This window comes from Cupressus sempervirens, chromosome 7 (assembly GCF_028749045.1).
Source record: "Cupressus sempervirens isolate cs-2001-9-10 chromosome 7, ASM2874904v1, whole genome shotgun sequence".
In the NCBI taxonomy this organism is placed as follows: Eukaryota; Viridiplantae; Streptophyta; class Pinopsida; order Cupressales; family Cupressaceae; genus Cupressus; species Cupressus sempervirens.
Window position 1 is genome coordinate 566,977,460 of NC_143124.1, and position 288,358 is coordinate 567,265,817.

Genomic DNA, 288,358 nt, shown 5'->3' on the forward strand with positions numbered 1-288,358 from the left:
ATCTCTACATCTGTTTGCCACATGTCTATGCTTAGAAAGTAGTGCATGAGTCCTAAGTCCTTCATCTCAAACTCTTGTACAAGGTCCCTCTTGTAGTCTTCTATGAGCCCTAACCAAATACATAAGCGAACCAATCAATTGTCTATATAAGGTGGGATCTACATCCTTATCCTTAGATGTATCTACCTTCCTCCAATTCATGATTATGAGTGTAGACAGGGCTTTGCAATCCTCCATCCAGAATCTCTTCAAGATTTCAATGCAATATTTCCCTTGAACAAGGAAAATCTCTACATCTGTTTGCCACACATCTATACTTAGAAAGTAGTGCATGAGTCCTAAGTCCTTCATCTCAAACTCTTCTACAAGGTCACTCTTGTAGTCTTCTATGAACCCTAGTCAACCTATAAGAAACAAGTCATGCACATAAAGAAAAAAAATGAGAATCTCACCCCCCAACCACCAAGTAGTAGAGGTTAGCATCCACTTCACTCTTCACAAAGCCCATTTCCTACAAGTATGTGTCAATGCACTCATACCACACTTTGGGAGCCTATTTGAGTTCATACAATGCTTTCTTCAATTTGCACACATGAGTCTCTTTGTTGTGTGCTAGAAATCCTTCTGGTTGCTCTATGTATACCTCCTCCTTCAACTCACCATTAAGGAATGTTTCCTTGAAATCCATTTAATGGATCTACTATCCCATCTATATTGCAAATGAGATCACAACTTGTATAGAATTATACCTAGCCACTGGAGCAAATGTCTCCTCATAGTCTATTCCCTCCTTCTGAGAGAACCCCTTGGCCATGAACCTTGCCTTGTATTTCTTGATGCTACCATCTGCACCATGCTTTATCTTATAGATCTATCTTGATCCAACTACTACTCTATCTGTTGGTCTAGGAACTACATCCTACACATCATTCTGCATAATTGAGTTATACTCAAACATAGCATCTGACCATACTTGATGCTCTACAACCTCTTGATAGCTGGAAGGTTTACTATCTACCAACTGACTAACTAATGCCACATAGTTATTGAACTTGGCTAGTTGTCTCTATTGTCTAGTACTCTTCCTAGGAGCTCCCACAAACTCCTGAGTATCCCTTAGTGTCTCTTGAACCTCACATTTCCTACTGCCAACTATAGAGGATGCGATATCAACCTCTAAGTCTTCTAGATGCATTTCCTATTGCATATGTTGCTCCGTGCTTTGTGAAACTTCACTACCCGAGCCTACACTTGTATTGGTAATTGTACTTGTGCTTTGTTGCCCTTGACTAGGCTTGGAGCTTTTGTTGGCTACTTACTTTGATCATCTCCTAGAAAATCTCTGGACCTTCTAAATGCCTTGTCCTCCATAAACTTGACATCATGTTTGATAATAATTCTTCTGGCCCTAGGGATAAAAATCTTATATGCCTTTGAGGTTTCATTGTAGCCAACAAAGTACCCCCTCTCTACAGTCTAATCTAACTTGGTACGTGTATCACCTAGAATATGACAATATACCAAACTCCCATATATTTTGAAATGGCTAACATCAGGATTCTTACTTGTGAAAGATTCCTCTGGTGTCATCCTCCCTAGTACCTTGTGTGGAACCCTATTTTGAATGTAGGCTATTGTACTACACACCTCTACCCATAAGTAGTGGGGCATATCTTGGTCATGTAGCATAGCTCTTTCCACCTCTGATATAGAATGGTTCTTCCCCTCAACAACTCCATTTTACTATGGAATGTAGGGAACAATCCACTCTCTCTTGATTCCTTCCCTGGTATGGAGTTCCTAGATGTATTTCCTTTGTACTCGCCTCCATTACCTGACTGAAGAACCTTTATCTTCCTTCTTGTTGAGTTCTCCACTAGAGCCTTGAACTCTTGGAATAGACTAAAAACCTCATCCTTGGTCTTCAAGAAGTATATCTAGGTCTTCTTGGAGAAATCATCAATAAAAGTAACATAGTACTCATATCCTCTGATAAACTTTTTTGACATCGATCCACAAACATTTGAATGTGCTAGATCAAGAACACCTTCAGATTTGGTGTCACTCCTTGAAAAGATGATTTCAAAAACTTCCCAAACACACGTCCCTTACATACACCATCATGCTCTATGCTCACCTATGGAACACCTATCACCATTTATGAATCAATTTGAGTGCCCCATGATGAATTTATGGTCCATCCTCCTATGTAATAGCTCTCCAAGATCTCTAGGATTATTGCTGCTCATGAGTGCTTTAGGAGTATCAAAGACCACTCCTAACACCAATAGTTATGGGTGATTTCCAATTCTTGTGGTTAATCAACACATGTGTCCCTCTAAAGAGTACATTATACCCCCTATCCTAAAGAACAGATATGAAAATTAAATTCATACCTAAGCCTGGCACATGCAACACATCATGAACTAGAATTATATTTCTATTCTCCCTCTAAAACTGAATGGTCCCTTTCCCACTTGGGTTGAGTTTGGACAAGTTTCCTATAGAAATCTGGATATTGGTGTTCTCCTCCTTATAACTAGAGAAGTACTCTCTAACTCCTGTCATATGAAATGATGCCTCACTATCTATATACCAGATAGTCTGTGAGGTTGAGCTCACCATACAAGCTATAAGTGCAAACTCATCTTCCAGTCTACTAGAAAGTTCTTCTGCACTTTCTGAAGTTTCCACCTACTTCTTTGCCTTCTTCCTTTTTGGGAAATCACCAACATAGTGACCATACTCATGACATCCAAAGCACTTGACCTTAGAAAGGTCCTTCTTCTTCTTCTTCTCACTTTGTGAGCTAGATCCCTTCTTTCCTTTCTTTTTCCTTGCTAGGGCAACATTTTCTTGTTCCACCTCACTTTTCTGACTCTTATTGGCCCCATTGATGAGACTTAGTCTAAACTCCTCCTAAGTGAAATTAGTCCATAATTGATCCCATCTTGGTAAGGTATCTCGTCCATTGACGACTTAAACAAAGACACTCCACTATGTAGAAAACCCATTTAGGGCTATTTTCACTAGCTTGTCATCACTGGGACTATCTCCAATAGTTGCTAACTCATCTTTGAAAAGTCTAAGTCTAGTAAGGTAACTTGTAATGTCTTCTCCTTGTTTCATTTGGATATTCTTTAGCTTCTCTATGAGAATCATCTTCATATTGGTGGTAGCATTCTGACACAGATTCAGAATGGTGTCCCACATCTTATTCATTGTATCTAGCTCTGAGATATGTGGAACAATATGATCCTTGACACCATCAAGGATAATCTTCCCCGTCTTGGCATCATCCTTCTTATATGCTACAAGTTGTGTCGCATCTATTGGTATAGATACAACATTGGTAGCATAATCCTTGATACCATTCTCTTCCAACAATGAAAAAAATGGCCTTTTAGATACCAAAATCTGAGGCACCATCTAATCTATCTTGATCTCTCAAGCTAGCTGAAGCCATCTCAAGGGATTAAAGTAATAATTCTAAAGAGATCACACCAGGTTATATAAACCCTTAGTTTCTTTCCTAGCTAAAAACTCTTCTACCCTCAACACTGCTTTGATATCATGTGAAAATTAACACTATTGTAGCCACTAATTATTAATCTCCTATCATAAATGATTATTAAACTGCTAAACATAAATTCCTAGCTAATATCAAAAAATAAAAAAATTGCAAATTCACCAATAAAATATGGAACTAATATAAAAAATTACACAACTACAACTTCACCAATAAAATACAGAAAGAAATTCAAAACACAAAGAACACAATATTTTCAGACAAATCATCCCTGGAAAAACCCCTAAGGGAAACCCAGTTCTACAGATGAAGAATTATATTAACTTTATCAAATTAAGAGATACAAAATTCCTTGCCTCTCACTAGTGGAATTTAGACAACCTCCTAATTTCTCCCATTGATATTCCTCTATTGTTATCCCCAACGCTATTACTGTGTCCTTTCTAACATTGCAAGACTATTTGCTATCACTGCAAACTCATTTGCTAACATTGCAAATGCTTCTACAACTCTTGTTGTTCTCTATTCTATTCTATTCTCTAAATGCCTCCCTTGACCCCCTTTTATACTACTTAACCAAGAGGTTTCTAGTTGCTTCTTGATCAAGACAACTCAACCAAGAAGTTTCTAGTTGTTTCTCAATTAAAACAACCTAACCAATAGGTTACTAGTGGCTCCTAGAAGGAGTCAATTAATTAACAAATATTTTTTTGTAACTCTAACAATTATTTTCCAATTAATCACATATGGGTGAAAAGTTTTCCAAGCTACCTAAAACTAATAGAGGCATCATTTATATCAAGGAAATATTGTGAATTACTTAAGAGAAGGGAAATCCGCATGAGTAGCTTGACAACAATTGTAACACCCCTATCTCTCATGGTAGATAGAAAAAAGAGCTCAACACACCCAATGTCCAATGCATCGAGGAAAATCAAATGTCTACAATTTGGGCTTAATTGATGTAGGATGATTAAAGCTTATTGAACTCGATAAGCACAAATCACTAATGTGTATGCTATCATTGGGTTGTAAAATACATGTGATTTAGTGTTAGGAATGATAGAGTCTCTAGAAATAAAGAAATTGAAGATTGATTCATTGAAGAGAACTGAACTAAACATAGAAATATGTCAATCATATTACAAAATATCGATAAATATAGGGGCAAAGATTATGTCTTTTTTTGAGTGTAAACACTCATGTGCATTAACCAGGTTTGATATTTAACACCAATGGAGCCTCAAAATTAATATAGAATACAGGACATGTGGAAACATACATTAAAAATGTTCTTAAATTAAATTAATCAAAGAGTAGACATGGTAATTCGTTTGCTTCAAAAAATAACAAGTTGGTTCAAGAGTTGATAATTTAAAAGGGAAGATTCGATAAGTCATCAGATATATGCCATCTGTCAAGAAACATGCATGCCTTTCATTAACTTTAACTACTATGTCTATGAAGAAAAGAGCCTCAAAGTTAAAATGGGGATAATCTTGAATGGTAAATATGAGGGTCGATTTTCCAAGATTCAATTATGGCAACCTAATAAAGTCCTCAGGAAGTCTATTTAATGGTCATTTATTTTCTATTTTGAACACTTTTATGTGTATGTTAGGTGAATATATTTTTCGGTTTATGTATTCATATTTTATAGATTGAAGCATTCATGTTCTTTTCATTTCTTTGTCAAGGAAGAGTTAGTGGATAATTGTGTGGTCATTTATTGATTGTCCTCTTCATGACTCATATTTGTAAACACATTGATTTCATATTGATGAAATGAATGTCAATATACCTTTGTGTCTCCAGGTTAAAGACATAAACATTATTTGATTCATTAAATATCTTTTAGAAGGGAGCTAACCCTTGGTATCAAAACTCGGAGAGAAATTGTACATAACCATTGCAAGTGACTCAATTGTTAGTCACAACTTGTTCCTTGTATTCAAGAAATCTAGATTCAATTCTCGAACATTTGTAAAAATAAAATTTTGTTTACTAACAATTTACATGGCATGCATTGTTACAAGAAACATTATTTCTTTATTTTCCCTTTTTTTACCTATTATTGTATTTCATAGGAATCAAATTTTTTCTTGTAGTTTCCAATAGTAAAGTAGGACATCTGAACTTGTTGGAGAGAGGCCATCAAAATTCAACAATGATAACATAATATCATATTTTCCCAATCTATTAGATAGAGCTACAACATCGACACTTTCACCAGATGCATATATTGCAAAGAATGTTCCAATGGGTACCTAGTATATCAAGATGAAAACATTTGACTTCATTGTCAACATTAGCGATGCTATTGCTAAAAATGCACTAGTGTTGAGAATGTGAATGGTGTTTTTTGTGAGAGTGTCATAGATGCTTGTGTAAATGGCAGTGTTGTTGTTGACAATGCCAATGATATTTCTATTAACAATTCATTGAGGATGTTGATGCTGACAATGACATTAATGTTGCTGTTGACAATGCACCAAAGATGAGAAGAAATTTAAAAACACAAATTATTTGGTGGAAAATATTGTTGATGTTTTCTATTGATAATTTCGATAGTTTTGCTGCTAAAAATGCATGAAAGAGTTGAGAAAAGGTAAGAACAAAAATTGGGTGCGAGTGATATTTTAGTGAGTAGCTTAAACATCATACACTAAACCTCAATTCCTAGGATAAAAGTGTTAAAAAGTTAAAATTGACTTACTTTTTCCAAGCTTGATTTTGTACGATAAAACTAAGATATGACTTCACAATCTTGATAAAAAAATGGATTAGAATCTAACCAAATAACATGAACCAATAGATTAGTTTCAGAGCCATCTTTTTTACAATATCTTTGGAATTAGTCCCAATCTACAACTTACTTTTTTTTTCAACTCTTGCTCTCCCATCTTGATGATGAATCACATAGTGTGATTCAAAACATTGATGGTAAAAAATTTAACACGATCTAATCTAGAAGTAATTGCCAACAAATTTAAATTTTTTGTGCAAAATTTGTGATCATTCTACCAAAGGTAGGTCCAAATGAGAAAGAAGGTAATTAATAGAATATTCCACTGACAAAATATCCTCTAATAGAGATCAAATATTTTTCAACACCTATGCTAGGTGAAGCGGTTATATGGATCTATATAGATAATTTTTTGGGAAACATGCCCACAAAAAATGCCCCAAAAAATTAGTTGCACATATTTTGGCAAATGTGTAGTCAATTTTGGCCACTACAAGCATAATGTAGAGGCCTTATTTTTTCTAGTGTCCCTAAATATTTGCCTCAATAAGTGTGTTCTCTTATAAAAAGTCCTAGAAACTCAATTGTTTGGGTTTTGATGAACACTCACTGATTTAAAAGTTTTAGGATGTTGTAAATGTAATGGTGAGGTTTTTTTTTCACCCAAATAAGTGTTGAAATTTGATTGAAAAAGAGGGAGATTATTGAAGAAGACTATGTGTTTCAATCATTGTTTTGTCACTGATGTCAAACCTACTATTTGCTGGTAAGAAAATTTCTTATAAGATCCAAGTGCTATCACTTTGTTGATTGATGAGGAGGATTTGATCAATAATATGTAACAAAAGCACCTAGAGGAAAGATTGAGTTATGATTATGTAATAAATTACAAGGATTAGTTAAGATAGTGATGACATGATAAATTAATGATCTACTTAAGGTTACAAAATGGCTGGCTACACTTAGAAAGTTTAGAAGAATAAGTTTAAAAAAAAATTGTTTGCCAAGCTTGACCAAGTGGATAGTAGGTGCCGAGCAAAGTTAGTGCAAGCCAAGTAGAAAGTTAGTTGAAGCCAAGTAAAAAATAAATCTAGTGGTTGTCGAGCAACACAATTAATGCCAAGCACCAGTAAACTTTAGTTGATGCTGAGTGATTTTACAATTGATGTCAAACAACACAGTATGTGTCAAGTATCAGAAGGTTGATAATGTTGAGCTACTACATTATGATAAAGATTGAAGATTCATTGAATCTAAGCCAACAAGTTTGTTTTCTTGGAACTTGTGAACTAGGAGGAAGATAAGGTTGATGAGCTGGTGGCATAGAATTTGATGTAAACCATTTTAAGGTGAATTTAAATGGATTCTAGGAGAAGTTTCTAGAAAAGACAAGATATGGGGTAGATACATTGTATTATACCTAATCCATCCAAAACTCTAATTTGGATGATGGATAATGAGCCAAAAAAAAAAAAAAATTCCTATTTATAAGAATGTCTGGTCATGAAGCAAAAGAGGTTGGTGTCATGTGCAAGAACCTAAGGAGGAAAAGGAATTAAGGGTTTTGCTTCATTGAGTGACCCAAGAGAAGAGTGTGCAATGGCATGTTAAGAAAGAAGGCTTAAGGAGATGAATGCTTGAAGGGTGAACAAGATGTTAGAGCTAAAAAGTATGAAAGCCAAGTAGAATTGAGGACTGAATAGAGATCTATAATCTGCAAGTAAAGTTGTAAGTTATATCAGATCAAAGCTCTACTATTACTCTTTAACAATTGTATCAATCTAGGGTAAATCCTTTGGATTAAGGTTGACCTAACAATCATTGAAAAATCCTTTAATAGGGTGGCATTCTAAGTGAATGGCCTAAATTCCTCTAACAAGGCTCACTTTTAAGAGGGTGATTGAAATCCCTTAACCGAGTTACATTTAATAGTGTGTATTGTAACCTTTAATAGGGTTGGCCTTTCATAGGGCATCACTTCAAAAGAGTGAAAAGGAGTAGCATGTTATTGGTGGTTTTTTCCAAATTGGGTTTCCACATAAATCATTGTGTCAAGTGCACTGATGAATGTGTTGTGTTTCATGCTTTACATTTTTGCAAATTGATTTGACAGTAAAATACATGTTTTAGTAAATATACAATGGATGCATGCATGGGTATGAATGTTTTATGGGTTCATTGAATTTTGAAAAGTTTCATTTATACATTTGGACCTTGAATGACTAATTCACCCCCCTCTTAGTTATTCTAAAGCAATTCCAACAATTGGTATTAGAGCCTTTTGCTTAAGAGGACTAGTTTTAAGATACTAGAAGTACAAAGATCAAGATATCTAAAAGAGAAGTACCCAAGCTCAACAAAGATAACTTTCTTATATAGAAAAGTCTAATGAAGCTACACCTTGGAGGACATAGAGATCATGTATAATCAGCCATTACAGTAGAACATGTTGATCTAGTTGGAGCCCTAACTGCTAAACATATGAAGATGAAAAAGGAACACGATCAGGTGATGTTGGAGATTGCCTTTGCTGTAAGCTATGCTGAATTTGATGATATCAAAGGTTGTGACACTATAAAGAAAATGTGGGATGCCCTGAACACCATCTATGGAGGAGAAAAAAATGTTCAAAGAACCAAATTTGAGAGCCTCAGAGGTAAGTTTGATGATATGACAATGGAAGAAGGTAAAAATATTACTCAATATGTTGCTAGGATAAAAGAAGTTGTTAGTGCAATAAGAGGAGCTACTGGCCATATAGATGTGTAGGACCAAAAAATGGGCTAATGTCTAACATACTATGAGAAAATCACAAACTCAATAAATGTACATCAACACCCTCTAGTCTACCATGAAAGCCAAATAAACAAAAAGGAAGCAACACAAGGTTAGAAACCCCCTCTTTCATTTGTAGCTCCCATGTCCTTTATTCTCCATGTGATATAGCCAAAAATTGCCTATAATGCACACAATTAGGAAGCAAAAGCCTAAGATAGTGATGATGCTATGAGAATACAAGAAGATGTGGTTTAAGCTTGAGAGAGTAAAAGACCAAAAGCCAAGGACTTAAGGATTCAAGATTTAGGGACTAGAGACCGAAAATGGGAGGAAGAATGCTCATTTTATAATTAACATGAAAGATGAGAGCATTGGATTCCTCACCTTAGATATGCGACTTGGCAAGAGATTCCTTTGAGAATCCATGACACATATGACACAAGATGCCAAATGTAGGATTGTATGATGCTTTGGAAGTTAAACATGGCTAAAAATGGAAGAGGCTCTATGACGTGTCATATGACACCTCAAACCCACTTAAAGGCAAGAATCTATGACAATGGAAGCCAAATATGGATGTGCATAAGAGAATAAGAATATATGGATTATGACATATCCTAGCCAAGTGTAAATGGAGAATCCATGATGTGTCATGCCCAAGTGTCACGATGATGTCAATATCATGTAGAATGTTTGAATTAAAAATCCATTATTCCACAGAAATAGAAATTAGTAAAAATGGAATTAATGGTGGAAAATATGACTTAGGAAATTGAGAATTTTTCCATGGTTTGTGAATGATGAATCAATTAATTAATAAAATTAATTAATTGAGAAGATTAGTTAAGAAGAATAATTACTAAAATGACATAGGACTAAATCATGGGTTATTTAATCCTATAGAGAAAATTAGTAGATGATTGGCTAATTTGATTAAATAAGTGTGACAATATCCTTTGATGAAATGTGACAATAATAGAGATTGACCAGGATGATGATAGATAGACCAAAGCCATGGTCAAATTGATCTATTGATTGAAATTGATAACATGCCAAGGACACATGGCATTAATTAAAGATATGTAACATTTAACTAAATTTGTAAAATGCTACAAGATCGAGATTGGTTGATAGGGTTGATCATATTAACATCGACGAAAACTATCAATGTTATTAAATGGTTGATAATGCCATGACTCAACATTGAGAGACTCAACAATGTCAAAGATTAGATGACATGAATGTTAGTTTGACCTAGCACTGAGAGCCATGATGGTACTAAGGTCAGATTGATAGGTTTCCAATGCACTAAAAGCCATAAAAATGCCTAGGATTGGATAGATGATGATTGATTTGGGATGTTTGACATGTTCTGAGTTGATTTGGAGTAATTCCAAGTTGATTTGATATGATTTTGAGTTGACTTGTAATGGTTTCAAAATGATATGAAATTGATGTAAAAGAGGATACGAATGATGACAAACATTGTTGAGATATGATCAAGTTGGCCAAAAGATCAAAATTAGTGGAATGATAAAATTGAATGAGTTAGTATGAAAAAATGAAACTGTAGATGCAAACCATTTTTGAGCATCTACATTTTGCTCGTTCTTTGATACAATGTGACTTAGAGCATTGTGTCAAAGAACACTAATGAGAAAGCCACAACAACATGCCCCAGTAGGGATGATACATATGGGTGACCCCTTGAGAAATTGACTGAAATAAGTATATGATAGGTCAATTTCTTGACAATAAGAAGACAAAATCATACCAAGTCACAAATCAGAGCTAAAATGTGAAAATTATGGGCTCTAGAGTGTAGGATGGGGGTCGATTGGGAGCCCAAGAGAATTTTCAAGGGTTACCACTCAAAAAAATTACCAAATAATGAAAATGATAGCTCAATTTTCTCATAATGAAGATAAAAATCCAATGCAACTGACAGATTGCAAATTGGAGTTGAAACGCAAAAGTTATAGCCTTCAAAGTGCAACATAGGGGCTACAAGAGCAGTTTTGGGCATCTTACTACCCGAAGTGCACCCAAAATGCACCCAAGTGTGCCTAGTGCACACTTGGTAAGCCCAAGTGTGCTATGAAAGTACCAAGTGTACCTTGGGTGCACTTGGGAAGCCCAAGTGTGCTTTGAAAGTGCAGACTGCGCCCTAGAAGGCTCTAGCGGCTAAAAATAGCCCAATTGGACTCGGAATGACCTAAAACTTTACATGCATGCAAAAAATGGTTGAAATATGTCATAACATGGGTAAAATTAGTCAAACATGGTCAATTTTAGTCAATCTTGGTCAAACAAAAGTTAGACTGAGGCTGGACTAGGTGGAAAGCCAGAGAAGGTTGACCGATAGTGTATGATGATGTAAGAATGTAGGATGGAGGAAGATGATTTGGTGCATCAGAATACATGATCATGGTGGTGGATGAAGATATGAATGAAAGAAGACCAAGGAGATGAGATGAGGACCAATTAGAATGAGGTGAAGACTTTTTCTTTCAGAAAGTGCACTATATGTCAAATGGAGCTTTATTTTCATATGGAAAATGGAATGCAACACATCATGGCTTAAAGGGCCAGAGTGAAAATGCAAACCTTTTGCATAAACAAGTAGGATGTAGATAGAAAATGACCTTTTCCTTCCTTAGGCATATATACATGCCCCAGACTCTCAAATTTTTGATGGGTTTTGTGATTTTTAGGATTTTTGAGGATATTTGATGTTTTTGTGTTACTGATTTCTTCTAGACATTTTATAATTTTTAGGATTTACTTCAGGAAATTTATGATTTTTGGTATTTTTTCAAGACATTTTTATGATTTTTAGAAATTTTTTTAGGATCATATTTGAATTTTTGGGATTTTTTCAGGATCGTATTGGATGTTAAATGTTAGCTAAAATATTATATGTGATAAGCCCCATGGATAAGATGTGCTTAGGGATATGCCCCTAGTTCAACTTCAAACTCATGCACTATGTAGGTGATATGCCCCTAGACAAGACATAGACTATGTACAAAGGCCAATGACAGAGTATATACAAACTAGTGATACTTGGGTAAGATAACAATGGACATTAACCAGTTCGTAAACCATGACAAGGGGATAGGAGTGTCTTGCAATATGGAGGATATGATCAAGGAATGACAAAAGGAGAAAAACTAGATGGAATCTCGATAGATGGAGGAGCAACAACTGATTACACATGGCGCTTGTTTTCCAAGTTTTCACAATGGTACTTGCCCAAAGCACCTCTTTGCCAGGTTTTCACTTGTGGAATTTTTTTTTCTCTTGACTCAAATTTTCATGCCAAGATGCCTATTTGCCAGGTTTTCATCAAAGCATCTAGTTTTTCATGACTTTTTTCACTTTTTTATCTTTTTTCATGACTTTTTGCTATTTTTTTGATATGTTTTAGGACTATTTGCCATTTTAAAATATTTTTTAGGACTTTTAGATGGAATCACAAATGTTGCTAATGAATGCTGAGAAGATATTTGTTATTGGTGCTACTAGCTGATAATCTCTAGATTCATGACTAACCATAACTACATAGGAGTCATTCTGAGTCTGTAGCTAAGATCAAACCACTGGAAAGGTCTTGAGATATACCATTGTCTACCATATGTAAGACAATGTTTGTTAGAAATGCTTTAGAATAACTAAGAGGGGGGGTGAATCAGTTATTCAAGGTCCAAATGTCCCAATCAAGCTTTTTCATCAAGTAAAGTGAGCCTATTAAACTGTTCATTCATCCAAGCATAAAACTTTCCTACTTAGCAAGTTACTATAAATCAACATGCAAGCATAACACATGAAGAATCAACGCATAACACAATAATTTTCCTGGAAACCCAATTTGGGAAAAACCACCAGTAACATGCTACTCAATTCTCACTCTTCTAAAGTGATGCCATGTGAAAGGCCTACCCTATTAAAGGCTATAACACACTATTAAATGTGACCTGGTTAAAGGATTTAACCACCCTATTAGAAGTGGGCTTGGTTAGAGGACTTTAGAACATTCACTTTGAATGTCACCCTGTTAAAAGATTTACAAATGGCTATTAAACCAACCTAAGTCCATAGGATTTTTTTTACCCTAACTGATACAATTGCTAGAGAGTAACAATAAGGGGTTTTGACTTAATTACAGCTCACAACTTATCTTGCAGATTTTAGGTCTCTGTTCAACTCATAACATTTTCTTAGCTTTCACTCTCTTCAGTTTTGACAGCTTGTCCTCCTCTTTCAAGCTTTGTCTCCTGGAGTCTCCATGCTTGATGTACCAATCCAATCTTCTATCTAACCGCTTATTGAAGTAGAGCCTTTGTGCTCTTTACTTCTTCTTCTCCTTGATGCCTTCTCCTTGACACCATTCAACTACTTCACAATTTGGCACACCAACAACTCTAGCTTCTTGGCATGTGACTCCTTAAATAGAAGTTTGGAATTGCTTTTCCCACTTGATTCTTCCCTCTGATTTCAATTCAAATGGATTAGGTAGGATTCATTGAATCTAACCCATATTTTATTCCTTCTAGAATTTTTTTGAAGAATCCTCTTAAATTTTCTCAAAAATGGTTTATCTAAAATTCTGTGCCACCAGCTCATTATCCTTATCCTCCAACTAGTTCACAAAATTCAAGGTAACAAACTTGTTAGCTCAAATTTGGTGAATCTTTGACTTTTCAAATAATGCAGCAGCTTGACACTATTGAAATTCTGGTGCTTGGCACATATTGTATTACTCAACATCAACAATGTTTTACTGATGCTCGACACCTACTATGGATTTACTCGGCATCCACTAAATTTTTCTGATACTCAGCACCTGTTACTTTGCTTGGCACCTGAATATGCTTGGTTCCTTTTGTATCACTTAACATACACTAGATTTTGCATTTGCTTGGCTCTAACTAAAAATTTTCTTTTCTTGAACTAGCTTTCTTGGCACTCACTAATGAACTTAGTTAAGCTTTGCAGTCAACCTCATTACAACTTATTCTTCCACTATTTCTGAGTGTGGCCAACCTCTGTATCTTCAAGTATATTATCAATACATCATTTAATCATTGTCTTAATTTATCCTTGCACTTATTACAAAATCATAACTCAACATTTCCCTTAGGTGCTTTTGTTACGTCTTGTTAATTAAATCATCTTCATCAATCAACTAAGTGATAGTACTTGGATCTTATAAGCAATTGTCATTCCAACAAATAGAAAGTTTGATGTCAATGGAAAAACAATGATTGAAAACATTCTTTATCAACCATCTTCCTTCTTCTCAACAATCTCCCTCTTTGATATCGATCTTTTCAATTAAATTTTCAACAATCTCCCTCTTTGGCATTGATGACAAACCAAACTGATCAACCAAGTTAACAAAATGTTAACTAGGTTAAAACAAAAAATCAAATGCCAAAAAGAAATTGTATTACCATCAGTTTTCACATCTCCCTCTTTGATCTACAATCCTAATTATTTTACTTCTACTTCTCCCTCTTAGCTGTTGTTTCCTTTTTCTTTCCTTTTTGCTATAGCTTCCTAGCTTCTTGAACATCCTTTTTCTCTTTTTTGTGGCTTATCACTTGTTCACTTTGATCTTGTACCAATCCTAACTCCCTCTTACATTATTTCTCCCTTTCTATGAATTGATCATGTTCTCCTTCATTGTTATTATCTACTTCTTCCTCTTTCCAATTGAATTTTGTTGATCAGTTTCTACTGCTTTTGCTTCTCCCTCTTTGAAAACAATGCCAAAGACTTATTATTTCAACATCTTAATATGAAAGTGTAGCATTTTTAGGTACTCCAATTTCTCCCTCTATCACCTTGCTTGTGACTGATTTGGAACTTTATCTCTTTAATTACTTTAGGTATGATCCTAGAGTAAATATCCTCTACATCAATTTGCAATATTTTAACAATCAACTCATTTGATGCAAGGCAATCTTGCTTATGCCTCAAACAACCTTGGACAAGGGTATTACCCCTAACTTACCTCTAAGATACTCAAAAGCATCTTTAGGTAGTGCTTTTGTGAAGATGTCAGCAATTTGTTCCTTTGAGCTAACATATTCCATCCTCACTTGCTTATCCTCCACTAATTCTCTTACATAATGATACTTAATTGCAATATATTTTGTTTTGGCATGCATCACATGATTTTTTGATTTGTTGACGATACTTGTGTTATTAGAATAAAGTATCACATGTTTAGTTACTTTTTCCTTCATACCTTGCAATAGATGTTTGATCCATAAAATATTAGCACAATTGATAGCAGCAACAACATATTCAGCTTCTGCTGTGGACTGTGAGGTGTAACTTTCCTTTTTGCTGGTCCAGGTAATTAATCTTTTACCTAAGAAAAGTGCTCCTCCACTGGTGTTTTTTTTGCCATCAATATTTCCTCCCTAATCTGAATCAATGTAGGCTCTCAACTCAAACTTTTTACTTCTCTTATAGTATAAGCCAAAGTCATCAATTCCTTTTAGGTACCTCAGTATTCTCTTTACTACCATAAGATGATTTTCTCTTGGATTAGTAGAAAATCTTGCCACTATTCCAACTGCTAATGCAATGTCTGGTCTACTATGTACAACATACTACAACTTTCCAATCATTGGTTTGTACATTGTCTGATTTACTTTAGCTGACTCATCATTCTTGGATAACTTATGTCCTATTACCATTGATGTGTTGACTAGTTTTGAATTTTCTAATCCAAATGTCTTGAGTATCTCCTTGATATATTTTGATTGGGTCATAAATATACCGTGCTTTAGTTGATTTACTTATAATCCAACAAAGAATTTGATTTCTCCAAACATTGACATCTCAAACTTATGTTTCATTTGATCAGCAAAATCTCTGCATTGGGCATCTTTTCCTCCAAATATTGTATCATCAACAAAGATTTTAGATATCAAAATGTCTTTACCTTTTTCTACCTTGATATATAGGTTGTTGTTGTCATCTATTCTCTCAAATTCTATCTTCACAAGATATTTGTGAAGTCTTTCATACCATGCTTTAGGTGCTTGCTTCAAACCATAGAGTTCTTTATGCAATTTGCAAACCATATCCTTGTTGTCATCAACAAATCCCTCTAGTTGTTCTATGTAGACTTCCTCTTCCAGTATACCATTCAGAAAATTAGACTTTACATCCATTTGATAGACCTTGAAAACTTTGTAGGCAGCATATGCAAGTAATGTTCTGACTCCTTCCATCATTGCAATAGGGGCAAATGTTTCCCCATAATCCAGTCCTTCTTCTTGTGCATAACCTTTGCAAACTAGTTTGGCCTTGTTTCTTGTTATCTCACCATTCTCATCAAGTTTGTTCCTAAAGAACCATTTGGTACCAATTACATTTTTATTAGCTGGTCTAGGAACTAGAGTCCAAGTTTTGTTCTTCTCAATTTGATCTATCTCCTCTTCCATAGCTTTATGCCAATTATCATCTTGCTATGCATCTTTCACTATTTTAGGCTCAATCTTTCTTAGAAGACATGATTAATTCCTTAGTCTATTCCTTGTCATTGGTTTGGCATCCTTGTCACCAATAATTTTTTCTACTGGGTGATGTCTTCTAACATATCTAGATAGTCTTGTTTCTATCCTTCTTTCCATGTTTGGTTCTTCCACTTCAGAATCACTATGCACTTCTCTATCTAGCATTTCATTATCTCTTCCATGTGTACTAATTTTAGAATCAGAATGTGCATTTTCTTCATTCTATAACTCGGCTTCTGAATTCAACTCAACATTCATTGGGTGTGACTCAGTCGATACGTTAACATGTTGTTGATTCCCAACTTGGTTGGCAACTTCATCTTCAGTAGGCATTCCTTCATAGAGGTATACAAAAGATCTATAATCTTCTAGCTTCTTGGATTCACCAACTTGGACTTTTGCAAGCTCATCAAAATTTACATTTGCACTTTCCACAATCTTTTGGGTGTTAGTATTCAAACACTTATATTCTTTGCTTCTAGTTGAGTATCCCAGGAATATGCCTTCATCACTTTTAGCATCAAACTTACCATTACTAGTATCTTTAAGAATGTAGCATTTACAACCAAATACTTTGAAATATTTTACATTGGGTGAGTGACCATACCATAGTTCAAAAGGTGTTGCATTTGTACCTTCTTGACCTGTACTTGATTCAGGGTGTAAACAGTAGTACTTACAGCTTCTCTCCAGTATTTGAGTGCAACATTCTTCTCCATCATTAATGTTCTAGAATAGTCTATCACTAATTTGTTCCTTTTTTTTGCAATCCTATTTTGAGGTGGAGTTCTTGGTGCTGATGTTTCTCTCTTAATTCTTTTATCATTGCAAAATGTCTCAAATTCTTTTGATGTAAACTCTCCTCCTCTATCTGATCTTAGACACTTCAAACTCTTTCCTATTTCTTTCTCAACTCTGGCCAAATACCACTTAAACATTTGAAATGCATCAAATTTTTTCTTTAAAAACATGATAGTCATCATCCTAGAGTAGTCATCCACAAATACATTATGCATTTATCTCCTTGGTAGCTTTGCACTTCTATTGGGCCACATAAGTCTGTGTGGACTAGTTCTAGTACTTCTTTGGAAGTGTATGCTTTGCTTTTGAAACTAGACTTAGTCATCTTTCCTAGTTGACATTGTTTGCACATTGTGTTTTTAGGTTTCTTTAGCTTAGGCAAACCTCTAAATTTCTTCTTTTTGCTGATGCTGATCAGATTGTCAAAGTTGACATGACACAACCTTTTGTTCCATAGCCATACGTCATCAAGTTTTACAATAAGATAGGTTACATATTCCATATCTAGGTAAAACAAGTTACTTCTAGATTGTTCACCTTTTCCTATTAGATTTACATCAGTGTCATAGATTTTGGTAGTTTTGTTTCCAAATTCTATTTTGCATCCTACATTGCCTAATTGTGATACACTCAACAAATTGTAGTTCAATCCTTTAACATAGTATGCATTATCACATGAGATTTTCTCAATAAATTTAATGGAACCTTTTCCTTTGATTTGACATGGAGCATCATTACCAAATCTAACACTATTTGCATCATATTGAGTAAAGGTAATAAACTTACTTTTGTCTCCTATCATGTGATGTGAGCATCCACTATCTATGATCCACTTTTCATTCTTGTTAACATAGGTTACTAGTGTTGTTTCATCATCTTCATCTGATTCATCCTTCATGGCTAGATAGACTAGTTCATCATCATTCTCATAAGAATCTTCTTCAACAATGTAGCATCTTTTGCCTTTGTCCTTGTAATCTTTTCTATCATCCTCTCTTTTTTTGTTGTACTTGTTTCCTTCTTTGTAGTTCTTCTTCTATGTACACCTTGCAACAATATGTCCTACTTCATTACAGTTAAAAAAAAATGATAGGCAACTTACCTTTGAATTTAGCTTTGCCTCTATGAAATCTTCTGGCCAATAATGCTTCCAATTGTTCCACATCTTCCTCATTAGTGTTGTTGTCACTGGATGCATATTTTCCTCTTCTACTCTTCTTTTTTGATTTCACCTCCTTAGTGTCTTTCAATGTTAGCTTGGCCTTGAAAGTGCAATCACATAAATATGGTCATCCAGACTATTAGCCCCCTTTTCGACATTTTGGCTAAATTAATTTAATCACTTACTTAAGCCAAATTGCTAATAATCAATTTATTTGATTATAACCTATAGTTTGACAATGCTATCCTAATTTCATTATTTGATTAAAAGAACATGTCCCCTTTTAATTAAATAAAGCACCCCATTCTTCTAACCCACTTAAAGTGCACACATAAAGGTCCTTTTTCTATTTTACAATTAAAAGAAAAGGCTTGTGAGACTTTTGTCTTATATGACAAGTCAACTTATATTCTATTGGTTGACTTGTGTGTGCACATGGATCACACCTATTTTTGAATTCCACCGTTGATCATCCACCATCTCCATCTTGATCTCTACTCTCTGTATGACTTTAAAAGGGAGAGAGCTTTCCCTCTCAAAGGATCCATCCATCTTTTGAATATTGTTATGCTGCAAGTTTTCTAATAGGTTTCTTGGGAGCTTTGTGGAGAACTTCTCACTCCTTGTCTATATTCTCTCATTTCATCATATTAGCATAAGATCATATGGCATTCTTAGCATAGTTGCATATTAGTTTAGCTTTCATTCTTGTAATCTATCTCATATAGTTTAAATAACAATATTGTAACACTCTCATACATGCTTAGCATAGCTACATTTTGCATTATCATCTTAGCTTAGTTTCCATACTTGCATTGCATTCTTGAGGGATTCCTTGAAGATATTTGCACTCTTGCTCTTGTCTCAAAGAACCTCATGTTGCATGGTTTACTAGCAAGAAGTACATTTCTAAGGCTTGGCTCAGAGCCTTCATATTTGAATACTAGCTTCTTGCACTCCGTGGATAGGGAGCTCTAAGCTGAGATCCGAACATTCTAACTCATAGAATTGTTTGGATAGAATGGTTTAGAGCTCCCTATCCATGGAGTGCAAGAAGCTAGTATTCAAACATGAAGGCTCTCAGCCAAGCCTTAGAAATGTACTTCTTGCTAGTAAACCATGCAACAGGAGGTTCTTTGAGACAAGAGCAAGAGTGCAAATATCTTCAAGGAATCTCTCAAGAATGCAATGCAAGTATGGAAACTAAGATAAGATGATAATACAAAATGCAGCTATGCTAAGAATGTATGAGAGTGTTACAATACTGTTATTTAAACTATGTGAGATAGATTACAAGAATGAAAGGTAAACTAACATGCAACTATGCTAAGAATTCCATATGATCTTATGCTAATATGATGAAATGAGAGAATGTAGACAAGGAGTGAGAAGTTCTCCACAAAGCTCCCAAGAAACCTGTTAGAAAACCTGCAACATAACAATATTCAAAAGATGGATGGATCCTTTGAGGGGGAAAGCTCTCTCCCTTTTAAAGTCATACGGATGGTAGAGATCAAGATGGAGATGGTGGATGATCAACAGTGGAATTTGAAAATAGGTGTGATCCATGTGCACACACAAGTGAACCAATAGAATATAAGTTGACTTGTCATATAAGACAAAAGTCTCACAAGCCTTTTCTTTTAATTGTAAAATAGAAAAAGGACTTTATGTGTGCACTTTAAGTGGGTTAGAAGAATGGGGTGCTTTATTTAATTAAAAGGGGACATGTTCTTTTAATCAAATAATGAACTTAGGATAGCATAGTCAAACTATAGGTTATAATCAAATAAATTGATTATTAGCAATTTGGCTTAGGTAAGTGATTAAATTAATTTAGCCAAAATGTTGAAAATGGGGCTAATAGTCTAGATGACCATTTTTAGGTGATTACATTTGCCCCTCTTTGACTAATGTGTGATCGATCTGGGAACATATTATGTCAAAGAAAATAGAAAGCCAAGTAGGCAGTGATAGATATAGATATCTAATTTCAAAGAATGAAATGCAGAAATAGATAGCAAGTCCTGAATGCATAGCCTGATAGTGGTAGTAATGAACACTAGGAAGATGATGTTAGGATCTAAAAAGAATTCTAACACCTAGCAAAGCGAATTGATCAAGAGCAAGTGATAAGGTCAAACAAATGCTCCTAAGAAATAGATAGCTGTAACAATCAGCAATAGAGTATTTCTGCCCCCTCGGGATCAAAATCGAAATGAGGTAAGAGGAAGTAAAAACTAGCTAGACATGAGAAAATTGAGATATAGCAATGTATGATATGACAGATAAATGATTAGAACCCAAGAATGACTATAAGTAACTAATGAAATGCCCCAGTTTGACTAGAGTTGACCTTGAAGGATATAGCATAAAAATTGGGTCAAATCTAGTAGAAAGATGATTTAGATGTGAAAAGGTGACTAGAAGTAGATATGAAACATAGAAATGATGAAGACATGAAGAAATGAAGATGTCCCAGCAATAATTCAAAGATTAGACCTCAAACAGTCAGCTAACTGCTCAAAAGAAGGGAAAATTTTTAAAATGCAATTTTGACCATCAAGATGAACTCAGATTTCAATTTCGATCCCAAAAATGGATCTAGGACGTTAAAATTAGCTAGGGGTGTAATTTTTGCACAATTCTAAGGAGTTTGAAAATTAGGTCAAAATGAGGTTGGAGGCTATAAAAGTGGTCCATGTGTCATTTTCACTATTCATTTGTCTTTTTGTGATTGGAGAGATTTTGTGTGGTCCACATAGCATCATGGCTCAGACAAACATTCCTCTTCATCAACACCATTTCGAGTGCAACCAGTTGCACAACCGGCCAGAGCGATATGGGGCACCGGTAAGTAAGTACCTTTTTGTTGCTTTTTTCAAGCTTTTTCACACGTTTTAAGAGTTTTTGAAAAAAAGTCACGCGATACTTTTAAAGTATCACACGAACATGAAAAAAATGTCGCGCGACACTTTTTTTCAAAAAAAGTATCGCAACTCTTATAAAAATGTATCACCCCAGGCATACCCAAATGTCACACAATGCGGTGCGAAATGTTGCACGACATAAAAATGTCGCATGTATTGCAAAAAAACATCGCACGACACTGTTTCACAAAATGTGTCGCACTCTTTATGTAAAAAGTGTCACACAAATAGTTTTTGTTGTTTTCTTTAATGCTTTTTCATCATGTGACTATTACTGATGATTGCTTGTTTTACCTAGACAGGAGGTATTCCCGGCATTACAAATTAGAGCTCCTAGGGTGGTTGGTTTATGCATTATGGAGCATTTGAGTGATGAGGAGTAGACTACACTAGTGGCTATGGGCTTGCGGTGGGTTGTACAGAGGCCCCATATTCGGGCAAACCACGATTTGTTGTTTGCACTGGCAGAGAGGTGGCATAGCGAGCATAACACCTTTCACTTACCGGCCGACGAGGCGTCTATTACCTTGGAGGACCTATATCACATTTTGTGAGTGCCATGCCATGGCAAGCTGGTAAGTTTTTTGATTAGTAGTTTGTTGATTTAGCAATTTTGATGTTGGATGCCAGGTATACTGATGTCAAGTTTGATGATGGCACAAGTGTACTATAATATGACCTCAATAGAGGGGCAAGTGCGAGTGCAGGAGCTATTCTAGGATGTGAGCATTCTGGACCATCACATGACTTGGGAGAGATTGATGAATGAGTATGGATATGATTATCCTTTTCCTAGCTTGTTATGCTCGTTGGTAGCCTAGGCCTTGGTGACAGACCGAGGCTAGAAGGGCTTCCCGCTAGGATGGGGTCGACTGGTGTATGATCTAATCTCTTGACCACGTAGGATGGCATGGGGGCCTACCATACTGGCAGAGATGTACCACGAGCTCCATGAGATAGTATACCATGAGGGTGGGTCATGGGCATGTAGAGTGGTGTTAGCACAGATCTGGGCTTGGGAGCACATCACTGTGGTCCGACCATGGGTGTAGCCACAAGAGCGCAACAAGCCTTATATTTTTTGTTAAAGAGGGTTCATCCCATAGAGGCATAGTGGAGATGTGACCTACTACCGATGCATGTTTGATGAGCTGATGACATTCACATGGAAATCATACCGAGAGTATTAGCAATGGTCAGATTCATGGGAGTTAGACTACATGCTATATAGCAGACTGCTGGTGGGTCAGAGCCCAGACATTGTGGAGCAGTTTGTGATCAATCGCGTATGGCGGCAGTTTGCAGAGCGACAGGTGGTATCAGTGGAGACCACGACCTATGCCTGAATGTGCATAGATGAGGGATTGGGATGGCTACCAATGCTAGACTATCAAAAATCAGTTCAAGATATAGTAGCAATAGTGGCGACTCCCTGGGATTATCGCCCAAATGTGGAAGATGTAGGGGCTGATCTAGGGTATCTTTATGAGATGCAAAGACACCCATTCCCTTGGTTCACACATCTAGATGTGGCACCTATAGGAGTGGGAGGTGGAGGCGATGGCAGAGGAGGAGGAGGAGGCAGAGGGAGAGGGAGGGGGAGAGGCAGCATGCAGATGGAGGGGGAGAGTTACCAAGAAGGGCAGAGGAGGATGTGAGCATAGGTGATGCAGGAGGCAAAGGAGTCATTAGAGTCTGATGGTGATGATGGTGGGGAGGAGGAGGTGCCCCATGAGGAGATGGCAAGCGGTGAGGGTAGAGGCACCTACAAAGCAACCATCAGGAGGAGAGGAGCAGGGTGTAAGGATCCATGCCTTGGTGGTAGAGCTACAGGTAGCTCAAGTGACCATTGCAGTATGAGATCAACAGCTGATGGACAAGCAAGCATGAGTAGATGAGCTATGTTGAGAGTGAGATACTGCGAGGCAAGAAGTAGCGCATCATGGTGTACGAGCTGCATATTATTATGCCATGTATAGGAGTGTGGTACCACCAGAACAGGGTCTTCCTGATTATTCAAAGTGAGCAGGCAGATCAAAGGGTGCAGTGCAGGCACCAGATATGAGACAGGCTCCTCCACCAAGGTCAGCACTAGCCGTAGAGAGTGGTAGTTAGACATGACATCGAGTGATAGCTGTGCTTTGATTGTACCTCATGTATTTTTGAGACATATATCCAAATTTTGGATCTCACATTTGTATATGTACCATGACACATTTGATATATATATGAGATACTGGGTTTAGTGATATTCTTGTGTACTTGTCTCAAAATGTATGTTTTCAGCTTTCATGTGGTATTTTAGTATTTTGTTTTCAGCTCATGTATGTGTATATGCTCATGTGTATTGATTTTGATCTCTCATATGGATGGTAAAGACTTAAATGTTTTTTTGGGAAAATATGTGAAACTTGGATAGATCATATGTGATAATTTTGGATTAACCCCTTGTGATGACAGGATAGCAAAGAAATGTAGCGAAAGATTAAGAAGGTGAAAAGACATGCAGAAGTGAAAGATAAAAGTAGCTAGCTGATATGTCCATGAAAAAGATGAAGAGAGAGAGCTCTTCCCACGTGTAGGAATGTGCAACTAGAAAAAAAAGACATGAACCTAAAATGTAATCTACTATGCAAAGTGGTTTACCAGTAAGGAACTCATAATATTTAGACTCTTAATTTCATCATTGAGCATTGATTAGGGACATCATGAGATCATACAACCATCACTAGTATAACTATGAGGATATGAATATGATCGATATTAGATAGGTATGTGGAAATCCAATCTAAGTATCATAGACATGTAAGTCAAGATAACTACACGATTAGATTCCTTAAGTTTAATTTAGCAAGATTACACCTGTATCAAGGCATAAGTGCCAAGATAAACCCTGAGTGCGATTTTGAAAAATAGTCAAGGATGATACATTTGTAAGTCAAAATGTTGAATACGACAAGCATAAATGCTTACAACACTATAGACAAACAAAGTATACCCACAAGCAGAAATCAAGAAAATATGTCCCATGCCCTTAGTCTTCTAGGCAATGACATCCTCGAAAGACTATTAGGGAGGGAACATATGGAAAATAAATCATCATAGACAGCACACAAACTAGATAAAGTTCAGCACAACTTAGTTGTTTAAGTATAAAGTGTGTGTGTGTAAGTCACTTGGCCATTTCTTCAAGACTTGATTTTGATAGTGAGAAATATCGCGACATCGGAGACTGTAGGTAAACTATCTGAAAAGTGTTGAGAAACACTTGATGTCAAAGTGGGAGAAGTGTTGAGAAACACTATTTTGTGAGTTGTCCAAGAAACCCTAATGCACAAGAATACCTCAATAGGCTAAGAAACTATGCCCCCGAGACAAGGACAAAAAACAATTCCAAGCTAGGAAATGTGTAGCGAAGTGGATGATTGAGATTGATAGGTATATGTGCGAGGGTTTCTAGTAGCCCCTGTTTCCAGGTTTTCACTACTTGACAAATTTTTTCAGGACTTTTTAAAATTTTTTTGTATTTTTTGTATTTTTGAATTTTTTTTTTGGTGATACATCAAAGCACCTATTGCTAGGTTCTCACTAAGATGATAATTTTTTCAAGACATTTTCTGATTTTTGGATTTTTTTCAGGATCATATATGATTTTTTTTGGAATTTTTTAGAAGGTTTTAGATATCACTAGTTCTCAAGCAAGATCACATCATTTTCTCCCAATGTCTAGCAAGGTATAGGATATGATGGAGCAACGAGCCAATGGATAAGCAAAGATGGATGAAAAAAGAGTATGAAGCAAGTGAAAGTAATCCTCAAGGACTAACTCCTCAAGAGTACCCAAGCTAGGGAAAGAGGTGAAATAGTCATATGAAGCATATTTTGGATAAGCAATGGAAGTAATGAGAAAGATAGCATGTAGGATAAGCAATGAAGCCAACAAGTGAGATAGCATGAAGTGTGTAGTCCAAAAGAGTAGCCATGTCAAGAGACCTATGAGAACCATGTTTCATTTATTATGATCAAGACCAAGGGGTCAACTAGATAGTATACCAATGGGATAGAGAAATAAGAATAAAGCTCAAGATAGAGGCTATGAGTGAATGGGGGAGCACAATAGAAAATCTGGTGGATAAGATAGCCAATATGCAAAGATAGCTCAACATTGTCAAGATCAAAGAGAGAAGAGGGGATAGATGGATAATGGAAGAATTACGCATGATTCCTGTTTGCCAGGTTTTCATCATGGTACTTATCTAAGGTGCCACAAGAAGTAGTTTTCACCATAGGATAAATTTTTTTCTCTTTACTTTTGCTACCAAGGTGCCACAAGAAGTGGTTTTCACTAAGGCACATTTTCATTTTTCTCATTTTTTCTATTTTTTCTTCTTTTAAAATTTTTTTTTTTAGAAAGAGCTGAAGCTGTTTGAATGTAGATAATGCTCCTATAGAAAATATAAGTCATGATAAGACAAGACCATAGAAAGGTATGCTCAAAGATGTTGATAGGGTGATGAAAGAGAAATGGTAGTAGGAAGAGTATATGGAGGATAATAGTTCATGTATAGAAAGTTAGTGTAAGCTTTAGAGGATTTCATGAGGGTAGTTGAAATATTGTACAAGATCAACATTGACACACACCTTGAAGGGTATTGTAATGATGGAGGAATCATGGATGAAGTAGCTTGAGGTCTAGATGTATGAGGTGGTAGAAGAGATTTGGAAAAAAGTGGAGTGGAAGGCTTTGGAATAATTTTAGGAAGATTTTTGGAAGAAGATGGAATGGAAACCTTTGGAAGCTTGAATGTCAACTTTGAAATATTTTCAATATTCAAGTCTTTTAAAAGAGACTTGGGAATCCACATAGCTTTAGATTTTCCTTGGTCTTTGGGTTCTTGATGGATTTAGGAACCCATATTTTCTTTGGTTTAGCTCTTTGAGTAGTTGACCTTTGCGGTCTCTTTTGTGCATTCTCCTTCTTAGCATTCACATGTCGATTAGACGAGATATAGTGATCTTTCTTTTTCAATGGATTCTTATGTTTATTCTCACTTCCAAAGGACTTGGGATTTGTGGATGAATAAGGATGATATGACTAGTTTAGATATATAGATGGGTGAAAATTCATCAAGGATGAGTGTCTTTGTTGATCTTGAGGTATTATAGCAAAGCTATGGAATGAGCTAGGAGTGAATTTAGGAGATGGAGGAACATAAGGCCCCAATATGGATGGAAGGTTTGAATGCTTTATCTTAGATGGATAAGGACCAAGGATATATTTAGAAGATGCAAAGGGATAGTGGGAAGGGATATCAACATCTTTAGAATGAGCAACATGGTCAAAGCCATCAATAGACTCATAATTACCTTTGATAGGAACAACATTTTTAACAGAAGCACTTGAAGCTTGAGCACAATTTTGAAGTGGATGTGGAGAAGTAGAACATGAGGGGATGCTTTGATCTTGACAAGTAGCTTTGTATAGCATATGAAGAGAACTTTTCTCATAATTTTCAGTAAGCTCAAGGGAGATAATGGAAGTGGTATCTTCATCATACTTAGGAGGTGGAAAAGATATAGGATATGGAGGGGAAAAATTTTGAAAGAGATGAAAGGGTGCTTGATCTTGATCTTTCTTGAAATTTATAGCTTTTTCTTTTTGAGATTCCTCTTGACATGGAGCCACTTCTAAGGACAAGGAAGAATGAAGAGTGAATGGAGTAGTGCTTGGATTAGGCATAGTAGTGCATAAAGGTTGAGGATATTTAGGATTAGTGGCATGGAAAAGGTTTGCAACCAAGTGAAGGTTAGCTTGAGTTTCTTTTAGAAGTAGCCCTTGAGGGTACACATATTGCATATGGAAAGCACTAGGTTTTTTGTTTGATGGAGGCATGTTGGAAAGATTTGAAGTGTTGGGAGCTGCATGAGTGTTGGAAGAAGTGGAGGTATCAAGGAAACCATCACTAGACATAGGTTCATTAATATGATCTTTCTCAAGAAAAGTATCCTCAGCACATGAGTCACTAGAGGTTCCAAGATCAACAATCTCATCATCAATGAGATCTTGGATTTTATGTTTAAGCTCTATACAATCAGAAGTAGCATGGTCATTATGTTGATGATAAGCACAATATATATCCAAGAATGGGTTTCCATATGAGCTAGACTTAGGTAACATGATGATCTTATTGCCAAGAAGTTTTTGCAAAGTGTCATCATAAGCATCTTCCAAGGGAGAAAAAATTCTATTAGAAGTATGTCTAGAGTCCTTTTGTTGTTTCTCAAATGAATGGTATGCATCCATGTCTTCATCATTATCTTGGTCAAAGATAGGTCCATCATGAAATTTTAGCATAGGCTCAAAGGAGGTATCACTTGCTTGTTCTCTAAAGAGGTCTTTAGATCTAGAAGATGAAGACATTTGATGTCTTGAAGTAGAGCATGTAGACCTAGAAGAAGAGGATGACCTCAAAGAAGGTGACTCACATGCATGTAAAGACCTTAAGGAAGATTCATGTAATGATGCAATCTTCTCCTCTAACCTTTTCTCAAGTTTAGACTTCATTTCTGTCATGCGCTTAGAGAGATGAAGGTAAGAAAGATCATTTGTCTCTTCTAGTTCTTTGTATTGTGCATATAGATCTTGAAACTCTTTAGTGACATGAAGGATATCATGATCATCTAGATTTGGTTGAGGTTTGGTAGCAAAAGCTTTGAATGCCATAGTAGTAGATAGATAATCAAGCATGAAGGAGACTAGAGGAAGCTAATAAGGTGACACAAGATAACTTGATGTCCAAACTAGAGAGGTAGATTATTCACTTGCCAATATAGTTTTGACCTCTTTTCTATCTTATCATCACATTATATAAATTTTTGACCTCTTAAATGATTTCAACGTCCTAGATCCATTTTTGGGATCGAAATCAAAATCCGAGTTCATCTTGATGGTCAAAATCGCATTTTAAAATTTTACCTTCTTTTGAGCAGTTAGTTGACCATTTGAGGTCTAATCTTTGAATTATCACTGGGGCATCTTCATTTCTTCATGTCTTTATCATTTCTATGCTTCATATCTACTTCTAGTCACCTTTTCACATCTAAATCATCTTTCTACTAGATTTGACCTAATTTTTATGCTATATCCTTCAAGGTCAACTCTAGTCATTCTTGGGTTCTAATCATTTATCTATCATATTAGACATTGCTATATCTTGATTTTCTCATGTCTAGCTAGTTTTTGCCTCCTCTTACCTCATTTCAATTTTGATCCTGAGGGGGCAGAAATACTCTATTGCTGATTGTTATAGCTATCTATTTCTTAGGAGCATTTGTTTGACCTTATCACTTGCTCTCGATCGATTCGCTTTGCTAGGTGTTAGAATTCTTTTTAGATCCTAACATCATCTTCCTAGTGTTCATTATTACTGCTATCAGGTTGTGCATTCAGGATTTGCTATCTATTTCTACATTTCATTCTTTGAAATTAGATATCTATATCTATCACTACCTACTTGGCTTTCTATTTTCTTTGACATAATGTGTTCCTAGATTGATCATGCATTAGTCAAAGAGGGGCAGATGTAATCACCTAAAAATGGTCATCTAGACTATTAGCCCCCTTTTCAACATTTTGGCTAAATTAATTTAATCACTTACCTAAGCTTGGCTGAGAGCCTTCATGTTTGAATACTAGCTTCTTGCACTCTATGGATAGGGAGCTCTAAGCCGGCATCCAAACATTCCAACTCATGGAATCGTTTGGATAGAATGGTTTAGAGTGTGACACAAATCAAGTGTATAGAAAGTAGATTCAAGATTCTTAGGTTTGTAGTTATCAAAGTTGGATAACTCAAATGCAATGAGTTTTCCCACTATACCTTCAAAGGTTAGTGTGTTTCCTAGTACACACCTTAGTTCTTGGATGGCCGAAACTCTAATAGAATAGATGGGAAGTAGGGTTCTTAAGTATTTTCTATTGATAGTGTCTTTTTCCAAATGATCACCTAAAATTCTTATTGCACTTAATACTTGTTTCATTCTAGAGGCATATTGAGCAAAATTCTCACCTTCCTCCATTCTCATGTCATCAAAATTTCCTCTAAGGCTTTCTCATTTTTCTCTTTGGACATTCTAATCTCCTCCATATGTATCTAACAAGGATTTCCACATCTTGAATGTAGAGTCACATCCCTTGATGTCATCAAATTCAACATAATTGAGTGCAGAGGCAATCTCCAACATTGCCTAATTGTGCTCCTTCCTTTTGTTCAAATCATATATAGTAAGGGGTCCAGCTAGGTCTACATGTTCCACTCTAATTGAGGTTTTTGTGTAGTCACCTATTAATCCTAGGTGCAGTTTCATTAGGCTTTGCAATGCAATGAAATTATCTTTGTTGAGCTTGGGATTTTCTCTCTTGGACATCTTGATCTTCCTACTTCTAGTACCTTTAAACTAAATCAATAGATGGCTCTAATACCAATTGTTAGAAATACTTTAGAATAACTAAGAGGGGGGGGGGGGGTGAATTAGTTATTCAAGTTCCAAATGTCCCAATAAATCTTTTTCATCAAGTAAAGGGATCCTATTAAATTGTTCATTCATCCAAGCATAAAACTTTCGTACTTAGCAAGTTACTATAAATCAACATGCAAGCATAACACATGAAGAATCAACACATAACACAGTGATTTATGTAGAAACCCAATTTGGGAAAAACCACCAGTAACATTCTACTTAATTCTCACTCTTTTGAAGTGATGCCCTGTAAAAGGCCTGCCTTGTTAAAGGCTACAACACACTATTAAATGTGACCTAGTTAAAGGATTTAACCACCCTATTAGAAGTGGGCTTGGTTAGAAGACTTTAGAACATTCACTTGGAATGTCATCCTGTTAAAGGATTTACAAACGACTAGTAAACCATCCTAAGTCCATAGGATTTTTTTTACCCTAACTGATACAATTGCTAAAGAGTAACAATAAGGGGTTTTGACCTGATTACAGTCCACAACTTATCTTGCAGATTTCAGGTCTCTGTTCAGCTCATAACATTTGCCTAACTTTCACTCTCTTCAGTTCTAACAACTTCTCCTCCTCTTTCAAGCTTTGTCTCCTTGAGTCTCCATGCTCGATGTACCAGTCCAATCTTCTCTCTAACCACTTATTGAAGTAGAGTCTCTATTCGTTATACTTCTTTTTCTCCTTGATACGTTCTTCTTGACACCTTTCAACTACTTCATAATTTGGCACACTAGTAGCTCTAGCTTCTTGGCCTGTGACTCCTTAAATAGAAGTCTATAATTTCTTTTCCCACTCAATTCTTGCCTCCTTTAATTTCAGTTTGAATGGATTAGGTAGGATTCATTGAATCTAACCCATATTTTGTTCCTTCTAGAAACATCTTTAAGAATCCTCTTAAATTTGTTAAAAATGGTTTATCTAAAGTTATGTGCCACCAGCTCATCATCCTTATCCTCCAACTGGTTCACAAAATTTAAGGTAACAAACTTCTTAGCTTAGATCTGGCAAATCTTTGACTTTTCAAATAATGTAGTAGCTTAACACTATTAAAATTTTGGTGCTCGACACATACTGTGTTACTTGACATCAACTATGTTTTACTGATGCTTGACACCTACTGTGGATTTACTCAGCATCCACTAAATTTTTCTAATGCTCGGCATCTAAATATGCTTGGCTCCTTCTATATCACTCATCACATGCTAGATTTTGTATTTTCTTGGCTCTAACTAAAAAATTGCTTAGCTTGAACTAGCTTGCTCGGCACTCACTAATGAACTTAGTTAAGCTTTGCAGTCAACCTCATTACAACTTATTCTTCCACTATTTCTAAGTGTGGCCAACCTTTGTATCTTCAATTATATTATCAATACATCATTTAACCATTGTCTTAACTGATCCTTGTACTTCATTACAAAACCATAACTCAACCTTTCTCTTAGGTGCTTTTATTACATCTTGTTGATTAAATCCTCTTCATCAATCAACTAAGTGATAGTACTTGGATCTTATAATCAATTTTCATTCTAGTAAATAGTAGGTTAGATATCAATGGAAAAACAATGATTGCAAATATTCTTTATCAACCATCTTCCTTCTTTTCAACAATTTCCCTCTTTGATATTGATCTTTTCAATTAGATTTCCAACAGTTTTGCTTCTTGTGAATCAAGGCATCTGAGGATAAATGAGTCAATGAATATGTTTTGTATGATGTCATTGATGATAACATGCTCAAAGGCTTGTTGGAGAGAGGTTGTATTTTGGTTATCAAATAAGTTAGGTAGTAATATTGGGGGATAAACAACTGGATATAAGGAGGATTGGGAGGATTGAGACCAATAGTTCCCCTCATAAAGGAAGATTGGGAGTGCTAAAAAAGACTTCATGACATGTTGAACAATGGAACACTAATATTCATGGCATCATCTTTTTCATTTTGTATCCTCAAGAGCTTCTTAGCTTTTGATTTGTCATGGTCTAATGGTGCCTTTTGGTTTTCACCAAGAGACCTATTCTTGTCATTTTTTTCTTTTTTTTTCTTTGCAACTAGAAGGTGGAATTGGCTCCCCAAAATATGCCAATGATTCTCATTAGGAGAAATTGCTTCTCTATGATCACTAATTTTAATGCCTTCACAGATTTCAAAGTCTATTGCGAGAGCATCATCATTTTTGAATCAATCAAAAATCAGCGGTCCATGTTGGTCCCAATCTAATAGTTCAGGATAACTTAAGGGGATTTCATCATCAATGTTAAATTGGCTTTGGTTGAAGGTATATATATGGATATGTAATTTAGTGGTACATTTGGGGTCATGCTTAGAAGCTAGAAGACTATTGGTTTTAGGTTGGATATCGTCAGATGCCTTTTCATCATTCAAAACATCTATAGTCTTACACATAGGTACTGTGGTACTAGGAGGACCTATTCATAATGGTTTAAATCCAAGCCCTAAACTAGGAGGTTGTATTTTTGTAGTGATAGGTTCAATAATTCCTTGTTTCTAACATTCAAGACCACTATAGCCATCATAGCCTTGTTTATGCATGATAATAAACCCAGGTCTATACTTGTTAGAAGGTACAAAAGTGCATTTTTTTCTACTTTTTCTTTCTCAATACACACAGATGTATTCTCATTGATAGAAGTGACATTTTGTGTAATGATCTCAGAGTGTTGGTCTTGAAATAGTTGTGATTTACTATAAGATTGGGGAAACTGTGGTGACTCCCTAATGTGGGATATTGGAGACAAAGTATTCTCCACACTTGTTGTCTTTAATATTTAGCTTTTCCTTGGCCTTACTAAGGATTATATCAACATCCACATATTTAGAAGAATCTATGAGTTGTGCTTCATTGTTTGCTAGAATTTGGTATGTAGTAGCATCTTTAGATTAACAAAAGATTGGAAAGGATTTGGATCACCAAGGATGGTAACCTCCACATTGTTGTAGGAAAAATTTAGACATTGATGATATGTAGATGGAACTACTTTCATAGCATGGATCCAAGGGCATCCTAGTATCATGTTGTAGTTCATTTCAATTTCTAGGACCTAGAATAATGTGTCTTCAGTAGCTGGACCAACTCTTATGGGTAATATGATGATGCCCTTGGAGAAGTGTTCACCATCATCATAGGCTTTTATTGTGATTCTTTGAGAAGGATCCACATTGTCTTCAAAATATCCCAAATCCTTGACAACTTTAAGTGTATAGATATGTAACCCTACTCTTCCATCTATCAAGGCATGTCTGACCTTAACATTATGGACAAAGACTTAAAGGTGAAGAGGATCATTGTGGTTGGGTGTATCTTTAGGAATATCCTGAGGGGAAAAGGTGATATGTTGTGATTTAGATAGGTTCCCAACCATGGCTTGGAACTGGGAAACACTGATGTTATCTAGGACTACTGACTCTTTAAGGGCTTGGTCCAAGATCTTCTGATGTTGAGGAGATGCATGCAGTAGGTCCAAGATGGATATTTGTGCAAGGGTCTTGCTAAGCTATTCAACAAGGCCATAATTAAATGACGTAGGAGCAACATGTCTACTAGGGGGTGTAGGTCTAATAGAGGTAGTAGGTCTAGATGGAGCTCCAGGTAGGGTGATCTTGGTGTGGCATGTGGTGAAAGTGCAACAAGGGTCTTTAGCCTTTAAGGTGAATATGGATATGCAAGAATCATACTCATTGAAACAATTGATGTTATAGTCATATCCAATGCATGTGTAATTCACATTACCTTGTGAGTTTGAGTTTGAACTGGAGGGTTTCTCTTTGTCATGATTACCCAAATGATCTTTGAAGATAGTGTGATCAGAGTTGGATGCTAGGAGTGATAGATCAATTGTGATTACACCATCATCAATAAGGTCTTGTATTGCATGCTTTAGTTGGAAACATGATGAGGTCTTATTTCCTTTGGTGTGGTGGTAATCATAGAATTTTTTGTTATCCCACCAAGAAGCTTTAGTTAGTGGCTCATCTTTGACTGGGGCTAACTACATGAAGTTATTATTGAGCAATTGTTGAAGTTTAGTCTCAAGAGGTATCCTTAATGGTGTGAATTTTATATCTTTGGTTCTAGGATGTCTCCTACATCCATCTTGCATGGAAGTCTCAATTTTCTATTGTGGGGGTGATGATTGATTGGGAGTTTGTGAATTAATAGGGTTTGCACCTTTCAAAGTCAATTGAGGTTGTGTTGTGCTAATTGTATGTGCATCCAAAATTTCATCATTGGTCACATTCTTGTTTTTGGAGAAAAAAATTTCCTTGTCATTAGAGGAGTTGGTGTTTGTGTTTTCCTTATTTTTCTTGAGGACTCCCTTATGAATAAGAGCATCTTTAATACTAGCCCCTTTTTTCATCAGTTTAGAAATGGTGCTTGGAATTTTGATTTTGAGTTCATACATTAAGTTGGGGACTAACTTTTCAATGCACAAGTTAAGTTGTTGTTCTTCAGGAATGTCTAATGAACATTGACTAACTAAGTTTCTCCAGCATAGTAAGAATGTGATAAATGGTTCTCCTATCTTTTGTTTAGTTAAGCACAAATCAAAGAGTGTCACCTCATTTGTAATGTTAAAGGAAAAGTGAGAGATGAACTTGTCTACTAGCTCTGACCAAGATTTGATAGTACTAGGAAGTTTGGAGTACCATTCAAGTGCGGGCCCACCTAGAGAACGAGGGAACAATCTCATGAGGTAGATGGGCTCATCGATGAGTTCAGTACAAGAGGCACATAATTCTTAGATGTGATCAATAGGGTTACCTTTTCCTTGGAGCCTCAAAGTGTTTTGCGAATGGAGGCATATACATACTTTTATCAAATGGATTAGGATGTAGGTCCCTTTCTGTATATAGAGCCTATTTCTTTTGGACTCCCAATGCCTCGACTTGTTTGCAAAGTTGTTTGAATTGTTGTAATAACTCTTCATTATGGTTTTGCATAATAGTCTTCCCTCCAAGTATTTTGTGTCTATGAGTAGACTCTTTACTATGGGGAGAACTATGTCTACTTGGTTCTGACATTTTTGTGTCTGATGAGTCTAGTGATGTGTCACTAGGTGGTGGAGGTATGTTAGTACCTCAAAGACAAAAGGGTCCCTATTGTGATACATGTTGGGGTACTTTTTGTGGTATTTGATGTGACACTTGTTGTGGTATTGACTATGATTGATGTACCATGTGTTTTTATTGTGCCATTTGTTGTGGTTGTTGTTGGGATACCTCTACTGGTTGCATGTGAGACCATGTATGTGATTTTTGTTGTAGAGGTATTTGTTGGGGTTGTTGTGGCATGTGATTCTATTGTAACAAACATTATTGATACATAATTTGTTTCTTGAAGCATCTTTGGTATTTCAACTATTGTTTGAGTTGCTCTTGTTGTTTATTGAACAAAGCTTGTTGTTGTTGGAATTGTTGTTGGAATTGTTGTTGATACATTGCATGTAAGTCAAGTGGGTTTACATTGGATTGTGTATTAGGAATGTTGGATTCTTTCACCACTTGAGGTTGTTGTTGTGTTTGATGTTGATTTGAAAGTGTGTTGTAAACATTAAGTCCTTGCACTATTGTAGGCTGATGTTGTTGAGGTAGTTGGTTATGTCTTTGAGAATTGATCATCATGTTGGTATTGTCATTTTGGCACCTTTGTGTGTTAGAGGTTTCTCCTTGGGACATCATATTGATTTGACAATGAGATGAGTTCCTTTTGGGAATAGGTGTAATGAAAAAAAGACTTCTCCTTTGTGTGGCAATAGGGATTGTTTCAATTGATGTTTCACATGGTGTATTCGTGGGAGGCTCCATAACATTTGATGTCATAACACTTGGTAGAGTTAGGAGCAAAGGTGCACTTTGTTGATTTTCCTCCAAAGGAGGTATGTTTGGTATCCCTAGAGTACAAGTCCCTTTAGGCATGTCTTGTTTTTGCATCATGTAATTAAGGTCAAGTCTTAACATCCTCTTGGGATATTTAGGAAGAGTCTTGTTTCCCTTCATTGGTTGAGGTTCATCAAACAAAGGAATAATGTTGATGTGTTCAGATGTACTTTGGAGGATTTCGATGGTTGATTCTTGATGGGACCTTATAGGTGCCATTATTATGTTTGAAAACTCAAAAGGTTGTTTTCCCTTATCTAAGTCCAAATTGATCATGGGATGTATGTTTTCAATTTTTGTGTTGGTTTGATGTTTGGACTTAGACCCCTCCAAGTTTGGGTTGAATTTGACAATTTCTTGGGCTACCAAAAGTTTGAAGTTTTTGTAGAAATTTTTGTCTTGACATTCCCTAGCCATTTCTTCATCAATGATGTAATAAATGCTGGAGTCATCACTTAGGTATATAGTACCTTGTTGTGTGTTTAATGTATTAGGGTTGAAGGTACTTATGTTGGGTTTATTGAATTCAAAGGAGTGTGTTTGTTCATCCTTAGGTGTGGTCGGTACACTTCCACCTCTAGGTGGTATCGATATGAATATAGGTTCAAAGTTAGGACTCCATTGAACCATCCCATGTGTAGGGGAAGTGTTTGAAGGAAGTCTCAGAGTAGGTAAATTTCTTAGGGTTTGTTGTGTCATCTCTTGATTATGGTGATCTTGCAGATACATGTTTAAGGGGTCTGCAAGTAATGGTTGTGATGCCCCAATTTGGTCTTCTTAAAATTCTTGTTGGGTTTTCTTTCCCTTCTTTTGTCTTGGATGAGGTTTTGGCTGTGTTGACACCTCAAAAAAAAGGGTTGATAAAGTTCTTCTAGTCTTTGAGCTGATTGTGTCCTAGTGAGTGCTGGCATGATACCTAAGGATGCAGATCTGGTGGAGGAAAACCTAAATGGACTCCCTACCTCCCAAGTGCACACCTAAACTACCAACCATGCTCAGAAAGTACCAAATACACCCTTGGTGCATTTGGGGTCCTGAAGGTAAGCAGTTGGTAAGTAGAAGGTATGCAGTTGGTAAACAGAGATTCTGGGGTGATTAAAATGCAGAATATGAATGAGTTGAGTGATTTTGAGTGTTTTCCAAGGTTTTGGGATGCAATGAAGGCTATGGAAGTGAAAATTAGGGTTCTAGAACTTAAGATGAGATACCTAATTACCAAGTGCACTTTGAAACTACCAACTGCACACTAAAACTACCAACTGCGCACCTAAAGTGTGCAGTTGGTAAAATAGTTCAAAACTTGATAATTAGGATGTGGGTATGCAAGATATGAGTTTTTTTGGAATTTTAGGTGTTTAGGGATGTTATGAAACCTAGGAAATTTCCAAATGAAGTAGGTTTTTGGTATGCAAGATGCAATTGTCCTAGGGAAACTATGCAAATGCAAATGTGAATGACGCTTTGAAGTTTGACTAAAGGAGATGAAAATGACCCTATGTCATGCAAAATGAAGATTAGGGTTAAAATTTGGACATGGAAATGATGTTAGAGGTTAGTGTATGCAAGGTGGACTATACGAGAGATGGTGGGCTAAGGTTGATAATGATGTTTGGATTATGCAAAGTGAGGATAAGTGATCATGGAGACAAGTTGGTTAATATTCAAGTTGATAGGGTTTGATAGTGGGAATGATGTTAGGGTTTTGAAAAATGCAAAATGAGGTGGAATATACCACTAAGGTAAGTCAAAATTATGTTTAAGGACACTAGAAATATGATCATGCTAATGATAAGGGTATATGCAAGGTTTTGAACTTAGATGAAATGTTTGGAAAGTATTTTGTCTAGGAGTTTAACTTTGTGAATATGGACTTTGGGTCTTGACCAAAAAGTTATAAAAGAAAAAAAGATCAAGTTGATAAAGATGACAACATAAAATATATCAAGATATAGATAGATCTTGACCAAAGAAAATGATAAGAAAAGACAAAAGGACTAGTCAAGATCCATCATCCATCAACAGTAGGAGATACTCTAGGACTCATACTTTGTTCAAATTTTTGACTAAATTCAAAGGTTTTGGGATCAAAATGGTGTTTAGGGGGCTCAAAATGATGGTTATGCTGAGTAGATATGCAATATGAAAAGGTCCTAAGATGCAAAATGAGATTTTGGGTGCAGGATGTTGATTTGGGTCAAATGCAGAATGAGGATGTACAAAGGCTTCTAAATGCAGTTTTAGAGTTCCAAAATGTAGTTTGGAGGCCCAAAATGGTCATATAGGTGCCAAAATACACTTTTATAGCACCAAGTGCATTTCAATAGTACCAAATATGCCTATTCTATAGTTGAGGCTAGTTTGGGTGTAGTAGGCAGTTTCATGGCATAGTTGGAAGACTAGGTTGAATGGTTGTTGATTCTAAGCTGGGTGCTTGCCAAGTTGTTCTACTAAAGAGCTAGGAAACTGGGGTTGATATTATCATGGATTAGAAGATTTAGAATGAAGGTTATGACCTAAGGAATGATTAACTAAGTGAAGACAACGAAGGTTAGGAGGTGTAGAATGTAGATCAAGGCATGCTAATACAAGGGGACCTATCCAAGTACCTAAGGACACCTCTGAAGTCTCTAAATGTTGTTTGGAAGCCCAAATTGGGTCCTCAAACCACCAAGTGTTCTTAGAAAATACCAACTATTCCTATCGTGCATTTGGGGCTATTATGCACATAGTTGGTAGTTTCAAGGCGTAGTTGGTAAATTGGGCTAAAACTAAGGCAATTCTAAGCGCTAGGGTTTCCAGATTGATGTCACAGTGAGCTAAACAAAAAAGGAAAATGCTAAGACCAGAATGAAGTTTAGAAATATTTTTAGGACACCCAAAATTATGGTTAAATTTTGTAAGATGAAGGTTGGGTATGCAAAGATGCAAGATGGAAGATGCAAAGTGCAGATTTTGAGGTTGAAATGCAATGACTAAAGGATGCACACTAAACCCGAATGAATGCAATCTAAAAGATGAGGGATAATAAGTGAGGGCTAAAACGTGCAAGATGAAGCTATATGATTCATTTATGGGGTTCAAAATAGGGTGAATGCAAGTGGGTTCCATGAAAGGATGAAATCTATGTTATGGCAAGCATGTTTGGGATCCCAAGTTGCCATGTTTTCCAAATCTTGAATGTATTGGACCAAAGTTTGCAAATTTTTGACCAAGGTTGTAATGTTTTGATAGTGTTTGATGTTTTGAAAAGGTTTTAACAATTTTCAAGGTGTAAATTTGTAAATTTTCTTTTATCTTGACTAGTGTTTTACACACACACAAGACACATTAAGACAAGAATAGTTGTTAAAAGTGAATAGTCACACCACAACCTAGGCTTTAGGATTGTATCCAATGCATTCCTACTTGAACTAAAGTTCAAATGCAGTTATCTAGAGCAAAAAACTTAGGATATTGGCACCATAGGCTCCCCCTTACAATGCACTCACTTCTCAAGGCTACCAAGATCTGCTTCCCAAGGGGCATGACTTCCCAAGGGACTATTGTCTCTACTAAGGACTGTGAGAATGTAGGATGTCTTCACAAGCATGGGTGACCCCTTGAGACAATGGATATAAATGATTTTGGCCACTAAAACATAGTTTTTAGTAAGGGAATTTTATTTGGCAAGTGAATGATAAACTTCCTCAGAAGGTTTCCTAGCATGAGAACTAGGATTTGACACACCACAAGGGTACTGGATGAGAGCTATCATGCAGTAATACCACTGACAAAGATTTTACCATAATCAAGTTTTATATATTAGTTGGAACATTGACCTAGCTTTTGGCCCCTTACAACTCTAAAGTCATCCCATGGCATAACCAATATCAAGTATCTTGGTCAAAGGCATGCTTCCTATAGAAGTCACAAGAATTTCTCTTACACCCAAGATCCAAAAATGGCAAGGGGAGAGGATATGTCCATGTAACCCCTAGGGTTTTAATCATCATAGATACATCAAGAAGAAAATAAAAATTTCATTTTATGCACCAAATTAAGTGTTATTTAATCTTGGAAATCCACACACATGGTTTTGACAAACACATAGGGTCGTTGACAACATCCTGCAAACAAGTATTAGTAGTTTTCCAATGATTTCTGCATACTAAAAATAGACCATTAGTAACACAAAAAAACTACCATAGGTCCTAGAAAGAAATAGAAACCCTAGATATAGATTCTGAGTTATGTATGTGCTTTCTATGAACCAAGTGTGCTTTGACAAAGCAAACAGTACCCTAGAAGGCCAGAATGGCTTAGGATGCCTCAAGTGTTCTTAGATAGTGCTAACTACACCCATGGTGCCCTTGGGACCTAGAAGGGCATAGTTGGTAGTTTGTAGGCACAGTTGGGAGGCCAATTACAAAGTGTGGGGAAATGGTGCCCAAACAAGACCTAGAAAGTGAAATTTTGAAATCTACCCTCCTAAGTGTGCCTAGACAGTGAAAACTACACCCCTGGTGTAGTTAGGGCCCAAAATGGAATAGCTAGAGGTTTCTAAGTGTAGTTGGTAAGCTAGGAACAATAGATAGGGGTTATGGTGGCTCCTAGGCTCCTAAAACTACCTCCTAGGGGTCCCAAGTGTGCCCTGACAAAGTAGAGTGTACCCTAGGACAACAAGCTAATAGAATGTATAGATGAGAGCATAAAATCATATTAATAGGCCCCCTAATTAGACTAAGTGTGATAAAGGAGAGAGAATAAGCATTATACCCCTCAAAGTGAGCTCCTTCCTTGCACCAACAAGCACAAACACAAGAAACCCAAGTTAGTTAAGCATGTTCACATCAAGTTCACCAATTGTAGGACTAGAAAATGAGCTCTGTGTAACATACTATGAGAAAATAAAAAACTTAATAAACATACATCAACACCCTCTAGTCTACCATAAAAGCCAAATAAACAAAAAGGAAGCAACACAAGGTTAGAAACCCCCTCTTTCATTTGTAGCTCCGATCTCCTTCTTTCTTCTCCATGTGATGCAGCCCCAAATTGCCTATAATGCACACAATTAGGAAGCAAAATCCTAAGATAGTGATGATGTTATGAGAATACTAGAAGATGTGATTTAATCTTGAGAGAGTAAAAGACCAAAAACCAAGGACTCAAGGACTCAAGATTTAGGGACTAGGGAGCAGAAATGAGAGGAAGAATGCTCATTTTATAATCAACATGAAAGATGAGAGCATTAGATTTTTCATCTTGGATATGCAACTTGACAAGAGATTCCTTTGAGATTCCATGACACATATGAAACAAGATTCCAAATGTAGGATTGTATGATGCTTTGGAAGTCAAATGTGGCTAAAAATGGAAGAGGATCTATGATGCATCATATGACACCTGAAACCCACTTAACGCCAAGAATCTATGAGAATGAAAGCCAAATATGGATGTGCATAAGAGAATAAGAATATATGGATTATGATATATCTTAGCTAAGTGTAAATGGAGAATCCATGATGTGTCATGCCCATGTGTCACAATGATGTCAATATCATGTAGAATGTTTGAATTAAAAATCCATTATTCCACACAAATAGAAATTAGTAAAAATGGAATTAATGGTGGAAAATATGACTTAGGAAATTGAGAATTTTTCCATGGTTTGTGAATTATGAATCAATTAATTAATTGAGAAGGTTAGTTAAGAACAATAATGAGTAAAATGACATAGGATTAAATTATGGGTTATTTAATCCTATAGAGAAAATTAGTATATGATTGGCCAATTTGATTAAATAAGTGCCACAGTATCCTTTGATGAAATGTGATGATAATGGAGATTGACTAGGATGATGACAGATAGACCAAAGCCATGGTCAAATTGATCTATTGATTGAAATTGATAACATGCCATGACATGAATTAAAGATATGTAACATTTAACTAACTTTGTAAAATGCCACAGGATTGAGATTGGTTGATAGGGTTGATCATAATAACATCAATGGACACTATCAATATTATTAAATGGTTGATAATTCCATGAATCGACACTGAGAGACTCAACAATGTCAAAGATCAAATGATGTGAATGATAGTTTGACCTAGCACTGAGAGTCATGACAGTACTACAGTCAGATTGATAGGATTTGATAGATTGATAGGTTTCTAAGGAACTAAAAGCCACAACAATGCCTAAGATTAGAAAGATGATGATTGATTTGGGATGTTTGACACATTTTGAGTTGATTAAGAGTAATTCTAGGTGATTCTAAGTTGATTTGGGTTGATTATGAGTTGATTTGATATGATTTCAAGTTGACTTGAAATGGTTTTGAAATGATATGAAATTGATGTAAAAGAGCATACAAATGATGATAGAAACTATTGAGATATAATCAAGTAGGCTAAATATTGGAGTTAGTGGAATGATAAAATAGAATGAGTTAGTGTGAAAATATGATGAAACCATAGATGCAAACCATTCTTGAGCATCTACAAGATGATGATATTGTGTTAAGTAAAGTCTTGAGAGCACTACTACCTATATATGCTATTAGAGTTTCTACAATCCAAGAGTTGAGATGTATTCAAGAAATGATCTAACCCTTGAAGGTCTAGTAGGTAGACTCACTACTTTTGAGCTATCTAACTTTGATATTTACAAACCTAGGAGTCTTGAATCTATTTTCAAAGCTAAATTGTTATTGAAGGATTATGATGAGGTGAAGCAAAAGAAGAGGAAGAAAAGAAAGATAAAATGTGCATCCAGTGATAGTGATACAAATGAGGAAGATATTGAACAATTGGAAGCACTACTGGCAAGAAGATTTCACAAAGGTAAAGGCAAGTTACCCATTTTTCATTTCAATTGCAATGAAGTTGGTCATATTGCTACAAGTTGTATGTAGAAGAAGAATTAAAGAGAAGGAAACAAGTACAAAAATAGAAGGGAAGATGACAACAAAGATTACAAAGACAAAGGCAAGAAGTCATGCTACATTTCTGATGAACATGATTCTGATGAACATGATGTTGAAGTGTTATATGTTTCAATAAAGGATGAATCTGATGAAGATAAGGCAACTGCACTTGTGACTTGTGTGAACAAGAATGATAGATGGATCATTGACAATGGATGTTTACATCACATGACTGGAGACAAAAGTAAGTTCATTACCTTAACTTGTTATGATGGAAATAGTATAAGATTTGTTAATGATGCACCATGTTTGATAAAAGGAAAAGGCTCTATCAAACTCACAGACAAGATTTGATGTGACAATGCTTACTTTGTTGAAGGACTAAACTATAACTTGTTAAGTGTGTCACAATTAAATAATCTAGGATGCAAGGTTGAATTTGGAAACAAAATTGCCAAGATATGTGACACAAATTAGAAATTGATTGGAAAAGGTAATCAAACTAGAAGTAATCTATTCTATCTAGATATAGAGGATGCTACTTGTATTGTTGCAAAATTTGATGATATATGCTTTGGTAGAAGAGATTATGTCATGTTAATTTTGATAACTTGGTTAGTATTAGTAACATGAAGAGAGTTAGAGGATTGACTATGTTGAAGAAACCTGATAATATAGTGTGCAAACAATGTCAGCTAGGAAAAATGTCAAAGTCAAGCTTTAAGAGTAAAGCTTATACCTCCAAAGAAATACTAGATATTGTTCATACTAACTTATGTGGACCAATTGAAGTGCAAAGCTATAGAGGAGATAAATACATAATGCTATTTGTTGATGATTACTCTAGGATGATGACACTTATGTTTATGAAACAAAAATCTGATACTTTTCAAATGTTTAAGTGGTACTTGGCAAGAGTTGAGAAAGAGATAGGTAAGAGTATAAAATGCTTGAGATCAGATATAGGAGGAAACTTCACTTCAAATGAGTTTGAGATGTTCTATAATGATAGAGGAATCAAAAGACAGACATCTACCCCTAGGACACCTCCACAAAATGGAATTGCTGAAAGGAGAAACAAGTCTATAATGGATTGTGCTAGAACACTTATGATGGAGAAGAATGTTGCTCTATAATACTGAAGAGAATCTATAAGTACTACTGTATATACCTTGAACTATGTACAAGTCAAGAAAAGTACTCATTCAACACCTTTTGAACTATGGTATGGATATCCACCTAATGTAAAATAGATTAAGGTATTTGGAAGCAAGTGTTATATTCTTAAAGATGTTAGGAATGGAATGTTTGATGAAAAAAGTGAAGGTATATTCCTTCGATACTCCACAAGAAGAAAAGCTTATAAGTGTTTTAATACTAACACTAAGAAAATTATGAAAAGTGCAAATGTGAATTTTGATGAATTTATAGAAGTACATGTGGCTAAGCCTATGAAAGAACTAGAAGATACAAATCATTTGTATACTTTTATTAAGGAATTCCTATTGAAGAAGATGTTCCAAATCAAGTTACAAATCAACAAGAAGTTTTAGTAATTTCCTAGTCACATCATGTGAATGTCGAGTTACATTTAGGAATTGAGCTATATTCAGATGCCAAGTTGTAAAATGAAGAATATGCACATTCTAATTCTAAGATTAGTACACATGAAAGATATGTTGAGATACCTAACAAAGATGTACATAATGACTTTGAAGCTAAAAGACAAAATGTAGAAACAAGAGTTGATCCAAGATTGTTTAAGTATGTCAAAAAACATCATCTTGCTGATCAAATCATTGTAAACAAAGATTCTAGGCCAATGAAAAGAAATAGATTAAGAAGTGAATCATGTTTGTTAAGCATGAAGGAGCCCAAAATAGTAAAAGATGCATTAGAAGATGATGACTGGTACAAGGCCACGGAAGAAGAGATTCAACAGATAGAAAAGAACAAAACATGGAATCTAGTTCCTAGACCAGAAGACAAAAATGTGATTGGTAGCAAGTGGCTATTTAGAAACAAGTTAGATGAGAATGGTGAAGTCACAAGAAACAAAGAAAGATTAATTTTCAAGGGATATGCACAAGAATAAGGAATTGACTATGGAGAGACATTTTCTCCTGTTGTGAGAATGGAAGGAGTAAGAACTCTACTTGCTTATGTTGCATACAAAGATTTCAAAGTTTATCAGATGGACATTAAATTTGCATTTCTGAATGGCATACTAGACGAGAAAGTCTACATAGAACAACCAGGAGGAATTGTTGATGATAACAATAAGAACATAGTATGTAGACTACAAAAAGTGCTATATGGATTGAAGCAAGCACCAAGAGCATGGTATGATCATACTTATCTTATGAAGATTGGATTTTGAAGGACTAATGATAACAACAATCTATACATAAAGGCAGAAAAGGACAAAGGTATTTTGCTATCTGAAATATTTGTTGATGATATCATATTTGGAGGACAAGATGCTTTATGTAAAGACTTTGCAAATTAGATGAAGCAAGAATTTGAAATGTCTATGTTTGGAGAAATCAAAATTTTCATGGGATTGAAAGTATATCAAATGAAGTATGGTATATACATCACCTAGTCAAAGTATGTCAAAGAGATATTGAAGACATTTGGACTAGAGGATTCCAAACCAGTAAGTACACCTATGGTGATAGGACACAAGTTGTCAAAGAATGATGATTCAAATGAGGTGAATCAAACATTGTACAGGTCCATGATTGAAAAATTACAATATGTAGTAAATAGTAGACTTGATATTGCATTATCTAAAGGGATAGTTGTAAGATTATTTGCTAATCCTAGGGAGAATCACTTAATGGCTATTGAAAGGATAATGAGACACTTCAAAGGAATAGAAGAGTTTGGTCTATACTACAAGAAGAATTAAATGTTTGACTTCAGAGCCTACACTGATGCTAACTGGGTTGGAAACATTGATGATAGAAAGAGCACTAGTGGAGGAGCATTTTTCTTAGGCAAGAGACTAGTTACATGGCCAAGCAAGAATACTTCATAATATACTACTAAAGTAGAATATGTTTCTATTGTTGTAAACTGTACAAATATTGTATGGATCAAATAGCTACTCAAAGGAATGAAGGAAGAAATCATAGAACCAATGATACTTTATTGTGATTACACAAATGTTATCAATATATCAAAGAATCCAGTGATGTACACAAAAACAAAGCACCTTGCACTCAAGTATCATTATGCAAGAGAATTAGTTCAAGACAAAGAGGTGAAGTTGGAATATGTTAACTCAAAGGAGAAAATTGCTGATATCTTCATAAAACCATTACCTAAGGAAGGATGCTCATGGGTATCTAAGAGGTAAATGAGGGTGATACCCCTATTAAAGGCTATGTAAGAAATAGGAATGTCTTGCATCGGACAAGCTAATGTTCATGTAATACAAATTTATGTAGTGGATCTTACTTTAGGAACTGCCTAAAGTAATGACAGAGGTGAAACCTGAAATCAGTCACAAGCAAGGTGATAGAGGGAGAAACTAAGGAATCTACAAAGCTTAGATCTATATATTTTAAAGATGATAAGTTTTTGGTATAGGTCTTTGGCATTGTTGTCAAAGAAGGAGAAAGTACATTAAACTAATCATCATCAAAAGAAGAGTTTTATTGATCAAGTGCAAGAGATAAGAGGGAGAAAGTCCTAAACTGATCTGTTGATCAGAAAGGGAGAAAGATATCAATAAATGAGTCAAAACAAAGAGGGAGACATTGATCAAAGAGCCAAAAAGGTCACCTTAGAGGGAGATACTTTGCAAATAAATCTAGTATAAAAGAATGAGGGAGAAATCCTAATCTACCTAGAAAGAGGAAGATACAAGAAGGAACTCAAAGGGAGTTTTAAGAAAGAGCTTTGTAACCTAATTAGAAGATGGAAGTTGTTGATAGAGGAATAGAAGTTTTCTCTTTGGTATTGCCTTACAATTTTAACCTAGTCAAATTGGTTGAACAAGATGTTCATCATTTGATTGACTTGATTGATTAGTTTGGTTTGCCATCAATGCCAAAGAGGGAGATTGTTGAAATCTGATTGAAAAAGAGGGATATTGTTGAAGAAGACTATGTGTTTTAATCATTGTTTTGTCACTGATGTCAAAGCTACTATTTTTTGGTAAGAAAATCACTTATAAGATCCAAGTACTATCACTTAGCTGATTGATGAGGAGGATTTGATCCATAAGATATAACAAAAGCACCTAGAGGAAAGGTTGAGTTATGATTATGTAATGAAGTACAATGATTAGTTAAGATAATGATGACATGATGAATTGATAATCTACTTAAGGTTACAAAATAGATGGCTACACTTAGAAATTTTAGAAGAATAAGTTAAACAACATTTGTCTGCCAAGCTTGATTGACTGGATAGTAGGTGCCGAGAAAAGCTAGTGCAAGCCAAGTAGAAAGATAGTTGGGGCCCAGTAAAAGGAAAATCTAGTGGATGCCAAGCAACACAGTTGATGTCAAGTAAAGTGTAGTTGATGTTGAACACCAGTAAAATTTAGTTAATGCCAAGTGATTTTATAGTTGATGCCAAGCAACATAGTATGTGTCGAGCATCAGAAGGTTGATAATGTTGAGCTATTGCATTATGATAAAGATCAAAGATTCACCAAATCTAAGCTGACAAGTTTGTTTTCTTGGAACTTGTGAACTAGGAGGAAGATAAGGTTGATGAACTGGTAGCATAGAATTTGATGTAAACCATTTTAAAGAAAATTCAAATGGATTCTAGGAGAAGCTTTTGGAAAAGACAAGATATGGGGTAGATACATTGTATCCTACCTAATCCATCCAAAACCCTAATTTAGACAATGGATAATGAATGGAAAAATATTCTAATTTCCTATTTATAGGAATGTTTGGTCATGAAGAAAAAGAGGTTGGTATCATGTGCGAGAACCTAAGGAGGAAAAGGAATTAAGGGTTTTGCTTCATCAAGTGACCCAAGAGAATGAATGCTTGAAGGATGAACAATCTGTCAGAGCTACAAAGTATGAAAGCCAAGTAGAATTGAGGATTGAATAGAGATATGTTATCTATAAGTGAAGTTGTAGGTTGTATCAGATCAAATCTCTATTGTTACTCTCTAACAATTGTATCAGTCTAGGGTAAATCCTTTGGATTAAGGTTGACCTAATAGTCATTGCAAAATACTTTAATAGGGTGGCATTCCAAGTGAATGGTCTAAAGTCCTTTAACAAGGCTCACTTTTAACTAGGTGATTGAAATCCCTTAACTGGGCCAGTTTTAATAGTGTGTATTGTAACCTTTAATAGGGTTGGGCTTTCATAGGGATCACTTCATAAGAGTGAAAATGATTAGCATGTTATTGGTGGTTTTTCCCAAATTGGGTTTCCACATAAATCATTATGTCAAGTGTGTTGATGAATGTGTTGTGTTTCATGCTTTACATTTATGCAAATTGATTTGATAATAACATACAAAATTTAGTAAATATACAATGGATGCATGCATGGGTATGAATGTTTTATGGGTTCACTACATTGTGAAAAGTTTTATTTATACATCTGGACCTTGAATAACTAATTCACCCCCCTCTTAGTTATTCTAAAGTAATTCCAACAAATAACTCCATTTTTTTTTGTTGATTGCCAAACATTGCCTTGATTTTATATTGATGGAAAAAAAATCCAAAACTCAACCACTTAGATTTTAATGAATTGAGAGTTGGTCTACAAGTTAATGGAATATTGTGAATGTGATGATAACCTTCATTTGAGATTAATATGCATGGAAAATATTTTTGATGTTGGATATGACATGAATATGGAAAACTTAACATATCATCATTAATACCATGTAAAAGTTGATGTTTCAACCTCACAAGACAATAATATTCTACAAGAACACTATCCATTACATAGAGAAATCAAGCAAGAATGATTTTCTCAATGCAACATAGGAATGCTATCTTAATTGTGCAAAAAGACATGTTACAAATGAGAGAATGAATTCTATAAAAGGATGAATAGAGTCCTATAACAAAAACCTAATGCAAGATTAAATTAGCACGTGCCATGTGCCAAGTGTCACAAAGATTATGAATGAGACAACTTAAGTCCCAATTTTATAAAATGAAAAGCACCCAAGTTTATCTTTAGTAAAAATTATAATCATATAACCTAATTAAATAAATAATTAGATGTCATAATTACTCCAATAAGAACATGTCCATATTATTAAGGGTATTTGTAAATAGAACTAAATTAAATGACATAGAAACAAGTACTATTTTATATCCTTGTGTAGTGTTTCTTATATGTTAGGTTACATTTATGATGTTAGGGCCCATTTGGTTGCAAGAATTGCTAAATCATCTATGTTGGAATAAGTTCTCTTCCATAATTTGCACACTCTTAAAATAAGTTTTGGAATATCATTTGGACCTGTTTGGTTGTCCTAGAAGAGGAGTCAGAAGATACATATTTAGTGTTTAGTTATCACAATTAAAATAGGAATTGGAATAATTTAAAAAAAAAATCTTGATAATTTAATTTTTCTAAAGTTTAATAATATTTTAAATAAAAAACCTTTTTTATTTATAAAAATCATTGTTTTTGTTAATTTTTTAAAAAGCCAAATTATCTTAAGTGTCCTCTTTCTTATTTTAATCAACTTTAGGTATACCATGACCTTTGAAATTCATTGAAATTAAATCAAATTATTTTAAAATCATATTCAATATTGTTTATAACTACTTAAATTCTAAGTGTGATTTTTTAAATGTGTGTGTGTGTGTGTGTGTGTGTGTGTGTGTGTGTGTGTGTGTGTGTGTGTGTGTGTGTGTGTGTGTGTTTATTGTTAAAGAATTCAAAACTTAATATTTTAAATTATAAATATTTGAGAGCATTTTCTAAAATTTTGATTACATTTTAATAATTTGATTATAAATAATATTGTTAAACTTAAATATAATTATAAATTTGAATAAAATTATCAAAACTAAAATCATATTATTTGATGCAGGAGCATCTTGGATTTACTTGGTGACTACTTTAGAGTTCATGGAAGGAGGCTCAATAGTTGCTTTGGAGGGTGTTTGGACTAGTGCTCGGCATACACTAGGAGCTAAACATGGTCTTGGGAGTTTGGCATGGTCTATGGAGCTCGACGTGGTCTTGGGAACTCGGCATGGTCTTGGGAGCTCGGCATGGTCTATGGAGCTCGACATGGTCTTGGGAGCTCAGCATGGTTTGGGGAGCTCGGCATGGTCTATGGAACTTGGCATGGTCTATGTGGTTACTCGGCATGGTCCTTGGTTGCTTGGCATGGTCTATGGTTTCTCAGCATGGTCATGGGACTCAGTATTATCTTTGGTCACTTGGCATGGTCTTTGGTTACTCGACATGGTCTGGGAGGAGCTCAGGTTTGCTTAAGAATTTGGTTCCTATTGTAGGCCATGTATCTAATTTTCCACAAAGAGTTAGAGGATGAAAATTTTAGGGATTAAAGAAGGCCTAGATTTCAACCTACTATTTGAAGCTCAAGTTATAATTCATTTAGAGCTAGGATATATGACAATTTTACTAAGACATCGATTTTGGGAATTTAATTATTGTAGGAGGCTGACTTTGGCATTTAATTTATGTATTTGAATTTAATTTTTGTTTTGGGCTGACTTGTGGCTTAGATGGGTATAATTATGGGTTGTGAGGAAGTATTTAGTCTTTTTTTTTATTCACTCAGAAGAGGAGTGGGTGTGGGAATTAGCTGAAGAGCGAGTTTTCCTGAGTCTGTGAATAGAGCACCGAATGTGAGGCAGTTTATAGAAGGATTGTGATGAGGTTGTGAATGTGTGGAAAAAGCACCAAATGTGAGGTAGTCTATACTTGGATCTTGGATTGAGTTTGAGAAGGGCTAGCAGTTGTGGCTTGGAAAATAAGGAGATTGCTTGGTGGGCTTGGGAGCACAAGTTGAGATCTTCCTTGGAGGTTTCTACCAGAGTAAGGATCTGGACTAACTAGGGTTTGGGATTGGATCTTGAGGGATCTTATAGAACTATTACTTGCTTTGTATTTGGCCATAATCGAGAAGGCCTTACAACCTGACACATTACATGTAATCAGTTATATTTTATGAATATATTATTATGATTTGGTATCACATCTTGTATTATTGCTCCTTGTCCTTGTGTTGTTTCTCCTTGTTCTTATGTTTTTGCTGCGTGTTTGTATTGCATTGTGTTAGTTGGTATCAAAGCAAAGGTTGTTCCTAAGTGTCTAGACAAATTGCAGAAGCTGAGGTAGTTTACACTAGGACCTTGGGAGGATATGCAAATTGATCGATGGATGTGAAGATGGAAGTTTGATCTTGTTGAGGCATGATCGTAGAGAATTTGTGGATTGCAAATCCATGGTCCTAGACTTGTGATATGGTTCTTGATTGTTCATGCAAGGTGGCAGGTTGCAATCTAACTTGCAAATAATTCAAGATTTTCATAAGGAATGTGGGAAGGATTTGTTGTAGAGGATTTTCAAAGATCTTGGGAGATGGCTCTAAGAGTATTGGACCCTGAGATGATTGCAAAACTCCATGATATAGTGGAGAGGTATTTTTCTAAGATGTTTTCTCGGTTAGATGCTAGATTGGCTGATCAAGCTAAGAAGGTCAAGGTGGTAGAGTTTGGTTTTGTTGATTAGTTTGTGGAGTCTGATACAGAACTTGCAGAAAGCTGGAAGTTGTTGCTAAAGATATTCCTAACCTTGTTGATGTTGGGATGGACATTGGTTTTCATGATCAGTTGGATGAGTCTGACATGGAAATTGTAGAGCACTTGGTCATGGATGATCTAGTTGCTATTGGTGGTAAGTTGTGTGTTGTAGAGCATCTTGTTGTAAGCAATGAGATGGTTTGTGCTGAGAGTTTGGCATGTGTTGATGGAGATCTTCATATTGCTACTGATGTGGATTTTGTGGTTGATATGGAGTTCTTTGTTGCTTGTGTGGAGTCACTAGTTGTTGTCGTGGATGAGGATTTGATGTTGAAGCATTATGTTCAGTTTGTTCTTGGGAGTGAGCATGCTAATTGGATGGTTGAGATTCTGGTGTTTGACAGAATGATGTGGATGTGGATGATGTGCAGATTGGTTTTCTTATCCCTGTTGGAGTGGAAGCCTTTGGTGAAGATGAAGTTGGTTATTGCTCTTTGTTTGGGCATCAAAGTGTGGGACACACTTTTCTATTTACCTTGGGAGTCTAATGCAGGAGCATCTTGGATTTACTTGGTGACTACTTTGGACTTCATGGAAGGAGGCTCAGTAGTTTCTTTGGAGGGTGTTTGGACTAGTGCTTGGCATACACTAGGAGCTCGACATGGTCTTGGGAGCTCAGCATGGTCTATGGAGCTTGGCATGGTCTATGGTTACTCGACATGGTCCTTGGTTGCTTGGCATGGTCATGGGACTCCGCATGGTCTTTGGTCACTCGATATGGTCTTTGGTTACTCGGCATGGTCTAGGAGGAGCTTGGCTTTGCTTAAGAATTTGGTGCCTATTGTAAGCCGTGTATCTAATTTTCAACAATGAGTTAGAGGATGAAAATTTTAATGATTGAAGAAGGCCTAGATTTTGACCTATGGTTCAAAGCTCGAGTTCTAATTCATTTGGAGCTAGGTGATCGCAATTTTACTAAGACATCGATTTTGGAAATTTAATTGTTGTAGGAGGCCGACTTTGGCATTTAATTTATGTATTTGCATTTGATTTGTGTTTTGGGCCAACTTGTGGCTTAGATGGGTATAAGCATGGGTTGTGAGGAAGTCTTTAGTCATATTTTTTTATTCACTTAGAAGAGGAGTGGGTGTGGGAAGTAGCTGAAGAGCGATTTTTCCTGAGTCTGTGAATAGAGCACCGAATGTGAGGTAGTTTATAGTAGGATTATGATGAGGTTGTGAATGTGTGGACAGAGCACCGAATGTGAGGTAGTCTATACTTGGATCTTGGATTGAGTTTGAGAAGGGCTAGTAGCTGTGGCTTAGAAAATAAGGAGATTGCTTGGTGGGCTTGCGAGCACAAGTTGAGATCTTCCTTGGAGGTTTCTACCAGAGTGTGGATTTGGACTAGCTAAGGTTTGGGATTAGATCTTGAGGGATCTTGCAAAACTATTACTTGCTTTGTATTTGGCCATAACCGAGAAGGCATTACAGCCTGACACATTGCATGTAATCAGTTAAATTTTATGAATATATTATTGTGATTTGTTATCAGATCTTGCATTATTGCTCCTTGTCCTTATGTTGTTTCTCCTTATTCTTGTGTTTTTGCTGCGTGGTTGTATTGCATTGCGTCATTATTCTTAAATATGTTATATAAAATAAAAAATACAAATATCTCAAGGTCATTAATATGATATTTCAACATAATTTTAATTAGAAGACTAAAGACAAGATTTATTTGTAAAGATAATTTTATGGAAGTTTATAAAAGATATCAAATTTGATATTAGTCTTTTTTATCATTTTATAAAAACCCTTATACAAATTCTAGCTATGCATTTTTTTACATATGTTCCCAACAAATAAGTGCAATTAAAAGGCAAAGAAGACATCATAAAAAGTAAATTTTAGCTTTCTAAGTCTTGCAACACTTGCACTCTAATCCTTTAATGTGTATTGTACTTGTTTTTTGTGCATCACTAGCCTAACCAAAGAATCCAGATCCATCATGTCCCTATAATAGAAAATCTTCATTAGTTCTTCGTATAATAATTAATTATTCATTATGCTAAATTTCAATAAAAATAATTGTATTAACAACTTTTTTCCTATTTAGACAACACCAAAATTTATGCCCAAAATTTGTTTGTGTGTTCAAGGTCTTTAAAAAACATGGCCCAACACCACATCAACATGTTGGCACATTCATTAAAGCCATCAACCTACAATATCAAATGGGTACATGACACCAAGACAACCAATCATTCATAAATCAATTTTAGGAAAAAGCTCAAAACACATGCTCAACTTGTCTTTCTATGCAAATCATACAACAAGGAAATTTGTAGCCTCAACTTAGCTACTCAAACCTCTACCATTCACCAATTAGGTGCAATCTGTAGCCTTGCTAAGGATCCATTAACCATTGGATAATATCATATCTAAAGTGTATAGCTAAAGTATTGCATTAGAATATTTAGAATAACTGAGAGGCAATGGTGAGGTGGGGGGGATGAATTAGTTGTCCAAGGTTTAGATGTACCAATTAAACAAAAAAACACTTAAACAACTCCTGACCTGAACATCCATTAGCTTGATCTCTATAGTAAACTTTCAATAACATAAACTAGCAATCAACTATCCTAAATATAATAGACTTTCTAAATGCAAACATTAATAGTAAAAAATCACAAATAACATCCACACAAGTTTGACCCTAGGATTTAATGTAGAAATCCAATTTGAGAAAAACCACCAATAACATGTCACCAATATTTTCACTGTTTGAAGCAAGCTCTATTAGGAGCCAACCCTATTAAATTATATTGTTGTTAATCACAATTGTGCCTTTAGCAAGATGAAATATCTAGCTATCCTATTGAAACACGAAAACTCTCTCGGGTGGTGGGTTGTCCTAAAATAAGAGATAAATCTCTAGATCTAGCTGGTTCCATAGTGAACAACTAAAAAAATTAATTGTATGATGGAAAAAGGATTAGAAGTGAATGAAAATAATGAATATTAAACCTAAATGAGGTGATAAACCAATTATTTGTGTGTAACTTTAATTAAATCAACACAAATTACAATACAAATGATTCACAATACCCATATGAGCATGCAATTACAAAAGTATCTCTATGCAAGGACCTAGATTCTTTTTCTTTGAAAGGAAAACCTAAGCTTTATTAATTTTCCACAAAAGAATAAGGACACAAACAAAGACATATAATTACAAGTATCAGGATTTTAACATACAATAAGGAATATAACTTGAATGAAAAATGAATACAACATAAAAGCAAACAACACATAATATTGCACAAGAATCAATGAAAAGGAACCATTGAATCTATATAATCAATGTTCAAAAATCTCTGCTACAAAGTGCTCCTACAATCAATTCAAAAAAATTCAATGTGCAAAAAATCTAAGTGATAAAGAATAGACCTCATAATGAGGTGAAAATACAATAAATAGGGCTCAAAACCCTAATTTGGATATGAGAAAAATGCATGCAAAATAAGACTCAAAATTGCTCTAATCTATTAAGAAACCCATCAAATCTACCCTCAAACACTTGTCCAATTGATAGCCAACTAAAAAAATTCTATTTATCTCCTCAAAAGTATGCACAAAACCCAAGGTCAGATCTCAAAACCAACTGAAAAATATAGCATGTCAACTTGCTCAAAAGTAAGCAAAATATGCATAAAAGAGGCCCCCAAAGTGAACTACATGTAGAATTGGCCTGAACTACATCATAACTTTGCCAAAAATAACACTAAAATGCTCTTAATTGTATAAGAAAACCAAACTACCCTCTAACTCATAAGAACTCCAAGTAACATCCAGTTGACTAACAAAAATTCCTCCTCTAATGAAATGGAGGTCTTTGTTGAACTTAACTCACCATAATAATTTGTTGTATTAAAAACAATTGATTGATATCAAATGCTTTATAACTCTAGCACTTTGATAAAATTAACTCTACAATTATATTATACAAAGAATTAATTATTATTTTTATGTTGTTGAGTTTTCCTAGATCTACTGCAAATGTAATAGAACTGCCATTGCATATGGTATGTGCTTTCCAAATGGAAACCATCTCTCTAATATAGAATGAAGTATGGATAGACATGTCTCTTCATGGGACATGTCTATTCATTAGAATGTAATCACTATAATGACAAATAAATATCTCATATATTTAATATATATGTTATATCTCACACTTGTGTGTGTGTGTGTGTGTGTGTGTGTGTGTGTGTGTGTGTGTGTGTGTATTTGCACTATAGTTTATCCTACTTTAAGCTACCAATAATTAACAGTCCCTCTTAGCTTAGAAAGGATAAACAAGATTCATACACAATATGAATGACATATTACCTCAATGTAAATAATGGTTTCTAGAATGTCAACTCATATGACATTCGATCAATGCTACAAACATCAACACTCCCTCTTAGCTAGGGAAGATAAGTAGTTTTACATATCACCTACTCATGATATGAGGAATCACTTAACATGTGATTACTTGGCTTTACATATCACCTAACACATAATATGAGGAATCACCCAACATGTGATACCAAGTTTTACATATCATCTAACACATGATATGAGGAATCATCCAACATGTGATACCTATTTTTACATCTGACACATAATATGAGGAATCAATTAACATGTGATACCTAGTTTTACATATCACCTAACACGTGATATGAGAAAACACCTAACATGTGATACCTAGTTTTACATATCACCTAACACGTGATATTAGGAATCACTTAACACATGATATGAGGAATCACCCAACATGTGATACCTAGTTTTAGATATCATCTCAGTATGATATTAGAGATATGGTCTAATCAAGACTATCAAGTCTCATGATATTCACCATAACTCAAAAATTTTCAAAGGTAATGTGTACTTACCATAGGAACATTCGTAATCTAATATGATCATTTCAGCCATCATATGATGTCTTTCATTATAGAATATTAAGTTAATGTAAGATTGTCATCTCCCAATAACATCAACAAATACAAGTGATAATCATTTGGAAGTCATCACTTCCTAATGATTTACATAGGGCCCATAAGACATTAAAATGATCCCATTAGTATAGTAATCAATCAAGTTTACCTCATAAGTGTTTCACCTTCAACAATACAACTCCCTTTCAATCACTATGATCGAGACTATCACAAGTTGACTAAACCCATTTGCTCTCTATAAAACTTGAGTTCATTGACATTTTGACATCTTAGAAGATGTCAAACTCCCTCTAAATCTAAATTCTATATGCTTTTGTCGTTGTGTTTCAAATATTTCCTTTCATAAGATGAGCCCTTATAGGAAATATAAAGCATGAATCAATTTTCATCCTTTATCTTTTATTCATCTTTATAACTATTATATACTTGTGGTGGGTCCCTCTTGTACAAAGGAAAAACTTAAAGTTTTAATGAGCACCTTTATAACTTGGCATGTCCATCATCACTTGCAATATTTTTACATCATTTCCTTCATTTAAAAGTGTTATGACCTCTATGTGGGACACTTTATAGGGGAAATACTATCGTTCACATCCCCTAGTAATGCGCTTGACTTTCCTTACCTTTTAGTAAGCCAATATGTCATCAATTCAAATGCATGTCCTTCCCCTTCATTTAGTGAAGATTATGTTACCTAACCCAAAGTGGGGTCCCTTAGACTTCTATCATAGATGAGGCACTACGTATCCCAAATTGCTCAAAAAAAATTAGTTGGTGGGACACAACCTTTATGAATTATACATCAAAGAATACTTAAACTAGATACACTGCAGAATACTAAAGTTTAAGGATGTTGACTACATAATTTAAATTTTGGATAAAGTGGCTCATTTGATTTGTTATCTACCAAATGAGATCCTCAACATCTTAGCCACTCATGAATCCATTCTAGATGTTCTCACACTCCACTCTCAATTTTCATCAAAATGCCAAAGTGCCCTCTTATCTTCAGTGAGATTTCTTTCTTTCACAAAGCTAAGACAATCTCATTGATAAAGAACAATGTTGTTCCAACTTCTAATATATTTTTGTAAATGGAATTACCCTTAATGACAAGTCCATAGGTATCCTGATTAGAATGTTTGAATTGTAATTGGATGGTAGAGGAGACATCATCATTGGCTACGGAGTCTAAAACCACTATTCCTATCTATAAAAGGTTACATATAATCCTATTAAGTAAGAAATTCAATTTTCCATCAGTCTTACTCCTATGAATGACTCTTTCAAAATGGGGTTTAATACTTTAGAATCATACACAACTTTGTGTTCTACAATCTGTAACAACCCATGATGCTTTTGAATTGATATAATTAACAATCACCTTACAAGGAAATCTTTTGTTTAGTCTCCATTTATCATTTCCAAGATTTCCTTGGGTGCCTTCTCTCATAGAATTTGCATCGACTAATTTGATCAACAACCAAAGCCATCATACTAGTCATCATACTTTTCTTGCATATGAAATGGGAGCATAGATAAGAAAAAATTATAATATTACAAGCCTTCAATCATTTTACTGAGTCGGAAAGGCTTATTGACAAAGCTAGTCTTTATGCTTAAGTTGTGAAAAAGGGTGAGGAGGAGTATTGGAAGGATCCTACATTTTCGATGGATGCTCAAAGACATATCTATTCTCTACTCTTGCAAGATGAAAATGAAGATGCACTTATAGGGTACAATTTCTCATCATTGTTAAATTCCATGAGTAAGTTGTTAGCATGAATGCTGATGATACTACATTGAGGAGTATCCTAAGAATTTTAGAGTATTGATATGTTGCATTCATGACAATATTTGTCATTTATATAAACATAATAGTAATTTTATTCAGACTAGAAGAATAACAGTCAATAATCTTAAAATTCTCTGAAGCTAAGGAACTTTTAGATAATGAATAGTGGAGTACATGTTCCTGAGGTTTTCCTAATGATGTGGTTAAGAGGACTAAGTCTAAGTCAATGTTATATGGAAGTTGCACTTGATTTACTAGAAGCAGTGAAAAAATAGAGCATTGGAAAATAGATTTCTGATGATCTATTGCTATCTTTCATTTGAGATGTAATGAAGAGATGCACAGTTACATAGTGATAGAGAAAAATCATGTGATGATGCTAGCATGTGTGCAAGATGTGGTTTCACATGTGTGAATTTTTTATAGACTGTGAGCCAACACTGTTGTTGTAATTGTAAATTAATTAATTATCTTATTTTAACTAATTGGGAAAGCCTCAAGGCCAATTCAAGAAATTATTATGAAGATACAATATCAAGGAAAGTTTTTTTCCTTGTTTATGAAGCAATCTTGATTAAGAGGATCAAATGGAATGTGAAGTATTAGTGCATAGTGTAAGGAGAAGAATGCTTGTTGAATGTGTGTAAGCGATCCAAGGGATCATTGGATGCGTAATCTGAGATCTGATTACAAGATTTGAAAGAGAAGAAGTCCAATTAACAGGATAGAGATAGAGGAAGAAGTATATTTCAGTTCTATTATTCTACAAGGAATAATACAAAGATCATTTGGACAATGGGTTTATTGGTCTTGACCTTGAAGTTGTTTGAGTAGTGGGTCCAACTATCTTCCACAAGTCCTAATAGGGTTGGAATCTCCTAACAAGGATTCAAAGTCTCCTAATAGTGACTCATATGTACTGAATTTTGTAATAGACTCCTAATAGAGTCTATCCTCTAACAAGGAATATTTATATTAGTACATCATCTTGTGGGTACCATCCCCACTAGGGTTTTCCCTATGATCAAGGGTTTCCCTAGTTAACATATCTAGTGTTAATTGTGCATGAGTATCTTGTTGTGGTCTCAGTTAACATTACTGTTTAAAATTAATGATTGTGATAATAGTTGGATAACTAATCCCCCCCCCCCCCCACCGTCTCAGTTATATAAGTGGACTATATATTCTAACATAAGTCTATTTGTGATGCCTCATACTTGCCTTTTCCTTTTCTAACTCCTCTTCAGTACTCTTAAGTGTTCCCAATTCTAGAGATCTCATTTCTTGTCTAAGGTGGGAAACTACGTCATAGTTTTAGTGCATCAATTTCTTCTTAGGGATTCTATTTGATTAAAAATCATATCATACATGATAACTATTCCCACTAGCATTGAAGGATAGAGAAGGAATATTATTTATCCTTTCTTCTACCAATTCTGCAAGTTATTTATTTCTTATATGTAACCCTTACTTACATTTGCAACTAGGCTTTGATACCATGTTGAGTTTTCCCATATCTGCTACAAATATAATAGCACTGCCATTGTATATGGTATATGCTTTCCAAATGGTAGCCATCTGTCTAATATAAGATGAAGTATAGGTTGTAATGCCCCGCCTGGAGATTCTTGGAAACAAGGATTCAAATCAAGCCAAGATATTTTTTTTTTACAAGTATGAATGCACAAGACAACATCATACAGGGATCACAAAGATCGCAATGGAAGACTTCAACACAATCCCGACAACCAACGAATCTCCGAACGCCACTACCCAACTGACACACCCAAACAAAAGCCAACAACCACCACAACAAGATGAGGGCACAAGAAATGACCACTCATCAACAAAACACCAAACTGGGGTAAAATGGAGAATCCTAAAATTTGGCTAAGCTTGAAATCCTGAAGCCCTAAAAATTGGCTAAGTTTGGATTTCTAAAGCCTTGGAATTTCCTAGAATCCATAACTTATCTCCGAGAGGTCTGAAACCTATCTCAAATGATTTGTTGCATATATTAAAATATATCTTAAGTATAAGAATATACGTCAACTTATACTTAAACGATATATTTTAAACTTCAAGAGACTAAAACAAAAACTCGAAAACTCAATTTCAAGAGAAATCGATAGAATTCAAAATGCAACAGCATAGGGTTGAAGAATCCCCAAAAGGGTATCCAAATCAACTATCAAAAAGATCAGATCACAAAGAAAAGTGGCTGTTGATGGCACACGCAGGCTTTTCACAAAAACTGTGCGACACTTCTCAAGAAGGCGCGCGATACTGGAAAAGTATCGCGTGACATTTCTCATGAAGCCATGTGACACTCTTCCAGTGTCGTACGATACTTCTCCAGTAATGCATGTGATACTTTATAGTATCGTACGACATTCTTTCTATGGGCGTGCGATACTTTAACAGTGTCACACAATGCTAAACAAATGTCACCCATAGAAAACAAAAACACTTCAAGAAACTCAGAAAAGGCCAAACATACAGAAAAAGCTCCACACCGGGGATTATCAGATCCACATTCTGAGGCGAGACCACTCGAACAATAATAGAGTAACTGAAAGATAGAACACTAGGATCTAACCATCTACCAAACAGAGAAGGGAAAAAGTATAGAAAGGAAACATCACAATAACATAGTTAACATTGCAATGAGCAAAATAACCAACTAAGTACGTAGTTCCTCCCAACTGTCAATAGCATCATAAGACCATCGTGGGTCCTAGACATCCCTTGTGTGTAACATCCCAAGCCACTGACCAAATCATCAGTATTGTCATAATAGGGATGTCACTACTAAAAACATGCAACAATATAAGCATAAGGAAATATAACATGCTAGTAGAAAAGAAAAAGATAATCCTACAGTAGATAATATCACCTATCACATGCTAAACAACAATAAGCAACAGATACGCTAATACAACAATTCACAGCATCTAATCATATGCTAAACATCATGATAATGGAATGCGTCAAGTAAACTAAAATCATCAAAACATGATATACAAGCATCCCAATGAAAGCATAAATCACAAGAAATCATACTTTGAAACCCAAAGTACCAAGTGAAGACATCCAGCAACGATCACACTAGGACAAAAGATCGTCTATGTACACCAATCCCTAGCAATGGTGAAGGTAGCTACACCTCCCAACCATGTGGCACCCATAGGTCCACACCAGCTGTGCTGATGGAGATAATGATCCAACCAGAAACACACATAAAACACAACATCCATGGCTAACACTCACGCCAGACAGTATGATGGCTGCAACCAAGAACCTAAGACAATGCAAGGAGTACAGGTCCTGGTCAGACACTCAAAAGGCTACTAAGTAGGGGCTGACATCATGGAGAGTCACTTGGCATTAAAAAGCCCAAGCTCAGATCGTGTGTCCTCAAACTTAAATGGGTGCTCACACATTGTGTCCTCGAACTTAATCGGGTGCTCACACATTTTACTTATCTTAAATTTTATTAACAATCACACATTTTATTTAGTTATCACTTGCTTTAAACTTCTTATCCTCCATCAACCTTTAGCACCATGAATGCCAAGATGCAAGATAGAAGCCTCCTCCAGATGCTACCCTACCCTACCCATGCTCATCCTACAACAAGTGCCTGTGGGCATGCATACTCCCATCCCAACCCTAATGATCATAACTTCCGACAAATTCACGAAAGATCAAGCCTTGCAAGTCACCCAACAAATGTACACGCGCGTACTCGTGTGTGGTGCACCACCATCATGAAGATCATAACAGAAGGACAAGAATGAGAACACAATGCAAAGAAAATATCCAACTGAAAGCAACACGAGAAGGATGGATTCTACACGAATCCCAAAGCCACTAAAACCATACATCATAAAATCACTCAACCGACCTCAATCTGAGAGTACATATTCTACATGAATCCCAATGATGCGACAAGACCAAACATCATGAACCTACTCAACTGGCCTCAATCTGAGAGTATGGATTCTACACGAATCCTAGCGTTCACGAAACAAAAGCAAAGGTCTAAAAGACACAAAAACAACAGGTATAAAATCACTCAACTGAACACAATGTCGAGAGTACGGATGCAACATGCATCCCAATGCAACATAAAAGTGCAATAGTGATTTGATTGATATCCAAATGGATCATCCAAGTCCATGTCCCACATTGTGCCAAGGAAACCTCGAGAAAATAGGGTGGCATGCAAAACAAGGTAAAAACTCCAAATTTTAGAAAAATTCCAAAATTAAAACCCATTTGGCCTTTGGGTTCAAAAACTCAAAAAATCCAAAAATAAATGGAATCGGACACCGTATGCAAAAATGGCCAGCATAACGGCGTAAAAACCCAAACCCCCATCTCGAAAAATAGGGAAATGTTCATACCCACCCAACCAGGTAGAACTAACATACAAAATGGAGGGGAACACTAGTTCTCATCCTCCTAACCTACAGATACAGGATATAGAGTAGAAACGGAGTAAAACCAATAAAACAAGAAGGCCCTACTTGATGGAAAAAGGGGCAGAAACTGAAACCCACACGATAAAATAATCAATCCGCCAAAACTGCTGAAACAAAGGACAAAGCAAGAACTCCTCAAGCTGAATCAAACGAGACCAACCTCGCAAAGATCCCACGCTCACAACTCCCAGAATGAACAAAACAAGAATCCTATAGAAGAGGATTTCCAAATTGCTCTCCAAATTTCAATTTCCAAATTGTGATAAGTGATTTATGAAATCACTTTTCCAATTCTTATTCACTTTTTGGGTGAATAGTCGATTCTAGAAAATAGCTAGCTGGAGTAGTTAAACTCCAAATTAATCCAAATGAAAATAGGTTATTATCTGTAATGGAAATTCACCTATGGCAAAGCTGCCAGAAATTAAATCTAAAAAGATTAAAACTCAAAAACCCCAAAAACATAGAAAAACACTTAACACTTTCATGAAAAATGCGAACTTCTAAACGCACAAACACACTCACTGGTCTAATCACATAATGCAAATGAGTTCAGATTTACTAATCATCGAAAGGTTTAAATTAAATATTTAATAAAGGATACATTGACCATACAACAATGACATTGGTAAAATATGAATGGTTGAATCACTAACTCCATGTGCCACTGCCAAGGATATAAATCCTGCACACTAAACAACACAATCAAGTGCAATTGCATATAATAACATAGCCAAAGCAATAAATGCATTAAATCACCTAATTTAACCATTTATTTAATTATATTAAAATAATCTATTTACATCACTCACGTTCGCATAATGCATAACAACGCAGGAATGAAGTAAATAACCATAGCATTAAATCCATCACATAACATAATCATTGGTATGTCCAAATACTAGATAACTGGATATCATCATGAAACACACTGTCATCTCAAAATGGCATCGTCATGCAATATGATTAACTGAACAACATAGTAGTCTAATATCTATGATACTGGAATCAAAAAGTAACATCTGACCCTCGGGTCCTCTCAAATGTAAACATAACATGAGTAACAAATATCTCTCTAATCAAAAATATAACAAGGTAAATGTCCGCAACACATAACCAAATAATCCAACAAGAACAATCCATTCTAATCATTAATGCATTTAATAAGGCACTTAAAACACATAAGCAAACACAGTAATAAACATGACTAACCACTGCTACAGGAAGCTAGTCTCGTCTAGCATGGTAATAGAACTTAGTGAAATCTTTGCACACATCTCAGGGTAATCATGGAACAACCTCATGATACCACATCGATCTTGGTAACCACTGGCACAAACCTCAATGAACCAAAAATCACATCATAATCTCAAAGATCAGTCAAAAGCATAATCAAAGCAACTGATATAGAAACATAAACCCAAACACCTCAACAGTGTAGACCACTCAGGGTCACAATCATGATCCGATCACAACAAAAGATTAGCAAGGTTGCATCCATCAGGATGACTTACAAAAGTGAAATGGGAGAGGCACTACATCATCCCCCCCAAAGACTAGGCTTACTCCTGGAAGCCTGCAATCCAAGAATAGAACCCAAAACACATAAGAACCAAAATCAAAAGCGAGCAATAGGGATGACTCAAGAAACTCTCCACAAGTCAAACCAAATCACTCCAACATACTCAACCCATCACGTTAACCCCCAAATAGGTTAACCATGAGAGAGTGGGTGTCACACAGACACAAGGTCCTTTAACAAGGAACCTTTTATGTGCTAGGAAAAACCATCTAGCCATAAAATCAACAATACAAGGTAAGGAACAAGCCACTCTAACTTGTCAACAGGTGCCCAACAAAACATGCACCTAACACATGACCACAAAACCAGGTCAAAACACAATGCACTTCCAACAAAAGTTGGAATCATGGGGAAAAACCATCCCAAAATCCCCAAGAATTTTATCATGTCACACATGATTATTATGGAATCCATGTAAACTCACCCTTAAAACAAAGAGGATGAAATTTTACCAACAAAAGGACACACTCCAAAAGACTACTCACCACCAAGTCTAGGAGCACGACACCTCAGCAAGGCACAAAAGCTCAACTACCACTGGAAACTAGGGTAACATAACCCAACCAAACAAGATATCACCTTCCACAAGGTTGCACAGACTTTCGTCAGTGGACACAATCATGAAATGTCTGCATACCAACTCATGAGATGGTAACATGTGTCCAACGATACCATGTCCCTCTAGCACCATGCTAGGAAAACTACACCCAATCTATCGCTAAACTCAATCTCTAGCCTCAAATCAATAGTTAAAGAGAAAACTTGACTAAGACAATCCACATGAAGATATAAGCTTAGGGAGAAGGATACTACAGAGTATAGGACTGAGAGGGAGTTGCTCTCTCAACCTCTACACTAAACCAATCCATGATGCATTAGGAAACTCACAATTCCACCAACCATCAGTATGCTCACAAGAAAACACTAACTGAGCTAGTGGCATAACCACACTAGCCTACTCTCTCAAGAGAGAAAAGGATACAGAGATGCGCCCAAGAAAACATCCAAAAAGGAGAATCTAGACTCATCAAAGAACTGAGTCACTCCCAAACGACAAGGAAACATCATCCTCAAACAAGGAATGCTCAAAAACCACACTACACCTCACAAGGGCAATTCAGTGCACAAGGGAACACAAAAACTCAAGCACGAACTCCAACAAGTATTTGGTAGATTATGAAGACAAGATAACTCTTCCGTTATGAATAACATAAGGAGTTAAACTTCTCCAATGGCCATAAATATGATATGTCATGATTGAATTGGCCTCTACACGAGAAGGTACTAGGACCATTGATCAACAACTCCAAAAGCCATAGCTTTCACGTTTGGACTCGAATTGAATCCATTAAAAAATCACCAAAAAGACAATGACAAAAACTACAACAAGATGGAGCTTTGAGAGTCCTAAGACCCAAGATATGAGTCACCACTCAAAACAAAACCACAAAGGAAAAACAACAGCCTTGGCCACCAAGACAAGTGACGAACAAAATGTCCAAAACCACACAAGAGCACACATGCCCAAAACAACATAAGATATGGAATGAAAGGTAGTACACACATTGAAACCATCATTACTCTTCTTTCATAATTTCATTAATTAAGCATAACATAAGCACTAATGCATAATGAACTAAAAGATTTCAAGCAAGGGTCCAAGAGTCACCATAAAACAAGTACATATCTTTCAATTTCTTTCAAAAATAACATTCCATTTACTCATCTTTTAAACCATCCAATTACACTAACACTTAAAATCTATCAGACACACTAGCATGTTCTCGATGATATTATCCCTTGTACGTACTACCAGAGGTTCGAGATGAACATGATAGAGTCACAACACACAACTGGGCAGCAGTAAAACACATCCAAAATAGTCGTCATGAAACATAATCAAAAAGCTCAAATGGGAGAATTATCAATTCCAACAGTAAGTACCAAAAAGAGCTCATTTCAACAATAAGTCAAATGTGACAACTGTCACAAAGAGAGCAATAGATAAAATTGATGACTACTCCACGAGAGGAAAATACTAAAAACCAATGCTAGCCCAACAACATGAGGAAAGTACCTCTAGCCAAATAAATTAAGGCATCAAACAAATCACATTACAGGTGATGACTGAGTACAGTCACACAAGAGGGATAAATCACCACACAATGCTAAGGAATACATCATCCTAACAATGTTAGAGAACACACTCACACACATCAAATAGTAAACCATCAATAATCTCATGCATATGCAGAAACACTAATTTCCATGCAATGCAATATTTAAATATTCATCAATTTAATACAAATTTCCATAAGCTTAAGAAACAATCAGATTGGGGACTTAAGTCATTAACCCAAGGATATAATGCAAACCTACTCTTTGCAATGATACACAATAAACACTCATTTTCAATGAAAGGAACCATTTCATCATTATAACAACAAAATAAAGAATCACAATAAGATTCATCTATATACTTACAACAAGGAGAAAGCAAGGAACAATGCACCTAACTCCACAAGGAGAAACAAAAAGAGGCACTCAAAGCCAACACATGGACACCAATCAGTGGTTCCATCCAAAGGGTCACACAAGCAACCAACCAACCAAGGCACATCGACACGAACAACAAAACAAGGAAGACTCACCTCCTTCTCCTCACACAGATCTAGTTGCATCTAGTGGAAAAGCAAGTCCATCCCAAGTAGATACCAAAGCAACCAAGATAAAAAGTTCTCACCAAGACACTCGCACTCAACCAATGCATCAACAACTACAAGGGCAACATAACAAAGAGATCTCAATGTTTGAACATGGGCTCTGATACTAGATGTAATGCCCCACCCAAAGATCCTAGGAAACAAGGATTCAAATCAAGCCAAGATATTTTTTTTTGTTACAAGTATGAATGCACAAGACAACATCATACAGGGATCACAAAGATCGCAACGGAAGACTTCAACACAATCCCGACAACCAACAAATCTTTGAACGCCACTACCCAACTAACACACCCAAACAAAAGCCAAAAACCACCACAACAAGATGAGGGCACAAGAAATGACCACTCATCAACAAAACACCAAGCTGGGGTAAAATGTAGAATACTAAAATTTGGCTAAGCTTGAAATCTTGAAGCCTTGAAAATTGGCTAAGTCTGGATTTTTGAAGCCCTGAAATTTCCTAGAATCCATAACTTATCTCCGAGAGGTCTGAAACCTATCTCAAATTATTTGTCGCATATATTAAAATATATCTTAAGTATAAGAATATACATCAACTTATACTTAAACGATATATTTTAAACCCCAAGAGACTAAAACAGAAACTTGAAAACTCGATTTGAAGAGAAACCGATAGAATTCAAAATGCAACAGCATAGGGTCGAAGAATGCCCAAAAGGGTATCCAGATCAACTATCAAAAAGATTGGATCACGAAGAAAAGTGCTTGCTGATGGCACACATAGATTTTTCACAAAAATTGTGTGACACTTCTCAAGAAGGTGTGTGATACTGGAAAAGTATCACGCGACATTTCTCATGAATCCGTGCGACACTCTTCCAGTGTTGTACGATACTTCTTCGGTAATGCATGCGATACTTTATAGTATCGTATGACATTCTTTCTATGGGTGTGTGATACTTTAATAGTGTCGCACAATGCTGAACAAATGTCACTCATAGAAAACAAAAACACTTCAAGAAACTCGAAAAAGGCCAAACACACAAAAAAGCTCCACACCGGGGAGTAGCAAATCCACATTCTAAGGCGAGAGCACTCGAACAATAATAGAGTAACTGAAAGATAGAACACTAGGATCTAACCATCTACCAAATAGAGAAGGGAAAAAGTATAGAAAGGAAACATCACATTCAACTGAAAGAAACATCACAGTAACATAGTTAACATTGCAATGAGAAAAATAACCAACTAAGTACGTGGTTCCTCCCAACTGTCAATAGCATCATAAGACCATCGTGGGTCCTAGCCATCCCCTATGCATAACATCCCAAGCCACTGACCAAATCATTAGCACTGTCGTAATAGGGGCGTCACTACTAAAAACATGCAACAATATAAGCATAAAGAAATTTAACATGCTAGTAGAAAAGAAAAAGATAATCCTATAGTAGATAACATCACCTATCACATGCTAAACAACAATAAGCAATAGATAGGCTAATACAACAATTCATAGCATCTAATCATATGCTAAACATCATGATAAGGGAATGTGTCAAGTAAACTAACATCATCAAAACATGATATACAAACATCCCAATGAAAGCATAAATCACAAGAAATCATACTCTGAAACCTGAAGTACCAAGTAAAGACATCCAGCATTGGTCACACTAGGACAAAAGATCATTTCTGTACACCGATCCCTAGCAGTGGTGAAGGTAGCTACGCCTCCCAACCACATGGCATCCATAGGTCCACACCTGCCATGCTGATGGAGATAATGATCCAACCACAAACACACATAAAACACAACATCCATGGCTAACACTCATGCCAGACAGTATGATGGCTACAACCAAGAACCTAAGTCAATGCAAGGAGTGCAGGTCCTGGTCAGACACTCAAAAGGCTACTAAGTAGGGGCTGACATCATGGAGAGTCGCTTGGCAGTGAAAAGCCCAAGCTCGAATCATGTGTCCTCAAACTTAAATGGGTGCTCACACATTGTGCCCTCGAACTTAATCGGGTGCTCATACATTTTACTTATCTTAAGTTTTATTAACAATCACACATTTTATTTAGTTATCACTTGCTTAAAACTTCTTATCCTTCGTCAACCTCTGGCGCCATGAACATCAAGCTGCGAGATAGAAGCCCCCTCCAGATGCTACCCTACCCTACCCATGCTCATCTTACAACAAGTGCCTGTGGGCATGCATACTCCCATCCCAACCCCAATGATCATAACTTCCAGAAAATTCATGGAAGATCAGGCCTCGCAAGTCACCTAACAAATATACGCGCACATACTCATGTGTGGCGCACCACCATCACGAAGATCATAACACAAGGACAAGAATGAGAACACAATACAAAGAAAAAACCCAACTGAAAGAAACATGGGAAGGATGGATTCTACATGAATCCCAAAGCCAATAAAACCATACATCATAAAATCACTCAACCTGCCTCAATCTGAGAGTATGGATTCTACATGAATCCCAATGATGTGACAAGACCAAACATCATGAACCTACTCAACTGGCCTCAATCCAAGAGTCTGTATTCTACATGAATCCTAGCGTTCACGAAACAAAAGCAAAGGTCTAAAAGACACAAAAACAATAGGTATAAAATCACTCAATCGAACACAACGTCGGGAGTACGGATGTAACATGTATCCCAATGCAACATAAAAGTGTAATAGTGGTCTGACTGATATCCAAATGGATAATCTAGGTCCACGTCCCACATTGTGCCAAGAAAACTCGAGAAAATAGGGTGGCACACAAAACAAGGTAAAAACCCCAAATTTTAGAAAAATTCTAAAATTAAAACCCATTTGGCCTTTGGGTTCAAAAACCCGAAAAATCCAAAAATAAATGGAATCGAACACCGTATGCAAAAATGGCCAGCATAACGGCGTAAAAACCCAAACCCCCATCCCGAAAGACAGGGAAATGTTCATACCCACCCAACTGGGTAGAACTAACATACAAAAACAGAGGGGAACACTAGTTCTCATCCTCCTAACATACAACTACAAGAAACAGAAGTAGAAATAGAGTAAAACCAATAAAACGGGAAGGCCCTACTTGATGGAAAAAGGGGTAGAAACTGAAACCCACACGATAAAATAATCAATCTGCCAAGACTACTGAAACTGACGGCAAAGCAAGAACTCCTTGAGCTGAATCCAACGAGACCAACCTCACAAAGATCCCATGCTCATAGCTCCCAGAACGAACAAAACAAGAATCCTATAGAAGAGGATTTCCAAATTGCTCTCCAAATTTCAATTTCCAAATTGTGATAAGTGATTTATGAAATCACTTTTCCAATTCTTATTCACTTTTTGGGTGAATAGTCGATTTTGGAAAATAGCTAACTAGAGTAGTTAAACTCTGAATCGACCAAACAAAAATAGGTTATTATCCGTAATGGAAATTCACCTAAGGAAAAGCTGCCAGAAATTAAATCTGAAAAGATTAAAACTCGAAAACCCCAAAAACATAGAAAAACACTTAACACTTTTGTGACAAATGTGAACTTCTAAATGCACAGACACACTCACTGGTCTAATCACATAATGCAAACGAGTTCGGCTTTACTAATCACTGAAAGGTTTAAATTAAGCATTTAATAAAGGATACGTCGACCATACAAGGACGACATTGGTAAAATATGAATGGTTGAATCACTAACTCCATGTGCCACTACTAGGGATATAAATCTTGCACACTAAACAACACGATCAAGTGCAATTGCATATAATAACATAGCCAAAGCAATAAATGCATTAAATCACCTAATTTAACCATTTATTTAATTATATTAAAATAATCAATTTACATCACTCACGTTCACATAATGCATAACAACGCATGAATAAAGTAAATAACCATAGCATTAAATCCATCACATAACATAATCATTGGTATGTCCAAATACTAGATAACCAGATATCATCATGAAACACACTGTCATCTCAAAATGGCATTGTCATGCAATATGATTAATTGAACAACATAGTAGTCTAATATCTATGATATTGGAATCAAAGAGTAACATCTGACCCTCGGGTCCTCTCAAATATAAACATAACATGAGTAACAAATATCTCTCTAATCAAAAATATAACAAGGTAAATGTCTGTAGCACATAACCAAATAATCCAACAAGAACAATCTATTCTAATCGTTAATGCATTTAATAAGGCACTTGAAACACATAAGCGAACACAGTCAAAAACATGACTAACCACTGCTACAGGAACCTAGTCCCGTCTAGCATGGTAATAGAACATAGGGAAATCTCTGCACACATCTTAGGGTAATCACAGAACAACCTCATGATACGACATTAATCTTGGTAACCACTGGCACAAACCTCAGTGAACCAAAAATCACATCATAATCTCAAAGATCAGTCAAAAGCATAATCAAAGCAACTGATACATAAACATAAACCCAAACACCTCAACGGTGTAGACCACTCAGGGTCACAATCACGATCCCATCACAACAAAATATTAGCAAGGTTGCATCCATCAGGATGACTTACAAAATTCAAATGGGAGAGGCACTACATGGATAGCCATGTCTCTTCATGGGACATGTCTAGTCATTAGAATGCAATTACTATAATGGAAAATAAATATCTCATATATTTAATATATTTGCACTATAGTTTATCCTAACTAAAGCTACTAATTATTAACATATTTATCATTATTAATTTATTTAACATACATTAAATAATGAGATATTATTTAATCCATATTAAATGTTGGAAATCTGATTGAAAAAGAGTACTATCAAAGAGGGAGATTGTTGCACAGAAGGAAGATGGTTGATAAAGAATGTTTTCAATCATTGTTTTGTCATGGATGTCAAACATGCTATTTTCTAGAATGATAATTGCTTATAAGATCTAAGTACTATCACTTAGTTGATTGATGAAGTGGAATTAATCAACAAGATGTAACAAAAGTACCTAAGCGAAAGGTTAAGTTATGGTTTTGTAATGAAGTACAAGGATCAGTTAAGACAATGGTAAAATGATGCATTGATAATATACTTGAAGATACAGAGGTTGGCCACACCTAGAAACTTTATAAGTTGTAACAAGGCTATCTGTAAAGCCTAACTAAGTTCATTAGTTGATGTCGAGTAGATTCTTAGTTAGTGCTGACCAAATGAAAAATCTAGTGTGTTGAGTGATAAAAAAGGAGCTGAGTGTTTTCAGGTGCTGAGAAAAGTAAGAGTAAAACATAGTGGATGCCAAGTAACATAGTATGTGTTGAGCACCAGAATTTCAATAGTGTTGAGTTACTGCATTATTTGAAAAGTCAAAGATTCACCAAATTTGAGCTGACAAGTTTGTTACTTTGAATTTTGTGAACTAGATGGAGGATAAGGATGTTGAGCTGGTGGCACAAAATTTTGGATAAACTATTTTAGGTGAATTTAGGAGGATTCTTCATGATGTTTCTAGAAGGAACAAGATATGGGGTAGATTCATTGAATCCCACCTAATCCATTAAAACTAAAAGAAAGAGAAAGAAGATTTGAGAGGGAAAAGGATTCCAGACTTCTATTTAACAAATCATAGGCCAAGAAGCTAGAGCTATTGGATTGTCAAGTTATGAAGTAGTTGAAGGGTGTTAAGAAGAAGGAAGGAAGAACAGAGCATAGAGACTTTGCTTCAATAAAGTGGTCATATATGAGATTACACTGGTACATCAAGCACATAGACTCAAGGAGATAAAGCTTGAAGGAGGACAAGTTGTCAGAGACGCAAAGACTGAAATCCAGGTAAATTGTAAAGTGCTAAATAGAGATCTAAAATCTGCAAGATAAGTTGTGAGTTGTATCAAGTCAAAAGCCCTTGTTGTTACTCTCTAACAATTGTGTTAGCTAGGGTAAAATCCTATGGAATTAGGTTGGTTTAATAGCCATTTGTAAATCCTTTAATAGGTTGGCATTCCAAGTGAATGTTCTAAAGTCCTCTAACTAGGCCCACTTCTAACAGGGTGGTTAAATCTTTTAACTAGGTCACATTTAACAGTGTGTTGTAGCCTTTAACAAGGCAGGCCTTTCATAGGGCATCACTTCAAAAGAGTGAGAATTGAGTAGCATGTTACTAGTGGTTTTTCCCAAATTGAGTTTCCACACAAATCACTGTGTTATGTGTTGTTCTTTCATGTGTTATGCTTGCATCTTGATTTGCAGTAACTTGCTAAGTAGAAAAGTTTAAGCTTGGCTGAATGAACAGTTTAATGGGCTCACTATATAGGGTGAAAAGGTTTTATTAGGAAATTTAGACCTTGAATAACTAATTCAACCACCCCACCTTAGTTATTCTAAAGTATTTCTAACAATTGGTTTTAGAGCCATATGCTGATTTAGTTTAAAGGTACTAGAAGCAGGAAGATCAAGATGTCCAAGAGAGAAGTTCTCGAGCTCAAGAGAGATAACTTAACTACATGGAAAAAGTTAATGAAGTTGAACCTTGGATGAATAAGTGAACATGTACAAACCTCAATTGAAGTAGAACATGTTGATCCAGATGTACCCACTACAGAAGATATGAAGAAAAAGAAGGAGCACAATCAGGCGATGCTGGAGATTGCCTCTTCTCTCAACTATGTTGAATTTGATGACATCAAAGGGTGTGAATCTACATTCAAGATGTGGAAGGAACTAACTGATATTTATGGATGAGATCAAAATGTTTGAAGAGAAAAAAGAGAATGCCTTAGAGGAAAGTTTGATGACATGAAAATGGATGAAAGTGAGAATGTTGCTCAATATGCCTCTAGAATGAAAGAAGTAGTAAGTGCAATAAGAAGTTTGGGTGGTCATTTGGAAGATGAAATTGTTAATAGAAAATACTTAAGAACCCTATTCCCATCTATGATATTAGAGTCTTAGCCATACAAGAGTTAAGGTGTGTACCAGGAAACACACTAACCTTTGAAGGTATTGTAGGAAGACTCACTACATTTGAGTAGTCCAATTTTGATAACTATAGACCTAAGAATCTTGAATCTATTTTCAAAGCCAAGATATCATTGGAAGACATTGAAGAGGTGAAACCAAAGAAAAAGAAGATAAAGGTAAAGTATGCATCCAGTGATAGTAGCATAGATGAAGAAGATGTAGAATAGTTGGAGGCACTGCTGGCTAGAAGATTTCATAGAGGCAAAGGTAAATTCAAAGGTAAGCTTCCTATCATTTTTTTAAATTTCAATGAAGTAGGACATATTGTAGGAAGATGCACACAAAAGAAGAATTATAGAGAAGGCAACAAGAACAAGAATAGAAGAGAAGATGATAGCAAAGATTACAAAGACAAAGGCAAAAAGTGCTACATTTTTGAAGAAGAGGACTCTAATGAAAATGATGATGAGGTGGTCTATGTAGCCATGAAGGATGAATCAAATGAAGATGAAGCAATAACACTGGTAACCTACGTAAACAAGAATGAAAAATGGATCATAGATAGTGGATGCTTGCATCACATGATAGGAGACAAAAGTAATTTTTTTACCTTTACTCAATATGATGGAAATAGTGTTAGATTTGGAAATGATGCTTCATGTCAAATCAAAGGAAAAGGTTCTATTAAACTTATAGAGAAAATTTCATGTGACAATGCATACTATGTTGAAGGATTGAACTAAAATTTGTTGAGTGTGTCACAATTAGGCAATATAGGTTCCAAAGTAGAATTTGGAAACAAAAGTGCCAAAATCTATGACACTGATAGAAATCTGATAGGAAAAGGTGAACAAATTAGGAGTAATTCTATTTTACCTAGATATGGAAGATGCAACCTATCTTATTGTAGAACATGATGATGTGTGGCTATGGCATAAAAGGCTATGTCATCTTAACTTTGATAATCTAATTAGCATCAACAAAAAGAAGAAAGTCAGAGGTCTACCTAAGATGAAGAAGCTTAAAAATACAATGTGCAAACAATGTCAACTAGGAAAGATGACTAAGTCAAGTTTCAAAAGCAAAACCTACACTTCCAAAGAAGTATTAGAGCTAGTCCATACAGACTTATGTGGCCCAATAAAAGTACAAAGCCACCAAGGAGACATATACACAATGCTATTTGTGGATGACTATTCTTGGATGATGTCTATCATGTTCTTAAAGAAAAAATTTGATGCATTTCAAATGTTTAAGTGATATTTGACCAAGGTTGAGAAGGAAATAAGAAAGAGTCTGAAGTGCTTAAGATCAAATAGAGAAGGAGAGTTTACATAAAAGAATTTGAGACATTTTGCAATGATAAAGGAATCAAAAGATAAACATTAGCACCAAGAACTCCACCTTAGAATGGCATTGTAGAAAGAAGAATAGATTAGTGATAGACTGTGCTAGAACATTAATGATGGACAAAAATATTGCTTTAAAGTATTGGAGAGAAGTGGTAAGTACTACTATGTACACCCTAAATCAATTACAAGTCAAGAAAGGTACAAATGCAACACCTTTTGAACTATGGTATGGTCACTCACCCAATGTAAAATATTTCAAAGTATTTGGTTATAAATGATATATTCTTAAAGATTTTAGAAAGGGAAAGTTTGATGCAAATAGTGATGAAGGCATATTCCTTGGATACTCCACTAGAAGCAAAGCATATAAGTGTTTGAATACTAGCACTAATAAGATTGTGGAGAGTGCAAATGTAAATTTTGATGAGCATGTAGAATTCCAAGTTGATGAATCTAGGAAACCAAAAGATTATAGAGATTTTTTATACTTCTATGAAGGAATGCCTACTAAAGATGAAGCTGCCAATCAAGTTGTGAATCAACAAAAACATTTAGTATTAGCTGAGTCATAGCTAGTAAATGCCAAGCTACATTCAGAAGTTGAGTTGTGGAATGAAGAAAATGCACATTTTGATTCTAAAATTAGTACACATGGAAGAGATAATGAAATACCAGATAGAGATGTGCACAGTGACTCTGAAGCTGAAGGATCAAACATGGAAAGAAGGATATAACTAAGACTATCCAAGTATGTGAGAAGACATCACCCTACAAAACAAATCATTGGAGACAAGGAAGCTAGACCAATGACAAGGAATAAACTAAGAAATGAACCATGTCTCCTGAGAAAGATTGAGCCCAAAATAGTGAAAGATGCACTACAAGATGATAATTGGCATAAAGCTATGGAAGAAGAGATAGATCAAATTAAGAAGAATAAAATGTAGACCTTAGTTCCAAGACTAGCTAATAAAAATGTGATTGGTACCAAATTGGTATTTAGAAACAAGCTTAATGAGAATGGTGATATCACAAGAAATAAGGCTAGACTAGTCTACAAAGGTTACGCACAAGAAGAAAGATTGAATTATGGGGAAACATTTGCCCCTGTTGCAAGAATGGAAGGAGTGAGAATACTACTTGCATATGCTACTTATAAAGGTTTCAAAATCTACCAAATTGATGTAAAGTCTACTTTTTTGAATGGTATACTAGAAGAGGAAGTCTAGATAGAACAATGAGAGGGATTTTTTGATGACAACAACAAGGATATGGTCTGCAAACTACATAAAGCATTCTATGGTTTGAAGCAAGCATCTAGAGCATGGTATGAGAGACTTCACAAATATCTTGTGAAGATAGGATTTGAGAGAATAGATGACAACAAAAACTTGTATATCAAGGAAAAAAAAGGTAAAGACATTTTGATATCTGAAATCTTTGTTGATGATATAATATTCGGAGGAAAAGATGCCCTGTGCAAATATTTTTTTGAATAGATGAAACATGAGTTTGAGATGTCAATGTTTGGAGAAATCAAATTCTTTGTTGGATTGCAAGTACATCAACTGAACCATGGAATATTTGTGATTCAATCAAAATACTCAAGGAGATACTCAAGCCATTTGGCTTAGAAGATTCAAAACTAGTTAGTACACCAATCATAATAAGACATAAGTTACCCAAGAATGATGAATTAGCTGAAGTAAATCAGACATTGTATAGATCAATGATTGAAAAACTATAGTATGTTGTACATAGTAGACTAGACATTGCATTAGTTGTTGGAATAGTGGCAAGATTTTCTACAAATCCAAGAGAGAATCATCTGATGGCAATAAAAGGAATATTGGGGTACCTAAAAGGAACAGATGAATTTGGCTTGTATTAAAAGAGGAGTGGAAATTTTGAGTTGAAAGCCTACGCTAATGTAGACTGGGGGGTAATATTGATGACAGAAAGAGCACTAGTGGAGGAGCACTTTTCTTAGATAAAAGATTGGTTACTTGGACCAACAAAAGTAAAGTTGTACCTCACAGTCCATAGCAAAAGATGAGTGTGTTGCTATTGCCATCAATTACACTAATATTGAATGGATCAAAAATTTGTTGCAAGGTATGAAGGAAAAGATGACTGAACCTATGATACTCTACTATGATAACACAAGTGCCATCAACATATCAAAGAATCCTATGATGCATGCCAAAACAAAGCATATTGCAATTAAGTATCACTATGTAAGAGAATTGGTGGAAGAAAAGCGAGGATGGAATATGTTAGCTCAAAGGAACAAATTGTTGACATCTTCACAAAAGCACTACCTAAAGATGCTTTTGAGTATCTTAGAGGTAAGTTAGGGGTAATACCCCTATCCAAGACTATTTGAAGAGAAATTAAGATTGGCTTGCATAAAATGAGTTGATTGTTGAAATATTACACATTGATGCAGAGGATACTTACTTTAGGATTTTTCCTGAAGTAATCAAAGTACTAAAATTCCAAACAAGTCACAAGCAAGGTGACAGAGGGAGGAATTGGAGTACCTGCAAATGCTATACTAGCATGTTAAGATGTTGAGATAATGTGTCATTGGTATTGTTGTCAAAGAGGGAGAAATAGCAAAAACTGATCAAATCTATAGGATGAAATGGATAGAGGGAGAAGTAGCTAATACCATAATAGAACAAAATGATCAATGCATGTAGAGAAAGAGAGTCAAGAGTAGTACAAGATCAAAGTAAATAGTGGTAAGCCATAGAAAAGAGGGAGAAAAAGAATGTTCAGATATTTAAAGGGAGAATAGTAGAAAACAAATAGAAGGAAATAGCAGCTTAGAGGGAGAAAACAGTGTAGACAAAAATTAATCAGAGAAGTAGCAGAACAAAAAAGGAGAAGATAATTTATCAGCAAAGAATTCAGAGGGAGTCATAAGCTAGTTTATGTTGCTAATAAAATGAATAGTTTTGAATAAATTTTTCTTTTTGGCATTTGATTTACTATTTTAACCTAGTTATGATTTTGATAACTTGGTTGATCATTTTGGTTTGCCATCAATGCCAAAGAGGGAGATTGTTGGAAATCTGATTGGAAAAGAGTACTATCAAAGAAAGAGATTGTTGTACAAAAGGAAGATGGTTGATAAAGAATGTTTTCAATCATTGTTTTATCACTGATGTTAAACCTACTATTTTTTGGAATGACAATTGGTTATATGATCTAAGTACTATAACTTAGTTGATTGATGAAGAGGATTTAATAAACAAGATGTAAAAAAATTACGTAAGGGAAAGGTTAAGTTATGGTTTTGTAATGAAGTACAAGGATCAATTAAGACAATGGTAAAATGATGTATTGATAATATACTTGAAGATATAGAGGTCGGCCACACCTAGAAACTTTAGAAGTATAAGTTGTAACAAGGCTATCTACAAAGCTTGGCTAAGTTCATTAGTGGATGTCGAGCAAGCTAGTTCATGTTGAGCAGATTCTCAGTTAGTGCCGAGCAAATGAGAAATCTAGTGTACGAAGTGATAGATAAGGAGCCGAGCATATTCAGGTGCCAAGAAAAGTAATAGTAAAATGTAGTGGATGTCGAGTAACATAGTATGTGTCGAGCACTAGAATTTCAATAGTGTCGAGTTGCTACATTATTTGAAAAGTCAAAGATTCGCCAAATCTAAAGCAACAAGTTTGTTACCTTGAATTTTGTGAACTAGATGGAGGATAAGGATGTTGAGCTAGTGGCACAAAATTTTAGATAAACCATTTTTAGGAAAATTTAGGAGGATTCTTCATGATGTTTTTGGAAGGAACAATATATGGGGTAGATTCATTGAATCCTACCTAATTCATTTGAACTAAAAGAAAGAGTGGGAAGATTAAAGAGGGAAAAGGATTCCAAACTTCTATTTAAGGAATCATAGGCCAAGAAGCTAGAGCTGCTAGGTTGCCAAGTTGTGAAGTGGTTGAAAGGTGTTAAGAAGAAGGAAGGAAGAATGAGCATAGAGACTTTGCTTCAATAAAGTGGTCATATATGAGATTGCACTCATACATTGAGCACATAGACTCAAGGAGATAAATCTTGAAGGAGGACAAGTTGTCAGAGATGCAAAGATTAAAAGCTAGGCAAATTGTAAAGAGTTGAATAAAGATCTAAAATTTGTAATTTAAGTTGTAATTTGTATTAGGTCAAAAGCCCTTTTTGTTACTCTCTAATAATTGTATTATCTAGGGTAAAATCCTATGGACTTAGGTTGGTTTAATAGCCATTTGTAAATCCTTTAACAAGGTGGCATTCCAAGTGAATGTTCTAAAGTCCTCTAACCAAGCCCACTTCTAACAGGGTGGTTAAATCCTTTAACTAGGTCACATTTAATAGTGTGTTGTAGCCTTTAACAGGACAAGCCTTTCACAAGGCATCACTTCAAAAGAGTGAGAATTGAGTAGCATGTTACTGGTGGTTTTTTCCAAATTAGGTTTCCACATAAATCACTGTGTTATGTGTTATACTTGCATGTTGATTTGTAGTAACTTGCTAAGTAGAAAAGTTTAAGCTTGGATGAATGAACAATTTAATGAGTTCACTATACTTGGTGAAAATGTTTTATTAGGACATTTAGACCTTGAATAATTGATTCAACCCCCCCCCCCCCCACCCCACCCGCCCCTCTTAGTTATTCTAAAGAATTTCTAACATTAAATGTATTATTATAAAAAATCAATATTGATAAATAAAAATAATAATGAGACTTAAATATTATTTTCATATATAAAAATTGCATTTCTCTCATTTATGGACCCAAAATGTTATTAAATCAAACCTATATGCAAAGATAAAAGAAAAAAAAGGCATATCTTCTCATTCTGCACTTTATTGAATGTTTTTCTCTCCTAGGGTTAAAGAAACCCTAGCCCATCATGATAGGAAGATCTGGAGATTTTTTGCTATTTTTTATGTCATGTCTTTGATACTTTTTGTTGGATATGAGTCTTTTTCTATTTGGAGACCATTTCTACATTTTCTTGTTGATGACCATGGCTTGGAGGTTTTTCACATTTTGAAGACTAAACTAGATGCATCTTGAGGAATTTTGTGATACTTCTTGTTCATTCTAGATTTTTTCTAGTAGTCGTGACTTTTATGCATGAATTATTAGGTTCCTATATCTAAAGCAGCAAATTGTGGAATTTTGGAGCATTTTTATTGAATTTGCAGGCTTGAATCTAGAAAATTTTCTTTTATACACCATTGTTTGTTGCTATGTCCAAAGATTTATCTCCATTTTCATCTTCTCTCCCTAATGAGAAATAATAGTTTACGCATGTTGTTAGAGCCACCAATCATGTAGAACATGGGTTTTCAACTTCAGTTGTAAGTTGCTTCTATGAATTATGCCTTCCACTTCAATATTGATTTATGAGTTTTCTTCTATTATTAGATTCAAAACTCAAAACGGGTTTTCATTACATATGATAACTCTATCTTTTCTATCTCCTTACTCTGCTACAGGAAAATATGAATATCATTTTAATCTATTGCTAAGATGTTTCTAATGTCTTGTTGCCAATGCTTAGCCATAATGGTAAAGAAGAAACAAACACCTTTACAAAAGCACTAGTATCTCCTTTATCATTTATGTTATGAGAATTTCTCTTGTGATAGGCCTAAACAAGCTCACGCTAGACAAAACCCAAAAGGTGTTTTTTACAATTTTGCTCCAATTGCCCAGAAAACACCATGCAAAATGATTGTTCTATCCACATCTTCAAATTTAATTGGAGTATGAGGCATTTTTTGTTGTTTGAAAACTTGATTGAAAAAATAATTCCTTTGGCTATTATGATCAGCAATATGATTTGCATTTTCATTTAAACACAGACCATTGTCATATAAAATTAATTGTCACTTCCCATTTTGTATATTCACCATCCTTTTGAATGCTATGTAAATAACATCTCCATCCAATGTATGATTGTACTTTGGCTGTGAGCAACATTGTAAACACTGCCCTTGCAAAACCAATGCCACATCAACAAATCTCCATGGAATGCAAAAAATTCAATGAGAGTCAAGGTCCTTTGAATATTGACTAGTCAACATTGATTCTCAATTATCATTAAATGTAAAAGAAATATATATACTAGATATAGATACTAGATACTAGAAATACTGAGCTAGTATGAATAAGATTATCAATCTAAAATGAGCTGTAGAAACTTCTTAGGAAACATAAGGGGGAGATTATTGTAGGAGTGCTTTACCACCTTATCACGAAGCTGTTAAGCTCCCCCAGAATCTTTCCTGACATGAAAGATACCTAGCCTCACATTGAGAAAGACTAACCAAGAAAAAAGAGAGAGGAGGTAATGGAACTATGTGGTTAAAAGAAATCATGTCCATCTTGCCAAAAAAAACATAAGTAACATTCTTTCAAGTCCACAAAGTACATAGATAATCATAATAACCACCACCATATTTCATAATGAAGTACAATGAGCATCCATCATTATTACTTCTCTCTTCAAAAACCCCTAAAAATAGTTGGTCATTATGGAACATAATTAAAAATAATCATTTCCAAGATCATATTCCTTGAGCTCAAGAATGCCAATACAAAACATAAAATAAAACATATTTTAATGCATGATTTCAATAGTTTTAATGCATGCACTTCAGTACTCACCTACACATGGTAATTATTACTAAATATGTAATTTCTTGACTAACCAAACAAGAATAAAGTATATTAAGTTTAAGTCATAATGATGAATGTACTTATTTATATGCATTATAAAGGATCACGTCCTTGATGCTTCTAATATATATAGTGAAGTAAACTGAACAAAAATAAAAGACATTAAAATAGAGATCATCTAGAAAGGAACCTCTTTTTCTTAAAAAAATAATCACTAAAACATTAACTTTTTTTCTGCTATATTTGAAATTTGAAGGAATCAGACAACTAGATGTCATGCCCTTCTATAGTGTTTTATTAAGCACCTCTCTCCTCTTAATGTAAAAGATGAATGCATATAAAAGATAAAATGAGCATATCAACCCTAGAATATGTAGTTCAAGCCTTCCATGCATCATTCATAGCCATACACAAGTTACGAAAAAAATATAACACCTTTCTAATCAATCACAAATCAGAGTAGACAGAGGTTGTTTATACGTGAATGCATTAGAAGTTTCCTAAATCACAATCTAAATAAAAGCCTTCACAATATTGAACAATAGAAGATGTAAGTTATAGACCCTTCAATTAATACAACCAAACATTTATTATATCAATAGTTGTAAAAGTGTATACATTTAAAACTATTTTTTTCACTAAACCAGAAGTGGTGGCCATAGTTTCGGGAACCTAGTAAGTCCATTCATACAAAAAAAGATAGCTTGAATATGACATATTGACTCATTATTTTGGAATTTACTAGACTATAAATTATTATTGGTTTAGTAGTAAAGACTCTCTATTCATCTAGAGATGTATTTGTCTTAATTCATCTATAATGAACATCAAACAATTACATAATACATATAGCTTTTGAGATCTAGGTTTAAGCAACAAAATTGAGAATCAAAATAGAGGTATAAATGAAATATAGATGAGGTTGTAAGATTTATGCACATTCAAAGATAGGAAAAGATCTTTCAATAATTCTAGAAGTAAATATGAAATTGATATTATGAATATTGTATCACTTATATTGACATGAACACTAGAGTTTAATAACGATCTAAATAAAATTATCAAGTTTGGAGTTCTATGTCTAATACAAATCAATGATTAAAATGACTTGTTTTTTTCTTGATATCTTCACTAATGTGAATGTGATATGAACTATACTAATATGAAAGAATATATATGTGTCTATATTGGCTTAAGCCATTCAAATCGTGAGTGGTATCTTTCGCCTTAGTCATAATTAATAGCAATTGCTTGTGCCATTAGACCTTATTTTGTCTGCATCTTCTAATAGACTAACACAAGGCCATACATTCCAAAGGTAGAATTGCCTAATTCAACTAACATCAAAGCATTGATAAATCAAAGACTTCTATTTTGATTTGAAAAGAAACCAAAATTCGATGAGTAAATAGGTCATTGCATAGACTTGATATATTACATTTAAACAATTAATCAATGGTGGCAAGAATAATAATATATTTTTCAAATTGTAAACTCCCCAAGCCCATAGTTAATATTTCACCAATTCTACACTAATTGACTTACAGGGAAGATTGACAAACAATGGAGAAGATCACCCATTTACTTTTGTAAACTCTTTTAAATCACAAAGCATCAAATCTTAAGAGAGTATGGTGAGAATTCATACTAGAAGAATGAATACAAAATTATTTTCATCCAAAGAATTATATAGAGGGATTTGTTGGAAAAGCCACAAGATAGGAATGTTTTTACATGCAGTCTACAGAAGTATTCAAGCATGCATCCCAAACAAGTAGACCAATGTTCAACATGCAAGGCCAATACCTTCAATTACTTAAAATAAACTTAACAAACTTACCAATATTTTCTCTCACATTCAATTACATGTTTAGAAATGAATCAAAAGACTGAATGAATTAATGCATGAATGGGAACCTGGTTTGCACTTATCTGAAGTTGGTGCCCTAATTTCTCCTCTATCCAACTCTATTTCTCTCTAGCTCTATGTGTTCTTTGTCTTCTTCCCCAAACACCACCATAATAAATAAAATTTAGTATTTTCTCTTATCCAAAGCTTATCAAATATCCTTTCCACAATGGAAAGTAGGGGTAATGAAGTCCTTTGATCAAGAAAGAGGTCAGTGGAAGTCCCCCAAGAAAAAGGTTGTTAGTCTTCTTCCCAAAAATAGCTCTCCCACTCTGTTAAAAAATATTTGTAACTACTTCCCCTTTTTAATCCCACTAATAATCTTTTTATAACCCAAAGAAGATGGAGAGAATAACTGATCCTCCATTTTTTACACTTACATTCTGGGATTAATTTCATGCAATAAATTTTTTATGAGTAATTTTATTTTGATGAATCCACATGGAAATATGAATACCAAAATGTTTGGCAATTGGTGGTGGAGTGGGTTATGACATCCTCCCCCCCATGGAAAATGCATCATCCTGATGTAGATATTGTTAAAACTTACAATCATATCCATAGAATTTTAAGACTTCCATATTGTAATGGTCAATAATCTAACTTCTATTATACATAATAATACAAGCATCTACAATCAATTCTATCAACAATATTGACTTTCATCTACTCAAATAATGTCAAAATTTTGTTTCTGTAAATAAACCTACATTTCATTAACACATTAATACATTAATTCTCATGGAACTATCTTTTAAAGATAATATTAACACATAGTTGAAGTGACAAGTTTAGATAGAATAACACACATTTTATATATGCACATGTATAAGTAATCATTTCAAGAACATTTTCTATGTGTGAGTGTGTTAATTCTATTACCATTCTATAGTTTTACAAGGTTAGACTACCTCTCTTCGATAATATCCCCCCTTTCTTATGATGTGTCATTCACTTTTCTCATTCATAAGAACAACACCAAATATCATTCCATCATAAATCATAAATCAAATCAATTATCCAATGAAATAGAAAAAAAAAATACTTTCTTATTTTAATTATTCTCAAAATTAAGTAACGTACTACCTTAAAATCACATCATATCACACACATACCTATGCTTACTTATGATACCTTAGCTTCACATGGATTTGAGCCCGCTAGTAGGTACTTCATATCCACTTCCTTCCATACTTATACTCTCACCATAATTTTAGCTCATTTCCAATATCAATAGTTCAAAAAGGTAATTATTGAATATAAATATTAGGAGTATAACTTGCACAATAGAAGAAATAATATAAAATATTATATAAATACTTGATAATAACTGAGAGTAATAGGCCATTTTGAGGGGGAAACCTCCAAATATATCTAATGAGAACACACTTCACAAAATGATCCTAAAATAAGACTCACAACCTCCTATATATGCCTAATTATGCTTAGGCTGAATAGACATAACCCTACATAACACCTAAGCTGACCTACCTACCTAAATAATAATATAATAATGATAACATGACATAATTAAGGATTAAGATAGCCACAAGTTGACTATTCATAACCCTATATACACCAATATTAAGGGTGTAGCATGCTCCCTCTCTTGAAAGAACCATTGTCCTCAATGTTAACCAAGTGTGGATTATTTTGAATAAACTCTTTATCCTCCCATGTGGCCGCTTCAACTAGTAAGTTCTTCCATTGGATGAGATATTGGGTGAGAGTCTATTCCTTAGCTTCTTCGTGTGTGTTTGAAGAATGCATTCTGGTTCCAAAATTCTTCTTCTTTATTCATCAAGCTATGGTAGTACTATTTGAATAGGAATATTCTACCCAATTACCTTCTTTAAACAAGAAACATGAAAAAAAGGATGTATCTTTTTTGTTGGTGGCAACTCAAGCTTGTAGGAAACACTACCAATATTTTGCATGATTTGGTATGGTCCATAATATCTTGCAGATGGCTTATTATCCTTTTTTTGTTGCTTCAATGAGATTTTTTTATAAGGCTGCAATCTCAACAAGACCCAATCTCCAACTTCAAATTTTCTTTCACTATGATGTTGGTTTGCTTGTTGTTTCATTTGATTTTGTGCCATAGCTAAATTATTCTTGAGTCCTGAAAGTACATGTTGATGAAGCAAGTGGTCCTCTACTGCCTGAACTCTTGGTGACACCTTTAATGATGATGTGATGGAAGGAGGATGATATCCATAAAGTTCCAAAAATAGAGACATTTTTTATGAGCTATGAAAAGAGTGTTGTATCACCATTCTGCAAGAGGTAGTCAATCTACCCATTGAGATTGTTTCTCTAAAGTGAAACAAAATAGATATCCTTCTAAACATTTATTAACAACCTTAGTTTTCCCATCTAATTGAGGATGGTATGAAGAACTATGAGCCAATTGAGTACCCAAACATGAGAATAAATCTTTCTAAAAGTGACTAGTAAATATAGGATCACAATCACTTCTACAATCAATTCTATCAACAATATTGACTTTCATCTACTCAAATAATGTCAAATTTTTGTTTCCATAAATGAAACCTACATTTCATTAATACACTAACATATTAATTCTCATGGAACTATCTTTTAAAGATAATATTAACACATAGTTGAAGTAAAAAGTTTAGATAAAATAACATATATTTTATACATGCACATGTATAAGTAGTTATTTCAAGAACATTTTCTATGTGTGAGTGTGTTAATTCTATTACCATTCTATAGTTTTACAAGGTTAGACTACCTCTCTTTGATAATATCCCCCCTTTCTTATGATGTGTCATTCCCTTTGCTCATTCATAGGAACAACACCAAATATCAGTCCATCAGTCCATCATAAATCAAATCAATTATCCAATGAAATAGAAAAACCTCCTTCCATACTTATACATATACTCTCACCATAATTTTAGCTTATTTCCAGTATCAATAGTTCAAAAAGGTAATTATTGAATATAAATATTAGGATTCAACATTTTTGTAATGAAATAACTTTCACAATAGAAGAAATAATATAAAATATTATATAAATACTTGATAATAATTGAGAGTAATAGGCCATTTCAAGGGGGCAACCTCCAAATATATCTAATGAGAACACACTTCACAAAATGATCCTAAAATAAGACTCACAACCTCCTATATATACCTACTTATGCTTAGGCTAAATAGACATAACCCTACATAACACCTAGGCTGACCTACCTACCTAAATAATAATATAATAATGATAACATAACTTAATTAAGGATTAAGATAGCTACAAGTTGACTATTCATAACCCTATATACACCAATACTAAGGGTGTAGCATGCTCCCTCTCTTGAAAGAACCATTGTCCTCAATGCTAACCAAGTGTGGATTCTTTTGAATGAACTCCTTATCCTTCCATGTGGCCTCTTCAAATAGTAAGTTCTTCCATTGGATGAGATACTGGTGAGGGTTATATTCCTCAACTTCTTTGTGTGTGTTTGAAGAATGCACTCTGGTTCCAAAATTATTCTTCCTTATTCATCAAGTTATGGTCGTACTATTTGGATAGGAATATTTTGTCCAATTACATTCTTTAAACAAGAAACATGAAAAATTGGATGTATCTTTGTTCTTGGTGGTAAGTCAAGCTTGTAGGCAACACTACCAATCTTTTGCATAATTTGGTATGGTCCATAATATCTTGGAGACAACTTATTATTCTTTTTTTGTTGCTTCAATGAGATTTTTTTATAAGGCTGCAATCTCAACAAGACCCAATCCCCAACTTCAAAATTTCTTTCACTATGATGTTGGCCTGCTTGTTGTTTCATTTGATTTTGTGCCATAGATAAATTATCCTTGAGTCTTGAAAGTACATGTTGATGAAGAAAGTGGTCCTCTATGACTTAAACTCTTGGTGACACCTTTAATGATGATGTGATGGAAAGAGGATGATATCCATAAAGTGCCAAAAATGGAGACATTTTTGATGAGCTATGAAACGAAGTATTGTACCACCATTCTAAAGGAGGTAGCCAATCTACACATTGAGATTGTTTCTCTAAAGTGAAACAATGCAGATATCCTTCTAAACATTTATTAACAACCTTATTTTTCCCATATAATTGAGGATGGTATGAAGAACTATGAACCAATTGAGTAACCAAACATTAGAATAAATCTTTCTAAAAGTGACTAGTAAAGAAAGGATTACAATCACTAACAATAACCTTAGGTGTACCATGTAGCTTTTGGATATTCTCCAAGAAAACTTTTACCACTATATTTGATGTAAAAGGATGTGATAATTCAATGAAATGTGCATGTTCAGTGAGGTGATCAACTACTACCATGATGACATTATGACCTTTAGATTTGGGAAGCCCTGTGATGAAGTCTATGGATACCTCTTCCCAATGTTGGCTAGGAATAGATAAAGACTATAAGAGACCTGGTGTCTTCATGTTCCCCCTTATTTCTTTGACAAACCAAACTTTTAGCCACAAATTTTTTAGCATCACCTTTTAGTCCTTCCCAAAAAAAGTCTTACTTGATCTAATGATATGTCTTCAAAAATCCTGAATGACCACCAATTGGGGACTCATGTAGTTCTTTGAGAATCTTGTGCTTAAGAGTGGGATTCTTATAGAGATATAAGAACTCTTTATACCAAAGAATATCCCCCTTTAAACAAAAGTTATCTAAACTACTAGGGTGACTTTTTATTTGCTAGATGAGTTTACTTGTTGCAACATCATTTTTCCACTCTGCTTTGGCTTCTACCACCCCATTTTCTTGTAATATTAAAAGGGCACACAATAAGGACTCATCTTTTTCATCCTTTCTAGAAAGTGCACTAGCCACAATATTTTCCTTCCCTTTCTTGTATACAATTTCAAAGTCATTTCCCAACATCTTAGTGACCCATTTTTGTTGCTCTTGTGAAGATAGTGTTTGTTCCAAAAAAATATTTTAGGCTATCATGATTTGTCTTAACCTTTGATTATTGACCCATTAAATAAGGCCTTCATTGTTTAACTGCATAAAGAATTGCTAGCATTTTCTTCTCATAAATAAGTTTGAGTTTATTTTTACAATTTAATTAACTCTCAAAAGCAATTGGTCAACCTTCTTGCATGAGAACTACTCCTATCCCATTTCTAGAAGCATCACATTCTATGATGAATTCCTTGGTAAAGTTTGGAGTGGTAAGCATTGGAGTTGTACACATAGCCTTCTTCAATTGCTTAAATGCTACACTAGCATATTCATTCCAATGAAAAGAATCCTTTTTGAATAGAGTGGTGAGGGGTGATTCTATATGACCATAATTCTTCACAAATCTTCTATAGTACTATGTCTATCCCAAGAAACCCCTTAGCTTCCTAATGGTTTTTGGAATAGGTCATTCCATGATAGCCTTAATTTTGTTAGGGTCCACCTTTACTCTTTCATGTGAAACTATGTGTCCCAAATACTCCAGCTCCTTAAGACCAAAAGCACACTTGGATGGCTTAGCATAGAGTTGCATATTTTCAAGTAATTGTAATGTTTTATTTTCATTCTAAAAATGTTCTTCCCAAGTCTTGCTATAAATTAATAAATCATCAAAAAACACTGACACAAACTTTCTCAAGAACTTAAAAATGGAATTCATCAAACTTTGGAATGTAGATGGTGCATTGGTAATACTAAATGGCATCACCAAAAATTCATAATGACCCTCATGAGTTAAAAATTCTTTTTTACAAATATTTTCCTCCTTAATCTAAATTTGGTGATAACTCGATCTAATCTAACTTGGTAAAATACATAGCTCCATTTAATTCATCTAGAAGATCATTGATGAATGGAATAGGAAACTTATCTTTAATGGTGCACTTGTTAAGCACTCATAGTCTAGACACATGCACCAAGTTTCATCCTTCTTATGCACCATCACAATAGGTGAGGAGTAAGCACTTTGGCTATGCCTGATAATTCTCACCTCTATCATTTCCTCAACAATTTTTTCTATCTCACTTTTTTGTATGTGTGGGCACCTATAAGGCCTAATCTTTTATGGATGGCTCCCTTTAACTAGTTGTATGGCATGGTCATGATCCCTCTTAGGAGGAAGTCCTTTAGGCATATCTCCAAGAATTAGAGTGATGATCAATTATTGCTTGTAAATCTAGATGAGTAAGAGAATTATATTCAAAGACTTCTAATGAACATAGCTAGGCCACAAATCCATGTGCTCCTTTCTTAAGAAACTTTTGCATTTGATGAGAGCTTACCATCTATGGCGATTTTTCCTTTAATACCCTTAGCTCCACTACCTTTCCTTTTGATTGAAATTGCATGAATAGTTCTTGGAAGTTCATCTCATTTGTTCCCAATGTAGTAAGCCATTGTAATCCTAGAACAATATCCACTGCACCCATGGATATCACATACATTGGGTATCAAGTTGATAATCTCTCATGGATAATTTGATGCTATGACACTTCCCTAAAAAACTAACTATGCCTCCATCTACAATCAAAACCTAAAACTATAGGGATAGCTATATAAAACAATTTAAAAGAGTTTTCAATTTTTTTTTAATGAAATTATGAGTACTACTTGAGTTGATTAATAATGTTACTTTCTACTTCTTTAAGAAACCCACTACCTTGAGAGTTTGAGGTAATTTGAAACCTAAAAGTTCATGACAAGAAATTATTGGTTAAGAATCATGTGATTCCTCACTTGAGTCCCTATCCTCCTCTAATATGGGCTCATCCGCTTCTTTCTCACTTGGACCTTCAATATAGAACAATTTCTTTTCACTATATTTATGTGCTTGACTATATTTGCTATCACAATTGAAACATAACCATTTTTCTCTTTTCTCCTCAATTTTTTGTGGAATCAACCTAGTAGGTTGTGGAAGATAAGGTGTTGAATAACCTTTTTTTCTTGTCACATTAGCCCCTTTCTTTCTAGGAATCAATAACTTCTCCTCTACTCTACATGTCAATATAAAAGACTCATTTATTGAGCTAGGACTAAACATGCATACCTCATGTTGAACGTGATCCTTGAGACCACCCAATAATAAATCATTCAAGCTCTCCTCTATAATTTTATCCACTCTTATGGATAGATTTTGGAATTTTTGAATATAATCCTTGATTGATCCTATTTGTTGAGGCTTAGCAAGCTGGCTAAAGAAGCTTTCTATCACACTATTTCTATGTTGTGCTAGGAGTTATTTTATAAAAATTGACCATGATATTGTGAGACCCTTTTTCCTCCTATGAGTACAAAGCCAATGATACCAAATGAATTGATCTAGTTCTAGATATAAGGAAGCCATATTGACCTTTTTTCCATATGGGGTTTGATGTACCTAAAAAAAATTCTCCATTTGATTTATCCATGTTGGAGGATCCTTGTCATCAAATTTGCACATATCCACCTTTGCAAAAAATTCCTAGATCTCATAGGAGTATTAAAATTTGTGCCATTATTAGTCGACTTGAAGGTTTTACCTTGATTGCTTGAGAACTCCTTCCTTGTTTAATTCATATAGGCACTTAACATGCTTCGTATATCTAATATGTCTCCTCGTAGGTCACACATATCCCTCTTAACTTTTTCCTTGAACTTACTTATTTCCTCATTTGGATTACTATCCTCTATTGTTTTCCAATCTTGATCAGAGGATTTGCCTAGTGTGGTAGCATTCATTTTACCTCTTGTTGGAGGCCCTGTCATGATAGAAACCAATATTTTTCAAATAAATCATACAAATGAAATGTAAATTCTCTTATTTTTTAATTTATTTTTTTACTATAACTTACTGGGGCCAAGATACACTTACTTAGAAAAAAATCTAAAAATTTATCAAATTTGCTGCCTTGAGAGCAAATTTTTCTAATTTTGTAATAGCTTTATTACTTTTGCTTCAATTTCTCCAAGCTTTGAAATGTAGGTTCCTCTACTATGTATTCAAAAACACAATAGAAGTTATACTCTAATTTGGTAGGATGTAAGAGATATGTAGATCTCAATAAGTTGTGTAGAAATAGTAATTTTACACTTTTTTGCTCAAATTTTCTCTAATTCCTCTAAATTTTTTACTATAGCTTCTTTAATATGGTCTTCAAAAACTCTTTAAAAATCTCTGAATTTTTTTCTAAAATATAAAAGTTATGCTCTTCCCAAAATCAACACAATGTTGAGAAAAAATCTTGCCTCTATGGTGCCAAGATCATGCTCTGATACCACTTGTAATGAAATAACTTGCACAATAGAAGAAATAATATAAAATGTTATCTAAAAAGTTGATAATAACTTAGAGTAATAGGCCACTTCAAGGGGGAAACCTCTAAATAAGTCTAATGAAAACACACTTCACTATATGATCTTGAAATAAGGCTCACAACCTCCTATATATACCTAATTATGCTTAGGCTAAATAGACACAATCCTACATAACAGCTAGGCTGACCTACCTACCTATATAATAATATAATAATGATAATATGACTTAATTAAGGACTAAGAGAGCCACAAGTTGACTATTCATAACCCTATATACACCAATATTAAGGGCATAGCAATTTTCATTTAAACTCATCTTTAATCACACCTTGATCATGAGTAACAAAAATAATCATCCATACGTACAATCTACATGTGGTGCTTGCTAAGGCAGTAAGTGTCCACATCAATAGCATCCATGAAACACAATCATGTAATGTAATTATGTTTCATCATTATTTGATTCATCATGAAATATCATCAATGTACTCATTAACATTTGATCATCATTATGCATCTAAATGTTTGCAAAAATTTACATCCAAATGTATTTACATCGTACTACATCATTTAGATCAAAATTAAGGACATATATCCAAACAATATGATAAGTAAATGAATGATATAAAGGCCACATAGTTAACTATATCAAATAATATTGACCCAAATTTCTACATCAATAGATAATAAATTCAAATCCCAATCAAACATGTTGACCAAAGGTCTAAGTCAAATACATAATCACCAAGTCTATGTTGAACAACATATAAACTAGGAGTCCAAAACACACAACTCAAGATGACCAAATCATCAGTCATAATTCATCAACCAAGTTGACTAAATAAAATGAGTCAATGACTTTCTATAAATTAGAATTCACATGCAATCACATATACATAACACCGATGCAAAATATTTCCAAAATAAAATAAAAGAAGGATCTATACATACCCCTTTGCATTCTCATAGGAAGATCACACTTCCATACACTTGTCACATTGGCCAAAAAGTCATGTTAGGTTAGTCAAAATTCAACTACACATAGTTGGGTCACAAATAGATAAAATATCTTTCAATTAATTATGCAACTTCTTTCTAGTTTCCAACTTGCATGTCAAAATGATAGGTACAATAATAATTACATTTCATCAGCCAATTATTTACCAAATTTTCAAAAAAAAAATATCATCATAGGAATATGATATACATAAATATACTAAGTAAGTTGACCTACATGTCAAACTTTATTTCATCATATGCAAGAACCATGTCCTGCTAAACAATTGACACATCATCAATTGTAAGGAACAAAGAAATAATCAAGAAAAACCCTAGTTTGAATAGTCAACAATTATTTCATTAATAGTAATCAAGGATTAAAAAATAATTATACATTTAATAATTTAACACATAACATTATTCAATGATGCTGACCTATATCCAATCCATCCATCCAAATGCATGATTTAATAAATACATCAACTATAATCTAAAGTGTCATACCTCTATGAGCATCATAGAAAATGTTGATCTACATGTATGACATGGAACAATAAGCACATCATACAAGTGCAATACCATCTACCATATGATCTACACCATTAACTAAGTCATCTAGGTATGCTCACCAATCACCTATAAGGATTAGTAAACCCAATTTTTATCATTTCTGTGACCTGGGTTCTCAAGCCCATCTTGTCACCATAGTGTGCTTAACCAACATATAAGCACAAGGTGTAATGTATGACCTTCACACCATTCAATCATTAGATAAAATATGGTTGGGTACTTTCCTACCCAATCATGAAGCCTTACACTTCTTTGGGATCCTACCTAACACATAGAATACCCAACCCTGCAATGCCCAAATAATACAAAATGCACTTCATTGGTATCCTACCTAACACATAGAATTCCTAATCTGGTAATTCCCACACAATTATAAAGGTACTTTCTTTTTAGGGATCCTACCTAACACGTAGAATTCCTAATCTAGCAATGCCTAGCAATGCAAAAAGGAGAAGGTATCTAGTGCATCCATGAAACATAATACTTCTCACATATGTCCAAGTAGCCCTAATCATGGATGTGGTAGGGAGATGAAACATCGGCAAGCATATCAAATAAATATATGCCAGTAGCTTTGGCCAAAGCATTTTTAGTACCAACTTTACACTGGTAGGTAGAGTGAAAAAAGAAAGCATCACTTTTACCCCTCCCTATCTATCCACATTTGGAACCCACACCAAAAGGTAATCTTTGCAAAATAATAAAATAAATAAATATAGAAGAAATAATGGCATTTTCTTCACAATATAACCCCTTATACATCCTATCATTGCTCCACATTGAACATGATTGATGACATCACTTTAAAACACAAGACTAGCATCATAAAAATACACACACTAGCCACCCCAAGATCAAAGAAATCTTGAAATCAAGATTCACAATTCTCAAATAAAAGTCCAAGAAGAAGGTAAAAAACCAATAAAATAAAAGTGAAAAAGAGTTTTAGTAGATAGGTCACATAAGAATTGGTGGCTAGGTGGTCACAAGAAAAATTATCAAGCTAGCCCCTCATCACATCAAAGTTCAAGAAAAATGAACATAATCAAATGAAAGTCCCAATTCACATGAAGGACAATGACTCTCACTAGTCACCAAGAGGGAGTAGATGTTTAATGACACCTTGCACCCAAGGACTACTAAGAACATAACCAAACCTCACATTCATCGCATGCAATTTATCTTCATAATCACACATTACTAAATGCATAATGGAATATGAAATACTTTTACAAATGAAATACATGTTCTTCCTACTTATCATACTAGGTTGCTCAATGAACCACATGAATCTGGCATAAAAAAACTAATTCTTACACCACATCACATGTTATTTAAACAATAAAGGACATTTTTCTTTTCTATCACAAGCCAAGTCTTGATTTGGTAGGCACTCATAGCCTATTCAACTATTATTTCACTATCTCAACAATTAATTCACACCCTTCTTGCATCACATATGTAAAGAAATAAATACTTTGAGTATGATACAAAAATGGGCATATTATACCATCACATAATTTAAATCAAAATATAATCATAACTATTTGAGGCATGCAGATAACCAATCATTCTAGAAAATTTCCATTTTTGCAATGTTTAAAGGAAAGTAATTTCAACTCAAAATCATGACATGCATAAGGAGCATCATATCCTTCTATGTCAAAAGTAATCACAATTGAGAGACACAACATGCAAGCCATGTCATCAACTCATACAACATAAAATAAACTAGTTGAATTATAGTTGTATGTCTAGCATAATGAACTCAAGGCTTAAGCGTGGAACTAGGCCCTAATGCCACATGTAAAGATGACCCCTACAAAACCAATGCCACATCATCAAATCTCCGTGTAATGTAGAAAAATTCAATGAGAGTCAAGGTCCTTTGAATATTGACCAGTCAACATTTATTCTCAATTGTCATTAAATCTAAAAGAAATATATATATCAAATACTAGATACCAAATACCAGATACCAAAATATCAGGATGGTGTGAAACAAATTATCAATCTGAAAAGAGCTCCAGAACCTACTTAGGAAACATAAGGGCAAGAATATTGTAGGATTACTTTACCACCCTACCACAAAGTTGTTAAGCTCCCCTGGAATCTTTCCTAACATGAAAGATACCCATTCCGACATCAAGAAAGACTAACTAAGAAAAACCAAAGAGGAGGTAATGGAACTATGTGGTTAAAAGAAATCATGTCCATCTCACCAAGAAAAAACATAAGTAACATTCTTTCAATTTCCCAAAGTACATAGATAATCATAATAACCACCATATTTCACAATGAAGTACAATGGGCATTCATCATTATTACTTCTCTCTTAGAAAACTCCAAAAATAGTTAGTCATTATGGAACATAATTAAGCAAAATCATTTCCAAGATCCTCTTCCTTGAGCTCAAGAATGCCAATACAAAACATAAAGTAAAACATATTTCAATGCATGATTTCAATAGTTTTAGTGTGTGCACTTTCATCTGCACCTATGCATGGTAATCATAGCTAAAAATGTAATTTATTGACTAACAAACAAGAATAAAGTACATTAAGTTTAATTCATAATGATCAATGTACTCATTTATATGCATATTAAAGGATCGCATCCTCGATGCTTCTAATATATATAGTGAAGTAAACTGAAGAAAAATAAAAGAAATTAAAATAGCAATCATTTGGAAAGGAAGCCCCTTTTCTTAAAAAAAAAATCACTAAAAGATTAACTTGTTTATTCTATATTTGAAATGTGAAGGAACCAGACAACTAGATGTCCTACCCTTCTATAGTGTTCCATCAAGAACCTCTCTCCTCTTAATGTAAAAGATGCATGCACATAAAAGATAAAATGAGCATATCAACCCTAGACTATGTAGTTCAAGCCTTCCATGCATCATTCATAGCCATACGCAAGATAGGGAAAAAAATATAATACCTTCTAATCAACATGAATCTAAGTAGATATAGGTTGTTTACACATGAATGTATTAGAATTTTCCTAAATCACAATGTGAATACAAAACTTCACAATTTGAAACAATAGAAAATGCAAGTTATACAACCTTCAATTAAGAAAACCAAAAATGTATTATATCAATAGTTCTCAATGTGTCTACATTTAAAAGTATTATTTTTCACTAAACCAAAAGTGGTGGTCATAGTTTGGGGGACTTGATAAGTCCATTCATACAAAAAATGATAGCTTGAATATGACATATCAAATCATCATTATTTTGGCATTTACCAGACTATAAATTATTGTTGGTTTAGTAGTAAAAATGCTCAATGCATCTAGAGATGAATTTGTCTTAATTCATCTGCAACTGAAAGTGAATGATTACATAATATGTATAGTTTTTGAGATTTTTTTTTAACTAGAAAGATTGAAAATCAAATCGAAGCTATAAATGAAATATAGATGAGGTTTTAAGCCTTACACATAATCAAAGATAGGAAGAAATTTTTCAATGATTGCAAAAGTAAATATGAAACTGATATTATAGATATTGTATCACATATATTGACCTAAAAACTAGATTTTAATGTTGAGCTGAATAAAATTATCAATCTTGGAGTTGTATGCATGATACAAATCAAGGATTAAAAAGATTTGTGTTGTTTATAAATTGGTGCAGGAGCACCTAGGGTAAGGTCAAATCCTAAGTTTATTTTTTGGATTTTGGATGGCCTAACCAACCATGGGGTGAATAAGGACTATAGATAAAGTCCCAAGGTGTGCTTAGGAGGTTTGAGTTAGTGGGTTTTGGTTTAGGAGTCTAGTTTGGTCAAATAGGTCTTGTTAGTTAGAAATTGCAAAAAATTGCTCTAATAGGAAAAATGAGGTAAAATTCTGTAAAAGGATGAAATGAGTATGTAAAGGTGGTCTTGAGAAGTTATAATTCCATCTTAGAGGATTGGTAACATCCTTTGAAAGTTTGGAGAGTCTAGGAGAAAAATTGCAAAAGTTGTTAAAAAGTTCCATTGACAACTTTGTAATTTTGAAAAATTGCATGACAAATTTTAAAGAAGTTTTGGAAACCAACAACCTGGGGTAGTTATAGATCAAAATATAGGACAAGAGGATAGAGTAATTCTATTTAAGACCTTTCCAACTCAGTTCTAGGGGTTGGACAATTGGGTGTACGAACAATACCACTACATGATAGTTTTTAAGCATTCAGAGTGGAGTTTTGGAGTTTTTGTTTGGATTTTGGATTGAATAGAAAACTATTTCTAATGAATTAGGATCTTATTTCCATGCTTTAATTTTGTGTACAATTTTTTGGGTTTCAAGTAAGCATTCCATAAGGTTTACAAAATTATTTGTTTTTGTTAATCATGTTATCCAATTTTGAGTAGTGAACATGAAAAGGGCTATAGCTTGAGTGTCCTTGCTCTAATCACCATGGCTCTTAGAGACCAAGAAATAGCCTCTATACATACTGTAAATATGGCTTATGGATTTTTTGGAAGGCCTTTTTTCTATTTTTACAAGAAATTCTTAGGCAAATAGACAAGCTTGGAAAGGTGCAAAGGAAAAGCTTGTAAAGCAATTTGTGAAGAACAACATATTGATATGGATCAATCTTTGTTTGACAATGTAGGAGTGGTGTATGAAGGTATTAGAAATAAGGATGGAGGTTGGAAAATTATTTTGACACCTATGGAGGAAGAAACAATAACATTGTCCCTAAAACCCTTAAAAGTAGGGTTTTCTAAATTTGTATTGTATAGGTGTTACTTGAGGTCAAGACCTACAAAATCTTCAAGGGTTGGTCATGTGAAATAAAATCCTAGTATATACCAAGGTGTCTTGTTAAGGTATTTTGTGAGTTATAGCACTTTCCTTGTTTCTAGGAGGGCTAAAAGGGGCTCTTAGGGCTACAAGGCCTAACTAGTCAATTTTGTGATTTGGGTGCAAGAATATTAAAGGAATGATGTAGAATGATGAGGAATACCTTGAAAACCTCATTAGGAGTGTTGCACCTTGTTTTTGAGGGGCTTGGTGTTCTTCAAAATTTTTGGTATTTCTAAGCCAAGAAGGCATTTGGGGAGAATTGGGAGAATGACATTAGAATTTTGAATTGGTGCAGAGTGTCTTGGGTAAAGGGGATTGTAGAGGGATCTGCTAAGTTAGGGATAGGAAAGAAGAAACTATAGTGGGCTAGGAGTAGCCTAGAAAGAGCTAGAATCTATTAGTATAAGAAGTTCCCCATCATATATATCTTGGTTTAAGCCACTCGAATTGTGAGTGGTATCTTTCTTCTTAGTCATAATTAATAGCAATTGTATGTGCAATTAGACCTTATTTTGTCTATTTATTCTGATAGACTAACACAAGGCCGTACATTCCAAAGGTATCTTTTCCTAAGTCAACTAACATCAAAGCATTGATAAATCAAAGACTTCTATTATGATTTGAAAAGAAACCAAAATTCGGTGAGTAAATAAGTCATTGCACAAACTTGATATATTATAGCTAAATAGTTAATCAATGGCAAAATGCATAATAATACATTTGTCAAATCATAAATTCTTGAAGCCCATAGTTAAGCTTTGATGAATGCTACACTGATTGGCTTATAGGGAAGATTGACCAAACAATAGAGAAGGCCACCTATTTACTTTTGCAAACTCTTTTAAATCACAAAGCATCAAATCTTAAGATAGTATAGTGAGAATTCATACTAGCAGAATGAATACAAAGTTATTTTCAACCAAAGAATTATATAGAGGGGTTTATTGGCAAAGCCACAATATAGGAATATTTATACATGCAGTCTATAGAGGTATTCAAGCATGCAACCCAAAACAAGTACACCAATGTTCAACATGCAAGGCCAATACATTCAATTACTTAAACTTAACAAACTTATCAATATTTTATCTCACATTCAATTACATGTTCAAATATGAATCAAAAGAATGAATGAATTAATGCATGAATGGGAACCTGGTTTACACATATCTAAAGTTGGTGCCCCAATTTCTCCTCTAGCCAACTCCATTCCTCTCCAAATCTGTGTGTTCTTTGTTTTCTTCTTCAAACACCACCATAATCAATAGAATTTAGTATGTTCTATGATCCAAAGCTTATCAAAGATCCTTTCCACAATGAAAAGCAATGGTAATGAAGTCCACTAACTAGGAAAGAGGCAGATGGAAGCCCCCCAAAAGAAAGATTGTTAGTCTTCTTCTCAAAAATAGCTCTCCCACTCCATTAAAAATATTTTGTAACCACTGCTCCCTTTTTAATCCCACTAATGATCTTTTAATAACCCAAAGAAGATGGGGAGAACAATTGATCCTCCATTTTTTATGCTTACATTTTAGAATTAATTTCATGCAATAATTTTTATAAGGAGTGTGTTTTGATGAATCCATAGGGCAATATGAATACCTAAATGTTTGGTAACTGGCAGAGTGGGTTATGACATACATATACACATATCATTTTTAAAATTATTGCAATTCTTGTAGTAGGATAGAAAGAGACTCCATTGCAACATCCATCCATACATTTTTGCATGTGTATTTATACAGCCGTGACTTGTAGCAATGAGCTCCTATTTTTTGCAAATTGCTCAATAACACCTTTATTCACATCTTCACCAATTTATTTTATAGCTTTTTACTACGTAAAGCCTACTCATATCATTGTTGCAGCCCTTGAAATTTATATTTAAGAACCTCATTTGACATTACTTGGCAAATTTGCAGCTTCTTATATTTTGGAGTAAACTTTTTCCATGTTTATATACTTATCTTTTGTTCATCAAATACTACAATGAGAGTTAAAGAAGATAGCACCTTAGGACATTGATAGTATCCCTGTAATTGTACTTATAAAATTTTTTGTTAGATTAATCCTGAGTTTCTTCTTAGCTTACTCTTGAGTTCTAGGATTTCTTTGATCTACAAAAATCTCCTTGCATAAAAACGAGGGCCCTTTCTATGAGTAAACATTGTGAAGAAATATGAGATATTATCCTTTGATATTGCTTTGAGTTTATGATTGAGAATTTGCTAAAAATAGTGTTGCACATAGAACACGATAACTCCTAAGCATGTACATATGGCTATGCTCCATGTTATCAATCAGAGCCCTCCCTTTATGTTGTCAAGAAAGAACACAACCTTTTTACAAATACACAAAACTTTGATATGTAAATGTTGTTATATAGAAGCCTAGTCTCTTTTCTTTTATGTGGCTCATGTTTTAGCCATGTTGAAAACTTTTTTTTTGTAGTTCCACACATGCATATAACCTTTCCTTGTTATGTTTGAAATATTCATTGTAGGTTTCAATGGCATTTGTAGTTTTATATTCATTTATGTATTCTTGGAATACTTATGACTGTATTATTGTAGTACCTCTTCATGTTGTTAAACGTTCAACCTTGGTTCCTCCTATAGCACTATGCTAAGAAAATTTCTTCCTGTAGCAACATGTAATACATATATGAATATGATAATTTCTTGTAGAACTATTCCTATAAAAATATTAACTTCCTGTAACAATTTTAGTTGGGATGAAAGGTTTCATGATAAATTATCATGTCCCTTCAATAGCCAATCTTTTAGCTCTATTAGTTCAGTTGGAAGGTCCCATACTTATAGTGTACATATGTCCCCTTTATAGCCTCTCTAATTAGTCTTTGCCTAAGTTTCACACCTATATGTATTTGTGTACCTTTAAAAACCTACTTGGTCTTCATACCTGAATCTACACATGAAGCAAACAACATTAGTATAAAGCCAATTTTCTTTATGTTTTCTTCCTTCTCCTTTGTACTTGTTAATGCATTTATCTGAATGAACATATTGTAGTAACATTTAGTATTACATAGATATTTGGAATAGTTTTCATTTCTTAGTTCATATGAATTGAAACCCCTCTTTATATTTTGTAGGTCTAGAGAGCAATGCTGTGAAGATTCTCCTTATCTTTCACACACTACATATTCTAAGAAATCAACTCCGTCAGCTAGAAATCATGATTTCCTCATAGACTTTCAAAATGTTTTCCCTTGGCCAACACTATGTTCTAACGCTCGATCATCATAGGGTTAATTGGCCACTACTTACTTTCTTGTTTGGCATATATAGTGACACTCAATAAATACTAATGCTCGTTTGACACTACTTTTGCTTGGCACATACTATGGCCCGATCGACACAAGCATCACTCAACATATACTTCAAGTTCCTTAATCTTTTGTTATGTTTCTCAGCCAAGTCTATGTATTTCATCAATCTTTGATCATTTCTTTAAGGCTTCAGTTCAACTATCTTCCTTACTTGTAACATGATTAAACAATCACTCTAACTAATCAAGTGCCCATTGTAGTTTCTTCTCATATCTCAATCTTTCCTCTAGGTGTTTTTGTTATGACCAACTTTTAAAATCTTCTTCATCAATCATCTAGATATGACACTCAAATCAGATAGCAAACTATCTTACCAATAAGGTTTGACATCAATGACAACATAACTATTGTTCTAATTGTAGTTTCCAACATATTGTTTATTGAATAATGTCTTTAGTGATCAACAACAAAGATAAATAAGATCTAGATAAAAAAAATAAATGAATACATAATGTATGTTGTATATTTTGCATGTCAATTTCTAGAGCCCACAAAAAGACATCTCACCTCTATAACCAAAATGTAAGAAGCATTGTTGTCATAAACAAATGTCTACTACTTTTGTTGATTTGAATTGGTAGCATTATTCAATGGCATGGTGCTACAAAACTTGTACTATTGAAATGATGTAACCTATCAAAAAGTGTATAATGGTCCCGAAAAAAATCTTAAGCTCTAGTTGCACAAAAAAGGTAAGCTATGAATTTCAAACAATTTTCATAGATAAGTACAACCATTCAAAAATTAAAATCTCTCAAGAACCACACTAGAATAGTTTCAAATCCATAGATTTGGTTTACATGCCAATGAAACCATTTGAACAAGGCACTTTGAATGAAAGATCCACAAATAAAGAAAAGATATTTAATTACCTAAATTGAAAAAAAATGGACACTATAACTTTAGTGAATGAAATAAACATTGCATAGTACTAGAATCTAGTTAACTTGAAATTATTGAGTTAAATATAAATAGTATTGATGTTAAAATTATAGAAGCATAAATAATGAGGGAATCCCCCTTATTATGAACTATAGATATCTTACAAATGACTAAATATTTGCTTACTTCTAAAACTTTATCCTATGTCAAGATTTACAAGGAAATAAAATAAGAAGAATGTGCAGAATAACAACAAACAAATTTGGGTGATCTATCCGATATGGGATACATCTAGGAAGAATCCAACCATATACTCTTGTTATTATTAAGTAATATAAATTTCAAACTTTCAACATTATCCATTAATGTATTGAAAACCCAACACCAACTAAATATGTTATTATGTGTTTATCAAAATCACCATTGTTGCCCCAAGAGAACCCTTGGCCTTTCATCAACCATAAGAGTTAAATTTTATATGTTTTTATAGTTTGTAACTTAAAATATTACCCATAAATTTATAACTAATTTCTAACATTCTTCCAGCAATGCAATTGTCATATTGGCATCCTTCTTGCACCACAAACTTCCTACCCTGCAAACATCCTAGCACAAATGGACTTGGAATAGACTTTTCATGGTGTAAAAATACTATAAATTAGCAAGAAATGATTCTTATTAGAAATAATTCCCAAAATTTGACTGTCACTAGATATAGAATGCATTTCGCTATTCATTTTGCAAGGATATAAGTGGAGAGATTGACTAGTACTAAATCTCCCTTTAGTTGAGGAAATCAAATGATAAGTAGATAATGTGTAGAAAGAAACTATAGTTAAACCCAACCATATTGAACCTTCTTAGTTGAGGTTTAGTGACACCATCCTCCATGAGGTCTACCATTAGCAAAGTTGCTAATTCTTTTTATTCAAACTAGCAGCACAATCACTACTAAGGAATACATACATAATTGTCTCACTAATTCCCACTTAAATAGATAGGCATTAAGATAAAATGATCAAAATCACACACATTGGCATAACATTGATGAATGAAACATCTATCTACATTACATGGCATCAAGAAAATAAGATCACAGTTCATTGCATGGTAATAGAAAAGAAAAAGTAAAGTAAATGGTTATATGAATATCCAAAAACTACACCATTTAGAAATCCAATGGCAAGATCATTTATTAAAATCTATATTAATGAGCATAATTGAATCAAAAAATCCACAAATAGCCTAATTGAATCCTGTAACTTTATCCTAAGTATCAAAGAAACAATGTAGAAATGTAAATGCATTTACAAGGAAACTACAATGATCTCTACCTAAAAACATTCATACTTATCCCTAATTCACCAAGGACCAAAAGCTCTATCACAAGCCAGAAAATATAGATATTTTTCTTTTTTCATAGCTCTTGGAAATTTAATGCAATCATATTTAAAGAAGTAACAACCATATTTAAATGCAAGGAGTCATACACATCCATATTTTAAAGAAATCATATTTAAAGTTGATTAAAAATGTATACAATCATGGATTAAGAAAGGAAAATATGTTTTAAGATGATAAAAATCATATAGGATGTCATAATGCATGTTATGAAGAAGCCAAAAATAAATATGACTATAAATTGAAATAGTTTTTTAAAAGACTCTAGAGCCCTCCATACTTAAGTTGTATGTATTTCACTCTTTCTACCTCGGTCATTCTCAAAAAGCCTTTTGCTCTTTTAGTTTCAACCAAAAAAAGTATGATAGGCCTTTATCATTGAAACTTCACTGATCCTAGGAATAGTTTTGAAGGTTTCATATATTTTCTCTCATATAGATTCAAAATTCCATTGAACTAGACATGCTTAGCTTCTTCCTCTTTCCCTTCCTTAATGAGGATGGTGATATTCTCTATGTGGCACTTGCACTTGATTGGTTGGATTGAGCAAAGTCATCTTCCAAATGACCATCAAGATCAACTAGTATACTGAAATCCCCATCATCATCAAGATTGAGGGCCTCATCCATAATGTTCCCTTCTTCGGTCGCTTGAGTTGTGGTAGCTGTGGTACCTTCTCCAATGTCATTTTTGAAAATGAAAGATAACTCATTATAGTATTGGAATGGCTTCTTGTTATACACTTTTGTATTGTTGAATTCCTTCCTCTACAATTTGGCAAACAATTGAAATGGTTATTTGTCTCTCAATACTAACTTTACAATATAATGTTATACTTAAATCAAAATCAAATGAATGTTAAATACCATTTTACCTTCAAATGCTCATTCTCATTCCAAACACTATCTTCAACATCCATGCATTGTGTACCATCATTCCAAGCAAAACCACTTGTATTTGTTAAATCTTTCATTATTGATGATGCAAACATGTTGCATTATAAATTAAATCAATTCTAAAAAGTTTTTTGAAAGCTTGGCCAATTTTTGTTGGTGCTCGATTTTGATTGATCGAGTATGGTGAGATGAAAAAAAATAGATTATATAGAGTGAGAGCAATGAGGAGCAATGGATGCCAACTGAGCTAGGGCTCAATCCCTAGCTAGTGTGTTCTATTTGCCCTTTTTGTTGATATTCTTCCGTATTCTTTTTGGATTGATGACTATTGGACAAAGTTAGTGTGGGTTTTGAATTTTGGAGAGCATTTGCAAACAATTTTGGATTGGGGTTTTAATAGTTTGCATGGCAGGGCTAGATTTCTTTTGAATCAGTGAGGATAGATGGTTCTTCTCCAACTATGCATGCAATGAGATCTTAATCTTTTTAATTCATGGGAGAGTTCCAAGATGGAAAAAGTTAATGGTTTTTTTTCACATAGCCATGATCACCCTATTTTTGGTTATTCCTCCAGACGTGGTGATGGAGGGCATTAAATATTAGACCAAGAATGCTTTGATATGCAATTTTTTTGGAATCTAAATTTCGTTATCTACTCTTGAGGCATGTATTCATCTCTCATGACAAGTGAAAGGAGATATGGAGATCATGCTAGCAGGGAATAGCTATTTTTTTTTTGTATTATCATGCATGCCTGATTGTGATCATGTTTTTGAAGGAGGGCTTTATTTTTTCAACCATGTGGGGTTATTTGTCAAACCCTAACATTCGAGATTTAATTCTATTGAGGATCTCCCTTCAACAGTACCAATTCAGATTTGCTTGCATCTCCTTCCCTTGGAATTCTGGTGAGAAGACATCCTCCATCCAATTATTGCTTTGCTAGGAAAGCTAATTGTGATTGCACATTAATTCCTCAATAAGAATGTTATTTCTTTTTCTAGAATTTGTGTTGAAATTAATTTGAATAACCCATACCAGATTCTTTGGAAATTTGTCTTGGGGGTTCTTCTGAAGCGCAACAATTACATTATGAATCCCTCCCTTTTTAATTCCAAATATGTCATGAGTATGGTCATTCATAGCATTAGTCTCCTCACAACTTGACTTCCAAAGGAGTGGATGGTTCTACGGCCGGTAGTGGTGGTGGTTTGGCAAATGCTATAGGGAAAGGAAAAGCTCAAATGGATAATACAACCAAGGGGAAGAATCAACCAAATGCTACAGGAAAGGAAAAAGCTCAAATGTAGGATAAGGATGGATTTACCCCTGCTCACCCACAAGCTAAGGGGCATGGTCAGAAGAAGCCTTTGAAAGATAGACTATTTAATTTAGGTTTTAATTGATTTGAGGTGTTGAATAGTATGATTCTAGAGGAGGGTATTCCTCCTAATGTCTCTTCTGACCCAGTTTGCTTAGATGAGGGACTATCACGTATGAATCTAGAGGAGGGTATTCCTCCTAATGTCTCTTCTGACCCAGTTTTCTTAGATGAGGGACTATCACCTAATGACACTTGTGGGGCATCCTAGGTTGTGGTACATCAGAACTATGAGGTCCCTGTAAGTTCCATGTCAGATACTTTGGTGACCCATGTGGTGTTAGAGGGTAATGACATTGTTCTGGCAGACTTGGTTAAGGATGTGCTAGCATCTAGTAAGGGTAAGGTCTTAGGGTTGATGCATAAACCTTTAAGTAGGTTTCCTTTACTCCTCTAAGGAGTGGATGCAAAATAGACCAAGAGAAGATTAAACTCATAGGAGATATATTGATAGAGTCTGGGTTAGTGAAACCATTAGATGCTTATTTTCCCCATTCTACTGAATGATGATTATTCTTTCATGAAATGTTAGGGGGTTGAATAGAATCTCTAGACAAAAGGCTTTTCAGAATCTAGTGGCTAATTATTCTCCTGATTTTTTTGTATCCAAGAGACTAAGCTCTCTGTGGAGTCTATGGTCCAACATGCCTCTAGTATTTAGACTCATGGGCAATGCCAATGTGTTGGGGCTATGGGTAGCGCTGGTGTTTTGGCTATCTTTTGGGATCCACAAAAAATTTCTCCCCTTGGCTAGGTGTCTTCTCACTCAACTCTCTCTATGGTGGATTTTTCTTTAGATTCAGGAGAGGTAACCATGATTACTAATGTGTATGCGCCTGTTGATTTTGTGGAAAAGGAGGAACTTTGGAGGCTTTTTCAGTATGTTAGAAATTGTCACCCTTTTCATCCTTGGGTGTTAGTAGGAGACTTTAATTTAGTTTTAAGTCTAGATGAGAAGTAAGGTGGTTTGGCTAGTTGGGGCCTTCTTCTACTCTTTTTCAGCAACACATATCTCTTTTGCATCTCTCTGATGTTAAGCCTTCTAATGGTCTCTATACTTGGAATAATTGAAGGACTCGGGTTGATGCTATCTCAGAATGTCTGGACAAATTTCTTGTTTCTTGTTTCTTGTTTCTAGGTTAGTAGAACCCTTACTCTCTTTGGAAACTCTAGACTTGAGGGGTTCTAATCATTGGCAAATCAATTTTTTGCTAGCGAGGTTTTTATTCCAAAGTGTTCACCTTTTAAGTTCTAGTTGATGTGGCTCTGTGACTCCTCTCTTTGTGTTTTTTTAAAATGTTGGTGGAGAGATGGTGCTCCTACATATGGTATTTCTATGTTTTCATTTTCTAAAGGCCTCCAATATGTTAAAAGACAGCTCAGGATATGGAATAGAAAATGTTTTGGGAACCTTCACTCTATGAAGAGGCTTTCTCAAGAAGATCTTGATGTCATCACTAGGTAGATTAGAGATCAAGGTTTCTCGGAGCATTTTGGAAGGGCTGAATCCCTTGCTTCTAGAGCTCTAGAAGAATGGGAACTTTGAGAGGATATTTTTTGGAAGCAAAAGGCTAGAGTTGATTAGCTCTAGGAAGGTGATAGGAACACTACTTTTTTCCATAAAAATGTGCAATCTCATCGGAATCAAAGCAATATCTCTTCTTTGGTTAATTCTCAAGGTATACAATTGACTTCCTTGCTAGCTTTGTTTTAAGAGGCTACTCGGTACTTTTCTACCTTCTAATTTGAGGACTTTCCTCCTACCAATAATGAAGAAAATATTATTTTGTCTTGTATTCCTTCCTTTATTACTCAAGAAATGAATGATTATCTCATGTGACCAATCTCTTTTGAAGAGCTAAACAAGGTGGTCTTTGGCATGCCTAAGGGAAAGGCTCCTAGTCTAGATGGCTTTCTAGCAGAGTTCTTTCAAGAATTCTAGGACATCATTAAACATGATTTGTTGGAGGTGATTAAGGAATCCTATTCTAGCAAGAAAATGCTTCAAGTATTGAATTCTACTTTCCTGATTCTGATTCTTATTCCAAAAAGAGAGGGTGCTAATCAATTGGAGTTTTTTAGACCAATTTCCTTATGTAATGTGGTTTACAAAGTCATTACTAAGTTGATTGCTAAGAGAATTAAAAATTGGCTCCCCATTATTATCTCAGAGGAACAAGGTGATTTTGTTGCTAGAAGACAAATTTTGGATGGGGTGGTTATTGCTACTAAGACTATTCACTCTATGGCTAGTTCAAGGGGGAGATCAATGTTTGTTAAGCTAGATATGGCTAAGGCCTACAATAGAGATAAATGGAGTTTCATAAGGAATATTCTTCTTACCTTTGGCTTTAGCTTTGATTGGTTGAGTTGGACTATGATATGTGTTACTTCTACCTTTTTTCCAGTTCTTCTTAATGGTCAACCCTCCTAGCTATTTGATGCCTCTAGAGGTTTCGACCAAGGTGAACCTCTCTCCCCATATCTATTCATCATCATGGCTAAGGGATTAGGCAGATTCATTAAGAATCAGGTGTCCCAAAATTCTATTCAAGGGTAGCAGTGGGGTAATGGTTTACCTATTGTTTCTCACCTTCAATTTGTTGATGATTTTGCTCTTGCGGGTTTACTAGGATCAAGGAAGCTGAAGCCTTTTGACATGCTCTAGATATTTATTTGGAAGCTTCAGACCAAAATGTTAATGAACACAAATATTTCATTTACTTTCTAAACACTCTTGATTCTATTCAACAAAGGATTGTTGATATCCTGCAGTTTCAGATTGGGTCACTTCCTTTGACTTACCTTGGCATCCCAATTGCTATTTCTAGGCAACCATTACTCTTCTAGGAAAATGTGATTACCAAGCTTTAGGATAAGTAAATCATTGGACTCATAGATGGCTTTCTACTACTGCTTAGGTTACTCTTCTTTAATCTATTATTCAACCTCTTCCTACTTATAGAAGCATGGTTCAGGTTGCTCCTATTTACTTTCTCAAGGAGTTTGATGCTCTTTCTTAGCAATTCCTTTGGAGTGGTAATTTGTATAGCATTAAATGGAGTTTGATTAGCTAGGAGACTATTTGTAGGCCTAAAAAGGAGGGTGGTCTTGGTCTTCAATCAGCTCTCTTGAGTAGTCAAGCATTGGCTGCTAAGCTTTATTGGCAATGGTGCTTTGGACAACATCAACTTTGGGCTTATATTATCACCCATAAATATTTTTTTGGTGTTCATCCTTGCTCTATTTTTGCACTTCCTCTTGAATTTTGTGGCTCTATGGTCTAGCATACTCTAAAGACTGGTGTTGTGTTAGTCAAGAGAGGTTTGTTCTAGATATGTAAGGGAGGCTCTTAGGCTTTGTTTTGGTCTGATGCTTGGGATGGATTCCCATCCATATTATACATGTATCCTCATCTTCAAACTCTCTATGATTATTTTCATGCTACCGGATGGGATAAAGTGGCTCATTACAAGATTCCTTATCAATTGGGACCTATTATTGGTTATAGATGGAAGCACTCTTCTAATTGGCCTCTTAGAGGCACATAGGTGGATTGTTGGGAACTTTCTCAGACTTTGACCTCTAGGGAGTGTTCCTCTTTTCTAGGACTAGATGTTTTGGGTTGGGGAGGTACCTTGTCTAGTAAATATCATATCTATGTTGGGCATCAGGAGATAACTAGACAATTATTCAAGGATGCTAAGGTCCCTTAGTGGAAGTAAGTTTGTAATAGAGTTTCTTGGTCCAAGTGCAATTTTTTCATGTGGCTAGTGGCTCACAACTATTGTCTTATGTGGGATAATCTTTGTAAACATGGATTTCAAGGCCCCTCTTAATATGTTTTGTGTGGTAATGGGGAGGAGTCTGTCTCCCATCTATTCTTCCATTTTTCTTTTTCTACTCATCTATGTCACCTTTGGTGGAGTGCTTGGGGTTGCTCTTGCAGGAATGCTTCCTCTTTGCCTAATTTTTGGGCTTACTTGGGCAGTGCTACCTTCAAGTCTTCTCCTCTCCATGTTGCTTGGATTGCTGGCTCATTGTTCATTCTCTGGCATATTTGGTTGGAGAGGAATCATCAAATCTTCCAAGATGTTTGGAATGGTGTTATGCATATTTGGTGGAAGATCTGACGTTCTCTTTAGGAAACTATTCAAGCGAAGTGTGCACTAGATGGGGGTATGGATCTGATTGATCTTGCTATATGCAATTGCCTCAATTTTCATCTTCAGGTGGTTACAGCTCAATGGTATCAAAGAGTACCCAGGCAGCCTCAACAATAGAGGAAGGATGGGTGAATTAGGATGGGCATTGGACTCCTCCCCATGGAGTTCTAAAAATTAGCACTAATGGTTCTTCCTGAGGGAATTTAGGCCCTGCTAGTATTAGGGGAATGGCTCTTCGTAGTTCTGGTGATGTTAAATTCTTTTTCTCTGTGCACAAGGGTGATTACACTAATAATCTCATGGAGGCTCTAGCCATTTGATATGATGTGGAACAATGATGTTTGCAGGGATGGTGCAAGATTATCTGTCAATCTGACTCCCAAGTGGTGGTGAACTTGCTTTCCTCATAGGAGCTTGAGGGTGTTAGTTGGCATCTAGCCACTACTGTTAATCAAACTCTTCTCTTTTGTACCTCTCTTGAGTTCATTGGGTTTACTTACATTCCCCATGAATGAAATGGAGCTGCTAATTGTTTGGCCAGATGGGCTTCTATTCATGCTCTAGGATGGAATATTATAGATAGTGGGCAACTTCCCTTTGAGACGGTGCAAGAATTTGATGAACTTGTGGCAAGATAGAGCTCCTTTTTGTAACTTAATAAATTTTTACCCCTCTTTTTCCAAAAAAAAATCTTTCATTACTTTAAATCTCAAGTTCCAAGTTTTCAATTTATTCTTAAAATTATCCTTGGTCAAATTTTCCTTTAGTTCATCATTGAACCACCTTTCAATGTAGGTCCAAGCTTCTTTTTTGAAGTTTCCTTCACCTTTTCAACCAAGATGGACTTTCTCTCGAAGAAACTCAAGGAATTTGTGCTTCACATCTCTAGTCCATGGTACCCTATTTGTAGAACAAGGTGCATTGTTGACTTTCATTTCTTGAGCCATGCTAATGAACATAACATAAAGGGGTAAAAAATACTTAAGCATATATTTCTGACTTTGTTAGTAACAAGCCTACATTCCTAGGGGGCTTCATTAGTTACAAGTATAAATTTCTTACTTCTTTAGTTATGGGAACAAAAGTACCCGTTAAATTACAAATATTTTGAAACTTTAAACTGAAAATATCCTTACACGAAAACCTAGGTTATTCATAGAGTACAGTGGAAGGGGTTGGTTTCATGTTTGAACGACAAAGTTGTAATTTCAAGCACAAAAAATGGATGTTGTGTCACACATTTTTGCTAATATCACATGCATTTTCAAAGGAAATCCCATTGTGAAGGAGGGACCCTACGAACTGTACCCAGTTTACAATAAACTACAATTTTATGTTTGAGTACAATCATTTTTATATCTAATATCATCTATTAAAAAATAGATACAATATAAAGATCTACAGCTCCATAAGCATTATCAATCCATCACGAACAAAAGATCTTGACATAACTATCCATAGAAATATATTAGTCAATGAATGCCAAATTCCATCTCTTAGGACTGAAATATGATAGATATTAAACAACAAAGTTGGTTTAGAACTTCATCCTCTGAATAGAAAGATTATCTAAAAGACTGAGATGCTAATAATTTTGGAAGTTTCAAAAGCTTCATAGAAGATCAAGACTGACAAATAACCAAAGGAAAGGGTTATTATAACCGCCAAACAATTGTATTCTTAATCTTACATATATATATATATATATATATATATATATATATATATATATATATATATATATATATATATATATATAAGTATAAGAAGGGAGAATTTTTATCATTGTGTTCATTGCTCACACTAAAACTGCAGCCTTAAACCAATTTACATATGGGATGGTTACTTGTATCAAGATGTGGAAACATAGATGACATCGAAGGCTTCTTTATCCAGACTAAGAAGAAGGAAATTTGGAATTGAATTTTCCATATCTATACAAGATTGTATCAATTTTAGATATGTTCATAGCCAACCACAACTTGTGGAGATTTCAAGGAAAATGCAAACTCAATAAAATCTTGGGTGAATTTCCTATATGACTCTGTCAATGTAGAAATTATCATTAATGCAAGCTACATGAAATTTAATATAGGATAAATGTAAACTTAAAAATGACAACTCTAATTGTTTGACAAAAAGTGTTAGAAGAATATTGTTTCATTTGATTCCACTACAGAGAAAGGGAATGAATGCCAAATTCCATCTCTTAGGATTGCAATATGACATATATTAAACAACTATTTTTATTGTCTTGTGGGAAAACACATTGCTATTGTGGAACACAACTATCTGATAGTGCAGAAAAGTATGCAACATGTCATTTTCTTATGAACACTTCTCTTTGCTTCATTTTAGAAGAGTAATTTTTCTTGTTTTTTAGAACTATTATGTCTATGGAACTTCTTTCCACCTCTTTTGAGCCTCTATTCTATTTTAAATCACCTATAACTTACAACCTTACATCTTCTATCCCTCTCTCATTTTGATGATGATTACTTACAATCATACATCTTTTTGCCCCCTTTTATATTCTGATGGGTGTGATCTAAAATGTTAATGACAACACAATTTTAACTTTAGAAATTGAATGTGTAGATTTTCAGATCATATTATGGATTGTGGAAATCTAATAGAACTAGTGTTAATGATAGAACTAAATTGAACAACTCAATACTTACATCTTCTAATCCTTTCTTATATTAGAATGATGGATAACATGATCTAAAATGTTAATTAGTTCACCAATGCAATCTGAATTTATTCTTTCCTTTTTATAATTAAACAACATTTTTTTAGAGTAATTAATAATATCACAATGTCACAACATAAGTCTTCATCTACTAGCATGAACACTCTTCATTATACTTTATATATTATTTGATTCTCTAATCTTTCCACAATATTTTCAAGTCAATAAACTCAACCTCTTAATCTAGTGCATCATTAATGGAGATTCTTTCTACCACTGTTAAACTTTAGTTCGACTTCATCTTTATATTATTACCATATTGATGTTGCCCACTAATGCTTTCTACTACTTTTTAAAATCAAACCTATTTAAAGAGTAACTATCTAATCATGGAGGTTTAAAATAATAATGCAAGTGACTTTTTCTTTCATTGCCAATCCAAGTGAGTTGGCACTAGAAAATACAGAAATTAAGATACTTATGTAAACATAAATCTATAGGGTATCAATAACTCTATAATGTACAATAAGTCTATATGGGTTTTTCATCAAAGCTAAACCCACATAGACAACCATAACAAACACCAAGTATGCTGATAAAAAAATGCATTCATTCATTCATCTTTAACAACCATAGAAATGATTAAAATGCCACACATCATTCATTCATTCAAATACCATACAAGTGTTAAGATATATATTTAAAATATTTTCCAATATATATTCGACAACAAAATGTAATGTTTACACTAGAACTATGCTTGAGATCTATAGTCTTGCCACATCTTCTAAGCTATTTCATCTTGGAAGTTTCCCCAATCATCTCTATCTCGTTGAGTCATCCCATATGTCTCAAGTATTGGTACATTTATCCCCTCAGGCTCATCATCTTTGATTTCAACTTCAGAAGGAATGTCGTCATCTATCATAATAAAATTGTGCAAGATACTATTGGAAATATAAGAGGAATAACTAAGAGGGGAGGGGTGAATTAGTTACCACTAAGATAAATCCTAGATCCTTTAGATGTTAGTACAAAACAATGTTGATGCTCGAAAAACACACAGAAAAATGTTGTAACTCGGTAAACACTAGAATAGCTCGATAAATGCATAACATGAAAATCCTTAAGATATTATTTGTGATTAATATTACTTTAACTTAGCTACAAACACATAAAATAAATAGCATGAACACACTTGACACTAGGATTTAATGTGGAAACCCAATTTGGAACAAAACACCAATTGCAACTAGTTACTAATTTTCACTCTTCTGAAGTGAGACCTTTTAGTAGCCAATCATGTTAAAGGTTACAAAACACACTGGTACATGTGATCCTATTAGAGGATTTAATCACTCTATTAGGAGTGGCCTTGTTAGAGGTCTTTAGACAATTCAATAGAAATGCCACCTTGTAAGAGGGTTTACAAATAGTTGTTAAGCCAACTCTGTTAAGAGATTTAGATCATTGCTACAATGGTTAATGAGTAACAATGAGATGACCTGATTTCTGATGCAACTAAATTGTTGATTACATATCTCAAGTTTGGCCTGTATCATTGATCATTTATGATTGAATGTATCTTTTCATCTCAACAAGGATATTTTTCTTATCCTTCTAATTCACTTCCTCTTGACATCATCAAATCTTCAATTATGTTCCACTATCACACACTTTCTAATCCTCAACTTGACCTTATATTTATATCTTTCATATTTTCAAGTCAGCTTGAATATAACTTAGAACAATTAATATTCATCTTCTTAGTCAGCTAGAACCAATAGATAAATCAATTGAACTTAATATGCCAAAACAAGAAAATCCTTTGTTAGTCAACCATGCTCGGTAGACACTAACTTAGAAATGATTTCCTTGTGTTAACCAAGTGAACTTGGTCAACACTACATTTTCACAAAGTTCTTTTGGTAGCCAACTGAGCTCAGTTAACACTAATTTCATCCAACATTTCTTGCATTAACCAATTGAGCTCAATTAACACTCAACTTTCACAAACTTTCCTTTGACACCCAAGTGAACTCTATAGATATTGTCTTCTAAACTAAGAAAATTCTGGAATGCTCTATAGACACAAAAAACTATCTTCAATGCCTAAGTGAGCTCAACATATACTAACTGGTGATGATATGACATTTTGTGTAACATCAAAGACAATACACAATTAATCAATTGTATTCAACAAGCTCCCTCTTTGGCATTGATGGCAAGAAAACATGTCATAATGCAATGAAATTTTTAGAGAGTAAGGAACATATCCTTAGTTTCATTCTGATTCTCATCCATGAGAACTACCTCTATTAGTTTGAACTCCTTCTACCTTTAATTTCTCCCTTTGTTAGAGAATTGTCTTTAGCATCTACTTCTGATAGAAAACTCTGTCTTAGATATTAGACCAAGTTCATTCTCCCTTTTTGACATCTTTTACTCTTTATCTTTACAAATTCTCTATGAGATATCACAGCAAACTTCTCCCTCTTTGACATCTCATGTCAAAGACAATGTTTAGTGAATATAAATGCATCTTATGTACTGATTCATTTGCAATATGCCCTTTTTCAATACTACACCAACTAATTGATCTTCAACATGCTCTGGATGATGCATCACTAGGCTTTATTTAGTGAGATTCAAATAGGGGAATGATCCCTAACTTAACTCTTAGATATAGAAATGCATCCTTAGGTAATGACTTGGTGAATATGTCTACAATATGTTCTTTAGTATTTACATATTCCAATCTAACTTCTTTATCTTGTACCAATTCACTCAAAAAATGATATTTTATAGCAATGTGTTTTGTTTTGGTATGCATCATTGGATTCTTTGATATATTAATTGCATTGGTGTTATCACAGTAAATAGCCACTGGATCCTTGATTTATATCTTCATACTTGCCAATAGTTGTTTGAACCAAACATTATTAGAACAATTAATTGTTGTTGCCACATATTTTGCTTCTGTTGTGGACTGAGAAATACAATTATGTTTCTTGCATGTCCAAGACACTAGTCTTTTATGAAGAAAGAATGCTCCACCACTGTCATCAATGCTTCCTTCCCAATCAACATCTGTGAATACTTTTAAATCCAAATTGCCTCCTATTTTGTACAATAAACCATATTCTTTAGTACCTTCTTGCCACCATATAGATTGCTAATGCAATATCAAGCCTTGTACGCACTACATATTGCAATTTTTCAATCATTGATCTATATGTGGTCTGATCTACCTCTTTGGAATTATCATTTTTGAAAAGCTTATGTCTAGTAGACATAGGGGTTCCAACTAGTCTTAAGTCTTTCATTCCAAATTTCTTTAGTATCTCCTTGATATATTTAGATTGAGTAATGTAGACACCATCTTTCTTCTACTGGATCTACAATTCAACAAAGAATTTTATCTCTCCAAACATAGACATCTCAAATTCTTTACTCATTTCTTCTAAAAATTCCTTGCATAATTCATCATTTCCTGTAAATAAAGTATCGTTAACAAATATTACTACCAACACAATCTTCTTGTCTAGTCCTTCTTTGATATACAGACTACTGTTATTATTTGTTCTTTGAAAACCAATCTGTACCAAGTAGTTATGAATTTTTTCATACCAAGCTCAAGGATTTTTCTTGAGACCATATCATGTTTTGTGCAATTTATAGACCGTATCTCTTTTGCTAGGATCTACAAAACCTTCAGGTTGTTATATGCAGACTTCCTCATCGAGAATTCCATTCAAGAATGTAGATTTTTCATCCATTTGATAAACTTTCAATCCTCTATGTATTACATATGCTAGTAAAGTTCTAACACCTTCTAATCTTGCAACAAGAGAAAAAGTTTCACCATAATCAATACCTTCTTCCTAAGAATAACCTTTACACATTAACCTTGCTTTATTTTTGGAAACTTCTCCATCTTCATTTAGCTTATTTATGAATACCCATTTTGTGCCAATTACATTTTTATCCTTGAGTCTAGGAACAAGAGTCCAAGTTTTGTTCTTCTCTATCTATTATATTTCTTCATCCGTTTCTTGAATCCAACTTTCCTTATCCAAAGCATATTTAACATTTCTATGTAATTTAGCAAGTAAACATGTACCTTTCAATTTGTTTCTTGTCATTGTTTCATCTGATTTGTCTCTAGTGATCTAGTCAAGTGCATGATGCCTTCTAACATATCTTTCTAGCACAGGTACTTTGGATTTGGAGTTTGTTCCATTGATTTCATCATGAACTTCAGTATTAAGCTCGAGTCCCACTATCTATGACTCGGGTCCATTAGACTCATATTGCTCTTGTAGTAGCTCAGTAGCTTTTGACTACGACTCAGGTCCTTTAGACTATGACTCAAGTTGCACTGATTGAAAATTTGGTAGCTGTTGGTGATTTTGGTGGCTCAGGAGGTGAGGCATCCTTTCTTCCAGATAGATTTGGTAGAGTATCAAGTTCGTAGTAAACAAATCTTCTATAATCCTCAGGCTCTTTGTTTCTTTCTTCTTCACTCTTTTATGCAAACTCATCAATTCTCACATGTGCACTTTCTATGATTTTATGAGTAGATAAATTTAAACATTTGTATGTTTTACTTATGTAGGAGTATCCTAGGAAAGGGCCTTCATCACCTTCGATAGCAAATTTACCTTTCCTAGATTCTTTCAAAATATAAAATTTGTTGCTAAATACTTTCAAGTAACTTACATTAGGGTGGTAGCCATACCATAGTTCATAAGGAGTTTGATTTGAGTCTTTCATCCACTATACTCTGTTCAAGGTATGCACTGCAGTACTCATTACTTCCTTCTAGTATTTGATTGCAACATTTCTTTCTATCATCAATGTTCTTGCACAATCCATGATGGATTTACTCCTTCTCTCATCTATACCATTCTGTTGAGGAGTACCAGGGGTTGATACTTGTCTCTAAATTCCTTTTTTATATGCAGAATTCATTGGAATTGAATTCACCACCTCTATTTGATGTTAAAAATTTCAGCTTCTTTCCAGTTTTCTTTTCTAGTCTTGCCAGATACCACTTGAATTTTTGAAAAGCTTCATATTTTTCTTTTAGATACATTACAGTCATCATTCTAGAATAATCATCAACAAAAAGAATGAATAATTTATCTCCATTGTAACTCTCTATTCTAATAGGTCCACATAAAACTATATGTACAAGCTCTAAGACTTCTTTAGAATGATAGTTCTTGCTTTTGAAACTAGTCTTTCCCATCTTACCAATTTGACAATTTTTGCATAGACTCATATCAGGTTTCCTCAAGCTAGGAATACCTCTTGCTCTTCTATTTTTTCTTATCCTAACCATGTTATCAAAATTCACACAACCTAATATTTTGTTCCATAACCAGCTTTCTTCTACTTGAGCAATAAAACATGAGCTTTCATTGAGATCTAGATAGAATAGATTATGTTTTGTTTGTTTGCAAGATCCAACCATATTTCCTTTTCCATCCAAAAATTTGGCCTTCCCATTCATAAATTCTACCTTGAATCCAATGTTATTCAAATGTGCCACACTCAGTAGATTGTGTTTATTTCCTTCAACCCAATAAGCGTTGTCACATATGAGTTCATTGGTTAATCAGATACACCATTTTCTTTTTATGCAACAAGGTTCATTGTTTCCAAATCTCACACTACCACCATCAACATATTTCATGTGCTCAAACTTTGTTTTATCTTTAGTCATATGATGTGAGCAACCACTATCAATAATCTATGTCTTATTTTTGCTAATATGAAAGATAAGTGTTATTTTATCTCCATCATTAGATTCATCTTCATTGTTATCAGAATCTTTAGCTATAAAACAAGATTTCTAACCTTTGTCCTTTTAGTCCTTGTAGTTTTTGAATTTCATCTTGCCTTTGTACTTATTTCTTTTCTTTTCATCCTTGTCTTCTTTGTTTGGGCACCTTGCAGCAATGTGACCAACTTCTTCACAAGAGAAATAGATTAGACATATCTTACATTTGTACTTTCCTCTTCCTTTGTAATATTTCCTTACAAGTAGAGCTTCAACAACTTCAAGATCACTTTCTAAACTTTCTTCATCTTCTTCACTTCCTAATTGATTGGCCTTTGATTTCTTACTCTTTTTTCTTGAGTGAGAGTTTGGCTTCAAATGCAAACTCAATACCTTTGGAACTAGGAACATAGTTATCATAGTTATCCAACTCAAAAACTATCAATCTTCCAACTAGAGCATCCAAAGATATTTTGCTATTTGGATCACATCTCATTTCTTGAATAGTAGACACTCTAATTACATAGATAGGAAGAAGGGTTCAGAGTACATTGCTCACATTTTTTTTGTCCGCAATGTCTTCTCTAGATGCTTTAATTGCAGTCACACTTGCTTTAATTCTCTCAACATATTTTACAATGTATTCATCTTCTCTCATCTTCATCTGATCAAATTGTCCTCTAAGACTTTTAGCATTAGCTCTTCTTACATTATCATCTCCTCCATAGATATCTTTTAGTTTAATCTAGACATCATAAGTTGTAGTACAATTTTTGACTTCATCAAATTCAGCATAATTAAGAGTAGAAGCAATGTCAATTGTCATGATGTTATGATTTTTCTTTTTAGCAATATCTTCAATTGATAATGTTCCAGTACCAGTCTTATATTCAGTGTCAAGATGCTTACAACCTAAATCAGTGATAGTTTCTAGATGTAACCTCATAAGTCCTTGCCATGCTACAAAGTTGTCTCAGTTCAACTTGGGAATTAATCTCTCTTCTGTAAGATATTCTGATCTTTAGCTTTGGTCCTTAAAACCTTCTCTGCAAGAACCAAACATTCTAATACTAATTTTTGGAAATATAAGAGGAGTAACTAAGAGGGGATGGGTGAATCAATTAACACTAAAATAAATTCCAGAACCCTTAGATGTCAGTACAAAACAACTCTGTAAAAACTTAACTCTTCTGATGCTCAACAAACATCTTGGTTCAACTTGGGAATCTCTCTTCTGTAAGACATTTTGATCTTTAACTTTGGTCCTTAAAACCTTCTCTGCAAGAACCAAACGCTTTGATACTAATTGTTGGAAATATAAGAGGAGTAACTGAGAGGGGAGGGGTGAATTAGTTACAACTAAAATAAATCCTAGAACCCTTAGATGTCAGTATAAAACAACTCTGTAAAAACTTAACTCTTCTGATGCTCAGCAAACACACTAAAAAATGTTGTAAATCGGTAAACATTGAAATAGCTTGGTAAAATGCATAACATAAAAATCCTTAAGATACTATCTATGATTAATATTACTTTAACTTAGTTGCAAATACATAAAGGAGATATCATGAACACACTTGACACCAAGATTTAATGTGGAAAACCAATTTGAAAAAAACTACCAATTGCATCTAGTTATTAATTTTCACTCTTCTAAAGTGAGCCCTATTAGAAGCCAACCCTATTCAAGGCTACAAAACACACTTATGTGTGACCCTAATAGAGGATTTAATCACCTTATTAGGAGTGACCTTGTTAGAGGATTTACAAATATCTATTAAGCCAACTCTATTAAGAGATTTAGATCACTGCTACAATGGTCTAAGAGTAACAACGAGATGACATGATTCCTAATGCAACTGAATTTTTTATTACAGATCTCAATTTTGGCTTGTATACTTGATCCTTTATGATCGAATGTATCTTTTCATCTCAACAAGGATATTCTAGTTATCCTTCCAATTCACTTCCTCTTAACATCATCAAATATTCAATTATGTTCCACTATCACACTTTTAATTCTAATCCTCAACTTGACCTTATATTTATATCTTTCATATTGTCAAGTCAGCTTGAATATAACTTAGAATAATTAATATTCATCTTCTCAATCAGCTAGAACCAACAAATAAATCAATTGAACTCAATATGCCAAAGCAAGAAAATCCTTCGTTAGTCAGCCCTACTCAGTAGACACTAGCTCAAAATCAATTTTCCTATGTAACCAAGTGAACTTGGTCAACACTGCATATTTGAAAAGTTCCTTTGGTAGTCAAGTGAGCTCGGTTAACATTGGTTCCATCCAACATTTCCTTCATTAATTGAGTTAACTCGGTTAACACTGAACTTTCACAAACTTTCCTTTAACACTTGAGTGAACTCAGTAGATACAATCTTCTAAACTAGGCAAACTTTGGAATGCTCGGCAGACATAGAAAATTGTCTTCAATGCCCGAGTGAGCTCGACATATACTAACCTGGTGATGATATGACATTTTTTGTAACATCAAAGACAATACACAATTAATCAATTGTATTCAATAGATACAACATGCTAAGAGAACCTTAGGTTGTGTCATGATTTGATAAGATGTTGCATAGCTCAAGATAGGAAAATGTTTCTTCAGAATGCCAAATGTATGCTCTATTGTATTTTGAATAGAAGAGTATCGATGTAAATAGTTCTCGTGGAGAGTTAATAAAATTATCTCTACAAAAATCCTTTATATGGTATTGTGTTCATCGATAAGGGGCGATAAATCTGAGTACATTTGGATATCCCGCATCAACAAAATAAAATTCACCTACACAAACGCACAAAAAATATATTGATCTAACCTTGAAATGTATCTTGTAAAATCAAAGGAACAAAACATTTACAAGTTTATTCCACATTCTAGGGGAACTACCAGTGGATCTAATCTCGATAGAGCAGAAGCAAGAACACGACTATCTACTAGAGATCTTTCCCAACTAGGAAGAATGTATTGGAACTTATAATCAAAAGACCACACACCCATAACATTCCATGAAAAGTTGTCTTTGTATTGAGATATTTAGCTTGGTTATCCACATCAATAGTAACTAGTATATGGGTCTCATCTATTGCCCCAATACAATCCTACAGATTGTGAATTTTTAGTCAAATTTTTATTATTATGATTTATAATCAACATAACAAATATGTGCCAATAGGAAAGGACAGATTGTGAATTTGTAGTCAAATTTGTATTATTATAATTTATAATAAACATAACAAATATGTGTCAATTGGAAAGGTACCTTGAAGTAGGGATCAAAACAATCCTTCCCAGGAATTTTAGAAGTGTTTGGGGTACCGAGCAACATATGGTCAACATGGAGTGCTAATAAGGCCCTTAAAACCTTGTGGAAGTATCTGCTAACTGTCTCTCCTAAGTGACCAAAATTATGAGCAATCCTATGATTCCTCAAATTGTGACCAAGTGTATGGAGGAACATGACTACTTTTTCTTCTAACATGATGTTGCAAGAATCTCCAATGCTTCATTTCTACCAAAGAATAGTGGATAGACGGAAGAAGGTTGTTCTAGTCATGCAAAGTTGGTCATGGAAATCAGTCTCATTTTAATGAATAATACTCTTATAAAGTGAGATTTCATCTCTTTTGCACTTCTAGCTCTCTCTTCTAGCTTCTTGTGCAGATGTTGCAACAGAATCACAAGGGTGAGAAGAGCAACTACAAGAGCAAGTGTCATTCTAGTCCTAGCAATGAGACCATGAATCCTTGAATAATTAGCAAGATCCATCAATGACCCAGATACTAAGTAGAACCAAAGATGAGATCACCACAATCTGAAACAAATAGAATGCAAACTAAATTCATGAAGAAGGCCTTAGGGTTTGATCATCACAACATCAAAAAATGAGAAAGTAAAGGGCTTCCCAAATCACCACAATGAGTTTCCCGATCAAAGAAAACCTGACAAAATTTAAGGGCTCCACAAATCATGATCTTAGGATCAATCATGACTTTGAAAACCATTAAAAAATTGATTGTGAGAATAATTAGTAGTCATATTAAGATACTGAAACAAAAGAATCAACTTATAAAGGTACAATTCTAAATAGCAAATTTATTATATGCTTGACAATAGTTACAAAAGCCATCGAATTATTTAGTGCTTAGACACCAAAGAAAGGATTTCCCAGCATTATTCAACATATTTAGTATAAATTAAAGCTTTAATATCCTTCATTCCTATTTACAACAATTTCATGATTATCTTAAATAGTGTTCAGATAATAAAGCTCTAAACAATCAAACAAACGGCTTACAAGCTTGAAGCCTTTTTTATCATTAAAACTTGTTAGGTGACATCATAAGACACAATTTTAGATTCAACTAAGTCTAACTATTCCCTCAACTAGTTCAATAAACAACTATTACACAAGTTGAAACCCCTATGAAGGATATTAAATTAGGTCCTAGCTTCCTCACCATGCAGGAGGGTGTGGGAAATCTCCCATTTGTTTCCCAAAATATATGTGAACTTCTAGTTTTTGTAGATAACAACTCAAAATAATATTTGAATATCATTTGTCAACATTTTAGCACTAATATTGATGAAAAATTTCACTGGCTCAACAAGTTAACTTAAAGTTTCCCTATTCAGTTTTAACAAAATGTTAAACATGTTCACTTTACCATGAAAATCTAATCCATAAATCAAAACCTATCAAAATTTATGTACAATGTTAGGCTTTACAAACCAATTGAAAGTAAGCTTGATAATTTAACAACATAATTAAACAATTCACATGCATCCTCCATGCAAGAGCCATAACATGATTTTGGAAAAAAAAAAGGTTTACGAGTACAACTAATGCTAATACAAAACAAGCCTAAAAATAATTCAAATTCAAATTTTCAGGGAAGACCTCAAAATTGTACATAGGACTACACTACATCCTAGATCTTGTCAATATGATCAATGTTTGGGTATCTTCATAGTAATAAGATATTCTAGCTACCAAAATCAAGTAGCAATAGTTGGAGTTGAATAACGTTTCTTGGTTTCTTCAATGATAGACAACTTGCCACCTTTGCCCTTTGGTAAGGATACCTAAGGCTTTGTGCCCTTTCCAATGATAAACATATTCTCGCCTAGCAAAATCCTGGATGTGAATAATCGCAAAGCTGAATAATGAGTCATTGCATTACAATAGCAATGACTTTGCGATATGTCAGGGCATATTTCAGCCTATTCCTCAGAATAACCACTATAGTGATTACTTAGTTGAAACATCCACATGTGACCTCAATATATCAATGGATAATTATAAATAATTATTTCATGATGTTTAAACTTATTTAAGACTGATTTGTATTAGTGGGTTTGTACAGTTTAACAAGCATCAACCAAGACTAATGAGGGAGGAGGCCCCCACTAGGAGAAGAACAATGAATGATCAAATGAACGAGGGGCCTACTTCGCTTTAGACATGGGAATCATTAATATTATGTAGGGCATAGATCTCTATAGTGATGTGGAAGGAGACAGTGAGAAACAAGGCCACCACATTGCTCCATCTCCCTATGGTGCCCGTTGTGGCCATTCTTAGCTAGTTATCAACCAAATGTTGCATGTCCTTCGCATTCGATGGCTCCAAAATGTTCACTCTCTGAGCATCTACATAAGTGAGTATTACAACTCTTTAACTTAGGGCTCATTTGGTTGCTGGAATGCTCTTTAACTTGTGGTGGTTTTGCTAGAGAGACTAACACAAGATCTATGGTAAGTACAAAGATTGATTTCCTTACTGATGTAACATTCTTCTTTATTGGGATCAACTATTGAACTCTTACTTCATACTAATAATGACTAATGGAGACCATATCATATTTGCATGGAAAATATTGCAAAGTCTACTCATAATTACTGATCACATTCAAATTATATAGAGGGATGTATTTAACTTCCTTTGCTTGTACTAGTTTATTCTTATTCATTTTGCTCCCCTAATATGAATTATCATATATTTTGCAAAGTCTACTCATAACTATTGATCACATTCAAATTATACAAGGGGGTGTATTTAACTTCCTTTGCTTGTACTAGTTTATTCTTATTCATTTTGCTCCCCTAATTATGAATTATCATATATTTTGCTTTGTCATTTATGAATCACACTTTGTATATGCAAACATAAAATTTAATATTATACACATTGGTTGGTTCCAATTATCATTGATGTACTTTTTGGCTTGAAATATAAATAAAAAATAAGAAAACATGCTATGGTTTTAGTTACAGCCATACTAGTTGGTTGATTTTGTTGCTCAATACACTTATATTGTGATTCAGTATAGTATAAGATATGTACAATCTAGCATTTGAAACTTATTAGACTTTCAAAATGCCATATTTAATTAGAAGGGTATTAATAGCCATTCAACTACACAAGGTACAAAATAACCATCTAGTGCACTTTCAAATTTTAGCTTTATTTTTTCAAGAAGAATTTAAATCTTAAATTGTTGACATCTAGTGTATATGAACAATACAAAAGCTTTAATTTTCTTTTTAACATATCATGTTATTCATAAACATAACAATATCCCAATTAATTATATTGAACAAGTGCCACATAGTGGCAAGTACATGTGTCCATTTGAATTTGTAATTATATATTGTACTTATAATAGCAACTATAGCATTAGTATTCTAAGACCAATGTCTTGTATTCAAAAGAGACAATTTGTTCAAATTCCTTGTAATTAATGAATGAGAATTTTATGATACAATTGAATAATATTATATTTTGACATTACCTTAATTTTCCAATATCTATATTTAATTATTAGTTGTATTTCATTTTTATAAATAATTTTAATTTCGTAATTTATAAATATCAATTAATTGTAGTAAGAGTTGGTAAATGCAACTATTACAATTTGTAATATAGACATTTGTTGGATAAAAACTAAGAAACAATTTGGACAAAACATAGTTTCATTAACAACCTGTTACTTGGTAATAAAGTGTTTCAATTTTTGAACTTGTTAATCCCCTGGTTATGTGTGAAATACGTCCTATTTTAATCATTGGAATAGTCATTTCAACCCTGAGTTTTTGTGAGTTTCTAAATCTTCATGTCTCCGGCTCGTTCCCAGCTCCTCCCAACACTTGAAATTTTTAAAATCTGATTTTGAGCCCCAAGTTATCACAGGTTAATGGAGAGACCCAAATTACGCATTTTCAAGTTTATCAGTAACCATTAACCTCTCAAATAGGTTAATGATAAGTTTCAAATTGCGCATTTTGGAGTAGGTTAATTAACCTCTCCAAAAACACATAACCATTAACCTCTCAAACAAGTTAATGATAACTTCTGAATTACGCATTTTGGAGTAGGTTAATTAACCTCTCCAAAAGAGTGTATTTCTTAACCTCTTTAAGACAATCATTAACCTCTCTGTTTAGCTGATTAAGGTCAAGAATTGGAAGCAAGAAGATCATCATGTTGAACACCAAATGGAATTGGATGAGGAAGGCAGATTGTTTGCTAAGAATTGTTGAGGAATAGTAGGATGTCCACTAGTAGCAACACTTTCACAAAACTTCATAGTATTGCTATTGGAACGAAGAAAGAACCCCTGTGTTGGGAGGAGAAAGCTACCTCAATGCAAAGTTTAACACCAAGAGTAGCACCTGAGTATGTCAAACCTGCCGGCTGGGATGGGCTGAATCATATCCATAGGGGGAGAGAGCAGTTACCAACACAATGGCAGCTTTGATCCAAAGGCAAAATGAACAGCATTGGCTCTACTTATCTTTAGTGCTCCTAGTGACTGCTTGTCCCAGTGCCTTGGTCATATCAACTCCAGTTGCCACAGCTTTTGGTTTGGCACAAGCTGCCAAGATTGGCCTCCTCATCAAGGTGGAAACTTTCTAGAAGCCTTGAGAAGGATAGAAGCAATTGCTTTTGATAAAAATGGAACATTACCTCAAGGAGAATTCAGAGTGGTAGACATTTATGCGATATGGGAAATGTTAAAGCTTGTAGGATACACAATACATGTTTGAAAAAATTCTTGAGCCAGATACGGTGTCCTGGAAGGCGTTGATTGCAAGGTATGGACAGAAAAGGGTACACTAACGAGGCCCTGCAGGTGTTTGGGAAAATTCTCTGAGGGGACGTGTGGTCGTGGACTGAACTCAAACTGAAATTCACGTCTAGATGTTGAATAAAATGCCTACAGGAATATGTGAGGAAAAGAAGTGAGTCTCAAGCAAATTGCTCGTTATTTCCTCTCTGCTTGTGCATCAGTGAAGTAAATGAAGTTGAATCATTAGTATTGTGATGTTCACTGTGTCAATACCATACGTGAACTATTTGGTAGAATATCTCTATTCTTAGCCCATGGCATGATAATCTCCAATGATGAATGCTATTGGTCATAATGGAAAGCACGACACCATGATTCAAACTTCACCTCCAGCTTTGACGGAACATATTATGGTGTTTGGCTATTGATTTATCTTTTATGGAATACCCTTGGATATGCCATCTCATTGGAATTAATGGGCATGGTCATCAAATCAGGTTGGACACACCAAGTCATGGATGAAGTCGGGGATAGAATCTGCGCTACCATATTTGAGTCCTGCACTTAATGGGGATGCCTTGCTCAATGGTGCTATGGGATTCTAAATGATACTGGAGTGCAATTTGCAAATATTATCAATATGCCATGATAGCTCCAGAATTTTGTTCAATATAAAACTAGGGTGCAGATACTTGGTGTTGCTGCAATTGACAAACTTGTTGCTCAAGATCTCATGTAGATTACTCTTGGAGGAAATGACTACATCAAAAATTACTTCCTCACACCGATAACAAATGGGGCATCAAGTGAAAGTAGGTTTTTAGATTTTATTCAAATTGAAGGAAAACCGTGTTGATCACCTTATCGACCATAAACTGAATTAGTGATAGCAAAAGCTGCCAAAACATTGAATTTTAGCAAAGATCTTTACATTACATGGTCACCAGCCAGTGTTAAGATTCGGAATGATGGATTGGAGAATCAGCTGGTTTTGACCCAAGATTCTGGGTCGGGATTTAGTTACAATGACATGTTTCTGTTTAGAAAGATTGAAATGGAAATCAAGCTCATTCCTGGTAACTCAGTTGGCACAGTGGTTGCATTCTATTTAGCCTCAGACTAGCCCAACCGTGATGAACTGGGCTTTGAGTTTCTGGGGAATGTTTCAGGAGAGCCAATCATTGTGTAGACAAATATATTTGGAGATGGAATTGATAGCAGAAGGGAGCTTATAAACCTTTGGTTTGATCCTGCCCAAGATTATAAAAAATACTCTATCTTCTAGAACATCTACTATATCATATTTTATGTAGATGATGTACCCATTAGAGTACACAAGAATTATGCAAATAAGGGTATTGCATTTCCTAGAAGGCAACCCATGGGAGTATATGCAACTATATGGAATGGGGATAATTGGGCTACTCAAGGTGAAAAAGTTAAAATAGATTGGAATGGAAGTCCTTTTGTTGCTTCGTTTAGAAATTTTTAGTGTGCAAGTGTGCCCATGGAAAGGAAATTGAAGGTTTTGCAAGTCTAAAAGTGCCCAAAATTGGTGGAACAAAAGGACACATAGTACTCTGGATGATTCATTGAAGGGAAAGCTTGAATGAGCAAGGATTAATTATCCTATCTATGATTATTGCACCGATAATAAGATAATCAACACTACTATTTCTGATGTTACTCACATGGAATGCACTTTCTCTAATATTAAGGACTGCAACTATACCATGGTTCACAAATATTAAGTAAATGATTCGAGCTTATGAAGACATCTTCAAAGCCATACATTTCAAATTGTGGTCATTGTCATTTAAGGTTAATTTTGTTGAGGTTAATTAACCTCACCCAAATCACGTATTTGGGAGGTGGTTATTAACCATAGAGAGGTAGTTATTAACCTCTATGTCTATATAAGGACTCCTTTTGGCTTTGTAAAAGGGGGACTTTTTAGTTTTAAAATAAGGGAACACTATGCTAAAATTTTGATCAAGAGATAAATTTTGGAAAGTATGTATAGTTTTTATCTTTGAAATCGAAAAATCTCTATTATCTTCTTGGTGCAAGGAAATGAAATGAGATGTGTTTTGGGTTTCTTATTCTAAAATCAAAATTGTTATTTGTTGTAGTAGATATTCTCATGGTATTGTGCGAGTGTTTATGAATAATGAATGTGTTTGGTAATACTGGTTGCTTTCAAGTGTAGTTCTTGATCACTTTTGTTATCGTTCTTGTTTACTCAAGAAGGTTGTGAGGGCGTGTGGTGCATTCATCTTGAATGACTTTCTCTTGATCTTTGAAGTTTTAGATTCTTTATTTGAAACCCCTTTAAAAATTATATCATATGAGGGAGCTGCCCCTCTAAACGCAGAGGAAGGCCGCATATCAAGGGCCTATCCAACTATTGTGAATGATTTGCCACACACTCCATTAGGCAAATTTTATTGTGACAAACCTGTTTACCAACACAACCAAATGTCAAAGACAACTTAATTTTTATTTACCTTACAAAATAAGTGGTACATTATAATATAGTATTTTTCAACAAGATTTAATACATTGATTTTAAATTAATTTCAGAGGCATTGGATATGCAATTACATGTCATTATAATATTAACTAAAAATATTTTTAAAATTATAATCTATTATACAATTTTTTATTTTTTTTAGAAAGAAATATTACATTAAGAGAAGAGAACAAAATTTCAACATCATCACTAGTTTTATAATATTATAGTATAAGAATGAAAATTAGAACATTTTATTTTTAAAAAGTAAGATAATTAATGGTTTATCAAAGAGATAATTTACATTAACTTATTAAAAACATTTTCAAAATTAAAATAGACACAATTAAGTTTGTCTATTAACTAAAATTCATTGGATATTAAATTTGAATGATTTATTAACACAAAATCAAACAATAGGATGCCATGAAAGTAAGATATCACATTACAAAAATATTTTTAAAATATAGTAAAAAATGGATCACACTTTCAAGTGGAAGGAACAATGAATTGAGAGGTAACTTGAGGACATTTAATATGACTTCTAATCTAAGAGCTACTTGGCCCAACCATTAAATCAAAACTAAAATAAATTTAAATGAACATAGAAAAATGTTAATCTAAGAAAATTGATATTGCTTTAAAAAAATCCAAATAAACTAAACAAATTTGAAATTTGAAATTTGCTAATAAAAGTTGATTGTAATTATACTTAACCTTAACTTGTGTTTCATAAAATATGAAAAATCTACAAATACTTTGCATATATTAAATGTAGTTAATAGAGGCTTTTACGTTAAAAAGAAAATGTTATGCATAATGTTGCAGAAATGAGTTGTTATGGTAATCTCCATAAAAATAGAAGTTCCTATGTTGAAACCCATTATTATCAACATAGTCAACCTTTAAAACTAAAAAGTTTCTAATGAAAAATGAACTTTCTTATAGAATGATTTTGTGTATCCTTAAAAAGTGACCTTATAAGACATTCATTTAAACCAATGATATTAGAGATAAATAAATAGAAAAATAAAGAACCATAAATTTTAGCTTTAGTAGAAAGATGTTTATTTGAAAATAATAATATATTGTTATGATTGGTGGAAAATGATTGATTAATAGTGCACAAGCCAATACAATAGTCCTCCCTTATGACTAGTATAAATAATAACATTATCCTAACCCTAGCCCTATTTAAAATCCTAATTGTAACCATAATACTAACTGTGATCTAAACCCTAACCCCTCTAATCTTAATTGTAACCCATAAATCCAAATTCAAACCCTAACACTAATCTTAATCAAACCCCTAATTCTTTCCATACTACTAACATCGACACAAAATATTATCATAACAACTATCTTAACTAGAAAACCCTACTTGACCTAACTCGAACTATAACCCTAATTCCTAACCCTAACCAAGACCCTTATCATAACCATTATGTAAACTAAATTACCTAATCCTAACTCTAATCTTAATACTAATGATAATCTTAACCCTCACCCCAAACCCTAACAATGACACTTATCATTATGTAAATCCTAATCTTAACCACAATATAAACTCTAAATTGTAAACCACAACCCTAGCCTTAGCCTTAAAACCTAACCTAAAGAACAAACCTTAGCCCTGATCAAAATCATTGTCGTAAGCAAAAACAAAACTCAAACTCAGAACCTTACCATTACATGAATATAAACCCTCAACTTTACACTAACCCTAAATGCTAATCTTAACCATAATTCCAATCATGATATAAACCCTAAACCTAGCCATAACCCTAATCATAGTCCTAATCCTAATCCCTAAGCCTAACTCTAAATCTTGAATCTTAAGTAGTACTAATTGTACTGTAAATCCTAAAACCTAATCATAATCCAAGCTATAATCCTAATGCAAAACCTTAAATGCTAAGCTTAACCATGATGGTACTCATAATATAAACCCTCATACTAAAGATATTACTAATCCTAAATCCTAAACCCTAATCCTAATTATAAACCCTTACCCAACCATAATATTAACCATTATTGTAACCTTAGCCCTAACTCTAAACCCTAAACACTAATCTCAAACCTAAATACTAAATCCAAGCATTAAACCCTAACCCTAAACAAGATCATAACCCATACACAAATCTCAAACCCAATCATAATGACGGGATAAACACAAACACTTATCTTAACCCTAATCAAAACCCTGACCATAACCATAATACAAACCCTAAAACTAATCATGGTCCTACCTATAATCCTAATCCTACACCCTAAGTCCTTATAAACCATAATTTGAAACCCTAATATTAAGAAAAAAACATAGCCCTAACCTTAGTTCTAGTACAATTAATATCTTCCAAGTTGTGTTGTAAATGCTACTAGATTTTATATATTTAATAATATATATACATTACACCTAGAAATATTCTTCTTGGGGTTTTAAATCATATTAGCCCTAAAATGTAGACATCTAGAAAATAACATCTCTTGATGTATTTTATAGAAATTTATAATCTAGTTCTTATTCATTTTTCTTACCCAAAGTGTATTCACCATTCTATAATTGTACTATATTCATATTCATTTTGTTCACGTAATTATGGATTTATGTTATTATCATGCATTTGGCTTTGTCGTTCATGAATTGCAATTGCATTTTGTATTTGTAAACATCAAACTAAATCTTGTACACATTGATTGGTATATATAAATAAGAATCCATGCCATGATTTTAGTTACAACACTGCTAGTTGGCTGATTTTGTTGTTCAATACACACATATCATGATTGAATATAAGACATGTACACTTGAACATTTGAAACTTGCATCTAAAATGTCATTTTTTATTAAAAGACAATTTTGAATAGCCAATTAAGTAACTTCAGTTGCAAAATAACCATCCATTGCACTTTGAATATCTAGTTTTTTTTACAAACACCAAAACCCTTGTAAATCACACATGCAAACACATCCAAAATACTCACAAAACTACACTGTTCAGCAAAATGGAAAACTCTACATTTTCTCATGGAAAACATATAAAACCTTCAATTTTCTTTTAAACATGGATTCAATTGTTTGTGTTAACATGCACAAATGCTATGCAAAAATCCTTCTCACTGTGATTATTTTTATTTATATTTTCTCCACACAGTTCACCTAATATCTGCATTATGTATATGTTATTAGGGTATGTAGTTCTAACCAAAACATTTTCATCTGCTGCATACATGTCTGCATTGTTCCCTGCTGCCCTGCTTATAAAGTAGCATCCAATTTCCTCTTTCACCTCATGAAATCTGGGTATGAAGACTTAAAACTTTGTTACTGTAACTTCATTTGTTTGCATGGTACTTGTACACTGTTTGATTCCATTTCTGAGAATCACCTCTGGCAAGATTTCTAATTTTTGCAGCAGTAGGGCTTCGAGCTTAGTTTGCAAAACAGAGAAGAGAAACATAATAATAATAAATTCTGCATATTCATTCTTTCTCGCATTGACTTCAGGATGTACTTGGCAGTCAACAAATCCATTTTAAATAGTCATGTTGTATGCTCATTCTTAATCAAAATTGACTTTCTGACAAAAAATACAGCATCAATAAGGAGGCATTTAAACTTAATTTCATTTACAAGCTGGTATATTTAGAGGTGTAAAGGATTTGTTTCCCAGAGATTGGGACGAATAAGGAAAACAATTGGATGAATCAATATGGTTTAACTTTTTTGTTGCTATAAAACAGGACGAGGTCTCTCACAAATCTCACAAGCAAGAAAGAATACACCATTTTCATAAGTACATGTTGGGCAGTTCCAGACCAAACCCGCCTTGTTTGGAATCACTTGCAAGTCAGCTGATCTTTTCGCTTTTGTCTCAAATCTCGAATTCTCACATATAGAACACACATCTGGGTTAGATGTAACTGAGTTGTCATATGTGCAAGCAGAACAGCTCCAAACCATTTGTACGGTTCCAGGAAGCTGTTGTGTATCAAAGGTCCCGCCAATTTTAGGGGTGGAACATAGCCACCTTCCACTTAAAAACAATGAATTCCAATTTCTGTATAGCTGAGGTTTATGTGAATACAGAACCCCAGCTAGGGCACCACAAATAGGACCATAAAATGGGAGCCCTGGACATAAGGAATATAGAACAGCAATTTCCAGTGCATGGACTATCAAAAGAGTTACTGTCTTAAGGTTTTGGAAAGAAGCAGGTATAATTGATTTACAGATTTCAGAATTGGTGTTTAGAGGAAAGTTCAAGGCAAAAAGTAACCCTGATATGCCAGCATGGCATAAGGAGAAACATATTTCTGATCCAGCCAAAAATCCCCAGAGTAGTCTTATTGAGATAATTAATCCATCATACGTGGATATCAATGCTAAAATCAACAAGGAAAACTGCCTGCTTCCTATGCACCCTTCCAACAGAATACCTTTCCAAAGGATTGAAAGTACATTATAGACTAAATGCCTCTTGTGCGTGTGATGATAAAATAAGAAGGCCCACCACTGCTTAATGTCCATAACCTGCAAGCTGACCTTTGTTAACTGGGTAAAACTTAAGTCATGTCCTAGTCACAATTAGAAGCAATACAGTATCATGAGTAGGTTATCAATAAAAATAGGACTAGTGATGACTTGCAAGAAACAACTAGTATGTATGCCAAACAATTATTCAGAAAGGTCCAAACAACAGAAAGTCAAAAATTAGTTTACTAGGTATGGAATCAAATATCATTGAACACAGTGAGGCAACATAAAACAACTTTAGACAAAAAGGTATATGAATGCAGATTTTTAAGATTTTGTTGTGCAGCTGCAGAAAATTATGTTGTGCCATGGAAAAATAAATAAGATAATACAACTATGCAATCATATTAAATTAAGTTGCCAGTTCAGACTCTAGTTCGTATGCAGGTTCGACATTCGGGTTTGAAATTCGATCAATTTTTTTTGGGCTGGGTTCGGGTTAGATTTGGGTTCGTCCGTACAAGATATTACCAAAATATATATATATATATATATATATATATATATATATATATATATATATGCAAACCAGTTCATACGATGGTTTTTTAATGCTGCATACACTTTATTAAAGATTTTTAGGTTGAAAGAAGCCCAAAAATACTTTTTTTAAATGTTGAAAAGTGAAAACGTTTTTGGCATTTTTCCAAATTCACTTGGAAGTCGCACCAAATTCCGCTTGGGCTCATTTTCCTCTGCCAAATTTGCACCAAATTCTTTCAAATTCGAGCAGGGTTTGAAATGCAGAACCCACAGCGAATTTTCCAATAAAAAGGCGAATGTGAAATGAATTTAAACCGACTACAAATTTGGAGGAATCGAATTTCGAATTTTGCCTTCCTAGAGCGAATGTTGTAACTTAGATATTAAATGTAGAAGCAGTATTCTGCCTGAGTGGGTAAACATTTTTGTTTGATTAAACTCGTAAAAATGAGGAAACTCTTTTGTGAGTTATTACCAGATTATTCAACAGGTCGCCATGATGCAGGAGATCAAACACATCTGGCAGAGACAAATGGCAAAAATCTAGGGATCTTTCGTAGATCAACTATTTCTTAACATCATAAAGTTATTTGGGAGTGGATTTCACAGTTAAATCTTAAATCTATCAATCATTAGCTATGTCTTTATAAATAGTATATAAATTTGATGTATTATAAATATAAATAAAAGTGCTGTTTATTTATGGAGCTACTCAGTTGTAAGTTTGGGCACCCTTTTTGTACTTCAGGCTTGTCCTCGGAATCTTCATGCTGCAATATGGCCTCCAAAACTTCCAATCTGTTGTCGGTAAATTCTGTAGTGTAGCCGATGGGTAGAATGGTATTCGAAAGGGCGCGTGACGGTTGAGTCACCCCTTCGAGAAAGTATATGTACACTGTCTAGAAGGGACCTTGAATCATCAAAATAACTGTAATGAGCATAATCAGATTGTAAGCACTAAAGTGCATATTGCGTATATGAATAAAGTATCTATTTTGTGTTATATCTTACTGTACTACATAAGATAAGTATCTTTTTACCCTATACGGTAAACAGTTGGCACCATTGGCAGTCGAACCTGGAACAAAGGAAATGTTATGAAGATTAATGTCAAATTTGCTTAACAAGGATAGGAATAAGATAAAAGATAAGGATGAACTATGTACAGCACAAGAAGTTTTAATTTTAGCACAACAAGCGGAGCGCAGACAAAAGCTTTAGCAAATTACCGATGGACACCAAGGGGGTGAAGGAGCACAGACGGAGGGAGTGCATTCACCTAGTAGGCCAAGGAATGCCAAGGAATTGCTAGAAGAGACTCGACAACAATTGAATTTGGTGGAAGAGACAAGGGAGGAGTTCTTTAACTTGTATATGTTGAGGGTAGAGCATCCGAACGGAAGGGAAGAAACTCGCACGGCTCGAAGTGCCGAAGGAGCACGAGCATGAAGTGAACTCTTCGTTCCTGATACACTCGACGAACGGATACAGGCAGAGAATCGAACAACTTTGATTGAGGAAGATTTTCTTTCACCAAGTAATGCAGTTGTTGAAAGCAAGGCTGTTGTCCGAAGCAGTGCAATTGTGCAGAACAACGTTAGTGCTCAGAACAACGCAGGTGCTTAGAACATGGGTACTCAGAACAACATGGGTGCTCAAAACAGCGCAAGTACATAACAAGTACCACAAAATCAAAAGTAGCAATAGCAGGACCCAAGGAGAAATTGCCTAAGTTTAATGGTGACGGAACAGCAGATCCAATCAGACACTACAAGACGTGTGAAACAATATGGATAGCAAATGGTGTAACAGACAAGGATGATTGGGTCCGGCAGTTTCCAGCACCTTGCAGGGTGTGGCAATTGATTGGTTTGCAGATGCTGACCCTTAGAAATTGACTTCATGGGCAAACATTAGAAAGGAGTTCATAGCAGAGTTTCGACTGCTACAGGACGATAACGAAATTGTAGAAGAAATATACAGCACAAAGCAAGGGAAGAATGAAACGATCCATGCCTATGCAAGACAGCTGAAAGAGTTGGTGGAGAAGATGGAGAGCCAAATGGCTGACGGATTGAAGAAATGATGGTTTGTTGAGGGGCTATGACCTACTCTCAAGAAAAAAATGAAGATTGTACCTCTAGCATCGTACGCAGATGCGTATAATCGAGCAATGGATTTGGAGAGCGAACAAAAAAAAGCAAGAAGAAGAAGCACAAATAATCAAATTCAGACGATTCATCGTCTGAAAGTAGCAGTAGCGATGAAGAATCAAGCAAGAAAGTTTGAATGTTGTAGAAGGATATGCTACGGATGATGAAAGAATTTAGAAATTTGAAAAAGAATCCTAACTTAGTGAAGGGGGAATTGTGGTGTACGGACTATAAAGAGGAAGGCCACACAAAGGGCTCCTGCCCAAAAAAACAATTTTGTTATATCTGTCAAATTGCGGCTAAAGGAATGCCCATTCAATATGAAGTCAAAGGGACACCAACAAGTGTTACTGACGCAGGAAGTGTCCACCAGAACAAACACAAACAACGATGCAACCTCAAGAGGATATCGCAACAATAACCAGTGCGGAAGGGGTGGTAATAATAATAACAATGGAGGCTGAAGTCGGATATAGTACGATGTGAGTGGACAGCCAATGATACAATATCGTGCGTGCAACCTCTAGGGGCATTTTGCCAAATATTGTACCACGAAGGAGATGCCATGGCTATTATGCAGATGGTACAGTCCGGGAGACCACGAAAATTCAAAATGCCCCAAGCTGGGGGTAAATTTGTTAAGTATCGAAGCATGTGATGAGAAGGTACTAGCCATTACATGTGAGCAAGCTAAGAAGGCAAAATAACCTGATGCAGAAGAAGAAAAGGAGAGGTTACAATAGGCACAAACAGAGTTGGAAAGACAGATGAAAACAATAAAGTTGCAATAAAAGACACTGCCAATACCTCGAAGAGAAACTTAGCTGAACAAAACGTGATAAGGCAGGTAATGCAAATAGAAGTCCCTATTAAATTACATGACCTTACAATGCCCCAGTTATGGAGGGTCATTCTGAATATTACACTACTTTTGGAAGCGACAAAGGAACAAGAAAGGATAGTAGTGGAACAACGGTAGCAGACTTGATGCTACTGACACTCACAATGGGAAGGCATCCGACAATAGTTGAGATGGGCATTCTAGGAACTGTACTTACAAGTTACAGACACAATTGTGAACGGAGGGTCAGGCGTGAATGTGTTACCAGAAGATATATGGAAAAAGTTAGGACAGCCTACGTTGTGGCCACCTACATTCTAGTTACTCAGGACGGATCAGCATGGAATCAAACCATTGGGAACCTTGATGGCACAACCGGTAACTATCAGAACACAACCATTTTTATTAGATTTTGTGGTCATTCCACTGAAAAGAAAAGGGTATGACGCTATCCTTGGACGGGGTTGGTTTGTGCAAGCAAAAGTGAAACATGATTGGAAATGAAATACCCTATCCATGGAATGCAGAGGTTGAATATTTATAATTGACCTACACACACAGATGATAGATGAGGGACAACGTCATTAGATTCCGAAGATGAAGGTGAAGGTGAAGGTGACAATGAAGGAAAGAAGAGAATGGAACCGGACGAAGGAGTATTGAGATTAGAAGGGTTGAATGATGACGACCTAGACTCGGTGAATGACCTTTTCCACTGGCAGATGGAGGATTACAAGCTCTTTCTGACTGTAATATGTTAAGGGTTGATGAAGGTGAGAAAGGAGAGGAAATGAATGTCCGAAGGAATACAGAGAAGCGGAAGAAGGAAAGGTGGTTACGGTTGAAGCTGAAGGGAAGAACATACCGTACAAATCCAACAAAAGGAAAAAGATAAGATTCCACCATACGGTACACGGTGAATGAACCAAATAGAAAGAAAATGTTACACAGCACCACAAATTTAGTAGAAAGGTACTGGCAACAAGGAAAACACATTGTACAGTCTGCACAGGAAACAAAAAGGAAGGGCTTAATAAAAACTACAGCAGTACGGAGTGAAGGTTCTAAAATCAAGAATATAGTTATTGATGGCAAGGAGTGGTAGCCGAAGGAATCCATGATAAGCAAAGTTGGCGATAATGGGGCAATAAAATTATGGATGCTCAACAGGAAGGAAGTAGCCAATGCAGTGAATGGGTCGAAGCTGAGAGTCTATCATGAAAGAAATAATGCACCTCCATGGACGAGCAACTGAGAGACAGTTTAAAAATAATAAATATTGTTGTATATATGTAAAATAAGTGTAAATAATAATAAAGAATTGAAATTTTCATAATAGGCATAAGTAAGAATATGACAGAATGCACCGTACGGTTAGAAGACTTGTCTACAGGGGATAATAGTATTGTACGGATTCAATAAATCATATATATGAGCACATGAGAAGAACTCACCATACGGCCATTCAGTAGAATACGACAACAGGAAGCATAGTCAACCATACGGTCATACGATACAAATAAAGCATTATAAACAACGTATGGAGGACCGTATGGGTACAACACCAACTGGGAGGAAGTAGACACCGTACAATCTTCAAATGGAGCAGAGGACAAGATGATGTGGGAGGCACTCACCGTACAGACGTGAAGGCAATATCATACAAAACTCTACCAAAAGACATGAAAAGTAGTGCGTACGGCCGTATGGACAGGAAAAACATAAGATCTATATAGTAGACCATACAGCCTTGTACAAGGTTGTCAGGAGATCACATAAGCTTCACTGTATGGCTAGTCAAAAGGTTAAGGAGATGGAATAAACAACCGTATGGAAAAACAGGAGGGGAGACCACCATACAAAGTAAAGTTGTGGTATAAGAAGAGGAAGCACCATACGTATCAAAAGCAATGAAGTGTCGTAACTGTACGGTCGAGTAGGAGATACTTGTGGACGCTCCTAAAAAAAAATGACGACAAATCATAATAGTTGACAATGAATAACATATGATACCGAAAGGAAGATAAAGACATAAATAGGTAGTAAAACATAAGCGGTTGGTAGAAAGAGTATGGGATCGAAAGAAAATCACAAAAATGGTGTGTTCCATGGACTTTTGTGTGAGTTTGAGGGTGCTAATTTGGTCTTGGCGGCGGGGGTGCTACCCCTCGACCTCGCCCTATATCCCTAGGGCTCTGCCCCAAGACCCCGCGGGGGCGCTACCCCTCAACCCTGCTGGGGGTGTTGCTCCCTAGACTCCCAGTCAATTCAGTTATCAATTGTGGAAAGTGTGACCAGTTGATGAAACCTGGAGCTACTGCAAGCATGGAGTGTCTATCTGCCAAAGGTGGAGAGAGCACTGGAGCAAGCCTTTCGAAAGGGATGCTACGCTTTGAGGCACTCGAAGTAGGTGTTGGACGTGAGGCTATCTTGGTGGATGCATAGAAAGCTCGGGAGGAGTTGATCATCCAATTGGAAGCAATAGAGCGACACTTGGCTCAGTGTACCCAGGAGTTAGAAGTAGAGAATGTGGCACAAGTGGCTATCAAGGTCAAATTGGCTAAAATAACAATATTGTGTTAGCAGAGGCTACAGATGCAACATGTTTTAGAGACCAGTTTGGTGCAGGCACGGGATGAATGTGAAAGCGGTGTGACAGAAACAAATCTTGGTGTAGTTAGTCAGTTAATGTATTCCATTTTGTTAATTGTCATCCGGAGACGATTTTTCTTTTTGGGGGGGATGATGTTGTCAATAAATTTTATAGTGTAGCCAACGGGTAGAATTGTATCCGAACGAGCGCATGACAGTTGAGTCACCCCTTCGGGAAAGTATATGTACACCGTCCAGAAGGGACTTTCGTTCATCTGAATAATTGCAATGAGCATAATCAGAATGTAAGCATTGAAGTGCATATTGTGTATATGAATAAAGTATCTGTTTTGTGTTATATCTTACTGTACTACATGTGATAAGTATCTTTTTACCCTGTATGGTAAACACAATCTTCTTAATATGTGCTCTCAACACTCATAATTTGCAGTATTTTTTCTAATTTTAAGTCTCCTAACCTTTGAAGTTCGGCTTCACATATGGCCATTCTCCTGGCTCCACCCCATAAGTTTGGAGGAACTTTCTCTTCCTCTATTTGAAGTGCAACCACCCCTTATTTGCACCATTTTGATTTATAAAAAATAAGAGTGCTATTGCAGGAACCCGTTAATTATACTGCTGAAAAGAAAAACATGTCAGTGAGAATTTTTGAATGGATGGCATTAATATGCATTGGAAATTGCTATTTACATATTGCCTCAGCTCAGAAATCTTCTTAGTTGTTTTAACATTTCAATCCAAAGTCTTATCTTTTACTGGCTTTGTCTCCTAAACTGTTGAAGATGTCCCAACATAAACCAGCATGTGATTTCATTCTTGAGACAACAAATTTACCTATCTCGTCTCATCTTCATCAATTTCTCATTTTTAACAAAATTCTGTTCTCTTTTGAATCCAGTCCGTCAACAAATCTGGGTTAAGTTCTCCAGGTTTTCAGAACCTTTGCCAGTTGAAATGCTTCTCAGCAAAAACATTAAACTTTATTGTCAGTGGATGTTACATTTCAGTTCTGGCTTGCTGGAAGACCTAGTAGTTACATATGCTAAAAACAGTAGAGGACTTATTTTTTATTTATAAAATACGAATGCTATTATAGGGAAATCTCAATTATACCACTGAAAAGAATATAGATAAAAGTGAGTAATTTATGTATGATTGACATAACAAGCACTAGGAACTTCAACTGGCATCATATGCTTTATAAATTATAAATCTTAAGCCAAAGCCTAATTTTTCTGTCTTCTCTTCTAATTTGCCACAACTTGGTCCCACCATAAACCAGTATTTGATTTCACTCTTGACAAAACAAGCTTACCCTTCTAAGGTCATGATCATCAATTTCTCTCCATTTCAAAGTATCTCTCTAGCTCTTGAATCTAGTCTATAAACAATGGTAGGTAATGTTCACCAGAATTTCCAAAATCTTTGACAGCTGGACTGCTTCTTAACATTAATATAAACTTCTGTGGGAGTGAATGTCAGTGACAATTTAGTTCTATATTTCTGAAAGAGTCAGTCACATACTTACCAATTCTATAGGACTCATTTTTAATGATAAACAAAAGAGGAATGCTATTGTAGGCACTCCTCGATTATGCTGCTGAAAAGAAAAATAGGTAACAGTGTGTACTGGATGGTTGACATTAACTTGCATTTGAAATTTCAATTTATTTCTTGTCCCTTTTTGCCCTCTCTCCTCCTAGCTTGCTGCAAGTTTCCCCGCCATACAGCAGCATGTCATTTCCTTCTTGAAATTGTAATATACTTCTTTGGGAGTGGATGTCACACTTTAATTCTATATTCCTGGAAGAGTCAGTCACATATTTATCAATACTATAGGACTCGTTTTTAACGACAAACTGTAATGTCCCCGATTCTGGATTGAATAATGAGGATTATTAACTGTAACAATTTAGTAGTACATCAAAGTAACGAGAATTGGATTTGAATCGGAATCAGCAAGGCCGAATCAAATTGTGAATCAGCCATGAATCGGAATTGAATCAGCCAGGAATCGGCAAATTTTAAAAACCCTTGAAATTTAGTAACTTATTTCATAATCCCTTTATCACTGATACGATTCACCAATTCAAAAAAAATTGTTTGGCTTGAATCTAATTGTGTGAATCATCGTGATTCTTGTTACTATGTGATATATATATATATATATATATCTATATATATATATATGAAATTAACTACCTACAAACCTGCAACAACATTACAGATCAGAAGATAAATAACTATTAAATTAACCATTCGCTAATCCCATGCCAACCCTTCTAATACTTAGACTAATACTTAGAGAATACTCTACTCAGATTTATCTAACCCTCTGGAGAAAATGATTCTCAATTAGGCAACCATCACATTGAGAGTGTCCTTCTAAGGCCTCTGGGATCTTTGTTAATGAACACACTCATTAACGATGATTACTTGGCAGAGATCCCACCTCTGATCTCTAACATATGCATATGATCAACCAATACAATATATATATATATATATATATATAGTCTCTAAATGAATCTCTCCCTAAATTCCAATTTGGAATCTCGACAATCATATAGAATGGGCTCTATTCTTTGAGTTCTCTTTATGAGAAACTCGATGCCCTTTGCCCATCTCGATGGGTCTCTATGAGAACTATAAAGTTCTCCTCCTCCCTATTAATCATCACATAGTTTAGCAATCTAATATAAATTAGATGAGTTTTACCTCTGTAGTCTGTAAGTACGTTCGTCTTTAAATATGTGTATTATTACCTCTTTAATTCTATAATATTCACTGAGTTTTTTTAGTTAATAATCACTCAATACAGCTCCTGTCACTTTCTTTGTACTTCCCCTATATAAGAAGATTCTGTAGATATCTTATTCCAGACTCTGGAAAGATGCCTATGGTATAAATTAGGGTCACCTTATTTGAGCCTGCCACTGCGGCATCCATATGATATGTTTATTCTTCTCACTGGTGGTGATCTTATATGGTGTTTGTCGTTTTCTTAGGATATCTTGTTTATTCGACTCTTTTAGCTGATTGTTTCTGACATCTGATTCTATTTATTTATTCCTCCTATCATTGTCCCCTCACTTCTTATTAAGGTGACCTTAACATCACTGCGAATAATTCCAGCAATTGATATTTTATGGATGTCTTTTAATACTGTTCTCCTCGCTACCTCTACTTCCATGTCTTCTGCTTATCCTTGACTCTATTTTTCCCTTTTTTTTCATTGTATTCTGCTATGTTTTTTTGTACCACTTGCACACAGCCTTTATAGCCAGCATGGGTGCATTTGAAGCCACAACCCTTGTTTGCTTGAACAAAGGTCGCATTTGGTCGGGTGACCAATGGTTGCGACTTCCTATGCTTTAATAATGATTGGTTTAGAATTTATTTCTAATAATAATTCTTTCAATATTATGTTTAATTGTCACTTCTTTGTTATTATGTTTTTATCTATGTGTGTATGTGTCTGTGTCTATGTGTCTGTGTGCATGCGAGCCTGCATGCATGTGCGCGTGCATGTGTGCGTGCGTGCGTGCGTGCGTGTGCATGTGTGTGTGCGTGTGTGCATGTGTGTGTGTGTGTTGAATTGCATGGAAGTGAATTGATCATTTGGATTAAAAAAGGTAATTGCCCACATCAACAATTTAGTCATGTATATTTAGCTTGTTATTTTATAAAGGAAAATGTGATCTTTATGAAATTTTATAATGGATTCAATTGAGGATTATCACAGTTTCCCCATCTCGAGTATGCTTGTCCTGAAGCATTTTAAGGATTTCTTCTCTATCCCAAGTGGCATCTTCATTTGGTAGCCCTTTCCATTTGATCAGTAGTTCTCTCAACACTTTGTTCCTTAAAGTCTTTTCCCTAGTTTCAAGGATTCCTTCAGGTTCAAAGATGAGTTGTCCTTCATCATCAAGGGGGTAATTTTGTACATGGCACTATCTACTGACCCAAACCTTTTTGGGTCTCGACACATGGAACACATTGTGAATTAGACTATTAGTAGGGATATCTAATTCATATGCTACTTCACCGATTCTTTTTGATCGACTTGTATGGCCCATAGATTCGGAGCTTAAGTTTCCTTGTCCATTTTTTAAGGGAAGTGTTGTATGGTTGGAGCCATAAGAATACTAGATCCCCTTCCTCAAATGTTCTTTCCACGCTATTCCTATCAGCGCAGATCTTCTATTGGTTTTGAGCATTGTGCAAGTTTTCCTTTAGTGCTAAACTCTTGTGCGCCAGGTACCCTGCTTTCGGGGATGATCAAACCTCCAAGTTGTTAAATATAAGGATCTCTAATAGAGATAAACTATAATTGCAGACTGTACAAACTTAGATTTACTTACTTGTATCTCAGATTGAATGTGTTGTTGAATGGTGCAGATCTTCAACCTTGGATAGCAGTCCGTGTAAGATAATCTTCAAACTTGAATGCCAATGGAGGATCGATGAACTTGTCTTTTGTTTACCTATAGGGAGAGCAATCGCTGGGACTGTATATGCCTTGTCATTGATATATTTCCTCAACGACTGCTCGTCATCATTTATATAAGAATGGAGAGTTGTGTCCCCATAGAAAAATGGCTCTACGCCTACATGGGCATAATAATATTAGTTTCAATTATAGCAAATGTAATTTGTCTACTTTGCAATCGGCGGCAGAACAGAGATATACAAGGCCCCGATAACAATAGTCTCTTCAAGGATAAGAGCTTGATTATGATGAAGTCATTTTATGAACAATTGAATATATATATATATAATCATATATGTGTGTGTGTGTGTGTATATAGGTATATATGTATATATTCTCACCAGTGAAACAAAGTTCATGTAAATCATGAATTCAAGTGCTCAAATATCACTTTGACTGATGTTATACAGCAACACAAATGTGGTAGCCTCATACCCATATAGTGCTTTGAATGGGCTCATTCATATGGTGTTTCAACTTATAACAATATTCTCCTAGGTGTAGCTACTTGATCCAAGTTTTGTTGCCCTGTGACATAGTTTCTTAGGTATCCTTCTATCCATTTGTTCACCCATCAGTTTGAAAGTGATTGCTGGTGCTAGGAGTAAGTGTCATCCCTGCCAGTCTAAATAGTTCTTGCCAAAATTTGCCAAGGAATTTACTGTCTCTATAACTTACAATTTTTTGTGGTAATCCATGTAGATGGAAGGTTTCTTTGAAGAGTAATTCTTCTATTTGGGTGCTTTATATTCAGTGGAAACTGGAAACAAATGAGCAAATTTTGTGAGTCTATCATCTATTACATAGATATTATCCTTCCCTTGAACTTTGGGTAATCCTGTTATAAAATTAATGGATACACTTTCCCATTTTTTATTTGGGATAGGCAATGGTTGTAACAGCCCTACAGGATGTGACTATTTGGCCTTAGCTTTTTTGCAAATCATACATTCTTATACATATTTTTGTACATTCCTTTTCAATCCCTTCCATAAGTATTTCTCTCTTATGTGTTTATATGTTTTATAATATCCTAGGTGAACTGCTAATGGATTATCATGGTATTCCTTCATAACGATCCTCTTCATTCTGGATTTTGGAGTCAAGTATATCCTTCCTTTGTAAAAGAAAGTCATTTGAAACTCTAAAATCTTCATTAGGTATCTTCCCTTCCAAACTTTGGTTACAAATTGATCTTTGGCATAGTCTGCTATTATCTCATTTTTCCAATATCTAGAGTACTAGACCTACTTGATAAGGCATCTACTACTCCATTATTTACACCTTTTAGATATTCTACGTCAAAATCACAGGCTTGGATTTTGCTCACCCACTTTTGTTGTTTGACATTCAAATCCTTTTGATTTAAGAAAAAATGTAGACTATTATTATTATTTTTTCCTCTGAACTTCCCACACACTAGGTATTAACGAAATTTTGCCGAGGCATGTATTATTGCCAACATCTCTTTGTCTTAAAAAAAATATATCTCTAAGCTTTTGTGAGTTTATGACTTTCGAAAGTTATAGGGTGTTTCTTTTGCATTAGTACAACTCTTATTCCTTCTCCTGAAGCATCACATTGCAGTTCAAATGGCATAGAGAAATCTGGTATGGCTAACACTGGGCATGAACTCATAACTTCTTTTAGTTTCTCAAAAGCTTGTTGTGCTTTGCAAGTGAATGCTCTCTTCTTAGGTTTGTAAGGGGGGATGCAATTTTTGAAAAAAAAATTAACAAATTGATGATCGTAACTGCATAGTCCCACAAAACCCCCAAGTTGGATTAGGGTTTTTGGTTTTGGCCATTCTTTGATAGCTTTGATCTTTTCTTCATCCACACTCATCCCCCTCTTTGTTGATTTTATGCCCAAGGTAGAGTATTTCTTGAAGTCCGATCTCACACTTATAAATTTTAGCATATAGTGACTCTCTTTCCAAAGTACTCAAAACTTCTTCAATGTGTTTTAGGTGCTCCTCATGTTTCTCTATAAAAAAGGATGTGATCAAATTATATACGATGAAATTTTTGTAACTGTTGTCTAAAGGTGTGAATCATGCTAGATTAAAAAGTTGTCATTGCATTTGTAAGTCCAAAGGAAAGCACTAAGAATTATAAGTGTCCATCATAGCATATGAATGTTGTCTTTGGCACATCTTCCCTCTTTCTGGTTTGATGATATTATGACCTTGTATTAGTCTTGGAAAAAAAAAGCACGCAACATGTAATTCATTCATTAATTCACCAATTCTATGGATAGGGTATCTAATCTTTATGGTTTTCTTATTTAATGCCCTATATCAATGCACATTCTCATGGTTCCATCTTTTTTCTTAATGAGTTTCATTGATGAGGCAAATGGACTGCTATTAGGTTGTCTATGTCCCTTCTCTAATAGTTCTTTGATGGTTTTTTTCAATTTCTTCTTTATATTTATGGGGAATGTTTATAAGGTGTTGTTATGACCGGTTTTGCACCTTCCTCTAACTCTATGGCATGTTCAAAACCTCTTTTAGGGGGAAGACCTGGTGGGATATCTTTTCTGCTTGAGTGACATTTTTTGTACATCACTCTATGGATTCATGCAAGATTGAAAAGTCACCAGAGCATTTGTAAGTCCAAAGGAAAGCACTAAGAGTTCAAAGTGTCCATAATGGCATCTAAATGTTGTCTTTTGCACATCTTCTTCTCTCATTCTAATTTGATGATATCCTGACCTTAGATCAATTTTGGAAAAATAAAATGCATTATGTAATTCACCCATTAATTCATCAATTCTATGGATAGGGTATTGATTATTTATGGTTTTCTTATTTAATGCCCTATAATCAATGCACATTCTCATGGTTCCATCATTTTTCATAACGTGTATCACTGATGAGGCAAATGGTCTGCTACTAGGTTGTATATGTCTCTTCTCTATTAGTTCTTTGATGGTTTTTTCAATTTTTTCTTTATATTTATGGGCATGTTTATTAGGTACCGTTATTGTTGGTTCCCAAAACCACAGATTGGAATACTACAAGTCTTGCCAACTCAACGCTAGGATATCCAACCAGTTATGGCCAACTTGACGGGATTGATAGATACGATCCAAATCCCCTGTGCTTCTGGCTTTGCAAAACCCAAGCAGGTGTACCTAATCTTAAACAAAACACTTAACCCCAGGCTTAACCCCAAGATGCTTATAGCAAATTGTTAGAACATGAATGCAACGAAAGTTTTCCAAATAGCAAGAATTATAGAAAGCTTTTAACTTGCAAATTAAAAATAAAGAATAACGAATGAATATATGAATGTTTTTGAAACAAGGATAAGAATGGATTACTGCAACAAATGAACATATTAATTCTTCCGAGGAAAGATATGAAATAATTGCCAGTGTATGGACTACAAATTATGAAAAATATAAAGACTAGTGCCAAAGGGCGATAGAGTCAGTATTATAAGTTTAAAACATACAACTTTATAAAATTATACACACATAAATTATAAACAATTTAGTAATCATGATGTGACAGATCAAATATATGGATGCAATTTTGAAACAATTTAGAATGTATTTTAACTCCTCTGGTTTGGAGATAAACCAGACATAGATTCGGAAACAATTAAATATTTCTCAATATCTACGATGTTCGATTTTAAAATGCTAAAATTGATTCTGTCCACTTATCTATCATATAAATTATTTACAAAATTAAAATAATAATTATAAAGGATGAAACTATATAATATTTTAACTCTAAAGCTTCATGCAATTAAAATAAAAAATATATTTCTTATTGATCATGTCAGAAATAAAATTGCATTGGAGACACTCCTTACAAATGATCCATCCATTGTAATTTGATTCCAGAATCGCATAAGAATTTATTCAATAATCCACAATCCACGGGCTTAGTTCAAAAAATCATTTCTTTACCAATGAAAGAATAAAATATATCAAAGTGCATATATATAACTTGGGTATAAAAATTTGTATGAATATGAATTGTCTCCTTGTTTATTTTACATCATCTATTTATAAACAATGAAAAGGTGTGTGGGTTAATAGACACACCCATTCTGCACCTAATCTTTTCAAAATGACGCAACTCTTCATGACTAAAAACTAATCGAGAATTCCCCCTATTACGGTCTGCAAACTAGGTGAATACATACGGATTATGCATTATCTAACATGTTTTAAAACCATAAGCCTTCAGGCTTCTTTTAATCTTATATCCATCTCCAAGAAGGGACCCCATACTTTCACGAGTATTCTCTTGTGCATACTCTCTTTCTCCGGACATCTTGGAGACATGGATGCATTGATCCTTCCAAACACACAAACCTCTTTCTCCACCGCACCTTGTCTATTGAAAAAACTTCCTCAAATATGGTCTAGAAAATATGCTCAAAATTGCAAAAGAATCCAAACAGTGAGTAATATTTGTGAAGACTATTTGGTTTCATATTCAATCGCAGAAGGATTCTCTTGTGTCACTCCTCGCCACAAGCAATTTTCTTGGAGACTGCGAGTGCTCCCATGGTTGCGAATAGGAAAATAGATGTGGCGGATCCTGTGCTTTTGAATTTTTCTTCTTCAATGTCTCCTTGCATATCCAAACCTGCATCAATTACAGAGTACTATTAGAGATAAATCAAAACACTTCACCAACAAATTATAGTAGATAATATGGCTCGTGGCTTTCTCTAGACATTATTGTTCTCCCTGGAGGATTTCTCTCATTTTTCTCTCCATGTTGCTTAAGCAAATCAAAGAAATTGTCTTCAAAATCGTGCACTGTCTTCAAAATTGTGCACATAATTTCTAACTACCACTCTTGCTACTTCGTATCTACTCCTTTCATACTGAAGAGACAACTGATGCCAGAAGTAATTTGGATTTGCACTTGCGAAATCTAAAATAGAAATTTGGAAATTATAGGCACTTTAATATATTTTAACTTAACTCTTTACCACCTTGAATCTGGAAAGGCTATGGATCCTTAATATTATTCAAATCACAGCCTTTAATTCCACTCACCTATAAATGCTGATTTCGATGCCTTGCTGTAAATTGGCTTTTTGTGTTAGCCGTTGTCCCAATTTTGCATTCTGTGATATCCCAATGAGATCCTTAATTGATTCATAGTCAGAAAATATCATTGCTTAATTTTGGTTTCATTGATTCAGCTTCCCTTTTTCAATTAGAAACTATCAACTTTGTGGTTGCCTATATACATCTTGGTCTGTTTGTAGATACTATCTAAGAGTGAAATGGAATTGTGTTCGGTTTGTTCAAGTATGGCTTGGGTTGGAATAGTGTAAAACTTCATATGAAGAAGATGGCCTTTTTTAAGAATTGGTTTTACATTAGACAAATGGTGTATGAAAGTATAACCCATGGATATAAGAGGAAAGCATATTATAACTAATCAGATATAAAAATCCAAAAGTGAAGTTGATAGTGATCTGGGTGAAAGAGTGTAACAAATGGAGAATCTGATTTTGCCGAAAAATAGAGCTCCATCAGTTATCGCTGGTTTTCAAACTTCCTTTAACTCTATGCCATGTTCAAAACCTCTTTTGGGGGGAAGAACTAGTGGGATATCTTCAAATACTTTTTTGTACTTCTTAAGGATAGGCTGAATATCTACATGGATTTTTTGTTCATTAGTGGGGGTTTTATCTAAGACCATACACTATGCTACCCATTCTCCTTGGTCATGTCTTAATATTCTCTCCATTTTATTACATGATACTCGTTTTGGGGTTACATTAGGCATTTCTCTTAAAGTTACTTCTTTCCCCTCATGTTTAAAGCATATTTCAAGCTTTGGGCCATCCATGATAAAACACCCTAGAGAATTGATCCATGGCATCCCTAGGATAATATCATTTTGTATGTTTGCTACATAAAAATTTCTTTTAATTATATGTCTGTTACTGGTGATTTCTACTTGTGTGACAATTTTTATACAACAGTCTATGGATTCAGTGGCCAATGGCCAACACTACTCTAAAGCCTTTAAAATCTTGGGTTTTTAGCCTCCTCTTTGCTACCAAGTGCTTGCTAATGAAATCATGAGAAGCTCTTGTATCCATTAAAGCAATTACCTTTTTCTTTTTAGGTATACCCTTAATTTGAAAAGGCATGTTTTCATTTCGAGAGAAGACGACTAAGCTCCTTGCTTTAACTCCTCAACTTTTGCCCTTCTGCTAGTCTCTTCAATTTGGTTTACTTACCTTCTTTTACATTGATGACCACATTCCCAAGGTTCTCTGAATTTGAAGCATAAGTTCTTTTGGATTAAACCTTCCCTCTCTTGACATCTATGCCAGGTACTCCATGGTTTCTTACACAAATAAAATGTTTTGTTTTGGTCATTCTTCCTTGTTCCTTCACTTCGATAGAATGTTTTATAAGTGAAGTTCCTAGGCCTTTCCCTATTATTAGATTCAACCTTTCTTGCCTTCTTGGTGGCTTCTTCTAGGGCTTATGGTTCAAGGGGTTTCATCATTATTTTTGTGGACTCTGTAAGGCCTTCTATGAACATATAAGTCTCTTTTGGGAGAGATCTAGAATCATTATTGATAACCCTTTGAATTGTTGTACAAATTCATCCAATGTTCCATTTCATTTAGATGTGTTAATTCTTAAAAGTACCATTTTGTGTCTTTTTCATCAAATTTGTTTGAGTTTTTAGAAGAATAGTCCATGGGAGTTTATCTTTTGATGCCCTAATGAGATACGTCCATAGTGCCACCAATCATGTGCTGCTCCTAGATGAAGTATTGCAAATTGGAGAGTGTCTTCTTTCGTCATGGAACTTAGAATAGAAAATGTGTTGAAATTTTTTAACCATGCATGGGTTGTAATCTTCCTGGATTTATCAAATTTGGAATTGTTAACTTGCTCACTTTATGTTTGAGTTCTTTATTTATATACCTCCTGGGTGTCTCTCGTCTTTTATCTTCGCAAAATTCTCTAAATGATACTTCCCTAATATGAGGGTCTAGCTCTGCATAAGCCCTTGCTATGTCCTCAATTCGAGTCATGGGTTGTTCTATTCCTTCCTCTTCCCTTGGGGCTTCTTCTCTAGGTAGGAAGAGGGATGGGGAACTTTAGTATTTAGGATTATATTATTATTTTCTGAATGGTATGAACTAGTGTCTCTCCCTTGGGGGGTTGAACCTTTAAGTTATTGATTGAATTTCCCATGTTTTGTAGAGCTTGGAGGACGACTTGATTCGATCTTTCCATTTGACTTATTAATGTTTCATTTGTTCTCCATAAGGGATCGCATCTCGTTAGATAAGTCATTCATGGTGTCTTTCCTTGTTCTTCTTGTGTAAGTTTGCATAGGCCTCTACTCACACGATGATAGGATTATGCTTTGATACCACTGTAATGTCCTCGACTCTAGATTGAATAATGACGATTATTACTTGTAACAATTTATTAATACATGATAATATAAGAAATTAACTACCTACAAACCTGCAGCAACATTAGTAGATCATAAGATAAATAACTATCAAATTAATTATTCACTAAACCCACGCTAACCCTCCTAACCCTTAAGAGAATTCTCTTCTCAAATTTACCTAACCCTCTAGTGAGAGTAATTCTTGATTAGGAAACCATCATATTGAGAGTGTCCTTCTCAAGCCTCTGGGATCTATGTTAATGAGTGCACTCATTAAAAATGACTAATTGGTAGAGATCATATGATTAACCACTAAGATATATATATATATATATATATATATATATATATATATATATTGTCTCTAGAGATTCATAATGAATCTCTCCTTGGATTTGTTACATCCCTATTTTTGCTTAAATATAAAATATTCTTTATAGCCTTTGAAACTTCATGTGAAGTGAGTTGAATTGGCTAAATTTGTTAATCATTATGGTTCATGTGAATATCGGCTATTCGTTATGTTTCATGAGAAATTGAAATAATGGTTAATTGTTATGATGTTATATGAATTGGAAACAGATAGCTAATATGAATACTTGTTATAGCAATTTTGATTTTATTAAATGATGAGAAATATGTTATTACCATGGTAAATTTCTTCTACAGGAATGCAACAAAGGGGGGAAGCATTGCTAGAAAAGGAAAGGGTGTGAGGGCACCACCTACCATTGAGCTAATAGGTATGGGTCCTAAACCACCTTGGTCAAGGGGAAAACTGGACTAGGCAAGTAAGGGGATACCAAGTGATCACCATGAGCTAAATTGGTCTACACATTTAATACGATGATAAAATAATTAAATGGAACAAAATTGTTACTTTATATATTGGAATAAACTTAGAGCTTCCTGTGACAAATGACATGTCTTAATATAACAATACCATGGTACCTACATATGCTTGCACATGTATATACATATATACTTATATATGTGTAAACTCAAATGAGACATACATGAGTGCGCCCACTTAAAATAAGACATGTATCACATATATATACTAATGTACATGCATATATAAGTATAGGTAGATATAGGATGGTATCCTTATATTAACACTTCGAGAGTAAAGTTGTTTCCAACCTTTGGCTATGATTTAATAATATTAATTCATGTCATCATCCTTCTTTATTTTCCAGCGGCCTATTTGATATTTTCATTCTTTTTGAAATAGCCATATGTGTTATCGACCTTTTAGAGGCTCTTGAACGTAACTCTCATCCATGCCACCTTCTTCTATCTTGGTTGTAACTCCATTCTTAGGAAAGCATATTGAGCATGCAAACGGATGGGCAAGCTTTCCATATAGCAGCTAGTTAACTTCTTACCATTAAACACTTTCCTGTCTGTGAAAAAATTTGCTATCCGTGCTTTGATACCATCTTCATTGCATTGTTGTTTGCACTACTTTGCTAATTTTGATTCACTATTATCAGTGTCAACTTTTCCATCTGTGTTCATTATCATTCATGTTTCCTTGTTAACTGTATTTGTTCCTTCCATAGATCATATCAGAAGTTTCCATTCATAAGTGTCGTGGACATATATTCAGAAACATTCTATCCTTATCGCGATTAGTCCTAATTGTGATCACCTCAAGTTGGAGATTGTATTCCTGTCTGCATAAGCAAAAGGCTATTATCTTATAGCCAAGGAGTCGGCTAGGCATTCTAAGCAACCATCAGCAGTTTAGGGTGAAATACTACCATTTACAGAGTCAGGTCATGCGTTCTTTCTGCACTCCATCTTTCATTTTCTTTTATTTATAATAAGGTCTGAAAATCTAGCTAGAGTCTAAAGAAGCATACTGATTAATTTAAACAGAGCTAGTCGAACTATGTCCAAATTAGATGCTTTGGTCACATTGTTTATGTATAGCAAAAGGGAGCCTAAAAATATTAGATGTAACTATTGTGATTCCTTCTTTCTGATTTTTAAATTAAATTGAAAGAATTCCGAATTCGGTGCAATGTTTATGCAGTGGCATCATCCAAATGCCACTTAGATGAGAAAGAGCACTCTCAGAGAGTCAAGAAAATCTATTATGAATACACCATGAATTTCTTGTAATATTTGTTATAGCCCAAGTTGGGTAGAAAGTTGATTATAATAAACAGAGATTGCTCAAGGATTTAGCAGCCATACTAAGATTCATCAATGATGCAGGGATGGGAAATGCCCTACTTAGAGTTGCACACAGAAGCAATATATATATATCATGTAAAAGAAATCTATCAACATGCCTGGCTATGAAGCCTTCCGGGTTTTGGCCATATACAAAGGGAATTATGAAATTGGAGTCCACGCTCACATCCTATCTTTCTCTTCAATATTTTTATGTTACTCTCTTTTTCTCTTCTACATCTTAACCAATCCTCTTATATAGCCAACTAAGCCACAAGTCGGCTAGTCAAGCATTTAATTACATTATAGGTCCAACCTAGGAAGAGTAAACCAAAACCATCGCCAAATGAAACATAAAGTAATGCGCACTCAGAGGCGGATCCACATGTGTTCGAGGAGTTGGCTCCTAACTTCACAGCATGCCACATTAACATAAGAAACCAAGCCAAAAGAAACAAAATGCCTCACTGGAAGAGAAACGCAGGAGATATGGACCGCATAGAACAGTTCACAATTCGAGAAATACAAACGATTAAGGCTTGCACACTTAGGAGGAGGATCAAGGATAGGTCCCTATCATCATGTTAACTATGCATAACACAAAACCAATAGCACCACCGACTACCTCGCGAAAAACAGACTGGTACAGAAAATAAGAAATATTTTTGGTTGATGCATGATTGCTCCAAGATCCAAGATGCTCCTGCATCAGGCACTTGGGTTAATAAAGAACTAGTGTCCACATCAAGCATTGCTCATATTTTAACCTGAATCATAAAGATTCAACTCAACTTGTGTAATCCATGAGCTATCTTCAATTGGTTTGTCTTTCCCCTGAATTAAGTATTCCATGTAATCTTTTCCTCTTGTACTTTTGCTTATTCTACCACTCAGGATTTTCTCAATGTTGTCTTTCTTCTTTTTAGGATAATCCAAGTTATCTTCCATCTCCTCATCTGACTCAAAGATCTCAAAGATATCTGCAATATTGAATATAGGTGAAATATCCATGTCTTCTAGTAGTTCCACTTCATAAGCATTTCCACTATCAAATTTCTTTAGAATCTTACAATGTCCAAGCTTTTCCATTTTCAACTTACTGTACGTACCAACTAGAAATCTATTCTTCTTCAAATGAATCATAATCTCATCTCCAACCTCAAAAGATTTTTGTCTCTTCCTCTTAGCTACTTCTTTATATTTTAGATTGCTATCTTCCAAATTCCTTTTGACTTCATCATGCAAAGTTCTCATAAAAATTGCAAAATCCTCAGCTTCAACACTTCTTGTCTCAGTAGGAAAATCTCTCAACTCTGTGGTTCCCTTCAGATGAAATCCAGTAACAATCTCAACTGGTGTCTTCTTAGTACTTCAATTCACAGAAAATTATTATATGCAAACTTTGCTTGTGCCAAAACTAAATCCAAAATAACAAGCTTATCCCCAACCAAACATCTCAGTAAGTTACCTAAACTTTTATTCACAACTTCAGTTTGTCCATCTATCTGAGGGTGAAATGTGGAACTAAACTTCAAATCTGTATTCAACTTCTTCCAAAGTGTTTTCCAAAAGTAATCAGTAAACTTAGTATCTTTGTTTGAAACAATAGTCTTAGGCAAACCATCTAATCTTACCACTTCCTTGAAAAATAATTCAGCTACATGTAATGCATCTAATGTTTTCTTGCGAGGTATGAAATGAGCCATCTTTGAAAATCTATCAACCACTACCAAACTAGAATCATTACCTCTCTGAGTTCTAGGCAACCCAATAACAAAGTCCATACTCACATCTTCCCAAGGCTTATCAGATACAAGCAAAGGTGAATACAATCCCAAATTCTGACTAGTTCCTTTTGTTGTTTGACAAATTCTACAACCTCTAACCATCCTTTGTACATCTTTATAAATTTGTGGCCAAAAGTATTTATCTGAAATCAGTTTTATGATCTTATCAATCCCATAATGTCCAACAAGTCCACCACTATGTTTCTCCTTTATAATGTTCTTTCATAGATCCTCTAGGTATGCATAACTGAATTCCCTTAAACAACATATCTTCTTGAATGAAACAATCAGTCCACTTATCACTCACTATTTGTTCCTTACAAACTTTTCAAGGTTCGGAAAAAACATGATCAGTTTTATACAAACACTTCAAGTCATCAAAACCAAGTACCTCAACTCTATCAACAAATTTCTTCTTTGGCTCAATGTATTAGCAACTTTATTTAACTATCCACTTTTATGCTTCAATGAAAAGGAAAATTTTTATAAGAACTCAACCCACTTCATATGTCTCTGATTCAACTTATTCTAACTTCTCAAATACTGCAAAGCTTTATGGTCAGTATACAACACAAAATCCTTAAGCATCAAATAATGTCTCCATTTCTTCAAAGCTTGAACAATAGCATAGAATTTTTTATCATAAACTAAATATTTTCTCTTAGCATCGTTCAATTTCTCACTAAAGAAAGTTATAGGTCTTCCTTCTTGACTCAAAACAGCTCCAATTGCACTTCCACTAGCATTGCATTCAACTAGAAAAACTTTACTGAAATCAGCCAAGGCAAGTGTTGGCAATTCTGCAATCTTTTGCTTTTAAGTTTCAAAACTTTTTCATGCTCCACATGTCCATTTGAAATCCCTTTTATCTACTCTTATAGTTTTAGTCATGACATTACAAATAGAACTGAAATTTCTAATAAAATTCCTATAAAAACTTGTCAATCTATGAAATGATCTTACCTCTCCAACATTCTCTGGTGTAGGCCAATCAAGAATAACTCTTACCTTTTCAAGGTCCATCAACTAACATCACAAAACCAAGGTACACAATCTCTTCTTTTATGAATGAACATTTCTTCAAATTACTCAGCATTTGTTCTTCTTTTAATCTCTGCAATACTTGTCTAACATGGTCAAGGTGTTCTTCCTTACTCTTACTAAATATCAAAATGTCATCAAAGTATAGTATCATAAATTTACTCAAGAACTTCAAAACTTCATTCATCAGTCTTGTGAAAGTAATAGGTGCATTACTTGGACCAAAGGGCATAACCAACCATTCATACAAACCTTCATTAGTCTTAAAAGCAATTTTCCATTCATCTCCTTCTCTGATTTTAATCTGGTGATACCCACTTCTGAAATCAATCTTTGTAAAATATTTTACTTCACTCAAAGTACCCATTATGACATCCATCCTAGGCAAAGGAAATTTGTACTTTATTGTAATCTTATTTATAGCTCTAGAATCAGTGCACATTCTCCACTTTCCATTCTTCTTAGGTGCTAACACAACAGGTACCGTACAAGGATTCAAAATTTCTCTAATCAAACCTTTCTCAAGCAATTCTTGTACTTGTTTGTTTAGCTCAATCTTTTCATCAAGTTTAACTTATGTGGTGTTTTATTAAGAAAACTAGCTCTAAGTATCAAATCCATACAATGACTTATGCTCCTCATAGGAGGCAAACCATCAGGTACATTATCAAAAATGATGTCATGAAATTCTGTCAGCAAAGGTTCAATCTCAGGTGCATGCTCTAACTCATCTTGTTTCTCATTCTTTCTAGGAATCAAAGCATAGCAAACATTATGTTCTTTCATTTCTCTTGCAAACTTATTACCCACAACCAAGCATACTCTAATTGTAGTACAGTGACTTTCACCGGACTTTTCCACCAAAGGCAACAATATTTGTTTCTTTCCATTCACCCAGATAGTATATTGTTTCAATCTACCATCATGCAAAGCTTGTCTATCATACTACTAAGATCTACCCAAAAGAATATGACAACAATCCATAGGCATAATATCACGCAAGACTTCATCATGATAATTCCCAATTTTGAATTTGACAAGGCATTGTTCACTTACAAGTAGTTTGTGCACCTTTTGGATCCAAGCAACATGGTAAGGCTTAGGATGTCTCAATCTCTGCAACTATAATTTGTTAACCAGCTCTTCAGATGCCAAATAATCCAAACTTCCACTATCAATGATTACTTGGTAACATTTTTTAGCGATCTTACATCTGATCTTGAAAAAAATTTTCCTCAAAATAGGTTCTTCATCAGCTTCCTCACTCCACAAGATCCTTCTTAACATCAGATTCTCGTCATTCTCATTTTCATTAGGTGTTTCATCAATTTCTTCACAAGCCAAAGTATTTTTGCTATTACCTCCAATCTTCTTTCCAGAGTTAGTATATTCAAAAGCTCTATGTCCTTCTTCACATTTATAACAAGTACCTTTAAACTAAGATCTCTCTTCCCTCTTTCCACCATTATTGTTTTATAATATCCCAAATGGATACTGACCTGATTTTATCTCAAGATAATTCTCAAAACATAAACATATGAAGATGCACTATAAACCCACAATATAAACCAATAGATTTTCATAAAATACCTTAAAATATGTTATTGCATTATACATCAGCAATGCAATAACTAGCATTCAAAAATCCAATCTCAAACACAATTTTACAATCAGATTGGAATACTAATAAAAGAACCTGTAAGCACATGTGAGACACCTGATGTGACGTCTCCACAGACAATGGGTTTGCTTTCACAGTTCACCAGCATGAGGGTTTACGTCTTCAAGCTAGATGAAAGCTGAAATTTTCCAAATAACTCTTTCAAGAGAGAAACTGAAATCTAAATCATAAAACCAAGCATCTAGAAATGAGCTTCTCCTCCTTTTAAAGACCCAACCTATGACTCTTCAACTTCTATACTCTTGTCCCTATCCCTCATGCAAACTCATCTCTTATTCACTCCCCTTTAATTTAAAATTGACTTAATAATTCTCTATTAAGTCCTCAAAGGTCAAATATTGGATTGACCTATCAGTTTTTAATGTCCCAGAAAAAGGGAACAGTACATGTTCCTAGAGTAACCAGTATCGCTACGTCTAGAGTAATTACCTCTTTTACCAATAGGTTCATCTTTCCATCATTTATCTTGTATTGCATTGTCAAATCTGCTACTTTCTCCATAGGTTCTACCTTTGCTTCTTTGAAATCTGCCACCTCTTCCTCTCTGTATTTGATCATGTCTTTTTGTCGATCGTTCTTTAGCTTTCAAAGCAAATTGATATGCTTCCTCCACACTATCCATCTTAACATAGCTAATCTCATCTTGAATAGACGTCCTCAAGCCATTCAGTTATCTAGCCACTTTGTCAACTTCATCATCTACATGTCCAGATCTAATATCCAACCTATAAAATTCCTCAATATATTCTTTTACACTCATATCCTTTTGTCTCAAATTTTGCATTTTTCTCAACAAACTAACTTGGTAGTCTGCTGGGAGAAACTTCATCTTTTCTAGCATCTTTTTCCATGTCTTGATCTTTTCCTTTCCTCTCCTTTGTCTCTTAGTTTGCAAATGATCCCACCAAAGAGATGAATGACCCTTCAACTTTGTGACTGCTATCTTAACCTTTTTGTTATCAGGAGTACCTTCATACTCAAAATATTAATCCATCTCAGAGATCCAATCCAATATTGCATCGGTCTCAAGTCTTCCATCATAGCAACTTCAACAACGGGTCTAGAGTTAAGACCTAGACAAAACTCTCAAGAGTCTTTCCTCATCTTGTTCAATTTCAGGTTGAGGATTTGGATTAAATGTTGCCTCTTCCTCATCACTAACATCTTCAAGATGTACACCTCTTCTCTGGGTTGTTTCTACAGCTTCAAGCCTGGTTGCAATCTGCCTCAGCATATCTATTATAGCATTATCAACATTTTCTCTACCACGGACCATCTTGACAATAGTTCTTGCAAGATCGTAACATTCTACAAGTTATAGGTCACATTTCCGATCTGCCACCATATAGCCAATCCAATAAGGTTCTCCACGATCCAATCCACAAGAAAGAACTCCACTTTGATACCACCCGACACAGGAACGGGAAAATGTCTTGCTTAGAGTTACACAGGGATGTAATATATATATATATATATCATGAAATAGTGACAACAAGATTTACATGAGGTTAGGCAACTTGCAAAAACCCTATCTTACCCTTGACTAAAAAAGTGCTAAAGGATATATGAATTTTCTGCTTTTTATTAGTTTGCTCGGCTTTGGTAATTTTTGAGATATATACCCTTTTTGAAATTCTGAATTGAATGTAATTACAATAGCAGTTAACCATAGCAAACTATCTACCTTAATTTCCAGATTTTATTGAAACATAAACAATAGCTATGATAGTTGATTCCCAAAGTACAAATTCATACTAAAGGAACCTGTTATTCACTCCATATTGCAACTATCAACAGCTCCAGCATTTGATGCCTGATTTAGGTCCAAATTCCCAGCGTTGTATGACCAATCACATTCAATCAGGCTGATCCAAGACTCGCGCAAGCTGGAAAATTGAATTTACTGCCCCTATGTGACCTATTTGCTTGCCACGATTATGTCCATAAACAACACTGCTCCAGCAATAATCAGTTGCATTTTGATATGGGAGACTTCGCACCCAAACTTATCAACAATGGGACCTTAGATTCAAATGCACCCTTTCAGATTAAATTACAGACTCCTTATACAACTAACGGCAGGTCTAGAAATGATTTTCAGATTATTTGTAAACCATCCAACTCATAAACACAATCCCCAAACCTTAGATGAAGCTGTAGTTGATATTGAAATGTGAATTGCTACCTCTAGAAGCCAGACATCAACCTTCAGACCAGATTCGAATTCCAGTTTGCAGCAACATAGTGAAATGGGAAATTCTTCAAACTCTCTCCACAATTCAGGCAAGTCTCACAAATGCCAATCTATAGGATGAACAGTAGGAGATATGCAAAATGCTATACACAGCAGAAATTTGCAAGCCAACCCTCAATGTAATTCTCAGAACTCTCTGAAAAAACCTCACAGCAGACCCAATACAAACTCTAGCAAATAATCTTCCTTCAAATCACACCACAGAATGAATCTCTCCTTAGATACAGTGAACATAGTAAGGAGAATTGGTAAAGTACTTAGAACTTGATCCACGATACCTTAGTTGTGGAATCAACGCACAACTCAGAATCAAACCCTTATACCTCAGCAAGGGATTTGAAAATCAAAATCTTAGAAAAAGCCACAAAGGCAACAAAAGAAAATAAATTATCCAAGCGTGCTTTTTCCAATGAAATGAGCTCTCATTTATAACCTTTCGTTGGCTAAAGTTTCCTAAAAACACTCCACTTCAGAAATTGTTGAAGTTTCCCAAAAGAACTCAACACTAGAAACTTTCCAACACACTTCTTAGAAATATCTCTTAAAGTCATTATTACAATAATATAAACATTATTATAATAATGCAACTTAATAATAAATAAGAGCTCATGAAATTAATAACCATGTTTACTGCAGGTGACGACCAACTATCGAAGCCACCCATACACTACCAAAAATAGCAACTGCCAAAAATAGAGCTACTAAAAAATAGTAAGTCCATAGCTAGGACCCCCAAAACACCCTGTTAGCTCACGAGGATCACTATGATGAGCTAACTCCATCAACTGCGTAGACCTGCCAAAAATGGGACATTACACAATTGGCAACCACACTGGTGTAATAATTAAAAGAAATTTATCAACATGCCCGGTTCTAAGGCCTTTTAGGTTTCGGCTATATACAAAGGAAATTATGAAATTGGAGTCCAAGCTCGCATCCTATCTTCCTCTTCAATCTTTTTATGTTACTCCCTTTTTCTTTTCTACATCTTAACCAAGCCTCTTATATAGCCAGTTAAGCTATAAGTCGGCTAGTCGAGCATTTAATTACATTATAGGTCCAACCTAGGAAGAGTAAACCAAAACCATCGCCAAATAAAACATAAAGCAATGCGCACTCGAAGGAAGATCTACGTGTGTCCAAGGAGTTGTCTCCTAACTTTGCAACACATCACATTAACATAAGAAATCGCACCAAAAGAAACAACATGCCTCGTTGGAAGAGAAACATAGGAAACAGGGATTGCAAAGAATGGTTCACAACTCAAGAAACACAAATGATCAAGGCTTGCGCACTTAGGAGCATCAAGGATAGGTCCCCACCATCATGTTAACTACGCATAACACAAAACCAACAACAACAACGACTAGCTCATGAACAACAGACTGGTACAGAAAACAAGAGATATTTTTGGTTGATACAAGATTGCTCCTGCATCAATCAAGGACGACCAACAAGGTTGAGATGAAGAGTGTGAGATGATAGTAAATGAACAATGAATTATACATGTAAGATAAGATGAAGTAATCATAAACAGAATAAACAGTTAATGAACTTAAACAAATATAATAGACCGAGTCAACTCATGGTGATCCAATGGTAGTAATCTTGTTGTCAAATCGAACGGGGGCTGGCTAGGCACATATGGTCCATTTAAATCCCTGCCCAGGGTAGGTTTAGTGGCATGCTTGCTGCTATGATCGCTATAGGTCAGGGTTGCTAACAGTTGGATAGATGGGTTGATGGGAAGGACTCCGTAGCCTAACTAGCTGCTTAGCCAACACTCTAACACCAGGATTGTTAATGGCAGGACAGGGGTGTCCCATGCCTAATCTCGGGTAGGGAGGGCCTTTTTTAGTTGAGATTGTGTGAGAATACTTAAAGGTCCGCAGTTGGGAGGTTAAGCCTTACAATATTTCTCCTATCCTCCAAATGCCAAGACTTGCATAAGACAAAGAAATGACCTGCATTCGAGTTATCTTCCTTTTAATGGGTACTTTACTTAATGAATTTGTATTTTCAGTTGAAGATATGTTAGCTGGTTAATATTGTTAAATCAGTTACTCTCTTTCCTTCGACTAGGATTTCATTAATCTATTATAACTGTTGATCCTTTCTATTTGAATGCGTAGAGTAGTTATTATAACTATTTTCATGTGAATATGAAATATATTGTTTATTCTGTTTGCAATTAACTATTTATTTAGAAGTGCGAAAAATTAGCATGTTACAGGATTCCAATTCGGAATCTCGATATTCATATAGAATGCCCTCTATTCTCTGAGTTCTTTTTATGAGAAACTTGACATTCAGAAATGAATGCCCTCTACCCATCTTGATGGGTCTCTAGGAGAACTCCTCCCTATTAATTATCAAATATTTTAACAATCTAATATAAATTAGATGAGTTTTGCCTCTGTAGTCTGCGACTATGTTCCCATTTAAAGATGTATATTGTTTGCTCTTTAATTCTATAATATTCACTGAATTTGTTTTAGTTAATAATCTCTGCAATACATCTCATGTCACCGTATTTGTACTTCCCCTATATAAGAAGATTCTGCAGATTTGTTATTCCACACTCCCAAACGCTGCCTATGGTATAAGTTAGGACCACCTTATTTGACCCTGTCATTGCTGCGTCCATATCATATGTTTATTCTTCTTGCCGCTGCTGGTCTTATATGGTGTTTATTGTTTGCTCAGGATATCTTGTTCATTCAATTCTTTTGGCTATTTGTTTCTGTTGTAGATTGCTGTTTATTTATTCCTCCTATCCTTGTCCCTTTACTTTCTATTAAGGTGACCTTAACATCACTGTGAATAATGCCAGCAATTGATATTTTATGGATGTCTTTAATACCATTCTCCTCACTACCTCTTCTTTTGTGTCTTCCGCTTTTCCTTGTTGCTGGTTTTGTCTTCTTTTTCATTGTATTCTGCCGTATTTTTTTATACCGCTTACACCCAGCCTTTATAGCCAGCGTGGGTGCTGATGGGGCAGCGACCCTTGGTCACTCGACCAAAGGTCTTGTTTGGTCGGGTGACCAATGGTTGCGGCTTCATATGCTATAATAATGATTGCTTTAGTATTTATTTTTATAATAATTCTTTCAATATTATGTTTCATTATCACTTCTTTGTTAATATGTTTTAATTTTATATATATATGTATGTTTGTATGCATGTGTGTGTGTGTATTGAATTAAATAGTTGGATATAAGAAATATAATTGCATAAAAGTGAATTAATTATTTCAATAAAAGAAATGTAATTGCCCACATAAACAATTTAATCATAAATATTTAACTTGGTATTTTATAAAGAACATGTGATCTTTATGAAAACATTTAATAGATTCACTTGGGGATTATCACAAAAAAAAAAGAGGAATGCTATTGTAGGCGCTCCTCAATTATACTGCTGAAAAGAAAAATAGGTAACATTGTATGGTAAATGGATGGTTGACATTATCATGCATTTGAAGTTCAATTTATTTCTCATCTCTTCTTTTTGACCTTTTCTCCTAATTATCTGCAAGTTGTCCCACCATACAGCAGGATGCCATTTCATTGTTTTCCACTGTAATATGCCCCCCTTTTTCAGCCCATTCCAACATTCTTGGAGAACACTAACTTCATTGAAATAGCATTCCGAGAGGGACACTAGGTTCAAAAATCAAGATGAGTCCAATGGCACTTTCCAGATTTCTAGGAGGTCTCTACACTTCTTAGTTTGATCATTTAATATTTTTAATAACATCAGTTGGATATGTGGAAGCCGGTAATAATTAAATTGCTAGACTTTAAGTTGTCAGTAAGTAAAAGACACCATACATTTAATTATTTAGGAAAGTCTAACATCATATTCGGAGGAAAAAAAAGGGGATAAGTATTTCAAAATTGCTTATTAGAGGAGGTTTTGAGGAAAGAGCTCATTTTGAATATTTTATGAAACTTTTTTTAATTTTAGGAGATTGAACTAGGTCCACTATTTAGCCAAAGGACGAGAACCCTTTTGGTTGATCAAACAGATTCAACACAATTCACAGTTGTGTTGAATGTTTGTGCAACTTAATTCTACAGTGTTTGGTTATGAGATTTGTGGAGTTTTTAGGAATGTTCCTTGTTTGTGTTGTCATTTTGCTGGATATAAATTTATTTAAGATTTGTAGGATAAATAATAAATTTAAGATTTATTGCAATACCATTTTGTTTGTAACATTGCTAGTAAATGGATTTTGAAATTTTTATCAAGATTATTGTAAGCAAATGATGATAGAATCATAGTTTAAAATCCCGCAAAGAAAGCGCAAATATAGCGGCTTCTCACGAGAAGTTGGAGCTGATGAGAAAAGTCATGTTTTTCGCGCAAGATTAACTTCTTGGCCATAAATTCGCCACTTCTCAGCAACTTCTCGTGATAAATAAAGAACTTCTTGCAGGCTTCGTCAGTAAAACTGGGGTGCCCAGCAAGAAGCAAAAACATAAATCATTTGCAGCGTTCGGGAGTTTGGAGAGTGGAGAAGAATTTGGGAGGAGGAAAATAGTATTTGGCAGCGATCTAAAGTGAGTACATCGGCATTCCACATGAGGATGCGATTTTGTCATTGCATTTATATATATCTCGATCTGCTTGTTTGGTTTGTTTACTCATTTATTGACTCATTAGATGCATCCACTTATTGAATTTTGTAAAAAAAATACATTTTTATTAAATTTAAGTCATTTTTATAATTCCCAATATTTCCCCGAGAAGTTGCCAATTTCTCTCCGATATTTGCTGAGAAAACGTTTTTTTGCCTCGCCAACAAGTGGCAGAGAACGAGATTTTGAAGTATGGATAGAATATTCATGTGTGGATTTTCTGCTGAGCATATATTCCTATTTAGGCCATTCCGTACACACCCACTTGCTGAGGCATGACCATAAGTGGAGGTGATTTATGCCAACAGTAGTGATTCCAGCTGATAAGGATTTTGAGCTCAACAATAGTCAAAATTTCAAGGTTGGAGTTTTTTGGAGATACTTGAAAGCTGTATTGGAAGAGTAGTGAGGGTTCAAGGATCCAATCATCAAAGTTGACCACAGCCAACAGTATTGCAAAAGGTTTATAAGGTTCTTTTTCTGGTGAGAGCTGTTGACAAAGGAACTAACGGGCTGCTGGTTGAAGTGTGTCCTTTGCTATTTCTAAATAAATAAAAAATTGTCCTCTTCTTTTTTCCGGAAAAATAGGAAAAAAACACCAGCAAATGAGAAAAGTGGAAAGTAAATCACTATTGTTGTGGAAAAATCACCTCAATTTAAAATTGAAAAATCAGTAAAAAATGGAAATTGGATTTTAAGTAAATGGAAAGGAGTTTTGGGGTATACTGAAGCATAGACTTGGTCACATCAAATGGGAACAGGCAAGAAGGAAACAGACCCAAAAAGGATAAGAGCACAGTTTTCAGTCACAAGTCTTAAATCTTTGGAAAACAGTAGAAGGTTTAAGGACAAAAAACTAGAGAAGATTCAGATACTTTCAAGCCCACTTCTACATTCATTGCATGGTCTGTAGGTCTCTATGCGCAAGAGCTCCTAAAATTCAAGGCAAGGTAGGTGGCTTTGGAAGTCAACAAACAATAAATAAAGTTGAAACTACAAAACCCAAGAGGTCATATTGGCAAAGAAGTCTTCGGTTTAAGATAGATCTAAAGAAACAGGCGGAAATGCTGCAAGAAACACTTTAAGTAAGGAAACATGAGTGACAAAAATTGAAATCTGATTGGAAGTTAAGGAACAAGAAAGAAACTGTAAAATTCACGAGGTCTTAGTAGCAAATCAGTCTTTAGCGGAAGATAATAAAGTTTTAAAGAAACTGGTGGCAATGCTACAAGAACCTCTTTCAGCGGGGAAGCTTGAGAAGCAAGAGTTCAAATCAGATTGCAAATCATGAAAGGGTTGATAGTAGCAAGTAATGAGTGGGCAAATTCTAACACTGCTCAGGGTGAGGTGCAAGGAATCCAGCAAACAAATTCTCAAGGAGGTTTTTAAAAGGAAATGGTGGAGGACATTTGTCAAAAGAAGGCAGAACTTGAGCTTAAATTAGTTACAGTCCTTCTAACATTGATGAAGAAGTGAACAAACAGGTTGTATAAATGCAAGCAAGAGAGGTCAAAGAAAGTCTAAGAGAAACAAATGTTATTATTAGAGGAGTTACAGAAGTTGCTTTGGCAAGGAAAAATCTGCGAAGCAAGGAGAATTCGAAAGATTTGTGAGGAGAGGGCTAGGCATGTAAAAGTGGTCTAGGCAAGTGTGCATGAAAACATCTTTTAAGCAAAAAGAAGCTCTTGAAGGGCTCATGCTTCTTTCCAGACAAATAGATAACCAGGAGGCAGCAAGAGGAAGAAGTAGAAAAATTAAGAACAACAAGAGGTGAAAACAAACAAGCATGGCTATACGGTATAAAAGCTATCATTGCCAATATTGGGTCCCACAGTAAGGTAATGCAGCAAGCAGACAACAATGAAAAATACTTTTTGATTTACTAGCGGGGAGGGAACTAACAAGGTCCCTTTGGGCAAATACGGGTGAAGATTCAACTTTGAGTCTTAAGTGTCAAACTGAATAGCAATCAAGGCTGTTACCAGTTTACTTAACTCTAGTTTGTTGGAACTGTAGCAGATAACCATGGAGGAGGGGACTAGATTTAGGACCTATTGTAGAAGGCAGACAGATATGATTAGTCTCATTGAAACTCATCAACATGAAGGTTGCAAGACTCCATTTGAAACTTACATGAAGTTGGTGGCTAGGAATAAAGCAGCGAGGGATCGCAAAGATATGGTGGTATAATGGTCTTAGTGAAAGAAAATGAAGGGTGTCTCATTCAGCTAGAAAGAGAAGACTCAAACAAGCAATATAGTTGGTTTAAATTTATAGAAAATGAAAACCATACAAGAATTGTAACATGTTATTTTCCTCCACAATTCGCAAAAACTTACAAAAACAATGGGCTAGATGGAAAAGACCCATCTGAGGCTTTAAAAAGGATAGTTTAATGTATTCTCAGCAAGGTGAAGTTCTCTTAGAAGGAGATTTCACTGCTAGGACTGCAAATGATCAAATTAGGAATATTTCTTTAAAGAGGATCATGATCCCAATTGACTCATGGAAAAAATATCACTAACAGATAAGATGTTTGCAAGACTAAAATCTTAGCAACCACTTTGGGGAGGAATTGATTTCTTTTTGTGGTGCCTCTAACTTTATTATTCGTAACGGCTTGAACAGATGGAAGAAGACTAGAAATTTTACATGCAACACTTATAATAGAGCATCATTGATTATGCAATTGTCTCATAAAGCTTGACTCAAAGGATAGAGAATCTTATGATTGGAGAGCATATTTGAGATTCAAAATCATCCCATAACTCCATTTAGTTAAGGTTATCCTGGCAAGAGAAGGAAGAATTTGGTAGGAAAACTCGATGTTTTTGGCAGTCTTTGTGAAAAAGTAGAATTCTTTTGACACAAGAAAATTGTTTGATCTTCAAGGAAACCTTAGAGAGGTTAATTAAGAAGGAGAAAATTCATCCACAAGGCCTGAATAGTTATGAGTTGATAAATATGATTCAAGGGATTCAAGAGTAAAAACTAAGAAACCAAAAACTAATGGCTTTCCAATTAATTCTTAGTTTGATCAGGAATGTAAAATTGCAAGGAGAAATTTAAAAGAGCTAGGCAAGAATAAAGTAAATATCATGTTGTAAAAGCAGATTTAATAAAGAATTCATGAGCACTAGGTTTAAAGAGTTTATCTACCTTGGGAAGAATAATGCGAAGCCTTTTTGGAAGAAGCTTCAGCCAAGAAAGAAACAAATTGGAGATGGTATTTCAGCTAGTTAATGGTTCAGATACAGAAGACAAATTTATGAGTATAAATTGGAGGTGGATCTTTGGTCAACACATATACAAAGCTTTTCGTTTTGCACGAGGTTGAGATTGGTATTAAAAAATTAGGAGATGGAAAAGAAAAGGACTTGGTTGAACCTCAAGCAGAGTTTTTTAAATGGGCTAAGTTACCAGGCATTCCTTCAAGGCCTCCTGTACCCATACCACGTACATTTGGATACAAGTTCGCCTGTGGGCAGGCTTTGGTGTGCCCAAGGTATGTACTTTGGCATACCTAGGGTACCCAAAGGCGCTAAGCACTAAAAATAACAAAAAAAATGGTACTTTTTACTTTTTCTGTTTGCATTGAGAAACCCTGAAATGCCCCTAAAAGTATCATTTCAACCAATCTCGTCACTCTCTCTATTCTCAGTTCGGCATTTTGAAGAGTACTTGATATATATCATATAGCATATGACATAATTCTGAAATTGTGAACTATCAATTGACATTTAGTGTTTATCTTTATCACTACCATTTTGGCACTAGACATTGATCAATGTGAAGTATCATACTATCAAATGTATCTAGTGTTACAATATTGCACTTTTCCTTTAATCTTTGATGTGTATATGCATGCGTGTATATGTGTTTGTGTTGTACCCAGACAAACTATCCCCAAGGGAAAGTAATTGTTGTACCCGGATGGCCATATCCTTTACTTGTACCCATTCCAGTACCTGTACTAACAACTAAGAAAATCTGGAATGAGAAGTCTTGCATTGAACATTATGAGAATTTTCAACATCATTCTGCATGGGTCCCCAAGAAATTGGACTACCAGCCTAGTGGTACCTCCTTTTAAGAGTGATGATGTTAACAAACCTTTTGATTACAAGACAATAAAGATCAAACCCTTATTTGCGAGATTCTTTGGTAGTATGGTTGAAAATAAAATCAGTAAATGGGCTGAAAAAGGAAAAAAATCGAGAACAAGGTCAAGCTGGTTATACCTTATAGGCCTAACTTCCTAAGCACTCTATAGTTGATTAAGGAACCACTTTGAGACACATCATTTAAAAAGTCTGAAAGAAAGGGAAGATGTCTTTTGTTATTTTGTTGACTTCATGAAGGCTTTTGACACAAGCCCCAAGGATAAGCTATGTTGTAGAATGGAAGAACATGATATTCCTATGCATTTAAGAGGGGTTGTTCATAGCCTTTATATGAAGTTGAAGTCAAAATCATGACTACAGCAGGCATCTCATGAGGGAAATTAGGGTCAAACAGGGGAGCCTCTTTTTGCCTACTCTCTTCAGTTTATATATTGGCAATCTTGAAGAATGGCTAAATTGCCAAGGGGTAGACAAAGTCCATTTGGGAGAGTTTATGATCAAGCTTCTTTTTTATATGTAGATGACCTCATTTGATCATGAAATCAGCTCATGGGCTGCAAGAACACTTATTTCCCCTTGAGCATTTTTTGTTGAGCAACAGGGATGTAAGTTAACACCAGCAAGACCAAAATCATGATTTCCTCCAGCAACAAAAAATAGGACCAGCATAAGTTCTGCTTTGAAGGCAACCCTCTAAAAATAAGTACAAATATCTTGGGATTGACTTCCACAACAAGCTTAGCTGAAAGTGCTTTTGGAAAAAGAGAATATTGGGAGGCTGGAAAGTTCAATGTGCTCTTCAAAATAGATGCAGACACAGTTATGGAACTGAAAATAACATTTAGATTCATTTTGGGCTTTTAATGCTCCGTGGTGCTTGTGCATTACATCAAACTCTAAGTGGAAACAAATTGAGAGAGTTCAAAAGTGCTTGATAACAAGAATAAAAGTTTTGGTCCCATATGAGATTGTGCTAATTGAAATGGGGGCTGTGCCCATTGAAGAGATTGCAAGGGTGCATCTCAATTGAACAACTGGAAGCTATTAGGTCGCCTATGGTTGTTTTCAATGATATCATGAGAAAACACAAAAGATCTTGGATGAAATAATACAGGAAGTGGATGAGCAAATGGAATATATTTTAAATTCTTGTCCTACAAATTAAAAAAGAGATAAAAGTCTTTGTTTTAGATATGTTCCACAAGCATACATTGGTAAAGTGCTAGGAAGATAAAATAAGTATTATCTTGAAAAGTTCAACCCTAAATGCGACCACAACAAAAAGCGTACATAGCAATTGATATTTTGTGGATAACCAAGATTCTTAAAGCTCAATTAAGAACCAACTCTCATCAGCTCTAGTGTGAAACAAGGACATGGAAAAAACCTATAGAAGCATGGGAAGAAACTGTGTATGTTTTTGCAATACTAAGGCAATGGAATTAAAAAATGTTAAAAGTTTCGGATTGGTCGAATAAATAATAATAAGGGGCCAGTCATATGAACCAGACTAGCAGAGATCAATAAGGGCTCTAAAAGATCGCTGGAAGCGTATTTGCATTGCCTCTTTGTTATGTACTTTCCAAAGGCAATGATCTCTTATATTTATATGGAGAATGAGTCTATTCATTAACATAATGACAATTATGTTAGTTATATATATTTATGTGTGTGTGTGTGTGTGTGTGTGTGTGTGTGTGTGTGTGTGTGTGTGTGTGTGTGTGTATATATATATATATATATATATATATATATATATATATAATCTCTTAAGTCACTAATTTCTCTAATATATATATATATATATATATATATATATATATATATATATATATATATATCTTTGCTAGTATTTATCCGATTGAAGCTACAAAACATCATAAAAAAATACTTTATTATGTAAGGTGATGCCTTCAAGGACATCAGAGACAAACATGCCAATTTAATGACAATAGTTTCTAGGTAGAGTTTATTTAGTGAGGAGGCCATTGAGAAGGTGCAGATGCTTATTATCTCCTTAAATAAGAAACATATTGAAATGTGGAAGATCATTACTCCATGGATGGATGTCTCATTGGCTATTTTTTAACCTTTGCATGTTAAAAGACCTATCTATCTATCTATTTGTGATATTGCTATCAAGATTTAACTTTGTAGTTTTAGAGTCAAACTCAGTAACCAATGTTTCATGAGTAGTGATTCAACACGAATCCATCTCTCATGAGAATAAATGGAACACTTAGCACTCATTGGATCTAGGTGATGCTCACAAAGGTGAATCACCAACACTTCCCGAGATGTCACCCATCCCAGTACTACTCTAGCTTGAGCGCGCTTAACTTCATAGTTTCCTCCATGGTTGAACCCACTCTTCTTGCAACCCCACTTGCAAAATCTTCACCAACTATTGTGCCTTATGAACCATTGGTGAAGCACCAGGACTTCCCAACATGTCACCCATCCCAGTACTACTCCAACTTGAGCGCGCTTAACTACAGAGTTTCCTCCATGGTTGAACCCACTCTTCTTGCAACCCCATTTGCAAAATCTTCGCCAATTGTTGTGCCTTATGAACCATTCATTAGAAAGCCACTTAAGCTCATCAACTGATAAGTAAGAGATAATTTCCACAGCAAATCAAATTGTGATATTGCTATCAGGATTGAACAAGGTAGTTTTGGAGTCAAACTCATTGACCCATGTTTCATGGGAACTGATTCAACACGAATCCATCTCTCATGAGAATAAATGGAACACTTAGCAATCATTAGATCAACATGAATCTATCTCTCATGAGAATAAATGGAACACTTAGCACTCATTAGATCTAATGAGTGATAAGTGTTCTAGTTATTCTCATGAGAGACAGAATTTGACTTGCTGTGGAAATTATCTCCTACTTATCAATTGATGAGCTTAAGGAGCCTTCTAATGAATGGTTCATAAGGCACAAAAATTGGTGAAGATTTTGCGAATGGGGTTGCAAGAAGAGTGGATTCAACCATGGAGGAAACTCCGTAGTTTAGCGCGCTCAAGCTAGAGTAGTTCTGGGATGGGTGACATCCTGGGAAGTCCTAGTGCTTCACCTCTATGAGCATCACCTGGATCCAATGAGTGCTAAGTGTTCCATTTATTCTCATGAGAGACAGATTCATGTTGAATCACTACTCATGAAACATGAGTCAATGAGTTTGACTCCAAAACTACACAATTAAATCCTGATAGCAATATCACAATTTGACTTGCTATGGAACTTATCTTCTACTTATCAATTGATGAGCTTAAGGAGTTATCTAATGAATGGTTCATAAGGCACAACACGTGGTAAAGATTTTGCAAATGGGGTTGCAAGCAGAGTGGGTTCAACCATGGAGGAAACTCCATAGTTAAGCATGCTCAAGCTAGAGTAGTACTGGGATGGGTGACCTCCCGCAAAGTCCTCGTGCTTCACCTCTGTGAGCATCACCTAGATCTAGTGAGGCTAAGTGTTCCATTTATTCTCATGAGAGACGGATTCATGTTGAGTCACTACTCATGAAACATGGGTCAATGGGTTTGACTCAAAAACTACACAGTTAAATCCTAATAGCAATATCACAATTTGACTCCTACTCATCAATTGATGAGTTTAAGGGACTTTCTAATTGTTATTTTTCCAGAGATCACTGCAAATGTAGTTGCATTGCCATTTTGGTATATACTTTCCAAATGGAAGCCATCTCTCTAATATAGGATGAAGTATGGATAGACATGTCCCTTCACGGGACAAGTTTATTCATTAGTATTTAATCAATATAATGACAAATAAATATCTCATATATTTAATATTAATATATATATATCATATTTCACACTTATATATATAATATGTATATTTGCACTATAGTTTATCCAACTAAAGCTACCAAACATTAACACTCCCTCTTAGCTAGGAAGGATAAACAAGATTCATACACGATATGAATAACATATTACCTCAACGTAAAAATGGTTTTTTGGAATGTCAACTTATTTGACTTCTCCGTTTATTGAATGCCAACTCAATTGGCAAATGTCAAATCATTTGACATTTGAAAGTCAACTCATTTGACTTTCTAGTTTCTTGAATATCAAGTCATTTGATATTTGAATGTCAACTCATTTGACATTTGAATGAAGTTATTGTAAGATCGTCACCTTACAATAACTTTTGCAAATATAAGGATAATCATTTGGAAGTCATCACTTCCTCATGATGTACACAGGGTATAGGCCCATATAGTTATGAACAATATTCATAAAATTGCAGTCCTCTTAACTATTTACAATTTATTGATCATTGGAGAATCCTTGTCAACGTGATCTACTCCCTCTAAGTCAGTACATCCGAGATCAGTGAAGTTTGACGAAACCATATCCTCTATTTGCTCCCTCTCTTTCAAGGTTGCATCTAATGAAATGTCAAGCTCCCTCTAAATTCTCAATCTTCCTTTTTTTTCCTACAAAACATTCTCAAGAGAAGATCAAGACAAAAAAATCTTATAGCATGTTTAAAAATAAATAAGAAAGATTTACAATATTAGAAATACAATACTTAGAAATTGTACTAAAAAGAGAATACTTATCTTATGTAGTCAAAAGATAGTGCCCTCCAGATGACTTCTATTAAGTCATAGTTTTCAAGATAACTATTGCCAAGGATTCCCTTCTCCATTGCATGACAATCACATATCACTATATTCTTGTTGTGGCTCATATAACAAGTAGTAGTTTATAGTTTATTATATTGTGCAATGGTCTTGGATGTTGACCAATCTTAGTCACTACACAAACTCTTCTTCCCCATTGACTGATTCCTCCAACAATTTTTTAAAAATTTGTTTAACATCTATGCCAAAAATCATAAGTAACATCCTTAAGACCAATCAAATAAATGATCCAAATAAATGATGAACTCAATACTCCTTTTGTAATATCCAATAAGTTCCTAATTTTCACTCTAATCTCTTCGATAGCCACATTACTATTTATTTGTCTTCACTCATTCTTTTGTGCACTAGTGTAAATGGTTATTAATCACGCAATGAGGAAAATAGGTTTCGATAATGAATCGAACAAATCAATATTCAAGCCTTTCCATAGTCAGGGAAAACATATCCTATATCTATTTCCTTATCATGTTTTTCGCTCTTCAATTTCTTTATTTGATCCTTGATCCCTTTCTCACTTCCTGCGGTTATTAGTCTACATATAATTATATAAAATGATCTATGGTTTCAAAATGATTGGTTGTCTACTATTGTGTTGATGGAGGTAACAATAGCATCCGTATGGAATCTCTTAGATTTGGCTTGTATCACATCTCTATCTTGCAGGTTCTTGCTTATGTGATTGTTCAAACTTACAAATGTAGTCAAATCCACCGCATCGTAGAGATAATATGGACTACAGCAACATAGTCTCTAAGAGACTACCATCATAGTCGACCAAGCTTAGTCCATTTAGAATTCACTAACAGAATTGTATTTCATTTTTCCGCGGCCAAGATTACTATCATTCTTCCTTTTGTCTATTTATTTGATGACATGCTATTGGACCCCAATACAATACTTCTCAACAAATAGTCAAGACATGAACTCCTTACAACATTTGGATACAACACTACAGTCTGATCCTTCCACGTTGGATGTAAATATCGAAGAACGACTTCTTGGTGGGTAGAATCTGCTTATATAATGTATCTCTTTGACTTATTTTCTTAGAACTCTCCAGAAAATTATAATCTCTATATTTTCATCTCTTTTTCTGCATTTGCAGCCTGGCTCTGATACCAAGTTATTTTTCCAGAGATCACCGCAAATGTAGTTGCATTGCCATTTTGGTTTATACTTTCCAAATGGCAGTCATCTCTCTATAGGATGAAGTATGGATAGACATGTCCCTTCACGGGACATGTCCATTCATTAGTAATTAGTTAATATAATGACAAATAAATATCTCATATATTTAATATATTAATATATATATTATATCTCACACTTATATATATAATATGTATATTTGCACTATAGTTTATCCAACTAAAGCTACCAAAAATTAACACTAATGAATGATTCATAAGGCACAACACTTGGTGAAGGTTTTGTAAATGGGGTTACAGGCAGAGTGGGTTCATCCATGAAGGAAACTCTGTAATTAAGTGCGCTCAAGCAAGAGTAGTAATGAGACGGGTGGCCTCCCAGGAAGTCCCAGTGCTTCACCTTTGTGAGCATCACCTAGTTCCAATGAGTGTTAAGTGTTCCATTTATTCACATGAGAGACGGATTCGTGTTGAATCACTTCTCATGAAACATGGGTCAATGAGTTTGGCTCCAAAACTATACTGTTAGATCCTGATAGCAATATCACAATTTAACTTGCTGTGGAAATTATCTCACACTTATCTATCTATCTATTGCTGCACGAAGTGAGCAGGGTTCTTGAGCAGAAATAGAAGTTTCTTATCAAAGTTAATAGGTGAATGGAATTGGTGGAACCCCTTCACTACCTGCACCACTTGAAGATGCTGATCAAAGGGATATGTAAGATCTCCATAAGGAGTCACCTAAGTTTTGAAGGCGGCTCCTAGATACTTCCACAGCCTCTTAGGCATACTTCTATGAAGTTTGCGATTGAGTTTGGTTAATCCTCCAGCTACATTGCCAACCTTGCTGGTCCAACAAGTTACAACAACCTTCTTGCTACAATACAATATTTGAATTTAATTTCTGATTTGGAGCAGCAATTACAGGTCCCCATTTTTGAGTATACAGAGCTCAATTTTAATATTTATGAACCCATGTATGAGTGTATTTGGAGAACAAGGATTTGTGTGATTTTCTATCAGCCTCAACAGTATCAGTAATTAAGAAAGAAGCTGTATCAGTTTAATATCAGTTTTTCTTGCAAATTAAAGACTACATTGGCCAACTGTCTGTTAAAATGTCAATAGTCTGTTCAATGCTTTGCAACTATCTCTGAAAATGCCTACGATAATCATGAAATTTGCACCTTTTCTACATTGTAAATCTCAAAAATACTGTTAAATTTTCTGTCCTGCCAAGTGTTTGACGAGATATCTATAGGCTGAAATTGTCCCATCATAAAGGGCATGTGATTACATTCTTAAGACAATAAGTTTAGCCTTTTTGGGTCATCTTAATCAAATTCCTTCCACTTCAAAATGCTTCTCAAGCTTTTGAAATGAAGTCATATCTACAATGTGGAACTAAGGAGCATTTAAGGGTATCCAAGACTTGAGTTTTATTTAAGTTTAATACACAAAGTGGACAAAGTGATGCACAGCATCAGAGGTGCTCCTAAAGTCTTTTGTGAATATGCCACAAAGTAGAAAACTTGTAGCAGGACTGAAAATTTTGCATGGAAAGACTTTGGTATCGCTTGTAACAGCCAACGCATAGCTTAAATTTTAAACCTTCAATATGTTGCAGAATTTTGATATTTCCAGATAGTCATAATATTCAAGGTTTCGTAAATAAGGTCCAACAGCACAGCCCTGCAATATTTATGACTGCAGCACAAATGTCAAAGAATTATTTATAGGTGCATAGCATTAAATGTAACCCTTATTTCATAGCAAAGAGGGTGCATTCTCTATCACCAACAAATGATTCTGACTATGAAGAACACATTAAGTGTAAGTGCATTGGTACAAAATAAAACTAGTTATTAGAGATAACAAACCGTGGTAACAGACACGCTGAGACTTTAATGGCTTTAACCCATGTTACGAATCTTGGTTATGATACAGGTATGGGTTCGGGTATGTGGGTTCAGTTTCAGGTTTGGCACGCACACACACATTTATATTATAAAAGTATATATACATCACTAAAATTCAAAACTTCAAACATAAAATAGTAAGTTAGAAGCGAAATACTTAATATATCATATTTATAATTTGCAAGTCTCAAAATGTCACTACACAAAAAAAAGTTCAAATTACAAGCCATATTTTATATTTAATATTCATATTCATTTTCATCATGATCATAGGCAACAAGGTCAGCATTTGGTTCAACTTCATTTGAATCACAGTCCATGCTGAGTACCATTAGGCATGGAGTGGGGTCATATCCATATTACCACAATCATAAGTTAGAAGTGTGATACTCAGAAATCCATAATTGCCAATAAAATTATAAATAGAACACCTCATGTATCATATTCATAATTTGCAAAGTCTTCAAACGGATTTTTTTGGGTGCAAATAAGATTTTTAAGTCATGTAGACCCATTTTTTGGATCCCGCAGCCATGGATGTACCTGGGTTTTGCTTGGCTTCAGCCTAGGTGCTTCTCAAGCACCTGAGTTTAGCCTAGGTGCAGCCCACACACTCGGGTTCCTACCACAGGAACCTAGGATGATTGAATTAGAATTGAAACTAGAACCTGGCCCCAAACAAGGGAACCCAGTAACTGAGGACCAAGGCTATAACAGATACATCTGCCAAGTAGCTTCATTGAGTTGAAAAATTGACCTATTTACCTGTAAATGGCTAGAGTTATACTCCAAAGTTCCAAACAGTCAACAACTTATGGGCACGCAATACTAACTTGCTTACAACAACATCCACGACACCATTCTCTAGACTCATTATGGATTTTAACTCGTGCACACACACACACATTTCATTATCCATTTAGCATAGTAGATAATAAGAACAAATAAAATAAGTGCTAAGATCATAGGACAATCACTGTAACACCCATGTACCTTGCACAAACCCAAAATAGAGTGTTCCTTAAAATCTCTCACATCACTAAAAATTTAGTCTCATTAGAAGCGCAACACACCATATCGCTTACACAATGTCTTGTCACAGATATATCAATTGTTCAGAGTTCTAACTTCAGGTTAAGCTGGCCTTAACCAAGCTCAGTACCATTGATAAAGCATATCAGGATGCTCTGAGAGCTGAGGAGAAACTCAATCAGCATAAGAGTAAGGAGAAGGCTTCCGAGATAGGGAAGAGAGCAAACTTTTGGTCATAAAAAACTATTTTGATGTTTCATGCGCAATGAACCCCATAAGGCTAGAGCTTTCCGTCAAAATCCCAAAGGGCTATGTTATCCCAAAAAGAAGAATCACCAATACAAGAATTGGAAGTAGAGATACAAGAGAACTCAATGCTACAAAGAATTGTAATATCAAAAATAATTAAAGAAACCCCAAAAGCCAGTTGGAAGAGAGAGAACATTTTCAAACAAAATGCTAGTGTAAGGACACAATGTGCAAGGTGATTGTACATGGCGGATCTTTCAACAATTTGGTAACTAGTAAGCATAGAAATCACAAACAAATTACAGCTTTCTTGTTTTCAGAAATCAAAACCTTATGAGATTTCCCAGTTGAAAAAGCAACATAGCATACTTGTGGATAAATCTGATCTTGGTGCTTCCAAAGTCAGTCCTTATGAATAGTCATTTGGTGTGGTGTTGATGGATGCTTATCATTTGTATTTGGGAAGGCCTTGGCAGTATTCTAAAAAGTAATCTATCATGGTGCGGAGAACACTTGTGAGGTTCAACATGAGGAGATTAGATACATTTCCTAAAACCATGGGAAGAAGAAAGGGCATGTAAAACGTCATCTCAATCTCTTGCACACGTGCTTACAAAAGTTCTGCACATAAACCAAAGGGAACTCTTGTTATTTGCTATGCTTGAGAGAAGAAAGGGAAAATAGAGGGATCCAAATCCCACAAAAGGTGCAAAAATTATTGGTAAAGTATTGTGATATGAATAGAAAAATAACCAGGTGGCTTACCTCCCTTATGAGGTATTACACACCATCTTGATTTGCTGCCAAAATTGAAGGTTCCTAATCAAGCTGCACATAAACTATCATCGAAAGAAAATGGGGAAATGAGAAGGAAAAGTCATAAATATTTTAAGAGAAGGTTCCTTTGAGAAAGCATGGGTCCTAGTGCCACAGCAGCTCTATTCCCACCTACAAAAGGAATGACATGGTTTCTTAAGCCATCAAGAAGATTATAGAAAAATATTGTTCTCCACTGCCTATAACGGACAACATTTTAGATTGGTTAGCTGATGCTAAGATTTTCTGCAAGGAATATTCAAGAAGTGGCCATCATCAAATCTGGATTTAGGAAGAAGCCAAATGGGAGAAATTTTTAAAGAGAAGATGGTTTGCATGAGTGGCGGGTGATGCCATTTGAAATTTCTGATGCCAATGCCACTTTCATGTGAAACATGAACTAGGAATTAGGGTGATACAGAGGGAAATTTGTTATTATTTATTTCGATGAAATCTTTATTTTTAATAGAAACATGGAAGAGAACTTGAGACACTTGCATGTCATGTTTGATTTAATTAGAGTGGAGGTTTTCTTGTAAATCTTGAAATGAGTAATTTTTGTAGAGAATAGAAGGTTTTTCTTTCGAATTGTGATGTCAACATATGAGTGAGCATGGACCTAGAAAAATTAAGGCAAATATTTGAATGGTCTATGTTACATCCCAATTTTGGCCCAATTTTAAATATTCCTTTATAGTGTTCGTTAAAATTTCAAAGTTCATCGAGGACAATGAAACACAAGGGGGAGGGTGTGTAACATCCCAATTTTTGGCTCAATTTAAAAATGTTCATATAGCCATTGAGGTTTCATGTCAAGTCAGTTGACAAGTAAAATGTCATGTCCCCTAATTTCTTATTGTAGAATTTAATAAATAAATTGATATAATAGTTTAAGTAATATTATATAATAATAAGTATTATAACATAATCTATTATTTTTATCAAATAGATGTAATATACTATCAATTTATATATTATGGTAATACAATATAAGATGAATTCTACAATAAAGATATAATCAAATAATATAAATAACTTATATCATATATATATATATATAATTCATGACTGAAATATAATCTTTGTATAAATCTTTCAATATAATAACAAACCAATATAAAAATACGAATACATGGAATTAAGATGAATAGTCGTGACTATTCTCTATGCATATATTAATAAGAGAACGATAGCATTAATGGGCAGGAATAGATGGCGCTCAATCCAAGTGGACACACACTTATCCAACTGAAGCATCTGACTCGGAATATGGGTAGGCTTGAGCAGTGACTAAAGACAGATGGTGGAGTGTAGATGCATGTCCAACATCGGCAATAAGAAACAAGCCATCCACAGCAAGCAGGGTACAGGCAGGTTACCAGTTTTTTGTGGAAAGAAGAAACAAATAGGATAGAGGAGGATATCTGCAAGAAAGTTGCCACCTACAAGATATTACACCTATCATAGCCGCAACCAGCAAGAATCAGACACTGCGTTGAAGTATCTATTTGCACAGTCAAAGCATAAACATAGTAAACACATAGTCAGCCAACATCGGGCATCCTATGCCCTCTCCACATATTCTAAGCAGGGAAATAGACAAAGCATATAAAGAAAGATTCACAGTCAACACACAGTCATCAATCATAGTCATCAGAGAAGAGACAAGGTTAATAAGGAGAGGAAGGATGGGAAGGCAGCAATTCGATTGGAAACCATAACCGGAGGTGTGAATAGGTCTTCAATTATAATGTATAAGACAAAGTCCCATCTCTCTCAATCAGGGGAAAAGAATGGAAGGAATGGAAGAGCATTGTTAGTTGGGAAAGACACAGAATTATCTATTTTAAAACAATAGCGTCACTATCAGGAGAAACTCTCCACAAATCTTTGGATATGTATTTGCCATCATCATCTTCAGCACACAAAAATACAATCACATAAATAGTATCACAAGAAAACCGTATCAGCCATCAGAATCATATCAGAGGCAACAATAGAAAGTTTCAGAGTGACTGTTATGTACAACACAGATCTCCGGTAGAACCATGATGAGAGGGTCACACTTATATAAAGGTTCATCAATAGCACAACAAGACAATAGTCTTATAAAGGGCACCAACAACCAAACTGCCGATTCGATCAACACCCATCACTTATAAAGTTGAGCTGACATTACAGGTGAATGTATCGATTTAGTAAGAATCATCACAAGCTCATGCACACGGAATTGGTCAATAGGATACACATTTAAGACTATATCATCATAAAGGTTCAGCATTTATAATTAGAAAAGACATACGAGTTTTCCACATACAGCTAAGACAACATATTAGGAATAAGTATCAATTATAGAGTATGTATAATGGACTGTATCAATCTTAAGTAACAAACAATGAATACAAGTAGTTAAGTAAGGAGAAGAGTGAATTAGCAATTATATTGAGGGATGGATACTGATCAAGCATGACTAATAAATATTTATCAATGATTGACTATGAAAAAGCTAATATAAAAAGGGGCATCCTCAACAACTTTTGAATTATACAATCAAGGTCAATTCCATCTTTAAAAACATCATAGAGTGATAATGGATCTGACACTGTATTATGAAATAAGGAGGGGTGCATAAAACTTATTTAATTTTTGAAAGCATCAACGTGGATAGTGGAGGGATTGAATAAGAAGTGATCATTGAATCAAATACATTATAATTGGGGATTGAGGCAGCATAGAAGGATTAACATAATAAGTTTAACATAACATCAATATGATGTAAATATATATGAGAGATGAAATATATGTATGACAAAAATCTTTACAAGTTACCTTTATTAGGTATGATCAAAAACGTAATTAAGAGTTCTAAAGTAAATTAAGTAACCTCCCGAGAGGGACATTCCATAAAATTAGTTATGGTCATGTGAAATGGTAATATGGTTAATCATTATAATTTCATATGAAGACGACATGTTAGTTAATCATTATAATTCATGTGAAGATGACATGTTAGTTAATTGTTATGATGCTATTATAATGTTACCTTGAAATCTTGTAAAGTTGATTATTCCTCATAAATTCATGGGTAGTGAAATGGTTGTTCACTATTGTGACGGTTTATGAAAAATAATTTTTTATAGTAATTGTGATTATATTGAGGAATATGATATTATCATGGAGTAATTCTTCCCTTGCAAGAGCACATCAAAGGGGGGAAGCATTGCCAGAAAGGAATTAGGCACAAGGGCACCACCTACCATTAAGCAAATAAGTAGGAGTCCTAAACCACCACGACCAAGGAAAAACGGCTAGAAAAGCAAGGGTATACTAAGGAACAACGATGAGCTAACCAGTCCAACTTATATAATTAAATAATTACTCAAGCTTAAATGAAATTTAGGACTATAGTTATCTTTAAGCAATTTTATTTTATCTTATGTCACCAAACCTATATCTTATGTTTTAATAACTAATATATGTTTTAATATCTATTCTTGGCAATAGTTTATATTTCTCCTTGAGCGGCCACAATTCTGTATTGCTCTCATCGGCCTTTAATTACTTTATTATTTTTGGGTTGGCCATATAATCAATTTTTACTATTAATATGTGAGCCGATAACTAAGTAATTTTGTAACTCATGCCACGTTGTATCTTGTTCGTAACTGAGCTACATTTCACATGATGGCTTTAGATTGTTTATAATGTTCTCACCTTTGCAAGTCGGGACATTATTATTACCTTATTTTTGAACTCTATTTTGCTCCCAATTTTCTTCTGCAATTGATTCATCAATTTGTTCTAGTACGTAGCCTTTCATTTGCAAATCAAATCCTTTGGAGAAGACCTTTTGCACACTCAGTCCGAGCTACACATATTTTGCAAATTTAATCAACACCAAGTCACCTTGTTAACTTTTTCATATGTATCTATAATGTCCCCATTTTTAGCAAGTTCCTACAATTGGCTAGGTCAGTTCACCATCACGACCCTCGTGAGCTAACAGTGGGATTTGAGGGTCTCAATTGTGTGGTTATAGGCCTTCCAGCAGCCTATGGTGTGTTTTGGCTCTGTTTGAGGGACTTACAATTTATAGTAAGTCAATCTGTTGGTTCCGATGAGCTCAGTTGAGTTAGAGGAGATGGAGGATGCTCTCAGTTTTTATTCTAGACTTCCAATTTGAGCTCCAAGAGTCTTGGAGGGAGCGTCTATTTATAGTATGTCACCCTGTCAAGTTCATTCATCATCTTTCATCATCAAGATCACTTTGGTGTTGTCAGATTTTGATTCTAATGCCTCTTCAGTTGTTTTCGCAAAATGGGTGAATTATTATTATTATTCATATAAATACAGTGAGGTTGCTATTTTTAATAGTGTTGTTAGTTGGTCACCTCAATATCATAGCTCGTTGGAACGGAGACAAAAAGTGTTAAATCATGGGAACAAGAAATAGTGGCCTTACGTGTCAAAATTTTAAGTTATGGTGGAAAAGGTCATTTTCGAAGCCAAAAGCAATTAATAAATCAAATTATAATGGCACTTTATTATATTTTAATGTTGTGTGGGAAGCTTCTTAAGTGAAGTTCATTTGGGAAACTTTGTGCCATTTGGAGATTATAAATATGAGCCCATTTGATGAGTAAAGCATCCAAGTATTTGATTATCTTATTTTGCTCTTGTTGTCTTGGTGACATTTCTGGGTCTAAAGTTTGCGCCTTTACTGAAGTATAAGGGTTTGAGATCTACAACTGAAGTATTGTATATTTAATTATGAGAATTCACAAATAAGATATTGTGGACTTTTGAGTTTTATTATCATCTCCTCTTTCTTTATTAACTGTGGTTGAGGAGCATTTATACAATTGAATATTATAATTTCTCTGTTGCTAGACGAGGGTTTAGTCTGTAGATTGGAGTTTGTTTTGGGCAGCATTTGTAAGAGTAGACTGTGAACGCCAGATTGAAATTGGACTAGGTAGCTTTCAGTTTGACTTTGCAATTACATTCTACGGCAAAGACCAGGTTCTTAATTTGTAAAATTCAGTTTATATTACATAGTTTGGAAGTAAACAGGATGGCTTCAAATTCTGATTTATAATCAACCAACAATTAAATTCCCTTTTCGTTATATTGCTATATGGTTTGTGATGAATGAATTCAGAGGCTAGCGTGAATCATTTCAGAATTATTTATTGGTGTTTGCTAGTTATTTATGCAAAACTTATAAGGCTAAAATTAAGTAAATTTGTGATCAATTTGTTGTACATCCTGACATTGTGTTTGAAAATTTAAGACATCATAGATTCAGTGGTAATTGGGCTGCTTGCCAAGTGTTTGACAAAATGTCAAACCATCAAAATGTGAAAGAAATTGATGCTTGATTTAGCTATAACCAGATAGGGTTATTACAGTATCAATATATATTCTTCTCGTAGAATCACAATGCTTGACTAAAGAAAAAGAAGATTTTCCTATGCTATTTTATTGAATGAAAATCAATCGATGATCTTTTTTTATAAATAGAAAGGCTATGCCGAAACGCATGATTTTTATTTGTGAAAGTAATACTGAAATATATGATAGTACAAAGTAGACTTTTACAGGAACGTCATGCCATATGTTTCTTGCAATTAGTATTTTGTATCTTGGAGAATTAGATTTGTAAAAGTGTACTTTTGTACTATTGTATTTTAGCAAGCCATAATGGATGATCATTGAATAAGTTAAAGGAATTGTCATTTGTGTTATCAACACCAGATGGACGGATATACCGGCCATTATATATATATATATATATGCTTAAACATTTCCAGATTTCTTTTATTTGTGCCACAAAGCCATAAAGTCGGAAGAGTTGGCCATGCATATTAAGATATGATTTCACATTTCCCTTTAATTAGCCAAGGCCAGATAGGTAGATTATTGGCTATGATTATCATTACTCTTATACCCACCCAAAATCATCCAAGAAGATCAGTATGGTTGAGATGAAGGGTGTGAACAATGGATACTCTTGCATGATAAAAAGAAAGAACCATCAATAACTCAAGCAAGTAATTATGATTTGTTTAAAACCAGTATCAGCTCATGGAAGTCCAGAGTATATAGGTCTTGTTGCCTAGTCCAACGGTGGATTGCTACTCTAACACTAGGATGCTCAGTGGTTGGACAGTGGTATCCCAAGCCTAATTCCAAGGTAGGGAGGGCCTTTCTTGGTAGAGATTGTGTGGGGATACTTAAGACTCTGTGGTTGGGAGGTTAAGCTCTTGGCAATGCTTCTCTCCACTAGATGTCAAGACTTGCACAAGACAGAGATATGATTTACATTCACACCTCTTCTAGTAACAGGTATTCTACTTTTATGGTATTGGTAATATCAAGTTGAACGTATGTTAGATGGAAAATATTGTTTAATTAGTTATTCCCTTCAATACTTAGAAATCGGTTTCCTTTTCAATGTATTAGGAAATTAGTTAAATCAATTGACTGAACATGAAATGTAACTACTTAAATGAGGTAGGCATACTTGATGATTGTTATAACTGCCCTTCATTCACATGGATATAAATATGAACGATATTTTACTTAGATTTAATTGTCATAATTATTAATGGGAAAAAGGAGATGTTACAGTGGTTTTGTTGCCCTAAATGGTATTGGTTAAAACAATACAATGGTATAACTTTTTGTGCCCTAAGCAGTATATGTCGACTAACCTAGATTTTGCAACTATTTCCCTAGGAGGATTACGGTTTCAAAATTTAGGGTATTGCAAACTTAAAATCCTCAATTTAGCTTTATTTGATTTTTCCTTAATTGTAATCAAGATTATTAATTAGTTATAAAGATAAAACTAAATTTTAAATAGCAATATGTTCATAGACATGGCAATGTAATTACATGATGAAGATCTTGTTTACTTGAATTGATTATTAATGTTTAACCACTCGTTCTGATTGAATACTACTTCAGTTGCTAGTTATGATATTTCAGTTAAACTGATTGTAACCGTTAATCTCTTTCATATGAACATGTAAAATAATTGTTATAACTTCCTTCTCATGAATATGAAGTAGTAATTGTATTTTGATGATATGCTAGCTAAGGCCCGAGAAAAGGGGATGTTATAGTGCATACTTTTATAAGAGATTTAATGGAAACTTCAATGGGATAAGTGTTCCATCGATTGATTGTACCAAGGGATAGTCCTTTTATTTGACTCAAGAAGCTAAGAAACTTAGAAGGAATGTTATTGAAACTCCAGCATTATCCTTAGCAAAGTTTGAGAATACCTTTGCCATTGAGCCTGGTGCTTTACAAACTGTCAATTGATGGCATCTTGAATCAAGAAGGCAAGTTAGTGGTTTATTTTAGTAAAAAGCTAAAAGACATCAAGAAGAAGTATGATACTCATGATGAAGAATTGTATACTAATAAAACAATGGAGGCACTACTTATCGCATACGGAATTCATTTTGTTGATAGACAATAAAAAAACAAAAGTTTATCAATTCTCAAAGCTATCCCATAAGCATGCCATATGGGTCTCCTTTCTAAAATATTATAGATTTGTGGTGTAGCATATGAGTGGGAAAACCAATGTCGTGGCAGATGCTTCAAGTAGGGGATGTCACCTACATTTTATTGGAAACCCTATGAAACTTGATTCTCATGCCCTTTTTGTCAAGATGATCCTCAAAATTGTGCCAATTTCATTCAATTTCTAACCTTTTTCCCTAGTTAATAATATGCAAGCCCATTTATTAAGATTTTTGAACTTCAAAATAACAACTTATGCAGAATTTTCAAGGTTTTATTATACCAAATTTATATGCTTGAGGTGGAAATACGAATCATTGAGCTTCATATCCTGGCAAGTTAGGAGGAGATTTGCATCTTGGTTTAATAGGGAAAAAGAAAGACTATGTCATCTTTGTACAGATTTCAAGTGGCAAAGCCACATCAAATTTCACTTTAGGGAAATATGGCAAAGTAGTGATGAATCTCTGCCGAAGAGAAGAGTAAAAAATGTCTATTTCAAAGTAATCAAGCACATAATGAGGTGTTAATGCATGATAAAATCACACAATCAGGTGGTAATGTCTAATAAAATCACACCAAAGTGTTGCAGAGAACTAAGGAAAACACACCTCAGTGAAAAAGGTAATAATCATAAATCCAAGCAATTTCTTGTGTTGGTGTGTTGGTAAAGTCAACTCTATCTTCTATTTGGCAATTAGCAAATGTGATTTAGTATTTAATGATCCATGCCATATAAGAAACATCTGTAAACTAAGTAAAGGTTGGGGTTATTTATAATATAAGTCCCTGGGAAAAATTCTATTATATATCATCAAAGTGTCATTGAGACTTCATTAAGTGTACTTAAACTAGCAGAAGGAAATGATCTGAGTTATGGTGCACAATAGAGGTAGTAGTGCCAAGTGAAAACCACGCCCTAAGTGTGGGAACAGCACTATGAAAATGCATCAAGGGAAAAGGAAGTTGAATTATTTAGGTTGACACTATTTGGATATGGCAATGCACTCTAGAGTTTAGTCAAAGGTCTATGATGTGGCAGATAGATTATGAAACTCTGCCCAAGGGTAAAGAATTTCAATCTACCATTAGCATATTTTTAGGACTTTGCCACACTTATTTCTGCCAAGCACATTTTATGACTGGCATAACCAAAGGGAAAGATGTCAAACTTGAAGAGAAAGTATAACAGCAGCATACTTTTTAACTGGTGCAGCCAGACTTAAATCTCATGTAGCAATCAGTACTTGACCAACACTGAAGGGAATCCTGCTTAGGTTGTGATTGCAAGGAGAAATAAGAAAAAAGGTGGTGTTTCCATATTCACGTGACTTTAAAGAATTACAAAAAAAGACATTCAAGGCATGAAAGTGCAGAAATCTCAGAACCTACATGAAGGTTTCTCTTTGTTTAGACTTAAAGTAATTTACCTCTGCTGGCCATACCAAAAACAAAGTGAAGTTCTCTTATTCTTGTAATTTTGTGTTTAAAATTGTTGTCATTGATGTCAAACATGTTTAAAAACCAGGATTGGAGGTGCATGAAAATAATATGAATGTATTATTGCTAAAGGCTGACCCTTAGACACTTGGTGCCCTCATTAAAGTAAATTAAAAATTACAAATAAATATGGTACCCTATTTCGGAGGTTTTAAATTTGAAAAATAAATTAAAACACAATGGGCCAAACCCCTTGTGTGGTGAACCCACTTTGGCCAAGAAAATAATAATAATAATTATGCTACCCTGGCTAACTAGCATGGAGAGATGTACTTGTTGGATGATGGGGTGCATTAGCATGTATGAAAGGAAGACAATTTGGGGATTATTTCAACAAGCTTTCCTTAAATATATTTTATATGAAAGAACACATATAAAAGTTATTTTATAGAAGATTTATAAAAGATTTTGTTACAGATTTGTGAAGAGATATTGTAGCAGACTCATGAATTCAAGAGAATAGTGAAGCACATGAAAAAATAACATGAAGTCTTGAAATGCTGGATAAAATGATTGTAGACATTAAAGTGCAATTATAAGAGACAAAATGCATTGAGAAGAATATAAGAGATCAACTTAAGGTAAAGGGATTTGATTGTGGAAAACTGAAGCTTGAAATCATTTTTAAAACAAATGAGTTCGAGAAATCTATTTAACAGTTGAATCAAAGCTTATAATTTTACAAAAGCACCAAAATATTGGATAATATGATTAATTTGCAAAGGTCGCCATTTATTAAAAATTAGTTTCATTTTTTTGAAAATCAAAAGAAGACAAAAGAGGTTACAGGTTCTAATGCTACTGATCTGCCACAGAAGGTGAGTGAAGAAAAGCATAAAAGCTAAATTAAGGCTCTTAAGAGTTCTACCAAAAGTGAAGGCAACAAGGAGATAAAGTCCCACAAAACAACAATCCACCTTCAAAGGGAAACAGTGAAAACATCAGAAAGCCCTATCATCAAAGGCAACAACGTCTAACTAGGTTCCATAATTTCTTTCATGGCAATTGATTTTCATACACTTAGTTTAGCCACAAAGCAGCAGATTGTAAAATTCATACAAGGATTAGACTAGTCTCTCCAAGAGGAACTATAATTCATTTGCTCCTCTAAAGGATTATAACATTATTTTCTACAAGTGCAATAAGTTTGTGCACATAGAACAGTTCTGCAGAACTACTTTTGTTGAGCCTTCAAGATGAAAAGTGGAGGATGTTCATGACAAAAAAAAGGATAAATCAACTTAAGTTTGGAAGGAGCAAGAAAACAAAGACAAAATCATGTTTGTTCAAACAAACTTACATGCATGAAACAGAAGAGATAAATGGTATGTTGATAGTATGTTCAACATACACTAAAGCTAATAACTAATAAGAATAAATTTCTTACTCTGGAACAAATGAATAAACGGGCAATCAGATTTGGAAAAGATATTAAAAGAAAAGACAAACTTAGTCTAGATAATGGAAAAAGAAAACTAAGAATGTCCCGTATGTTAAAGGGTTAAAGCAAAATTTTGAAGTACAAGTCAATTGTGTGACAAAGGGCACATTCTCATACCTCATCCTATAGGATGTAAAATCAAGAAAGATGGCAAATTGATAGGAGACATTTGTAAAAAATATAATAATCTCTACATCCTCAATGAAATCAAATGCAAAAAATGCAATATAGGGCAAGAAGACGAGAGTGGGTTATGACAAGAGAGAATGGGGCACCTAGACTTCGACAATTTTGCCAAGATCAGTCATAAGAAAGTCATGAGAGACATGCAAAAGGCTTCAAAGCCCACAAACATCACCTGCAAGCAATGTCAACTTGGGAAGCAAACTAAAGTGAATTCTAAATCATAGGAACACTTTGTATCAAAATCTTTGGAGCCTATACATGCAAATCTCTGTGGTCCAACCGGAACAAGAAGCATGGAAGGAGAAAGGTGTTCCATGTTATTAATTGATGATTATTCTAGAATGACTCTGGGTACATTTCTATAAGAAAAATATCAAGCTCTTGATGAGTCTAAGGCATTCAAGTCTTAGTGGAGAGTGAAGCAAGCTTGAAGATCAATTGTCTTACATCAAATAGAGAAAGAAAATTCACTTCAAATTATTTTGAAAGAATTCTACGAAAAGCATGGGATGATAAGACAACTTTTAGCTACAAGAACTCCAAAACAAATCGGTTTTGTGGAAAGAAAGAATAGAACAATTCAAGAAATGGCAAGATCCATATTAAACAAGTCGAACTCAATTGACACTTTTTTGGAGAGATGTGGTTCATAAGTTAGTCAATATATTGAATTGAGCACAAATAAGAGTAAATGATAGAAAAATGCCATATAAGTTATGGAATGTAAGGCCTACAACAGTGAAGTATTTCAAAGCATTACAAAGTAGATGTCACATAAAGAGAAATGAAGAAGATCTAGGAAAGTTTGATTGTAGAGTTGATGAAGGAATATATAATGTTGCACTCACTAGGAAGGAAGGATTTCTCACCCAAAACCCACAATATTAACAAGGTACACTTGTTCCAAAAAACTACCCTTCAAGGAACACTAACCAACACATCTCAACTCCTTCTAACTCCTCTGAAAGTCCACAATACCCCCTTCTTATCGATACAATTTCTCTCATCAAATGTCCCCTCTTAAGAGAATATCACCATCAAACCATACACTTGTCTCACAAGGTTATGACACATCCTAGTTGTAAAGGATGGACTAGATGTGTGCAAACATCATTACTTGACTCTAGTTGTAGAGGATGGACTAGACGTGTGCAAACATCATTACTTGACTCTAGAGGCCAAACTCCCCAACAAACATTCACTCACTTGTTTCTACCACACTTCTTAAGAATACTTGCCTTATAATAAAGGCCTAGTTTGCTACTAGTCCTATTTGAGGGGTTTTCCACCAATAACTTCTTAACTTCCCAAACAAGTACCAAAACAAATTGCAGTTTTGAATACCCTTTTTGCCCCTACTCAACACATCACAAATTGGGTTTTAGGTTTCTAGTATAGACTGCTACCATAGACCTAATTGGTGAATTGGATCACCTTTACAAAGCAACTCCTAAGAAAATGAATGGTCTCTTGAAACTAATGCTTGCATTTGGTCTGCACACACCTCCAATGCAACAAATAAACCACTAGCTTTGGCCTAGTCCACCATTTTCCATTTTGTATCTCTACATCAATGTTTTCCTTCTACCCATGACCAGTCACATTGAGATGCGTGGTCCTTCAATTGGGCTTTCTCCCAAAGATCTTCATCTCCTAGTCTAAAACCAAATGCATCAGATAATACATTCAAGAACCTAAATTTCCACTGAAGGTCGGAATTTTCCTATGGTGGAATCAAGATACAAGCATTTTATTACCGAAACCCTAGGTAGGTGAGTGGTGCCTGTCTGCACAAAAACAATAATAACTTCCTCAAATCTAAATAGATCAGTCTCAAACCACTTGCAACAGAAAGTTGACTCAAATGCTCTATGCCTCCATGTGCATCAAACCAACCATTGAATTCATACAAGATTGTACAATGCAAAGAAACAATCAAATTGTCAAGAAATGAAAATAGTTTTATTGCCCCAAAATCATATTCTTCAACATGTCATGTCTCAACCACCTGAGACATAAATAAGCATAAATCAACTTCCTCAACCATAACCAACTGAATTTTGAACCATTTTTGGCCATTGGGAGGAATTTGCTCAATTTTGTGAAAAGTTGCTCAAAAGTTGCAAGTTGTAAAGCAACTTTTGAGCAATTTTGCAAATTTTCACAACTTTACAACCACCTACTTCCTATTACCCCAATTACGTTGCAAATAGGTCATACATGACCCTTAACATCAATAAAGACCAAATCCATCATTTCCCTATGGTCCTAATGACCTTTGACCAAAGTTGACCAAGTTGGCTTATACATGCCTAATAGGATCAATGGTTTTGTTTTCCTTACAAAATGGATTCAAATCCTTACAAAATTTATTAAACCAAAAACAACTTAAAACCTAAGTTGTTGATGTTGATGCAGATGCAAGAATCGGATGCCCAATTTTTTTTGGATTTTGAATGCGTCAATATGTATGTGTGTGTGTGTGTGTGTGTGTTTACGCAAAGAAATGCAAGAAATATACCAAAAAACAACCATTCCCTAGTATGATACTTCACCATTGATAGTTTGACTTCAAACTTCACAAACACAAATATAAAAATTGAAATAACTAATTAGTACATTACTCAAGTTCAAGATTCCAATAAAGCAAAAAAAGAATAAAATCAAACAATAAAAAACATGCAAAAAAACAACTTTTAAGTCATTTTGGGCATTGGAAAAGCATTTGGGCCTATGAATTCTCTTTGATGCATCCGGATGCTTTTCGAATGTGCCTAGGAAGCTCATTTCGGGCCTGTAGATGCTTGTGTAGGCATTGTGAGTGCCTCCACAAGCATCCACAAGCCCCGAGTCAGCTTCCTGGGCACATTTAGGCAGCATCTAAAAGCTCCTGCACACCAGGATCCATCTACATCAGCAACCAGTGGTTCTATGAGAGAATTGGTATTCAAACTTAAAACAACGGTGGATCTCCATGTTTCCCATATGGTACTCATATGGTGCTCCTGTGCTCCCAGATCATACGAATATACCTAGGCTACTCATATGGTGCTCATGTGCTCCCACACCATACAAATATACCTAGGCTACTCCACAAGGAGAGTACAAAAGCTCTAATAAGAGGTTGCACTATTACGAAGTAATTGTACTTGCTTGTTATTAACAAAGACCGAGGTCTATATATACAAAAGAATTAAGCGATGTTTCCTTAGGAAACTATCATAAAGAATAGAAATATTTTATTCTAGCTAAAAGAAAGCTAAAAAAGCTAACAAATAACTACAGCTAACTAAATATGAGAAACATTCTAATATTTACAATAGATTACCATTAACTAATAATAGATGTTTATCTATTATCTATTATGTCCCCATTTTTAGTAGGTTCCTGCAATTGGCCACATCAATTCACCATGGCAACCCTCATGAGCTGACAGGGTGTTTTGAGGGTCTTAGTTATCAATTTACTATTTTTAGTAGTTGCTATTTTTGACAGGGCAGTGGATGGCTTGGCAGTTGGTTGTCACCTGCAGTTAATCAGGTTAATAATTGCACGAACTCTTATTTAGTTATTATTCATTGAGTTGAATTATTATAATAATGTTCATATTATTATAATAATGACTTTAAGTAATATGTCTAAAAAGCAAATTGGATAGTTTCTAGTGTTGAGTTCTTTTGAGAAACTTCCACAATTTCTGAAGTGGAGTTTTATGGAAACTTCCGCTAATGAAAGCTTATAAATAAGAGCTCATTTCATTGGAAAAAGCATGCTTGATTATATATTTGTTTTTGTGCCTTTGTGGCTTTTCCTGAGCTCTGAAAAGGTGAGCCCTTACTAAAGTATAAGGGTCTCTGAGCTTCTGAAGATTGTTTGGAGTCACTGGTGATGTATAGTGGTTTCATTGGATAAATCTCCTAACTGTGATTTTTTGTGACTAGGAGATTGGCTTCATAATTCTGAGAATTTTGAGTGTTGTGCAAATTATTGCTGATTTATAGTAATTTGTAATTTGTTACCTTACTCCTAATGTATTGCCTGTGACTGGGAGAATGTTTTTGCTGATGGTAGTTGGGAATTCATGCAGTGAATTATCTGTGAATTAATTGCCAACCTACGAATTGTACGGAGATCACACTTTGAGAATTGCATACTGGTGTATAGCAATCTAGAAGCAGAAAATTCATTTATTTAGGTGCCACTGATAGTTGTTTCTAGTCAATTTAAACTTGGAGGCTGATAAGCTTATCTTATTGGTGACTGTTGTATTTACTACTGGGGTCTGCGTCTGAGATTGCCACCAGCTCTACGTCAAAGCTATGAGTTTGTTGGACTTCGTAATTGGGTCATACAGAATTGAACGCAGACCTGGTTCCCTGAATTGTTTCACAACCTGCCTCTGCAATCTACATTTGGCTTTGTGACTGGAAGTCACTCCTTTCATTGACTACGACTTGCAATGGGATCAATCTGAATTAATTTCAGATCAATTTGTTTGTGTCTTTGGCTGGCATTGGGAATATGCAATAGTGGCGTTGTGTTAAGGCCGTCTTTAACATATATCCGGGATTCTCCTCTCAACCAGCAAAGGCAACGTATTGTGCTATAAAAGACAATTAAGTTTTCATCATTGTTTAATACTGGGAATTTGATTCATGATATTTCATAAAATTCTGTCTTTCATTAATAAAATTATAAGTAATTCTAGAGTTGAATTGTTATATTTTGTATCTGCTATATACTCTTGATATGTACTAAGAATTAAATTAAACAAAGAAATACTGAACATTGTTCATTGTTATTGATAATTCTGTCAGAGCATACTTAGAGCCTTTACATTGTCATAATACCCTCCCTTAATGGTCAATCTATCCACAACACCAAGTTGTCCTCTAGATTTGACAAACTTATCAAGACCAAGAGGCTTGGTGAGAATGTCTCCAGTCTGATATGTGGTGGGAACATACTGTAAATCTATTGTCCCGTCTTTAACCAGCTATCGTATGTAGTGCCAGTGAACATCCACATGCTTGGTTCATTCATGGAAGACTAGATTTTCGGGCTAACTTGATAATGCCTTTGTTATCAACAGATAGAGTAGTCGGTCTTGTTGGTGACGTCTACATATCCCCAAGCATCCAACGAAGCCAAACAGCTTCACATCCTGCCTTAACAGTCCCTCTGTATTCAGCCTTTGTTTGAGAGAGAAACTATCTATTACTTCTTACTGTTCATGTGACGACACCTGATTCCAAACTGAACACATATCCAGAAGTTGATTTTTATCATCAACAAAGCCTGCCCAATCTGAATCTATGAACCCATTGAGTCTAGGAGTAGATTTCGAGAGTAAAGAAGTTCATACTCTAAAGTGCCCTTCACATAACGAAGCACACGCTTTCTTGGCCATGCAATGATCAGCCTTAGGAGCTGTCATAAAGCATGAGATGTAGTTGATTGCGAACCTGATGTTAGGCCTAGTAGCAGAGAGGTAAATAAGGTTGCCTACTAGTTTTTTGTATGTAGTATCATCAATGGTAGGAGAATCAGACTTGGCTGATAACTTGAGACCTGTTTCCATGGGTGTAGATGCAGGGTTGCAATCCTACATACAGAATTTGTCTAACAGAGCCCTGGCATATTTGGACTAAGAGATGAATATACTAGAAGACAGTTGCCAAACCTCAACACCTAGGCAATAATGCATGAGCCCAAGGCCAATTATATCAAAAGACTAGCATTAACTCTATTTGATTCCCTGAATCAAAGATGTTGAACTACCAGTGATGATCAAATCATCCACATAAATAACCAAAAAGATGATGTCACTATCAGTAGTCTTGAAGTACAATTTTGAGTCCGAAGAACTCCTCTTGAAGCCTTCATCACTAAGGTACTTATCAATTTTTATGTACCATGCCCGAGCGGCCTACTTCAAGACATAAAGAGCTTTTACCAATCTGAGAACCTAATGGTATTTACCATCGACCTTGAAACCAGGAGGTTGCCTCATGTAGACCTTTTCATAGAGATCACCATTCAGGAAAGCACTCTTGACTTCCATCTGATGGACCTTCTGGCCAAACTGTACTGCCATGGCTAGAACTAATCTAATTGTGCTCATCTTTATAGTAGGAGCAAAGGTGTCCTCATGATCAATGCCCTAACACTAAGAAAAGCCCTTTGCAACTAAATGAGCTTTGTACTTATCCAAAGTACCATCAAATTTGTATTTGATTTTGTAAACCCATTTGCAACTAATGGGTTTCTTCCCTGGTGGAAGATCAGAAAGGACCTAGGCGTTATTCTTCAACAAGCTCTAGTGTATAGTTGTCATGGCCTATTCCCACTCTAGAATTCCTTTAGTCTCGGAATATGTTTGAGATTTAAACACACTATAATGTTAGCCATGAGAGCAAAGTTAACAAACTCTGTCAATTTGCTCTTTTTCCGAGTAGTTCTCCATCAATGAGCTCATTATCACAAAGATCAGCAAGTGTCTTAGCCCACCACTTATGGCGGAGAGGAGAACGACCAACATTAGTATCAGGAGATGCTTGGTGATCAAGTTCCACATCAAAAGAATTTGGATCAAACTTAGGTGAAGCATCAAGGTGATCCTGCAAGAGAAGTTGGAGGTGTTTGTACAAGGATCACTGGTATAACTGGAGTTGTGGGAGCTACTGGAGCCCTCCCATCAGGTGGACCTAATGGAAGCCTAACTCCCAAATCATGAGCCTTCATAGGCTGGTCTACTGGATTAGGAATAGGAGAAACAAGCATAAATGGTCCTCGTTGCTCATCAAAGACTGCATCACGATTGTACAGGAGACGAAATGTCTCAGCGTCGATCAAGCGGTACGCTTTGTGAAGACTACTCTATCCAGCAAGCATGAGTTTTTGACTCTTGGCATCCAACTTCGTGTGTGACGCATCACGGATCCAAACAAAATCAAGGGAGCCAAAAACCTTCAAGTGACTAATTTGGGGCTTGCGACCTAACCAGGCCTCTGCCGAAGCTTTACCTTTGACTACCATTGTGGGTGACCGGTTCAAAAGATAAACTACAATGATCACTGCTTATGTCCAAAACTTATTCAAAACATGTCTATGTTCAACCATGGATCAAGCCATCTCGGTGATCGTTTTGTTCTGACGTTCAACTACACTGGTCTGTTGTGGTGTGTGGGGTGTGGTTAACTAGCATTTGATGCCATGAGTATCCAAGAAGCTAGAGAAATCTTTAGAGTAAAATTCCCCTCCATTGTTTGATTCAAGAGTAATAATAGATTTCCCAAACTCTTTTTCAACTAAAGGTTTAAACTTTTGAAATACAGGGAATGTATCTGATTTCTTTTTAAGGAAATACACCCACATTTTTCTACTGAATCATCAACAAACAATAGAAAATACTTGGACCCAAGAACAGAAAGAGTGGCCATAGGGCCGCAGATATCGGCATGAACAAGCTGAAGTACCTGAGAAGTTTCCCACGAATTGCCAGTGGTGAAAGGTGTGCGATGTTGCTTCCTAGCCTGGCATGCATCACAAACTCCAAGCTACTGAGTCTGAATATTGCAATCCAAGGACAAGCTCTTCTCAAGAAAGTTGTGAGAGATAATGCACATTTAAGTTCCCATATCATTGATGCCAAAGTGTGCTAACAGAAGACTATCGAGCAGCCATAGCTAAGTCCCAATAATCACCAAAATCAATAAGTCAAAAAATACCATAATCCTCAAGACCCATTGCAACAATAGATTGAGTTGCCCTATCAGTGATGGTATAATGATGTGAACTAAAGTGACATCCAACTGTGGAGAATGTCACAGCAACTAACTGACCGTAGATTTAGTTTCGTCCCTAAAACATACTACACATTGAGGAAAATGAGATTCCTCCCAACAAGCCGTATCTGAATGTTACAACAGTGTACTCTTCTCCGCCACCAAAAATAACAGAATCCGTGTAAGGCTGGTAGTCAATGAACTAGTCTCTACGATGGGTGAAGAGACGAGAGGCACCTGAATCAATGTACCAGGCAAACGACTTCACATGATCTACAGGTCTTTTAGCCATGAATGCATAAAAGGTAGATTCCATCTACTAAGTGTGCTCTACATTGTTCGCTTTGGGCTGTGAACTTGATTACTTAGATTGTGCAGCTACGCGTTTCCAACATTCAACCTTCATGTGCCCAAACTTGTGGCAATAGTTGCATTGAGTGCTCTTCTAGGAGTCATCTGAAGTTGAAGCTGAAGATTTCTGCTGAGACAACTACTGAAACTTGCCTTTATCCTTCTGAAAGGATTTAGTAACAAAGGCTTGCTTTGTGGAGCTGGAGCTAGAGCTGCTACCAAACTATTGTTTCCACTGATCTTGCTGAAGTAGAAGTTTGTAGAGGTCAGTGAACTTCAAATCAACACCAGAAGACGTGATGTTGAGAGTCTCGAGATAATGCCCATGGGACTTTAGTAAACTCTGAAGAGTGATACCACAATGTCCTCTTCCTCCAACTTGCAACCGATGGCAAGCAACTAATCATGGGTTTCCTTAATCCTATTCAGGTGAGCCTAGAACGAGGTTCGCTCATCCATGCTAATAGAAAACAGAGTGTTCTTCAAAAAGAAAGCTCTTCTTTCGTCAAAAGTCTCATGAAGACCTTTGAGATGTGCCTATATCTCGGCAGTTATCTTGCCAAAAGGAATCTGAGAGAGTTGATCATCAGCTATGGATAATTTGAGAAGTATCACCGCCTCTCGATTATTCAAATCCCATGTATCCTGATCAGTGCTAGGGGCAGTCGGACGTTGTGTAACACCCAAAACAATTTGATCAATATTTCGATAGTCAAAAATTGCTATGATTCGCTGCTTCCAAGTACCATAATTTTGACCATTGAATTTTGAGTTGTTCTTGAGCATAATGTTTGTCAAAGATGCCATGACACATTTTTCAACAAACATGAAAAGTTGTTAAGGCATGTTCTTCGAGGCAAAAGAATAGAAGACCTAGAAAATTTGAAGGATGACCCAAAAGAAAGCTCAAAAAACCCAGAAAGAATATGTTGTTAGTTATTAGATCTGCTTGCTTGAAAATGGAGGTATCTAGAAAAAATGGACAACCTAGTTGAGCTCTCAAAAAACCCACCAAAAATTTGTAAATATTTTTGAATCCGATACAAAAAATTAGGGTTTCGAGCAAAAATGCTCCTGGTTGCAAGAAACCTAAAAAGAATAACGTATTTGCAAAAAAATGCAATGATTGAGTGCCAACAAAAAAAACATCATTAGAAGACGAATGACAATTGCAGAAAAACCCTAGCTCGAACCTAGGGATTTTGAAGAATTCTTCAAAAAAGGGGAAACCCTAGATGGGCTTTAGAGAAAAATCTCAGAAATAATTTCAAAAAATCTTAGCAAATGATTTCAAAAGTTATTATAAATTTTTTGGAAAAATTTGAAGTATTGGCCCTATTACGAAGTAATTGGTAAAATACTTGCTTGTTATTAATAGAGACTAAGAGGTCTATATATACAAAAGAAGAAAGTGATGTTTCCTTAGGAAACTATCATAAAGAATAGATAGCTAAAAAAGCTAACAGATAAGTACACCTAACTAAATATTAGAAACATTCTAATATTTACAATAGATTACCATTAACTAATAATAGACATTTATCTATTGTCGTAATATGCACAAGGTCATTGAAAGTGCAAATTTGATAGTAGATGGGGAAAGGCACTATGAAGAAGTACAATAAGTTTGCAAAGAAGAGGAAATAGATGAAGAAATTGCGAAAGAGCTGGTTGTTCAAAGGGATCCAAAGAAACTATCGAGAGCACCATTCAAGACTGCCCAGATTTGTCCAAAAGAATCATCTAGAATACTTGGTTATTGATGTAAAAGATACAAAGGTTTAGATGAAAAATAGGTTCACTACTATATCGGAACATGCACATTTGTCCTTTCCATCCAAAATAGAACTGAATAACTTTATAGAAGCAAAGGATAAGAATTGGTAAAAGCTATGGAAGAGGAACTAGACCAAATTAAGAAAAATGCAACTTGGGAACTTGCCCCAAGGCCCAAGGATAAGAATGTAACTAGCACCAAATGGGTATTCAAGAACAAACTAAATGAGGACAAACAAATTGTGAGAAACAAGGGAATATTAGTTTGCAAGGGGTACAAGTTAAAGGAATTGGTTTGGAAAATACCTTTGTCCTTGCTTCTTGTACGGAGGCAATAACGATGTTTTTAGCTCTTGGTAGCTTCAAGAATAAAAGTCTATCAAATGGATGTGAAGTCTGCATTCCTTAATGACAATCTAAAGGAAGAATTTTATAGGGAGCAACCAGAAGGTTTCTTATTGTCACAATAGAAGGATCATGACTGTAAATTGAAGAAAGCTCTCTACGGACTAAAACAAGCTCCTAAAGTATGGTACACAAGGCTGGATAGATATCTACAATAGAAAGGATTTAAGAAAAGAGATGTAGACAGAAACCATATGTCAAACCATTGGTAAAGATTAATTGATAGTTGTAGCATATATGAATGTTATAATATTTGGAGGAAGTGGAGATAGTATGGGTCAAAAATTTGCTGTCTCTGCTCAGTGAATTATCTTTCTTCCTTGAGATAAAAATTTCTTAATCAGGTGAAGATTTTCATTTCAAAGACAAAGTATATTAAGGAAATGTTGACGAATTTCAGAATTCAGAATTGTAATCTTATTAGCAAACCCATGTTAACAAGATGTAAATTAAGGATGATGAATCACTTAAGGAAAATCAGACATAGGTTGATGATTGGAAACCTATTGTATGCAACAGCCTCAAAGCCTGACATTATCCATACAATTAGCAAGGTAAAAAGGTTTCAAGTTGCACCCAAAGAAACTCATGTGCAAGCGGTAAAAAGGATATTTAAATATTTGAAAGGTGCATTGGATTTCGGCTAATGGTATTGACGAGTTGAAGATTTTACCATAAAAACATTTAAAGGTGTAGATTAAGCCGGTAGTGTTGATGATATAAAAAGTCCAAGCAGCATTGCTTCCTTTCCAGGAGATAATCTTGTCTCTTGATTTAGTAAGAAACAAGATTAGTTTCCCTATCCACTATAGAGACAGAGTATGCAGTAGCATCTCATCGCACTTAAGTTTTATGGATGTATTGAAAGATAACAAAATAGAATATGATCATCCTTAATCCATATTCTATGGTAATACTAGTGCAATCAACATTTCGAAGAACGCAACCATGCACATTAAAACAAAGCATTTTCCCATGAAATATCACTTCTTAAGGGAATAGGTGACTAATAAGCAAGTAAAGTTGGAATATATCACTACAAAGGAATAAGTTGCAGACATCTTACAAAGCCTCTTTCAGAAAAGACTTTTGAGCATCTATGGGAGACATTGGGAGTGAATCACTCTCATCTAGTCACTAAGTTCTTCAGACGAAGTCTATGTTGTACATGACCTATTCATTGTCTTGTCTTTTGACCCCGAAAAGCCTTTGCTATTGACGTCAAAGGGGGAGGAGTAGAGTAATGGGAGTATTTAAGTCAGGGGGAGTTGCTTGATTCAATTGCTTTTGGAAATTACTTACTTTATAGGGTCGTCAACAATGACAGAAGGGAAGATTGTTGAAATTTGTTTCCATTGATGTCAAAGGCATTCAAACACCAAGACTCGAGGTACACAAAAAAAATGAAACATATTATTGCTAACGGCCAACTCAACTCTTAGACACTTGGCTCTCATTAATAGTGTACCACCTTAAATTGGAAGCACTTCAATATAATGATGGTTTAGCACCTATTTAGCAAGATTTAATGCTAGACTTGCATTTAATTCACATTCTCCCCTTTCTTCTCATCTCTCTTTATTCCTCCCAGACAGAATCGAGGTAGGATTTAATGATCCTCCTTGACATTACTATTTCATGGTGCAAAGCTTGAGGTAGGACCTATCCACTTGGGTCCTTCTCCCTTTCCTTCCTTCATTCACTCAGAATCTTTTTTCTACATTAAAACTGAGTTTTCTCGAGATTTGCACCTAATTTACCAAAACTAGGACCTGTTCTGGGATCCCGAGGAAATTCTAGGGGTTTCTAGACCTGGGAAACAAAGACGCAGTGTGTCCCTAATGATGCAGTGTGTCCCTTCCAAGGACCTACTTTTGGGTTCCCTTCTCGGGTCCTAAGTAAGAGTTGATCCAAGATGTTTATTTTGAGTCCAATCAGTTGGCAGGAGAAAGTTTATTTTGAGCCCTTTATAAGCCCATCCATTTGCCTCATTTCATATATCTTTCCATCATGCACAAATACACAAGCTCTCAAGCACTCAAGCATTCAAGCATTCAAGTATTCAAACCATCTTCAAATACATTCAAGGAGATCCTTTTGCAAACTATTGGAGAGGAGATCTCTTGCATTCAAAGTGCTTTCAAGGAGCTTCAAGGAGTTCATTTGGGGGTTTTATCATCTCATGTCACAACCTTTCAAGACCTAGCTTCCTTCATTGGTCATAGTAAAGCTTGTCATCAAGGAAAGGCTTCTAAATTCATCCTTCTTCTACATTCACATCCTCTTAATCCATTCAATTGGTAAAGTGAGCTTATTGCATTTGATTAAAGATATTCTACTATTGTAAGGTGAATTAGTGTATTTACTTTACATTTCCAACATTTCAATTTCAAGTCCAAGGTTAATTCCTAAACTGGGGTTCAACTTAGGCGAATCCCCCCCACCCCCCATCAATAAAACAAAAACCCTTTTTCTTGCAAGTTGTGAATTTCGAAAGGAAAAATAGAGCATAGATTCAGATACCCTTTTTGCAAAAGTTCAAAGAGTTGAAAATTGTTTTACACTCAAACACTATCAAGCAGGGACGCAATGTGGCCCTGCCAGATTGACCTTGCTTCTCCAAGTCGACCCTGCCAATCGAGATCGACCTTGACAAAAAGCCTGAAGATTTCTGAGTTTCAGAGATCTCACTATTTCAAGTTTGGCTCTAGATTTGCTCATTGTTTGGAGTTGCACAAAAATCTGAAAAGCAAATCCAATATTCCACCTCACTTTTCAAGGTAAGTCATTTAATTGCTTTCTTCATTTCAGCACTTCTTTCTATATCTATAGTCTTAATTGCATCTCATAGCTCTTGCTAAATTAGGGTTTTAAAGATCTCGCATTCTTTCTCTAATTCTATAATCATTAGATCGTTGCTTGCATTAGTGCTCCTTCATCATTTGGTTTGCCACATCCACTGTGCAAGTATAGGAATCTTTTTTGCATGACCATTGGTCTCACTTTTTATTTGGGTTGTTTTGGACAAATTGGCAAAAAGCACGTCGATGTATCATCAAAATTGATGATGTGGACTTAAAGCCTTATTTATACGCAGACGACTTGTCAAGTAAGCTGCTCTAAAAAATTGGGAGCTCTTTGAATTTCCACGTAGGATTTTGATAAGTGCAAAGTTAGGGTGTTCAAGTATTGGGTCCTCTCCCCTAAGGGAGTAGTTGATCTAATTAATCTTCTTAAGGGACAACGAGTTATCAAAGATGCCCTGGACATTGTGAGGCATATGCAAGATGTATTACAACAGGTGAGGTAGAAGCTGCAAATAACCAACGAACAGTATAAAAGAAATTCAGATTTGCATTATAGAGAAAAAGCATATCAAGTGGGTGAACAAGTCATGGTTTACTTGCATAAAGAGACATGTCGTAAGGCACCTGCAATAAATTTAAACCAAAGTGAATTTTGCAGGGTACTCAGAAAATTAATGAGAGCACCTATTTGATATTTGCCCGATGAATTTGACATAAGTCTTAAATTTAGTATTTCAAATTTTTATCCATGTCATAAGGGTACTGAATGAATTCAAGATGAAAATGTACTGCGAGAATGTGCAAGACATTTGCTAAGAAAAAAGGGATAGATTGAAAAGGTGGTAGACTAGAAAGATAGCAGGCTTGCACAATCCATGTCAATGCTAATATGCTTTTAGGAATCTCCCGATGATGGATTATGGAGTATGATCCGAAACATTGATGTTGAAAAAATTGATACACAATTGTTCCCAAAAGCATATTAGCAAGGTAGTAGACATTAAGGTTCTGCACTGTAAAATGCAATTGGTAAAATGGCTTGCATTACTTGACTTAACAACACCTGGGTCACCAAAGAGGACCTGGTAAAGTTTATACATTCAGATTCCTCTGAGCCGGAAAGCTCAGAATTATTAAAACATGGCAAGTTTAAATTTAACTATTGATTTCTGTCACTCCCACTCCCCATCAGTTATAAGCATTCAAATATCTTATGAAAATTTTGTTGCATCTGCCATCGATGGGATATGTGGCTGCTATAGTGTAATTAATTCAATTTTCCCAATTTAGAGTAGAGATTTTGGTTCCTAGGTGATGCTGGAAAGGGAAACTTTTGGGTATGGTCTAAGCAAACATTTATTTACGAGTCTGTGCTGTTTCAGTCCAGAAAAGTAAAGATTCTCAATTTTTCTGTTTTGATTTTCTACTGTTTTTTTTTCACCATCTACACTTGCAGCTGAAAGGTTCAATTGCAGAAGAGGATAATCTGCATGGCCTAAATTCAACGACCATTTTTCGGATCACCGAGGACCATTTCATTTCAATAGGTTTTCATAGACTCTCCATTATGATGAATGGGAATAAGAATGACCCCCTGTTCTGCGCCCTCCCCGCTCCCCCCACCCCCCAAAGAAAATGTAACAGGTTCTAACATACGTTGGTTGTATTATCACGTTTCTAGTTTCCAAAAAATAATCTGCATTATGACCTAAATTCACGACCATTTTTCAGATCGCCAAAGACCATTTCATCACACACAAAAAGAAAATGTAACAGGTTCAATCATACGTATTATCTCGTTGTTTCTAGTTTCCTAAACTACATCCAGTAAAGGATGTTTACATGAATTTTCAATGTATCAATCAATAATTAATTATTATATCATCAGCGCAGGGGATCAATTTCAGTGAAATTACACTAAAATCTTAAAAACTGGCGGACGAGCAAAGACATGACATGAAAAGGTTTAAAAACATAAATGATGCAAACTTAGAAAACATCAATCTATAATTACACTCATAGAACCACGCAGAGAATTTCAGAAGATTAAAAAGTATGGTTGAAAAGAACAATAGACCCTTACCTTGGTGGAGGTGCATGATTGGTCCGATATTGAAGGAAATAAGAACTCAAAACGTGCAGGCTTAATCTCATATACAAGCATCCACACAATAAAAGCCAGTGTGACCAAGGGCTCCTTCATTCTAGTTATAGATAAAATGTACTTTAAGAAGCTCCTCTCCTCTACCCTCTTAAGCTTCCTTACACTGGAGGAATTCGATTTGCAGATATGATAAAAATCTTCAAACAAACAAAGCCAGTGCACTATCCTCCATAATTCAGATTTCAGCCTGTTTGAGACTACCAAGGAGATTAGAAGACGTCTTAGAGGGCTGAAAAAATCTCTTAAATAATAAGGCCGACAAACCCATTAAGTAATATGTGAGCAGACCTAGGATGACTCGTACAAAAGAAACCCAAAGCTCAAAGTTTCATATCCTGCCAAAAACAATAAATTTATCAATTGCAATTCGAAAATCACCAAATTCACTTTAATTCACAGCTCCCCTTAAAAAGCCCAACAGGCCTCAAATTCCTACAATTATCCATTTCAGCAATAACAGGTTTAAAAGAAGAATTACTGAGACATACTTAATTCCTTAAATGGTGCAGCTGGTAACTCAAATCCAATACATTAGTTAGCTCTAAACCTCCAGCTGAATACTAAAATGGCCTCTTCGATATCCTAAATCAAAATACGCGTCATAGGCAATTTCCCATTAAGTTCTCGCCAGACACAAAGAAGGGAAGGTAGAAATTAGTCTTTGACGACTTTTGTCTGTTCTACGAACTAGTCTAACGAGCTGAATTGTTCATCAGTTCCACCTGGTAAAAATACGCAGTTAAAGACGTACTCGTTGAAAACTATACGCAGTTAAAGACGTACTCGTTGAAAACTATAATACAACTGTACTCCTTTCTTATGTAACTTTTGGTAAGGCGTTTAGTGAACGTTCTTTCTCTGACAATGAAAGCAACCTTGTACCAGCACTTAAACGTCATTAGTTCAGAGGCCTAATTCCTAATTATATAATGGTATCTTAATTGTAATGATAAATTAGTAAATGGGCTACTTTGATTTTTGTTTTTTTCTTAAATATATTTTTTTAACTGTTTTCAATATTAAATCTTATTATTTTTGTTTATATTGACTACCACTTAGATTTAAAGAAGGTTCAAGGATAAGCCTTATAGATATATGTATATAACTTCATATATTTGATTTTATATATAAAGTTTGACAATTTTCATAGTATCTAGGTTTTGTATCACATACTCTTTTTATAGAATGAAATAATCATAAATATTATGACAATATATAGAAGAATGTATGGTTTTCTCTTTACGTTCTCATTTATATTCATAATTTTTTATGGGCGGAGGAATATGTCATTTTTTAATAAAATAGTAGCATATAAATTCATTTATATCAAGTTCTCTTATTCATTTATTATTCATGTAAATACTTTGAAACTGTATATATGTACTTATATTATGTATATACATATACATGTGAATGTGAATGAGTGTCTATGTATGTATGTGTGACTTATGTTTGCTGAATTTAGAGAACTAAGCCACATTAAATAGAATTCTAGACTTCAATTTGAGTGGATTGGGTAGACAAATGAGATTGATTGGATAAATGAATGTTGACTAATTAATAGCTAAGTCGTTTCACAATAGAATTGATTTAATCGTTAAGTCGGGAGACTAATGTTTCGAGTGTTCTTTTACTATTACTTTCTTTATTGGGAACCGTGCACGTGCAGGATAGAAAAATCATGCCATAAACTATAATGTTAAAGAAAATCTAGAATTAAATGTACTTTAGAAATATAAATTCCTTTTCAACTTTTGGTTACCGTCATTTTTCCCAAGAGTCTTTTCCATTTTTTGTTTGGAAAATTTTTGAAAAAAAATAGGACTATAGAGATCATAGTGTGGCAATTTTAGGAGGTTTCATGTGGCAATTCTACTATGATGTGTTTGTTGTTGGATTCTCAATAGCATTGTGCAAGCTAGTAGACCTATCCTACACACCTTGTCTATGACTACATTTCATATGGGTAGGGACAAGTGCATGACGACTGCTCTACTCAATGACAATCTTGTTGCATGGTTTTAGCCTAAAATAGGAAAGACTTGGACATTTTTATCTTAGGGCTAATGCAAGCAATGATATTGGCCCACTCTATTTTGCGGCTCACTCATCCTCTCCTACTAATAATTGTAAAGAAAAGGTTGAAACTTCACGCGTTGTGATGAATCAAGAAAATTAGGCTAAAGAGGCAAAGGACACTCAACTATATCAGGGTATTGTCCATTTAGAGCATTTGTGGTTTTCCCTTTTCAAATGCACCTTCTAAGTTAATCAAATCTAAATACAATACTATTGTGGTGTTATTCTTATTGTTAGTGGATTTATTATTATTTGCTATTTTGTTTTTCTAATACTATGTAGTGATTATGAGGAATGACCTTGTATCATAAACAAGAGAGTGCCAGTAGAATGCTTCTTGCTCTAAATGTAGAATCAATTGAATGTTTAAAGGTAAGGTCTTGCTAAAGTGTATAAGAAAAGGGTGGGGGGGGTTGGGAATCTTAATTGGCTCTTTAAAAATGTTGCAATAGACACTAAAAACACACACAACTAAATCATGGCGTTAATTTTGGTTCTAAGTTCTAATGATGAATAAAACATGAATAGTAATATCATGCTTTTGTATTGATTTTCCACACTAAAAAGACTATTTTTTTATTATGTTTTAACATCTAATATCTAACAACGAATTATCAATTATTAGTTGTTTTATCATGTATTTGATTTCACACATTTTGTGCAAGTAATGGTTGGTCTAATTTCTTATATGATCTTTATATAGTATATAAATGTTGAGCAGTTGAAACCAACCATACATAACCTCAAGAAAACATCAGTGAACCGTCAAACCCAAATATGAATGAGCAGCATAAGTATACACCTATTTTGATGAATTTGTCGATTAATTTCTTATTTTCAATGATAATAAAAAATTAAAAAATATAGATGAACATTTTTTCAAATAATCACAAGTTTATTTTTGAATCTTTATCGGTTATTAATACTTATTCAGATTTTTTTGTTCTTAGGATTCTAATGCAACACAAACCTTCTCACTTATGTTTGACATAAACCATTAATTTTTGGCCTCATCTTTTAATGGATAGATTAGAGATCCTTCAGTTTCTACAATTCATAAACCTAATGAGAACAAGATTGTAGACTTGTGAGTTTTTGTTTTATTTGTTGGCTAAATCTTGGAAAAAGAGGTTATCCATAAGATTAAATTTGGCACCATGCCATCTTGGACTGTATTCCTAAGATTTCCAATCATATATACAACTCCAAAGTGCCTAAAAATTATTGCTCTACAACCTTAACACAAGTCTTATGGAGTTATGAATTGCCTTACTTTGATACAAAAATAGAAAAGTAAGTAAACATCAACGTAATCATTTAACAAAATATTCAATTCTACTCACATGGACATAACTGTGAGGAACAATGTATTATATGGGAATCATGCCAATCTCTACATGTGTTCATATGAGTGCATTCTTTTGTTGACTTTTGTTTATCTTACTTATGATCTTTAATATTAAGGAAAAAGATTAAATTTTTATCATTAGTTCTGCATATCATTAGTTTTTCATAACTTCACCATTGTAGTAAATACTCTCTACTTCAAAGCCTATATGCTTATAGGAAGAAAGATTCTCATCCTATGTTTTATGAAGGTTTAATATTACTTATTGAATTTTTTTGTAAAAGTGAGGCTATAACACCCTCTAAGGTTCTGGAGAAGAGGAAAGGGACTGGTAATGATCCCCACTCTAAGAGAATAAATGTTGAAGAAGGGCCTAGTGATAGCAAGAAGGTTTTCAAACAAGAGAGGACTAAGAAAAATGTTGAGGAAATTACAAAATCTGAGAATTCTGATAATGATGAGAAAACAAAAATGGGGGAACTTAGTTCTAACTTGGATGGTTACTCTAGGAGCAAAGGGGTGTCAACTGGTAAAGACAATGTAGAGGGAAGTAAGGAATACTGATTCAAATGTTGGGTCGGAAGCCCTTGGGGAGGATGAAGAAAAATAGAGTGATCACCCTTCTCATATGAAGAGTAATGCTAGTGAGGAGAAAATGGAGGAGGATATCGATAAGGAAATTGAAGATAAAGGCCTTGTTGGTAAGGACAACAGCCAGAGAAGAGAAGAAAAGGAGGAGAGGACAGAGAATTTGGATATTAATACTAAACCCAAATCAATATTGTGACTACTGCAGCTAGTTCTAAGCCTAGGGCTATGGTTAACAGGAGAGATGACTCTCAAGATGCAAACTTTCCTTTCTTCACACTACTAAGCTTAAAGCGGAGACTTCCTTTTAGGGTGATTCTTGGTTGTATAATGAAATAATGGTTCTCAAGAAGAAATTGGGGGTTATGAAAAAAGAATTGGATGTAGAATGCACTAAGAGAGGTCAGATGGAATTGCAAATTGGTAACATCCCTAAAAAGCTTAAAGAATATGAGTAGGAGCTTCGTTACTTAATTAAGGAAAGCGATCAAAAAATGGAACAGGTCACTTCTAGTCTATGTGTTGCAACAACTAGCCTAGTAAGAAGAGTAATGAGGAGATCATGTCTCCTGGTAATGCAGGGATGGGGAGTCCAGGAGGACCTAGTAAGAGAACTAGGCAGAGCATAAGGAAAAAGGTTGTTAAAGCTATTGAGGCTATTGTTCTTACTCCAGCTGAGATAATCCATAGTACTACTTAAGCAGGTAAAGAGGTGGCAAACATTATCAAAGAGTTGTTGTAGGTGCTGGCTGTGGAGCAAGTGTGCTAGTTGTTGGTCTGGGCAGTTTTTCTGGTTTTTACTTTTTGTTTTCCATCTTGTTTAAACTCTAGGTTCCAGGTCCTTGTAAAACTTGGTTGTTTTTTTATGGTTTATACTTTTGGTTTTACGTCCTTGTAAAACCTTGTTTCATTGTTTTAAACTTTAGGTTTAAGGTCCTTGTAAAACCTAGCGGTGCTTTAATGTTTGTCTTTAGTTTTTTGTAAAGGGTTTTGGGTCCCTTCAAAACTTTCGTTTACCGTAATCTAAAACTTCACCATTATAGCATTAAAGATCTTGCATTCATCATATTTCCTTTTCACTCAACTTCTTCTGGCACAGATCTTTGATTTGATTAAATGTAATGACAATTTAACCTGGTTGCTCTTACTTTGAGCATTAATGGAACAACATGTGCTCGACTTCACCCATCCTCATATATTCTTAATAGTCACATTACCTAGTTTCAAACCATCTCCAACTAGAATTATAAAAAAAGAAGAATGCACACATCTTAGTTTCTTGAAGCCTAATGCCAAACTAACTTTAGGATGTGGTGTTGAATAGGCAGAAATTCTTGCTTATTCTAGTAGGTGAAATTATTCAATTAATTATTTTTCATCCATCTATTAACATGCCTTATTCAATGATAGTTTGCATTTGGTGACAACACTCTAAATTTGTTCCAATGTTTGATCATGTTTTTGCACTTTTCTCTACAAAGCTACTTGCCAAATGACTACTCCTTGCTACTTTCCTACTTAAGGCAGGGGTTCTAGTTGCGCACAACCCTTTTTTACTTATGTATGAGGAAAATAATCAATTTTTAGAAGACTAAGTTCTCATTAGTAAAGCGAGAAAATAGATAAATTAATGATTTATTTAATTTTAGAGGACATGCTTCAATTATTGAATTATCACTTCATATGGTTGTAATAACAATGAAGGATATTTTTAATTAAATAACAAAATTATTTAATTCAACTTAAAGAAAAGACATTGATAAATAATAAAAAATAATTAAATTATTTTTAGAAGAATAATTAGAGAATCTTGATAGAGTGTTAATTAGAAATTAATTATAATTATTAGTTATTAGAATTGGAGGAAAATAATGAATTTTAATTTTGAATAGAAAAGAATGACATAAATTAATTAGATGATAAAAATATTTAATTAATTAAGATGAACATTAGTAAAATTATCATGTGCAAGGGGATCACCTTGTGGTTAGTGGTGTTGTGGTTGCATTGTTAATGGTGTAACCAAGGTTCAAATTCCCACTTGGCCCAAAAATAGTGTTGATGCTGGTTGGGCCCACCTAGATTATCATGCTTGTGGAGATAAGGACAATGTTAGTGTTGGTGGGTTGGTGCATGTGAAAGGAGATGGAGGTTATAGTGTTCATTCAAACTGATGGAGATGGAGGTAATGGTGTTAATACCAATTTAACTCTCTATAATGCCGGCACCAAAAAAACAAGTGCCATTTCATCAATTTACATAAAATACATAAAATTCTACATGAGTCAAGGTTGTTTAAATATTGACAAGACAATAATAATGTTATTTAATTAATTTAAAAGATACACACACACACACACACAAGTATGAAGAAAGAAGATAAAATCATACATTCTAAATTTCAAATTAATAATTTATCAAGATTTATGAACCTAATATGGCAAAGGGACCATTAATTAGTTACTAGAATGCCAAGATATTCTAAACATGATGACTAAGTTCATAGAAGCTCTGAAACCTACTCAAGAACACAAAGGGGCAAGAATATTGTAGGAGTATTTTACCACCCTACCACAAAGTTGTTAAGCTTCCCCAAAATCTTTCCTGACATGAAATATACCCAACCTGACATCAAGGAATTCTAAGAAGCAAAACTATGTGTAGTAATGGAATTGTGTAGAAAACATTATCAAGACTACACAAAGGTTAGAAAACATAGCATAACAAGATACAAGAACATCCTTTTCTTGGTTATCATTTCAGTATCGTAGTCTCATCTCAAGCACTTTTGAAACATAACACAATTTATCCAAATATGATGATACAAAAAGCTTCACATACATGCATCATAGATACCTATTAACTATGCATTTTATCCCATATCATATCATACATTAATCACTCACATTCAACTTGAGACATATTTCTCGTCAACAAGAGAATCTAAAATTTACAAAGATAATTGAATTGTTAAAGATCCTAAAAGCCAGAAAGGGATCATGCAACATAATCTCTAACTATATAATTAAACCTCCCAAACTGAACAAATACAAGCATTATATTCTTAAAATGTTTGTTATCATCAAGTTAAACAACTGTCAAAATGATAAGTACTTAATCAAAATTGCAAATTGAACATCAATATCATTATTCTCCAATTAAAGTCAAAAGATATGCAAACCCTTCATATCTAATTACTAAAACCACAACATGTTCCATAAACCACCCTCATAGATTATTAACAATAGAAAGTCTAAAATAGAATCCATAATTCTAGCATAATAAACTACCTTAATCTAAATTGCAAAATGACAAAGCACAATAAGGCATAGCATTCTATGCAAAGAAAGCAATGTTAGTGCACCAAAATTTGTAAAACAACCTAAGGCCATTAAAATTCACCCTTATTTCTTTTTTTTTTTTCCCATAGGATCTTCTCTCATTTTCAAATTGAAGATGACATATTCTTATTCTTAGAGGTTTTTCCCTTTATATCAGCATAACCATGAACATCAAAATAGTAATAATAAATTTGTTTCTCAGTGGTTGCAGACAATTTATGTTCTAGAGAAATAGAAAAATACCTAACCTATGAAGTACGTAGAATAATCAAGTAAGACAAGAGGTTTGATGCAAAATTTTCCTTCGCATGAGGTTGTGAATAACAAATTTAATGTTAGCAACAGGATTTTTGAATCTCCATGCATACACATCCCATCCATTAATAGTATAAATCATATGTATCAATACCTCTCCCCACACTGACAAAGATGAGATGTTCAATTGTTCAACTTGTCTATGTGTGCAAGGAACATGGAATGAAATAGAATAATGTGAACCCTTTTTCTCACCTTAACACTCTAGCTGATAACAGGTGCATCATTTCCCAATCTAACTGCATGTGCTCCTTGAGGCATGATCACCATCACATCATTGGGTTTTTGACTCAATCAATATATATCACAATGCCCTTTATTCACCTAGATAGCAACAAGTTTTCTCCTAAGATTAGTGTGCTCTTTAAATCTAAGGGATTTGTGCCAATCTCAAGGTTGTCATTTGCAAGAAATTTGTTCTCCCCTTGTTATGATAGAATTGAGAAGTTGAAATACAGAAAAATGACGAGAGATTTGATCTTCCCATTGTGACCACTCTCATCCCCACATCCATTACTCTCCCCCATTACATGTTACCGACCCCTGATAATTTGCATGCCCTCTAAATTAAAACATCCATCTAAACTCACCAAGAATCAATGATATCCCATTATTTGCGTGTAATAGTTTAATCTATCCACTCACATTCTTGACATTAGGTCTAAAATAGTTATTTTAAATTAGATTCCTTTTCATTGATTATACACTCCAAATTGATTTAAAAACGTTATTTAAATTAAAGAAAATTGTCCCTACTAAATTCCAAATGGAAAAGAAAGATCAAATTATTTGGTTGAATGAAATGGGTTGTGACATTCTTCACAACTTAGAAAATGCATCGTCCCTAATGCAATGATTTATATTAAATTGCAATCATACTCAAGAAAAGCACATTAACAAGATGGAAAATCTAACTTGCATTCTAAGTAAATTAGCACACAAATTTTCAAAGGCAATACTAACATAGATTGGTGTAAACTCATTTAAATTTAAATAAAACACATTTAATGTAAGCATATGTATAATCAATCTTTTCAAGAACAGTTTCCATGTGATTGTGTGAATTCCATTACCATTCTATAGTTTTACAAGGTTAGACTACCTCTCTCTGACAATATTTCCCCCCCTTTTTTATGGTGTGTCATTCCCTCTGTTACATGATAGGTTCAACACCAAAATATCAGTCTACGTTATATCATTACTCAATTAAAAACACTTTAAATATTCTCATTTCTCCATTCTTTCAAAATTAAATTACTAAGCGCCTTAAAATCATAGAAGAGCACACACATTCCTATGCTTATTTACCATACCTTGGCACCCCATATAATTGACCTCATTAGTAGATACTTCATATCTACTTCCTATTATTCTCATACATACACTCACAAATATTTTAGTTCATCCACAATGTTTTGATTAAGTAAAAGTAGGTTTTAAGGACCCAAAACCTTTTTACAAAAGGACAGTCTAGAAATAGATGGAGCATTTAGAAGCATAAATGAAATAGACCTCCAAAAAGAAAACAAAGGAGGTCATAGACAAAAATGCTAAAAAAAAAGCAAAGAGACATCACTAAGACAAAAAAAAGATAGCACAAAAGATGGTAAAGAACCAACTACATGGCCTTAATCAGGTCCAAGGCCTGATCAGCTAGAATCTGCATGTTTTTCGGCCATAGCCTTCACCTCGTCCTTCTTTCCCGTGTCATCAATCTTCTTAGAATGGGCCCTAGTGTGTTTGTTGGGACCTTGGCTATCAACCACTTGAGGAGAATCCTAGCCTTTTTCCATATCCAATTTCTTTAGTAGAGTAGACACATTATCAGCCATTTGTTTTATTAGCTTCTCAAGGTTACACATCTTGGCTTCCATCATAGTGACCTTGCCCTAGTTCGTATTGAAGTCTCTGTCAATAGCCCTGTTCTTGGCCTCCAATTGCGAAATCTTCTACATAAGATTTTTAACATCCTTAGCACTCCCAACCAGCTCCATAAGCCTATCAATATGTTGGCCGAGGGTGCACTCACCACGTGCAATTTTACTAGCATGCACGACTTCCTTCCTAAGGTCTTGCATGTCTCTGCCAAGTATATGCATTTGGCTCTTCATGACCCCAATTTCTTTCAGTATAGCTCCCGAGTTACAATACATCCCTTTCACAGACCTAGGGGTGCCTACATACCTGTCCTCCCAATCTGCATGCATCCCCTGTTCTTGGGAGTCCTCATCTCCTGACTCCTCTTTATCTCCTAAATCTTTTTCAAGGCATCTGGATGGGTATAATTTCTTCTCTAGTCATCGAGCTAGGGTCTCATCATCATCTGAAGGGGAAGAAGCCCTCATCCCCAGACTTTCCTTAACCCTCTTTCCTTTAATCTCAGATTTCTTCTTATAATCCCTTACTAAATCCTCCACAAAATCACTCTCCTTCTCAGAATCAGAGTGACCTACAACTCTTCTTTTCTTCTTAGACCTATTCCTAGATCCCTCAACCACATTAACCTCACCCCCTTCAACCTCATCCTGGGTTTCAAAGTCATAACCCTTCTCCTGGGCACTCCCTTCCATTTCATAATCTGCATCTTTAATACGGCCCCTGCTCCTCACAATTCTTTTGGCCTTTAAAACATTCAAAATAAGCACCATGAGACCCTCATGGCAGACATGTTTTCCATTTGGGTCTTTTTGTAAAGCTTGAATAGAGATAGTAAGTGACTGCTTCAAATAGTAGGGGAAATTCATTTTAACATTGTGCCTAAAGTGGTTGGCCAGCATGAAGTGGTAGCCATAACATTTGGTAAATCTCTTGTCCAAAGTTAAATACTCCATGATAACAAACATGAAAAAATTCCATGGACAAGAGATAGAAGTCAGGTTGATGTAAGACTTACCAATTTTAACCAGACGACTCTTCTCAAGCTTTGAGTCGACAAACTCTTCAATGGCTCTGTCAGACAATTTCCGCTCCCTATAGAAATTGAGACCCTCAAGCTCCAAGCCTATAGCCTCAGAAATCACCTCCTCTATTATCTCCATGCATTGGTTGCCCACCATGATCGAGCCCTCTTTCCAAGTTTTGAGAAATTGTTGCATTATGGTGGGATTGCTGCCATTCAGCCTCTTCATAAACCCAGTGAAATTACGCCTTCTCAAAATTTCCCACACCTCTTCCTTCTTCTTCCACTCAATGTAGCTCCTTGGTTCAACTCGTTTCCTCTTTCCACCCATTTGCAAAGCACCTAAAATCACAAGATTCTTCGTCTACAACTCCCAAATAAAGAAGGCCTCACAAATGACAGCGAGCACAATAGCAATATGGACCCAGAATCCGTGCAAGGTTTTACATAAATCATTGGGAATTAAAACACAAAACTCGTGGTCACATAACTCTACATCATACCCCCGTACTGACATAGTCATAATTAAAAAGCCTTTTGTGATGACCTCCATTTATCATTATGGAAAAGTAGTTGAGCCTCCAATCGTAAGGGTTCATTCCAATTTAAATATCAAGAATCAATGTTTTCCTTTAAATTTATGGTTTCTTAACTCATCTTTAATCTCATCTTGATCACGAGTAACAAAAATAATCAATCAGAGTAACATGGCAAGAGGAAAATTCCCTATGTGTGCATGTGCACACCCTTGCACTGTGCTAGTTTATTTTGGTCCATTTCCTACAATGACCTTGTGCCCTATGATTGATGCGGGCGAGTCCATTGATGTTGATGGGTTTTCCTCTAGTAGGTCTGAGTGTGATACAAGTGTCTTGGTTTCATTGGTTGGGGATGGTCAATCAGTTCTTTCCCTTCCTATAGTGGCAGGTGTTGGGAAGAGCTTCATTTTAAATGTTTCCCTTGTTTATGGGGTGCACTTTTTCTTAGTGAGGAGGGATTAATAATAGGTCTCTACTCTCTCACTTTGTAGTGGATGAGGCAATCTTTTGGGAGGTTGTGGCATGGAAGGAGGTTGTCGTGGGAGGTTTGGGGGCCATGAAGGGGCATGTCATTTCTATGGGTTTTGGTGGGACTTTGGGGGTTGTTACTAAGCTTAGAGTTTCCAAAATCTTTCCTACTTATACCCCTATTTTAGTCAATTTGGATAAAGATATAGTTTTAGACATTGAGAAACAGACTATGGCCCTTGAGGTGGATGCAGTTATTTGTCAATTTAGGGGCTTTTGGTCCTCTCTCAAGGAGCTCCTATTAGAAATATGGATAAGTAGGATATGTTAGAGTTGTCATTTATGGAAACATATATCTTATGTGAAGAAGGTACTATGTACAGATGACATTTCCACAATTAGACATGGAAAATTATCTAAGTATCAGATAGTTATCCAACAGAATAGGGACAATTTTGATTTGTACAAATGATAGAGTTATTATTGGCATGTGCATAGTTGGGTATAGATAGTACAATGTGTTAGGATGATTTATGTAAGTGCATAAGTCAGTATGAAATGAGTTATGAATTAAATACTAGTAAAGGCATTATACAAGTAGAACATAACATAACATAAAAGTGTAAATTATGGGTTAAGGAATTATTTTGGTTACAAAATAATTAAGTAACTAATTAGAGATGACATCCTAGATGTTAAACCTAAGAGAGAAATAATTAATTCTGTATTTTTCCAAGCATATGAATGCTTGAAGGCCGATTGGACAATTTTTCTAAAATGTAAAGGTATAAAGGAAAGACAATGATATGTGAAGTTGTGTGTAAGTTGTAAGTGATATGCAAACTGATATGTGAACTATATTGATGTGAATTGTGATGTATAATTATAGGTATGCGAAAAGAAGCAAAGGAAGGATTAGATATTAAAGATATCAGTAGTACAAAGGTTTTTGTATCTATCTCTTTTGTATAAAGAATTGTATTGTATAATTGCATGTTTGGGTAGTGGGATCATCTTGCATACATTTTGTAATTATATATATTGACTCCTAATAGGGTTGGAGAAACTCCTAACAAGGTCAACATCCTTAACAAGATACTTTTGTTTAGTGGATCATTTTGTGGGTAACATCCCCACTAGGGTTTTCCCTTGGCTAGGGTTTTTGTGAGGCCTCGCCCCAACCCATCCTAGCACCGATGATACATTATTATTTTGATACTCATGACTCGATATGATAGAACATTATTGATGCACTGAACATTATTATGCTATTTATGATGTGTGATGCTTTACTTTCAGATATTCGATTTCATCATATAATGCGTTATGAACATGTATAATGATGAAGTGAATGAATGCAAAACTAACACTTTGAACTTTCCAATTTTTAATGAATAGAATAAGATAAACAATTGAATTGTAGAAAATGGATGCTTTAAATTACATAAATTTCTTGATGCATGTGTGTTTGTGTGTGTGTGTGTGTGTGTGTGTGTGTGTGTGTGTGTGTGTGTGTGTGTGTGTGTGTGTTTCTTGAACTACTGATGCGTGCAATGAGTGTGCAAGAAATTTAGTTGAGAAATCCAATGGAAAGACAGAGCTAAACCTCCTTGTTTAATTGTGCTATCTTTGCATTGTCTTTCTTTTAGGGTTGTTATTTGGTTTTTTTATTCTTCTAGCTTCTATTTTCTCCTATTAAGTCTTTAAGGCTTAAAAACATTAAATTTAAGTACTCTAGGGGTAAGGGTATGGGTTGGGAGTACTTTCCATCCCTTTAGCCTCTTTGGTTGACTTTTAGGGTCACTCAAAAACCCTACTTTTGGTTGATTGCGAAAATGGATTGTCATCTACTTGAGTTGGACTCAAACTCCATCTTGAAGTTACTTGAAGTCTAGTTGAGGTAAGGGATCATACTTAGAGGCATTTTGGAGTAGTTTTGTTTTTGTTACCCAATCTCTAGATTTGGAGAAAGTTTGAAGATTGAAGGAAGTAAAGGAAAAGCTCTTCTCAAACCACCATTTTTTCCATAACTCTTTTGGTGAAGGTAGGAGTTCTTCACTCTTTTGAATTGTTTCTTCATGTTGTTCATGCTTGAATCATGTATAAGTTGTTGTGTTGTTCTTTTTTTTTTTTTGCTTGCTTGTGTGTTGGGATTGATTTGGAGGGATCTTAACTTGTTCTTGATGTTCTTCTTATGTTTGTTTTGATGTTTTGTTTTGAGGGGATTTCATGGGGATTGTTTTGGCATTACTCACCCTTGGATAGGGAAGAAGTGGCCATGTACGGGGGAAGGGCCTTAGTTGGACCTCAATGGTGTAGAGTCTCCTCTCATGGTGAGAGGAGGGAAAGAGGGTAGGGTGTATGGGCCCCTACTTGTCATCACATGCCTTGTTTGATATTGTGAATTCTTGAATATGAAAAGGAATGAAAATCCTTCTGGTATTAGCCTCAAAAGGGCCTTGTAGAAGAATGGAAGTTCTTGAAGTTTTAGCCCTGAAAGGGCTATGTTATGGTGTGGTGATTGACGTCTCCCATTGAGAAAATCCACCGTCCCCTAGTCAGGTCCTATGTTTGGATCTATTGTGTAAAACCAGGTTAGGGTGCATGCTTGAATTGTTCTTGATGTTGTGATGATTCACCCAGGTCAGCTCTTGTCTTCTCCTTATATTTCCTTGAAGTTTTGAAGGAATTAGAAGAAAGCATTGTGAAGAATTTTGAAGAGATTTCATTTGATTTTTAATATGATGTAAAAATGTATTTGAACTTTGATGTATTGGCAAGGACATCAAGTTTTCTTACTGGTTCTTTCTTGATGGAGCCTTGAACCAGGATGAATAATAGAGAAAGAAAAAGATTATGGAAAAAAAAAACTCCTCTTATTGCTCTCATGTGAATTCATTTTTTTGCATATGTAGGTGAGAAAATAGAATGATAGATAATGTCTTGAATTATGAATTTTCAAGTTTTCAATTATGTTAATGAAGAGAAATTTGATATCATGAAGCTTCTAATTTGATGTATAAGTATTAAGATGAATTAAAAATCCTACATTGCGAACTCAAAATTTCCTCTCTCCTTGTTAAGTTTCATGATGAACAAAATCAATTTGATTAAGAGATTATGTATTTCCTTGAGTTCAAAATGGAACATACACCGTTGTTATATGATGTTTAATAAAACATAAATTATAGGAGGAAAGACAAAAAGATTATAACCTTACTCATTCCCTTGTATTAATATGCTTGTTAAGTAGAAATCAATGTTATCACAAGGATAGAGACCACTAATTCCATAACAACAATACATTATAGCTTAATGAGAATATTCTTACTTAAAAAAAAAAAAAGAGCACCTCCAGGAGAAAATTTGCTCTCTGGAGTTTGTATGAGAGTTGTAAAATTTTGACCCAAAGGCGACAGAGCATATTCTTGCTTAATGCCCTTCAAAATAAAAATAATAATAAAAAAAAATCTTTTACCAAATTTGTTGATACAAATATACATTATAAAATTAAATTTTAATGGCAATAGTTATTCATGCTAACTTATCTGACCCAAATCTACCTAATAAACTTTTTAAAGTTAATGCCCACTCCCTTTTTCCCTTTGTTTAATTTACTATTTGAATTGGCCAGGCATGGGCCTCACCCTCCTCCCTACCTCATGTGTACATGTGTCAGTCGCAAGCCATGTCACATCAAAAGGGGAGCAAAGAGAATGTTTAACACTCAACACTTATACCTTCAAACACCCCCCCCCCCATATCTTTCCCCCATGCGCAGGTTTTACTTCACCTCACACCACTCACACAAGCATAGGAAGGGACAAGTCTATAGTACATAGACCTTGGGCAGTGCACTACCCATTGGGATGTGGGGTCACGTGCGTGCGCAATCCTCTAGGTCTTAGGTAGTAGTTAGTGTTAGTTTATGTCATTTTTATTTTATTTTATTTTTTCTTTGTTAGGATAGTTCTAAGGGTATTTAGTTAGCTTTAGTTTTATTGTTAGTTTTAATTAGATTAACATTAATTTAATATGTAGATCAATAGTTTTTATTTTGATATTAGAAAGTAGTTTGATGTTAACTTAAGAATGTTCTAAATTAGTAGTTCTAAATTTAGCTAGATTCTTTTGTTATAGTAGTAATGTTATATGATTTTTGGTTGATTGTTAGTATAAGTTGTAAAGTTTAGTTACTATGTAGTTTTAGGAGAGTTTATTAAATGTTAGTTAGGATTTAAGTTTATATTAAATTTTGAATAAGAGTAGCATTAAACTTTAGTTAGAATTGTAGATGTTTGATAATATTAGGAAGAGTCATAATGTTTTTATGTTGGTATGGATGTTAGTATATAATAGTGTCTTAGTTATTAGAGTATTAAAGTAGTTCTAACTTAAAAGTTTTAATTTGAATTTAGAATATTTTATCCAAATTAATTTTAATGTTTTAATTAATTAGTTTTATAACATTGTGAGATTATTAGATTCATTTTTATATTGGCATTTTAATGTGGAACTCAAATTTATAATAGTTTAAATAAAGTTTAGATTTGCTTAACGATTGTATTGAAATAAGTCTAGTCTTCAATTTTAATCATAGATGATAGATTAATGAATTAGATTGCTATAAGCATGTTGGAGTAAATTTTAAAGTTAGTTAGGCTTGGGAATTAGGTTTAAGAATGGAGTTAGCATGCATGGAATAGTTAAACTTATGTGGATCTTCTAGAATTTTCAAATTTCTCTTAATGTTAGATGATTTAAAATTGTAATGACATTTAAGTTATCAAGTTAATGAAAGGGTCTAGTTAATTAGATCATTTTTAGGGTTAGTGACCTATTAATCATAATTAAATTATATCTAAAACAAGATTTTGTAATTTAGGGATAGCTGTCATTTTATTAGCATGTTAGTTTAAACATATCGAATAAGTGTTGTGATAATCTAGTGTTTACTTAGGAGGTAATACAATTAATGAATCATTAAAACAAATTAATGGATTAGGACTTTAGTTAAATGGTTTAGTTGCTTAATTTACTTAATGGTTTTTCTAGAAACTTTCAGTTCACCCTAAACATCTATTTTATGTTATGTTCAAACCAAGTTGTAACCTTTTATCATCGATGGTGAACTTGCACCTATCTTCAAAGTACCTATGGTTATCTGAATTCAAAACCACTCAAAAAAATTAGTTCCATCATTGATTAAACCTCTGAACCTTTGTCGACCATATTATCTTAATTAATTCTCATCACAAAAAAAAATTTGTGTGCATTTTGCAGATATATTTTTTGGCCATGACAGTTTCCCTAGTTAACAAAATATGGTGCTATGAGTTCTCTTTTTTTATGGTTATTATTATTGTTCAACATGGTTAGTTTACTTTCTTATGCATGTAATAATGTAATTAACAATCTCTAGTTTTGGGGAAAAAATTGTAGAATATTGATTCCCCCCCACCTTTTAAGTATTGCTTATTTATAACAATTGGTATCATAGCACAATAAATTTGTAGAGGCTTAATAACTTGAGTAAGATCCCTATGAATATGGAATAGTTGCTGAGAAATCTTGAAGAAGCCCTTGAGCAGATTGATCTTCTTACTAAAGAGAGTGATAATTTGAAAGAAAAATATGAAGATGCAAAAGACTACATTGGGAAATTGAAAGATAGGATTGATCATCTCAAATCAAGAAAGGAATCTAAAGAGAAGACAAACTATAGTGATGAAGAATCTAAGTTGAAGAAAGAAAATGAGATTCTGAAACATGAGATGAAGATCATTGAACTAAAGTTAAGTTTATAGAAAGATGATAGCAAGATTGATTCAAATTTGAAATCTGAGAATGTAGATCTAAGATCCCGTCTAACAAAAGTGACATCTGAACTTAAATCCATCTAGATAGAGCATGAATAACTTTAGAGATACAATACTATTATGAAAAGAGAGTTAATACAGGCTAATAAACAATTAAAAAGTTATATTCCAATAGTGAGCAAAGTCATGAGCAACTATATTTTTAGAGACCTTCCTATGATAAGGCTGGTCTTGGATATTTTATTGGAGAAATATTGGCAAAGAAATATGAAGCAAGAAAGGAACCAGATCTAATTATTAAACATCTTGAACCAAAGAAAAGTGATCAAAATGAGATTGAATCCAATCAATCTAAAGATGAAACAAAAGAACTTGAGCAAGAAAGTCAACCAAGAAAAATGTTGAACCTAAGCAAATAGAGAAAGTTGAATCACCTAAGGAGGTAAGCTATGAATATAAAGGTAGATGGTTTATATGTAATGAAGTTTGGCATATGAAGAGAGACTACACAAGTAAGTCATTCAAACTATTATTATTTTATATTATTATAATTGTCATTTTGTTCATAAAGTAGTTGATTGTAAGAAACCTAGATTTGCTAGTAATAATAGAAATAGTAGAATGTTTAGAGATACTAACCCTACCGGTAATGAGAAAAGGAGATCTAGTGAAATGTCATCTAATGGAGGAGAAATCCCGACTAGATCAAGGAGTAATATTGTGTGTCACAAGTCTAACAACTTTGGATACATTGCCAAAAATTGTAAAGCACCAATTATTCAAAATGGATCTAATCAGAGAAGGAATGAACTAGTATGTCATCTATGCAACAATTTTGGTCATATAACTCAATATTTTGTAGAATGGACATGAGAAACATCAACATGAATCCAAATTTTATAAGAAACAATCACATAAACACTAGAAGGGATGATAGTAGCTCAGTACCAGTCAGAAAGATGAATTGAAGAAACATGTGGAAGAATTCACAGAGGTATTTGTCAAAGAAAAAGATCCATAAAATTCACATGTAGGATTGGAAGAACAATATTTTGATGCATCTGATGAAAGATTGAAATCAACTATTATATGTGATTCATTCTATTTGAATTAAGCACCTATTTATTGAAGATTGAGTATCACAAAGAGAAAACTGAGGTTAGAGATTGAGTTAAGAGTTGTGAAGTTAATATGAGGTAGAAAAACACAAGAGGAAGCTATGGTTAAGTGTGCACATGATTTGGAGATCACATAAATTTATACAAAAGAAAACAATTTGACTGGTAAATAGAGGCAACTTTTAATGGATTGAATAGTTGCACAATTAATGCAAATTTAATTTTGATGAGATATAAGTTGAACAAGAAAGATCATGTGAATCATTTAATCATGTGAAGAGTTAAGAAGGAGTTAAGAGTGATTTGACAGTGAATTGAAGTGTTTTCAAGTATGAATTAAAAGTAGCTAAAGCTTAAATATGTGTTAAACCTTAATTAAATTAGAGTGCATCAAATTTAAGATGATACATTCAACCCTCACTTTAGCAAGAGTGTGGGTCAGCTAACACTTTCAGTAAAGTAGAGAGAAGAAAATGAGAAGAATTTGGAAAATCACAAGGAGATAGAATATCTCTTGGTATAATGGAATAAGCCCCCAAGACCAAGGGTCTTAGATCCATATCCATGCATGAGGGTGCAAAGGAAACCAATCCAAAAAGACAAAGACACAAACCAAGGGGTTAGTACTAAAGAAACCTAAATCGACCAATAAAAGTGACCTCAGTTGAAGAAATGTCTAACCTACTAATATCATACTTGGAAAGTAATTGTAAGATCATAAATGATGACATAAGAAATGTAAGAGAATCATCATTAATCAACATAGCTTTCAGATTTATCCCTAGTAGCATGAAAGGAAAAGAGATAGAAGAGAGAGGGAAAGTGCTTGTGTTCCCTTATAAAGTGCCCACCCCACAATGAATCATCAAAAGAATTGTTGCAAAAAATGGTGTTGAATTCTCTAAGAGGGTGGTAACTTAGTGGTCAACCCACTAAAGTTCCATCCATAGATCAACATCCACTATATAACCATGGTATGGTCCTATGAAAATGTGATACCTATATATGGGCCTTAGTGTGTTGTATTTAATATGTTAGCTAATTGGGACTTAGAAAGTTGTTATATAGTACCAAAATATAAGATTTATCATATATGTGTCTGGATGCGTCACCCATGAATGAGATTTAGCAAGTCTATATGTTACTCATTATGAGATTTAGCATATGTGTTTGTGTGTGCAAAAGAGAGATGAAGTAACAATACATAGATTTGAGAATAGCTTTAGAAATCATACCTAACATATAGGGCTAAATTATTTTAATCCTTACTTAAAATCCATATTTTCTACCCCTTCAGATCAAAAATAATGTACAAGGAGGGCATATATATGCCCCCCTCCTTGTCATGTCCAATATCTAGACAGGATAAGGAAGAGAAAGAGGATAGATACTTCACAAAACAAGTAGATATCCTTAAGAAAAAATGGTACTAGACATGATAAGGAAGAGAAAGTAGATAGTTGCTTCACAAAACAAGCAGATATCCTCAAGCAACAATGCAGACTACATTCATAGAGAGGAGTGTTAACTCTTACAATCTAAGAACATAAAAAATCATGAAAAGGATATGTCGGTTATAGGAAGAGTATCCTAAAAAGGGAGAAATCTTAATAACAAGACACCCACATAAGAGGAGTAGTTGATTAAAATAACATCTTTGATAAGAGAAAGAGAGGAGGAAGAACAAGAATGCACCTATTCAGCCCCCAATATATGTGGAATAGGGATCCTTGGATGATAGGTGACAATATCTAGAAAAGGGAAAGTGTATAGCATGGACATAACTTTACTTGATAAAGAAGAGGCGATGAACTAGGACGTGCACCTCTTGTAAAAGAGAGAATCCATAGTCAAGATATAGTTCTTCATAAAGAAAGAACATTGTCACAAACTAAACAAGTTCCATGTAAGCATAAGAGAAAGTACATCTTTATAAAAAGAGATAAAGAATATACACCACTTCTTGTCCCCCATGGGTGAGACAAGAAAATGAAGTCTATAATGGATTATATGACAAGTTCTTGAAGAATATAAGAATGATTAGTAAGAAAAATTGATAGTCATGCACATATATACAACAAGAGAGATATAATGTTGGACACCATAGAGGGGGAAAGATAAAGATAATCAATTTCTAGAAAATAATATCATAGATTAAAAAAATTTATAGGAGAAGCATTAATATCTAAGAGATAAATGATACTTTTCTAGGAAAAAATACACAATTATGCATGTAATAAAGAAATACATACCTATAGATCAAAATCTTCCATAAAACAATACAAATATATAGAGAAATGTAATAAAGAAAGGAAAAAGGGATGTCATTAATTATAAAATTCTAAAGAACATCTTTAATGTAACATAATGATGTAAGATGGAGAGATAATACATGCACAAAAAGAAAAACATGAAAAACATTAGAAAAGGGATCTATCTTCTACATAAGATTCTATAAAAAATGCTTATGTAAAGAAGAAAAGATCCTTGGAAGAAAAAGAGAAGAAAAAAATCATTGCCCCCTAGTGAAAAAGGAACAAGAAAAAAAGACCTATTAGGAGATTGTGAATACACAATATATAGGATAATGGGGAATCCACTCCAATAAGCAAAAATGAAGACTAAGTAAAGTTATGAAGAAATTGTAACACCTCACATGTATAAGGAATAATTCTTGGATAAGCCTTTTCCTTAACATAAAAATAAAAATGAATACAATCAACAATAATATGAGAATCATTATAGTGAAAAGGACATGAAAAAGTAAAAAGAGAGTCTCCAAGAGGCATGCTATTTTTTTTTCAGTTCAACAACAACTACTTGAATATACACCTTTAAGGCCAAATCTCTATGAGTATTAGGATAATAGATATTAGGAGTAGATAAAATCAGATGAAGAGGATTTCATCCAGAATATTCTTTCACTATATCAGAAGGAGAATATCCAATACCATGTTTGTCCACCTTAGGAGATACATGAATAAGATTTTTAAGACCCTACTCATTAATACCAAGTCCTAAGCCAATATAACCTTGTTAATAATCTCTAGGATAGTTATTTATCAATTCTTCAACAAGAGGATTTTTTTATTAGAATCATGTGAAAAGGTAGTGTAAGGAATGATAACAAGAGGAGAAGTAAAAGGAACTTTAAGTTTCTCCTTATTACAAGTAGAAGGAAGAGAAGATTCACCAAGGAATGTGGACACATCCTCATCATGAACTAAAGTTTAAGCTTGAACATATGTTTGAGAAGTGCTAGGAGATGAAGAAGGAGGAGAATTATGAAGGTTGGGAGGAAGATTAGGAGCATCGTCAACTAAAGCCCTCACATATTCTAGGGAAGAAATAAGCTAACCACATAAAGATTGAATCATAATCTTGAAAGAAAGAAAATATGTATTCGTTAACTTCATAATAGTATAAGTAAGAAGAGTATGAAGAATCATAAACACAATGACATGCATAAAAATCTCATAAACATCATAAGTTCTATAAAGAGATACAAGGAGAATATTGAAAAAGATAACTATACACTAAAAGATCTTTATAATGAAAGATGTAAACTAACCAAGATAAATATGCAATGAATCTAGCTCCAAAAAAGAAAAGATAAAGAGCTAATGCCAAAATTAGAGATCATGTTAGGTTCACCTAATGAATCTAACTCTCATAAAGAGGACACAAGTTAGGTTTGCCAATAATGTGTAGGGGGGAAATGGAAGTGATCCACCCTACACACAAATGGAGGGGGAACACCAAGATCCACCCCTTGAATTAGTTTTGATTAATACACAAGGGAGTATCAATGCAAAACCTAATTAAAAAAGGAATAGATAACTTGGATTTAATTCCCTCTCACCTCCACCTTGAGAGGGTCTAAGTGAGAAAATAAATAAATTAATGGTGAGATGTAAAGTATGGAAACAAAAAGGGAGAGATGATATACCTAAAAAAGTAAAAGCTTGAAAAATGTGTTGTTGAATGATGTCAGAAGTTGTTGTAACCCAAGAACTAGGCTAAAAACTGTGGGTAGACAACCAAAATTTGTCCGTTGTAAAATGATCATGATTGGTGACAAACTCATTAATCAGGGATGAATTCGTTAGCCCTAATAGAATGTTTGCAACTTTAATTTTGATTTCATAGTAATGCAAGGAGTTAAAAAGGGTATCTAGATTCATAACCTATTCGCTAATCCAAGATCCAAAGCCTTAAAAAAAAAAAATTGTTTGTTTTTTGTTGGTGAGGGAGATGGGGAAAACCATAGTTTAGGAATTAACCTCGAATCAAAATAGAGATAGAATGCTAGCAAGTAGTAGTGATATATCTAACATAAGAAATGTAAATATAAGAGTATGCTCTTGAATTTGGAATGTAATCAAGTATGTACATGTAATAGCTTTGACTCAACTTCAAAACCCTACAAAATGACATGAAAGTGAAACCAAAAACCTTCACGAATGCATGTGCTTATAAATTTTCCTTGTAGATGACTGTAGAATATGCAACAAAGGATCTTGAATGTATGAAGGGAGATCTTGAGTGTTAAAAATGCAATGGAGGATCTAGCATAAACTCCTGCAATAGCTTGAATGCATGAATTCTTGATCTTCAATAGAGAAATAGCTTGAATTCTTGAATAATTATTGATAACTTGAGTGTGAGTGCATGTTCTTGTGAATGCCTTGATATACAGTTGATAAATTGTGGATGCATGATATGATATGAGATGAGAAATGGAACAAATGGAAGGGTTTCTATAGAGCTCAGAATTGACTAACCCTTGTAGGTCAACATGCCTATGAATTAACACCTTGATGGTATCCAGACACAAGATGTGAACAAGGACCCAAAATATGGCCCAATCAAGGGTACATTAGCGACCGAAATTGGCCCATCATGGGTGCACAACACCCCTAAAAACTAGGGGCCAAAGCCTCTTAGATCCCTTCAACATCTCAAAATAGATCTCAAATCCCACAAATTAGTTACACAATCCAAGATATAGCTATTTTGATGTGGAAAGAAGATTCCAAGTGTATAGATGAAGGGAAGCAAATACCTAGGAGGATATATCCTACCTCAAGATTAACGCCATGAAAATAGGAGCTTTAAAGAAGATCTATTAGGTTTTACTTCATTTCAACCTATGAGAAATGATAGAAAAGGGAAGGAACAAGCAAGGAGATTAATGATCTCACATTAAATAGGTACCAAACCTTCATTAAATTGCAGTGAATTCAATTTAAGATGGTACAATTAGTATTGTTAGAATAAAGACAATTATAACAATTTAAATACAATAAAAGAAGGTAAATCATCATCAATGATAATGCAAAATTGACATGTAAGAATAATCAAAGATGTAAGCAATGCTTTTGAAATATTTCTCAACAAGAAGAATCTCATAATGAATGAAATATACAACCAATATTATGTACAAGTATACATAAAAGATAATGACCATGAACATATTATTCAAAGAAAAGGTATAATCTAATATTTTATCATCTAATTCTAGTGAGGAGGAACATACCATTCACAAATGATAAAATATCATAGTCATGTCCAATCTCAAGTATAAGAAGTAGTATCATCAAGGTGGGTATTATAGTCAACCATTTATTCATGTTAAATAATTTATATAAGGTAATCATAATCATTAATAATGAGTACCTAATATAGTAACATTTAGATCTATTAGGTGGCCCCAACTTCTAGGTCATAAAATATCATGGACATATAAAAAGATATTAATACTCATAAATGAATATACTTAAAAAGATTTATCATTTCCCAAACTAGAATATAAAGTTATTATAGTTTGAAAATAATGGGTTATGAAAACACCTCAAGAAGGATTGTACTCTCATCAAAACAAGCATACAAGTCCTTATAAAATTCCCTAACTTCCAAAACACATATCAAGGACATGTTAGGGTTGAAGGGGTATTACATCTATTGGTCAAATTTTTTGTATGGTCTATTTTGTTTAAACTAATGGTGTAGAGTCTTTCTATTTTCGTTAAGGTTTAAGTCCATTGTTGTTATACTTCACAAAACCCTTGAAAAACTAGTTGTGACCTCAACTATTATAATTTATCGGTACCTTTTTCTTCACTTAATGAAGGGTCTTGATATTATCAATGGGACCATGTTTTAAATTACTTAAGGTACACCTTTATTGAATTGGTTGGCACAACAAACCATTTTCCCAACTCCTAAGTCTCATCGACATTATAGTATTTTATGTCTTTATTATCTACCTATTTAGTATATTTAGTATGTGTTATGTGTCTCCATATTGCAATATCATGATGGCATCATCTTCTAATTCCTTCATTCTGTGATCATGATATTGCATCACCTATCCTGGGTCTATCGATCCTTTACCTTATGTTCACATTCAATCAATCAACTTCTTGCTTAATCTAATAATTGTCATGATCTCACCTTAGAAGTTGACCATTTTCAATCCTTTATGATATCACAAGATCTTAACACATTGTCATGATCTCACCTTACAAGTACTTCTAATTTATTTGATCTTTTTGTTGTATTGGCCAAGAATCTAACAAAAATGTGACATGTTATTCATAGTGCTTCCCTCACACATGAATTGTCATAATAGAGTTTGGAAAATATTACTACATGATTGAAATGGACAATGATTTATTGGCATGTCAGTCGGACTGGATATATAATGATTTAGATGGAAATTAATCTTCCACAACATCTGTTAGTCATCATGATCATGCATATAAAGTTGCTTAATTTGTATTCATTGTGAGATCTTGCCACATGTCTCGGGTCCTTGGAATGATTTAAAATTGGATCCTACCATGCTAGAAAAATTCAAGATTTATTATTGGTTAGTTTTCTGACATGTCATCAACATGTCATATATCAAAATGTAAAGAAGGATAATTAGTGAACTACTAATAGTCCATTTTTTAGCACATGGAAATTTTGATGAAGATCTTTTAATCAAACAATTAAAGGTGCTTGACTATTAATGGAGGACCATGAAACAAACCTATTAAGATGCAATCCTAGATCTATGGATATTGTGATTTGACCATGAAATATGATCAAAAGATAATGATTGTAATATCACGAGATGATGCCACATATATTTTTCAGCGAAAGAAGTTCGGTGTTGAGTGTATTTGTCATCCTGGTGTTTCAAGATGATGTGGTTGATCTTGATTGGTTGATAAGTGGTCCTAGGTGATAATTTAGCACTCAAACAAAGTTAGAACCATCATTTTCAGCAGATTATGAGGGTGGATGAAGACTAGAAACTAATATTTGAAGGTGATTCATATAGTATTTTTGAACCATTTTTGCAAGCATATGAATTAATGGCATGCACAAATCTCAACTAGTTAGTTTTATAAGGTATTTAATATTGTTTTCATCTCATTTTAAATATGTTATCAACCTTCTTAAATTTTCAATGATTTGGTTGGATGTTATTTGAGTGAAATTGGATTCAAAATTATGCCAAAAAAGTAGTAAGTGCTCATTCCTTAGTTTAATTTCTTCTAATGTATGTCAAATTATTTGATGGGTGAATTGCATAGGGTTTGTATCCTTTTGGGTAGGGAATTTTATGGATGTTGTAATTTTGTTGAATTATTTAGGTTTTTAAAAGATTATAATTAAACACAAGGAAAAACCCTTAGGGAGCCTAGAACCCTAATTGTGAAAATGCCTCTAATTAGAAAGAATTCTAGAAACATTGACTACCAAGAGAGGAATCTATTCGATGATTTCCTTGAATATCTTCTACCATTCATAAATTAAAAGATGAATATTGTCAAATTAATGAGAAATGGAAAAGATATTACCCCTAGGTTACATGACAAGTTCACAAATTTAAGGGACATAGAATCGCCTACCACATAACTAAAATTTTTTAGACAATGGTTTGGGCAATCCAATTTACCAAACCTTGAGTAAAATTCTTGGAAAATAGACCTATGGAAGCTAGTGGTTCCAACTATTTATCTTGATTTTTATCTTCTCCTAGGCCTAGCTAAGAAATATGACCTTGTGATTGAAGAAATTAGATACATCTAGGGAGAAGTCGTGGTAATGATTAGTGTTGAAAAAATTAGAAGAGTTTTTGACCTAAATGAGCCATTTTCTACTTTTGAGGATATCAATCTAGAGGGTTTTCTAAACGAATACTTGAGAACCAAGAAAGTAATTAGAGATAATCTCTTTCATATAAATTTGGCTAAGGTTTGGGAAATGGAATTGGCTGTAGGTGACCTTGGTTATGAGACATTTCATGTGAGGCTCTTTGATAAGGCCTTCTAGGACACTTACTCATCTTTATGCCAAGTGTTGAGAAAACTAGCTAGGCCTCATATATCTCAGAGCCTTTTATAGTGAAATTCAACATCCCATTTTTTTAACCATATATGACTACCCTAACTACCTATAAGATAAAATCCACGTGGGACTAATTCAATTACAGAGAGGCAAGAATGCTTTCTTTCATTGGTACTCTTCATTGAAACAAATGTTCCTTGTGAGTAATGTTGACTATTTTTGGAAATACATGGAATTGATCAAAGAGAAGGATGGTGAACTATTGCCTATACAATTATGGTCCAATATATTATCAATGTAGTGGTATAAGTCTATCTTTATTCTTTTTTATAATCATTTTGCATCTAGGCTTAGGAGGAGGTTAGTTGTAAACCCTATGAGGATCTCAAGTTAAATATTAGATTTAATAAGGCCTATGAAAAAGTCATTTCTTAGAGCATCACACAATTTAGGTGATTTTATACCATATCTAGTGATCACTATGATAAAAGTCTATGGCTTCATAGGATATCCTTTTGTCATGTTGTACTATGTCACCTTAATAATGAGATTTCTAGAGTTCATTAGATAGATTGAGGAAGTTTAGAAAAAATAGTTGACTAAAAGAAGTAAGGTAACCTTCATTCATTATATTGCCTTTTTCTATCATTTCTCCATGATGAAAGGGGTAGCTTATGTTAGCCCCAACTAATAATGTAATTGGTAATGCTATGAATGTATGTAAAAGAGTCATATTAGTTTTTCTTTTGTCAAGTCTTTGTTGGCTAGTTATTGTGCTAACTCAGTAGAGTGCTATATCATTATGATTGATGCACAAGATTTATAGAAAGTATGTTGAAGAGAAAGATGATAATTATAGTATTCAATGAACACTTGAAGGAGTTGTACAATGATAATGTAATGTTGATTTGATTAGTTTACAATCATGTAATATTGTAATGAATGAGTTATACAAGCTTGACCGAGTGACAATGTTAATGAAGGAAGACTATATTCATTGAGTGACTATAGTATTCACTGAGAAAATGGAAAAGTAAAGAAGAAATTAAGTATTGCTCAAGAAAGTCTAGTATTAGAAGAGTACTATATTACTTGATTGAAATGTTATATTCACTGAGTATTATATGGAAGAACAAGTTGAAAGAACTTGAATCTAAGGCCATATTTTGATGGAGAAATGGAGTGTTCAAGATGTTCAAAGTTACAAGTGAAAGTTTGTTACTAGATCAATGACTAATAAAAACCAATAAAGATCTAATGATGGAGATCGAAGAAAGATAAGGAAGCACACAAAGTTCTATTTCCTATGTGGCTAAGTACATTGAATTTGAGATCGATGATGGTGATTAAGAGGCAATAGATGGAAGAATATGGAAGCACCAAAATGACTATTTAAGGAGATGGTAAATATATTTTTAGGTTGTAGTTGATGTTGCTAATTGTGTTGTTGGGAATATAAACTATTGAAGAAGGTGAAATAAGATAGTTGAATTAGGAGAACCAAGTAGAGTTGAGGAAGAAGAAAGAAAGAGTGAATGAACAAGTTGAGTGAATAGAGAAAAGAAGATCAAAAGATAGAGATAAGAAAGAGACAAGAAAAAAAGAGGATATATGAACAAGGAAGTTAATGCTATACCTAAACATATATCATTTTATACTATTACTTTCTAATTCTATGAAATCCTATATGGTAACATCAATTAGTGGTGTTTGGATGTCCTTTAGAGAAGGCCACTCTTTAGACAAGATCAAGGAGTGATAATGTCTAGATGATATTTTTGTTAAATCCTCTAACTAGGTCACATTAATCATTTATGAAAACCTTTAACAAGGTTGGCTTTTAGAAAAGCTCACTTGAGAAGAGTGAAATTTTTTAGGTTGCCTTTCCTAGGTGTTTTTTTCCCTTCAAATGATTTCCATGTTAAAATATTGGTGTCAAATTTGTGAATGTTATTATGTTGCAAGTTATATTTCATGCCATTTTCATTTTATTGCAACTCAATAATAACTAAGTATATGGTCAGTAATAACTAAGTGATATTACTATTAATTACTTATAACATAACAATGAAAGATGAGTTTGAAGTAAAGTGAGTGAACATGTTAATTGTCATGATGAATGTATACATTGAGTGATTAATGATGATGTTTGAGAAGTTTTTTTCGTACTAAAATCATTAAAAAGTACTATAGGATAGCTGAACACAACTAATTCACCTCCCCTCTCAATTATCTAAGAATTGGTATTAGAGCTAAGTGCTTGGAGAAAGAAGTTTAAAGGAACTTGAGCTAAAGATCAAAGATGTGTAATAGATAGGTACCAAGACTGAACATAGAGAATTTATCATCATGGAAGGATATAATGAAGTTGCATCTATCTAGAATTGGAGATAATGTCACACATTGGTTGGAACATGAATACACTACCCCTGATTGTCCTCTTATTATGGAGAAAATGAATGAGAAGAGGGATCACAATAGCCTGATGATTGAGATTACCTTTGCACTCAATGATGTTGAGTTTAATTATATCAAGAACTATACTACTACCAAACAGATGTGGGATAAGCTAATAGTTGTACACAAAGGAGATAATAATGTGAGGAGAGCTAATGTTAAAAGTCTTAGAGAAAAATATGATGACATGACGATGAAAGAACATGTGAATGTTGCTCAATATGTAAACTAAATCAAAGAAGTTATGAACACAATCAAAGTTACTGGAGGAGTTATCAGTGATTCTAAAATAACAAGTAAAGTTATCAAGACTCTTCTACTTGTTTATGCTATCAGAGTTTCTTCTATTCAAGAAGAAGAGCTATGCCTACTAATGTAGTGACACTTGATATTTTATTTGGTTGGTTGATTGCATTTGAATTGAATAATTATGAAAATAGTATGGATACAATTGGAAGTGCTTTCAAATCTTTACTAACCATTGAGAATTCCAAGAAAGAGAAGAAAAGTTAAGAAGAAAGTGAATCAGAATCTAAGGATGATTTGGATGAGCTTGAAGCATTACTTGCAAGGATGTTATCAAAATGTAAAGGTAAATACAAAGGGAAATTGCCCCTAATTTGTTTCAAATGTAATGAGGTTTCTCACTTTGTTGCTAAATGTCCTAACAAAAGTAAGAATGAAAAAAATGACAAGGAAGATTACAAGTACAGGAAGAACAAATATTATTAATACATAGGGAAGAAGTCATGTTATATTGCTAAAGAAGAGCACAATGATTCTAGTTCTGATGAGGGAAAGAAAATAGTTGAAATAATATATGTTGCAATTAAACAAATCAAAATGCAGAAAGGTATGAAAGTGAGACTTCCCTTATCTCACATGTTAGCAAGAACAACTCATGGATTATTGATAGTGGTTTCTTACATCACATGACTGATGATCTAAGTAAGTTTAATAAATTTGAAGAAATTAATGATTATGCAACTATTAAACTAGGTAATGATGTTCCATGACCAATGAAAGGTAAAGAAACACTAATGTTGAATGATAAGATTGGATGTGATGATGCATATTGTGTTCAAGGACTAAAGCGCAATCTTTTGAGTGTTGCACAATTGAATAACTTAGGTCACAAGTTGGAGTTTCAAAACACAAAAGTTAAAATCTTTGATGATGAAGGTAAAATAATATGAACATGAATACAAACAAATGGTAATCTATTTTTATCTTGATCCTACTATTTAGACATTCTTATTTTCCAAAGTTGAGGATGTGTGGTTATGCCATAAAAGGTTGTGTCATGTAAACTTTGAGAACATGGTGAAAATTAGTAGAACTAAAAGAGTAAGAGGCTTATTAAATCTACAAAAATAAGAGAATGATATGTGTAAAGAATGCCAACTCTATAAGATGACAAAGTCTAGTCTTTATAGCAAGACACACACTTTAAATGTTATCCTAGAATTGGTGCATATTGATTTATGTGGTCCAATTCGTGTTGATAATTATTATGGTGAAAAGTATTTCATATTGTTTGTTGATGACTATTCAAGAATGATGATTGTTTTGTTCATGAAGGTGAAATCACATGATTTTGCTATGTTCAAATGGTATAAAGATATATTTAAGAAAGAAAATGGAAAATATTTGAATGTTTTAAGATTTGATAGAGGTGGTGAGTTAATGTTTGTTGAATTCACTAACTTTTGTGTCAAGAATGGTATTAAAAGACAATTATCTTCATCGAGTATACCACAACACAATAGAATGTCTCAAAGGAGAAATAGGTCAATTGTGGATTATGCAAGAACATTGATGATTGAAAAGGAGGTTTCTCAAGTATTCTAGAGTGAAGAAATTAGCACTGATGTTTATACTCTCAACTGAGTTCAATTAAAGAAAGGAATAAATAAGACACCTTATAAACTTTGGTATGGCCGCACATTGAATGTAAGTTATTTCAAAATCTTTGGAAGTAGGTGTTATATTCACAAGGATGCAAGGAATAGTAAAGTTGATTTTAAAGGAGATGAAGGTATATTCCTTGGTTATTCATCTAAAAGAAAAGTTTATTAGTGCTTGAGCAAAGCTACTAACAAGATGATTGAAAGTGCAATAAATATTTCAAAAAATCCGTCGATGCATGCAAAAACAAAGAACATATCAATCAAATATCACTATTTAATGGAGCAAGTGCAAGAGAAATATGTAAGGCTTGAAAATGCGAGGTTTAAAGAGAAAATTGTTGACATATTTACTAAGTCATTGGCTTAGGATGCTTTTGAGTATCTAAGAGGTAAACTGGGGTTCCTACACTAGGTGAAGATGCATGCTACATAAATTCATGGATGAATTGTAATATCTTTGTGGAGTTGATGCAAGAATTCACACTTTAGGAACATTTCTAAAGTTATAAAAATGACTGTGATGAAATTTGTACATGCAAGGTACAAGTATATTACAAGATTTTATAAGTTTCATATTGAAATTTATAATGACCTTTGGCATTGCTATTAAAGGGGGAGAAGAGTAAAAAGATGGATAAGTACATCAAAGGTGGGGAAAACTAGTAAAGAAGAAGATTACCAAAGGTTAAAGGGGGAGAGAATTTGCAAAGGGAGAAATGTTGATCAAGATTTTTGCTGTTGAAGGTACATGTCAAGTTATAGAGAACTTGCTGATGAAGTCAAAGAAGTGAAAAGTCATATTGTAGTAAATGCATACATTTTATTATCTTATGTAATACAGAATAACATATTATGTGTTGCCATTGTTGCCAAAGGGGGAGATTGTTAGTCCCAACTAATAATGTAATTAGTAATGCTATGAATGTATGTAAAAGAGTCATATAAGTTATTATGTTATGATTGATGTCAAAGTCTTGGTTGGCTAGACATTATGCTAGCTCAGTACAACTCTATATCGTTATGATTAATGAAGAGGATTTTAAGAAAGTATGTTGAAAAGAAAGATGATAAGTATGGTATTCAATGAGCACTTAAAGTAGTTGGAAAGTGATATAATAATGTTGATTTAATTAGTTTACAATCATTTAATATTGTAATGTATTGAGTTATGATGAGCATTAATTAATATATCTTTTATTTTTGCTTCTAATGATCTGAAAGACATCTTTTGAATGTTAATATCTATAATTGATAAGACTTATATGCATTTATACTTAGAATATTGACATTTTAAGTTGATTTTGATTTAATACAATAATGATGATATTGAAATTGTGATGTGTGTCTTTCCTTATCTATTATTCAATGAATCTAGTGAATCTATGACATTATTATGAATATGTTATGTTTCATCATTTAAGATGTGTTTATAGATTCAAAAACAATTATTTTTGAAATGCCAAACTTTGTAGAAATGAAGTTCACTTAATTGGAGAATGAATTTGAAAACTGAAGGAAGTCGTTGGATTAATTCAAGAAGAATTTGCATATCTCATGCATTGTTCATACATGTCTTCAAGTGTTTTTAACACTTAATCCACTTTTATCTTCCATTTCACTATTGTAATGATAGAACTATTAGTTCTGTCCTTTTTTCTAGTCTTTGATCTTGAACATTTGGATAAGTAGTTTTTGACTTTCAAATAAGGAATATTCACTATAACTGTTCTATCATTACTCTATTTGAGGAGAAAATTTAGTAGTTTCTTTTAACAATAAGAAGCTACTCATGGAAAATAAATATTAGGAAGTATTAAGTAGTCTCCATTATGTTTTTGATTCTATATTCAGTGAGCTATTATTTATTTTCACTTCAAGATAGGAGCCTGGATAATTGAAGAAGCTATTTGGATCTTGTTCATGCATCCCGATTTCATTTGTAATTGGAAAATTTGTGCACATAATTAGATCTGGATGTTGAGGTAATTTCTATGGTTGTATTCCTTGAAATTTATCATACTCAATTTAATAGCTTAGTGAGAACTATAGTCAAGAATTGAATATCAAATGTTAGATGGGTTAATTAGATTCAATTATCGTTCTAAACTTGTTAAGTATTAGAGGTATTTTTATTTGTTGACACGATAAATTAGAAAGTTTCAATCAAGTATTATTTCAAATAGATTGATTTAGATAAGTTTGAGGGATTTTAACTATCATTCTTAAATTATTGAAACTAAAGGGAAATGTTCGTGAATCCATTCTAGAATCAAAATTTAGAATAAGTAAAATCTTTATAAGTTTGAGTAGAGTTAGAATAGAACAAGAGAGCTCCAGAAGGTTCTAAAAAGATCCAAAAAATCAAGTCAGTCGTTATTTTTAGTTTTAAACCCCTCAATCATTGAGTTTTGTCAAATGGTCCTTATAAAAGATAGCCTTGTATAGACCCTGGTTGATATTTAAATTTAAATGAAATGATGCAATTGACAAAGGAACAATATTGCACATCATTTTTGGCACTATTGTCAGGGACATGTATAGTTTGAGGAACTTTTTCATAAAAGATGTATGTGTTTATAAGGATCTTGTGTTTGAAAAAGTTTGATGAGAAATACATGACCTAAAGATTAATTTGGATGATATTTTCCCCTTCGACACAATCTTAGGGAAGAAAATGACCAAACCCTAAATGAAGAACATCAGGAGGAGAATATGTTCAATAACCATATTGAAGAGGAGATTTATGAAGAAATCAAAAAATAGTTTGAAGATAATAATGAAGGAAACATGGGTGATCAAAATGGAAATAATTATCTACCACTTGATATAACATTTCAATATCCCATAGATATAAACAAAGAAAATAATGAACCCCCAATGAAAAAAATTCAGAATCTAATTTGCCAAATTTTTGAGGCAAAAATTTTTATGATCCTGATCAATTCCTCTTTGAATTTGAAGTCTTATGTCAAACTTCTGACTACACTATTAATTATCAAAACTTGAATCTTTTTCCTTCAACACTAAAGGAGTCTTCTCTATGATGGTTCATGGGCCTTCTTGCTAAATCTATCACAACTTGGGATGAAATGAAAAGTGTATTTCTTGAAAAATATCAAGATTATTGTCAAGGGATAGAAAAGAGGAATTGTTTAGAATGTGTTAGATGAAAGATGAAAGTTTGGAAGATTACACTGATAGGTTTCAATTTCTTCATAGGAGATGTGGAAATGGTTTAATAGAGGATATTAAAAGGACCATATTTTTGAAAGGTAGAGATGTGGGAAAAGGAGATATCAATAAGTTAAATTTAGAAGAGATTATAGACATCTGTTAGAGTTTTTCTCATACTAGTCAATGTATAAGAGGTTGTAGATGGAAAGGAACCCAACCTAATGTAACTCAGATATGGAAATTGAAAATCTCAAAACAAAAATTCTTATACATTTGAACAGTCAGGTAGACAAGAAAAAACTTGAACCATTGGCTAGGTATTGTTCAACATGTAGAGGGAAACATTTGTCTAGAGAATGTCCATTGAATATCATTGATATTTTTTGTGCTATATGTGATGGTTCACATGATGCAAAAACCTGAAAACTTTTGTCTAACATAAAAGGATATTTAAAAAAAATAATGGAAACATGAAAAGATTTAAATTATGTTGGACAAAGAGGCCAAAATCAAGGACAATATGAAGGAAAAAACAGTTGGAATAACTAGGACTCATGGAAAAATAAGAATTCATGGATTAATTCTAATTGGAATAATCAAAATAACCCACCTCCTAATGTGCCTTGGAGACCTCCTCAATGGCATCCAAATCAATGGCAACAAAATCAATGGCAGTAGAACCAACCTACTTGGTAGAAGCAAAACAATCAATGGTGGTGTAATCAAAATCAAAAACCACAATGGCAATATAATTATAATTTAAACAAGTAGTGGACACAAAATTTACATTCTATGAAAAATCATTTGAATGAACTAGTAAATCAGCCTCCAATGCATGCCCAACTAGTGCCTAATCCAAAGAATAGATAGACAAATGCTATTGACAATAACCCTCCTAATCTTAACTTCATTGAGGTTAATGGCATTCATTTAAGGAATAGAACCATTCATGTATCAATACATGTGAAACCTTAAGAAGGGGAGAAATACTAGGTATTGAATAAACCTTTAAAAATTAAACCACAAACAAACCAGACTAAGCCAAAAAGGGTCCCATACCCTAAAAGATTTAAGAAAGATCAAGAAGCATTGGATAGTTCTAAAGAGAGTCATGATGATATAATGGATTCTTATCTTTTGAAGGAACTAAAAATGATTAAAATTGAGATTCCACTCTTATAAGATATCAAAGATATCCCTAAAATCAATATAATGATAAAAACACTCTGCATAAAGACTCCAAGAAGGAAAATGAGAATGCCTCCTTTTGTACAATTTGGTGTTAAGATCACGGATGTCCTGGCTAGAAGACTTCTACCATAGAAATATAGTGATCCTAGGAAACTTGTGATGAGTTTTAAAATTGGACAAGTGGAAATTCCTAATGTATTAATCAACCTAGGAGTAGTAATCAACATTATTACAACTTATGCAACAGAGGCTTTAGGCTCTAAAAAAATACAACCAACATCTATTGTATTAATGTTGGTTGATATTTCAACCACTCAACTAGAAGGGAGTCTAGAAGATGTAATGATGACCATTGAGACTTGGGATTACCCTATTGATTTTTTGGTTTTAAAGGATAGACAAAGAGATGTCAGATATCCTATTATCTTGGGATAAGCTTGCCTTATAACTACAACAACTTTCATTGATTGTCGATTGGGTAGCATGAAAATATCAAATGGATTAAAACAAAAGGAATTGTCATTATTTCCATTAGCCAAGCCTACATTAACTAAAAATTTACCTTTTTGGGTATATAATAAAATAGAGACTGAAGGACATTGAGTAATTCATCAAAAATGATCACAATAAATGAACATTTCAATGATTTCATAAGTTCATTTAGAATAACTTGAGGAAGGAAGAAGAAAAGGGTGATGAACAACAATGTAAAGACCAAGAAACTAAACAATAGAACATATTTTTGCATCATTCCCATAATGACATATTCCCTTTGAACTCATTAATGAAGGAGGCTTAAGATTAGAACAAAGGAACAAAGAATTTTTTTTATACAAAAGGACAAATATCTTATTGTAAATTCATAGTTGACATGGGCTCAAGATTAAAAGCTTAAATAAGTATTGATAAAGCATACTCAAGCATTTACTTGGGATTATTAGGATATGCATGACATACATCCTGATGTTTATATGAATCATATTTACACTGAGGATGTTAAACCAATCATACAAGGACAACGAATGATAAATCCAACCTTGAGGGAATTTGCTAAGCAAGAAATTGAAATGTTACTATAAGTAGGATTTATCTATCCAATATCTAATAGCCAATGGGTTTACCCATTGGTTATTGTTCCTAAGAAGAATGAAAAATGGAGAGTATATGTTGATTTTAGGTGTTAGATTATGGTGATTGATTAGGGAAATATTGTACATACTCCATAATTCCTTGGTGGGGTTTGGGGTCAGGCTGGATCTTGAGTGAGGTTTTGGGGGTGACAACCTCAAGAATTTTTTTTCAGGGCTACTATATTGGAATTTTATGGCCGACATGTTGTAACCAATTTTAACCCTAAAGCTATAAAAATACTTGTATAAAAGGGCTTAAGTTAGGGATTATTTCATAAGATGTGATACAAAAATTGCTTCTTGCAGTGGTATTGAGTTGTAAGGGATTATAGATTGTAATCAAGTTGTAATCACTAGATCATAATAATATTGGGATTATTTTTTGATGGACGTAGCTCAAGGATTGGGTGAACCATGTTAAATCTTGGTGTCTTTTGTTCTCTTCTGTGTGATCTATTATTTTTTGATATTGTTTATATTTGCATGTAAGTGTTATTTTTGTCTATAGTTTTATCCTAAGAATAGGGAGCTTAATAAAGCTACTAAAAGGGAGTACATTCCATTACCTTTCATTGACCAATTTTTGTATAATCTTGCTAGTAGTAATTATTCTTCAATTTTGGATGGGTTCAGTAGCTACAATTAGATATAGGTAGCTCCAGAAGATCAAGATAAAACTACATTATATGTCCTTGGAGTATGTATGCTTGCAAAGTATTACCACTTGGGTTATGTAATGCCCCAAATACATTTCAAATGGTAGTTCTTGGAATTTTTGTAGACCTAACAACTTCTTGTGTGGAAGCTTATATGCATGATTTCACAATCCGTAGTAAGAATTTTGAAAAATCCTTGGGAAGTTTGGAGAAAGTATTACAAAAATGTGAGGATCATAGGTTATCTCTTAACCATTTGAAGTGCTCTTTGATGTTGTAAGAAGGTATTGTACTATGACATCACATTTCAAAAGAAGGAATAAAAGTTGACCCTAGTAAGATAGAAATAATCCAAAAAATTATAACAGCTTCTAATCATACTGATGTCAGAAGTTTCTTAGGACATGGAGGATATTACAGATGATTTATAGAAGGACTCAACAAAAAGGCTGGCCCTAGATTTAGTTTTTGAATGGACAAGGCTTGTCAAAATGCTTTTGAAAAAGTTAAAGAGTCTTTAACAACAACTCTAGTTATTAAAGGACCGAATTGGAATGAACCATTTTATATCCATACATATGCATCAAATTATGCAATAGGAGTTGTTTTGGGACAAAAGGATGAGGAAGGTAATATGCATGCAATATATTACATTAGAAAAAAATCAAGTCCTCCTAGAAAACCTACACTACAACTGAAAAAAAATTTCTTGCTATAATATATGCTATAAATAAGCTTAGGCATTATATAACATGATACAAAGTGTTTATTCACATTGACCATTTTTCTATAATATATTTGATGAACAAATTAGTTGTGGGAGGTAAGAGTATTGGATGGCTTTTTTTATTGAAAGAATTTGATATAACCACCATTGATAAAGCATGAAAGGATAATGTTGTTGCACATTTCCTATCACGAATAGTTTTGCATGGAAAACATGAACCAATCAATGATGCATTTCTGGATGAACATTTGTTTTCCATTTCCATGCATTCACCATGGTTTACAAATCTTACAAAATATTTGGTGATACGGAGATGTCCAACTCATTTCACACCATTACAAAAAAATAACTTAATTTGGGAAAGCTCTAGGTATATATGGGTGGATGGACATTTATTTAATTATTATTATTATCATGTACTGCATTGATGTGTACAAGAGAATGAATGCCATGATATTATTTAGGCTTTTCATAATGCTATGGAGGCAAGTCATTATTTGATTGTCAAAACAGTTCAAAAGATTCTAGGATTAGGATTTTTCTTGCCTACCTTGACCAAGGATGTCTCATTCTATGTGAGGCATTGTCATGAATGTTAGTGGATGGGAGACCTATTTCAACAATGGATATTTTGTTGCAACCGTATATGGCCTTAGAGCCATTTGAGAAATGGGGTATTGACCTCATAGGACCAATAGATCCACCTTCTAAAGGAAATCATCATATTCTAGTTATCACAAATTATGTAACCAAATGGGTAGAAGTGAAAGATCTTTTAGTGGCTCGAGAGGATAAAGTTCCAAATTTTATTTGTAAATATATATTCCAAAGTTTTGAAGGTCCAAGAGTAATTATTTCAAACCAAGGTCCTCAATTTGTATCAAATATGATGGGTCTATTTATGAAGAAATATCATATTACCCACAGGAAATCATCTCCCTACCATCCCCAAGCTAATGGTTAGATAGAGGTGACAAATAAAGAACTTGAAAATATTTTGACCAAATCAGTTTCATCAAATAAATAGGATTTCTTAGGTTGGTTAGATAAAGCAATATTAGACTATAACACAACATGGAAAACAACTACCAGGTTTTTTCCATATGAAGTAGTTTATGGTAAAACACTAGTCATGCAAATTGAGTTTCACTATCAAACTTTGAGGATGGCAAAGGAAATTGGAATTCAATTGACTAAAGTAGAGGAGTAGAGCATTCAACAATTGAATAGGTTGGATGAAATTATATTAGAAGCATTACTCCCTATAGAAATGATTCAATGAAAAAGGAAAATATGGCATGGTAAGCACATCAAAACCAAAAATTTCCAACAAAGAGATTGGGAATTGTTATATGACTCAAAATCTTATGAATTTAAAGAAAAATTTTATACAAGGTGGTTAGGATCTTACCAAGTCAAAATAGTATATTCTAATGGAGCAGTACAACTAACTCTCATAGATGGTGAAAAGAAGACTACGCTAGTAAATGGCTACTAATTGAAACTTTACCACAAACTGGCAACAAAAGGAGAATTTTTGGTGGAACTGAAATCTTATGTAGAATTGCCAAAATTTTCTTTAAAGTTTTCTAAATTATCCAATTTGCATATATTAGCCACTAAAATTTTCCTTGATTAGAAGAGGACCAAAGCATTAGAGAGAAGACACTACATGATTTGTGTTCTCTTATCACCTATGGAAAGATACATAATATTATAAATAAGTATAAGGGTTATATGAGATATGAGATAAGGATAATCAACATTGTTGCTGTGAAATGTGATGAAATTGAAGTGGAAATAGAAAAGGTGATCCTATGGTACTAATGGAGAATGATTATAAAGGTATGCCAACACCTACACCTAAGTCCAAGGGGATCACTACCATAGATTAGATAGTTACACCTACGAAGGATACAAAAATTATAAATTAGTTTTTCAACACTATTCAACAATTTGATTTCTTCACTTTAGGTGTGCTAATAACATTCAAACATTCTAAGGAAGAATAGGATGATAATTAATTCATGGGAAAATTTATTTCTAGTGAATAAATTAATGAGATAATTCTTGAGGTCCAAGACATGATAGAGGAAGTGAAATAAGAGAAAGAAAAAGAGAAGAAAGAAAAAGAGGACATAATGAAATAAGTTGAGATCAAAGGGGTGATCATTGACGATAAACCTTAAATGATCACAAAAGGTGAAGTTTATTAAAATAGTACTTTGTGGGCATATGCACCAAGATGGTGTGCAAAAAAATTAAAACCATGAAAAAAAGAGTCAAAAGTACACATAACGTAATCACATTATGTGTACTTTTCATCAAATTTTAAATGGGTCTTGGCTCATTAACGAGCCAAGAAAAAACATTAAAATTTTTGAACTTGGAAATAATGTGATCATGTTAGAAATGCAATCGTGTAATGCTTAACAAAATGGGAACACATTATTAAGAATTAAAACATTGCTTCTAGGTCTCCATAACCCCATTGGGTTATGAAGAACCAAAAGCAATGAGAGTGAGATATATAGAGAGAGAAAGGTGAAGGAGATGAAAGGGAAGAGTGAGAGAGATATATGGAGAGAGGGAGGGGGGAATGATAGAGTTCACATTGATCTATGGATAACTCCACAACAGTTCTCACTTCTTTATCTAAATTTTTTGTTTTTGAGTGCATGTGCACTGAAGACCTTTTGCCACTACTTGAGCTACTAGTAGATGGTGAGTATTTATCATCATCATTATCATGTGACATAGGTTCACATGTATATATTACTTCTTTCCTTTGTTTCTTTCTCCTTTCTAGCTCTTTAGGTCCTTATTTGTCACTTTTCTCATGGGTCCAAGAAGCTCTTCCCACTCTTTTCCATTAATTGGATGGGCTTTGTATCTTAATCCTAAGTAATTGATAAATAGTTTCATTCTTGATCAAATTCATAACTAGATTCTCCATATCTTGTTTTTTTCTTGATTGCTACAATATTTTCTCCCAAACTAAAAATTCTATAATCAATTTATATACAATCATTGTTTTCTCTAGGTGAATCCTTTAAGCTTTTGATTGAGCTTGTAGATGCACAAAAGGGTTAAAATTTAAATCTAGTGGAAGAATAGTATTAGATCTATCAAGTATTCCCTAAGGGGTTGTAATTAGACCCCTTAAGGAACACTTGATGGTTGTAATGTGTCTTGAGGGGTCATATGGGGTCATAAGGGATCATTTAATATCCCTTTCAAAAAGTTCTAGGACCCCTTATGGCCCCTTTCAACACATTATATCCATCAAGTATGCCTTAAGTGGTTCTAATACTAATCTTCCACTAGATCTAGATTTCAACCCTTTTGTGGGTCTATGGGCTTAATCAAATGTCTAAAGGATTTTCCAATAGAAAACTATGATTGTATATCAACTTATTAATAAAATATTCAGTTGAGGAGAAAATATTATAACAATCAAGAAGAAAATTGGCTGGGAGAATCTAGCTATGAATTTTGTTAAGAATAAAACTATTAGCGGACTACTTAGGATTAAGAGACAAAACTCTCCTAGTTAATGGGAAAGAGTGGGCAATGTTTACTGGACCCATGATAAAGGTTACATATAAGAACTTGAAAGCTAGGAAGGAGACAAAAACAAAGGGAGGAAGTAAGATATGCAAGTGAGCCTATGTCAGATGATGATGATGATGATGATGAATATTCACCATCTACTAGTAGCTCAAGTAGTGATAGAAGGTCTTTAGTGCACATGTACTCAGAAACAAAAATTTAAGGGATCTTATGGGATCTTAAGGGTCCTAATGCCCCTTTCAATACACTAGGACCACTCCTGACGCCTTTTGATACATTAGAGCCAACAAGTCTTTGCAAGAACTTATATCTATCAATGGAGAAGATACACCCATTGGAATTGCAATAATATTAGACATCTTACCTCAATTAATGTTACATGTCCTCAAGATTTCTCCTAGCTATATCTCCTTGTCCTTTTATAGTACCTGCATGAAAATAGAGATATAAAGTTTAGTGGTAAGCTCTATAGATACCTTGAAAAGGTAGGTGCATTGAAATACAACTTAACTATTGTAAATATAAGAGGAGTAACTGAGAGGGGAGGGGTGAATTAGTTACCACAAAAATATATCTTAGATCCCTTAGCTATCAATACAAATCAAAACATAAACTTTGATTAAACTATATTTTGTTGTTACTCGGCAAACACACAAACACTTGGTTAACACTAGCAAATACTATAACTCAGTAAGCACTAAGAATCAAATGTAACTTGGCAATAACTTAATATATTGATCTTAATGTGATTAACCTTAAATTTAACTTAGTTTCATACACATAAAAGAAATAGCATGAACACAAGTGACACTAAGATATAACGTGGAAACCCAATTTGGAAAATACCACCAATTGCCACTAGTTACTATTTTTCACTCTTCTAAAGTGAGCCCTATTAGGAGCCAACCCTATTAAAGGTTACAAAAAAAACTATTAGATGTGACCCTATTAGAGGATTTAATCACCCTGTTAGGAGTGGCCTCATTAGAGGTCTTTAGACACTTCAATCTAGACATGCCACCGTGTTAGAAGATTTAAAAATAGATGTTAAGCCAACTCTATTAAGAGATTTAAATCACTGCTACAATGATTAGAGAGTAACAATGAGATGACCTAATTTTTGATGCAACTGAATTGTTGATTACAGATCTCAATTCTGGCCAATTGTTGGAAATATAAGAGGAGTAACTAAGAGGGGAGGGTTGAATCAGTTACCAAAAAAATATATCCTAGATCCCTTAGATGTCAATACAAATTGAAACATAAAATTTGATTTAACTTTATTCTATTGTTACTCAGCAAACACACAGGCACTCGGTTAACACTAGCAAATACTGTAACTTGGGAAGCACTCCGAATCAGGTGCAACTTGGAAATAATTGAATATATTGATCTTAATGTAATTAACCTCAAATTTAACTTAGTTACATATACATAAAAGAAATAGCATGAATACAGGTGACACCAAGATTTAATGTGGAAACCCAATTTAGGGAAAACCACCAATTGCAACTAGTTACTGATTTTCACTCTTTTGAAGTGAGCCCTGTTTGGAGCCAGCCTTATTAAAGGTTACAAAACAAACTATTAGGTGTGATCCTGTTAGAGGATTTAATCACCCTATTAGTAGTGGCCTTATTAGAGGTCTTTAGACACTTCAATTTAGAAATGACACCTTGTTAGAGGATTTACAAATAGAAGTTAAGCCAACTCTGTTAAGAGATTTAAATCACTGCTAAAATGGTTAGAAAGTAACAATGACATGACCTGATTTTTGATGCAATTGAATTGCTGATTATAGATCTCAATCCTGGCTTGTATGCTTGATCCTTTTTGATCGAATGTATCTTTGTAGCTCAACAAAGATATTCTTCTTATCCTTCTAATTCACTTCCTTCTAGCATCTTCAAATCTTCTATTATTTTCCACACATTCAATCCTCAACTTGACCTTATATTTATATCTTACATATTGTCAAGTTAGCTTGAATACAACTTAGAATACTTAATATTCATCTCCTTAGTTGGCTAGAACCAACAAACAAATCAATTGAACTAAATATGCCAAGATAAGAAAATCGTTTGTTGACTGACCCTGCTCAATAAACACTAACTCAGAAATGGTTTTCCTATGTTAACCAAGTGAACTTGGTTAACATTGCATAATTTCTTTGGTAACTGAGTGAGCTTGGTTAACAAAGGTTCCATCCAACATTACCTTCATTAACCAAATGAGCTCAGTTAACACTCAACTTCTGCTATCTTCCCTTTGTTGTCCGAGTGAACTTGATAGACACTATCTTCTGAACTTGGCAAACTCTGGAATGCTTTGTAGGCACAGGAAACTATCTTCATTTCTTGAGTGAGCTCAACATACACTAACTAGCAATGATATGACATTTTGTGTAACATCAAAGACAATACACAATTAACCAATTATTTTCAACAATAACATGATCTTATAAAAAGATATAGGAGGGATGACAATATATAAAGCATTCAAGTTGTCAAAAACTATATCAAACCTAACTTGATTCAAAAATATTATTTGTATCTTGACTTGATACCTCTGTCCATCTCTAGGTTAGTGTGTTCTTGTTCTTTCCCTTGCCATTCTAAAGAATTTTATGAATTAGGATTCAATGTTTGTACATAGTCTTCATGAGAAATCCAAAAGAAATATTTAATTCACAAAGTAATAGTATTTATAGAAAACTAGCACTAATGAAAAAACTACATAACCCATTAACATCTAGAGTCATAACTACATACTTAAACCCAATAATTATATGAACATTTCTTACAATGAAAACAAACTCATGTATACAAGTGAAAAAATGATTGCAACATATGAAATTAAGTGTATCGCATAGGATAATGATGACTTAATTTTTGTGCCCTCCAAATCTGGTGGTGATGGCACATTGATAGGCTTTGATGATTCCTAAGATTATTGAGATTGGGAAGTCCTAGTTAGAATTCACCTTGGTTACACTTAACACATGATATTCATGTGATCCTATGTCAGATGATGATGATGAATACTTACCATCTACTAGTAGCTCAAGTAGTGATAGAAGGACTTTAGTTCACATGTACTTAAAAGTAACAATTTAAGGGATCTTACAGAATATTAAGGGGTCTTAAGAGGTCCTAATGTATTTACAATAACTTTATATCTAAGGAGAGAGAGGAGTGATAAGGGTAAGGAAGGAGAGAGAGAGAAAATGGGGGGTAGGGTACAAGGGGAGTGGGAGAGGGGGATAGTGAGAGAGAGAGAGTGACAGAGCAAAAAGGGAAAAATTGTGATGAAGATGACACCTACAATTCTACTAGACTGTCATAGAAAACTTGTGATGAAGATGACACCTCCAATAACTAGATTGTCATGGAAAACTTGTGATGAAGATGGCACCTGCAACTACTAGAATGTCATGGAAAAATTGTGATGAAGATGGTTCCTCCAACTAGTAGAATGTCATGGAAAACTTGTGACAAAGATAACACCTCCAACTACTAGATTGTCATGGAAAAGTTGTGATGAGATAGAAACTCCAACTACTGGACTATCATGGAAACCTTGTGATGAATACAAAACCTCTAACTACTTAACTACTAGAATGTCATGAATTTTTTTTGTCTCTCTTATTTCAAATTGGGAGAGAGAGAGAGAGAGAGAGAGAGAGAGAGAGAGAGAGAGAGAGAGAGAGAGAGAGAGAGAGAGAGAGAGAGAGAAATTGGGGTGCCTCCACAATTATATCCATACATTCACTAGAGTGCTTATCAACATGTTTCTTTGTTTCAAGATCTAAACTAAATTGGCTATAAATGTCGAGCATCAATTCTTCTTTTATCTTGAAAAGAACTCCACTAATTTCTCTAGCCACTCAAAAAGAATATTATTGTAGGTTTCTTGGTTTTTCATGGTAATGCACTCGTGGCTCAATTTCAGACCCTTCTTCCTCCTATTCTTGATATACACACAAAAACCCATCACTAAATTTTCTTACATGATAAAAATCAAACAAAGTTGACTAAAATGAACCAACATACCTCAAAGCCTTCACATGAAGTCTCTGTCATTTCTTCTTCAGAAGATTTATCTTATGGTTTAACCACAAGAATATCTCTCCTATATCTTGACCTTACATTTTATTTTTGTATTGCAATTAGGTCTTCCCTATAAGGGTTTCCATTTGGATGAATAAAAAAATGAATGATTCATAGATCCACTGTCTAAGTTCCATAAGCTAAACTTTCCTTGATAGAATTGAAATTTGAATCTTTCTATAAAATCCAATATGAATCGTCCCTCCACCACACTCTTTATGTGGTAAGATTTTGGAAGTCTTTGGTAATACACATATTTTACTTATAGTTTTTTTTTTCTAATTACTCACAATATTCTAAACTAGATGATGAGGTGATTGAAAATGTGATGGTTCTAATGTGTCCCATGCATGGTTGATTATAAGCATGAAACTTAGGATTTAAATTTTTCTTTTTATAGTGCACTAGTTGATCCAATCATTTATTTGATTAAATCAATTCATTTATGGGTAGTTGCTTTATTAACTGGGCCTAATTAGCGCTATTAGGCCTCTACAAAAATGACTATACTTTTACATATACATAATGTGATTAGTAATTGCTAGTATAGTCATACTAGACATAACATGATCATACTATGGCTAACATGAGTGTTTAGTCATATGAAGCATAACACGATGTTGTTTTGTTAACAAAAAGGTGTGATCTCATTTAGGCTTGGTAATAGGTCCGTTGAACTACCCAAAGGCTTGGGTTGGTTTTTTCCCTCCATTTTTCACCTCTTTAGACATTTTTCATCTATTAAGATCAATTCTCATCTTTGACTTCATCAGGTTTGCAAATGGTGAAGTGAGTATCACTAAAATTACTAGCATAATCTCACATATTTTCAAACCTTTCTAACCATTTAAAAAAAAAAATTTTTTGGACAAGATTAGCACTATGGAGTTAATTTTTCTATATCGATGTCTTGATAGTTCTCTCAGGCATATGTCTAACATTTTTTTTATTAAATTTTGATCTACTTAACCAAATGGAAAATAAATTACATATTATTATTCTACACTTGATTCTATATACTTTTTTTTTTAAAGTATTGATTTTAAATTATTTTGATGCAAGCTATGCCCACTGTATGAAGAGGTACTAGAATTTTAGGATGGAGTCACTTCAAAAAATCATAGAAAAAAACTACACATCGAAAATTATGTAAAAACACACAACTTCTAGATCTTCTTACCTATCATCCTACCAAAGGGTTTTTCAAAATACTAAATATAACTATATGGTTTGTTAAGCACACAGAAATAACTATGTTATGTTTTTTTAGCAAAACATAGGAATAGATTGTTGTGTGTATGGTGTTTGAGCCTCTTAGTCTCCTCCATGTTTTAGAAACTAGATTCATATTACTACAATTTTTTGTGTTTTACATATTTTCTCATTTTGAGTGCATGGCCCTCAAATGGGTCTTCCAATATCAAGTTTACTTGATTTTCCCTCTTTGCACACCATCTTGGTACACACACCCTTGTTGGAGAATTCATCTCCATAACACCTTGAGAGTAGAATCGACCCTACTAATAAGGGTAATGTTACTAAGAGGACTAAGATGACAATTGGTAAAGTGGAAAGTCTTATGGAAAAAACCACTATTTTTGTTAGAACCTTATTGTTGGCAAGTGTTCTTAGCAAGGAAATTGCAAGTGTGAATAAGGAATGCAACCTAGAGACCTTTGATGAAGATCATCTTATGAAGATATCCATGATGGATTTTGATAACATAAAAGAAAGATCATAGAGGAAGACATGGAAGAAATCTATAATGCTATGCAAAGAACTTGATAGTGTGAACCAGAACTTTCTTATTCCTTTTTCTTTTTAAGGGATTGATGTTGTGGATTACATGGAGAGAGTGTTAGATGAATTTTATGCTCATTATTAGTCATTAAGGCAAGAAACTGAGGCTAGAAAAAGCAATGAATATAAGAAAATGAGGTTTAATAAGGTATATTGCTCTATCACATTGACAAAACCTAGTTGATGTGCATACAAATGAAGTTAAGGCTTGTATTTTAGAAGGTAAACAAATTTATATTTATTGCATTAGATCAGAAATGTATATAGATGATGTTGAGAAAATGGTTAAGGAAGAAGAAGAAAGCTATAGTTTGTGAGATGCCCAATCAAGCAATGACTGATTTTGATAAAGAAGTTAGTAAAGTGATGAAAAATTTGTACTCTTTCAAGGGAAAAGGATAGTGTGTTGAGGAGATTTCTATAGTTTAAGAGATTGATTAATCCTAATATTAAGATAATGGAATGGAGATGGGGTTTCTTTAGACATCCCACAAGTCGTATGCATGTTTTAGACCTACTAACCTAGAGGAATATGATTAGTAACTTTTTCTCTATGTGGAGAAATTCAATTTAAAGAGAGTTTGAAGAAGAGTTGGGATAAAAAAAGATGACTTTGAAGGTCAATTTTGTAGGTAATTTGAGGTTTGTGTAGATACAGTTTGCCTTAATGGAAATTTTAATGATTGTAAATATGTTTTTGTATCTCGTCTTTTTATATTGATATCAAATGGGGAGTGTTAGAGTAAAAATTGGTGCATGTACAATATATTGTAAGGAGTATAGTCTAAGGATGGAATGATACATCAAGATATTAAGAGCATATTGTCTTTGGCATTGACACTTGGTCATTTTTTGTTGATGTGTTGTAGCTTCAGTTGGATAAATACTATAAATGAGTCAAAACTAGTGAAGATATACAAATATATTTTGTATATATGAGATGTATATATATACCAAACTCATAGAATATATATTATGTAAATATTAAAAAAAATGATATAATAATAACACAAGAGATATTGTGTATCGATATATCTATATATTATTATTATGTAAATATTAGATAAATTAATATAATATTGACTCAAGAGATATTTTGTATACACATACACACAATTATAATTATTATTCTATTAATCATAGAATAATGAATATATTTATGTCCCATGAAGGGACATGTCTCTCCTTGACTCATTCTCAATATAAATGCAAGAGATTGTTGTCTTTTGAAAACATATACATTATAGGTAGTGTTATTACAGTTGTAGTGATCCTAAAATCAACATGGTACTAGAGCCAGGCTACAAATGAATACAATTAAATAGAAAGGAAAGAACACCAAATAAGGGCATGAATCGAGTTGTGTTTTACATATCCATATATATATATATATATATATATATATATATATATATATATATATATATATATATATATATATATATATATATATATATATATATTACAAGGTCATTTTATTGTGGGATGTTTCTTGGCACCAAACATTTGTCTCTGTGTGTGGTCATCTAGAGTCATTCATCATGTAGAGAAGAGACTAGTATCAAAATTCCATTTATGCCATAAGAAATAAAATATAACAAAAATTCATTCATTTGGAACATTGTTGGCTATCGTGTATATCACATACAATATATAACTATCTTTAAGTGTAGACCCACTATTTTCTAATGTGCAGTCTTGATTATCTAAAAACCTTTTGGTTTGGTGTTATATTTGATAGCTATGTATCTTGGTGGAACTAGAAGCCTTCCAAAATAAGTGTTTGGAAATGAGTCGACTTCTACATGAGCTCTAGGAGAAATAATGATGAGATGTGAGTTTGTGTGATTACTTTAGTCTGTTGTATGATCATAATCACTTCTAATTATCAAACATCAATAAAGGGTATGAGAAGTCATCAAATGAAATATGATTTATATTGGTATGTTTATGTCATTGAACTTATTTTGCACCCAACATATAATTGATTCAACATCCATTAGTAATAAAAAAGAAGAAGATGATGCTAGGGAATAAGATGGGAACATTATAGACAGTCGAGTAGATCAATAAGGAACTAAAGAAATAAAATACCTAAGTCAGTGGCAAAAGTACTAGATGAAAGAGATATTTGGGAAGGGTTATGTGTTATTATTTATGCTAAATTAAACAAGGGGTTATGTGTGACAATATGAATGGATGTGCCCAAGAAAAAAAGAAGGAAGAAAGTCGTATAAAAAATAATACTAAAAGGGTGAGTGTCTCAATGATTTGACCCATGCATGGAATGGGAGATGATTTGACATAGTTATAAAGTGATATAATCATATAAGATGGAAATGATCTATTAAATTATCCACCTTACCCTTTGATAAAAGTTCCATGTGGACACTCTTAATCTGCAATTAGACTCCCATAGATTTATTGGGGGATAAGGTCAAAAGACCTTAGTATTATGGACAATTCATAAAAGAGACTAAATCTATCTTATTCAAAACTAATTCATTTTTAATTGAAACAATTAGATTAGTCAGATCCAAACTCATGAGGGGAGATATCAAGAGACACTATTAGAGATCCAAATTTTAACCATCCTTAGTGGGGAAATGATTCAAAAGAGATGTCTCTCAAACAATCTCAAAAGGATTTTTTTCTAATTTGATGCACATGGACCTTAATTAGAGAAACTTATATAGATACACATTTTTTATCCTTAAGTATTTTATTTATCTACTCATTATAGTCTCTCTCCTATTTTTATTTCTATAGGTACTATAAGATCTATTTTCCTTGATATTTTCCTTTCTCTCTAGGGATGTTCTTGCAAGAAAAGGAAGACTAATGCCAAATTTAGAGAGAGTGTGACACTTCATCAAAGGAAATACTAGACAAGGATCTTAGAAGATTGATATTCAAAGGGAGTCTAAAAATCCATGTGTATGACTGCATGATTTTAATGGGTCTGCACCCTATGTACATAATGTGTAAGTGATAAATTTAAAAAGACTATGACTTGTATCCACAAATGTTATTCAAAAGTGTCGATCTTACAATAACTTAATCTTCTATTATTATGGATATCTTATGATGTCAAAGTAGATCATGATAGAGTATATCTTGCATGGTGGATTAATTTCCATAAATGGGTATGCGCAGGATCATGACAGGCCAAACTATACCCTTAAGTGGCAATTTAAAATCAACAAATCAAGTTTATATCAACTTGACATGCAATTTTGAGCTAGTTATGAAAATTATATTAAAAAGTTGTAACAATAGAATCCATAGGAAATTGAATGTAGTTTCTGAAAACCAGGTCTTATCTGAAAATAATTTAATATTATTAGTAAAAAATTTGTATTTTAATGTAGTATTATAAAAATTTTAGGACAAAAATAAGAAGTAGGTGTATGTATCACCACCTTAGTCATAATCATATAATAATATTTTTTATAAGATTCTAGATATAAGAAGAAGACTCATGTCTAGACGTGACATATATTTTTGGGTATTTTTATTTCCAAAAAAAAATTAATTATGAAGTCTCTACTACAAACGTTTTCAGAAGAAGAAATAAAGGCTCTTGTCTGACCACCTTAACTCATTCAAAATATTACCAAATTTAATTAATTAATTTATTATTATAGTAGGCAAAGCATAGAATGTGCACATCTTTCGAATTTTAGAAATGTTTAAGAATTTAAATTTTATAGCCATTTTTCAATCAGTATGTAAATCAACACTTTATAGATATATTCATTTAAAAATAAGTAGTAATTACTTATTGAACTGATATTTTGATAGAAATTATATTTCTAGAAAGATGAGAACATCCTCAAGAAACCCTTTTCGTTTTAACAAATTGGTTCATATTAAAAGTTGTCAAGTACCTCCTTGAAGTCTAGAAGTCACCTGAATGGGGAGAAATCATGTTTTTTGAGTTGACCAAGGAGGCTTGGTAATTACCAAGCCTAAATGGATACTCGAAATCTCCAGCCTAAATATGTAAAGGAATCAAATTGAAAATGGAGGGTGGCGATTGAAAGTTGAGGAAGGATCCTCATTATCCCATCCATGATCAATGTGAGGTGTTTTAACTATTGCAATTGGTATTTTTGTTTGTGTGTTATAATATATTCATATTATACTTTTTATATGAATTATATTATATTATAATATAATATAATATAATATAATATAATATAATATTACAATATAATATGAATTATATTATATTATATTCTAATATAAAATAAATTATATTAAATTATATGATACAACATATGTCCCTAGGGACATATGCTATCATGAAATGTGTTGAAAGGGGCCATAGGTCAACCAATGACCCCTTTTGACCCACACAATCAATTAGAATATGTCCCTAGGGGTCCTAGGACCCCTAAGGACATACATTGTCATCAAATATGTCGAAAGGCATCACAAGTTAACCTATAATGACCCCTTTTGACCCATACCATTAATTAGAATATGTCCCTAGGGTCCTAGGACCCATAGGGACATATTTTGTCATCAAATATGTCGAAAGGGGTCATAGGTTAACTTATGATCCCTTTTTCCTAATGGGTCAATACAACATATGTCCCTAGGGGTGTTATCATCAAATGTGTTGAAAGGGGTCATAGATAACCTATGATCCCTTTTGACCTATATGATCAATTAGAATATGTCACTAAAGGTCCTAAAACCCCTAGGGACACATGTTGTCATAAAATATGTCAAAATGGGTCATATATTAACCTATGATCTCTTTCGACTCATACAATTAATACGACATATGTCCCTAAGGTTCCTAGGACCCCTAAGAACATATGTTGTCATGAAATGTGTCAAAAGGAGTCATAGGTTAACCTATGACCCCTTTCCACCCATACAATCAATTAGAGTATGTCCTTAGGGGTCCAATAAACACTAGAGACATGTTATCATCAAATGTGTTATAGGTTAATCTATGATCCCTTTCAACCCATATGATTAATACAACATATGTTTCTAGGGTTCTTAGGACTTGTACAGACATATGTTACTATAAAATGTGTTGAAAGGGGTCATGAGTTAACCTATTATCCTTTTCAACACATAAAATCAATTATAATTTGTCCCTAGGGGTCCTAGGACCCTTACCTATGAACCCTTTTGACCTATACAATCAATACAAAATATGTCCCTAAGGGTCCTAGGACCCCTAGGGACATATGTTGTCATGAAATGTGTGGAAAGGCATCATAGGTTAACCTATGATCCCTTTCAACCCATACGAAAAATTAGAATATATCCCTAGGGGTCTTAGGAACCCTATGCACATATGTTGTCATAAAATGTGTTGAAAGGGGTCATAGGTTAATGCCTAGGGACATATTATAATTGATTGTATGGGTTGAAAGGGGCCATAAGTTAACATGTGCTCCCTTTTGACCCATACAATCAATATAACATATGTCCCTAGGGATCCTAGGACCCCTAGGGACATATGTTGTCATCAAATGTATTGAAAGGGGTCATAGGTTTGACCCATACAATCAATTAGAATATGTCCCTAGGGGTCATCAAATGTGTTGAAAAGGATCAAATGTTAACCTATGACCCCTTTCGACCCATATGAGCAATTGGAATATGTTGCTAAGGGTCCTATAAGCCCTAGGACATATGTTGTCATCAAATGTGTTGAAAGGGGTCATAGATTAACCTATGACCACTTTCAGCTCATACGATCAATTAGAAATGTTTTTAGGGGTCCTAGGAGCCCTAGGGACATATGTTGTCATCAAATGTGTCAAAAGGGGTCATAGGTTAAACTATGACCCCTTTCAACCCATAAGATCAATTAGAATATGTTCATATGTCTCTAGGGGTCCTATGACACCTACGAACATTTTCTAATTAATTGTATGGGTCAAAACCTATGACCCCTTTCAACCCATACAATCAACTAGGATGCTTAACGATATTTTCTAATTGATTGTATGGGTCGAAAGGGGTCATAGGTTAACCTATGACACCTTTTGACACATTTGATGAAAACATATGTCCCTACGGGTCCTAGGAATGTTAGGAACATATTCTAAAATCCTTTTCGACACATTTGATGACAACATATGTCCCTATCTGTCCTAGTCACCCTAGGAAGATTTTCTAGTTGATTGTATGGGTCGAAAGGGGTCATAGGTTAACCTATGACCCCTTTCAACAAAATTGATGACAACACATGTCCCTATAGGTCCTAAGAATCTTAGGGACATATTCTAAATGTCATAGGTTAACCTATAACCCCTCTTGACCATACAATCAATTAGAAAATGTCCTTAGGCATCCTAAGACCCCTAGGGACATCTGTTATCATCAAATGTATTGAAAAGGATCATAGGTTAAGCTATAATCCCTTTCAACCTATCATGTCCCCTTTTCAAATAATTAAAAAATAATAATCTTTACTAAGGCAGGCAGGCCCAAGAAAGTGAAGTTTCGAAAAAAGGGGGTTAATCTTTGGAAACTGTTGGACTAATAAATGAAAATTATTATTAAAATATGTTTCATTAACCTCTCTTGGATGTGAGTTACGGTTATGCCCTTTTTTAAGGGGTTTGGAGGCATTTTGGGCTGATTCCAGAACTTGATTTTTGCTCATTCTTTGTTATTCTTCAGAGGCTGCCAAACCTGTGGAGAAAGAGACCCAAGAACAGGAGTTTGTAGGTTTCCAAGGAGACCCAAGAACGGGAGTTTGTAGGTTTTCAGGAAGGCTAAGGATGGGATTTTGAAGCCATTCCATGTGCATGCTCATACAGAGTTTGCCTTTGTGCTGAACAGTGCAGATTTGTGGGTTTTCGGGTGTGTTTTTTTTGTACGAGTTTGGTGTTTTCAGTTGAGTATTTCATATCAGTTTGGGTTGCTGCTGTATTTTAGACTTTAAGGTGTTAAAATAGAGCTGAATATATGTATTGGGACATGATTAAACTTCTGAGATAGATTATTAATGTTTTTGTGGTGTTTCTGGGCATTTTTGTGTTAATTTTGGGAGCCCGATGAGCATAGTTTTTGTCCTACATTTGTGAACTTTTGTGTAAAGGCTATACGGATCTGGAAATGTCATTTTTTAGGCTGTTATGCTGCTGAAATTTCTGTAAAAATATCCATTTTCAGATTTATAAATAATTTGTGAAGTTGTGAAGCTTTTGGCACTATTTTCAGCATACCCGATTTGGGGTTTCTTGAGAAATTTGGTGGATCTTTGTGATATTAGTTGTTTGATCTTAAAGATCTGATTAGAGGTTGGAAATATCATATAAAATTAGAGAAAGGGACATTTAACAACCCATATGATCAATACAACATATGTCCCTAGGGGTTCTAGGACCCCTAGGGACATATGTTGTCATGAAATTTATCGAAAGGGATCATAGGTTAACCTATGACCCATTTTGAGCGATATTATCAATTAGAATATGTCTCTAGGGGTTGTAGGACCCCTAAGGACATATGTTATCATCAAATGTGTTGAAATAGGTCATAAGTTAACCTATGACCCGTTTCAACCCATATGATAAATTATAATATGTTTGTAGGGGTCCTAAGACCCCTAGGGAGATATGTATTTATTAAATGTGTCAAAAGGGGTCATAGGTTAACCTATGACCCTTTTGGACCCATACAATCAATAAAACATATGTATCTAGGGGTCCTAGAACTCCTAGGGACACATGTTGTCATTAAATGTGTCAAAATTGGTCATAGGTTAACCTATGATCCCTTTCAACCCATATGATCAATTAGAATATGTCCGTAGGGGTCTTATAAGGAACCCTAGGGACATATACTATCATCAAACATGTCAAAAAGGGTCATAGGTTAACCTATCACCCCTTTCAGCCCATACAAACAATTAGAATAGGTCCCTAGGTGTCCTAGGACCCATAGGGACATATGCTATCATCAAATGTGTCAAAAGGGGGTATAGGTTAACCTATGACCCCTTTAGACCCATACAATCAATTAGAAAATGTCCCTAGGGACATATGTTGTCATCAAATGTGTTGAAAGGTTTCAACTCATACAATCAATTATAATATTATAAAATATAATTCATATTATATTATAATATAATACAATATATTTTGTTAAAATAAAATAAATTAAAATATAATTTATATTATAATAAAATATAACATATTATAATATAATATTATGTACTAAAGTATAATATGAATATATTATAACACACAAATAAAAATACCATTTGTAATAGTTAAAATACCTCACACAAATCATGGAGGGGATAATGAGGACCCTTCCTCAACTTTCAATCTTACCCTTCCATTTTACATTTGATTCCTTTACATATTTAGGTGAGAGATATCAAGTACCCAATATATCAAATACCTGATATTTTACTGGTAAATTTTTTTTAAAATGTGACTATGGTCCCCTTACCCAAGACATGCAAGAATCTCAACACATTTTCACAGGCTCTTATAGTTTTGTAGGGAAAAGACAACATTTGGGGTCCATACTTTTGCAAAGTGATCCAATTAGTTGATTAGGTGACCTGGAATTGGGGACACTATGGGGAGAAGTAATAGGCAAAATTCTAATCGAAAGAAGAAGGCAACAAATGAAGGAATTTAAAAATATAGGGGAAAAGATAGGGAAAACCATTGTAAAAAGAGACAAGGTATGTTAAATGTGAATGAGGTCAAGCCCGTAATAGTAGTTTCCAGTGAAGATGATGGTGAATTTGATAATATGAATCAAGTTAATGTTGTGTATGACAATGTATCAATCAAAGATGAAATTGTAGAGCTTGAAAGGGAAAATATAATAATTGAGAATGATAGTGATAATGTTACAAATTAACCTTACACTTCTCCTCATTATAATCAAAATGAGGTTCCTTTTAATGAAGAGAGACAAACATCTGACCCTAAACTCGGTAGAACATCGAAGTAGTTATTAGAGATTGATGAGACCATTTTGAGCACATTGAGAAGGAAGAGATCACATAGAACGATTCGAATGTGGGCTTCAAGACTATATGAATAATTTTTTGGAAACAAGACATTGGTGGAGCAATGCCACCTTTTTGTACAATTGTTAAGGATGTAAAAATTAAGAACTATGCTATCAAAATTGAAAATTCATGTTAACAAGAAAACATAGAGAAATGCCATTATTGTGAAGAATATTTTTAATGCTCTCACTAGCATAAGAAAAAGAAGTAGGGAAAATGACATGGCAATTACTCATAGGGTTATTACAACTTCCTTGGTAATTTATCATTTGATAAAAGTGAGGTTTAAATTAGACAAACTCATGTTGAATTAAACATAAGTCAATCTTCAAAGTAATACACAAGCTTATTGTGGGCGACTTCCACATTCTAATAAGAAACTAATAGAGGGTGTGAAAGAACAAATTGCACAATTTTGGCACTCTAGCTCAAGAGTGTCACCAAATGCAAAGGGCGTTTTGAAGTTGAGAGTTGGCAATAAAGACCGTACCCCACATCCAAAATAATATTTGGAGGTAATTATTCAAATAATTTTGTTCAAATAGTTTTGTGAGACTAATCCAACATTGGATATATCACAAAGGACTTTTGAATCAATGAAGCCATTTTATTATGTGCATCTTAAGATTTGAAATACATGTTGCAAATATCATGTGGAGTTTTTGATGCACCATGAAGTATTATGCTCCATCCATTCTTATTTGCATACTAATGAAATGTTGGAAATTTTTAGTGCTACTTGCCTTCCAAAATCATCAAGATCATTATTAGATCAATTCTTATGTCCAAGAGATGATGGTTGTTTCTTTTACAGAAATGATTACTTAAATGAGAAGTGCTTAAATGTGGTAGTTTATCAAATTGTTTGACATGTTTGCATGAGGGGTGCAAAGAAAATATTGGAAAGATGTTAGTTTCAAAGAAGGTTCATAAAATAGTGAAATACACATTGAATAATGGAGGTGAAGGCTCTAGACATGAGTTGGTTGCAAAACAAATGTGTGTGGCTGATTTTATTTTGGATTTCGAGGAAAATATTTTTTTACAAGTATGCAAGTCATGGTCATAGTCTTAATGGCTGGATCAATAATTTATAATGTGTAAGGGCACTTTTCTCATTGGTACTTTTTATATTAGTTGTTGACTTTGCAGAGAACTATACATTACAACCCCAAAATGAGACACAATCTGACTCCATTTAGATTGTTATTTTTTCTACATAACATATAGAAATGCCCCAGATAGTGTGGTATATAATAGGAAGATAATCAAAGAGTACCACTTTCATATGGGAGATGATAAAGCTCACTCTCATGAGCTTGTCCAAAATTTCTTTGAGAATTATTTTGAGTTCTTGCAAGAACACAATATTTCTATGGATAGACATCTCATTTGGTCAGATAATTGCAAGGTCAATTCAAGAATGCTCACATGTTTTATTGGTTATGTAGAATTCATTAAATATGGATGTACCTCTTATTTGGAGCTTTTTTGAGTTTGGACATGGGAAAGGGGAGCATGATGGAGTGGGGGCATGTTGAAGAGAGTTGTAGTGAAGGAGAAAATGAAGATTTCAATAGTAGAACTCGTTGATGCTTGTTGATTGGTGTACATCTGCATTATCAAAGGGGGAGGACTCTTAATTTAGTAGTGAATAGGTTATTTTTGTTGGTTGAGGAGGGATACTTAGGTGATATATTAGATTGTACTATAGTTAGAGATTCTTCAAAGATGCATTCATTTCATAGCTCTAATTGTAGTACATAGACCATTTGGACATGACAACTAGCTTGCTTTTGTCCTAGTTGTTTTCAATGTGATTGGGATCACTATAAGTCAAGTGAGTGGGTGGATACATGGGATCCACATTATCTTACTCCATTATCTCTCATGTTTTTTATTATAAATAATGACATGGATAGTTCTATTGATCATACCATCTATCAGATCTTCTTCAGCTAGGACAAGTCTTTGCATTGGTTACACCACAAGGGAATAATGATAAATCATATTATTGGTTAGCACATTGTGCAAGGGGTATACAAAATCTTGCACAACTGATTATAAATGATGATGGATTCACATATCCTACTAGTTCATTTATTGTTGCTGGAACATGGTTGCATACATACATGCTTAGAAAGAATGGAATTCCTGCATTCAAAGACTATGAGAAGCACAAAACAATTCTCATATATTCACATCTTATTATAGAAACAAATGTGAAGTTGTTGAAGTATCAAGGAAGACCAAAAGTAAAATAACTTTTTAATATTAGTAATGTTGATCATGGAGCCCTATTGGAGACCCTCAAGCAGAGAGATGATCCTTTAGGAACACTTCACTAGGTAATACTAACTCACAACAAGGTTTCATATGTTCATTATATGCTTTAGATTTAGTTTCATATGTTAATTATATGCCTATACTTGTACTGATTTTTAAATTACTACAATAATAACATTTACCACAATATTGAATTGTGGGTGTGTTACACAATAGTAGTACATAAAGATATAAATAATTTTAAGGAGCGGAATGAAGACAATTCTATGATAGTTTAGTATCTAGGATTTTTTGTAGTTGTGTACATATAATATGGTTCTATAAATGATATATACAAGTACTTTAGAATGCACAATGATGTACATTGTGTACCTTTTTTTCCATATACATAACTTTTTATGGAAAAGATATATTCATATCTATATCATTCAGTTATAATTATGATGAAACACTTGAAATATTAGAAATATGAAATCATTGATTTATTATATCTTTTCATAAGGCTCACTTATTTGTGTTTTCATATTAAATATATTAATGGTAAATTCTAATGCACATCTATGTAACCATTTAGCCTATTAGTCTATATTGGTCAAAGGTTGATCAAAATGATCAAAGTAGTCCAAGTCATTAAATAAAGTGAAGGGAGCATTAAAAGCATAATTTTAGTTAATATAATTAATATTGGTCATGTTTATAATGTTTAAGTGAACCCTAGTGACATCAATGTTTTGACCATGGAGAGCCTAGAACATTCATGAGCACCCCAAACTAGAGTGTCTCCAAGGTGCGCTAAGCATGTTTGGGCTATAATCTTCTAAAAATTGTAACTCAAAACTCATTAGGCCTATTGAAGAAATATTATATGATAAAGGAACATGATATCAATATCCAAAATAACCTCTCTTAGTTATGGGAGATTCAATTTATTTGAAATTGGCACAACAATCTTAGTTGATGCCAAACCTTATTGTGTTCTTTAATGAATTTGTGCACTAGTGTGTAAATTTTGAACTATTCCTCATGGCATCATTTCATTAGTGTCATTAGCTCTAGATGGCTAGCTGAACCCCTATGACACCACTATTTTGATCACAGAGTTGAGAACATTCGTGAAAACCCTAAACTAGAGCATCTCTAAGGTGCGCTAAGCAAATTTGGGTTGCAATTTTCCAATGCTTGTAACTCAAAACTCATGAGGCCTATCAAAGAGGTGTCAAATGTTAAAGGACCATGATATCAATTTCCACAATAAAATCTCTCTATTCTGGGAGATTTAATTTCATTTAAAATTGGCACAATGATCTCGATTCATGCCAAACCTCACAATTTTCCTTAGTGAATTGGTGCACTAGCACACAACTTTCAAACCAATTTTCATGGCATCATTTCATCAGTGTCATTAGCTCTGGATGGTTGGGTGAACCCTAGTGACACCACTATTTTGGCCATGGAGAGCCAAGAAAATTTGTGAACACCTAAAATTAGAGTGTCTCCAAGGTGCCCTAAGCACATTTGGACAGTGATCTTTTGACACTTATATCTTAGAACTTATGAGGCCTATTGAAGAACTATGATATTGATGTCCATAATAACATCTCTTAGTTGTAGGAGATTCAATTTTATTTGAAATTGGCACATTGATCTCAGTCTATTCCAATTGGTGCACCAATGCAAAACTTTTAACCCATTCATCATGGCATCACTTTGTCAGTGCCATTATCTCTAAATGGTGGGGTGAACTATAGTGACACCACTATTTTGACTACAAAGAGCCTAGAATTTTCACAAGTACTCCATACCAAAGCATTTCCAAGGTTCCCTAAGCACATTTGGGTTGTGATCTTCCAATTATTGTATATCAATGTCTACAATAACCTCTCTCGATTCTATGAGATTCCAATTTTTTTAAAATTGGCACAATGATCTTAGTCAATGCCAAACCCCACAATGTTCCTCAATGAATTGGTACACCAGTGTGCAACTTTCAAACCGTTCATCATGGCATCATTTCGTCGGTGTTTTTAGCCCTAGATGGCTGGGTGAGCCCCAATGGCACCACTATTTTGTTAGAAATAATAGTCCACCAAGATAATTGAGAGGGAAGGTGAATCAATTATCCAACAATTAAAATATTTATCTTCCTTAAAAAAAATTAACCATTCAATCAAAGTAAACAATAACCATATAAAGATGAACATAGACAATTACACCATATATGTTGACTAGGGAAACTCTTGATTAGAGGAAAAACCCCGGTGGGAATGATACCCACAAAATGATGTACTAATATAAATATTCCTTGTTAGAGGATGGACCCTGTTAGGAGTTAGTTACAAAATTTAGCACAATGAGTCCCTATTAGGAGACTTTGAATCCCTATTATAAGATTCAAACCTTGTTAGGAGTTGTGTTATAATGTATGCAAGAAGAACCCACTACCTAAACATGTAATTTCAACTACAAGAAGAGCTCATTGCTCAAACAAGTAATTTACTATTATCTTTTTCTTTCCTCTATGATTTCCTTTGTCTTTTCAACTAGACCAATCACTTTTGAACCTTGTAGACTAGGCCATGAACCTTGGCTCCAAATATCAAACTTTGGATCACTCAAAAAAACCTCGGCAATGAAGTTTTCTTCACTTCTGCATTGCTCTACTTAACTTCACATTCTATACTTTGTGCTGCTTATTATCAATCATAGAGTCATATCATCGCACCCCATGATAAAGTAAGATTTCCTTCATTTATATCGAGTCCTCAAAAAAATTCCTTGAGTTAGTTGTTAGACTTTCTCAATTAATTACTATAGGACCATATTAAGAACACGTTACACTTAGCGATAACCTTAATCTTCTACCTTGCAACTTGAATAACTTTTTGTACATGCAATATTATGACAAGAGATCTTAGCTACATCATCCTCAACATGTCTTCTCCATGTCCTTAACCTTGATCCTCGAGATATGATACTTTGCTAAGAGAACTAGCAAGTTTAATAGAACATGCCTTTGTAAACTCTATCTCAGAATAGACATCACCAAAACTTACATAACTTCTTCTAGACTTATCCTTTTTCTTCCAACGTTAACTGAATATACCAAATACTTAGAAGTATCTCCCATAACCTTAGGTGGTTATCATGCTCAACTAGTCATCCGTACTAACTTGATCTTTCTGTTGTTCTTCTGTTAGATACCACAAAAAACTGCTATGTAGACATAAAACATGCTATGTTGACATCAATGACAAACTTAGTTATGAATGCAACATATCATCATAGTAGTACCCCCCTATAGGAATATCATTAGCATTCATGCTTCCAACCAATCTTCCAACAATCTCCCTAATCTTCCAACAATCTCCCCCTTTGGCATTGATGGCAATATACATGAAAAATATCTAGTTCCATGAATACCAACAAAAGACTTTTAGTCTTCAAATCCTTCTTTATCAATCATACTCCCCTATTGATATACCTCAATATCAAACTAAATTTTTCATACTATGCTTATGTAAAACTTCTCCCTTTTAGCATAATGTTTTTCATGCAATACTTCCCCCCCATTGACATCAATGTCAAAGATTTCGACAACCAACATCTCTATATCATGCTCAACAATAAATTTCTAGCTTGAGTGTCAAAAGACACTATTCAAAACAATATCACCAAGAGTCATAGATGACTCTGCCCATCATAGATACTCCCCCATATAGGAAGCATTAGCATTCAGTCTAAACAAACAATAGTGCTTTGTTGCACTGGACTGATGCATTCTTGCATCTTCTACTTTAATGTAGGAAGGGGCATAGCCCGAAGCATACCTCACAAATACTCAAAAGTCTCTTTGGAAAGAGGCTTAGTGAATATGTCTACAATCTACTCCTTAGTGCTCACATACTCCAATCTGATTTCTTTTTCTACAACTTTTTCTCTCAACATATGATACTTAATAGTAATGTGCTTAGTCCTCAAATGCAATACTAGATTCTTAGACATAATTACCATGCTTGTGTTGTCATAATGTATAACAAAAGGTTCACTGATTTCTATCCTTATGTCTTTTAACAACTACTTCATCCACATTACTTGATTGCAATTATTTGCTGCTGTAACAAACTCTGCTTGTTCTATACTTTAAGATGTACAATCCTACTTCTTTCTTAACCAAGAAACCAATCTTCCTCCAAGATAGAAAGCTCCTCCACTAGTGATCTTTTTGTAATCCATACTACTTGCCCAATCTGCATCAATATAAGAACTTAGAGTAAAATCATTAGATCTATCATATCATAATCCAAATTCTAAAGTTCCTTTTAGATATCTAAATATCCTTTTCACTATTGTATAATGTGCTTCGCTATGGCCTAGAATCTTGCAACAATTCCAAATGCATTTGTTATAACTAGCATTGTGTGAGTTAGATATTGCAATCCTCTTGTCATGCTCATCTCAAATTCTTTCTTTATCTTTCTTGCAAACTTTTCACTTTCTTCATTATTTCCTCCAAATATAATGTCATCATCAAATATTACTAAAATCATCAAACCATCATCAGTTTCTTTCAATAAAAATTACTTTTTACCATACCTTTTCTATATCCAAGCTTTGTCAAATGCTTGTCCAACCTTGCATATAAAGTTTTGGATGCTTGCTACAATCCATACAATAATTTCCTTAGTCTACATACTATGTCCTTTTCATTTGTCAAAGGATATCCTTTAAGCTGCTCAATGTATACCTCTTCTTTAAGTTCTCCATTTAGAAATACTGACTTGACATCAATTTGATGTACTTTGAATTTCTTCTATGCTACATAGGCTAAGAATAATCTTACTACTTCTATTCTAGCCACTGGAGCATAAGTCTCCTCATAATATATTCCTTCTTATTGTGAGTAACCTTTACATACCAATTCCATTTTAATTTATTACAACTTCTCCTTGCTCATTCATCTTGTTCTTGAAAACCCATTTAGTTCCTATCACATTCTTGTTTACTAGTTTGGGGACCAATTCCCATATCTCATTATTTTCTATCTGATCCGATTCCTCTTTCATAGCTTATTTCCAGTAATCATCTTTGCATGCTTCATCTAGATTCTTAGGCTCAACTTGAGATATCAAGCATAGTTCTTCATTTACTTTACTTCTTGTCATCACACCTCTATCTTTGCTTCCAATGATCTATTTGGATGGGTAATTCTTTATCATTTTCTTTCCTTAAGTAGGAGTTATTATCTCAATTCTTGGCTTTACTAAAGGTTCTAAACTTTCTTCCTACCTTGGCTCTCCTTGACTCTACAAATAATTGTTAGTCTCAAGAAATAGCTCATCATTCCTTGGCATAGTAACAATATCATCATTTGAATTGTAATAAACTATTCTCTTTTGTATTCTGAACTTCTCATCGATTCTCACGTTTGAACTTTCCATAATAGTCTTAGTTCTCTGATTATAACATCTATAAGACTTTCTTTTCAATGAATAGCCAAGAAACATACCTTCATCACTTCTAACATCAAACTTACCAATGTCATCTTCTCTCTTTATGTAACACTTACTTCCAAATATTTTAAAATACTTAACTATAGGTGAGTGACCAAACCATAGTTCATAGGGTGTCTTTGTTTGTGTCTTTCCTAACTTGTACTTTGTTCATAGTGTAAACTATTGTATTCACAACTTCTCTCCAAAATGTCTTGGATACATCATTCTTTGCTAACATAGCTCTTGATGCTTCTATAATAGTCTTGTTCCTTCTCTCTGCAATGCCATTTTGTTCAGGGGTTCTCGAAGCTAATAGCTATCTTTTAATTCCATTTTCTTCATAAAACATGTTAAACTCATTTGAAGTGAATTCTCCTCCTCCATCTAATCTCAAACATTTAATCTTCATATAAAATTCATTCTCAACTCTATTTTTGAATATCTTAGACTTGTCGAATGCCTCAAATTTTTCTTTAAGAAATGCAACCCACATCATTCTAGAAAAATCATCAACTAGAATCATTAAATAACTTTCACCATAGAATCCTCTAGTCTTTGTAGGAATGCTAAGATCTGTGTGTACAATTTCCAACTTTGCTATAGTATTAAACTTCTTGCTGGGAAAGGAAGTTCTATTATGTTTTTCCAAAACACATTCCTTGCAAATTGTGTTAGTAGGTTTTACAATCTTCGAAAAATCTCTAACAACAAACATTCTACTAGTCCTCACAATACTATCAAAGTTTATGGGACAAAATATCTTATGCCATAACCAACAATCATCTACCTTTGCAACGAAACATGTTATTTTAGTAGGATTCAACTGAAATACATTACCTCTAGATCTGGTTCCTATACCAATTACCTTTCCATCTTTATCTCCAATTAGGCATGTCTTTTTTGTGAGCTACAACTAATAATCTTTGTCTACTAGTGTTCCAACACTCAAAATATTGTGCTTCAAACCATTAACAAAGTATACATTCTCAATATTAGTTTTACCATCAAGAGTTATTGATCCAATACCTTTAAATTAGCATGTTGTATTGTTTCCAACTCTAAAAATTCCTCTATCTTGACTTTTGAAGTCGACAAACTTGTTCATATAACCAGTCATATGATGTGAACAACCACTATCAATTATCCAATTAGATTTCTTCTCAACTTGTGATACCAAAGCTACCTTCTCTAGACTTTCTTCATTAATTGCCACAAATCCATTTTCATCATCACTGGAACTTAATGTTTGTTCATCAAAATCATTATCTTCATTTGCATACAAACAATCTCTATCTCTTCTAGGCTTATGATTTCCTTTATACTTTTTCTCTCTTTTAGGAAACTTAGATGCATAATGAAAATATTTAGCACAAGTCCAACATTTATAGATTTTCTTACCTCCTTTTCTTCTTTTTACCAAAAGGGATACTCCTTCTTCAATCTTTCTATCTTCCTCAAATGTGTTGCTACCGACAAAATCTCCTCTGGCACTTGTGCTCCTTGATAAGTTAGGTCGAATATTGAAGACACTGAAAGCTACTTTTATTTTGGTTAATTCTCTAAATTGTCTAAGTTCATTGTCATCTACTTCAAGTCTTCCAAGCAATGCCTCCTTTGTGAAATCTTTGGTACATGATATCAACAACTATATCATTTGAACTATTAACTTGAATGGTGATGTTAGAGTCTTCAATATTTTCCATATAACCTCATCATCTTCTTTGGTTCCTCCTTGGGCTTTAATACTTGTATTAATTTCTAATATCCTAACTATAAATGTTCTTATAGATTCATCTTCCATCATTTTAGCATCTTGAAATGCACAAATCCAACTTTGTAGCCTCAACTTCTTAGAGAGTGCAAAACCTTCAAAACTTTTTTCCAAAGCTTTGCAAATCAAATGTGAAGTAGCAAGTGATTTTACCTGATTGTACTCAATTTCAGGAAGTGTATTCAATAGTGCTTCTCTAGCTCTCATGTCACATATGAAAAGGTCTCTTTCTACCTCGGTGCAAGCTTCCAAATCCTTTTCTTCAATGATTGTCTTCACTAATTTTGTCAAGATCCAATATCTTGGACCCATACACAACAAATGTGTCTTCATCTTTTCCTTCCACCTATTATAGTTTTTTCCATCAAGCTTTGGACTATCTTTCTTGAACATGTTCACCATGGATCTCCCAAATTTGTTAAAATTTTTCTTTAAGGACCTAAAGCTTTGATACCAATTTTTAGAAACAATAGTCCACCAAGATAACTGGTGGCAGGGGGAAGCTGAATCAATTAACCAACAATTAAAATATTTATCTTCTTTAAAAAAAATTAACCATTCAATCAAAGTAAAAAGTAACCATATAAAGATTCACATACACAATTACACTAGATATGTTGACTAGGGAAACCCTTGATCAGAGGGAAAACCCTAGCGAGAATGATACCCACAAAATGATGTACTAATATAAATATTCCTTATTAAAGGATGGACCCTATTAGAAGTTAGTTACAAAATTTAGTACAATGAGTCCATGTTAGGAGACTTTGAATCCCTATTAGGAGTTGTGTTATGATGCATGCAAAAGATCCTACTACCTAAACATGCAATTTCAACTATAAGAAGAGCTCACTGCACAAACACGTAATTTACTATTACCTGCTTCTTTCCTCTATGCTTTCCTTTGTCCTATCAACCAAACCAATCACTATTAGACCTTGTATACTAGGTCATAGACCTTAGATCCAAATACCAAACCTCGAATCACTCAGCAAAACCTCGATAATGAAGTTTCCTTCACTTCCATACTGCTCTACTTAACTTTGCATTTCGTACTCTTTGCTACTTATTATTGATCATAAAGTAATATCATCACACGCCATGCTAAAGGAAAATGTCCTTCCTTTATACCAAGTCCTGAACACAACTCCCTGAGTTAGCTATTAGACTTTCTCAATTAATTACTATAGAACCACATTAAGAACACATTACACTTAACAATTACCTTAATCTTCCACCCTGCAACTTGAATAAATTTATGTATATGAAATATAATGAAAAGAGAGCTTAGCTACATTATCCTCAACATGTCTTCTGCATGTACTTAACCTTGATCCTCAATATATCAACTATGCTAAGAGATATAACAAGTTTACCAGAACATGCCTATATAAAGTCTATCTCAGAACAGACATCACCAAAACTTACATAACTTCTTCTAAACATATCCTTTGTTCTTCCAATGTTAATTTAACATACTAGATACTCAAAAGTATCTCCAATAACCTTAGGTGCTTATCATGCTCAACCATTCATCCGTACCAACTTGATATTTTTGTTATTCTTTTGTTAGATAGCACAGAAAACTGCTATGTAGACATAAAAAATGCTATGTTGACATCAATGACAAACTCAATCATGAATGTAATATATCATCATAGTAGCACTCCCCCATAGAAATATCATCATCATTCATGCTTTCAACCAATCTTCCAACAATCTCCCCAATCTTCCAACATATTTTGACCCATGGAGAGCCTAGAAAATTTGTGAGCATCCCAAAGTACATCATCTCCAAGGTGGCCTAAGCACGTTTGGGCTGCAATCTTTTGATGCTTGTATCTCATAACTCGTGAGGCTATTGAATAATTTTTAGATGTTAAAGGATTGTGAAATCAATGTCTACAATAACCTCTCTTAGTTCTGCAAGATTCTTTTTTTTTTTTTGAAATTGGCACAATGATCTTGGTTGATGCCAAACCCTACAATGTTTCTTAGTGAATTGGTGCACTAATGTGCAACTTTCAAACTATTTTTTCATGGTGTTGATTCATCACTAGAAAGTTTGCAAACACTACACATTGAAGTTCCCACAAGGTGCTAAGAAGTGATCTTCGAGAGTCATAACTCAAAGCCCTTGTTATTGTGTTTGTTCATTGTGTTTGTGGTTAGTTGGATGTTGAAATATTTCAAGGGATTGTCTTTACTTCTGACTATTTTTTCTTAAGGAGAGATTTTGTTTTGGGGTTACTTAAATCTTTGGAGGAGTTCAATTCTTTTCTATTAGTGTGATATTGATTTCATAAACCATGAACAATATTCTAATGAACAAGACTACAATGAATAAGATTTCATAAACCATATACAAGATTATAATGAACATGAATTCAATTAACAAGATTCTAATGTACATTATTAAGATAAACAATAGTCCATATACTATACAAATAAACATGTGCAACAATTCACAATATTATAATATATCAAAATATATAATCATATATAAATTAGATGCAAATGTATGTCAAAATGTACATCCACATACAAATATGGTGCATGCCATCAAAACATGTATATGAAGTCAAAGTTTATACATAAAATATTGCATATACCATCTAAAAATGTGCTCTAAGGCATCCCTTAAAAACTATTATATCCTAGGCTGTGGGAGGATCATCAAAATGGAGCCTCTTTGATGCACTCTCTGAACTTGCTGGATCTTATATGAAAAAAAAAGAAAAAATCCAAGTTAAACTAGTTAATAAAATGATTTGTACATATACAATATAAATTTAACCAAATACATATTAATCTATAATGAAGGAAACTTCATTTACCTCTCTCTACGCCTTCCTCAACCACTTAGGAGTCCTTGCATGTGTCCTCGACAAAGCACACACCTCGCTAAGTTTAACCTAAACATGTTTGTTTGGTTATTAGATTGATATAATGCTTAATTTATAATTTTATCAATGATAACATAATCAAGAATTAAAATTATAATTTACCCTAGGTGATCTTTGATCAACAAATGTCAGCTGAGTAAGAAAAGATACAAATCCCTGCCGATCTCCCTCCATTACCTTAGGTATTTCCTATGAAAGTTAAAAATATAGTTTTTACAATGATGGAAATTATTTATTTATAATCTAAGAACATTAAGATAAGTAATAAATAAATGATAAAGATACATACTATAGGGCTCTCATTATGAATGTAAATGCTTGAGGGTCTATGATGGTGAATCTGGGTATGTGAATCATCATAGGCCACCCCCATAAAATAAACAATGCAATAACATATCATTAGTATCTAAAACTAAAAATTACATATCTATGTATATATACATTTAATGACTTTAAAATATATAATTACCTTCCCCTTGTAAATGGTCGATGACCCAACCCCCTCATACTGTCCCCCAATGATAGATCCACAAGAGAAAAAGAAAATGAGAAATCATGTAACATACAATATCAAACAAGAAATTAATGAGTAATCAAATAATACATACCGTAGAGGTCTCAAGACCGAATGAAATGGCCGAAAGTGTGACAACATCCAAATCTCTCATCTCCTCCTCTATAATCAGTTAGACATAAATGAATCACATAATATACATAAGTATGAATTTATAATTTTAAAAAAAATATAAATAATGATTTTAAATTAACAATTCTATGATGAATCAAATTTATAGACTTACTGTAATAGAAGGTGTCCATGTCTTTTCCTACCCCTCATCTCTTACAGGAGCTATGGTTGTCTTTGCAACCATGTCTATTGTGTCATCATCCCCCACCTCAAACTAAAACTCAAAATTAGTATTGGGACCCAGACATAGACTCTTGCACATAATGCAAGTATGTGAAACATAGACATGTGAGGAATTGCCAGATGTTCTAGTGCTAGCATCATCAACATGAACATGCAACAATGACCTAGTTTGGGTGACTAGTAGACTACTCAAATGATGAATGGATCAAATAGATATCATACTAGCCTTAGTGATGACATCAAGATGATGGACTGGAGGAGGGGTAGGTATATTAGTGGGAGAAAATGTGGTGGCTTTCTTCCAATTTGCCCTGGGTCTACACTGTGGAGCTCCACCTCCTATGACCATATTCAACTTCATGCTCCAAAGAAAGAAAGAAGAACTCTACCAATGATGTGTTGTAGCTTTAGTCGGATAAATGCTATGAGTCAAAACTAGTGAAGATGTGTATATATTTAGTATATATGAGATGTGTATATATATAATTAATTCATTATATATATAGATAATGCAAAAATTAGAGAAATTAATATAATGACTCAAGAGATATTATGTATACACACACGCACACACAATTATAATTGTTATTATATTAATCACATAATAATGAATAGACATATCCCATGAATGAATATATATCTCCTTGGCTCATTCTCAATATAAATGCAAGAGATCATCGCCTTTGGAAAAAAAATACATTATAGGCAGTTCTATTGCATTTGTAGTGATTTTAAAATCAACAGTTTGTACTAATTACTTCCATCAATGTCAAAGGGGGAGATTTCTAGCAAGTGAATGTTGAATCTAAGTTCAGTTGTTTACATTAATGACATCATATCTCATTTATATGGTTAGTTAGATTGACAATCAACTTTTTTAAGGATTGACCATGAAAAATGTGCAAGTCTAGAACATGAATTCATGATACAGTCAAACAATTTTGGTCAACGATGATAGGTCAAGGTTATCTGTTAAAGAATGCAACTTTGGTTTGACAATAATTGTGATCAAGATCTATCTATACATATGTATATATGTATGCCAATATGATATACATAGTGCTATATATATACATATATAATGGTAGTATAAGTAATTTTTTATATGATCAATACAATTAAAACTGATGAACATATATATTATTTGAGATCACATCTCAGACATGATTAAAACTTATTATGATTCCTTTGATTCAAGACCATTATTGATCTATATATCGGGCTGCATATGAATCGAGTTCATTATGATCGATTATGCATGTTTAAGACTTGTGTTAAGTCTAATTAAAATAGGATATGATAAATAAATAGTGAATCAGTTTAATGGTGAATGGTTATGTCTCCATTTGGAGATATGCCTATTCACCCTTACAACTCTCCATGTTATATGTATATTCAATCTACCTGACATAACAAGGCATGAAAATCAATTAATGAAAGTACACCACAGGATCGATTAACATTTGAAGTTCAAGAACATTTAATTATCTATGTTATTTCTATACTAACATTTAGAGAAAATCTATTCTTTGACATCAGTGTTCATGCCTACAATCAAAAGTTGTGCATCAGTCAGCCTCATATTTGAAATTTGGTAAGAAACTTTACATGGTATCAAAGCCTTGTTAAGGAGAGATGTCATTAAGTTTAAGAGATTAGATTTCACATTAAATTATAGTTTCTCATTACTCTTCAAGATGAAAAACATGTTAAGATTTGAACACCACCTTACAAGTGATGATAAATTCAAATCATGGAAACTTTGTATAATGGTTCTATTAAAAGAAAAAAATTAGAATCTTTTGTAAGAGAAGAAAAAGAAGAACATAAAGATGATTTAGAGAAAACTCAATGGATCAAAAATAATGAGAAGGCCATGAAGATAATCATGGATTTCATTCAAGACCACATATTTCCTATTGTGGCAAAACATGCAACACTATATCACATGTTTATAGCTCTTGAAAATACATTAATAGTAAATAAAACTAGTAGAAAACTTGCTCTTAAAATACAAATGAATAACACCAACATGAATAAAGGAGAAACAATGAAGGCATTCTTCATGAGAATCATAGTATTGAGAGATCAGTTATCTCTATCAGTTATGAGATTGACAACCAAGAGTTATCCCTAATAGCGTTAGGAGGACTATCAAATTCTTGGGAGTCCTTTGTACAAGGTATAAGTGCAAGATCTAAAATCCCAAACTTGGATCAATTGAGATCTGATTGTCTTCAAGAAGAATTGAGATTGATGATTAAAGGAAAACATAAAACCTTAGATGAAGACATTGATGTTCTTAACACCAACTCTCATAAGAAGGGTAAGTAGAAGAACACTAAAAGAAAAAGAAACTTTCATGGAAAAGGATAGTCAAAATAGGAGAAAGACTTGTCCAAAATTTAATGTTTTAGATGTGATCAATATGGACATTATGCACTAGCTTTTCCTGATCAATCAAAACTTCAAGTATCATTTACCAAAACTAATAAATCAATCAAAGGTCAAGATTATGAGAAATATGTCTTCTACTCAACATTCTAGTCAAATATCAACCAAGTTCAATACTTGGATAATTGATAGTGGATCTTCAAGACACATCACTAGATACCAAGATAACCTAGAAAGCATAAAAATAGAAATAGATGAAGAAGTTACAATTGGAGAAGATTCTATACATTCTGTAAAAGGAAATGGGACTTGCACCATCAAATTGAAATTTGAAAAATCTATTCAACTTTTCAGAGTTCTATATGTACTAGGTATTAAAAGGAATTTAATATCTATATGAAAACTTGAAGATGATGGTTATAGAATTACATTTATGGAAGGCAAAGCATTAGCATGGGCTGAGAATTCAACTATAAAGAAGGTTCTAACAATAGGAGTATGACAAGCACTATTATATGAGCTTTGCACTAAGACAAATCTAGCACTTGTTCATGAGACTTCAAATTCAAATGAAATATGGCATAGAAGATTAGGTCATATCAATTTTCATGCTCTAATATCTATAGAGAAGTTGGAAACTAGAATAGCCAAATTAAGTCATATTCATAATGAATCCTGCAAAGGTTTTGCCTTGGGGAAGAACACTAAAAAGTCATTTCCTCATAGTTTAAGGAAAACTAAAGATGTGTTAGGACTACTGCACTTTGACCTATGTGGACCCATGTCTACATCATCCATATGAGGGTTCTTGTACTATGTGATATTTGTTGATGATTTTTCAAGGAAGACATGGATATACTTCTTAAAGTGCAAAGAATCTGAATAGATTCTTTCTACATTTGAAGAATTCAAAACTATCACTAAATACTCCTTAGGAAAGAAAATTAAAATTCTTCTAACAGATAATGCGAAAGGATATACTTCTAAAATATACAAAGAAATTTTCAGACTATTTGGGATTAAGAAGGAGTTTACAGTTCCCTACAATCCTCAACAAAATGGAGCTACTAAAAGGAAATAGAACCATTATAGAAGCTGCTAGGGCTATGATATGTGATCAAAACTTGAGCATGCCATTTTGTACTTTAGTATATATTCATAATAGATGTCCTCACTCAAATTTGGACAAAAAACTCCTAAAGAAACATTTTTAGGAATGAAACTTGACATTAGCTTTTTAAGGATATTTGGATGTCCTGTATATATTCATGTACCTAAGGTGAAAAGAACAAAGTTAGAACCTACTGGAAGAAAAGGAATTCTTATTAGTTTTAGTGAAGCTATAAAAGGGTACATAATCTACATACCTAGACAAAAACAAATAGAACTTAGTAGAGATGTCATTTTTGAAGAAGATATTGCTTTTACAAGAGCCAAAATCTTAGATGAACTAGATATAAATGACTTATCCTATTCTCTAGAAGAGTCTCCTACTCCTAAGATTCAAAGGGAGTACCTAAAGAGACTTCAAATGAAAATGAGATCCTTCCCGAGACTCAAGAAGAGATTCTTGATAATAATTCTAAAATGCCACTTTGGGAAAGGAAAATTATAGAGGAAGGAGATGAATTTGCAGGACCTTCAAGGAAATTCAGAGAAAGTAAAATACCTCAAAAATTAAAATAAAATGCATTCATGTGTAAGATTCCAAACTCTAAACCTTCTAATTCTTCAAAATCACTTAAGCTCCAAGTTTGGAAAGATGCAACGGTGGAAGAGTATCAGTCCATACTAAAAAATTATGTTTGGGATATAGTTCCTAGACCTAAGGGAAAATTTGCTATTTCATCCAAATGGATCTTAAAAGCTAATTATGTTTCAAATGGTAGAATTGCAAAACATAAAGCTCATTTTGTGGCTAGAGGATTCTCTCAAAAGGAAGGAATAGACTTTGAAGAAACTTTTGCACTAGTTGCTAGGTATAGCTTAGGTAGCTAAAGATTGAAAAATTCATCAAATGGATGTAAAAATTTCTTTTCTAAATGGAACAATTAAGGAAGAAGTGTACTTGGAACAATTAGAAGGATTTGTGACTCATGATGCTACCTCCTATGTATGTAAATTGAAAAGGGATCTATATGGACTCAAATAGACTCCTTGAGTTTGGTATGAAAGGATTGATAAATACCTTCTAAGTCTTGGATTCACCAAGAATGATGCTGATCAAAATCTTTAGTACAACTAAATGTGAAATGTTGATTCTAATTCTTTATGTTGATGGCCTTAGAATTATAGGAGAAGACCATCTCATTATTTAGTGTGAGAAATATTTGACTTCTAAATTTGACATGAAGGCCTTGTATTCTTCATTATTTCCCTGGATTGGAAGTTCATTAGAAGTTTAGGAATATCTTCCTACATCAAAATAAGTATACTATCGATATTATGAAAAGATTTGGCTATGAAAATGTTGACCTACGTCAACACCTATGGAAACCAACTTACACAAGCTAAAGGAAGTAAGTGTCGAATCCAGAATAGTTGTGTACACTCAAAAGGTGTCACACTCTAAACCCTTCTATCTAAGTGATTCCATGAGATTAGATTGCTTGGATCCTGACTTAGAGATCCCTATCCATGAAGTGCAAGGAAGTATGTTTCAAGTATAAGAGGGTTCTTAGTTGAGCCTTAGAGATACTTTTCTTGCTAGTAAACCATGCAATGGGAGATTTCTTTGAGACAAGATGCAAGAGTGCAAGTGTCCACAAGAGAACTCTCAAAATGAAATGCAAATGTGAAGTAAGCTAATATGAAATGCATAATGCAACTATTGTAACCAACATGAGAGTATTACAAACTAGCCTAGTTATGTTATGTGAGATAGATTATAGAAAAAGAGAAACTAAGCTACATGAAATTATACTAAAATGCCATGACATGAGAAAATATGATAAGAAAATGGAAGTTCTCCAGAAAAGCTCTCAAGAATTCAAATGGTAAACTTGCAGCATAAAAGTACTCAAGACTATGGATGCATTGAGAAGGGGAGAGCTCTTTCTTTTAAAGATGTACAAATGGGTGAGATCAAGATCAAGGGTGGAGTTTGAAAATGAGATTGATCCATGTGCACACACAAGTCGACCAATAAACAAAGAGTTGACTTTGCATGTGAGACAAAAGAGTCTTTTCCTAATATGCAAAATAGAAATAATACTTTGTGTGTGCACTTTGAGTGGATAGAAGAAAGAGGGGCTTTTATTTAATTAAAAAGGGACATTTTCTTTTAATAAAATAACAAACTTAGGATAGAATAGTCAAAACTATAGGTTTTAATCAAATTAATTGATTTTTAGCAATTTGGCCTATGCAAATGATTAATTAATTTACCCAAAATGCTAAGGAGGGGGATAATAGTCTACATGACCATTTTTACGTGATTACATTTGCCCCTCTTTGACTAATGTGTGATCAATCTAGGAACACATTATGTCAAAGAAAGTAGAAGTCTTGTAGGCAAAAATAGATAGAGATATTTGATTTTGAAGAATGAAATGTAGAAGGAGATAGAAAATCATGAATGCACAACTTGATAGTGGTAGTACTGAAACTAAGAAAGAGATGATGTCAAAACTCAAGAAGAATGCTAAAACCAAGCAAAGTAGATAGATCAAGAGAAAATGAAAAGATCAAACATATGCTCCTAGGAACTAGATAACTATATCAAGTGATGATAGAGTATTTTTGCCCCCTCAGGATCAAAATCAAAATAAGATACAAGGAATGAAAAAACAAGCTAGATATAAGAAAATTGAGATATAGAAAAGTCAACGATGACATATATGATGATTAGAACCAAGGAGTGACCATAAGGAAATGATAGAATACTCCAATTTTGAGTAGAGTTTAGGATGAAGAATAAAGCATGAAGATTAGGTTGAATTGAGTAGAAGGGTGATTTAGACATGAAAATGTGAATTGGAGTAGATATGAAGTGTAGAAATAATGAAGACATGAAGAAATGAAGATGCACCAACAAAGATTTAAAGATTAGACCTCAAGAGGTCAGCTAACTACATAGAAGAAGCTAGAACTTTAAAATGCAATTTTGACTACCAAGATGAGCTTAGATTTTGATTTCAATCCTAAAAATGGGTCCAAAATGTTGAAATTAGCCAAGGGTGTGTAATTTTTGTAGAATCCTAAGGAGTTTGAAAAATGGGTCAAAATTAAGTTGGAAGGCTCTATAAGGAGTCGAGTGTCATTTTCAAATCATTTTGTCCTTTGTGGATTTGGAGAGCTTAGAGTGAGTTGAAGAGAGAAACATAGCATTAGCAAAAATTCTAATTAACAAACATCATTTTGAGCACAACCAGTTACCCGACTATGAGGTGTTGGTAAGTCATTAATTTTTCTCATGTTTTGATGCATTTATTGCCTTTTTTGCACGTTTTAGGGTTTGGAACATGGAATATTGTGCAATATTTCAAAAGTATCTCACTGGTTCTTTGGGAAATATCACACGATATTTCACATAAAAATTTTCATCTCACCCTTTATAAAACTATGTCGTATAGGATATACCCAAATCTTGTGTGAGCCGATGTGAAATATCACCTGGGGTAATAGTATCACCAGGGTAGTATAAAAAGTGTCACATGATAGTTTATTAGCAAAAAGTGTCACCTGCATATAAAAAGAAGTATCACACATCCTTTTTGTTAAGTTTTTTGAGTTGTATTTGGCATATTTGATCATTTTTTTGATTTTTCTAATGTTTTCTTGACCTTGTTTTGCAAATTATGTTTTTGACACTTCACATTAGGGCCCCAAAAGTGTTGGGGTTGCATGTTTTAGATCATCTTACTAATGATGAGAAGGCCACTACATTGAGTATGGGGCTGAAGTGGTTTACATGAATGCCCCACATAAAAATGAACCATGGGTTGTTGACTATGCTAGCTGAGTGATGACATAGTAAGCACAACAACTTTCACCTACCTACTAGAGAGGTGATGATCACATTGGAGGATGTATATCACATCCTTTTAGTACCATGTTACGATGATCCGGTGAGTTCTATGTTTGATTTCTCTTTTTCTTTTTTTAGTTTATGATATCTATGCAAGGCATACTGATGTGAGGTTTTGTTATATGTCATAGGTTTATTATGATTAGACCTCGATAGGGGGGAGAGAATTTGTGCAGGAGATGGTCTATGATGTCACCATCCTAGACCACCATTTGAGCTAGGAGTGGCTTATTGATGATTAAAATGATGAGTACCCCATGTAGTGGCTTCTATGTTTGTTGGTTGCTCAGGCTTTGGTTATCGATAGGAGCTAGAAGGGCTTCTTGTTAGGATGGGGCAGGTTGGTAGCTAAAGAAGCTCTAGAGGATGGCATGGGGATCAATGATCCTCATAGATATGTATCATGACCTGCATGAGGTCGTATATCATGATGAGAATTGTTGGGCATGCAGGGCAATGCTAGCTCACATATGGGTGTGGGAGCACATTGCCATCATTTGACCATGGGTTCAACAATGAGAGCATAACAAGCCTTTTATATTCAGATATAAAGGGTTTGTATCATAGAGCCATGGTGGAAATGTCACTTTTCATCTGTGAGTTTTAGATGAGCTTACATTATTTGTGCGACAGTCATACCAATAGTTCCATAGATGGTCCATAGTCGACCACTAGTTCGTAGGCATGCAAACATAGTTGAGCATATTGTGATCAGCTGAATATGGCACTAGTTTGCTGAGCAGCAAGTGGTTTTAGTGGAGATGATTACTTGGATTATCAGATAGCCCTTCGGGATACAACAACCTTGGTGTGTGAGCTTTAGGATTATAGGAAAGAGGTAGAAGATGTAGATGTAGACCCGACATACACATATGAGATGTGGAGACATCCTTTTCTAAGATTTACATAGCTAGATGTGCCACATGTAGTAGTAGGGTAGGGGGAGATGGAGGAGATGGCCGTGGAGGTGGAGGGAGAGGTAACAAATGGAGGTTAGGGGAAGTTCGCAAGCTAAGAGGAGGTAGACATAGGCCCCAGCTATGAGGGAGGAGGAGGAGGAGGAGCATCCATTGAGATACATGAGAGCTGAGTAGGTGGAGGTATAGGTGAAGTAGCTTGCTAGAGAAGATGATGAGTGTGATTCTAGATTATGGGCCATAGAGGCATAGTTATAGGTAGTGCGGGTTACCATTGCAGTATGAGATTAGCAACTCATAGATGAGTGGGCATAAGGTGAGGAGCTCTATAAGGAGTGAGATGTTGCTAGGAAAGAGTCATTACATCACAAGGTACAAGCTGCATACTATTATACAACATACAAAGGTATGATGCTACCAAGATAGGGACTTCTTGACTACTTAGAGCAAGCTGATAGATCAGAGGGTGTGGTATAGCCACTGGATAGGAGACAGGCTTCTCCACTAGGACCACCACTAGCTACAAAAGGAGCAAGTTAGACATAGGTCTAAGCTTGATATGTCATGATAGTTTTTTATTGTACCCCATGTATTTTGAGATGGATATCAAGATTTTAGATCTCATAATTTATATGTATTGTGACACATTTTTCTATATATGATATACTAGATTTGATTGATAGCTTTATGTACTTGTCTAATTTTGATGGATGTTTCAACACTTCAAGTTTCCATGTGCTTTTATGCTCATGTTAATATGCTCATGGATCTCTCTCATGTTTGATGTTTAGTTCTCATGTGTATGATATAGACTTATGTTTTTGAAAAACGTAACACTTGGATAAATTAGATGTGATTTTTAGATTAACCCCTCATAATGACATGGTAGAAAAGAGGTGAAGTGAAAGATCTAGAAGATGAAAATAAATGATTAAGAAGAAAGCAAAGAAGGTACAAAAGAAATTAGTTGACATGTTCAAAAAATGTGAAGAGAGAGATGTCTCCATATGCAGAAATGCAAGACTAAGCTAGAAAATGTACCTAAAATATAAACTAATATGCAAAGTGGTTTACCAGCATAAAATGCATAACATTTATACTTTAATTTCATCATTGAGCATTTATTAGGGACATCATGAGATCATACAACCATCACTAGTAAAACTATGAGGATATGAATATGATCGATATTAGATAGGAATGTGGAAATCCAATATAAGCATCAAAGACATGTAAGTCAAGATGGCTACACAATTAGATTACCTAAGTTTAATATAGCAAGATTACACCTATATCAAAGCATAATAGCTAGGATAACCCTCGACTACGGTCTTGCAAAAAAATCAAGGATGATATGTTTGTGAGTCAAAGTGTCAAGTAGGAAAAGCATGAATGCTCTAAAAACTATAGACAAACAAAGTATACCCACAAGTAGAAAGCAAGTAAACATGTCCCATGCCCCTAGTCTTCTATTTCATGAAATCCTCAAAAGATATTAGGGAGGGAACACATGGCAAATAAATTATCATAGACAATACACAAAGAAGATAAAGTTCATCATAGCCCAACCATTTAAATGTTTAAGTGTGTGTGCCTAAGTCACTTGGCCATTTCTTCAAGACTTGATTCTAATAGTAAGACATATCACAACATTAGAGAATGTAGGTAGACTATCTAAAAAGTGTTGAGAAACACTTGATGTGAAGGGGGGGTAGTGTTGAGAAACACTATTTTGTTATTTACCAAAGAAAAACTAATGTACAAGGATACCTTGATAGACTAAGAAGTTGTGCCCCTGAGATGAGGACACAAAACAATTCCAAGCTAGGAAATGTGTTGTGGAGTGAGTAACTGAGACTAGTAGACATAGGTGCAAGGGTCTTAAGTAGCACTTATTTCTAGGTTTTCACCACTTGAAAAAATATTTCAAAACCTTTTTTATTTTAAAATTTTTTTTTCAATTTTTTTTTGTGATACATCAAAGTGCATATTGCTAGGTTTTCACGAAGATTATCATTTTTTTTTCAAGATCAATAAGTATGCACAAATGAACTGAGTGGTGAACCTTTAAACATATAACTTCTTTAGATGTAGGACATTGATAGGCTCCACTAGTTGTTCCCCTTCTAGAGTAGAAAGTTGATAAGCACCAGACCAATATGCTACTGTGATAATGTATGGGCCCAACCAGTTAGGTTCAAGCTTCCCTTTCTTCTCCCAATTTTGTTAATTTTTTGGGTTTTGTCTAAGCACAAGCTCACCCACTTGAAACTCATGGGGATGAACTCTCTTGTTGTATTGAGTAGACATGCACTTTTGATAAGCCCTCATGCAATCAAAAGTAGTCTTGCAACATTCATTGAGAGTTTCAAGTTCCTGTACTCGCATAGCCCTATGGTCTTCATCAGTTATCAACACATGTAAGGATACTCACAACGAGGGGATCTCAACTTCTATGGGAAGGATGACCTTAGAGCCATAGATTATAGAAAAGGGCATGGCCCTTGTACGAGTATGTATTATAGTTTTGTAGGCCCATAGCACTAGATTGATCTATAAGTGCCAATCCTTTTCAAATTTGTGAACCATTCAGTGCAAGATTTTCAACAATATTTTGTTAGAGGCCTCAACTTGGCCATTCCCTTGAGGGTAGTAGATGGAGGACCAATGTTGTTTGATTCTATATTTCTTGCACAACTGTTTGAGGTCCTTGTTCTTGAATTGTCCTCCATTATTAGTAACAATGGAGGAAGGAATTCCATAATGAAAAATGATGCAGTTTAGTATAAACAAGGCAACATGCTTTCCTATAGCAATAAATAGTTGCATAGCCTCAACCCATTTCGTGAAATACTCAGTCACTATGATGATGAACTTGTGGCCATTAGATGAACTTGGATAAATTTTTCCTACCAAGTCAAAGACCCATTGCTAAAATGACTAATATGTCACAAAGGGAATAAGATCACATCTAAGAGCATGAATTAAGTTGTGATGAAGTTGACATTTCTTACAAGAGTGAGTGTAATGAACAATGCCAACTTGCATGTTTGGCTAGTAATAACCTACCCTAAGCAATTTTTGAGAAAGTTTAAGGCCATTGGAATGTGCCCCACAAATTCCATCGTGGACTTTAGCGAGTGCCTTTTTGAACTCTTCTAGCTCTAAATACCTAAGGAATGTTCCATCTAGACTCTTCCTATACAAGTAACAAGAGACCAAAGTGTAATGTGAAGCATTATGAAGGAATTAGCATTTTTGGTTGTGTGTGAGGCTTTCAGGAATAACCTAATCACTCAGGTACGAGAAGATAGTATCTAAGGAATCATAAGTAGGATGATGTAGTTCTTCCACAACGAACTCAAATCATGATTCATGTTCTTGCAATTGGAGGATAGATGCTAGAGCAGCCATAGCATTGGAAACCTTGTTTTGTGCTCTAGGAATTTGCTAGAATGTCACAAAAGTGAAATAGTTTCTTAGAGCATCAATCAACTTCTTGTAAGGTACCAACTTGCCATCCTTTTTTTGATATTCATTGTTTACTTGATTTATGACAAGTTGAGAATCTCCATAAATGTGTAATTCAGTGGTTCTCCATTCAAGAGAGATTTTTATCCCATTTGTTAAGGCCTTATGTTCAACATTGTTGTTAGTATAAGGGAATAGGAGTTTGTAGGATTTTGGGATTATAACCATGAGGTGAAATAAATAGGACACCTATCCTAGCCCCATTTTGTGTATGAGAACCATCAAAAAACATTTTCCAAATTCTCTTAGTGATGTACATAATTAAGGCATTTAGAAACTCAATTTGCATAGGCATTGTATCTTTTAATGGAAAATCAGCCAATTGGTAAGCTATAGCTTGCCCCTTGATAGCTTTTCATTTGACATACTAAATGTCAAATTCTAAAATAATCATCATCATTTAGCCAAACAACCGGTAAGTGTAGCTTTGCTTAACAAGTATTTTAGGGAATCAATTTTAGCAATCAAGTGAACTGTATGTGCCAACATATAATGTTTGAGCTTTTGAGAAGAGAAGACCACTACAAGGAAAGCTTTTTAAATGTTTCTATAGCTCATCTCACTAGCCACCAAAGTGCGATTGATGTAGTATATTGCACATTCTTTTCTAGTCCCATCACTCTGTGCCAATAATGCTCCGAGAGAGGAAGTTGTAGCT

General features: G+C 34.2%; 1 protein-coding gene and 1 pseudogene across 3 annotated transcripts; one reads left to right on the forward strand and one right to left on the reverse strand.

Annotated features, from left to right (window-relative positions):
- The first annotated feature begins 23,151 nt into the window (after positions 1 to 23,151).
- Positions 23,152 to 129,069, forward strand: LOC149548022 (putative xyloglucan endotransglucosylase/hydrolase protein 10 pseudogene; annotated as a pseudogene).
- A 4,353-nt stretch (positions 129,070 to 133,422) lies between these two features.
- Positions 133,423 to 206,685, reverse strand: LOC149548023 (rhomboid-like protein 14, mitochondrial). Of its 3 annotated transcripts, XM_089792042.1 has the most exons (4): positions 206,386 to 206,633; positions 206,186 to 206,232; positions 205,817 to 206,084; positions 133,423 to 134,408 (listed from the first exon to the last, which is right to left on the reverse strand). In XM_089792042.1, the coding sequence occupies exons 3-4, from the start codon at positions 205,830 to 205,832 to the stop codon at positions 133,564 to 133,566; spliced, it is 861 nt and encodes a 286-aa protein (XP_089648168.1). In that variant the 5' UTR covers positions 205,833 to 206,084; positions 206,186 to 206,232; positions 206,386 to 206,633; the 3' UTR covers positions 133,423 to 133,563. The 3 variants fall into 3 exon arrangements, with proteins under 3 accessions (XP_089648168.1, XP_089648166.1, XP_089648167.1); XM_089792040.1 differs by having other exon boundaries at positions 133,423 to 134,364; positions 205,817 to 206,232; positions 206,386 to 206,685; XM_089792041.1 differs by having other exon boundaries at positions 205,817 to 206,232.
- Between the last annotated feature and the right edge of the window lie 81,673 nt (positions 206,686 to 288,358).

Coding starts and splice junctions, on each gene's coding strand:
- LOC149548023 (XM_089792040.1), bottom strand. CDS start 205,936: ATGAAGGAGCCCTTGGTCACACTGGCTTTTATTGTGTGGATGCTTGTA. Junction 134,365..205,816: donor AATCATGCACCTCCACCAAG/GTAAGGGTCTAT, acceptor GTCAGCTTGCAG/GTTATGGACATTAAGCAGTG.